The sequence below is a fragment of the Saccostrea cucullata genome, unplaced genomic scaffold, assembly GCF_032062105.1.
Source record: "Saccostrea cucullata isolate Sc308-1 unplaced genomic scaffold, CSIRO_AGI_Scuc_v1 ctg115, whole genome shotgun sequence".
In the NCBI taxonomy this organism is placed as follows: Eukaryota; Metazoa; Mollusca; class Bivalvia; order Ostreida; family Ostreidae; genus Saccostrea; species Saccostrea cuccullata.
In genome coordinates this window covers 234,661-519,566 of record NW_026932690.1, presented here as the reverse complement: position 1 = coordinate 519,566, position 284,906 = coordinate 234,661, and the positions used below count along the sequence as shown (strand labels likewise).

At 34.3% G+C, this 284,906-nt stretch overlaps 22 protein-coding genes across 35 annotated transcripts; 9 read left to right on the top strand and 13 right to left on the bottom strand.

The window, feature by feature from the left end:
• Window positions 1–16,466: 16,466 nt before the first annotated feature.
• On the bottom strand, window positions 16,467–26,565 carry LOC134235809 (flap endonuclease GEN homolog 1-like). The gene is made up of 12 exons (XM_062717979.1): window positions 26,443–26,565; window positions 24,337–24,520; window positions 24,046–24,235; window positions 23,753–23,842; window positions 23,546–23,632; window positions 23,153–23,337; window positions 22,747–22,849; window positions 22,466–22,549; window positions 20,107–20,240; window positions 18,695–18,756; window positions 18,486–18,614; window positions 16,467–18,269 (listed from the first exon to the last, which is right to left on the bottom strand). The coding sequence occupies exons 2-12, from the start codon at window positions 24,495–24,497 to the stop codon at window positions 16,588–16,590; spliced, it is 2,907 nt and encodes a 968-aa protein (XP_062573963.1). The 5' UTR covers window positions 24,498–24,520; window positions 26,443–26,565; the 3' UTR covers window positions 16,467–16,587.
• Window positions 26,566–26,911: 346 nt separating this feature from the next.
• LOC134235808 (tyrosine-protein kinase BAZ1B-like) lies at window positions 26,912–45,742 on the top strand. 2 transcript variants are annotated; one of them, XM_062717977.1, is made up of 34 exons: window positions 26,912–27,130; window positions 27,749–27,924; window positions 28,118–28,223; window positions 28,387–28,429; window positions 28,621–28,713; window positions 28,950–29,026; window positions 29,176–29,341; window positions 29,517–29,837; window positions 29,944–30,057; window positions 30,180–30,499; window positions 30,753–30,849; window positions 31,260–31,431; window positions 31,795–31,898; window positions 32,010–32,159; window positions 32,391–32,548; window positions 32,773–32,915; window positions 33,287–33,476; window positions 37,339–37,405; window positions 37,604–37,718; window positions 37,863–37,986; window positions 38,254–38,418; window positions 38,631–38,691; window positions 38,904–38,942; window positions 39,443–39,550; window positions 40,535–40,655; window positions 41,589–41,725; window positions 41,906–42,046; window positions 42,161–42,235; window positions 42,438–42,568; window positions 42,728–42,819; window positions 43,102–43,385; window positions 43,598–43,675; window positions 43,777–43,920; window positions 44,570–45,742. In XM_062717977.1, exons 1-34 carry the CDS (start codon window positions 27,018–27,020, stop codon window positions 44,690–44,692), a joined length of 4,548 nt encoding a protein of 1,515 aa, XP_062573961.1. In that variant the 5' UTR covers window positions 26,912–27,017; the 3' UTR covers window positions 44,693–45,742. The 2 variants fall into 2 exon arrangements, with proteins under 2 accessions (XP_062573961.1, XP_062573962.1); XM_062717978.1 differs by lacking the exon at window positions 38,904–38,942.
• A 3,071-nt stretch (window positions 45,743–48,813) lies between these two features.
• On the bottom strand, window positions 48,814–51,659 carry LOC134235807 (uncharacterized). 2 transcript variants are annotated; one of them, XM_062717975.1, is made up of 4 exons: window positions 51,585–51,659; window positions 51,282–51,477; window positions 50,500–50,847; window positions 48,814–50,330 (listed from the first exon to the last, which is right to left on the bottom strand). In XM_062717975.1, the coding sequence occupies exons 1-4, from the start codon at window positions 51,615–51,617 to the stop codon at window positions 48,832–48,834; spliced, it is 2,076 nt and encodes a 691-aa protein (XP_062573959.1). In that variant the 5' UTR covers window positions 51,618–51,659; the 3' UTR covers window positions 48,814–48,831. The 2 variants fall into 2 exon arrangements, with proteins under 2 accessions (XP_062573959.1, XP_062573960.1); XM_062717976.1 differs by lacking the exon at window positions 51,282–51,477 and having other exon boundaries at window positions 51,585–51,647.
• Window positions 51,660–53,222: 1,563 nt separating this feature from the next.
• On the bottom strand, window positions 53,223–55,429 carry LOC134235805 (uncharacterized). The gene is made up of 3 exons (XM_062717972.1): window positions 55,307–55,429; window positions 54,462–54,644; window positions 53,223–54,113 (listed from the first exon to the last, which is right to left on the bottom strand). The coding sequence occupies exons 1-3, from the start codon at window positions 55,365–55,367 to the stop codon at window positions 53,917–53,919; spliced, it is 441 nt and encodes a 146-aa protein (XP_062573956.1). The 5' UTR covers window positions 55,368–55,429; the 3' UTR covers window positions 53,223–53,916.
• A 72-nt stretch (window positions 55,430–55,501) lies between these two features.
• On the bottom strand, window positions 55,502–62,017 carry LOC134235804 (uncharacterized). The gene is made up of 3 exons (XM_062717971.1): window positions 61,841–62,017; window positions 61,471–61,632; window positions 55,502–56,491 (listed from the first exon to the last, which is right to left on the bottom strand). The coding sequence occupies exons 1-3, from the start codon at window positions 61,902–61,904 to the stop codon at window positions 56,274–56,276; spliced, it is 444 nt and encodes a 147-aa protein (XP_062573955.1). The 5' UTR covers window positions 61,905–62,017; the 3' UTR covers window positions 55,502–56,273.
• A 2,061-nt stretch (window positions 62,018–64,078) lies between these two features.
• On the top strand, window positions 64,079–65,871 carry LOC134235806 (NADH dehydrogenase [ubiquinone] flavoprotein 3, mitochondrial-like). The gene is made up of 3 exons (XM_062717973.1): window positions 64,079–64,177; window positions 64,343–64,436; window positions 65,632–65,871. Exons 1-3 carry the CDS (start codon window positions 64,127–64,129, stop codon window positions 65,781–65,783), a joined length of 297 nt encoding a protein of 98 aa, XP_062573957.1. The 5' UTR covers window positions 64,079–64,126; the 3' UTR covers window positions 65,784–65,871.
• A 9,258-nt stretch (window positions 65,872–75,129) lies between these two features.
• Window positions 75,130–90,227, bottom strand: LOC134235802 (multiple epidermal growth factor-like domains protein 10). Its single transcript, XM_062717970.1, has 13 exons — window positions 89,970–90,227; window positions 87,394–87,455; window positions 85,200–85,334; window positions 84,608–84,742; window positions 82,735–82,866; window positions 82,470–82,610; window positions 82,097–82,231; window positions 81,579–81,713; window positions 81,319–81,453; window positions 79,632–79,769; window positions 77,313–77,439; window positions 76,321–76,343; window positions 75,130–76,056 (listed from the first exon to the last, which is right to left on the bottom strand). The coding sequence occupies exons 1-13, from the start codon at window positions 90,119–90,121 to the stop codon at window positions 75,656–75,658; spliced, it is 1,851 nt and encodes a 616-aa protein (XP_062573954.1). The 5' UTR covers window positions 90,122–90,227; the 3' UTR covers window positions 75,130–75,655.
• A 3,168-nt stretch (window positions 90,228–93,395) lies between these two features.
• LOC134235823 (uncharacterized) lies at window positions 93,396–96,667 on the top strand. Its single transcript, XM_062717991.1, has 3 exons — window positions 93,396–93,551; window positions 94,643–94,764; window positions 96,256–96,667. Exons 1-3 carry the CDS (start codon window positions 93,491–93,493, stop codon window positions 96,379–96,381), a joined length of 309 nt encoding a protein of 102 aa, XP_062573975.1. The 5' UTR covers window positions 93,396–93,490; the 3' UTR covers window positions 96,382–96,667.
• Window positions 96,668–98,575: 1,908 nt separating this feature from the next.
• LOC134235801 (uncharacterized) lies at window positions 98,576–112,763 on the top strand. Its single transcript, XM_062717969.1, has 5 exons — window positions 98,576–98,854; window positions 103,662–103,872; window positions 105,461–105,582; window positions 111,579–111,667; window positions 111,786–112,763. Exons 1-5 carry the CDS (start codon window positions 98,611–98,613, stop codon window positions 112,536–112,538), a joined length of 1,419 nt encoding a protein of 472 aa, XP_062573953.1. The 5' UTR covers window positions 98,576–98,610; the 3' UTR covers window positions 112,539–112,763.
• Window positions 112,764–115,668: 2,905 nt separating this feature from the next.
• On the top strand, window positions 115,669–140,724 carry LOC134235800 (glutamate--cysteine ligase catalytic subunit-like). The gene is made up of 16 exons (XM_062717968.1): window positions 115,669–115,968; window positions 125,942–126,051; window positions 130,916–131,035; window positions 131,170–131,235; window positions 132,458–132,571; window positions 132,754–132,812; window positions 133,702–133,919; window positions 135,521–135,637; window positions 135,850–135,988; window positions 137,054–137,166; window positions 138,049–138,141; window positions 138,762–138,866; window positions 139,070–139,151; window positions 139,279–139,397; window positions 139,524–139,650; window positions 140,187–140,724. Exons 1-16 carry the CDS (start codon window positions 115,819–115,821, stop codon window positions 140,453–140,455), a joined length of 2,001 nt encoding a protein of 666 aa, XP_062573952.1. The 5' UTR covers window positions 115,669–115,818; the 3' UTR covers window positions 140,456–140,724.
• A 231-nt stretch (window positions 140,725–140,955) lies between these two features.
• On the bottom strand, window positions 140,956–141,995 carry LOC134235822 (probable palmitoyltransferase ZDHHC24). The gene has a single exon (XM_062717990.1). It carries the CDS (start codon window positions 141,977–141,979, stop codon window positions 140,969–140,971), a length of 1,011 nt encoding a protein of 336 aa, XP_062573974.1. The 5' UTR covers window positions 141,980–141,995; the 3' UTR covers window positions 140,956–140,968.
• Window positions 141,996–144,139: 2,144 nt separating this feature from the next.
• On the bottom strand, window positions 144,140–149,496 carry LOC134235814 (uncharacterized). The gene is made up of 3 exons (XM_062717983.1): window positions 149,409–149,496; window positions 147,788–148,714; window positions 144,140–145,230 (listed from the first exon to the last, which is right to left on the bottom strand). The coding sequence occupies exons 2-3, from the start codon at window positions 148,711–148,713 to the stop codon at window positions 144,183–144,185; spliced, it is 1,974 nt and encodes a 657-aa protein (XP_062573967.1). The 5' UTR covers window position 148,714; window positions 149,409–149,496; the 3' UTR covers window positions 144,140–144,182.
• A 3,532-nt stretch (window positions 149,497–153,028) lies between these two features.
• On the bottom strand, window positions 153,029–157,872 carry LOC134235798 (adenosine receptor A1-like). Of its 2 annotated transcripts, none has more exons than XM_062717959.1 (3): window positions 157,401–157,872; window positions 154,072–154,662; window positions 153,029–153,827 (listed from the first exon to the last, which is right to left on the bottom strand). In XM_062717959.1, exons 1-3 carry the CDS (start codon window positions 157,425–157,427, stop codon window positions 153,327–153,329), a joined length of 1,119 nt encoding a protein of 372 aa, XP_062573943.1. In that variant the 5' UTR covers window positions 157,428–157,872; the 3' UTR covers window positions 153,029–153,326. The 2 variants fall into 2 exon arrangements, with proteins under 2 accessions (XP_062573943.1, XP_062573945.1); XM_062717961.1 differs by having other exon boundaries at window positions 157,599–157,872.
• A 952-nt stretch (window positions 157,873–158,824) lies between these two features.
• Window positions 158,825–160,485, bottom strand: LOC134235821 (neuronal acetylcholine receptor subunit beta-3-like). The gene has a single exon (XM_062717989.1). The coding sequence runs from the start codon at window positions 160,262–160,264 to the stop codon at window positions 158,903–158,905; it is 1,362 nt and encodes a 453-aa protein (XP_062573973.1). The 5' UTR covers window positions 160,265–160,485; the 3' UTR covers window positions 158,825–158,902.
• Window positions 160,486–164,550: 4,065 nt separating this feature from the next.
• On the top strand, window positions 164,551–175,380 carry LOC134235799 (uncharacterized protein C2orf50-like). Of its 5 annotated transcripts, none has more exons than XM_062717965.1 (4): window positions 164,551–164,837; window positions 172,649–172,810; window positions 173,188–173,227; window positions 174,334–175,380. In XM_062717965.1, the coding sequence occupies exons 1-4, from the start codon at window positions 164,794–164,796 to the stop codon at window positions 174,523–174,525; spliced, it is 438 nt and encodes a 145-aa protein (XP_062573949.1). In that variant the 5' UTR covers window positions 164,551–164,793; the 3' UTR covers window positions 174,526–175,380. The 5 variants fall into 5 exon arrangements, with proteins under 5 accessions (XP_062573949.1, XP_062573947.1, XP_062573948.1 ...); XM_062717963.1 differs by lacking the exon at window positions 164,551–164,837 and adding an exon at window positions 170,511–170,792 and having other exon boundaries at window positions 174,334–175,379; XM_062717964.1 differs by lacking the exon at window positions 164,551–164,837 and adding an exon at window positions 170,949–171,104.
• Window positions 175,381–178,536: 3,156 nt separating this feature from the next.
• LOC134235813 (phospholipase ABHD3-like) lies at window positions 178,537–189,080 on the bottom strand. Its single transcript, XM_062717982.1, has 10 exons — window positions 188,901–189,080; window positions 187,762–187,925; window positions 187,552–187,670; window positions 185,364–185,424; window positions 185,009–185,051; window positions 183,829–183,941; window positions 183,484–183,660; window positions 182,276–182,327; window positions 179,436–179,478; window positions 178,537–179,226 (listed from the first exon to the last, which is right to left on the bottom strand). Exons 1-10 carry the CDS (start codon window positions 189,015–189,017, stop codon window positions 179,045–179,047), a joined length of 1,071 nt encoding a protein of 356 aa, XP_062573966.1. The 5' UTR covers window positions 189,018–189,080; the 3' UTR covers window positions 178,537–179,044.
• Window positions 189,081–189,511: 431 nt separating this feature from the next.
• Window positions 189,512–204,302, top strand: LOC134235797 (double-strand-break repair protein rad21 homolog). 2 transcript variants are annotated; one of them, XM_062717957.1, is made up of 11 exons: window positions 189,513–189,578; window positions 194,959–195,133; window positions 195,260–195,489; window positions 196,603–196,709; window positions 198,454–198,660; window positions 198,915–198,989; window positions 199,431–199,529; window positions 199,774–200,156; window positions 200,986–201,088; window positions 202,591–202,952; window positions 203,227–204,302. In XM_062717957.1, the coding sequence occupies exons 2-11, from the start codon at window positions 194,990–194,992 to the stop codon at window positions 203,521–203,523; spliced, it is 2,007 nt and encodes a 668-aa protein (XP_062573941.1). In that variant the 5' UTR covers window positions 189,513–189,578; window positions 194,959–194,989; the 3' UTR covers window positions 203,524–204,302. The 2 variants fall into 2 exon arrangements, with proteins under 2 accessions (XP_062573942.1, XP_062573941.1); XM_062717958.1 differs by lacking the exon at window positions 198,915–198,989 and having other exon boundaries at window positions 189,512–189,578.
• A 3,443-nt stretch (window positions 204,303–207,745) lies between these two features.
• Window positions 207,746–213,396, bottom strand: LOC134235819 (uncharacterized). The gene is made up of 6 exons (XM_062717988.1): window positions 213,041–213,396; window positions 211,001–211,148; window positions 209,809–209,878; window positions 209,121–209,195; window positions 208,840–209,022; window positions 207,746–208,584 (listed from the first exon to the last, which is right to left on the bottom strand). The coding sequence occupies exons 1-6, from the start codon at window positions 213,250–213,252 to the stop codon at window positions 208,562–208,564; spliced, it is 711 nt and encodes a 236-aa protein (XP_062573972.1). The 5' UTR covers window positions 213,253–213,396; the 3' UTR covers window positions 207,746–208,561.
• Window positions 213,397–220,689: 7,293 nt separating this feature from the next.
• LOC134235795 (recombining binding protein suppressor of hairless-like) lies at window positions 220,690–242,343 on the bottom strand. 5 transcript variants are annotated; one of them, XM_062717956.1, is made up of 14 exons: window positions 242,064–242,343; window positions 232,920–233,277; window positions 230,521–230,701; window positions 228,430–228,456; window positions 227,869–227,964; window positions 227,477–227,642; window positions 226,898–227,072; window positions 226,049–226,186; window positions 225,333–225,445; window positions 224,915–225,013; window positions 224,647–224,688; window positions 223,882–224,037; window positions 223,532–223,717; window positions 220,690–223,149 (listed from the first exon to the last, which is right to left on the bottom strand). In XM_062717956.1, exons 2-14 carry the CDS (start codon window positions 233,230–233,232, stop codon window positions 222,976–222,978), a joined length of 1,866 nt encoding a protein of 621 aa, XP_062573940.1. In that variant the 5' UTR covers window positions 233,233–233,277; window positions 242,064–242,343; the 3' UTR covers window positions 220,690–222,975. The 5 variants fall into 5 exon arrangements, with proteins under 5 accessions (XP_062573940.1, XP_062573937.1, XP_062573939.1 ...); XM_062717953.1 differs by lacking the exons at window positions 224,647–224,688; window positions 242,064–242,343 and adding exons at window positions 224,748–224,789; window positions 241,043–241,404; XM_062717955.1 differs by lacking the exons at window positions 224,647–224,688; window positions 242,064–242,343 and adding exons at window positions 224,748–224,795; window positions 241,043–241,404 and having other exon boundaries at window positions 224,921–225,013.
• A 2,718-nt stretch (window positions 242,344–245,061) lies between these two features.
• LOC134235794 (ubiquitin carboxyl-terminal hydrolase MINDY-2-like) lies at window positions 245,062–260,084 on the top strand. Of its 2 annotated transcripts, XM_062717950.1 has the most exons (10): window positions 245,062–245,315; window positions 246,036–246,559; window positions 247,065–247,171; window positions 248,049–248,239; window positions 249,201–249,343; window positions 255,173–255,369; window positions 255,938–256,039; window positions 256,725–256,929; window positions 257,146–257,160; window positions 258,382–260,084. In XM_062717950.1, the coding sequence occupies exons 1-10, from the start codon at window positions 245,180–245,182 to the stop codon at window positions 258,394–258,396; spliced, it is 1,635 nt and encodes a 544-aa protein (XP_062573934.1). In that variant the 5' UTR covers window positions 245,062–245,179; the 3' UTR covers window positions 258,397–260,084. The 2 variants fall into 2 exon arrangements, with proteins under 2 accessions (XP_062573934.1, XP_062573935.1); XM_062717951.1 differs by lacking the exon at window positions 257,146–257,160.
• LOC134235818 (uncharacterized) lies at window positions 250,365–253,633 on the bottom strand. The gene is made up of 4 exons (XM_062717987.1): window positions 253,306–253,633; window positions 251,436–251,532; window positions 250,759–250,904; window positions 250,365–250,582 (listed from the first exon to the last, which is right to left on the bottom strand). Exons 1-4 carry the CDS (start codon window positions 253,373–253,375, stop codon window positions 250,461–250,463), a joined length of 435 nt encoding a protein of 144 aa, XP_062573971.1. The 5' UTR covers window positions 253,376–253,633; the 3' UTR covers window positions 250,365–250,460.
• Window positions 260,085–273,612: 13,528 nt separating the features above from the next.
• Window positions 273,613–280,336, top strand: LOC134235811 (zinc finger protein 235-like). Its single transcript, XM_062717981.1, has 3 exons — window positions 273,613–273,702; window positions 276,034–277,987; window positions 279,834–280,336. Exons 1-3 carry the CDS (start codon window positions 273,613–273,615, stop codon window positions 280,004–280,006), a joined length of 2,217 nt encoding a protein of 738 aa, XP_062573965.1. The 3' UTR covers window positions 280,007–280,336.
• The last annotated feature ends 4,570 nt before the right edge of the window (window positions 280,337–284,906 follow it).

Below are 284,906 nucleotides of genomic sequence, written 5' to 3'. Positions count from 1 at the left end.
AACTTTTACAGAAATTTATTGTTTAAATCTGTATCTGAATGTTAAGAAAACCACCTAAACTTTTTTTTCGTAAAATTTATCAAGGGACATTGCATGGAAATCAATGACGCAATACATTAAAAACATGACGTCACAATGAGCCGGCATATGTTGAATAACCAAATTCTTCAGTCTTCCCTAATAAAATAATAATATGATAAATTTTCAATCAATATATACAGTGAAAAACAGTCAAAGGACATAAGTTTACATTCATACATGTACCTCTTATTAAAACGAGCGTCTCCTTCATATTGGACGTATATGATATTGACTTTATGTTCAAGAAGAGATTTTTTTGACGTTTTATTGAAAATTACTATGCAGCTTTTTTAAAATATGATTTAGATTATATATTTATCATGGTGAATGTTGACATCAGTGTTTTCAAGACAGGTTTAAATTAAACATGCAATTCAAAGGCGGATCCAGGGCCGTTGCGTCTCGCCCCCCCCCCCCTCCCAATCCGCCGTTTGATTTTTAAAAATTTACTTGTATTTTGTAAAACAAGCATGTAGTTAATTTTTTTGTTACCAGAATTAAACACAAACTTATCAGTAGATCTACACGTATGGTATGAGGTATTCCGAAATACTTTTTTACCGCCATGGCAATGTATTCTAAAATTCCTGCAAGGTGACGATGTTGGTTTTCTAAATCAAAGGGGGGGGGGCACATATTATAGCAGATGTTCGTTCCCCGGACCCTACCAGGATTGTGCTCCCAACCCCCATGAGGCTTTAAGTACAGGTCCACGTAAGAATCAGGCAGGAGGTGATACATGAGGTTCTCAGAAATTAATGATTTTTCACTCACAGAGTTTTCTCGGGGTATAAGCCATGTATGCGGAAAGAAAAATAATTCGGGTCATTGTTACTATGGAAACCTGGACAAAGAAATTTCCTTAGCAACGGGCCAATTTTTCTTTATAGATTGACGAAATTTCACCCATTTTGAAGGCTTTGTACAAAATTTTTTTAAAAGTTATTCTTTTCTTCCTTAGTGTCACAAGAAAGATAAACTCTTAAAGTGCTCTGACAACGTAATAAAAAGAAATTGCATTCTCTAATATATTTACTATAGATACAGCTATAGACACATGTTTCCCGTTTTTTGCTGATTCAGCATTTTGCTTGATTTTAGCAAAAATCAAGTCGATATTATTCGTTTCACCATCTTAGTACAAATGTTTCATCTATTTCCTGTAAAACTACAGGAAAGGCTTTCTTAGAATTTAAAATAAAAAGTTTTGCAAATTTGAAATTTACTACCTGTTGCTAGGCAACAAAAATGAATGGTTTGATAAATTAAAATTGGTGAAAGTCTAAAGCATTGGTAGAAAAATCATACATATTGTAATCACTGAGTACCAAAATCAATTTTTAAAATAATAAAATATAAAATATTCTTTCTTGTGTACCTATGACTTTTTTACAATAAGCTTTCTCCATGGCAACAGTAAATTTTCCTTAGCAACGAAGCATTGTAAGGTATTTTTAGTACATAATTATCGATGTTTTTCAAAGATCATTTGATTCTTAGAGTTGAATAGCTATTGCTCGGGATCAGCATTGTCAAACCAGGTTTTAAAAATATTTTAAGTTAGTATATCCATAGCAACAGAAGTTATCTACATAGCAACAAATACTTTTAAATAGAATCAGTATGTAGCAATTCCTCAACATAAAGCTGTGTCTTTTTGGATGTAAACTAGGCAAAAAAAACATTCTACAATATACTTATTGAACTGAAAAATCAATTACTTTACTTATGTCTGTAGTATTTATTTTTTTTATCACTCTCAAATAGTTAATCATTGACCTACTTTTCATGCTAGTGACAGCAAGTCACTGAGACTCTTGAGCCGTCAAAATTTTGCCAATTCTTGAAATTTTTGTATCATTACCAATATCTGCAACAAAACTGTGCAGTCTTAGCTTATTTCTACAAGTTTAAATAATATAGCAATCTGGTTAAAAAAAAGATATATATAATTTTGATGAGTATTACCCCTGTACTTTTGACAATGCAGACCTGGTGAGGTATTGATTGACCGAGGCTGAAGGCTGAGGTTAATACGTTTTGGACAAAGTCTGTATAATATTGGCACAAGTAAGCCAAATTCGAGAGTCAATCTAATTTTTTTTCAATTGTATTCATTAAATACCAATCAAATTTTAAGAGCATTGAATACACAATATTTTTTTTGTGTAAACATGTAACTAATAGTATTGAAATTCTTTTCTTTACCATGGCAACCGAAAAATTTCCTAAACAACAAGTCAAAAAAGGTCATATATTGCACTTAAGAAATAAAACAAGGTAGTCCCAAACATTCCTTAAAGGTGAGAGGGTATGATTTGCACAAATTTGAATCTTCATACCTGAGAATGCTTCCATATAAATTCATATATAACCAATCATGGCTTTGCTATTCCTGAGAAGATTCTTAAAGAATTTTCCTGTATATTTCTATGTAAAACTTTGGTCAGCCATTGTGGCCCTGCCCTACCCCCCCCCCCATCCCCCCGGGGGGTGTCATGATTTAAACAAACTTGAATCGACACTACCTGAGGATGCTTCCATATTAAAATATGACCATTCATGGCTTTGTATTTCTTGATAAGAAGATTTTTAAAGGCTTTGTTATTCTTGAAAAGAAGATTTTTATAGACTTTTCCTATACATTTCCATGTAAAACTTTGGTCGACCATTGTGACCCCCCTACCACTGGGGGTCATGAATTGAACAAACTTGAATCTACACTACCTGAGGATGATTCCACATGAGTTTCATCTTTCATGGTTTAGTGGTTCTTGAGAAGAAGATTTTTTAGAAATGCCATTAAATTTTCACTAATTCATAATTATCTCCCCTTTGAAGAAGGCTTGGCCTTCATTTGAACAAACTTGAATGCCCTTTACCCAAGGATACTTTGTGGCAAGTTTGGTTGAAATTGACCCACTGGTTTTTGAGAAGAAGATGAAAATGTGAAAAGTTAACGACAACAACGGCAACAACGACGACGAGATGACAGACGACGGACAAAATTTGATCAGAAAAGCTCACTTGAGCCTTCGGCTCAGGTGAGCTAAAAAGTATCTGGCTGGGGGTTGGGGAGGGGAATTGGGGTGTGTGTTATTCAGAAATCTCCTTACTTTGTGTCCTTCCTATAACTTTGATGTTGAAAAACACTTGAAGCTCATGCTTTGTTTAGAGAAAATCATTGCTTATGATCCAAAGTGGTGCAATGTCTTTGACACAAGGTCATGCCAGCATGTTCAAGGTCACTTGTTCGGTCCAAAACTTTGTAACAGAGAAATTAATCATTGGATTTTTTCTACTTGATACAGTAATAGCTTTGTTGACTCAAATGTAAGACCTTGACCCAAGGTCAGTTTGGTTAGTTCAAGGTCATTGGCTAATTTTTTTAAAACAATTTTGTCTTGGTGATGTAATTTTGTAATGACAAATCTTTGGATAATCTTTTCTGATCAAAATTTATGCACTGTCTGATGTCGTTGTCATTGTCACTGTTTGTCGTTATAAACTGGATCAATTTTGACAAACCAATAGGTATCCTTGGGTAATGCAAATTCAGATTTGTTTGGATGAATTGTCACATCTTCTTCCAAGGAGAAATACTTATGATTTCGTGAAAAAAATAATTGCATCACTTAAAAATCTTAAAACTTGCGAAAGATGACTTTTAATAAGCAAGGCTGTTGACATTCTTATTTCATCAACTTGTTCGTCAGTAGCTTGCTTTCTTTTAGATATAGTTCGTTAGACCGTCTCTTGCGTATTGAACAAACTGGGAGTAATAAAGCAAGCTTTGAGTATAAATATTTATTTATCTTATGAAACAACAGTTACAAGTATCACTATTTTCATTATTTCTTTTCTTTTTTCATTAGCTGTAAAATGTCAAATAAATACTAACTTAAGATGCGTGTATTTCTTTTCTTTTTTTCATTAGACTCCTGATACCGAAATTAATTTTTAGTTATTACAAATAAATAATAATTTAAGCTAGTTAGTATTTCTTTATCGAGATAAAGTTTTCTTGTAATAATTTATTTTGGCTGTAAAATGTCATTTGATTGGATAAAAAAATTATTTATCAGGAATGAATTTAATAGCTGTTCAAGGTGTACGTTTATAACCTGGATTGGTACAGATAACACTTTTTATTAAAAGCTTTGTAGTTTATTAAGCGTAAACTGTCCCAACCCAGGATATAAGTATAATTTTGGTAGCTATTATATTAATTCCTTACATAATATGATATACTGGTAGTTATCCCATTAAAGAAGGATAAAGAGATAACAAACAGTATTCAATATCAAAGTCCATAAAACAATACAAAATAGGAGCAGAACAAATACGGACCTCTGAAATATCAGAGGTGGGATCAGGTGCCATGGAGGAGTGAGCATCCCCTGCCCCTTGTCATGACCAGGAAATAACGGGAAAATCCGTCATCAATTCAGTGTATAAATAATGGACGATGAAATAGGATTATATCTCAATACAAAACAAATTACTAAGTATATCATGGGTATTTATATATTTGAAGGAGAGAAAAAAAGAAATCCGAAAAGTGTAAAATAAAAAAATCCTAATATTTTTTTTAAAAAAATTTGACTTGTATACAAGAACATGTACAGGAACTGATTAACATCGGCCTTTGGCCTTGGTCAATTAAAACCTCATCAAGTCTGTTGACCTAAACAAAAGTCAATATTTTTTTTCTTAATGAGATTACTGTATTTACTAAATTTGTCAGAAATTAGACAATCCAGTTTTCGTTGCAGATATTGATCATAATTTTTAGAAATTTGCAATATAATTTGAAGACTTTCGAGTCTCAATATGCCACTAGAATGAAAATTAGGTCATTGATTTATTTTTTGAAAGAGAACAAGATGTGTTTGTGAACACTATGCGCTCAGTGGCAACAAAATTCGAGAAAAGCTATTTTAAGCATATAGGTCACAGTTAAGGTCACAACGTCAGTCACATTGGTATCATTTGAAAGAACTTGATTAGTGGAGTTATCCGAGTATGCATACCAGATACGAAGTCTCTATCTCTCATGGTTCAAAAGTTATGATGAAGGTTTTAAAAAAAGGTCACAGTGAAGGTCACAAGGTCATTTACCTCGGTATTATTGGAAAGAGCTTAATTAGTAGAGTAGGCATACTAATTATGAAGTCTCTAACTTTCATGGTTCAAAACTTAGGCAAAAGTTAAAGTTTACAGAAAAAAAGTTATGATGAAGGTTTTAAAAAAAGGTCACAGTCAAGGTCACAAGGTCATTGACCTTGGTATCATTTAAGGAATTTTATTAATGGAGTATGTATACCAAATATGAAAGTGTATCTTTTATGGTTCAAAACTTATGGCGAAAGTTTGCAGACAAAAAGACAGACAGACAGACACACAGACAGCTAGATAGACAGACAAACAGACGGACAGATAGGACAAAAACAATAATCGCCCCGGATGTATCCATCCGGGTGCATAAAAAATACCACAGTCATATGTCAAGTATATGACTTTTCAATTCTATGAGTAGAATGTTTTTGTCTTATAGTTAACATTCTTAAAGATTCTTGTTGAGAAGTTGCTTCATCCTTATTCTTTATAAGATGTATTCGTTGCTATATTTGTAATTCTGTTGCTTGGGAAAAAATAACTTAAAAATTCTTTTAAAAACCTCGTTTGACAATGTCGAACCTGGGCAATTGCAATTCCAATATAAAAATCAGATAATATGTTAAAAACTTAAATACATATGTTCTAAAAATAACTTTCATTGCTTCGTTGCTAAGAAAAATTTACTGTTGCCATGGAGATAAAAATTCTTTTAAAAACCTGGTTTGACAATGCCGAACCTGGGCAATAGCAATTCAAATATAAGAATCAGATAATACTGTAAATGTATTATATTTAGCTTGTACGATATTTGGCGGAAATTGATTTTTGAACGAGTTAGCGTAGATTTCATTTAGCGCATTTTTCAATGTTCTTATTTATGTATATGCGTGCAAGACATTTAGCGTTGTACTTGAATTAGCGTAAGTTCCTTTCCGCCAAAAGCGCTAAAAAGAATACACCGCCAAATGTAATACGTTTACAGTATGTTGAAAGCTTAAATGAATATGTTCTAAAAATAACTTTCATTGCTTCGTTGCTAAGGAAAATTTACTGTTGCCATGGAGATAAAAATTCTTTTAAAAACCTGGTTTGACAATGCCGAACCTGGGCAATAGCAATTCAAATATAAGAATCAGATAATATGTTGAAAACTTAAATGAATATGTTCTAAAAATAACTTTCAATGCTTCGTTGCTAAGTAAAATTTACTGTTGCCATGCAGATAGCTTATTGTAAAATAGTCATAGGTACACAAGAAAGAATATTTTATATTTAATTATTTTAAAATTGATTTTGGTACTCAGTGATTACAATATGTATGATTTTTCTACCAATGCTTTAGACTTTCACCGATTTTAATTTATCAAACCATCCATTTTTGTTGCCTAGCAACAGGTAGTAAATTTCAAATTTGCAAAACTTTTTATTTTAAATTCTAAGAAAGCCTTTCCTGTAGTTTTAAAGGAAATAGATTAAACATTTGTACTAAGATGGTGAAACGAATAATATCGACTTGATTTTTGCCAAAATCAAGCAAAATGCTGAATCAGCAAAAAACGGGAAACATGTATCTATAGCTGTATCTATAGTAAATACATTAGAGAATGTAATTTCTTTTTATTACGTTGTCAGAGCACTTTAAGAGTTTATCTTTCTTGTGACACTAAGGAAGAAAAGAATAACTTTTAAAAAAATTTTGTACAAAGCCTTCAAAATGGGTGAAATTTCGTCAATCTATAAAGAAAAATTGGCCTGTTGCTAAGGAAATTTCTTTGTCCAGGTTTCCATAGTAACAATGACCCGAATTATTTTTCTTTCCGCATACATGGCTTATACCCCAAGAAAAGTCTGTGAGTGAAAAATCATTAATTTCTGAGATCCTCATGTATCACCTTTTATATATAGGCTGCCTGATTCTGGACCTGTACTTAACGCTGCTTCAGACACCCTGCCCTCAATACAACCCCCTCCATCGTTGTTAAATTCCTGGACCCGCAACTGTAATGTATAAGGATCGAGTTTAGATAATGAAATAATATTAATTTGAAAAATTTTGTATTGCTACAGTTGTGAGTGTTTTCGGCAATTTCTATGCAATTTTAAAAAGAAACATGATGTAATCAACTATTTATTTGTGTCTGAATATAGATTAACAGTTCCGAATAGCAATTAACATTTTTCTTTACACAGACAAGTGAAGGCAGTTTTAACATATGTGAATCCGCTGTATATTTAAGAAATAAAAACAAGCATAATCATTCATAATTTTTTGACAAGAGACATGCTTTTCAACTTCCGCTGCATACAATCGATATATTGAGCTCGATTAGGACTTTTTCAGAAACTAATTAAGTCATTTATAAGATATTAAATTACTTTTTAAAAATTATCTGTGTTAAAACGAATGTATCAGACAAAATATTGTTAGGATTTAAAAGAATTTCAACCAAATTATCCATGTAATAATACATTAAATATGTCATAGGATATAAATATTGATACAAATGACATTCATAAGGGCTGGGAAGGTGGGGAGTGGTGTCCAGTCCATATCACTGTAGTTAAAATGGTACACATCAGATCAGAATTTTAAAGATGTCAACTTCCGTCTGTGATGATTATTCGTTCCGAAAATATATGAAAAGTATTTTATCGTTTATACTACAAGAACAAATGACGTAAAACATTGCGAAGACCCCAGAAAGTGAATGTTTCCGAAGTAAGTGCGACAGGATTGGAAATGAAATTATAATTGTCACTGAAATCTACTAGTATCAAATATCTATAAATATTTACATTTAGGAGGTATTGTAAAGCATAATCAATATAAAAAATGTCTATGTTTAAGCAGTTTTTGTCTCAGTAGATGTCTAGTCACGTAAATGACGTAATACATGTCAGCTGTTTGTGAGGTATATTTTAAAATAATTTTTTATTGAAACAACTTTCAAGAAAAAAAAACAACTTATTTTGTTAGAAACCTACGGAAGCCCGTTGGTGCCACGTACGAAAAATATTTTATCTGGCGGCCGCCACTTGTATATCTGGCGGCCGCCACATAATTATGTGGCGGTCGCCACTTATTATTTGGCGGCCGCCACTTATATATCTGGCGGCCGCCACATACTGTATAGGGGGAAAATAACTCGCGGTGTTAATATTCGCTATATTCACGGTGTAAACAAATCCGTGATTTCAAGAAACAGTGAATAAATTTTCAACAATATCCATGTTTTATTTGGAAATTTGAGAATAGACAACGATTGATTTACATGTATGTAGTTGTACGTGCAGTACATGGTCATTTCAGTAATTACGAGTAGTACTGTTATTCAATCAGTTTTAATTATCACGCTTTACTTTAATTCAAATCGGCAGATAATAATTTGTGTTTGTTCAAAAGCTGGTTTAATAGCTATAGACAACGCTACATGTTTCATCAATCAAAACACGTGGGCCATGGGGTTTTGATAACCTGTGCATAACTAATGTTACCACGTGTATTTGTTACCTGCATTCTCATGCATATTAATTCATAATAGTTTTTATAGACATTTTGGTTTTAAAAAGTCATTCGAATAAATATCGAACTTATTGACGATTCGGAAGGATATCATTTCGTAGAACTACATAAACACATTTATTTCCATCCAGTGGTTTTTCGCCGCGTTGTATTGAAGATCTTGGGTGCACATGCACTCATTGTAATAGCATAGCCCTATAGGAAAGTCATTTGACGTTGAGGGACTATTAATAACTGCAGTTATGTTAATAATCATTTATAAAATCTAAGAATTTTATAATAACCTACCCTGTTGTTCGTAAAATAAAGACATAACGCTGATTAATGTCGTTTACATGTAGCTATAGTATGGATTAAATGGAGACAAGGGAAATTACTTTTATTACATACCAAAGTCCGCGAATTCAAGAAACCGCGATCGTGTCAGATGAGAGAAAAACGTGAAAATTACAACCCGTGAAATTAATCCCCTATACAGTAATCTATATGGCGGCCGCCACATATTTTTCTGGCGGCCGCCACTTATTTAATTGGCGGCCGCCAAATATTTATCTGGCGGCCGCCACTTATATATCTGGCGGCCGCTACATAATATTTGGCGGCCGCCACATAATTTATATGGCGGCCGCCAGATAACACCTGGCTTCCTGAACCGCGCGCATGTTTTAATGTGTGGTTTAAGAGGTGGATACAGTGTAAAAATTATAATAGCAACATCAATCAACCAAACTTGTAAGAGATTTATTATGAACCAACACTCCAATCCACACTTCTAATAGATATGTTTTTGCATAGAGCAGATTAATATTTGATTTGAATTATGCAAGTATTTGTAGAGTGTTTCGATTATTAAGAAGCCTCATCAGGGGTCACGGACATAAATCATGGTGTTTGCTGTAAGCTATGATTGGTTGAGAATTAAATGAAGTTTTGCATTTTGGATTTCCAAGAATGGTGTTCCAATATTTCAGAATTCGTTTTTTATCATTTACTTTTTTATCAATAAGCAGCGGTTGTGTCAACATCCATCTTCTTAACCCAATAACACTCACCTTTTGCAAAATAATTTATGTGGCGGCCGCCATATCAATTATGTGGCGGCCGCCAGATATATAAGTGGCGGCCGCCAAATAATAAATGGCGGCCGCCAGATATTAAGTGGCGGCCGCCAGATATATATGTGGCGGCCGCCAAATAATAAGTAGCGGCCGCCAGATATTAATAAGTGGCGGTGTAACGACGAATAGTGATCCCCGTAGAAAATTGACCGGGGGTCATTTTTCTACGTAGAAATTTGACCCCCTGGTCAATATTCTACGTAGAAAAATGACCCACTTTTCCGTAGAAATTATGGCCTTGGGGTCGTTTTTCTCCGTGTGCATTGTAGAAAAATGATCCCGTAGAATAATGACCCCCTGTCATTTTTTTAATGCAAAATCTTTCGTTTTGGTAGGAATATTCTTGTTAGGCGAATGTATACGGGTAATATCAAGCAGCTTTATGCCTACATGTGTTAATTTCTAAATGTTTTAAAGCTTAAATAACGAAATCAAAGCTATACAATACCTAGCATTAATAATACAAACCGTTTTATCCTCATTAAAGGAAAACAATATCTACATGCAGGCGCGTAGCAATGTTTTTGAGAGTCGGGGAGGGGGACCAGCTAGAGAAATTTTTTTTAACGTTCCTGTTAAAGTTGACAAGCAAAGAAAAAAAAAGGAAATTGCTCAAACTCGAAAATCCTATTTATTGAGAGGGGGGCAATTTTTTTTCAATGCAATCTTTCTTTCATTTCCCATTTTTGCATACATAACTACATTTCCATGATATCACTTTTCTGTGGTAAGAAGTGGGGGGCCCAACAAACCTTTCAATAAACATTTTCAATCGTAAAGGTAATGTTGGGAGAAAAGTTGGGCGTCCGGCCCCCCTGCCCCCCCCCCCCCCCCCCCGTTGTTACATTTGAAACAGTAAGTTTCCACAGTTGCTATTTTAATCTTTAAAGGGTCATTCTCTCGCTGGTGTCCGAAAAAAGTTTTAAAAGTTTCCATAATTTAATAAATATAAAGCTTTGATTTTACCCTGAATAAATAATTTGCAAAACTCAAAATAAAGATTTATTTATATAGTTTTATGTAATTTTCACCTGTCCGTTCGTCTGTCTGTTTGTCTATTTGTCAACAAAAACCTAAAAACTTGCTTATAACTTTAGGCTGGGTGGGACGTTCTCAATGTGTATGTTATTTCCAGTATATAATGAAAAAAATATATCTTTCCTTATATAAGGTAGTAAAAAAGTATGTTTTTCAAAGCAGAATGCATACAGATGTGTTTGTAAGATTGAAGGTAAGAGCTAGGGGAATTGAATTTTATAATTAAATTACTTTGCGTTTCTTACTTCTATGCTATGTTTTTGGATTTGTTGAAATTTTCAAAGTTTATAGTTATCAGAAACATATCAAGCCGTTTTCGGAACGAAACCTTTGAATGATAAAAAACACTCAAAAATATTATCATAAATTTACGCTCCTCGATAAAGAAGGATGTGGAGATCACGAACTGTATTCAATATCAAAGTCCATAAAACAATACAAAATAGGAGCAGAGCAAACACGGACTTCCGAAACATCAGGTGCTATGGAAGAGTGACTATCCCCTGCTGACCGGTCACGCCCACCATGTGCTCCTTGTCATGATTGTGAAATCTAGAAAAATCAAATCGTCAAATCTGTGTATAAATAATGGACCAACAATTCATATGAAAAACATCAGTAAGCATTTGACTCATGATAAATTGTATTTGCTGACAAGGTAATTGTATCGACCGTAGTACTTACAAAATAATGACTTTAAACGAGACTGCTGATTTTCTTGTTTTATCTACTTGCCTGTCAATAAATTACCTCGTTTTAGAAATTGTTCATACGTAGAGTATGCTCTTGTGTATCGAATCAACTGAGATATATAAACTCGGTATGCTGGTGATGAAGGTATATTGCTGATTAAGTAAGGGAGGTTGACGATAGAAAAAATAAAGACATCAGGTTTATCATAAAGCTTGGCTGTTAGATAACCAAAGACGTCTTTTTCAAGTAAAATGTTCAAGTATGAAACAGATGTTTCAGACTCTGTGGTATCTTTTATCTCAAACTCACTAGGATATATCGTATCGACGTAGGAATGGAAATGACCATTGTTAACCGACAATACGTCGTCGATATATCTAAAGTCGAGTCGAAGGCCACAGAAAGTGGGTTTTTTTTCTTTTCACGTATAAGATTTTGCTCAAATTCTGCTTCATATGAATATATAAATAGGTCCGCTAATAATGGAGCGCAATTGGTACCCATGGGAATTTCAATAGATGGTTGGAAGACCTGGTCTCCAAAAACCACATAGATATTGTCAATCAGAAACCCAAGCATCTTTTTTTATGTCAACTTCAGAGTACTTGTGTGTGCAATCAGAACGTGTTTTAACAAAATAAATTTGCAAATGACTAATAACCAAGTAAATAAATTTACGAGTTTCATTGTTATAGAAAAAGTACCTGTTAATGATATAAAAGAGCCTGGACTATAATTTATCGTGGGAAATGGTTGTGTATAAACTTGAAAAGTTGTAGGTTTTTAAGCTGTTGATTTTAGAAAAATCTTGTGATTTCAAATCGTCCAAAAGTTCTTTGGAATTTTTGATTATTCAATTCTGATTCACACCACTTCTTGAATACAACTGTATACTGTTGCACAGTACTTTTGAAGTTTTTCATTTGGTTTCTGCAAGCCAAAAATAAATCCATTTCAAATACATTGATTGTGATGCTACTATAAAGATATGCAATCAGATATAAGGGGTGTTAAGAAAGTTCGTTCCATGATGGAATATTTTTAAAAATTTTCAAAGTAGTGCTTAACAAAAAAGCAGAACATTTCTAACACTTTTAAAAAGAGTAAGTTTGTCACTTTTAATTTTATCGATAATTTTCGAATTGATAATTTTTGCATTGTATTTGGAAGGATGTTTTGGCCTGCATGCTTAGTATATGTCACAAATATGCGTCATCCCTAATTTCTCTGTACACACATAATCTTTTTAATACCTCCCCTCCCCTTATTGATTCAACAAGACAGGTAGAACCTTAGCAGTAGAAAGAATGGACCCTATTAATATAAAAATAAAATAAGATAAAAAAAATTAAAAATATCACAAATTGTAAATAACTACACATCGTATTTCTTTTTGAAAATAAAACAAACATGTGGAATTAACTTTCTTAACACTCTTTATGTTGGAAAGGATTAAAGTACATAAAAAAAGTCCCCTACTTACATTTGAAGAATGAAAAAATACATCAGGAGACACAGATATAAGGTTTTATAGTATAAAAAAGAAGGGGGTCATATTTCTATGGGGGTCATTTTTCAACGTGTGTCGAGTCGTAGAATTACTGGTCTGGAATGTTTTTCTACAGTCGAAAAATGACCCTACTTGTCGTAGAATATTGACCCGGGGTCATTTTTCTACGTAGAAAAATGACCCCCTGGTCAATATTCTACGGGGGTCACTTTTCGTCGTTACAGCGGCCGCCAGATAACATATTTTTCATACGTGGCACCAACGGGCTTCCGTAGAAACCTAATCTAGCTTTCAAAGGTAATTCGGGAACGACAAACCTAACTCTGTAAAAAAAAAAAAAATGCGCGCCGTAGTGACAGTGCACACACGACCCAAAATAACATTAGTTTCCGTATATTAATAACATACCTGTACCTGCAAAAGTGTCTCAATATGTAGCTTATAAAAAGGTTAAATAAGAAAAGGAACTTGAACTAAGTTTTGATATTTTAAGATTAAGTGTTTTGTTATTCTGCATTTCGATTATTTGTATTTTGCTTCATTTAAATAGAAAAATATATAGAAGTGTGTGTGTGGGGGGGGGGGGGAGGGGCGCAAATTTGAGTAGGATCTTGGGTTATTTTTGTTGGTATAATACATGTATGAATTATATCAGATATACCAATAAAAAATCATAAAGTCCTTTTACTCTAGTAGAAACAGTATACGTTGATCAGGCAAAGAAAGGCAATTTCAGTGCGGGGGAGGGGAGGGGCACAACCCAACGTAATTCCCCTGACAAGGAATTAAAAAAAGGTCACAGTTGTCTTTATTGAGGGAGCACTACTGGATATAGTACATATTGGAAATGGCCCACCACCACCACGCGGACGAATGTTTTTACATGTCTAACATTAGCCATTAAAACAATTTATACATGACACGTGTAGATATTCCCACTTATAAGTACTTTTCCTATAGGGTAAAAAGAAACACCGAAAGATATTAATAGATACATGTGTATTTACACTTGGCAAAGTATATTATTTTTTTATTATAACTTTCAGTCATATTTCAAGTATAAATACATATACTAGTACCAACAAATGTTACTCAGGACCATTCTCAAGTTTATTCTTTTGTCGTATGTGGACCCCCCCCCCCCTTTTTTTCCCCTCGTCCAAAAAAAAGCTACCAAATTATTTGTCTGCAACGAAATGCAGAAAATAAATGTTTTCCTTTCAAGAGGAAATACTCATTCCGATTTACTCCCTCCTTGCCTTAATCAGTTTAAAAATTCCCAAATCCTCCATTTGTTATTATTGTGAGAAAATTCACATAAATATCAATATGAATAAAAAAAATTTATTCAAATATGTGTGGCAGTTGACAGTAAGCAGTGAACAGTTGGCAGTCAGCAGTGAGCAGTTGGCAGTAAGCAGTTGGCTGTCGTATATGGAATTCCATACGTATTCATGGATATATCGATCATACAATAAACCAATAATACTTGATGTCTTCTTTTGACTTTTACCTTCAGTCAATAAATAACTAGGGTCTTCGTCATATTCACGCTGTAATGTATTCAGTTCCCTTAAAATAATTATTTTTAATTGACTAATTGAAGATGCTAAAGCAAGTTCATATTTAATTTCTTCAACTGCAGAATGCATGCACGCCATAGTGTTCGCAATTCTGACTCTATTCGTCGTTCTCTAAACTTTTTGCCAACAAAGGAATACTCTTACCAAAATACTCACCTTCTGGCAACATCTTCTGGCATTATTGCCGCAATATTGCAGCAACATTCTGGCAATACATTGCAGCAATATTGCGGCAATATCGTTTTTCGTATGTAAATTAGATTTGCGGCAATATTGCCAGAAAAGTGTTGCGGCAATATTGTAGCAACATTCTGGCAGCAATATTGCGGCAATATTGTTTTTCGTATGTAAATTAGATTTGCGGCAATATTGCCAGAAAGGTGTTGCGGCAATGTTGCTGCAAAGCAATTGCAGTACATGTATTATTTCAGGTTTTGCTGCAGCAATATTGAGGCAACACTGTAGTACTACCTATATAAATTGGTATTTAATAGAAAAAATTATCTATCAGTCATAAAACCATAAAACACTAGAGGTACTGTGAGCAATGAGCTCACTAAATGATACCCCCCGCCTCCCATATGAATAATAATGGCAGTGTCCATGTTTTGCTCTGAAAAATCCAAAATATATGTCAGATCAAAAAGTAAAATAGGAGGTGCACAATGGCAATATGCAATAATAAAGATTCTGTGAAAGTTTCATTAAATTTCCTTCAGTGGTATGGGAGGAGTTGCGGATAAGAGATGGGTACCTCAACGCGTAACAGACGGACGGACAGACGGCTAGACGTACAGATGGACGGAAATTCCGATTACTATATACCCTCCCGCTTTTCAAGCGGGGGGTATAAATATATAGCAACACATGAACATTATGGGAGGCGGGGGGTATCATTTAGTGAGCTCATTGCTCACAGTACCTCTAGTTTGGTTGGTGATATGGCTTTTATAATTCACATAAGACGTGAGCTTGTGTTTTCATAGTAACAATAATTTTGAATGGTTAGATAAAGAGCTTTAACAATACACGTGAATTTCTTGGGAAGAAACCTTCCTTTGGGTCCTGGGGTGGGGGTAGGGGGTAGTCTATGACTTCTATTGCCTCAAATCTTTCACTTTTCATACCCATTTCACACATATTCGTGTTTACCAGGGGGGTGGGGGTGGGGGGGTCAGCGTTTTCCAAGGGGGGTCCATGGTAACTTTTTTCATGCTTTAGTATATGTATACTTGTAAATTCCAAGGGGGGTCATGACCCCCCCCCCCCCCTCTAGATCCGTGCATGCTAGGATATTCCTGTTTCACTTAATGTTGGGCATAACTTTTGATCGTCTGTAGTTATGAGCTTTTATTCTTTTAATGTGTATTCCTTGTGATCAGAACTTCCCTTTAGAATATTCTTGAAATTGGCAGTTTAAGCAACTTTTAAGAAACTTAAACCTTGAATGAACGTTTTAAATTATTGAAGATAGGGTTTCAGATTACAGGTGCATTTCTCTTACATGGCCTTTCATACTGTATTTCTTTTGGCAGTCCTACTTTGAGCACTATTGATTTTCATCCTTTGACCTTGACCATGGAGTTTGACCTCCATTTGTTAAAACTTCCACCTTAGTCATAACTATGAACAGTGTGTGCTAGGTAATAAATATATTTTACAGATTAACTATGAATAATTTTATTCACAAATAAAAGTGAATGGGATTAGGCAGCTTGCAAAGCATATATTTTAGCTGAAAATCAATTTTGATAATAATTTACTCTCTATAAAGGCATGCTCCTTAAAAATGCAATAAATGATCAGCAAAAGCCCTTTATTTCTAAAAAAAATCTTTTTTTTCATGAATTAAATATACACCTCTATAATTATGTACAACATTAACCATTAATAATCGTACAAATTTTTACAATTTCAAAACTATTTGACTGGCTTGACAGACATCGGTCCGTATTTGATTTTATTGATGATACTGGAGTCTGTGTGATTACTTAGTCTCTGTCTCAGCCTCTCTATCAGAGACATGGGGCTTTGCTTACTACACTCCTCCCCTCTGTCACTCACAACATTCTCCTTCCCCCCACACGTAGGAGAACTCAGGCTGGAGACCCTCGTCTTCTCCTTCCTAGACCCAGTCTGTGGACTCTTGGAAGATTCCACGTTGATTGTCCGTAATGCCGATATCGTTTGTGTGGAACCTTTCTGTTTTTCATCATTAATCACTATGCTGTCACTATCACATATGGAGTCACTATCATTAAGAAATATCACAGATGTTTGGTCCTGAGTATTGTTATTGCACTTGATTTCAGAGGTTTCCGAATGTTTTCCATTTACCTGACTATTAACCCCAGAGGGAGTTTTCGAGACCTTTTCCTGAAAACTATTCATCATAGATGACAGCTCCCCTTCTGAGATGTTAAGTTTACTGAATGAATTCAGCAGTGAAGTCTGTACTTCAAAGTTACCAAAATTAATGGGGACATTTGTATTGTTGAAGGAGTGGTTCTCCCACAATGCTGACACACTAGGACTACCCTGCAGTCTTTGACAAGCGTCTACTGGGCTCTGCAAAGAGTCTAACTTGAGAAGGGGTGAGATCATCACATCCTCTGACAGGTGAGGACTTAGATTTGACAGATTGTGTGAAAACCTGGACACATAGTCCTCTGATCTGTCGGGGGTTGAAGCAGATATTCTTGATTTGATCCCAACCATGGGTTCACTTCTATCCTGCAAATCTGGTGTCACAACTGAAAAGTTCAGCTTAGGCATGTCCAGAAATTCTGTCCTGTCCAACTTCTGTAATTTAGAATTAACTAAATTTTGTTGCCACATTGGAGTTCCCAAAGAAGTATCGTGATTGTCACAATTTCCAGGAAGTGATGTTTCCACACGTGAAATTTCTTGATCTAAACCATTCACATTCACGGCACTATGACAATTTCCTATTATATCATCATCATCATGTCCCACATTTCCTGCTACATCCCCCTGACCATTTCTAGTTTCTGGATGGGAGGGAAATGTATACAGATCTTCAGCCTCACTGTCACTAGAGAAGCCCCTAAGAGTACTAGACACCCCCTGAGATATAGCCCTCACCATCACATCCTCTCCCCCTCCAGCCTTACCCTGGGGCTGACCCAGGGACCCACCAGATGGGCGGTCACTGAATCCACTCGATTTGGCTATTTTTAATTGGAGTCTCTGTGACAAGGGGAGATAATCCCCTTCCTCCTCCTCACTACTGCTAAAGTTTAGATTCCTCTCCATGACCACAGAATTAGATTTTATCGACCGCTTGACAACAGATCTCATTGCTAGCTCTAGTCTCTGCATTGGTGAAGCTTTAGTCTGTTGCTTTATATTTACAGGTTTATTGTGTAAACTTACTGCAGGGTTATCGACAGTCTCCCTATTTGACTGTGTACTTTGTATTGCACTATTTAATTCCTCATTGATCATTTCTTCATCCTCCTCATCTGTTTCCCCACCATCATTGTTATCCTCCATTTCATTTTTCTCCACCAAATTTTCACTCAATGCTACAGCTTCTGTCTCTTTCACCTCGTTTGCCATTTTCTTTCTTGATTTTCTTCCTGTGAATTATTCATTGAATTTATGAAGGGAATTTTTATCATGTATTGTAATTCACAAATATAAAGCCAAAACTGTTCATATCTGAAAAATTTTTGCTACAAAGTTAATTATAATATACAGTGTTAATTGTATAAGCAAATACATGCTTGAGTTTGTTTTTTTTACCATTTTTAACAAATAAAAGAATTCATAGTAGTTTGTTTGTCATGCTTTACCTTTGCCTTTGGTCTTTTTGGTGGCCTGTTCCATTTCAAAATCAGTAACAACCTGTGGATAACTTCTTCTGAACAGAGTCTGTTCCTCTATGGTTTTATATAGATCTTCACTGCAAACGCTGTCTCCAGCTGTAACAGTTTATAAAATAATGAAAAAAAAAGAAAAAAAATCAAAAATCTGCAGAAATAGTCATATTAACTCAAGGTACCTGGTTTATTCCATAAAACTTCATAGCAGTTTACTCCTTGTCTAATGCGGCACTTGACAATTCTGAAAGACACAATTTCGTGCAATAAACTTGATTATAGAAGAAATTTTTAAACCAAAATGTTTACATCACAAGTCATCCTGCTAATATGTAACTTTTCTTTAACAAAAACATATCAGTCATGGAAGTTTGATCTGCACAAAAATCTTTAACCTGTTCACTAGTCCAAAACATAGGTAATCAAAGATTATGAACCTCACCTCAACAAATGTTATCAGTGTAAGTAATGCAAATATCACGTCATATTTTCTTAATATTTAGTATTTATCCCAACAACAACATTCTTGCAAGTTGTGTTTAACCCCTTACATGGCATATACACATTTCTACTCATGTAGCATAAAAAAATGTATAGTGTAAACAAATATTCATAACTTTGTTAATACTGCAGATATCAAGGACTTCAAGTTCATTGGGATTGATCTAAAATTTAACCTTTTCTTGTATAAATAAAAACATCTGATAGTGTCCATCCCTAGATGCATCATCCATGCAAGTTTGGTTCAGGTAGGGCTTATAGTTACTTGGGAAAAAATGTAGATCTTCACATCCGAAAAGTCTGGTAGTGTCCATCCTTAATGCATCATCCATGCAAGTTTGGTTCAGGTAGAGCTTATAGTTACTTGGAAAAAATGTAGGTCAGATCCAGCATCTGAAGCAAGCAGCATCCCTAGATGCATCATCCATGCAAGTTTGGTACCTATAGTTCCTGTGGAATATAAAAAACTTTAACCTGGTCACTCTCTGGAAAATGTAGAGATCCAGAATCCGAAGCAAGTCTTGTAAAATGCATATCCATGCAAGTTTGGTTCGGGTAGGGCTTATAGTTCCTTAGGAATAGACTGCTCCTTTAACCTGGTCATTCATCTGCTAAGTAAGCATCTGAAGCAAGTTTGGTAGTGTACATCCCTACATGCATCATCCATGCAAGTTTGGTTCAGGTAGGGCTTATAGTTACTTGGGAATTGACTTGCTCCAAAACTTTAACCTGCTCCAAAAACTTTAACCTGGTCACTCATCTAGAAAATATAGGTCAGATCCAGCATCCGAAGCAAGTCTGGTAGTGTACATCCCTAGATACATCAACCATGTAAGTTTGGTTCAGGTACGGCTTATAGTTACTTGGGAATGGACCTGCTCCTAAAACTTTAACCTGGGACGCCGACGCTAACGCCGACGCCGGGGGTATAGCATAAGCTCATCTCGACTTCGTCGAGGTGAGCTAAAAATGTAGTCAGATTCAGCATCTGAAGCAAGCAGCATTAGCCTTGTAGTGTACATCAATATAAGCTCTGTTGAGGTGAGCTAAAAATATTTCTTTTCTTCTGTCACCATCATGCTTAGTAACTTACCTTTGGGGGACCAGATGCCTGCCTGTGGGTGAGTTGTTTTTACTGATGTCTGTCATGTCCCACAGTGTGATCAGAGGGAGGACCTTCTCCAGGGTGTACTCCAAAGGCCACTCCAGTTTGTTCACACAGAACACCTGGAACAGAGAAACAATTACACATTGTAACACACAACCTCATAGGTGCACAGCCCTTAACAATGCTGATTATAAACATGTCAGTAAGACTAGAGTGAAATCAAGATTTTACAGTTTACATTTCCTCTTCATAATTAGCACTGGCACTTGTTTCGGAAATAAATTTGAACCCATAGTATAATAATAACACAAGGTAAGTAACTCCGAATTACTTTTGGTACCCCTCTCCTCAGAAACGCACTCATTTACACTTTCAGAGGAAATGCACTGGCAAACTATTTATTACCATTTTCTTTTATGATAATTTATCTACACAACCATATATGACATGCATGTCTTTGTCTTCTTTTATCTCTGTTAACAGCATCAAAACTGCTCGCCGAGTGAGAAGTCAAACTCAACCATAAATGGTATGTAACCTTGTGCAAATAATATGATCCCGAATTTGATTGGCTAAAAATCTGTTTCTAAAATGACATCAGAAAAATGTTGTAGTGTTTTTATAGAAAAGAAGACTTAATCAAATTTTATTCATTCAATGCTAGGGATGTGCAATTTTATCGGTATACCGGTATATCACGATTTTTTGTTGCGTGATACGTATCGTGATACGGAGACCTAAATAACGGTCTTTAGGTACATATTATAAAGTCCAGAAATTATTCATTTATTTGTTCAATCTTTCAAATTACAATTACAGAATGTATAAAAAATGTTGTAAAAATTGAAAAAAACAGCATCTTACTGTCCAAACATAATTGATTTTATATACATAAAAATTTCAAGAAAGTAAAATTTTGTTTTTCTAGCATATTTTTTAGAAAAATAATGACTTTTCATATAAAATCATTGTAAAAACTGCTTTTAAAAATATCATGATATTATCATGATATTGTGGGAAAAAATCGTGATACGAAATTTTTGGCGATACCCAGCCCTATTCAATGCAATATTTAAAATCTGGAATTGAATTTTTAAACCCACTGATTTTTAAATTTTGCTCTTTGCCCGAGATTAGCACATACCGTTTTATGGTTGAGTTTGACTTTTCCACTCAGCGAGCAGAGTTTTGATGCTGTTTTCGGATATAAAAGAAAACAAAGTTTAAATGAGTGCATTTCTCAGTGATTGGGAAGGGTTTGCGCCATGCCCCATAGTCGCATTGAAGTGAAAATGGCGCATTAAATCAATTAATCATGGCACCAAGGTGCGCATTCAATTTTTGCGATGTTTTTTGGAAATATTTTGCGTACGACTTTCTTTCTTGTTTTACTTTCGTTTTAAATGCAGTCAATTTAAAACAACAAATCTCATTGGTTGAAACCTGTCAAAAAGTACTTCCGGTTAAACGAAGTGATACTTCATTCATTTGTGTGGTAGGGCTGTTCCCTTTCCAAAACTGTTGTAATTTTAACACAAAATACGGGTCAGTTATATTCTAAGCAAGTTCCTTTAAATTTGCTGCATTTCATGTGTTAAAAATCAGATTCAGTCAATCAAAAACGTGTTTTCTCTCGTATTTCATATTTGTTTGTCACTATGTTATTTCTTGAAATGGCCCTTCAGATTATACTGATGGCCCATTCATTTTCGAAATGGCCCAACCAAAATGTTGACAGTTGCGCCATAGTCCCATTGACCATTTTGGCCTTCCTAATCACTGATTTCTGAGGAGGGGGGAGCCGAGAATAATTTGGAGTTTAGATACCTTGTGTAATTATTATACTATGGGTTCAAATTTATTTCCGATACAAGTTCCTGTGATAATTAAATTGATTCATACATAGAAATGATCCGAACTACTTCAATCTTTACAAAACTGTTCCTGATTTAAATTTCGAGATTTTTAACAGTTTTTATTTCAAGAATAGAGCAGAGCAGTTTTCAAACCGAATTAAAAATCATCCTATGATTTTTTTGTCTTTTAAAGAAAGAATACTACCCTAAATTTTGAGTGGGTGCAAATTAACAGCAAGCTCATTAAAATGCTTATTACTGTAGATCACTATATTTTCGCGACATCTTATTTTCGCGACTTAGCAATTTGATGTTCATTAACGAGACAAAATTTTCGCGGGCTGTGGTCTCTTTTGTACATAAACATTAATAATACAAATATACGCGAGAATAAAATTTTCGCGAGCAGACAGACTCGCGTAATTATGCGAAAATAAAGTTCTCGCGAATAAAAAGTGATTTACAGTACATTAAATTTCTTGTGTTACCTGAAGATCAGCCATAGATGGCCTACTCCATCTTGAGACAGAGGTCGCACATTTTTTCATGTCTTGCAGAAATTCTTGCACAACCTAGATGAGGGAATACAGTGAATGATCAAGTTCAGTGACCACATGATGAAACATAAAACAAACATTTATTTCTATATTTGCCACTTCCAAAAACTTTCAAACTTTAATGAAAGCCATCTTATTTCCTTAATACAAGGGTGATTTCTTGATAAATGTATTATTTTTACACTATAGATGTAGATGGCTTTCAGCACTACCTCTTTCTGTGGGAAGTCTGGTACTTGTGCAGCTTTACGTTTGATGAATACCTCCACCTTGTCTACACACAATGTCTCTGACATAGACTTCCACATCTCAAACCTGAAAGGTACATTACAATCATACATGTATTGAGTGAACTATATTTGCTGAAAGACTTGTAAGAACTTCCTCTCTGCTTATTCACGTTTTTTAACCAGTGGAGACCAGGCTTGGGATGAAACCATAGAGACAGACATCCTGGGTTGCAGTGGGTGCTGACACAAAAAAGATCCCTCATTGCTTGAGGGCCTTATGTGACAAATACAGGTCAAAATTTGCAGCACATTGAGAAAAATTCTTAAAGGGACATTTTCTTAAAGGGACATTTGACAAACAAAAACAGTTTCATCTTGATATCTATACCTTTCCAGAACATTTGATGCTGGTAATGAGTTCATCAATTTAACAACCCTCTCCACTCCTACTCCAGGGACACCTTTGGGTAAATAGTCACAGCCCAGTAGCAATGCCATGGCAACCAACTTCTCTCTGGTCAGACCTAATCTGTCTTCCACTTCTGTCATACTGTAACACTCAACGTGAGGGTCCTGGTAAAACCAAAAAAGTACTCTAGTTAAACTGCAGATTAACAGGTGATTATATTGATGTAAAATTTCAAAAGTAAATATACACAAATAATTTTGCCATTTGAAGAAGTGAAATAAAAATTTAACAGTAGGAGAAGATGATCTTTTCTGGTGATATTTAAATAGTGTATATTTCCGCATTATCGTACAAATTTAAGGCATCACTCACTTTAGTGTTCATAGTAAAATTTCTGTAAACAGTCCTTGCTCCGTATAAGAATGCATCTCCGTCATTTGTTAAACAGCCATCCACAACCTTTACAAAATCAGAAAATTCCAACAATTATGTACATCCTAGAACAATATATGTTTGAGCAAAAAAGAAAAAAAAGAATAGCATGTTTTGTTAACTAACACTTAGAACAATTTGTATTACCCCTCTGGCATTCAGGGCTGCACAAGTAGCCTCAGCCTCTCCAGAACTCTGTACATAGGGAACTCCTAGATAGTCCAGCATTTCACAGCACTGAAATAATCCAATATATCACAGACAGGATCAATATAATACATCAGTAATAACAAGTGAAAGAATCATTTGTTTATTGTTCATCATGGTCTTTGATAAAACAATTATACTTGAGAATTTTATTTTTGCGAGCAGACTTGTGAATAAAAACTGATTTACAGTAGATTCTGGTCTTGATACTTTCTAAGTTTATTAAGCTCTACCTCTTTTAAGCAGGCATTAAAGTTCCTCCGGCCCCCCCTTCTGTGGCCCCCTACAGCCTTCCTGTTGGAGTAGCGAGTCTCCTGGCGTTTGGCCATCACCTGCTGTTTTAGCTCCGGGGCTTTCCCCTCTATCACAAACACCAGATGTATTCCAAGCTGCAGCAAGTGGGAAACCCGAAAGAAAAGATTCCTGTAATTTCAAAAAACAAAGTTTTAAGCTGATGAGTACATGTAAATCTGATTTTGAGAGATCTGTCAATTTCATGTTTACATTAAGATTGACACATATACCTTAAGAAGGGTTTAGAGACGACCCCCTGCATCTGTTTGACACATTGTGTCTCACACACCCAGATGCTGAGGTCCACAGCCAGGGTTTGGCCCTTCAGGGAGGACAGAGTTCGGTGCACTTGTACCGGCTCTAGCACTGACCACAGGTTGGTAACACCCATTTGGGTGACAAAGGATAATTACCCTGCAAATAAAAATTAACAAAGTTTCTAATGAGACTGAAGCTCTACTGGTGTGTACTTATACTGTACTTGTTTTAAAAAGTCTTCTTGAAATTGGATCAAATCTGTAAGAGTACAGTTTTCAAAGAATTTGAAAAAAATTTCTCTTGCAAGTAACCATGGTAACCAGAACAGCCTACTTGTTGAAATCAGAATCTGACAAACAGAATTATGCATTATAAAATATGATGTTCAATGTATCAAGTTTCATGGGAATAAGACAAAAACTGAAGAAGTAGCATTTTGAAAGTATTTCAAAGAAATTCATATTTTTTGGTAACACTGTCAAAATCAAATACCGTATAATCCCTGTTAACCCCCCCTGCCCCTATAAGCGCCCCCTTAGGTCTTTTTCAATTGTCAGGAAATAAGGGCCCCCTGTACAGTTATTAAAATCAACAAGAATCATATTGAAAAAGTGAAGAAAGTGAAAATGAAACGTGTCTATTATCCAATTTCTCAGTGGAAAATGAAACATTTAGCATAATTTGGGAGGATAACCTTCATTTTAAGTAAAGTTAAACATTAATTTAGTGGTTCCTTCTATTTCAGTGTTTTCCCTTTATTTCAAAGTAAAGGGTTAGAGATCAATTGTAACAGGCCAGGGGCTTAGGTTTATACACAGAAACTCTGTGGACATTGCAACAAGTTTTTATTTCAAAGCGGCATTTTTGTCAATTGAAGAGGTCAATTTGGCCGGTAGCCGGTTCTTAGGGAAAACACTGTGTATTTATTTTTTTTTTCAAAAGATTTCTTGAAGTTAAAATTTGTCCTTAAATATCATAAAGAGACTACCAAAATAACCGCCCCCTTTCTGCAATTTTCTAAGCGCCCGGGGCGGTTAATAGGGATTATATGTTACTGATAAAAAGAATTATGCCACTCAATAAAATGTTCGGAATAAAACCAAAATTGGATGAGGTGTACACTGAAATTTTACCTTTTGAATGTCTTCAGTATAAAGGTTAAAATAGGATTTTATTTTGTTCATCGAGAAATGAATCTAAAAAATGGATTGGACAGGTCCAGTCCAAAGACTATTTCTACCTACGTAGGTATTAATAGCTACCTAGGTATTTAAAGCTACCCAAAGTAGCTATTTTTACCTACTTTCTGCTTTACTTGCATTTTGTGGCCAAATGCAGGAACGGCGCAACATGGTGAGCACATAATTTCTTGATACAGTCACACTGATGATATATATTTGGCCAAAATATATAACTTCGTATATATAATTTTGCATAGAAACTAATGTAAAATTGCCGATTCACCAAGTTATCATTTTTTGGCCAAAATTTTGTCGTATTCATCATGTGTGACCGTATCAAAAAATATATATTCACCATGTTGCGCCGTTTGGTCTTTTGGTCGCAAAATGCAGAAATTATATAAAGTAGGTAAAAATAGCTATTTTGGGTAGGCATAAATACCTACGTAGCTATTAATAGCTACGTAGGTAGAAATAGACTTTGGACTGGACCTGTTGGACACTTTATGAAAGTCTAAAGCTCAGTCAATAGAGCACCAGACTAGATATCCAGGGACTAGGGGATCTTAATAGAATCTTGGTCAGGTCCATCGCATTTTTCTCTACTTTCTAATACGTCAGGTCAAGGTAATGGCCAGGTCAAGGTTAAAATTGATGTTATTAAGTAATTACAAGCAGAGATAGGAAGTTAAATTTATTGCTATATAAAAAAAAACTGATAGACAAATACAGAAATAGACGTAAAAGCATTATTTATCCATTGTCTGAATATGCACTTCGCAATGCATCAATGATCAACTGCATGTAACCGACAGTGACTGGATGAGTAATATAGTGACTAGAGAGACCTATAGGACGGGGCTAAGGTAAACTGCATGGTTTAATACATTTACTTACCAATCATTACATACAACTTCATCTTCATAAAGAATAACCGGCTGAAATTGATTAAAAGCTGTAAGTGAAATTGATCTTGTTCTATGTTTACATCCACCATGTATACCATGTGATTCTAACAAAATGGCGGGAAATTATTGATGATATTTAATTCAGTTTTTCTTATGAAAGCTACCCAGTATGATAGCTTTTTAAGCTATATAAAACAGATTTAAATAGATAGTGCAGGATCATATGTGAATACACAATATTTTATCACGTTTTATGGCAAAATCAACCATAAAAATCTCGACATTGAAATCCGTTTTTATCCGTATTTTTTTTTAGTTCCCATTTTATTATCATTTTTTTTTTATTTTTATTTTAATCGGACAAAAAAAAATAATACATACTTTTTCAAGCTCTTTTATGTATTCCATCCAACAACAATTAATCGATGTCTTTTTTTGTTTATTGTAGAGGTTTATTTATGTCACGTGATAAATTGCAGACGAAACCGCGAAGCTGCTTCCGCTCCTTCGCGCCAGATTTCAAACAACGGCGAATTTTTATGTTATTTATGATAGAAAAGGATAATGCCGCTGTTTGGTAAGAAGATATTTAGTACAGTAAAGCCTTTAACTGATAAAGAACCGAATGAGACGATCTACACGATACCACACACGAAGGAACAGTTCAGATCTAAAGAGTATCCTTTGAAAACAATCACCTGTGAAAAAAATTCAACATGGCCGCGCTCATGGCATCAACAGCGCAATATTTATCGCTATGAAATTAAATAAATAACTGAACTTTGTTCAGTGTTAAGTTAATTTTTTATATCCCTGTACACATTAAGCATTATAAAATAAGTACAAGTAAGAACAAGAGACAAATAAAGTTGGTTATCTATGGCCGGCAAGTCCCTTTCATTCCACAAAAAAAAGTCTGTTGTTCAAAAGAAAAGAACGACAGAATTGGATTTGCAAAGCATTGTTTTCACAAGTGATTATGATTGTCATTTGCAATAAATTTCTTTGTGCAAATAAGATTCTTATAGAAATATATGCAGACTTGTCTGGCAGTATGCATACAGGTTTATTTGTTTTGCTGTTGTAACCTTTTTTCTTTACAAAATAATTATATTCTTGCATAAGGAAATATATGAGTATTGTTAAAATGACACAGAATAAGGTATGATTAAGAATAATTTTTTTAACTTGAATTTTCTCTGTCTTTTCACAATCAATAACAAAATGAAAGTTCATAGGATTTTGTATATACAGAATTAAAAACTGATTGCTATAACAGCCTTAACAACATGAAGGGAATACACAAAAAGGCTGTCCTGGTATAAGGAGAAAATCTGGACATGCAAGTGTACAGGCCATGTGAACCTGACACATGAAGAAGCATGGAATTCTGAGAAGCAAGTTCTCAAAGTCCTAAAAAATCAGTTCCAGTCTGCTTATGAGAAACCAGTTCTACAACTTGTCCATCATAGTAAGAAAATCTGTAGCATTGTTTTTCAGTTATTGTTCATTTCAATCTCAATAAGTTGAATAAAGGCTATGATTATTGATATGAAAATTGGAGTAACCCCCCTTGTATGTTGGCTACTCCAAATTTTATGCTTGAGATGTAAAATGATTTATATAAATATGAATTATAATTGTACTTTTGCCCTTTGTAACAGGTACACTTCCCCTTGAAAGCATTGTTGATCAAGCTTGGCTCAAACTGCAGCAGGTACTCTGTATTGGAGAAAAAGTTGTTTTAAAGATAAAAGCTGCGGGGAAAACGTGAGTAGAATTAAAGTACATGATGACTACAAGATAAAGGGGAGCTTAAAATTGCACAAACTATTCATTGTAATGTTTTAAAAATTCTGTTTTGGATGTCACTTTCAAAATTATTTTTAACACCCTTATATAAGATTTAATAAAAAGATTCTTTGTACAACAGAATTCAAGGTGTGGTTGTGAAAGTGGATACTGCAGGATGCCAGGTAACTATCAAAAAAAAAATATAGCAATCATACATATATATATATATATATATATATATATATATATATATATATATAGCCCAATTGAATAATTTCATGACTCAGTCTTAAACCTTTTATTAATTCTTCTATGATTACAAGTACTTGTAAAAACATTGAATGATATAAAATTGAATGAGAATTTTTTTCAGGTAAACCCTACTAGCAACTGTAGCTCTCCCTCAAGTGACAAAGAAAACAAGGCTGAAGAGGGAAACTCACCAAAGAAATGGACCCCACCCAAGGTAAGGAAGCTCAGACATAAATAAGACTTTACATGTTACTGAGCATCAATAGTTTGATGAGAAGACACAACAAAAACATATTAATTGGATGAGAAGATGTTACACATGTAAAAGAGACTTGACATTTAAGTGTGAATTTGTCCTTTTTTAAGTATGAATTTAATTTACATTTAAGTGTGAATTTGTCCTGAAGTATGAATTAGATTGACTTAAATATTAAATGTTGCCTTTGTCAGTTACTGCCTTACAAGTACAGCTTCCGTCTGGAGGGAGAAGACAAGATTATTAATGCAGTCCCAGCTTCAGATCTTCAGTGAGTAAAACAAATATGTATTGTTTAAGTTATGCAAGTGATAGTAGGTAAAATGAATACTGTTTAACAGAAGGTAATTTCTTTTGCTATCATTGAATAGATTGGGTAAATGATAAGGTAGATATTTAATCTGATTTGTCTGCTTGCAGGAGAACAGATAAGCCCCCATCTAAGGAACTTATCCGACTGTTCATCCGAGCCAACTCCGTCAGATCAGGACAGAATCCCACCAGTCCCTGGGTCGTGGATGAAAATAAAGTCAAAGAGTTTAATTTACCTAACAAGTTTAATGACTTCTTCTTGTCACCAGTCAAGGTACATATAGATTATCAGATTATCAATGCAGTTATACAGAAAGGTGTGGAAGTATTTTTTTAATCACCACTTTTTTAAATCTAATAAATTTTTAATTCAATAAAAAAGTCTAAAGCACATGTTTAAAATATGAATTAAAACTAGATATATACATGAAACTGCGATCAATCGACAGGTGGCAGAGGTGGCCAAGAAAGCAGAGGAAGAAAGAGCAAAGAAGAGAAAATCTACAGGAAAGCACGATTCTTCATCTGCCAAAAAACTGAAGAAGATGAAGAGTGAAGAGAAGAGCAAGGATAACAAAAAACAAATGACTCTGTCACCACTGAAAAAGAAAGTGTCCAAGACGCAGACCAAGTCCTCGGACGATGACGTACAAATTATCGAGGATTCAGACTCTGAGAGTGATGAGGACAAACCGCTGGCCAAACTGAACAAGTCTAGTCCCTCCAAAAAGATCTCCGACAAAAAAGAGAAAAAACAGAAAGTTAAAAAGGTAACTATTCTCTCAGATAAACCATGTATGCTGAATTCTTACTTCAGATAGCATATACATGTATGATGTTAAAGGTGATTGTTTTGTATATGGTTTTTCTCTGTAGGAAAAGAAAGAGAAGAGTCCAAAGAAAGATGGAAAGAAGAAAAAGGAAAAACAACAGTCTGTAGACAGTGATGATGAGCCACTGGCAAAGTTGAAAAAATCCCCCTCTAAAAAGGTAATAAATTACAATACTGTTCTCTGTATTCATAGTGTCTACTTCTTTTGATTACATACTAAGTTTAAGATTCAGATATTTGATGTATAGCACTGATGGAAATCTTTGTGTTCTCTCGGTAGGGTATGAAGCAGATGACATTATTTGATTTGTCAAAGAAGAAAGGAATGAAAACACCAGAGAAAAAGAAAATGGGATCTTTAAGAACACCAGAAAAGGGCAACAAAACACCTGATAAACCAATTAAATCGCCTACAAGCAAAACCCCAGCCATTGTGTCTAAAATGGTCAGGGCTTTCAAACTGAAAGAGGAAGCAAAATTGAAGTCCTTGGCACTGAAAGCAGCTGATATATTGACTGTCACTCAGATGAAAAAACTACCATCGGACATTAAAGACCTTGTCAACAAACGATTCGAAAAGATTCAGGAAAAGAAGAAACTGTAATTTGTGTATTCTCTAGTAAATGATCATGGTAACACTTTAAAAATAACAAGAATTTGATTGCAAGATAGAATCAGACACATTAGTTGATTATTGTGTATCTTATATTTTCTTTTACCTAGTTAATTTTTATAGGATCTAGATGTATATGTTACAAACCTTCAGATAACTAAAAAAAACGGCTGTGAAATGTCAATTTTTTCCATACATTCTTGACATATTTTATATTTTAAAAGAAACTTTATTTGATAGTGCTACCATGACTGAGGAGCAAAAGGCAAATTACATGAAAGAGAAGAAAGAGAAACAAAAACAGGAAATGAGAGAAAAGCAGCTGAAACTCAGACAGGTACGTGCTGGTACATCTTGAGCATCAATATCACCTCAGGTGTGTGACAGGTGCATGTATAATGTTAATATAAGCTCAGACAAGAATTTACCTCTTCAGTTAGAGTAAAACTTACCTATCAGTCCTGAAACATTCAGTATCAAGAAGTACACGTTTTGTTCAAGTATTTTGAAATCACTTATTTTGGCACCATGTTAACCTTCCAAAATACGACCATACTCTGCACAAGTCCAGCAATTATTAACATAAATTCTGTGCAAGTTATATTTAAAATAATTGATGACTACTGTGTAAAGGTACATTCTAAATAGAATTGAAAGGGGGATACATCTATTTTTTTTTTCATGATACAAGTTGCAAAAAAGGAATGTTTATTTACATGTTAGAAATCGATCTTTGTGTTCCCATAGAAATTTGAGGATCAGGAGTTGTCTAACTTGAAGCCTCTCCCGGCTCCTAAATTAGTGACCACCCCCGAGGGACTTCCTAATGAGCTGTTTGGGGACATCACCATGGTAACAGAGTTCGTCAGCTGTTACTCAGGACTTCTGATGCCAAAAGATGATTATCCTATTTACACGGGTTAGTATGCATCATTATTTTACTCCCAAAAAATTGTCAAATTTTAAAATATTACAGTGAGCTGAAAATAGTTGTACACTTTAGAAAAAAATCTTGTAGAAGTTTATTAATTAGCTTATGAATAAAAATATGAGCTTTTCTGTGAAGATTTTTGAATAATAGTAAATATGGTCCGTAGAAAACGGTCACTGCAACAAGATCTTTGTCTTGAAACTCTTGATTAGATATCATATAGGCTGGTCACTGTTGCATTTCTTTAAATTCTTAAAATACATTTACTTGATGTTTTGATTCGTGAACTTTCGACATAAATGTTTTATAGATAAAGGTCTGTTACAATGTAACCTTTTGTTCCTTTGTCAGATGCCCTAATGAAGGCCCTGTGTAGTGGTAAGGAGGGCTTCCTGTACATCGGTCGTGTCCTGGTCGTTCTACTTCAGACTCTTCTGCAGGATCAGATTTCAGAGGTTTGTCTCTCTCTCTCTTATTTTATGAGAAACTTATAAAAGACAACTGTTATTGAAATCAATTTTTAATTAACCCAAATGTACATAATATATTGTTTACTATTTTGGCAGGATTACCAGGAGATGCGTGTGTCCCTGAGTGACATTCCGGTGAACCCCTACACGGCCTCGGAGTTGGTCCGGCTCTGTCTGAGGAGACAGGATGTGGAGGATCAGAGTACGAGTAACGTCAGCAACGACACCGATCTCGACGAGGAAGTGGTAAACATGGCTTATTAAATGTAGAATACATGTACTCTTAGAATAGCTGATAAATAATTAGAAATGCTTAAATTGTATCTTCACTCTTTTTCTCTGTTTTTGAGAAGTCTTTGTCACTAATTGATAGAATTCTTTATGCTACATTACAACATACATGATTAAAAAAACATGAAAATTGTGGTAAAAATACCAAGTCTAACATTTGACACTTAGAAATTTTTTTTTTTACAGTCGGATGATACTATTCAACAGTTGGAAACACAGGAATTCTTTATGTTGGATCCAGTACAGAAAATTCAGATCCTTAAGGGCCTTTGTCTGAGAATCATGGGAACTTACTCTGTCCAGGATTACATGGAAGAAAAACAGCAGGAGGCCACACAGCTCTGGTCAGTACTGTTTGGACTTTATCTAACTTGAGCCAGCTCTATTCGTGTCATATGGTACTGGTATTTAAATGTGGCTTCAACTTTATTTGCAATAGACAGTGCATGCATTTTGGACAGAAGACTCAGAATACTTGAAACTACAAATTTTCAAAGAATAAAACCAAAACTTGAAAAGTAGACAAATTTATATTAACTGGTTTTATTGAATGTGATTTTATGTTCAGGAAAACAAAATTAAAAGAGATGAAATCAAAGAATGACGAACTGAAAAAAGTGAAGAATAAGAAGGGATTGGTGAATGGGGAGGAAGCAACCAAAGCCAAAGAGGGGGAGGGAGAAAGTCAGGGGAAAGAGGAGGACGCAAATAGTAAGTCATCTACTGAAGCTGTTACATATATACATATATTAAATAATATTCACACCGAGAATAAGAAAGTATATATTGTTCAATTTAGTGTTGTAAATGAATTATTTTGCAGTGAATTTATGCATCCCAAAGGCTTAAAAAAATTTTCTCTTAATTAAACAAATCCAATCTAAAAAGTAATGCTTCAGCCAATCCTTGTTATCTCAAACTTATGTGGACCTTTTAAAAACCAGGTGTTCTAGGTTTGAGATAGCAAGAATTGAAAACCACCAAGAATGAGTGGTTTAGACCACAAATTCAGTTGAACATATCCATGGTATTGGAGATTAATTTTAGATATTATTGTAGTTAAATGTATTTGCTTTTTTCAGGAGATATTTTAATTACCCACTTTTATGGGAAACAAGGAGCAGAGAGTGATGGCTCTAAGCCAGGGACGCCCACGCCAATGGATTCCGGGGAGGAGAGGGATGACCTGGCATCAGTCGTCAAGAGACGGAGGATCACCACGGCCCAGGCATTAGCTGAGAAGAAAAAAAAGGATGAAGAGGAGAGGATAAGGTATCGGATTTGTGACTGATATTCCTTAATGAAAGTATACAGTAAAACTTGCTTACTAAGAACACGCATATTGCAAATTCATGGATACAGCAAAGTGATCTTGGATCCTCAGCTATATAAATTCAACAAATTTCTTCTACTGATATAACAAATTATGGAAATAGAAAAGTAATTTTGTAGGTTCCAGTGACTTCACTATAACTGATTTTTATTAGCTCTTCTGAGCCAAAGGCTCAAAGAGCTAATGCTATGGCTATTTGTGCGGTGTGCGTTAACTTTTTAGAATATGGGCCATAACTTAAGAACCCCTTGGCCAATCAGTGTCAAATTTGTCACAGGGTATCCTTGGCCCAAGGGCTACCCTTTATACTAAAATAAGGGTTGGGGCCCTTAAACAAGGGGAGATAATCAGGAAAACAAAACCAAAAGTACTGGTTGCTAAAAAATCTTCTTCTCTCTCCACTCTCTTATTTTCACCAAACTTACATACAAGGATCAATATGTTGAAGATTAAAAATTGTTCAAGGCATGACCCTGGGCAAAGGGCGTATTGTTTACTAGGTCACTTCAAAGTTGACCTAAATTTACAAATAATAAAAACGTTTATATTTTGCTTACTATTAGGACTAGGATCACCAAATCTTGTAAGTTGATGCATCTCAGGACTTCACATCATGTTAACTCAAAAGTAGGTCACGGTGACCTACTTTTAAAATTTTGTGGGCATTTGTTTTCAAATTGATTTGAAGGCATATTTCGGGCACTTTAAGGCCTATGATCATCAAACTTTGTCAGTTGATGCATCTTGGGTCCTTGAATAATGTCAGATTAAAAGTAGGTCACGGTGACCTACTTTTTGAACTTTATGACTAATTCTTCTTAAAACATTTAATCCAATTATTTCAGACACTGAGAGGTTTAGAATCATCAAATCTTGTTAATTGATGCATCTTGAGACCTTAAAACATATTTATGAAAAAGAGGTCACTGTGACCTACTTTTTGAATTTTGCAGGCATTTGTTTTCGAATCTGTTTAAAAGGCATATTTTGATTACCTTTAGACCTAGGATCATCAAACTTGGTCAGCAGATGCATCTTGTGACTTTGAAAAATGTCGACCAAAATATAGGTCATGATGACCTAGTTTCAACATTTTATGGCTATATTTTAGTATCTTAGGTATTTATTGCCTTAGAATCATCAAACTTTGTGAGTTGATGCGTCTTGGGTTTTCGGAGAGTGATGACCAAAAAGTAGGTCACGGTGACCTACTTTTGACATTTTATGGCTTTATGTAAGTATCTACGGTACTTATTGGCTTAGAATCATCAAAATTTTGTAAGTTGATGCATCTTGGGTTTTTGGAGAATGATGTCAAAAAAGTAGGTCACTGTGACCTACTTTCGACATTTTATGGCTTTATTTAAATATTTATGGTATTAAGTGGTTTAGAATCACTAAACTTTGTTTGTTGATGCATCTTTGGTTTTTAGAGAATGTCGATCAAAAAGTAGGTCATGGTGACCTACTTTTGAATATATAAGGTACTTTTTGGCTTAGAATCATCAAACTTTGTCAGTTGATGTATGTTGGGTTTTCAAAGAATGTAGACAAAAAAGTAGGTCACGGTGACCTACTTTTAAATATCTCAAATACTTATTGGCTTAGAATCTTCGATCTTTGTTTATTAATGCATCTTGAGTCCTCAGAAAACTTCAATCTTAATATAGGTCACTGTGATGTACTTATGGTTTTTTAGCTCACCTCAACGAAGTTGGGGGAGCTTATGTAATACCCTCGGCGTCGGCGTCGGTGTCGGCGCCCACGTCGGTGTCGGCGTCCCAGGTTAAGGTTAAGTTTTTTGGAGCAGTTTTCTTTTTAAGTACTTCTATGTCCTATATTGATTAGACATGCATGGAAGATGGTTCTAGTGTGTTTCATTGTATCAGTCAAAGTTTCAGATGCTGCAATTTCAGCAAAGGAATGACCAGGTTAATGTTTTTGGAGCAGGTTAACATTGTTGGTGCAGTTTTTGGTGTAGGTTTCATTTCCAAGTAACTATAATCCCTATGTTGACCAAACTTGCATGGATGATACATCTAAGGATGGATAATACTGGGCTTGCTTCGGATGCTGAATCTGACCTACATTTTCCGGTTTATTGAACAGGTTAAAGTTTTTGGTGTAGGTTTCATTTCCAAGTAAGTATAATCCCTATGTTGACCAAACTTGCATGGATGATACATCTAATGATGCATACTACCAGGCTTGCTTCGGATGCTGAATCTGACCTACATTTTCCGGTTGAGTGAACAGGTTAAAGTTATTGGTGCATGTTTCATTTCCAAGTAACTATAAGCCCTATGTTGACCAAACTTGCATGGATGATACATCTAAGGATGGATACTACCGGGCTTGCTTCGGATGCTGAATCTGACCTACATTTTCTGGTTGAGTGAACAGGTTAATGTTTTTGGTGCAGGTTTCATTTCTAAGTAACTATAAGCCCTATGTTGACCAAACTTGCATGGATGATACATCTAAGGATGCATACTACTGGGCTTGCTTCAAATGCTGAATCTGACCTACATTTTCCGGTTGAGTGAACAGATTAAAGTTTTTGGTGCAGGTTTCATTTCCAAGTAACTATAAGCTCTATGTTGACCAAACTTGCATGCATGATACATCTAAGGATGCATACTACCGGGCTTGCTTCGGATGCTGAATCTGACCTACATTTTCTGGTTGAGTGAACAGGTTAAAGTATTTGGTGCATGTTTCATTTCCAAGTAACTATAAGCCCTATGTTGACCAAACTTGTATGGATGATACATCTAAGGATGCATACTACTGGGCTTGCTTCAAATGCTGAATCTGACCTACATTTTCCGGTTGAGTGAACAGATTAAAGTTTTTGGTGCAGGTTTCATTTCCAAGTAACTATAAGCCCTATGTTGACCAAACTTGCATGGATGATACATCTAAGGATGCACACCCGGGCTTGCTTCGGATGCTGAATCTGACCTACATTTTCTGGTTGAGTGAACAGGTTAAAGTTTTCATCAAGAGATGAAAATTCTCAAATTTGCTTCAGATGCTGGATTTTGATTAAATTTTCATGAAGTTGAAGTCCAACTAGTTTTTTTTTTATGTAGGTATTTTCAAAGTATTATGATCAAAATTGCTTAAAGTATTTTCATTTTTGGAATGTACACTTTTTGTTGGTTAATTGTGTGAATTTGCCTTATTTAAAGACAACATTCGTTGAGGTGAGCTCTGTAATCTCTGATTACCTATGTTTATAGCTTTATTATTAAAAATATTTTCAGTCATTATTGGCTAAGAATCATCAAACTTTGTCAGTTGATGCAACTTGATATAACAAAGGTTATGGCTTCAAATAGAAAAGATAGATTTTGTACAATGTATCAGAAGAGCGATTCAAGGCCCTTGGGCCTCTTGTTGAATTATGGTTTTTATTTCATGTTTACTTCTTATCGAACTTGTGTGTTCTTATCCATTCACATAAAGGCTCTCATAAAAATACGATATTTTTGGACAAAAATCATATCCAGCCACAGACTGTAGGAGATCTTGTATATATAACGGTCCCAAGCTAACCAAACAGAAACTTTTTAAATTTTGACCATGTGCATGTATATATTTCTTCATGTTCATCATTTTATAATTTTATTGAATATGGTTGACATGTAAATATCTCCACAAGCATTGATTGATTTACAGGTTAGCTGTGTTAATAAAGCTATGTTATGCTTAAATGACTAGATTAAAGTGGAGTGTACAGTACATTAATATGTAATAAATTTATTTTATACTGTATTTCTTGTGTACCTAATATAGGCGGCAAAAAGAAGCTGAAATATACAAGAAAGAAGTAGAGATGGAGAAATTTGAGAAAAAATTTGCAGTAAGTTGAACATTGCAGAATCTACAGTGTACACCTCTGTTATTAACTTCTCTTTGTTAAAGTTATAATTTACACCTTCATTAATTGTACATTTTCATATACATTTCTAGTAAGAATTCAGACACATTGATTGTATTTAAAATTTGTTGTAAATAGCATTTTACATGTGTGTTTGTACATGTACTTTATTAATTTCAGGAAGGGATTGCTCTTGCTAAGGCTGTGCTAAGACAAACACCAATAGGAACTGACCGTAATCATAACAGATACTGGGTGTTTTCACAGACCACACCAGGACTTTATATTGAAAAAGGCAAGCTTTGAAATAACAATTAGCAGACATGTTTTTATTATGTTTCTACTATGTGATGTGCCATTTTTGCAGGAGTCAAAAGTTACCTCCCTTCCTTCTGTAAACTTCTAACCAAGAGCTAATTGTTTCTTGCATTTTACATAGGTTGGGTAGCAGATTACATTGACTATAATGTTCCCAAGTCTGAAGAGAGTGATGATTCTGACGATGATGTGGTCATGTCAGAGGATGGTCCTTTGTCAGAGTCACGGACACCTGCCGAGAAAACGTAAATGTTCTTGTTCTTTTCATCTGGTCAAAAATCTGATTCATTCATGTATTTTACAACTTTTTGTCTTTGATTTTTCACATATATTAAATTTTGAAATGGTCACAAGAAGAAAAACGGAGAAATAAGGTCCATGGGCCTTGCATTTTATAGAACAATCGGAGAAACATGGTTTGTTTGGTTTTAGGGCACACAAATCTTAGCCTATGTAAGTTTATGATTTGTACATGAGATGGAATTTCAATCTCCACTGTATATTGATTTCAGAGCCCCCAAAACTGGTCAGAATCTGTGGTTTACGTACGACTCAATTAAGGACCTCGATAGTCTGATAGACAGTCTCCACCCACAGGGGATCCGAGAAAATCATCTACGAGCGGAACTCAAAAAGAGATACGATATTGTACACAAAGCTGTGATACGGGCCAACAGGTACTGTACCAAATAACTGTAAGGGTTAGTTAATGGTTTCAACCTTGTTACTGCAGTATATTAATCATATTATGTTGAATGTACATATGTTCATGCAAGTGTATTTGTAAATTCAATTTTGTCTGGCTTATAAAATATCAATTGACTTACAAAAATAAAGTATTGCAATAAATTTGGAGATCTACTAAATGTGGTAACTTCTGTCCTTTTAGAACCAATTTGGAACTCAGGGATTGTGATGGAGAGAAGGGATTGATGGAAGCTTATAAAAAGGTGAGTAATATTTCAGATTCTTGATGCACATTTCAGATGTAATGACTGCCTGGTCCTTAGATAAGGACGATATTCTGCACTGTACAGGTGATAAAACTTGTATAACATGATGAATTTTTCCTTAAGTTATGACTGTTTTGTAGTTATAAGTTTATTCTGTAAATATAAATCATGGAACATTTCTTTTGAGAATAACCTTTTGTCTTCATTAGACTTCGGAGTACAATGAAAATGAGGCTCACTTTAAAAAGGTATGACATCACAAGCGTCATGCATCATCATTGTACTGCATATTAAATAACATGCAAACCTTCATTTTCATAGAATTTTTTAACAGCCCAGTAAGTTGTCACCTATATTTCTACTCTTAATTTGTTTAATTTTTTTTATTTTGATAAAATTGTTTCTGGTCTCTATGCACTAGACATGAATGAATCTAAGCATTTCATATGACACTTCATTTCTTCCTAAGCAACACCTTTAAAAATTAAAACAAACAGTGATTGCACTATTTTTATCTCTAAATTCTGAATAGACAGAGAGTATTTTTTTGTTGAAATTTTTATGTGAATGATTTGCATTGGAATACACTAGCATGAAAAAAATCAAGTCTTCTTTTCCTAAAGTATTGTTAGTAAATTTGCATGTTTTTGTAGCACAATGAACTTTTGAAACAAACTGTATACAAGGAAGGTGAGATGAACTACTGGAAATGCTGCTGTCACTAAAAGTTGGATTTGTAAATTTTCAGGAGTTATTGGACACTGAGCTGAAGTTACGGAATGGGGGACTAGGGGGGGTGGACGATTTTCCTGTGTGGGAGAAAAAACTAGAGACTTCAACAGACTTAACGGGCATGGTGAGTCTAAGTTCATGTAAAGGACTTTATGCAGCAATGGCCAATACTTGCACCCAATATCAAACTTTGACGGAGAAATATATAATTATGTTTTAAAACAAGGGGATATCTGCAGACCTCTAAGCACTGAATATTATCTTAAACCATGACGTCATATATTTGATATGACGTCACAAAAATGATGTTAGTTAAAAATTTTCATGATTTCTACAAAAAATGTTGAATATATGTCAATATTTTGAGCAAAAAAACACCGAGCTCAGGTCTGCTCAAGAACAATAGTTTGATATAATGTGTAGAATGATAACAACAATGAAATATGTAAATATTGTTCCTGAGCAGTCCTGTGCTCTATAAGTTTTATAGAAAAAAATTGAGCAAATTTGGTATATATTTTCCTATTTCTGAAAATCAATACAAAGTCCGAATAGTTTGTGACATCATAAAAACCAAAATTGTCAATAACTTACTTTAAAACTACAATATTTTTTGTTAATTTAGATTTCTCATACAATATATACAATTTAGCACATTTCAAGAAATTTTGAAAATACAGTGAAAACTGTCTAATTCGACACCTGAATAATCCGACACACTGTGAATTCCGACGTTAAATTTCTTTCCCATTGTAGTATTTTCCTTGTTTTTAACACTGTGCAGTCCGACACCCTGTCTATCGCGACAAAAATTTTGTCTCCCAGTGCATGTCGGATTAGACAAGTTGTATGACATTTTGGGGGGCAAAAATATGCAATAAAACGCATAAATTTCTTTATAAAAAGTTATTTTAGGTGTAGGAAAAAGTATATTATGACAAGTTCTTGTGACATGCATAATTACTTTCTTATCATTACATATATGCAATTTATGAAGAATTTTTCATTCGTTTAAAAAATGTTTTCTTTATGTAAATTGCTCTTGAAAAATAATGGAGTGCACAAACAGCGGGATTTCTCAAATTTTTTGATTTTTGTATTTTTTTAGGCGGAGTGCCTGTTGGAGGTACAGGAGAACGTGCTGGAGAAGTTCCGTCAGGGTATCATGGCTGTCAGTAAGAAGAAGATCCTGGTGAGATCGGGGGAGGACAGTGACGAAGAGGAGAAAGGTACACCTCTTGTACTGAAAGCCTTACACTGACACAGTCTTTTAATTCTCCATTAACATTTTCATACCCTTTTCATGATGGGAAGTACATGTATTATGATATGGCAAGCTTTTTTGTGTCTAGCTCATAACTTTAGGCCTCAAATCATCTTACTTTATCAACTGATAAACATGTATCTGTTTGTATCAACACATTCAAATCACTATGAATTAACAAACTTGGATGGATAATGCATCTAAAGCAGAAGTGTTACAGCATTAGGGTCACAAATTTTGAAGAAGTTTTTCCCATTATATCACAAATATGATATTTATATCCATATGCCATGAAAAACTGCTGAATCACGCCGGATATAGTTATATTTCACTGGAAACAGTTACAGTATATTGCCCTCCCAAACACAGTTATCTTCCCTCGTGTGCAATCATTCTGCATATTAAATACGTTGGGGTCGATATTCACAAAGGTAGTTGCTAATCAAACGTAGACAGTTTCGTGAAAATTAAAAAAGCGGGACAACGTCTGCGATTTGTTTATTTGAAATCAGAGGAATTAGATAATTTAATTGAGGGAAAAAAAATCTTTAAATACAACAAAGGTTAACAACACAAGTGTCAGCATACTGAAAACATTCTGCCATGAAACAGGATGGGATACAAATGTATTTCGGAATTATACTCAATGTACATGTGCACATAGTGTTCAAGAAATATGTTCGATGATCTATTTGGATTCAGTGTCTAAAAATGTTATATACCATATATTACATGGCTTAATTCTCGTACCAGAATAAAAATGGATTATGTCACCCTATTGGGCGACATAACACTATTTCCTGTCACCTTGGGGCAAATATTCTGGTATGCTGCCCTCGATGCCATGTAATATATGTATACTGTATTGAGTTTCTTTAAGTATTATTTAATTATACAGAGGAGGAGATTACAGTCTGTCTGGGTATATCTAAGTGGAGAGAGGCTGTTGAGAATGCCAGCACTCTGTCAAGACTCCACGTTCTGTTTGGTATACTGGATGCCTGTATCAAGTGGGAAAAATCAGCGGAAAATGCGGTAAAGTTTTACACTTTATATTATGTCAGATTGAATCACTGATTAAGATAAAGTATGAGATGAAAATAAAATCAGCTGAAAGTGCAGAATAGTTTTATACATTATGTCTTTTTTGAATTACTGATTATAACAAAATAGAAGATGAAAATATTTGAGACATTGATTTTTTTTTCTTTCCAGAAATGTAAGATCTGTCGTAAGAAGGGAGATGACTCAGCCCTGTTGCTGTGTGATGAATGTAATCAAGCTTTCCACATGCACTGTCTACGGCCAGCTCTCTTTGAGATTCCTAAAGGCGATTGGTTATGTCCTGCTTGTGATGTATGTTGACAACTCATCTTTAAATATTTTTAAAAGTCCAAGGAAAACTTTCTTTTGTTTAAAAACTTAACATTTCAATAACTATATAATTCTGTGTTATAACTTTTTTTCCAGCCAAATCACTCAAGGAGACGAGTGCGAGATTACCCTAAAAATTATCGTGTTTCAGACTCAAATGATGAAGCAAGTGTAAGTATGAATAGATAATTTAGAGGGCTTGAGGTTAATTATCAATCATAAAAGAATTTGAAGAATTATGCAAATCCCAATGCTGAAGCTCATTTCAATATTTTCACTTATCAGCTAAATCATTTGTAGTGTTTAAATATAGAATGATAAAAAAAACTGTACAAAATTACATGTATACAGTAGTATTGTATCGTTGATTTAGGATGATAGTGAAATAGAACATGAAGAGAAGTGTGTCCAATGTGGTCATGATGAGAATCTGATTCTTTGTGCCAAGTGTCCCTCTGCTTACCACCTGGAGTGCCACGACCCCCCTCTACGTCGACCCCCCAGGTAAAGGTCATAGGGTCAAAAGTAACAATGTCTTAGATGAATATTGGAGTAAAAGTTCCTTATAATTATGAATAAAGAAAATATACTAACCAAGCTATGTATGTGTTCTTCAATCTGTAGATACATGTTTGTAATAAATGGAACTTTATTTGTTGGCAGGGGTCACTGGGAGTGCAATGAGTGTAAGACTGGTGTGAAAAGGTCAACCAGGTCTAAAACAGCAAGGAGAAATGCTGTAAAGAATAAGAGAGGTACATACATGTATATCATTGTGAAAACAAAATTCAAGGCCAAAAAAAATTCTGTTTATAAAACCCTTCATTTTGAATTCAGTGAGAGTCCTATGACAAATTAAACTATTGAGATTAGTTACAGTGGACCTTCAGATATCCGGAGGATTTTTTTTCGGAACGAAATCTTTTAACTTCATTTTGTCTTGTTTAACTGGTAATTCAGATATTCGGACGCTTCACATATCCGGACAATTAATATGTTAAAATGGATGTAAACTTAACAAAAAATTCAATATTTAGCCCCTCCAAGGCGGCGTAATTATGAGGAGTCGGAGGGCAGCACAACGGAGGAGGAGGAAGAAAGTGAAGAAGAGGGAGAGGAGAGTTCTGATACAGAGGAAGAGGAAGAAGAACAAGCCCAGCCTCCGAGGAAGTCACAGCGCCGATCTCAGGACACAACGGCTCGGCGGGGCAGGCCGGCAGCTCAGGCCCGGGGCCGAGACAGGACCAGGAACCAGTCCATGGATGAGGAAGTGCCAGTGTCACGGTCTGGTTCATCCCGACGCGCACCCTCAGATCTATCTGTTAGTATTTACCTCTTCTTGTCTAAGGTGTTAAGTGTTGTGTTGTGTTAAGTGTTGTATTGATTTTTATTGCCCATGTTAATATAAGCCAAAGATGATTAGAAGAATTGCTTTTATGCTTTGTTAAGTAGAGTGATGATGAGAAGTTAAGGCTATAATGACTTGTACAAATGATTAGAAATCTGTTTGTTTGTTTTTTTTTTGCAATGTAGATATGTGAGCAGATTGTAGCAAACACCATGAAACAGAAAGCCTGCTGGCCATTCTTAAATCCTGTCAACAAAAAAGAGGTGAAGCATGTTATAATAATTTTTTTGTACCTTTTTTTTTATGAAAATTAATGCTACATGCTTTGGAGACTAAATGCTAATATGACTTTGGTGTTGAACAGGTGCCTGATTATTACCAGATCATCAAGCACCCGTTAGATTTCCAGATCATTAAGGATCGACTTCAGTGTCTGGTGTATGGATCTCCCCTAGAGGTGATGGAAGATGTGAAGCTGGTCTTCAATAACGCTGAGACATATAATAAAGTAAGATGGGTGCTCAGTACCCAGATAACAGATTTATTTAAGGAATGTTTTTAAGTTTTGTGTGAGGTATTGGTGTGTGAATCAAACAGACTTGTTACGTAGACATATTTTATGAAGTGCTAGTGCTTCATGAAAAATATGCCTATGTGCAAGTCTGTGTGATTCACACACCAATAATTCACAATAAACATCAAAACATTCTTTATACAGTGTATTTACATTTTACATGTTTGAAAGCACCAACAATATTCGAATTTCTCGCTGCCCTATATCGTTGCGTTTTTATATGCCCGTCTGAAGACGGGATGTATTATGTTATAGGCTTCATGTCCGTCCGTCTGTTAGCTTTTTCGTTTCCTGCTCATTCTTTAATACTATTAGGTCTAGGATTAGCAAACTTTGTCAGCTGATTTATCTAGGGTAGTTTTCTCAGCAAGTTCTCATGTGTTTGAAATCTTAGCACACACACTTTTTATTAAGGCATACCATGTGGTGGGATTCATTTTTGTTGGAGTCTGATGTTAACCTGTGTATACATGAGATCATTTATATTCAAATTAGATTGGGGGTACCGTATTGAAATTGCATATGCTAAATGTACATGTACATGCAATTCACTTTAAAAAATGTTGTTGTTTTTTTTTGACAGGAGGGCAGTGAAATTCTGGATTATATGAGGGAAGTGGAGACCTACTTTTCAGAACAAATGAAGAAACATCTCCCGACGTTTCCGTATTATCGCCAGAAGCTGACCAATGGCCATGCAGAATGACATTTCCAAGGATTTTTTAGAATACAAACATGTAGCATGTTAGTGAACGTTAAGATGGTTTACATGGCAAAGAAACAAGTGCTCTGTGTCCTTCCTTTATATGTGTTCTGTTTGTCAAACAGTATTTGTTTATCAGAAACAGACACAATGTACCAAGTAACTCCGGCTGTGCAATCATGTCAAGAATACAGCACCATACACAAATTCTTTAAACCAGTGGGAACATACTTCAAGGAAATCTTTTCCTTGGCCGAGTCTCAATATCAAAACTGATCAACCTCTCTACTTAGAAAATGGTTCATCTTTTTGTATACTTGTCGACTACATTAATTTGGACACCTTTATTTCTTATTTTTATATGTATATTAGTTTAATAAAAGAAGATTTCACATATTTTTATGATATTTTAAGTAATATTACATAATTTATTCATTTTACATATGTGCGTTTGTGGAAAAAAAAATCATGAATATGTACTTTGTACCTAAGACAGTGTAAGTCTTTCTTGTCATAGGGTATTCTCATCTTTTACTGTATAATTACACTGTAAAGTTGTTTTTTTTTAGTTTAAAAATGAAATCATGTTGTAAATGGTGTTAAAGATTTATTTATATCAAAACAAGTTTTCATCCAAAGCCCATTTCACATTAGTTTAAAAGGATTGAGTAGTGCAAGAAATGCATGTAAATTATGTCCATTTAAAATATGATTGCAAAATAGATTTTGAAGCTGTATTATGTTATAGGGGAAAAGTAAAGAGTAACTAGATATATTCAGATTTTTTTTAATTCAGATAATTCTTTTCCAAGAGTAACTCAAGGTGGTTTAGCTTTAATGCAGTAGGCATCAAGTAAAAAAATTCAGACTGCTAAAAAGAAAAAAAATTATTTGAAGGTTTACACATCATTATGTTCTCATTTTTACTCATCGTTGTATATGAACATGACAAAATCATGATGGGCATTGAAGCCTTATACCAAATCTGTAGTATCTGTTATTTTATGGTCGATGTCTGTTGAATCTGAAATAAAATGTCAGTAAATCTCAAAATTTTTCATTTACATATCCTCAACCCTTTTTAAGGAGGCTCATTACACCACTTTTTGATGACGTACTACACAAAAAAATAAGCATCCATTGTTTCGTTCGTTTTCCTCTGGGGGCGATTTGTCCAGGTACCTTTACAATATGACCCTGACCTTTAAAACGCTTGAAAAATTGTTGTAAACAGTGGACAAAGGACAAACTCACAAAGTATTTTATATACTTGCTTTATTGATTTGAATATGCATTTTGTCCGTCGTCCGTCCGTCTGTCTGTCTGTCCGTCTGTAAACTTTTCACATTTTCGACTTCTTCTCAAGAACCACTGGGCCAATTTTGACCAAACTTGGTACAAAGCATCATTGGGTGAAGGGGAATTTAAATTGTTAAAATAAAGGGCCAAGTCCCCTCACAAGGGGAGATAATCAAGGAAAGACAAAAATGGGGTGGGGTCATTAAAAAATCTTCTCAAGAACCACTGGGCCAGTAAAGCTGAAACTTATGTGGAAGCATCCTAGGGTAGTGTAGATTTTAAATTATTCAAATCATGACCCCCGGGGGAAGGGCGGGGCCACAATGGGGAATCAAAGTTTTACAAAGAAATATATAGGAAAAATCTTTGAAAATCTTCTTCTCAAGAACCACTGGGCCAGTAAAGCTGAAACATATGTGGAAGCATCCTGGTATAGTGTAGATTCTAAATTGTTCAAATCATGACCCCCGGGGGAAGGGCGGGGCCACAATGGGGAATCAAAGTTTTACATTGAAATATATAGGAAAAATTTTGAAAATCTTCTTCTCAAGAACCACTGGGCCAGTAAAGCTGAAACTTATGTGGAAGCATCCTGGTATAGTGTAGATTCTAAATTGTTCAAATCATGACCCCCTGGGGAAGGGTGGGGCCACAATGGGGTATCAAATTTTTGCATAGAAATATATAGGAAAAATCTTTGAAAATCTTCTTCTCAAGAAGCACTGGGCCAGAAAAGCTGAAACTTATGTGTACATGGATGGATCATGGGGTAGTGTAGATTTCAAAATGTCTAAATTATGATCAGTGGCCGGTAGGGTGGGGATGCATTGTGTATTAATTTACAAGGGGGAAATCTGGTAAAGAACAGAATGGCCAAAGCTTCTCAGGTGAGCGATATGGCCCATGGGCCTCTTGTTTCTAATAAAATAAATATTAGGTATTATGAGGTATTTTTATTGTGTTTACTTGTCTATAGGAGATGTTCATCATTTGACACAGAAAGTTCTGAAATTCTGGTAATTATAAACTTGAAATAAAACATTTCACTAAAATTAGAAAAAAGTTAAAAAATTCTCTAAAAAATATTTATGATATCAATACCTCCATTTGGATATTTGACATCTACATTATAAGTGATGCTGTAATGAAATCTAAAATAAACTGTGGATGTAATGAGCCACCTTAAGGCTCTCTGCCCTACATCTCCGACTTCCAAGGAGTATAGAATTTGTCTTTACAATATTACAAATTTTAACTAGAATATTTGCAGTTAATACGGGTATTTGTGTTTGTTTTGTATATTTCACTGACCTATGGAACTATTGTAAGTTTCCATGGTATCTTACTTTCCTGCATTAGAAGAAGTATATTGTATTTTTTTTTTTTTGTGGCTACCGAATGCTTCAAAGCACTGTCTAAGACATGATGACAGAGACTAAGTCAACAGCTTTATATAGGGGGTCATCATAAAGCGAGAGTCCAATCGAATATGGCGGACACATTGCTTTTACAAATGGCGTTCAGCTTGAAAGTACCTGGAAGTGATTATCAAGATTGACCCTTTCAAACCAGAGACATTTTTGGTCCCAGTGTCAAGTGATGGTAGGGGTTTATTATACCCCACACAACAAGTTGCGGGATGTATAATGTTTTTGACCAGTAAGTCACTCAGTGTGTCAAGTCATTCCTGTTCTTTTTTTTTTGTGAGCGCAACCCCTCATAAACCACTGAACAGAATTTCGTCAAACTTTGCAGATATTTAGAACACAATGTGTAGATGTGCGTATTACCAGGAAATTCCGATTCCTTTATTTTTTACGAAAATTTCGGCTCTTTTACACGTTGATTGTTGGCTACACCTTGCAACTGAATAAGATGTGAAGTTCGTCAGCGCAACTACTCATAAACCGCAGTACAGAATTTCGTCAAACTCGGCAGTTATTTAGGACACAATGTGTAGATGTGCATGTTACCAGGAAATTTCGATTCCTTTATTTTTTCCGGGAATTTCCGCACTTTTCAACTTAGATTTTTGGCCATACCTTGAATATAGAGATGAACAGTTTGTCAGCGCAACTCGTCTTAAACCGCTGCACAGAATTTCGTCAAACTTTGCAGATATTTAGGGCACAATGTGTAGATGTGCATATTCCCAGGAAATTGGGATTCATTTATTTTTCCCGGCAATTTCAGCACTTCGAGTTTTAAGGGAGAGTGGGATACGTGTGCTTGTTCACTTTTTCTTTTTTACATATAGTGTAAGATGAGCATATATTTTTTTTTTATTTCTGCTGGTACTGTGGAAAAATCAATAAACCAAGTGCATAGTTATGAGCTAGGGTGCCTTTTCGAAAATTGCGAATTTCACACACCTCCCTGATTAGGGATTGGGGTGGAGATCTATTGATTATACCTATTTTGTAAAATTGCATTAAACCTTTAAAAATCTTATCTGCTCCCGAGCATTTAGCAGATTTACTTTGTGCAAGAATTCTTCATCCAACATTGTGAAGTTTTTGGCCCTGGGGTTCAGGTGGGGGAGGGGTGAGGATCTTTTGAATACAGTATATTATGAAAATACTTCTTTTCTTTGAAAATCTTTGGCCCTGAGTATTTAGCAGAGAAACAAAAAGTTTGAGACTCATAGCCCCTGGCTCAGGGATTTTCAGGTAAGAACAGGATTCTTTGAAATATAGTAAAATGTATTATTTCTTGGAAATATTCTCTGTTCAAAGATCTTGGGCAATTTACGACGTTTTTGGTACCACCACCACCACCCCTTTTAAATCCGCTGCTGCCTTGTTTATAGAGATTTTATTGTAATGAAATTATTTAATCTTTTTTCAGAATTCTCTCGCATGAAAGTCCACTCGCTTTTCCAACAATATCTGAACCCTGTGCCATAGTTCAGGTGTCCCTAACATCTCGTCTTCCATTATTTCCGGTATGCGTTTTATAATGGATTCCATACCATGGACTGCAATTCTCTCATCGTCACAATAATACCCCTCACTTACAGGGAATCGTTCACAAACTTCAAAATAAAACAGCATAGAGTCCTGGCACAGCTGTTCGTAAAACCGGTACACATTATCCGCATTGTCACTTGCGCGCGCTACTGCAGTCTGGAAATTTTCCATACTACCATGGACCTGAATCGCCATGTCTTTTAGAGCTGAGTTGTCCGGGTTTGCCTCTAACAGACTAGCGAAATCTAGGACTTCCTGCTTCATTTCGTGATAGAGGCCTGCTGTGATGCAATGTCTTGCTAGCAAGCACGCGACCACGCTCCAAATACTCTCTCCGAGCGCCTCAAGGACCGTCTGCTGAGATAGAACCCCGAACAGCAGATCCGACAGGTCAGATAGCAGGTCAAAGGAAAAGGACGCGTTATCTTGAAAGAAGTTCTCCAGTTGGCTAACGTTAACGACTTCCATTTGAATAGCTGCTTTTTTCATCAGGCTTTCCTGAATATATTTGATGTCGAAAAGGACTGGCTTAGGATCCAAGATCCAGAGGCGACAATTTATTCCATCAATTGCAGCAGTGAAAAGATTTAGCAATTGATGAATTATGGTAAACGTTAAAAGTTTCAAAGATGGAGCTTGGCTCTCGCAGAAATTCTGAAGCTCTTTGTACAAACATTTCAAGGAACTTCCGTCCAGGGAGTCAAAATCGCCGAGCTCTGTGTTATAACAGTACCAGAAACACTTCTGTAGGAAGCAAAGCAGTCCTTGTTGAGTGAACACTTCCTTAAGTATCAATGACAGCTCTTCAATTAAATCTGGAGCCACATTTTCTATGATGTTCTTCTCTGGTATGAAGTAATCTGGCAAGGTTCCTCGATGTAAAAACTGGATTAAGTTTTCCAGAATCGCTCTAATGTCGTCTGTTAAATTTCCCCAGTCATTTTTCCTCTCGCGGAGCCAGTAGAAGGACGTCTTCAGCTCGTAAGACGACACAGGTTTACAGTTTTTGAGGCTTGGTTTATGCTGAAGGACTTCTTGGAGAGAAAGCTTAAGAATCATCTTAGACATGATGATGGCTTGTCTCTGTTCAAATGTCAAGGAATTAGCGAGAACTATTTCTGCTCCAGAAAACGAGAGCCGCCACTCCTTTTTCTTCAGATATTTTGAGCTTTCTTTGTGAGCTACGGGGACAATATGACAATCGGCACCAAAGCACCTCTCCAGCAAATCGGCAGAGGGCCAGTTCCCTGGTCTTGGGCGATTTGTCCAATCTTTTGCAACAGAGGGCCAGCTCTTCAGTTTTATTGCAGGAACGAAGTCATGATTGATGAAGTCTCGCATGTTCACATTCTCCATCTTCGTAATGGCAGGTCCTATATAAACAATAATAAAAATCATCAAAATTTCCATGAAATCGTTTTTGCGGAACGCGTATACCAAGCACGTGACATGTGCATGTACTTTATATAAAATGCGACTACATGTACAATATATTTTAACATGATCGATATCGTGACGGGAAGATTCTTTCGTTTTTCTTGCCTGATCTTTTCTCGCCCCGGCTAGGAAATTTAGTCCCTCTTCCTGTATATCGTGTATGAATTTCGATTTGATCGACAACCTCCTTCCAAAACTTTTTGAAGCCCTTCCCAGAAATGACTTTTCTTCCTTTTCCTTGACCCTTGTACACTCTTACATAACCAGGGTGTTCAGGAGAATATTCGTAAACGTAGTGGTTACCATGGTGACGACCCTTGCTCTCCCCGGCATATTTTTGGAGATCAACAATGAGGACGTCTACGTCGGAGTCGCACAGTCTACCCATGGAGTGGGAAGTCGAGGAGATAGGGTATCTCCAGTGAATAGCTGTCAGATTCTGCATCTGACTCCCTTTAATAAAAAAATTCAAGTATTGTTCTCTTGCTCTAAACACTAACAGAAACGGCTTTTTGGACTTGGTTAAACATAGGGTACCTGCCTTATTTCCGCAGGAAAATGTTCAAAGACAATGGACTAATTGTGAGCAAAATTCACTGCTGTTTACTTATATTGAGAAAATTAATGAAAATAATGAATTCAATAACTTATTCTTGATCTTATATAATGCTCAACGATTTTTAATCTATTACAAATCGTGTAATTAACTGTAAATAACTTTTTTTTTCAAATCTTCCTTGTAAGGGCAGATCACCCTAGCTGCAAAAAACTACCCTACAATTAGAACTCTTTAGTGTGCAAAGCTTAGAGCTTCCTTAATTGATAATGATAATCCAGTCAACCTATCTATACTTGTACGTAAGTCAATCCGATCATTCGGTCATCACCTGTATAGTAAAAACTAAGATGTGATTTGTTTATCTCCCGAAGTTTTTCCTCAAATTTTTTGTAAGCTTCGTTTCTTTTTTCTCGTTTGTTGAAGATGATATGCCTGGCGGTGTCTACATAATTCATTAAGACACTACATATCGCTGTCACTCCTGTATCGTACAGGTCGTCCTCGATACCAACTCGGGAGTAAATCTAAAATGACAAAAATGTGCAAAATAATCAACTCAGAAACACTTGGGAACCTCTATTATTATTTCAGTTTGACTGTCATAAAAAGTTTTTTTTTCTTTTTAGCATACCTGGGTTTCAATTCGACAAGTGGTTTCCACCATATTGTAAATCTTCGGCTATTTACAACTGACTGGATTGAGTTTCAAATCGAAAACGGAAGTATTTATACGACTTTTTAAGTTCAATATAAAGTTCAGTGAGTTAAAGTACAGAATTTGTAACGTACCTGTGTAAATAGTAATAATAAATTTCTCTACTTTTTTGTGTCGTTCATTTTTTCCCATTGATCTCTTTACTTTTTTATTACCGATATTACATTTTCTGTTATTTATTTCTCTGTATTTGAAGTAGGCTCAACATATACTAACTAGTCGACACATCCTCACTGTCACACTTAATCTCGAAAACTCTCTCTCTCTCGATCATCCAAAATTGTCTAAAATAATTAACAGGCACGTAGCATCAGGAAGAAAGGATTTTTGCCAGACATAACCTTTGACTTTTAACGCTCGGTTGTAACCCCCCCCCCCCCCCCCGCACTTTTTTGAAGTAAAGTTAAGAAGTCAAATCAGGGTATAAATTTAGTAAGTTTGAGTAAAAAAATTTGTAACTTTTATATTTCTTTTCACAGATATTTTTACTGTTACAAGACTTTAGCATTGGTTCTACCAATTTTGACCTTTTAACCTCGACCTTGTAGTTTGATCTGCTTCTGAAAAATTAAAACATGGCCACACATTTTGTTCAGTTGGTGCTAGGGCCGGGTTTTCACATGTATATTCCTTGTGACCAAACCTTCCCTTGGACATCATTAATTTTGAGCTTGATCTTTGAAATTAACCTAACTTTTGAACATTTAAGTTTGGTCATAACTTTTGAGCTGTTGGTGATATGACTTTCTTATTTAACATGTGTTGAGAAACTACTACAGCACATGTATAACCTTTGCAATGAGCTGTCATATGAGATTTCAGTGTTTCACCAACACATCTTGTTCAATTTATAAAAAGAGGAACAATTCACCTTTACTGTAACTGTATAAGACAAGTGTGTCCAACCTGTTAACTTAGTGAAATGTTTTGAGATTTTCTAAGTGAACATTACACATGCAGAATGGGTGATCTAATTATATGTCTTTTAGCAAGGCAGGACTATGATATGCTAGCGGGAAACTAATCATTAGCACAAAAATTCATTGGACTGGATTTGAATCTACTTGATCATATTTCCTACAACAAATCTCTCCTTCTGCCAGACTTCATATTTATATATACAGGTCCTTATAGGTTCCTTCTACATGAGGGTGTGTATGTATATTGATCAATTAACACTAAAGCAATTGACAGCTCTCATCTATTAATGACCAGACCATATCCAAGGAAGGCCATAGAAATAGTGTGATGCATCAATTATAGTTTTAATTCATTAAACAAATTTTAAAAGAATGTTTGCTCTGACTCAGGGTGAAAAAAAACGGGTTGGTAGGTACCGGTAGTTGGATAATTTTTTCCCTAGAAAATTTCAACATACTTCATAAGAAAATAATACATTTATAGGAAAAAAGGATTTTAAAAAAATTGTTTATAGCAAGTTTAAATAGTTTTAAGTTGAGCCATTTTAGGCAGTGGGTCAGGAGAGAGCAAACAAATTTTTGAAGATGACCTTATCCTAATCTTTTCAACATGCATGTATCTGAAAACTTGCTAAAATTTTAGTAAAATTTTATTCACATGTATATAAAATATTATAAATTGCATATATAAAAGATGACTTGATATGATCAAGGACATATAAACACACATCTTGACAAAGTAATTCATCAAAATACTAAATACAATCATTAAAAAATATCTGTACAATGTACATGACTAAAATGTTCTGGAATGCATAATTACACCAATGGTAGTACAAAACAGAATATATATTAAAAAGAACATTTCATTGCCTCTGTTATGATGGGATTAAATGTATGCACTAAACTACTGACTTATGTGAAGAAATAGATGAAAAATCACAACCAGTACAATGAAGTTTGTAAAAATGAAAACCTGGTCAACCCATGACAGTGACAAATATTTTAAGGATTTATGTACAGAATGGCACACTCTATCCAGTTTTAAGATTATACAAAATAGTTATGCTTGTGTTACGTGAGTAGCACTTGTTCAGACTGGGCCAGCCAAGTATGAGCCCATATCTTCAAATGGAAAAGATGATAAAAAGTTTTCAAAACTTCTTGGGAGTCAAATTCAAATGCAAACCAAAAAAAAATTTCCAGAAATATTGTTGCTGCATTATATCCACTCAATTATGCTATGAATATAACATTCTGTGATATGTAGAAAAATCCGTCTCTAATTAACAGTCTGTATAGAAATTAACAAATTAAAGTTAGGACGGTTATCTCCTAAGAAACCATGATGCTGTAAGACATGTAATTAGAATCACAAAGATGTTTGGAAGCAATGACCATCCACTGTTACAGTTGTCTGTACTACACAGACACTGAATATAGAAGCTGCCGTCACCCTCCACTGCTGTACAACCATCGCTGGCTCCCGGCTTAATCAGACAAAACCGGGAGGTCACAACAATCTCTGGTAAAGTAAAATAAATCAAGATATCACTACAAACTCAATGTAAAATCTATTACAACAGAGAGTTTCACAAGAATATTAAAATGTTTGACCACCAAATCAGTAAGCCATTCAATGGCTGCTTCATTCATTCATTAACTGTGTAATGTATATCAAAGTCTTTCAAACAATCTCACTTTTTAGAATACATGTTTCAAAAATTCATTTTTTTTTTAAACAAATAAAAGAACCAACAATGACCTGAGAGAGCCTTATTTACACTTTAATGGAAGATTTGACCTGAATCTGATTCTACATTTCAGTTCTGCGTGTAGAGTCCCTACACTCCATCTTAACCAGTGTTCTTACCTCTGGCTCTTCCTGTGATGAACCCAGAGTCCAGGAGATGCATGATGGTTTTGTATTTGACACAGTGTGTGGCTTTTTCGCCACATTCTGCTTCCCCAACCACCTCCTTCCGACTGTCTGTGAAGGGATCTAGGCACACTGTGTCGTCTTTTGATTGGCATTCATAGCAGTTTAAACTTAACCCTAAATAATGAAAAGTTGAATTAATAGATATTTATCCAACTGTTACTAAAAACGTACTATACCTTTTTTCATACATGTCCACCTTTCGCTGTCATTACCAATTTTAAAAAGCAGAGTTCCTAGTTATAGCAATTTAGCATGAAAAGTGGCGCTTGCTTGTATTGTAATTGGCCATATCTACATTTTAAAGCCAAACAACATCAAAATATAGCACAGCTAGGGCCTCTGGACCCCCAAGTCCCCCTCAGGATCTAATCATTTTTTATTCTAAATGTTGGCAGCTCTGTACATTACCACAATGGTATTTTTTCAATAAGTGGAATTTTGATGTCATCCTTGTCAAATATTCAATTCATAATAATACTGCGTTTTGCTTTCAGGTCTATGTTACTTCCGGTATTTTAACATACAACTTTAAACTTTCTAATGGTCATTTTCTTACCAAATAAATGTAAAATAAAGATCATTTCTCAAAACTTCATGTATTCAAGCAAAGAACCTTCATATAAGTCCAGTAAATACAAAATAAAATGTCAAAATATAAATGATTGTAGTACAGGTATGTTGATGTAAATAATGAGTGAGTCATTCCGTCAGGTAGATACAGTTTACATCGTTAAAACATGCGATGATATGGATTAAAGGAGATAATCTATACATACCATACGATATCAGACAGGATAAACTTAATAAATATAGCCACATCTCTCTGGAATGTGGCATTTTCCTACTTTTATAGGATTTTGAAAGCTGTTTGTCGCACCTGTTCACAGCGCCACCTTCATTAAAAACCTACTTACTAAAACGAGAACGATGGAATGATTTTTTCCGGAAAGAGGTGAAGAAAAAGGCACCTGTCATTTCTAGTTGTTTTATTTGTTTGGGAATATTACTGAATTACAAATAATTTCTGAAATATAAGATTTATATTTTACAATTAATTTTACAAAAATGCTCAAGATTAAATAGCAGAGAAAACATCTGACATGTCATTTTTATGCAGATCTACATCGCATAGATTTTATATGTACAAGTATATACTATATGCAGAGTGAGAGTACATACCCAACCAACGCATTCTTGCAATAAGAAAACGTCACGGTAAAATAGGCATTCACATGTCAAGAATATTTCTGAGAAAAATAATGTTTTTGCTATATGGAGTTTTTACTTGTCAATCTTTTCGGGTATTCCTTGTCCCCCCCCCCCCCCCCCTTTTTTTTTTAAACGACGCTAGTATGTTACGTTTGTTTGTTTGTTTTTTAGATGGGTATATAGGATATATCCTTCACATCGCCATCTGTCAGTTGACTAAGTACTCAATGTGTGTATAAATGTATAATGACGTATATATCGAGCTACTTATTCATTTTCACGCGCAACTTTGAATTTAAGCTATCAATGAATCAAGGAAGCACTCCACATCACACTGTTACATAATACATGTATATGCATATAGAAAAATATTCCATCATTTGGTATTGTTCAATCATCGCTCACTGTATCACTGATATGCACACACAAAACCCTTTAGTTACGATAATTTTCAGCTGCCATATATTTTTGCATACAAGGGTGTAAATATAATTAAGGCACATTTTCCCAGAATAACGAAGTTCTCCAATGAAATCAAGATCCTCTTATCCAGTTAAAAACAAAGAATGTGAATAACACTTGGAGCCCCACGGTGACGAGTGTTCGGTTGGAATTCTTGTTGGCAGAGTTACACCAATGGCTATAGCAATAACAGCGCCTGATATAACCTTGATCCGCCGACTTGGTATAACACCCCTCCTCCAGTTTATAGTTCATGTACTGAATACAATATTTAGAGATGACCGTCACATCTACAAAGAAGAGAGAAACCCCATTAAAATAGTAGTCGATCTTCCATACATCATAGTCATTCCATATTTTTGTCCCCCGCTTTCGCGAAAGCGGAGGGACATAAAAACTCATTTGTCTGTCAGTCTGTCAGTCAGTCTGTCTGTCCGTCACAAAAACTTTAACCTTGCTCATAACTTTTGAATTAGTGGAGCTATGACTTTCATATTTCACATGTGTATTTCTGGTGACAACCAAATTTGACCTTTTGACCTTGGAGTTTGACCCACTTTTATACAAAAATTCCAAACTTTTACTTTGGCCGTAACTTGTGAACGGTAGATACTAGGGCTTTCATATTTCACATAATTATGTATTCTTTGTGGCAAGACCTCTCACTGGATACCAACAACTTTGACCTTTTGACCTTGACCTCGGAGATTTCCGTACTTATGAAAAAACTTTAACCTTGGCCATAACTTTTGAATAGTAAGGGCTAGGGCTTTCATACTTCACGTATGTAATCATTGTGAGGAGACCTTTCATTGGATACCAAGAACTTTGACCCTTTGACCTTGACCTTTGAGTTTGACCTACTTCTTAAAAACTTTAACCTTGGCTATAACCTTTGAACGGTTCGGGCAAGGGCTTTCATACTTCACGTATGTAATACATGTGGCAAGACTTTTCTTCAGAAAATACCAAAATCATCTATTTTGTCATACGGGGTCATCGGGGTTGAGAAGAGAAAGGGCTTTCATATCTGACATGTGCATTACCTTTGACAAGATTTGACACAATATGTCATAAAAAAATGACATCCCGCCCACAAAGATACCGAAAGCAGGGGTTCACAATTCTTTGAATTTGTCTGTTTTTTTTACTACTGTATATATTTAGGATGAGCACGTGTTATAATGTGCTGTTTATATGTAAATCACAGGCCTTTGGACCGCTTTAATCCGACTTTTAAAAAATCAGGTTGTACATTTTTTAACACCTCAGTTTTTTTGTGAGCGATCTAAAGGCCTATAATCTATTGAAATAAGGAAAACCATTATTTTTAATCTGGATGTAAGTGAGCACCACGTCTTTTTGATTATTTGTTTACACAGAAAAATCAAAATGGTGTGGAAAATGACTTTTCTATTCATGAAAAACAGAGCCTATATTATAAAACAAATTTGCTTGATATGGCGCTTCTATACATGATGAGTACCGGTATAACGAACAATGTAATAAGTATATATACAGAGGTAAAGATGGGAAATACGAAGAATGAATCACAATTTTTTTTTCATTAAAGCTAAATGCAAAAAAAATTGAAATTACAAAGCCCAGATAAGTTTTGGACACTCAAAAATAGTTTGAATGCTTTTTATTTTTTCCAACTTTTAATATATTAATTTACTTTTTAATTCTTTGTATAGGCGACAGATCAAAACAAAATGAAAATCATCTTCTATGTTGGTGTTACATAATTCACGCACTATTCGTTCCTTTTACAAAATTTCTATGACGCCAAGTTTCATTAGCAAGGTTATGAGAAGACATTCTTATTCTAATTATTCGATTTTTATAAAGAGGAGGTATTGACTTTCTTAAATAATATTACAACACTAAATAATCTACATAATCTGTAAAAATACATTTTGTTGAACAATTAATCAATCAGTCATGAGGATTTGTATGAAGTTATCTGTTATTTTTTGTTTGATCTTGGGAAATTGTTCATATTAGTCATTCGTTTGTCCTGTTCAAACCATGCAGATAAATCCAAGTCATTTTCAAAAAAGTGTACTTTGATGTTTACAACCCAGTTGTCAGAGTGTTTGAATGTTCACATTCATTGAAAAGAAGATTTATAAAACATTTTCAGAATGTAAGCATGCGCATATTGAACACCAGTGTGTCACGGGTTGTCTTAATCGAATACACTCAATATAACATTTTGTAAAAGCTTGGGTCGAACACTCTTTTTTAACCTTATTCCTGACTGGCGTATTCTTTAAATCAAGTCAATCCACTTGCGCAGTTGATCTGGGTATAAATACACAGGTTTGATTAGAAAAACTTGTCCCACCAGCCAATATTAAGGTCACAACACCTCGTGATCGTCCTGTCCATATAGGTATCATATAGGTATATGTTTTTGTAATACTTTTCTTTTTCAAAACTTATAATGTTATCATTTATTTTCTATCTACTTGACGTTATATTTTGTCTAATGGGTAAAATAGTATGTATATTTTTTCTAGACACAAATGCCTAAAGTTGCTGTTTGCTTGCTGTCTCAAATGAAGAAGTAAACGAGAACCAGACTGTGTTGTTCTTCTGCTCGATTACATTATGTTTAATGAAAACGTACTTTTTATATTTAGAATTCCACATATGTATTTGGTACTGTAATAGTAACATAATTTAAATTATATCTCTCTCTCTCTCTCTCTCTCTCTCTCTCTCTCTCTCTCTCTCTCTCACGCCAACTTCTTAAAGAAAGTAAATGATTGCTTGATTCATTCATTAGTTCTATCATTCGTTTGTTCGTGCATTCATTCAATCATTATTGCTTTTAATTTTTTTTATTTATTATTTACACTAGTTCTCTTGTTTCTTTATCTATTTATTTATCATTTATTCATTTTTAAAACTATTTTATTTTTTCTGCATCCTCCTGTTTACATGTTGCTGTTTTAATTTTTTTTTTAATTCTTTAGCTGTCAACCATCATTTGGCAATGAAAAAAATCATACATTTTAGTTTAAAAATTTCCTCATTTTCGTATATCTTTAAATGAAGCTCTTCTTCAAAAGTAGGTACAGAACTGTAGCTCTCTGCTTGAGAAAATTCGGTCAGATAAAGCAGAGATCTACAGATCCAAGCGTTGTAAAAACCTTCGATTTACGCCGACGGTTTTTTGTCGCTACTTTAGGTATTTATTTCGTGTAGTTTAAGCTTTCTCTGGCTTTTAGAATGGTATCCTATAATAATTCATATGTTTATCTCTTATATTTGATACTTTGTTTACCTTTTATCGGTCCGAAATAGTCCTGTATATAGTTTTGAATGTCGATTTACTAGAGTCCATTTGTATTAGCGTTAAGGAGTAAGTAAATTATCAGGAATTGAAGTTGAATGTATGATTTATTTTTATAAATCATTTAAAAGTAATTTCAAAGCTGGGGAAAGTTTAAAATACAAGAAAAAATACCCGTATAGTGAGCGACAAAAAATCGTCGGCGTAAGTCGAAGGTTTTTACAACGCTTGGATCTGTAGCTCTCTGCTTTATCTGTCCGAATTTTCTCAAGCAGAGAGCTACAGTTCTGCAGCTACTTCAAAAGAGATCACTATAGTCTAAAAATGGCCACAACCACCCAGTCGATACCCTCTTAAAAATATTAAAAATTAAAGGACTGTTCGATTTACCTTTATCTTATTTACAAGTTCGTTTATATAAAACACAGTCCTTGAAATTCAAACGCCCTTCCCTCTTAGATAAGCTAAGTGTTAATCTATGAGATGACAGGGCCGAATAACAGTAGTCCGCTGATAAATAAAAATATGTGGCCCTAAAGGAGTCAAGGTTAAAAATACAGATATGCCCGATTTTCCTCTGTTTTATCACATACGAAGAGATACCAAGTCTATAATTATATTCTTCTAAATAGATATCAGCCTATTTATGGCGTAACCTAATGTCCCAAACTTGTACATTCTACCGCGTACGGAAGAACTTAATACTGTATGTTGGGAACTTGTTTTGGTTCACTATGTAATTGTCTCATACACGATACTAAGATGAGTTATAAATTGAAACGAAGTTGTAAAGAATTTTTTTTTTTTTAAATAATGAAGTACAAAAAATTACATTTTTTGTGTTATTTACCATAAACTAACTATAAAAAAAAAACGAATATTAATCAAGCAATTTCAATTCTTTTTCATATATTTTTTAATTGATACATAAAATGATAACTTTGATTAATGATGTACTTGGCAGTAGATGAGAGTTTTTTTTTTAATTGACCAGTTTTGATATGGTTTGTCCAAGCATTAGTAATGAAAACACCACAAGATATACAAGTTAACCCAATCAATAACAGTTGAGAAATATTGATAAAAAAATCCTTCAAATATTTTTAAAAATAAATTCTTTCCTGTGATATCTTTAGTATTACATGAATTAGATTAAATCTGTAACTAGGGACTGAGAAAATGTGGACTGGGTATTGCATTTAGAAATCATATGATCGTTATTGCAAATATTTGTTTGCATGAATTATACTTCATCCAACTGACGCAAAACAAACACGGAGTACTTGATGCAGTTCTGACACACGAAATTCGCCTAATAAATCCCTCACACAACCACTTTAATGTCCGTAAAACTTGGTTTTTACAAAACGTTCGAGATAAGGGTTTAAAATTTTTACCTGCTGCGTTTTCTTTTCAAATAATCAATTTTTTGCGCCTGTAGAAAGCTCCAAATTTCAGGCACGTAGCATCCGGGGGGGGGGGGGGGGATAAAAAAATCCTTCAAATAAATTTTTCCCCAACATTACCTTTACTATAGAAAATGTCTATTGAAAAGATAGTTGGCCCCCCCACTTTTGACAACAGTATATACACAGCAAGGAAATGTAGGAAAAAATTGGAAGTGAAAGGAAGTTTGCCTTTAAAAAAGTCCCCCCCCCCCCCCCCCCCCCCCCCCCACTTTTTTTTTTAACTTTTTGTCTCTTTAATTCTCAAATTTTTTTTTTTTTTTTTTTTTTTTTTTTTTTGCTTGTCAACTTTCTTTAGGTAAGTAAAAGAAAATTTTCTCAGGTTGGCCCCCCCCACTTTCAAAAACGATGCTACGTGCCTGAATTTAGCCAGTAAAGGATGATAATTTATCATTTCCTCCTTTACCTTTTTAAGTAATTTAATTCTTAGAAAAGCATATTTTTACATTTATAAAATTAAATACAAGCAGGGATGATAAAAGTATCTACATATACTTACACTTGTACCGGAGCCATTGATCGTGCATATATACCCGGGTCTTAGTTTTCATACAACCTGTACAGTTATACATTTTTCTCTCAGCATTAGCACAAAATTCCCGGGCCCCTTGATTGAACACATTACATTGGTAACAATTAACGGTACCACCTATTGTACATTCTGAAAAATAAAAAAATTAAATAAATATATGAGTTTAAAAATGTAAAAAGTCAAAATAACACGCTTTGGATAAACATTCACTAAATGAAAGAAAAAAGAAAAATTAATTTGGAAAAAGGGTGAGTAATTTAAAAAGAGGAGTGGGGTGAGGCTCGAACTTTCCAAAAACGGCTAGGAAAAGCATATTTAGATAAGTAAAATAACTTACCGGCTAAAGTAAATAGTGTACTTCCTATAAAAAGTAAAATTAAGGCGAATGGAACCGAATTCATTTCCTTTAAATGTTTTTAAAATTTGTTTTCCATGTCTCTGAAATAACAATAACACGCACCATCCGATATAACCGTTTTACTGCGCATCTCCAGGCGCAGGGCTTGTGCCTGAGGTCACCTCTGTAAGTATGGTGCATAAAAATGACATTGATTATCAATTTCATTTTTGAATACTTTGGTATAGTTAGAGAGTATAGTTTGATTTATTTAAATCTCTAAAATAAATTACATGTAGGTGGGGCACCTGTTCCCGAAGCAAGATTTATTTTCATATATGCATATAAGTGATTGCTATTTTTTGATAAGTTCTAAGAATTAGTACACTCTTTAGCTTTTTTTTCAAATACTAGTATTACTAAGCAAAAATTATATAGCAGCAATATACCGGTATAACCTTAGAGAGAAGAGTGATTATTTGAAATGGATATTTTCGATATTTTGATTACCTTTTTTTTGTTTGTTTGTTGTTTTTGGTTTTTTTTTTTTTGTTTGTTTGTGTTTTTTTTGTTTGTTTTTTTAATATAGGAAAGAAAATTTTAATTTGTATAAATTTTCTTCCCAAACCTCCTTATGCAAGGCTCATTTTGTGCAAGCAGTTTTTTTCCTAGAGAAAATTGTTTAATGTACATTTATAATGTGTTCTAAAAATCCATGTTTGCATTTATTTTGTCTCACAAAATTAAATCCAGATGACGTTTCAACTGGTCAAGTACATGACGTAATTTGATCAACAGGTATATCATTCCCTTCGAAAAAAAACACTGTAAAGACATGGGCATTTAAAGAAAATGTAATGAACCGAAAATCCATTGTTTTGTAAATGGATATGAAAATGTTTTCACTCTTGAGACACGTGATTTTTAATACATATATTTTCTCTCGTGCTTTAAAAATATACTTCAAAAACCCCGTCCTATTCTTAGTTAATATGGAGAAAGGATCGTTTGTACCCGAACGTTGTCCGCTACTATAATGATCAATACCGTGACTAATCAATGAAAATTCGGTTATCTCGTGGATTATTTCCTTCTCGCTATAATTAAACAAAGACAAACCCAGGCTATTCCTTAAAGCGGAAACTGAAAAATGTACGGATTAATTATGTTGTCCTTAAGTATAAGAAATAAAAATCCATCAAGAAGATACAGTTGTCCAACATGAAACCATAGATGATGCAATATATTTTCTGTTTAAGTGCAGTGTTTATTTGTCTTTCTTTCGGTTTTTATCATCATTTATCGGCTTATCTGGTTGCGTCATTATTATTTACCAAAAATGCCTATGTTGCCAGGAAAAGTTGTACATATAGATTTGACCTTGTTGACGCTCAATGCATTGTTTGTGAAGTCGCAAAAGGTTCACCATGCAAATCATTGAAGTAATACTAGTATTGAAAAAAAATACACCTATATATACATACATTTGTATATGAATATGATTATATACGTCGATTTTTTTAATTCAATATATATTTTAGTTATTAGGATTTTATATTTATCAAGCATCTTTTTTTGAATGAATTTTTAGGTAAAAATGACATTTTATTCACTTTTTGTCAGTATATAGACACCAAAATTCCTGTTTAATCTTTAAACTCCAAAACGATTTCTTTGTGCATGATGTGGTTCTGACGGAAATTTATCAGTGTGTGTGTGTGTAGGGGGGGGGGGGGTTGGTGTCAATGAAACTTATTTCCAGTAATCAAAAAATAAATAAACAAATGATTATATTTCTAGAATATATCTATGCTAAAGAATTTTATCTCTCTCTCTCTCTCTCTCTCTCTCTCTGCTCTCTCTCTCTCTCTTTCAGACATTACAAAATTGTAGGAAATATATATACAAAATAATAAATTAAATGTTTAAATAAATTGAATAATTCATTGATTTTCCATCATTACAATATTTTCTTACACGCAAGCTGCAGATCTGTAGCTGAAAAAAAAAATGGGACAACCACTCACATCAGTTGTAATTTTACGAATACAAAAGAAGTCAATATTCATCATAAAACATCAAACATGCAACACATTCTCTTATTATAAATAAATTCTAGAACTCCAAAAGAAATGCCCACATTAAGATTTTCTGAATTATTTATATTTGCTAATTCACACATGCACACAAGACAGTGGACACGACTTTTATTACTCCGAGATCGGGATACATTTGGTAATCAATATTATCTCAACAACAAACCCGATTTTTCCTTGAAAAAAGAAAATGATTTCTTTGCACCGTCAAATCCTTTTCAAAATAAACAAACCTGTTTCGGTAAGATATTTATTTGTATGATTTTAAAAGAACTTGTTAAGCCTTTAGCGTTGAAATAATTTGCAAATCATGTGCGCAGCAATGATAAAATATTTGGGAATTTGTTTTTCCCCCCGAATTTCCTCGGTCTTGTCTGTCATTCTAGTGAAAATCCTATAATTTCAGACAAGTCTGATTCAACGTTTGTCTGGTCAGAGTGGCAGTACGGATGGGCAGTCCACACCCGCACCACCCCCGCCATCCCCACCCCCCTCTGCAGGTCAGAATTCATTGCCAACAGATGTTTTATTTTGTAATTATTTTGTTCTTAATCTTATGTTATTATGCATATATTATACATATTATAGGTTGAAACATATAAATGAATTAATTAATACAATCTACAATCCTATTACCAATTTATCGATAGTTAAGCTTGTGTAGTGCCGTAGGAAAAGTAAGATGTTGTGAACCAGCATTCATGCAGCTGTCATAAGCTTGTGAGGGTGGGGGGGGGATGCGATTTCTTCGAGAAAATTCAGCTTATGTTTACGTTTTTTAACCTGAAAGACGTTAATTAAGTTTTTTTGAAACAGGAAATATTATATATATAGGTCAGATGTGGACAAGTTTACCATGTTGATTCGCTACAGGTACTGTATATTGAAGCTGAACTTACATTAAGGCACCCTCCATATTGCTTTCTTAATAAAAAGTTATAAGGGGAAAAAATTTTTAAAAAGAAGGTCAAACTTCAAGGTCAAGGTCGTGAGATCAATAAAAAATCATAGTGTATTTAAAAGGTCTTGTATTAGGCATTACACAGATACAATATGAAGGCCCTTTCTCTTCTCATTCGAAAGTCACGACCAAGATTAAATTTGTTGAAAAGAAGGTCAAACTTCAAGGTCATGAAGTCAAAAATCAAAGTGTATTTAGTAAGTTCTTGTCACAGGTAATATACATATTTAATCTGAAAGCCCTATCTCTTCTCATTCAAAAGTTATGGCCAATTCAAACTTATAAAAGTAATGTTTAAATTTTTTAAAGGTAGGTCGAACTTGAAGGTCAAGGGGTAGAAAAATATAAAGTATTTAGGAAGGTCTTGTCAAAGGCAATACGTATGTGTAATATAAAAGCCCCGTCTCTTCTTATTCCAAAGTTAGGGCCAAATCAAAGTAATGTTTAATTTTTTTTTAGAAATAGGTCGAACTTGAAGGTCAAGGGGTAAAAAAAAAATAGAGTGTATTTAGGAAGGTCTTGTCACAGGCAATACACCTGTAATATAAAAGCCATATCTCTTCACATTCAAAAGTTATGGTCAATGTTAAAGTTTTTGTTACAGATGCATAGACTCAATGACAGACCTGCAGACTGACTGACGAATGAGATTTTATGTCCCCCCCCCTACTTTAGCTAAAGCTGAGGACAAAAATCAACTTAAAATCACCTAATTTATCTTGTTGATTTAACAGAATCCAAGGCTGATTCAGACAACACCACATATAAAGTAAAGGAATACTATGGATATAATGCCTATTCATTCTACGACATTGACAAGGATATGTCGAAATTCAGGAACCCGCAACCATCAAAATACACTTCAACGGAACCTGCTAAACAATAGACTAGCGAGTTTATTACGGTTGAAAATTGGTATTTAGTTATAATTGTTTGTTAATATTAAAATTGAAAAATAAAATACAACAAACTCAGTCTCTTGTTTGCTAATTCTTTTCCTGTTTGCTTGATTAAATGGGCAATTATCGCATTCTTTTTTTAAGCAAAAAAAATTATGTAGTTGGTAATAGACCTTTTAAAGGATAACATGTTTTTAGGTCACCTGAGTTACTCATGTGACCTATTGCTATCCGTTTTCGTCCGTCGTCCTGTGTCGTGCGTTGTGCGTCGTGTGTTAACATTTGAACATTTTCAGCTTCTTCTCTGAAACCACTGAACCAATTTCAACCAAATTTGGTATACAGCATCTATGGGTGAAGGGGAACAAAAATTGTGAATTTTATGTTCCCCGCCCCCCTGGGGCCTGAGGGGTGGGGCCAAAACCACTAAAATTATTGCAATCTTTAAAAATCTTTTTCTTTACTCCTGGACATCAAGCAGGCAAACTGTTGGCATGAATGTAATGAGCATTGAGTCCTCTACCAAAATTGTGAAATTCATGGCCCCAGGGTCAGGGGTTCTAGTGCTAGGGCGGGGCTATATAGATTATATACCGGGTAGTGAAAATGCTTGATTTCTTTAAAAATCTTCTCTGCTCCTGGGTATTAAGTAAACTAACTAAGTACATAGTTATGATAAGCAAGAGTGCCTCTTCCAAAATTTTGAATTTTATGGCCCCAGGGTCAGGGGTTCTGGTGTTAGGGCAGGGCTCTATTGGTTATATAGTGAAAATGCATTTATTCTTTGAAAATCTTCTTCTCTGCTCCTGGGCATTAAATAAACTAACCAAGCACATAGGTATGATGAGCAAGAGTGCCTCTTCCAAAATTGTGAATTTTGTGGCCCCAGGGTCAGGGGTTCTTTATATTTGAGGGATTTATTATATAAGTCATTTCAGTTCAAAATCAGGCAAAAATTATATATCAATCCATGCATCAAATTATTTTTGTTTTTGTTAAGTACCCTTAAAACATTGTATCAGCAATAATCCTTTGGCAACACAATGCCGTTGGACCACCGTTGACTCAGGACCCACGACGTTGCGAGGAAGAAAAACATTCTATTAGATATCGTTTTGATCTTATATATTCAAAACAGCACTTCCTCTAAATCAGATGTCTCTGACGAGACCGTAGCTCTCCTGGTTTGTACCTATAAAGGAAGAGATAAGTGGCGCCTAGAATTGGAAATATGCAACAGTGATACTGTATAGGATAACAAGACTTGGGTTTAGGTTTTTTTTAGCTCACCTGAGCCGAAGGCTCAAGTGAGCTTTTCTGATCACATTTTGTCCGGCGTCCATCTGTCTGTCCGTCTGTCTAGCTGTCTGTCTGTCCGTAAACTTTTCACATTTTCGACTTCTTCTCAAGAACCGCTGGACCAATTTCAACCAAACTTGCCACAAAGCATCCTTGGGTGAAGGGGATTTAAGTTTGTTCAAATGAAGGGCCACGCCCTCATTCAAGGGGAGATAATTGGGAATTAATGAAAATTTGGTGGCATGTTTTAAAAATCTTCTTCTAAAGAACCACTGTGGCAGGAAAGCTGAAACTTATGTGGAAGCATCCTGGGGTAGTGTAGATTTAATTTTGTTCAAATCATGACCCCCGGGGGTAGGGCGGGGCCAAAATGGCCGACCGAAGTTTTACATAGAAAAAAATAGGAAAATTCTTTAAAAATCTTCTTCTCAAGAATGACAAAGCCATAATTCATCATATTTATTTGGAAGCATTCCATGGTAGTGTAGATTCAAGTTTGTTGAAATCATGACCCCCGGGGGTAGGGCGGGGCCAAAATGACTGACCAAAGTTTTACATAGAAATGTATAGGAAAATGCTCTTAAAATCTTCTTCTCAAGAATGACAAAGCTGTAATTCATCATATTTACCGGTATATGGAAGCATCCTCAAGTAGTGTAGATTCAGGTTTGTTTAAATCATGACCCCCGGGGATAGGGCGGGGCCAAAATGGCCGACCAAAATTTTACAAGGAAATATATAAGAAAATTCTTTAAAAATCTTCTTCTCAAGAATAGTAAAGCCATAATTCATCATATTTATATGGAAGCATTTTCAGGTAGTGTAGATTCAAATTTGTTCAAATCATGACCCCCGGGGGTAGGGCGGGGCCAAAATGGCCGACCAAAGTTTTACATAGAAAAAATAGGAAAATTCTTTAAAAATCTTCTCCTCAAGAATGACAAAGCCATAATTCATCATATTTATATGGAAGCATCCTCAAGTAGTGTAGATTCAAATTTGTTCAAATCATGACCCCCGGGGATAGGGCGGGGCCAAAATGGCCGACCAAAGTTTTACATGGAAATATATAAGAAAATTCTTTAAAAATCTTCTTCTCAAGAATAGTAAAGCCATAATTCATCATATTAATATGGAAGCATCCTCAGGTAGTGAAGATTCAAGTTTGTTGAAATCATGATCCCCAGGGGTAGGTTGGGGCCAAAATGGCCGACCAAAGTTTTACATAAAAAAAATAGGAAAATTCTTTAAAAATCTTCTCCTCAAGAATGACAAAGCCATAATTCATCATATTTATATGGAAGCATCCTCAAGTAGTGTATGGATTCAAGTTTGTTCAAATCATGACCCCCGGGGGTAGGGCGGGGCCAAAATGGCCGACCAAAGTTTTACATAGAAATATATATAGGAAAATGTTCTAAAAATCTTCTTAAGAATAGCAAAGCCATAATTCATCATATTTATATGGAAGCATCCTCATGTAGTGTAGATTCAAGTTTGTTCAAATCATGACCCCTGGGGATAGGGCGGGGCCAAAATGGCCAACCAAATTTTTAGATAGAAATATATAGGAAAATTCTTTAAAAATCTTCTTCTCAAGATTAGCAGAGCCATAATTCATCATATTTATATGGAAGCATCCTCAAGTAGTGTAGATTCAAGTTTGTTCAAATCATGACTCCCGGGGGTAGGGCGGGGCCAAAATGGCCGACCAAAGTTTTACATAGAAATATATAAGAAAACTTTTTAAAAATCTTCTTCTCAAGAATTGCAAAGCCATAATTGATCATATTCATATGAAAGCATCCTCAGGTTGTGTTTATTCAAGTTTGTTCAAATCATGACCCCTGGGGGTAGGGCGGGGCCAAAATGGCCGACCAAAGTTTTACATAGAAATATATAGGAAAATCATCTTCTCAAGAATAGCAAATCCATGATTGGTCATGGGACTACTTTTGGATTTAAACTTTTCAATAATAAACCAATTTCTACTTTTTCCTAGCCACAGTGCTCAGGTGAGCGATGTGGCCCATGGGCCTCTTGTTCTTGTTTCAAGTTTTACTGTAATCTATAGAAAGACTAGCTGAAAAGTCATATCACAGTAACTATGGCGACACTGCTCATCTAAGAAAAAAAATGTCTGCCTGTTAGTCAATTTATATAGATTTCATCTGTCAGATTTTTAGCTCACCTGAGCCGAAGGCTCAAGTGAGCTTCTCTGATCAAAATTTGTCCGTCGTCTGTCGTCATTGTAAACTTTTCACATTTTCATCTTCTTTTCAAGAACCACAGTGCCAATTTCAACCAAACTTGCTACAAAGAATCCTTGGGTAAAGGGGATTCAAGTTTGTTCAAACGAGGGGTAACGCCCTTTTCCAAGGGGAGATAATTATGAATTAAAGAAAACTTAATGGTGTTTTTTAAAAATCTTCTTCTGAAGAACCACTAGGCCAGGAAAGATGAAACTCATGTTGAGTCATCCTCAGGTAGTGTAGATTAAAGTTTGTTCAAATCATGACCCCTGGGGCAAGGGTGGGGCCAATATGGCTGAACAAAGTTTTACATAGGAGTATATAAGAACAAGAGGACCATGGGCCACATCGCTCACCTGAGCACTGTGGCTAGGAAAAAGCAGAATTGGTTTATACTTGAAAAGCTTAAATCCAAAAGTAGTCCCATGACCAATCCTGGCTTTGCTATTCTTGAGAAGATTTTTAAAGAATTTTCCTATACATTTCTATGTAAAACTTTGGTCGGCCATTTTGGCCCCACCCTACTCCTGGGGGTCATGATTTGAACAAACTTGAATCTACACTACCTGAGGATGCTTCCATATAAATATGATCAATTATGGCTTTGTTGTTCTCGAGTGATTTTTAAAGAATTTTCCTATATATTTCTATGTAAAACTTAGGTCGGCCATTTTGGCCCCGCCCTACCCCCGGTGGTCATGATTTGAACAAACTTGAATCTACACTACCTGAGGATGCTTCCAAATAAATATAATCAATTATGGCTTTGTTGTTCTTGAGGAGAAGTTTTTAAAAAAAAATTTCTTATATATTTTTATGTAAAACTTTGGTCGGCCATTTTGGCCCCGCCCTACCCCTGGGGGTCATGATTTGAACAAACTTGAATCTACACTACCTGAGGATGCTTCCATATAAATATGATCAATTATGGCTTTGTTGTTCTTGAGGAGAAGATTTTTAAAGAAATTTCCTATAAACATATCTATGTAAAACTTTGGTCGGCCATTTTGGCCCAACCCTACCCCTGGGGGTCATGATTTGAACAAACTTGAATCTACACTACCTGAGGATGCTTCCAAATAAATATGATCAATTATGGCTTTGTTGTTCTTGAGAAGAAGATTTTTAAAGAATTTTCCTATATATTTTTATGTAAAACTTTGGTCGGCCATTTTGGCCCCATCCTACCCCTGGGGGTCATGATTTGAACAAACTTGAATCTACACTACCTCAGGATGCTTCCATATAAATATGATCAATTATGGCTTTGTTGTTCTTGAGGAGAAGATTTTTAAAGAATTTTCCTATATATTTCTATGTAAAACTTAGGTCGGCCATTTTGGCCCCGCCCTACCCCCGGGGGTCATGATTTGAACAAACTTGAATCTACACTACCTGAGGATGCTTCCAAATAAATATAATCAATTATAGCTTTGTTGTTCTTGAGGAGAAGTTTTTAAAAAAAAATTTCTTATATATTTTTATGTAAAACTTTGGTCGGCCATTTTGGCCCCGCCCTACCCCCGGGGGTCATGATTTGAACAAACTTGAATCTACACTACCTGAGGATGCTTCCATATAAATATGATCAATTATGGCTTTGTTGTTCTTGAGAAGAAGATTTTTAAAGAAATTTCCTATATATTTGTATGTAAAACTTTGGTCGGCCATTTTGGCCCCACCCTACCCCTGGGGGTCATGATTTGAACAAACTTGAATCTACACTACCTGAGGATGCTTCCATATAAATATGATCAATTATGGCTTTGTTGGTCTTGAGAAGAAGATTTTTAAAGAATTTTCCTATATATTTTTATGTAAATCTTTGGTCGGCCATTTTGGCCCCACCCTACCCCTGGGGGTCATGATTTGAACAAACTTGAATCTACACTACCTGAGGATGCTTCCATATAAATATGATCAATTATGGCTTTGTTGTTCTTGAGAAGAAGATTTTTTAAGAATTTTCCTATATATTTCTATGTAAAACTTTGGTCGGCCATTTTGGCCCCGCCCTACCCCCGGGGGTCATGATTTGAACAAACTTGAATCTACACTACCTGAAAATGCTTCCATATAAATATGATCAATTATGGCTTTGTTGTTCTTGAGGAGAAGATTTTTAAAGAAATTTCCTATTTATTTTTATGTAAAACTTTGGTCGGCCATTTTGGCCCAACCCTACCCCTGGGGGTCATGATTTGAACAAACTTGAATCTACACTACCTGAGGATGCTTCCATATAAATATGATCAATTATGGCTTTGTTGTTCTTGAGAAGAAGATTTTTAAAGAATTTTCCTATATATTTTTATGTAAAACTTTGGTCGGCCATTTTGGCCCCATCCTACCCCTGGGGGTCATGATTTGAACAAACTTGAATCTACACTACCTCAGGATGCTTCCATATAAATATGATCAATTATGGCTTTGTTGTTCTTGAGGAGAAGATTTTTAAAGAATTTTCCTATATATTTCTATGTAAAACTTAGGTCGGCCATTTTGGCCCCGCCCTACCCCCGGGGGTCATGATTTGAACAAACTTGAATCTACACTACCTGAGGATGCTTCCAAATAAATATAATCAATTATGGCTTTGTTGTTCTTGAGGAGAAGTTTTTAAAAAAAAATTTCTTATATATTTTTATGTAAAACTTTGGTCGGCCATTTTGGCCCCGCCCTACCCCCGGGGGTCATGATTTGAACAAACTTGAATCTACACTACCTGAGGATGCTTCCATATAAATATGATCAATTATGGCTTTGTTGTTCTTGAGAAGAAGATTTTTAAAGAAATTTCCTATATATTTGTATGTAAAACTTTGGTCGGCCATTTTGGCCCCACCCTACCCCTGGGGGTCATGATTTGAACAAACTTGAATCTACACTACCTGAGGATGCTTCCATATAAATATGATCAATTATGGCTTTGTTGGTCTTGAGAAGAAGATTTTTAAAGAATTTTCCTATATATTTTTATGTAAATCTTTGGTCGGCCATTTTGGCCCCACCCTACCCCTGGGGGTCATGATTTGAACAAACTTGAATCTACACTACCTGAGGATGCTTCCATATAAATATGATCAATTATGGCTTTGTTGTTCTTGAGAAGAAGATTTTTTAAGAATTTTCCTATATATTTCTATGTAAAACTTTGGTCGGCCATTTTGGCCCCGCCCTACCCCCGGGGGTCATGATTTGAACAAACTTGAATCTACACTACCTGAAAATGCTTCCATATAAATATGATCAATTATGGCTTTGTTGTTCTTGAGAAGATTTTTAAAGAAATTTCCTATATATTTTTATGTAAAACTTTGGTCGGCCATTTTGGCCCCACCCTACCCCTGGGGGTCATGATTTGAACAAACTTGAATCTACATTACCTGAGGATGCTTCCATATAAATATGATCAATTATGGCTTTGTTGTTCTTGAGAAGAAGATTTTTAAAGAATTTTCCTATATATTTCTATGTAAAACTTAGATCGGCCATTTTGGCCCCGCCCTACCCCCGGGGGTCATGATTTGAACAAACTTGAATCTACACTACCTGAGGATGTTTCCCCATAAGTTTCATCTTTCCTGTCACTGTGGTTCTTGAGAAGAAGATTTTTAAAAGATGCTACCAAATTTTCATTAATTCCCAATTATCTCCCCTTGAATGAGGGCGTGGCCCTTCATTTGAACAAACTTGAATCCCTTTCACCCAAGGATACTTTGTGGCAAGTTTGGTTGAAATTGGCCCAGTGGTTCTTGAGAAGAAGTCGAAAATGTGAAAAGTTTACAGACAGACGGACGCCGGACAAAATGTGATCAGAAAAGCTCACTTGAGCCTTCGGCTCAGGTGAGCTAAAAATCTATAAAAATCTTCTTCTAAAGAACCACTGGGCCAGGAAAGATGAAACTCATGTGGAATCATCCTCAGGTAGTGTAGATATAAGTTGTTTCAAATCATGTCCCCCGGGGGTAGGGTGGGGCCAATATGGCCGATCAAAGTTTTACATAGGAGTATATAGGAAAAATCTTGAAAAATCTTCTCAAGAACCACTACGCCGGGAAAGATGAAAGTCAGGTGGAATCATCCTCAGGTAGTGTAGATTCAAGTTTCTTCAAATTATGACCCCCGGGGGTAGGGTGGGGCCAATATGGCCGATCAAAGTTTTACATAGGAATATATAGGAAAAATCTTTAAAAATCTTCTTCTAAAGATGCATAGAAACAGAAAAGATGAAACTCATGTGGAATCATCCTCAGGTAGTGTTGATTCAAGTTGGTTCAAATCATGACCCCTGGGGGTAGGGTGGGGCGAATATGGCTGATCAAAGTTTTACATAGGAATATATAGGGAAACCTTTTACAATCTTCTTTTCAAGTACTTCAAAGCCATGATTAGTAATATTTATATGGAATCATCTTAAGGTAATGTAGATTCTAGTTCGTTCAAATCATGATTCCCTGGGGGGTTAAAACTTCAGTAAACTTTTAGTTCTGATCTGATATGTGCTTTTTCCTAGCCGGTGTGCTCAGGTGAGCGCTATGGCCCCTGGGCCTCTTGTTCTTATTGTGATACGATGTCATATGATGATATTATTGTACGTGTTTTAAGACATGCAGTCTGTATGAATGAAAAGAGCCATTTCTGACGATGAGTAATTGAATTAATTTGAACGTCGCGGTTTCAATACCAAATTTTCACGGGTATCTGTTTACAATATGGAATTTATTCTTGAGGCGCACGTAATTCCTGAAAGTATAAAGATATTACACAAGTTTCATTGATCTCTCAACACCAGTAAATTGCGAGTTTTCATTAAGAATTACAAAAAGAGAATTGCTTCCGTGGGTATTCTTAGATTTAATGCATATTGCACGCAACTGTGAGATATACCTAGGTAGGCAAATTACTGATACTTAAAGCATACGTGATATGTCTCTGCTAGAAATAAGGAAAAGTGCCCAATTACGAATGCATGTTACCCCCCCCCCCCCCAATCAAGATGCTATCTAAAGTCCCTCTTGAGAATTTTTTCCTCGTGTGGAGACATTGCCACTACCGGCGAAGTTCCTGCCGCGAGGGGATGTTCCATTTAGCGGTGCTCTTGTTTGAGATATTTTAAAATTTTAGTCCATTGTGAATAATTTAACTTACATTTTATTTTTTTTTTCAAGTCTTTGATTGTATAGAAATATAACTTAAGACCACCTTTAAAATAATATTTGCTAGCTCTCTCCCGACTCAGGGTAAAATTATTGGGTCGATTTCAAACTCGGTCTACAATTTCTATTTAAAGTACTTTGTACAATTGCTATGGGGAACGAAAAATATGATCTTTTAAATCTCTTATTACGTCTAAATATATAAGAAATATAAGCAAATATACTTTGAATATTTCATCTAGTCAAAAACCAGACAAAAATCCCTCTTTAAAAGGAGTCACACAGTTTGCATTATTTAATTAATCACACTTACAAATAGAAAACAACATTCACAATAAGAATAAAAGCAACTTGTACCTGCAGCACGAAATGTATTATCTACCAGGGTATGACTTTTTCTCTGCCTTGGCATTAATATTAATATGGAAGTCTTTTTTTTTAAACCAAATTTAGCACTGAACATGAGGATTGTTGAAATTCTAAAAGCTGCTATATTTCTTGAAATGAGTAACACTGCATGTAGTGGTATACTTGTTGATATTGTTTTATTACATATAATAGAAAAATGAACTTCTTGCATTGAATTTTGTTCGAGATTTTTGTACAGTTTTTTTTCTCATGAACAATATGAATTATACACAAATGGGTTACAGTTTTAAATGGGGGCGTTCATTTGAACTTTGGATGTACAATGGAACTTTTATACTACCACTTTTGACATCTGTCCTATAATCAATCGGAAATTGGCTTAAAAATGGCATTTACATTTCAAATCAAAGGCAACAATTTCCAGAACTTGGTTTTCATACTTTGTCATTTTTAAAAGACATCAGGTATTCCACTTCGTGTTTTAAGGCACATTTGTATGAAAAAGTCATTGGACTCAATCCTCTGTATTGGATTCGATCTCCTTCCTTTTCTCACTGGCAGCAAAATTGGATCTTGCAAACATGGTGACAATAAGCAACTTCTAATGTCGGAGAAAATCGTTTGTACAAAACATTTATATATCAGCAGACTGAGTACATAATTATATAGTACATGTTTATTCCATGTATATATAGAAACAAAATATTGTCAATCAATGGCACAAAATGTCAGAATTAAGATATAACAGTTTTATTTTGCATTCAGTTTGATTTCTGAGCATTACTCCTGGGGTTGCCCTTTTTTCGGGACCCCTTTTGACACTTTTCTTTTTTTAGTGACTTTGTCTTTTTCCTCTCCGTATTTAAGTCCTGTGTACAAAGATGTTTCGGGTTCACTTGTTTTCCTCAAACACTCGTACATATTTGTGTCTTTATCCTCGTTACGTGAAGAAGGCTGAAGCGCCAGACTCTCATATTCATCCCCAATGATAGGAGATTCAGCCCCAGCATTGATGACGTCAACATTGCCGTAAAGTGCTGCCCCGGAATCTTTACGAATGTTATTGTCGTAAATGTTTACGTTAGATTGCTTTTCGTTATTTCCGATGGCGTTTTCGTACAGCGGGTCCTCTGTTATGCTAGGTGTATACGTCTGATTTGTAGTGGAAAAGCCGTTAGCTTCTGATGTAAATAAAAACAATAATTATTTCAATAAAGGTACTGCAATCAAAGATTTTTTTTTTTTTCACGGAAATGAATTTTCCTCGTACAATATACTGGTATATTGAAAATAATGAAAGAGATATATTTATTGCCGCATTGTAAAGTTTTATGCAAGTCTTTATCAATTTTTCGCATTATTGAATTCAGTAGTAAATATTTACCAGCAGTTGCGAGTCTATACCTTTTTGGAAATATTCCATTAAAAAAATTACAGATACATACCTTTTTGAATGTTCTTGACGAGTCTAAATAAATAAATTTAAAAGTCAATTTTAAGTTATACTCATTATTTTTGTAAATTTGTTTTACATAGTTTCTCACTGAATCTGTACTGTACATCATTCAGACTCAAAGAAACAATTATGCTTTAATAACTTGTTTCAATATAGCAAAAAATTTGATTGAAAAAACTTTTAAAATTCATCTCAGTAAAATCTTATTTTGCATCAAGGTAGCAAATTCATTCGCTAATTATTAATCCTGATCTTCATGCTACTTTATACTAGCAATGTTTAATAAAATTATCATAGTAATTGTACCGTTCTCTCTCTGAACTATAATCTTGATCATAAACTACACCTCAAAAACAAGTTAACATAATACTAGCTGCGTTATTGTTTTATATCTTTGTCTTTGACCATAACGCTACAGATCCCGTTATACAAAAAGGTGCAATTTACGGCGCAATATTTTTTGCGCACTTTTGGGGAGAATTTCTCCTTTTTCCAGCATCGGTCAATTAAGAAACTTTCACTCCCTAATTCTAGGCACATTATTAAACTAATCTGTATATTTCATCCATCTCCCAACCCTTTATAATCGTCTCTACAAGTGATAAACTCGCTTGGTTTAAATTATTTGGTAGATTTCTGAAAATTCACTTCAAGCGAGTTTATTGCCTGTAGAGACAACTATAAATGGTTGGAAGGTGGGTAATATATATATATATACTGGCTACAGAATGTGTCTAGAATTAGGGATTGAAAGGTAGTTGATTGACCAATGCTAGAAAGTGGAGAAATTCTCCCCAAAAAAGCGCAAAAAATATTGCGCCGTAAATTGCACCTTTATGCATTACGGGATCTGTAGCGTTATGGTCAAAGACAAATATGTAAAATTAAACCATAACGCTAAAGATCTGCAGCTAACCATATACATGCACGTAGCTGTCCAGTTATAGATAAGAATCGCAGAACGAAGAATACCGGTATTACCTTTTCCTTTTTGACGTAATAAGAAACAGAACCACGCCCACTGCTGACGCAATCCCGACTACCCCAACCACGAGCCCGATCACAATAGACACCACGGGAGAGGCCTGCTGTGGCTCCTTAACCAACACTAAAGCAAACAACATAAACTGCATTATACTCAACATGTAAAATTTAACAAATGTTTATAGAATTTTATTTACTTATGATCTGAATGCCCACCTACAGCAAGTAGCTAAAGACACACTGTGCTTTTTTAAATAAATTTGAAACAATAAGTCTATGAGCCAATGCTTATTAGTAATATCTCCGCTCTGATGTGAATATACAATATCATGTTAATAAACATGCGTTCAGTTACAGGTATATGCACGGATAAATATGGATTTGACATCAGATTTATATAAAAATAAATCCCGCCATACTGTATGCCTCAACAAAGTGTGTACTAAAATTTCAAGCATCTGTTATGAGTTGTTGCTGAGAAAACTGCGATGAAAATTTTTTATTTATGTAACGGACAGATGCACTGACAAACAGGAAGTTGACATAAGATTTGAACAAAAATAAGTCTTACTATATGGCATGCCTCACAAAAGAGTGTGCTAAAATGTCAACCATCTGCGATGAGTAGTTTCTGGAAAACTGTGACAAAAATTTGTTATGTATGAAACATGTATGAAATAGACAGACGCACGGACAAACAGGAAGTTGACATTGGATTGAACAAGAAAGAATCCCACCATATGGCATGCCACAGAGAAGACTGAGTTAAAATTTCAAGCATCTGCAATGAGTATTTGCTGAGAAAACTGTGACGAAAATTTGTTATGCATGAAACATGACTGTATGAAACGGACAGACGCACGGACAAACATGAAGTCGACATTAGAATCAAAATGAATCCAACCATATTGCATGCCTCAGAGAAGATTGTGTTAAAATTTCAAGCATCTGTGAAGACTGCGATGAGTAGTTGCTGAGAAAAATGTGACGAAAATTATGCATGAAACATATATGAAACGGACAGACGCATGGACAAACAGGAAGTTGATATCAGATTTGAACAAGAATGAATCCCACCATATGGCATGTCCCAGAAAAGATTGTGTTAAAATTTCAAGCATCTGCGATAAGTCGTTGCTGAGAAATCTGTGACGAAAATTTGTTGTGCATGAAACATGTATGAAATAAAAAGACGCATGCACAAACAGGAAGTTGACATCGGATTCAAACAAAAATGAATCCCACTATATGGCATGCCTCAGAGAAGATTATGTTAAAATTTCAAGCATCTGCGATGAGTAGTTGCTGAGAGAACTCTGACGAAATTTTGTTATGTATTAAACGGACAGACGCATGGATACAAAGGAAGTTGACATCGAATTTGAACAAAAATGAATCCAATCATATGGCGTGCCTCAGAGAAGTTTGTATTAAAATTTCAAGCATCTGCGATGAGTAGTTGCTGAGAAAACTGCGACGAAAATTTGTTACGGACAGACAGATGGACAGCTAGACGGACAGACACACAAGGGTAAAACAGTATACCCTCCCCTCCTTCGGAGCGGGGGTATACTTAAGATTTTGGCAAGAATTTACAACAGCGTAATACCATAGAGACTTGTAACATACGATATATGCACTTGCTTTAAAATAAGCACTAAAGGTACATACAAAAAAGGTAAAACGGGAGCCAACGACCCGAATTTATACGAGGTTGATCGCAGAAATATATGAAATATGCAGATAACGAATAGTATTCCAGTCCCATTCAAACAATACAAATCAGGAGCAGAGAAAACACGGAACTCTAAAACACCAGAGTTGGGATCAGATGCCATGGAGGAGTGAGCATCCCTCGCTCTGTACTGCTTGTAATGATCGGGAAAAAGGAAAATAATTGTGGACATATTGGCTTAACAATTGGTATAAAAATCGTCAGTCAGTAATTGACTTAATGATTGTACTTTCTTACAATGTATAGTTGTATCAACCACAGAATTTGCGAAATGATACCTAGTAAGACAACTCTTTTCTTTATCTTGCCTTGTTTTAGAAATAGTACGTTTACATACTCTTGCGTACCGAATCAACTGAGTGGCATTAACCTCATATGCAGGTGATATAGGTATATTTATATATTGCTATATAAATTTCAATGTAGCTCGCACGGGTCAGAAAAAACAATTTGGCATAGTTTTTTTAAATTTGACTCTACGTAAATTCGGTTTTATTGCATGGTTTCCTATTTTTATTTGTATTTACAGATAACGGTTAAGCTAAATCAAGTATGTCACCGACTCAGGGAGAAATACTAACCTTCCACGGTGCAATCATCCGACTCATAGCCACTTTTGCACATGCATGCTCCTGATTTTTTGTCACATTGATTGGTATTGTTCATGTGACACGGACACCGCCCTAAACACTCTGAGCCGAAGTGTTCAGCGTCACATTCTGCACAAAAATACAAAGCATTCTTAGCTTCAGTAACACATAGCATTGTTAGCTCCCCTGAGCCCAAGGCTCAAGTGAGCTTTTCTGATCACATTTTGTCCGTCGTCCGTCCGTCCGTCTGTAAACTTTTCACATTTTCGACTTCTTCTCAAGAACCAGTGGTCCAATTTTGACCAAACTTGGTACAAAGCATCCTTGGGTGAAGGGAAATTTAAATTATTAAAATGAAGGGCCAAGTTCCCTCACAAGGGGAGATAATCAAGAAAAGACAAAAATATGGTTGGGTTATTAAAAAATCTTCTTCTCAAGAACCACTGGGCCAGTAAAGCTGAAACTTATTTGGAAGCATCCTGGGGTAGTGTAGATTCTAAATTGTTCAAATCATGACCCCCGGGGGTAGGGCGGGGCCACAATGGGGAATCAAAGTTTTACATATAAATATATAGGAAAATCTTTGAAAATCTTCTTCTCAAGAACCACTGGGCCAGTAAAGCTGAAACTGATGTGGAAGCATCCTGGGGTAGTGTAGATTCTAAATTGTTCAAATCATGACCCCCGGGGGTAGGGCGGGGCCACAATGGGGAATCAAAGTTTTACATAGAAATATGTAGGAAAATCTTTGAAAATCTTCTTCTCAAGAACCACTGGGCCAGTAAAGCTGAAACTGATGTGGAAGCATCCTGGGGTAGTGTAGATTCAAATTTGTTCAAATTATGACCCCCGGAGGTAGGGCGGGGCCACAATGGGGAATCAAAGATTTACATAGAAATATATAGGAAATCTTTGAAAATCTTCTTCTCAAGAACCACTCTGTCAGTAAAGCTGAAACTTATGTGGAAGCATCCTGGGGTAGTGTAGATTCTAAATTGTTCAAATCATGACCCCCAGGGGTTGGGCGGGGCCACAATGGGGAATCAATGTTTTACATAGAAATATATAGGAAAAATCTTTGAAAATCTTCTTCTCAAGAACCACTGGGCCAGGAAAGCTGAAACTTATGTGGAAGCCCCCTGGGGTAGTGTAGATTCTAAATTGTTCAAATCATGACCCCCGGGGATAGGGCGGGGCCACAATGGGGAATCAAAGTTTTACATAGAAATATATAAGAAATTTTTTTTTAAATCTTCTTCTCAAGAACCACTGGGCCAGAAAAGCTGAAACTTATGTGGAAGCATTCTGGGGTAGTGTAGATTTCAAATTGTCTAAATTATGATTAATGGGGTAGGATGGGGTCACAATATATATTGCAAGGGGGAAATCTGGTAAAGAACAGAATGGCCAAAGCTTCTCAGGTGAGTGATGTGGCCCATGGGCCTCTTGTTAAATTATACGATGTGTTCGTGAAACACTATGTCCCCCGATGGTAAAACAATTCTGGAGTTGGACGTAGACTGAAGTGGTATATAAACACTTACCCTTAATAGCGCTCTAGTTATGGGCTAGGTTAAAGTTGACAACAGACAGACAAACAGACAGGACCAAAAAAATATACCCCCGTGATCTTTCGATCCGGGGACATAGAAATAATGGGAAAAAAATTAGCGTATACCTGTGGAACAGTTGCTGCCCTTGTATCCCGGTTTACAAATACATACTCCATCCCACTTCCGGCAGGTTCTAAACTGGTTGTCGTTACAGCTGCACGTGCTCATACAGTTAGCACCAAACGTCCCATCAGGACACTCTGTGATGACAATCTACTGTAATTCATTTCTTGTTGCTGCTTTCTTGTATCTTTACTTTATTACAGATAAGTAGGTACAGTTTACCTTGTAAAATTATTTTTTATAAATTTAAGAAAACTCTCACCCAACTGGCAGTTTTCTCCAGTAAAACCTGGCAGGCACGTGCACATTCCAGATTTAGGGTCACAACTTAATGTATTTTCCAACTTGCACGTGCAGTTAGAAGAACAATTTTGTCCATAGGTGTACATGCTACAATCTGAAGAAAACAGTTGGCTTCAGGTTTTACAATACCCAACAAGAAAGATGTCCAACTACATCTCTAACATGCAGAGAAATCTAGCAGGTGTTGGACAAATCGGCCAAATTATGTTTAGAAAACTGATATATTAAAAAAAAAAAAACAATTGTCTGGAATGTTAGCTTAAGGAGGCTGGGGGGTCAACAAATTAACCACCAGATTTAACTTATTTTTAAGCTGTCAACTTTCATTTGGCAAAGAAAAAATTCATACATTTTAGTTTTAAAATTTGATCATTTTCTATATCTTCATATGGAGCTCTCCTTTTAAAGGAGATAAAAATAGTCTGAAAATGGCTGCCACACCCCAGCCTCGTTAAAAGTTTGACTTCCGTGACCTACCATCCTGGCACAAGAATGGCTGGTAACCAGGCTGACATACACACTCCCCGGTGAAGGCACTACAGCTGCTGGCCCGGCCCGTGTTACATTTACAGGGCAAACTACACCCAGGTCCATAGCGAGGTAACACACACTCTACAATTTAGAGACATTAAAATGACTTACATATACCATTGCATGATAAATGAATTTATTTTGACTTGCAATACGACTTTGTCTTTTTGGAACGCAGACGAAATCTCTTAGAAGCCTATTTGCACACATTTTTGGACGATTGAATTGTATAAACTAATGAAGGTAGCAAATAGTACTAGTAATCAAGGCATTAACACCTCCACCCACCCCACACTCATCCTCCTTCCTCGCCACTTACCCCTCTTACAATCCGCCTTAGGGTCGTATCCTAGCTTGCAGTAGCAGGAACCATCCACATTATTACAAGGTGAGGCAGAATTCTTATCATCACAGGTGCATGTATTAGCACACCCAGGACCATACCTGTTCCTTGGACAACCTTATAATGTAAAACATTATTCAAACTCCATATAAAATGCATTTTACAATAGATTTTGAAAAAGTTAAAGCGTATTGAAAGGAATTTAAAAAAAAATGTATAGTAAGTACATGTGTCGACTTACTGCTTTCACAGTTTTTTCCTGTATATCCATCTTTGCACGAGCAGGACCCACTGACAAAGTTACACGTCTTAGTTTGATTCCTAAAGCACGTACACGGCTTACACCCTTCTCCAAACGTGAAACCTGAACACCCTGTCATAAAATAATATTATTTTGATAAATAGTTACCACAATATCGGTCAGCAATGTGTGAAGTGTAGATTTAGGGGGGAAATATGAGGTGATTGCATGAAATTGTCAATTGTTTACTATGACATGATTTCTTTAAGACGTTAAACAACTAAATTCTAAGCAGAGAAAGAAGTGAACACCAAAACGTTCATCACTCCACCAGAAAATAAGAGTGTAGATGTTGTGTGAACTCTGTCCACAGGCCTTTACATCGCTTAGAAAAAAAATTGAGGTGTTGAAAAAAAAAAAAATTTTTTTTTACACACACAATTTTTTTAAGCGATCCAAAGGCCTGTGACTCTGTCAGACAATAAGTGTATAAATGTTGTATGAACTCTTTCAGACAATAATTGTATAGATGTTGTATGAACTCTGTCATACAATAAGTGTATAAATATTGTGTGAACTCTTTCAGACAATAAGTGTATAGATGTTGTGTGAACTCTGTCATACTATAAATGTATAGATGTTGTGTGAACTCTGTCAGACAATAAGTGTATAGATCTTGTGTGAACTCTGTTATACAATAAGTGTATAGATGTTGTGTGAACTCTGTCAGACAATGAGTGTATTAATGTTGTGTGAATTCTGTCAGACAATAAGTGTAAAGATGTTGTGTGAATTCTGTCAGTCAATAAGTGCATAGATGTTGTGAATTCTGAGTAAATAGTTGTATGTCCTCTAAAGAAGAGACCCATGGGCCACATGGCTCACCTGAGTAGTTTTGACCATGCTGTTCTTTACCAGATTTCCCCTTGTGCTACCTATTGTGGCCCCACCCTACCCAAGGGACATAATTTGGACAATATAAAATCTACACCACCCTAGAATGTTTTCAAATAAGTTTCAGCTTTTCTGGCCCAGTAGTTACTGAGAAGAAGATTTTCTAAAAATTTACTACATATTTCAATATAAAACCTGATTTCTCGATTGTGGCCCCGCCCTACCCTAACTGGTCATGAATTGAATAATTTAGAATCTACACTTCTCAAGGATGCTTTCACATAAGTTTCAGTTTTTCTGGCCCAGTGGTTCTTGAGAAGAAAATTTTAAATTTTCCTATATATATTTTAAATTCAAACTTCGGTTCACTATTTTTGCCCCGTCCTACCCCCAGGGGTCATGATTTGAACAATTTTGAATATACACTACCCCATGATGCTTCCACTTAAGTTTTAGCTTTTCAGCCCAGTGGTTCTTGAGAAGAAGACTTTTAATGTTTTTTCTTATATATTTCTATGTAAAACTTTGATTCCCTATTGGGGCCCCGCCTAACCCCCTGGGTCATGATTTGAACAATTTAGAATTTACACTACCCCAGAATGCTTCCACCTAAGTTTCAGCTTTTCTTCCCCAGTGGTTCTTGAGAAGAATTAAGATTTTTTAATGATCCCACCCTAATTTTGTCTTTTCTTGATTACTAGTATCTCCCCTTATCAGGGAACTTGGCCGTTTATTTTAAAAATTCAAACTCTCCTTCACTTTACAGACGGACGGACGGACAGACAGACAGACAGCTAGACAGATGGACGGACGGACAGACAGACGAACGACGAACAAAATGTGATCAGAAAAGCTCACTTGACCCTTGGTAAAGGTGAGCTAAAGAGTGTACAGGAGAGGAAAAACCTGGCCGAAAATAAGCCTTTCATTTTCTAACCACGAAGTGTTCGAAGATGAAAATAAAATTCCTGTAGCTTACTCTCTGCGCACGTAGATCCTGTGTAACCCGGTGAGCACGTGCACGCGCCTGTTACGTGATGACATGACGTGAACTGTCCTGCTATGCACGTGCAGTTTGATTTGCACCCTGCTCCAAAGGTTCCCGACGGACACTCTAGATATGACGAAGGAAAGGTTGATTTATTTTTTGCAATGCTTCTTGTCATTCATATATATATATATATGTACCCGGTATCAAAATTCAAAATAAACCTACAATGCAAAGTATTTTAAGAAACTCGCAACCTTTATGGGGTCTTAACGACAAAAACCATAATTCTAAAAACTTGCTGTACGTCTACATAGAAGCGCCTTTCTCCAATTATGAAGATAAAAAATTTAAATTAGAAAACACATTCTTTAGACGTGTTCGAATGCAATGGTACTCCGGAATTCCTTAAGTCAGTTGCAAATTGTACCTTTTTTCAATTCAAAGGCAATTAAATTCAGAAGGATCACTAAAATATAAAGGAGGGGATCTTAACTGACTCAGTAGAAAGTGTGCCATACGGACACACAAAGAGAGACAAAGGGAGCAATAATTTACCGGATTTTACACCGAGTTATCTGACCTTGACTACAGGTGGTGCCAGTATACCCGTCTTTACACCGACACGCTCCGTTAACATTGTCACAGCTGAGTGATTTACTCTGATCACAGGTACATTTCAAGGTACAGTTAGTCCCATACTGGAAATTAGTGCAAGCTGAAGAAAAAGTAATAAAACGAAATAGAATGAAATTAAAAACATAATAATATTAACTTTCATTCATATGAATTTATATCAAATTTCTATTTATTTGCCCGATTCAGTAATTATTTTGAAGAGATTATTTTTTGTAAGAGAAACACGAAATTATATACGAGCAACCATTCAGGGATAAGAAGAAAGTTCCAGTCGTAAAACTTGCGATTAGGAGGCGTGTACAATTTACCTTGAGCGCAGCTGTCAACTAGATCGTGACGTAACGTGAAACTTTACAGTTAGCTGCAAACTATAACAACTATTTGAAAGTTAGCTGCAAACTATAATATCCCACAGAAAATGAAATTAGAAATGGAAATAAAATAAAAACGACAATATACGATCACCTAGCGCCGTCGCCGTTTAGTGTCATGACGTACGACAACGTCGTTGTTTTTCGATGTCCGCTTCTTCTATCTCATACACGTACTTTGATTAGATTCTCTGTTTAAACATTTCCTAGATCTATACCAGTTTTTTTTTCACTGGCAAAACTTTATAGAATGCTGGAAAAGGAAACCCCTCACCCTCTTAGACGCCATTTTTAAGTATGCCAACACATACTTGAATTAACGGGAAGTTTTGGATGTCAAATGTTCATATCAAGAGAGTTTTTCTCAGTTACTGTACTCTTGGGTCGAAAAAACGTCGTGTAAGAGGTTGCACCTCCTGGACATACCACTGCTTACAAAAAACATTACTAATTTACTAAAAAATAAAATTTATGATTTGTGGATTATTCTATAGATCTATAGAAAAGATGATGCTTACTAATTATTTTAAAAATCATTGATGTAACTATAGCAGTTTTAATTTTATTGCGCTAGTCCACAACTTTTTGATACCCCTTCGTATGTTTACCCATATCTTTTTTGCTTTTAGATAAGGTGATGGGATGTAGGACAGCGAATAATCTAGGGGTTTTTTTGGGAGGGGGAGGAAAAAATCAGTAGGGGGCCTGGGGACCCAGATCCTGCAGGGGGGCAAAGGTCCCTGGCTGAAATTGAATTTGAGCATTTTTATGGCCATTTAGAGTGCCTAAAATAGCAAAACGAGACCATTTTCTGTGTCAGTCAAAATGCACATGTGAGAAGGTCTACCATACATACCATGGCAAAGATGTTACCACATCTTGTACAGGAGTACAATTTAGTCTTACCCTTGTAGCCCAACAATGTAATTTTCTTTACGGTTTCAACTATTTTTTGCACATAAGCCACTCACAATTTGGATTTGGCGCAAAATAGTTTATGCATATTTACCTTTTATCAGACATAAGTATTTTCAGAGTGTAATTTTATATTTCTATACATATATAATATAATTCATAACTATACAGGCGCGGATCCAGGATTTTTTTCCCAGAGGGCTGGGGTGGGGGTCCACCCCATTAAAAAAATCCAGCCCAGAAATTTCTTGACAAGTAAAAAAAAACAAAAAACAAATAATAAAAAAAAAAAGTTAATTCCTTTCCCAAACGTGAAAAATCTATGTTAGGGGATGGGAGTGGGGTTATTGCCTGACGTCACGGCGTCAGGCTGTATAAGAATTGATATTTGCAAAATCCGAAACTAATATAGAGAGCTAGATTTCGTGCAAGCTGATTTACATTCCTATGAAATTACACAAATAATGATGACGTAGAAAAACTTGTGCGCCATCTAGCGTTAATTCAGGTAATGTCTGTTTTTTTGTTTTTTTTTTACACGCCGTCTAGCGTCAATTCAGTGAATGACTGTTGGTTTTGCATCGGTGATCGTTGGTTTTGTATCGGAGTCTGTTGATTTTGCAAACGAGTCTGTTGATTTTGTTTTAAGGTGGTCTATTTTGTATTTCAGTATGTTTTTAAAATATTTCTACCCTTTCCGCCGCACATAGACATCCGCTTAGAAAGACTGAACAAAACTTTGACTTCATCCACATTTTTTATTTAGAAAACTGCTAAGAATAAAACTTTGACTTTATCCACATAATAGAATCTGATAGAAAGCAGAGAACCATTTTTAAGCTTGCTACTAACGTTTGCATGATAGGCCCTGCGTTGAATTCGACACAAATCCAGTGCAACAAACTGTCACGTTTCTGTAAAAAGAAAAAAGAAAAAAAAATAATAAAGCGCATGTTAAAAGTGATTAAAAGTAAAGATAACAGTATGGTCATATTTTTATGAACTTAAACATGTTTTAACAAATGGATAGACGTGTCGTAACACAAAACAGGGTTTACATAGTATTCATTCATGTATTTGTTTATTTAATTTTGCAAATATTACCAATGGTAGATTAATTTAATCGTGAAAAGACCAGTGGATGTCGGCGATCTCTAATTTCCTTCCCTGTTTAACTGACTGGTTTACTCAGGGAGGAAAATTGAGATAAATTAGGAGAATCACATTCAGAATACGCAAACCGTATCAATAATAAAAAGTCGTATCAATAAAATGATAAAATTTACAAAGCAGTCTTCAGAAGGAAATAATACGTGCAGCCTGGTTATATCTGTAATGAAGCGAATTGAAGTGCATGGTAAAATTTTTCATTTGAATGGAAAGTTTGGATCTTTCTTACCTAAAGTCAATTGTTATATAATAACACGCCCATTTCTACAGAATCGGGAATAAGTATATTTGTCGTAATGCTGTTGGACACCCTGGGCACTGTTTGCGACTAGCGACATAAGTTACACTCAAATATAGCTGCAGATCTGTAGCTCTCCGAAAAAATATATATTTATAGACCGGAGATTTGAAAGGTTTGAAAAGAGAAGGGGAGATCCCTCCTCTGTAAAATACGTACTGCAAGGAATTTGTACATGACTATGAATTCACCACATTATACGTAACATGTATCGGTCGAACACGTGCTTACTTGGTACATTAATGTAGACCGCCAGTTTGATTGGCTAATGTATTTTTGGAATACACTGAAATCCCTTTACTGCCTATTCCGACACATTATTTATGTCCTATTGGATGTCAGATTAAGGTCAGACGACACGTTCCTCAAAAATATATAATTTTTCTTAAGAATTTGTCATTGAAGTAAAGGTACTTAAACAAGATTCCTCACCAAAAATTAGGGTACCTTACCAGGCATTTGGCCGAGATAAAATAGGGTCATATTTCTTATATAACCTTACGGGTAATTTTCTAAATGGCCTATAACACAAATGTTGGTGTACTTATATTTAAAACATTTTGAAATCAATGTAGAAATCAGAAGGGAATGACAATCATGAATAATTTTTGATATAATACCACGAGATACATTATACACATTTGAGTAACATGTCGTCTGACCATAACTGTATAAGTAATCAATCGGAAATCCTCGGCTAACTCCCCTACGCTCCATTCGCAATCCTCGACAGACTCCGCTTCGCTCCATTATGTGCGAGGTACGAGCCATCCGAGGAACTCCGAGTGTGAGGTACGAGCCATCCGAGAAACTCCGGGTGACAAGTTCGCTCTTGAACAGTAAGAAAAATTGAGTATTTGGCATGTAATTTGCAGGAATCATACATAGTTCAAATGTCCAAGAAGAGGGATGTGGTCGACTGACCCTAACAACGTCAGGGGTCATGAATCAACCCACTGACGTCGTTGTGGCACGTTGACTCAGAACAGAAGCCCTGACGTTGTCATCAAGAATGGCTGATCACAGCTGGGTACCAACGCAGGTAGGAAAATGTAACAAATTATAGATAAGTGCAGACATATAATTAAAATTTTAAAAAAAACACCCTCATTCTTCGGAAAAAGAACGATCTTCCAAAAAGTGTTATTGTCTTTCTTGGGAAAAACATCTGATTTTTCTTCTTTCATTTCTTTCATCATTACACTTGTATAATCAAATTCAGAAAATTTCAGGTTTGTTTGAACAAGATATAAAACCATTTTTGACATGTCTGTCCTTATGTAAGAGATATACCGAATTGTGATTAATCAACAATATCTAGTTAACAGAACGCATTGTTCATCAATACAAAGTAAGAACACGTTCCCCTGGATACAACAGATGAATCAGATGAACCAGGAGAAGTAAGCGTCCCCTACTGACCGGTGACACCCATCGTGAGCCCCATGTATTGATCAGATATACGGAGTACTGCGTATTTAAAATTAAGTTTTTAAAATAACCCGACAATAGAAACTATACATCGGAGTGTCTTCCGTCACTTAAGTTGTTTTTCTTTTGATTCAAATCAATATCGGCTTCGAAATGCATGATTATATATACGAATATATAAGTTATAGTTGACATCTCCCCTCTTTTTAAAATACGCATGTCACAGGAGGTAAGTGGATTTCCCCTTGGCATGATTAATTATCGGAGAAAGGTTCTAAATCTTGAAATGAATGGAGAGTGAATTGCTGAAAACATATGCAAAAGATAAAATTTTCTATTAAGTTTAAAGATTTTAATATTTGAAATAGTTTTTACTATTGAAAAATAATTTTTACCGTTTTTAAGTTTTCAGTTTTGAACTACACATTGTATTAATTAATAAAGTATCAAGGTCGAGGCATCTTGATTGCGTGTCTCAATTACAAATACAAAACCCTGGTCCATATATAAATGTCTTATAACTACCTACCCGTTCTGACATTCGGAGTTCTGTGCCACGGCAGAGTATAAAAGTTCCACAACAAGCAGAAGGCAAGCTTTTAACAACATTTTAATTGACATATAAAAATACGAAGGATGGTTAAGCTTCCGGGATGGAACGACAAATAAAGTCTTGGTCATTTCTAAGTTTTAACTTCCTTCAGCGATAGGACATTCCCTCTTGAACCAAACAAGAGGTAATTTCATTTTGTCACATGGGTTATGATTTTATCACTGTGCATTACCTTTTATACAAATTCTAGTTTCACGAAAGAAAGATTTCCTTGTGGGGTATACGACATGCATGGCTAGGAAGTGCTCTCAATTACTGATCAATTATACAAGGCTTTATTCAAGATTTCATTTAAAATATGCACTGTTGTTATTTTCCTTAACCCGAAGCTCAATCATAAGTCCTCACTTTAAACCACTTGATTCAGGATGAGTATACAAAATTAATCTGAGGAAAAAATTTGTTGCATGTGTGTTTGAATTTGATTGGATAACAGTCTGGTCACATGGTTGACATGCCATCAGTATTCTTATTTCTTCATACAATTATGCAAATTACACTGATCAACAAAAGATATTTTCAAGAAACATCGTATCTTACAGTATCTTACAGTTTGCACATTAATCTAAAACACTCTGTGAAACGCTTACACCCCCGTATGTGAGCTATGGCGAAGACCAAACTTTCTAAAATGCAAATCAATCTCGAAGGTCAAGATTAAAATTGTTGGTATCCAAAGGAAGGCCATGCCACAAGGAATACTCAGTACACCTATGAAATATGAAAGCCTTAGTGCTAACCGTTCAAATGTTATGGCCAAGGCTTTTTCAACACCAACTCAAAAGTCACGGTAAAAGTTAAAGTTTTTGCGAACAAACGGACAGACAGACTTTCTTCTCAAAAATTATTTGAATAGTTATACTAAATATAATATATATATAAATCAATTAATAGACAGTTCATTGCATAATTATGTTGAGCATTTGATGATTTATTTCCATTAAAAAAAACCCTATTTCCTGCGTCTTCCAGAACTGTTAGCATAACGAATATTACTCCTTTGTCCAGAAGTTGAGTACATTAAATAAAAATCTGGTTTAAATAAATTGTCACTTTTAATATTACAAGAAATGCAATATGTGTTTATATGATATATATTGTGAAAAAAAAATGGTGGCGTTGCAATAACAGTGCATTCATACCTAATGAAACTTACGAACATAGAAAACTATATGAAGATATTGTTTAAAAAAATAATAAATAAAAAATAACTACTAGTGAATTAAAATTACTTTTGAGAAGCTCAAATCAGAATTAAAGACCATTTAAATTACTGAATTCTGTAGAACAGAGTAAACTTCCCTGCACTTCGTCCATCAGACTTTGATTTTTATGTCCCCAGATCAAAAAATCCCGGGGGTATATTACTAGTATTTTTGACCTGTCTGTCTGTCTGCCGGTCTGTTGTCATAACCATTGCGCTGTCAAGGTTAAGTGTATACCATTTCAGTTTACATCCCACTTCAGAACTGTGTCACCATCAGGTGTTATTTCACAAACACATCTTGTTTGGATATTATATCCTTTATTTAGTACAATTTGGAAATTAAATTACTGTGTACCTTGAATGTTGTGCAGCAGTGAGGGGGATACTTGTTAGAAACTGAGACCCTAATGTAATGTAGGTAAAATCCTACTGCCATCTTCAAGTGGATAAGAATAGGCCTATAGATGAACAGCCATGATGTCAACATGAAGCAGGTGCCTGTGGCATGTACAGGGGTTTGACCTGACCATGCAACTTGATACCACTTGTCACTTAGTATAATCTGATGTCTAATTATTAAAAATGTACTGTACTTACAGTCTGTGTTAAGTCTGCAATCTTCAATATAAAACAGACATGTATTTCTGTAGCTCATCTGCGCTATAAGCCTGACCAGAAGTCTCTGATGAGATTGTAGCACTACTGGTCTGTACGTATAACAAAAGAAAAGTAACAGTTGGATTTGAAACTTTGCAATAGGCACCAATAAATAGAATTATGTACCTTTGTGTAGTCTACTCCTATGTAAATTTATATTGAAATCAAACCAAAACTGTAGAAGAAGTAGTGTTTTAAAAGTATCTCTAAGAAAAACCTATTTTTTGTAACCATAATTACACGGTTCATCAAAAACTTATGCGCTAAATTATGCATCTTAGTGTTGTCTACTTGTATAATTAAGTTATACTGAAATCAGACCCTGTAGGAGGAGTGAAAAATTGTTTACAGACTGACGGACGACGGACACCTTACTATCGCATAAGATCTTTTGGTCGACCAGTAGAGCTAAAAATCAGCATGTAAATTCCGTCCACACGTTGTCCATGGTCCCGGTGTGGACACCTTAAGCCAGTTACAATATGACAAACAGATAAACAATAAAGGGCCAAAATAGAATGGATCATTCAAAAGTTTTCTTCTCTAGAACCACAGGGCCGAACAGAAAGATGGAACATTTGAGGGTTTCCAAATAAGTGCAAATTCTCATTTTTTCCAAGTCATGGCCCCCCAGGGATACTAGTAGATGAATCAAGGAAGTTATTTGGGAAAAATCATTGAAAATAAATCACTGGGTAAGTAAAAATTTAAGTGTACATGTATGTATCAGGAAGTACCTAACTAGACTCTCTAATGAAATTACCGGTATAAATATTCACCCTGCAGCTGAAATGACAATACACAATATATTATAGTCGTATATGTATATTTTAGTGAATTTACGGAATCAAAAGTCCGTAAATATGAGGAATAACTGTCATATTGTGTGTGTGTGTGTATGAGAGAGGGTGTGTGTCGTGATGTAGCTTGCATGATAATTTTATGCATAAACGCCGTATGTAAGGTGTCTGTTTGTCTTTTCACTTATGCCTGAGAAGGATTTTATCGAAATGCGTTTACATTGCGCATGGGTGGAAGATCTGAGGAGAATATTGTTACATGTAATTATGTTTTCACTTCCTTTTCCTTCCATAAGAAAACTCCAACTGCTTGGATCCAAAAATAAAATTAACCGTTTGATGATGAAAAAAAGTGATTTTTTGCAAAATTGACACACAGAGCCGCTTCAAGTTCTAAAGTAACACAAATGTCTAGTCACTTAATATTACGACGTAGAGAGAACATCACTCGTAAGTTTTAAAAAATAGCAACAATAACGCTGGATTATCTATTGTAATTTAAAAAATAACAATAAAACTTGCAGTAGCATTATGTACATGTGTATGTACAAATTAAGGTTTTTCCTTCACATGGATATTTATAATTATCCATGAATATTCCTAAGTGCATCCAGGAGAAAGGAGATGCGGAAACGTTGTATAAACCCATAAAAATATGTATAAAGACAAGGGAAATGATTAAGTTAAAAACCTCTATCCGGTGTTGACTATATAGGAACAGGTGCTTTCCTTCTCCGGAAGATATTCAGTATTGTCTCCCGCGCCCTAACAACATGACAGAGTTGTACGTCCACAACCTAATGAACGGGCTTTACGATGATACTGAAGTTTCAGGTGAGCTTCATACACTTTTTATAGGAGTGATTGTAGATTTGTTAGTTTGTAATGTTGTTTAACGTCCCTCCCGAGAATTTTTCACTCATACGGAGAAGCCACCACTTGCCGGTGGAGAGGTGCAAATTTTGTCCTATACTCGGCACTTAGGGCCATTGAGCAGAGAGGGATCTTTTTCGTGTCAGTACCTTCCGCGACACGGGGCCTCGGTTTATACGGTCTCATCCAAAGGACCGGTCCCACGCAGTGGGATTCGAACCTGGGAAGTAAGGATCAACTCCTTACTTCGCGACTGTGGAGCACACGCTCTAACCACTGCGCCACGTCTGCGACGTGTGATTATAGATAGGCCTAGTTATAGCATTTAACATCATCTGTAAATTCATACAAAGACGTATTTAAGGTTCCTGTTATATCTCTAATTTGTGTCTGAATGAAAAAAACAAGAGAAGATCACAATTTTTAAGATTTATTAAAGAGTATCACATTCATATTTTAATCATATGCTGATGAATTTTCTTTCAGATTTTAATTTGAGATCTTATATTGAAAATGTAGGCCTTTACTAATAAAACTGAACCAAGAAAAGTAGTAGAATTAAACTGGAATTTTTCTGGCTAGGAAAGAAATTCTATTAATCAACGTTACTTCCAAATATTTTGTAATAAAACATGTTTCCAATGTGAAGATTGTTATATGCGTCAATCACATCTTTACTAAATTTGCAGCCAGTTTTGAAAATAAAAGATTTTTTTTTTTGAGTTTTGAAGATTATACGTCATCAATGTTATCTACACCTATGAAGTAAATACAGTATCTTTGTAATGTTTCCCACACTTGATGCCAAAAAAGAAAAAAATAAAGATACAAGTATGCATAAAAACGAAACGAATTAATAATTATAAAAATAAACAATTTCATAAATTATAGTCATTGGAAGCATTTTATTTGTTTATATAACCATACCACACATTTACACATTAAAATGTATACAGTAATACTCGACTGAAGTTTTTTCCTTTATTAAAGAGGCTATTAAGATATGCATATAGATAGTCCGTAAATTTTATCATTTATTAATTTTATTGTAGAGGTAAAGACTTCAGACGAGAAGAAGCTGCCAATTCAGGATTATTTCCTTACATCTGTTTTGGTAGCATGTCTGTGTTTCTACATGCCGACGGGGCTGTTAGCGGTCAAATACGCTACAAAGGTAACTCACGTCTGCGGTCTTATATGCCGACAGGTTTGTTAGCGGTCAGGTACGCTACAAATCATCAAATTTGACCTCTTGACCTTGAAGTTAAACCCAAATTACGAAAGAATTCCACGCTTTAACCTTTGCCATAACTTTTGAACAGTTGGATCTAGGACTTTCATGTTTCACATGTGTATTCCTTGTGACATGTCCTTTCAACGGGTACAACATTTTTGACCTTTTGACCTTGACATTAGAGCTTGAACCACTTTTTAAAAAACTTAAAACTTGGCCATAACTCTTGGACAGTTAGAAATAAGGCTTTTATATTTCACAGGTATATTCCTTGTGACAAGACCTTCCTTTGGGTACCAAAAATTGTAACCCCTTGACCTTGACCTTTTGAGTTTGACATGTATTTGAAAAACTTCAACCCTCGTCATAAGCTACTGAGATGAAAAGCAACAAGAAAGCCTAAACATCGCAAAAATTACATTTACATGTACACACCAAAACAGAAGCACTAAACGTTAAACCTTTCTCTTCGTTGATGAAAATATCCCCATATTATTAGAGAAAGGTTTAAAAGGTCAAGTGCCTGTGCACAAAGAGTTTGCACCTGTATCTAAAAAAGCGCATGTGAACGGGCTTTTAAAACAAACGTACGCGTAAAACTATGCAGTTTCTATCATTTTGCCTAGCCCAGTACTAACCGCTAGCTTTTCTAATTTATCCTTTTTATCAAAATGATCTAACTGAGTAATCTAACTGATTTTTTTCAAACATTGATCGAGAAAAGCACAGGAACATTTACATAATAATTTTATTTTTAAAAATGTAATTACTCATATGACAGAAAATACGTTTCTGCCTTCGTTGTTTAAAAGTGTAGTGTGTTCGTATAGAACCGTTAAGGAGCGCATTTTGTCGACTTCCCGATATAGTTAATATCACTTAAAGCTAGGGGAATTTAGATGACGGAAATGATAAAGAGATCAGTCAAAGTACACTTAAAGGGATTTGTGTAGAACTAAAAGGGTGTATACTTAAATACTTCTGTACAATGAATACGGAAAAGGTTTTGTTTATTTGTTTTTATAGTTTGTTTTGGTTTGATATGTTTTTTTCCCTCAAAATGATGAATATTTTAAGAGTAACAACTTTTACATACATAAAGAGTTTGACTATACTGTCAGACACTGAAAAGAATATTAATATAGCTTTGCTAAGTAGAAAAAGATATGGAGATAACGAACAGTATTCAATCTCAAAGTCCATAAAACATACAAAATAGAGTAGAGCAAACATGGACCTCCGAAACATCAGAGGTGGGATCAGGTGCCATGGAGGTGTGAGCATTTACTTTGCTAAGTAACATTTTCCTGTTACAATCAATTACCTCTTTCGAAATACGTAGAAATAAAACTCTTAAAGCTTCTCAACGATTGACAGTTCAAATTTATATGGCGCAAAGGAAATGACATCATCTGATCTATTGTATTACAGGCCAGGAGTTCTTTACGTGAGGGACTGGAAGAAGAGGCTGAGAGGTACTCTCGGAAGTCCTTAGTGCTGATCCTTACCACACTTCTTACCTTACCAGTCTTACTTATTACGGCGAAGGTCACGTAAAATTAGGATCCGCTCCTTTGTTTGACAGTTTAATTTATGGACAATTAAATCACTTTTGATTGCCATTAAACATATTCTCGGAAACTCATGGTAACAGAGACAGGTACAGTCTTTAAGGTTGAAGTTCCGGACGATGAAGTGACGAATACTGATCTACAATCAGAACTGAATGAAGAGTCGGTCTTTAGTGTCAAAAACGTTATTTTTTTTCAATTTTTATGTGTTTTGTAGCTTTTTATTGCTTTGAACATATTTAATTGAATAAATTATAGTATTCGAAACACGTTCTAAAGACTACCAGGTTCTTTTCTTTTATATTTATTCAATTTGTCATGCAGAATAAATTTATTAAAGAATTCTGAATTTTATAAGTTATACATTGTCAAATGGAATCTATCGTCGCAAACCACGGCCAAAATGTACGATCCTTTCCCATTCTGGCCGTGGTTGAATGAGAGGAGAATATTTCGTACTTCATTAAAATTTTGACCAATGCAAGTAAAACATAGTCGGAAAATGAACTTTCTTGTGACCTTTCAATAGCCAATCACACTTTCTTGTTTACTGATGATGTCAATGTTGATTGAATTAAGAAATAAATAACATTCCCATTGAAGTTTATAAACTTGTTATTTATTACTTATATATACATTTGAGACAGACTATTGAATATTTTCGAAGATTAATTATTGCACTAACCGTCCGTCGTACAGTGGCATGCAAAAGTGAAGATAATTTTATTTTTTCTCTATATATTTTATTGAAAACAACATTTTTTAAAATCATAGGTTAAAGGTCAATTTTTGTCCCATTTAATTATTTATTTCATTACTTAAACCAGAAAATGTGTAGTTATCTTTCTTTAAAAGATCATTACACGTTTAATATGTAGTAAAATATAGTTCATCACTAAACATCAGTTCTAAAATTCAAGATCAATGTTGACTATATAATTCATTGTGAGTATATGACTTAAAAATTCATGTCACACTAAAGTTAAAATAATTTTAAATTATCAATGCTTATCAGATAAAAACTATTGTTTTTTTTAACTACAACAATTTCTTGGATTATCAAGAAATTTTTGATAAAATCTGTCAAGAAATGTTGTCATACCAGCGATTTTACAAAATATTGTTTTCAATGAAATATATAAAGAAAAAATAAAATTATCTTCACTTTTGGCACACAACTGTAGATTTTGAAAAATGACGCAAGGTGTAAATCGGCTTGAATGGCGGTTACGCTTCGAATTCATTAGGCTAAGGATTTTATTTCTAAGGGACTATTTTTGTGAAATGCTACTTGTGATCAGTATGATAGTGAACAGATTGTTGTCTGGGAATATTTCTATTCGTGAAAATTGATAATCAATGCTGAAAAGACACAAGAAACACGTCCGAAGATCGATGATAAAAAGTTGGAGGAATTTCGGTCGCTAGAAAGGGATGGATGATCCGATGGATGGAAACACTTGACCGTGCCAGTTAATTTGCAATCAAGTATTTAAGATAAAAAACTTCTACGATTTCAATAACTAAAGGCATATTTATGATGTAAACAAATCACGAGGACACTAGCGAAAGCTTACATTGAACTACGACAGCGCCGAGGTGTTTGTCAGCTGTTCGTGGCGTGATTGCAATGCTTTGATTGCTTTGATATTTTCCAACAGAATTACACATTTATCGTGAGTAGAATTTGATGAAAAAATTAAAGTTTATCATGAAGATTTAACTAAAAGTCTACCCCCAAAATAAGGATAAACGTTAGAGACTGTACAGCTGAAAAAAAGTGACATAAAACTTGTAAACAAAAGCTAGTTTCTATCGGTAGATTCTCCATGTACACAGGTTAAATCGATAGCCAAAAAAAAAAAAACTGTACGAAATACTTGTTAAGGTTGTAAATAAAATAATTATTATTCTGCTTGCATATTTTGTTCATTTTTATACATGAAAAGCAAGTAGAGCAAGTCATTTTATATTTATGCACCGGTAGATATTATTGCGCCGTGTGATTAGGTCACGTATTGACCTCTGACCTCAGACAAATTTAAGATATTTGTTCTCCGTATGTTTATATAATAGAGAGATACCACAAATGTATAATATTTATATTTAGTTTTACAAATACATGTATATGACGTCACAATAACGTTACGTCATAATACTCCTTAAACGTAGGGGAAAACCTACACTGTGTACAAAAGGTTGTTTACTCGTTGCTATGCTTGCTAGTTCACGTTCATCACAAACAAAGTTTCATCTGAAAGGCTTTGATTGCTCCGACAGAGTCATGGCTTACGGATTCCATATAGACGGAATAAGTCCTTATATGGGCAGCGATTTTGAAGTGAATCCAAACTTGTATGAACCTTGGGCAGATAGCGAGGAAGCAGAGGACACATTGATAGAGAAGTTGGTAGGCCGAGTGATATTAGCCAGCATTCACGGAGAAGGATACGGAATCAGTATGTATCAATATAAAATTTATTCATTTCTTAATTAATCATTTCTCTGTGTAGTTCTGTTGCAAATTGAAAGATCTGTAATCAAATATTTGAATTTTTTAATTTCGCTATTTTTTTTAAATGATTAGATTATAATATTTTTTTTTACAAATGTAAGTTTAAAAAATAAGTTTTAATTTTAATATTACATGTCAACGCCTCAAACGCACCCCAGTAGTGCTGGTACTTTTTATTTTGAAAAAGCTCTGAACTAAGTTAGGATCTTTTCATTAAAGTTTCTATGTTTAAGATGAGTTATTTTTTTGTTGATATGTACCTCAAAAAAGATGACAGACTTTATTATACCCCCCGCTTGAAAAGTGGGAGGGTATATAGTAATCGGTATTTCCGTCCGTCCGTCTGTTACGCTTTGGCGTACCCATCTCTTATCCACAACTCCTCTCAAACCACAGAAGGAAATTTGATGAAACTTTCACAGAATCTTTATTACATATTGCCATTGTGCACCTCCTATTATACTTTTTGATTCGACATATATTTTGGATTTTCCAGAGGAAAACATGGATACTGCCATTATATTCATATGGGAGGCGGGGGGTATTATTTAGTGAGCTGATTGCTCACAGTACCTCTAGTTTAATTGTGTGTTTTTAAATGGTTAAAAGAGTAAGTGAAATCTGACAGCTAAGTTGATTTTGAAAATCAAGGATTATATAGTTCATCGATTAAAAATTTTCTCTCCTAGTAAAAAAACGGTTACTTTTGGAATTTACTGTCCAAAAACGACTTAACGATTTTGTCCAAATGTGCATACATATAGTAGATACAGTGTGCATATGTATCAAGTATACAAAAAAGCGAAAATTAAATGACTGGAAAAAATTTGGGGGTGGGTGTGTTGTACATTCTTAATAGAATTAAGAAATAAGGTATCTTTTTTTTTTTAGTTTTATTGGGATGTAAAACGGATTTTACATCCCAATAAAACTAAAAAAATGATACCTTATTTACTTATATTTACATTTGTGACTGATTTATTCAAAGGGTAGACTTTACTTTACCGGTCCCCAGATCCGCAAGATCCTCGCGCTCATTGGACTATGACGTAACAACTACGTCACTCAACTGAAATGGGTTAAATCTGCACACTATTCGACTGATTAGGGTTAGTCTTGCACCCACCTGAGAGATTAGGGTTAGTCCTTGCACTAGTATTTGACTGATTAGGGTTAGTCTCGCGTCCATCCGAGAAATTAGGGTTAGTTCTCGCACATTATTCGACTGATTAGGGTTAGTTTAGCATCTGCCCGGGAGATTTCGTCTGAACGTCTTAGTCCTTGCATACCATCCGATGGATTAGGGTTAGTGAATCGTTCTTTTAGTTAAGTTAAGAAATTCAGTTGTTTCTGTAATTTTTCCAAGATCATAATTCAGATTCATAGGCATTTCCTTCGTTTGTTTACATGGAAGATTAGCTAAGTCCGAAAGAAATGATTAAGCATGCGCTGCACGCGCTTCGTTCAGAATTATTCTTTGTCGATTTTTTCCATGAACAAACAACTATTAATTAATTTTTTTCAGAGAACGAGGTTAAAACTTTGTTTAAAAACAAAGTTTTAAACTAAACTTTTAACCGTAGAATTCAATTTTGGGGTCAAAAGGCCAAAAAACCTCGTATTTAAAATTTTTTTCGATCGCTCACGCGATCTCATATATACTGAAGTCGTCTTCGGCGACACTACATTTTAGCGCGTTTTTCTGGGGACCGGTAAAGTAAAGTCGTTCCTATTCAAATATTAAAGTACAAAAGTTTTAAACCCGTAAACGATTTTTTTTTCAAAACTCAACGGTATAATTTGAATAAGTTGAACACGTCGATCGCTTATGACTGAGGTCAATATGAAATTACGTAGACCGTTCATGACTACAAAATCCGCCTTAAGCTTTTTCAAGGAGTGTTATATAAGGGCAAACATTTGCAAATGTAAATATTAGACTTTAAAAAAGAAAAAAAAACAGGAAGGGATGACTTCGTGGTCGGGAGGTATACTTGTTCGAATCTCGCGTTTTCGGCATCTCGTCAAACCTAAGACCCGTTATAAACATGTAGGTATAATGACAGTTCCTTCGCTTAAGAGAGTACATGAGACCTTTAAAGGACCTATGCAACGTACCTTACCTACTGATAATTTTCATGATACCGGTATTCTAAATTTACAATATAGTACCATTACATGTTCTTAGACAAAAAATTAGCATGCCTTACCTGGTTTACCAGAGGTTTTAAACAAATATCAAAGGATAAAAATTCATGTATTATTCAAAAAAAAAAAATAATAAAAAATTACTACACGTAAATTTCAGATTTTCTTCATCAAATATTGTTTTAGAAGAGGTGTACAACAACAAATATATATATACATTAAAAGTATTGCACACAGGTGAAGTGGACCTCTTCAACTCCAGGGAAAAAGCCAATAATGTTAAAACTATGTTGTGTATGTCCTTATAACTGAGGTCTCGTGTCACGATAAGATGTGTCATGAAAAAGTAAGTTCTTTATTTGAAAACCTTCACAGGTAGTATAGATTTTAGTTAATTACCTCTTTTTGTCCCCCGCTTTCGCGAAAGCGAGGGGACATTAAATCTCATTCGTCTGTCCGTCAGTCTGTCCGTCCGTCACAAAAACTTTAACCTTGAACATAATGTTTGATTTAGTGGAGCTATGACTGTCATGTTTCACATGTGTATTCCTTGTTACAAGACCGTTCTTTGGGTACCACCAAATTTAACCTTTTGACCTTGGAGTTTGACCCACTTTTACACAAAAATTCCAAACTTTTACTTTGGCCATAACTTTTGAATGGTAGGTTCTAGGACTTTCATATTTCACATATATATGTATTTTTTGTGGCAAGACCTTTCATTGGATACCAACAACTTTGACCTTTTGACCTTGACCATGGAGATTTACATACTTATGAAAAAACGTTGATCTTGACCATAACTTTTGAACGGTAAGGGCTAGGGCTTTTATACTTCACATATGTAATTCATGCGAAAAGACTTTTATTGGATACCAAGACCTTTGACCCTTTGACCTTGACCTTTGAGTTTTAACTCCTTTTTAAAAACTTTAACCTTGGTCACAACTTTTGAACGGTACATACCAGGACTTTCATATTTAACATTTGTATTCTTTGTGGCAAGACTTTCATTGGATACCAACAACTTTGACCTTTTGACCTTGACCTTGGAGATTTACGTACTTATGGAAAAACTTTAACCTTGACCATAACTTTTGAACGGTAAGGGCTAGGGCTCTCGTACTTCACAGATATAATCCTTGTAAGAAGACCTTTCATTGGATACCAAGAATTAAAACCCTTTGACCTTGACTTTGGAGTTTTAACTACTTTTTAAAAACTTATATTGAGAAGACATAGGGCTTTCATATATGACAGGTACATTACATGTGACAAGATAATTCCGAGCAAGCTATGATTTCTTACCCCTTGACATTGACCTTCAAGATTGACCTTATTTTTAAAAAAAATCAACTTGAGTGATAAATTCTAAAAAATTGATATATGATAGGGTGTTCATATTAGACACAATATGTCATAAAAAATAACATCTCACCCAAAAAGACACCGAAAGCGGGGGACCACAATTCTTTGAATTTGCTTGTCGCTCTTCATTTCGATCGGCGTTAAGCAATTTCTTCGCTTATTGGCCAGCCTTTTCAAAGCCGGTGGGTTGATGGGCGGAGTTAATTTAAATCCAAATGAATTAAAGAAAAAACAAAACATTTTCTAATTTCCCACTAGACAAAAGAAATACCCAAGACAGATACATATAAAATACATGGTTACTATCTTGAAATTTAAGCGATATTTGGGCGAGGGTAAGAAAACGTGATAGAGGGCGAGGCTTGCCGAGCCCTCTCACGTTTTCTACCCGAGCCCAAATATAGCTTATATTTCAAGACATTTATCATGTATTTTGTTTATCCTGCAACAAAATTTTACATTTAAATCCAAAACAAGCTATTTCCGACAGATTTAGGCTCATCTCTGGCGTAAACATCGCCATGGCGTAAACATTGCAGTATACGTGACGTCACAATGCTTTTAGAACGTCGGAATACATGCACGAGGCTTTATTAGGGCAGTGACCGGATAAAGCTTTGGTTTTTTAGGTTACCTTTATTAAGTCAATGCAAGGGGTAGTTGCAGGATAAATACTAAATGGTAGGCATCATATGAGCGACAAATTCTTGCAAAGGGCATAAAACAAGAGACAGCAACAACAGAAACTTGTTTAGGAAGGTCATCTGGTTTTAACAGAAGGCGAGCTATTAGGAAGGTCACCTGCTTTTTCCCATGAGAGCTATAATGCGCCGTTTGCTGATATATGTAACGATGTTGCACAGTCGTTTTGCATATATTTTAAGCCAAGGGTATGCTCAGAGAAAAAGTCTAGTGGGAAGCGGTTTATAAAGATGCGTAAACTGCCCCAAGTTATGTTATATCGTATAATATAAGTTGAAATAAGCTTCATTCCTTATAATTTAATTTCAGTACATACAATGATACAATTTTTCCTCTGGAAAAAGCTTCAAATATAGCATATTTTAAAAGTAACGTCAAGCGGAGTAATACGTTTTTGACGTAAGTCATTGTAACGTAGGCAAGTTATGTTATACAAAATACTATATGTTCCTCTGAATGCTTCAGCCAATGAAGTTGCTTGATACAAGTTAAATTAAATTATATAAAATTAACGCAGTTCATCTCTTTAACAGCTAGTGAAGAAGACGGCCGGCTGATGACACACGAAGAGGCCTCAAACGATCTGAAAAGAATTCAGACTTCTAGCCATAGTAAAAAACGGCACCATCAAAAACAGAGGAAAAGACAAAAGAAAGGAAGAAAAGAAGACAAGGAATGTGGAGTCACCGTGAAAAATGCCCACCCCATGTACCCCTGGGTTAATGTAAAACTACCAAATTTCAGGTACATGAATGTATTTTGAAAACCAATTTACAGTGAAACCATAAATAATTCCTCGTCTTTGCGAGGGATTACTGTATTTCTCATTGATGAGTGTCAAACTACCGCTGTATTTTTTAATGAGACATAAAATATATTTTCTCCCCAAATCTCTTCACCTGAAATAATTTTTACATAGAAAAAAAAATGGCGGCATAAGGTGTAAAAAAAAGTTACATATTTTTGAGTTTTTCCTCTCTGAAATTCTTACATTAAAAAAAGAGATGAGGAGTAAATCAACCTCCAAAGTTTAAATCCTTTGAAAGAAATACTTTTTCACTGTTTTATCTGCAACAAGAATATGCAGTTTGCATGCTTATTTGCCCATGTTCTTTGTCATAATCTTTAATTGTGTGTATATCGGATTGTCCTCTGATTCGGAACCTCAATATTCAACCTTTTATTCCTTAAGGTCAAGATCTAGTAAATGAAAGATGCCTATAGATTTATCAAATTTGAGAAGTAAATTCTTTAATGATGCTTTACAGCTTTAGCTTGGTCAAATAAGGTGTTGCGGGACATAATTTGTAGGTAAACAAGATGAAAAACTATATTTTAAACTGTCATCTTCGATGAAAAATTAAGAAAACCAGCCATGAATATGGGAGTTTTTTTCATATTCGACAAAGAAAATACATTCAGATTGCCTACAGTATCTCAGAAAACGGTAATTTGTATATATGTTCATGGCCTCTTCTTTAAAATAATATCAAATTTAATATAGGTATCCAGAAATACTCTTTATATGATTTCAAATTGAATGCCATAAAAATACCCTATTTCTACTTAATTCTGCTAAAACCGTAAAGTACCGGAAGAAGAAAGTCGAAATTGATTATGACGTCATTAGCACCAAAAAATTAGTCTAAGTCATTTACTTGATCTTGACCTTAATTTATACGAGACCAACAAAGTTATTACACGATACATTTAGAGTCTCTTATGCATGTCAGTGCCTGCATTTACAATTTTGTATTGACTTGATATGCAATAGTCCTTGGAATAGTCCTGCATTCCTAATACAATCTGAGTTGATTTAAACATATTTTATTGAAACGTAATCAATGGGATCAGACACAAGTTATTCCAACTTAGAATGTCCTCTCCAACACAAACAAAGAAAAAACAAATTTATATGCACGTGATGAACAACAAACAAATCTACAATGCAAAAAAGAAGAAAAGGGTGCAGAGAGATAAAAACGGAAGGGAATAGGAGTGCAAGGAAAGATGAAAGAGGGAAGGGGATGTAAAGGATACAGAATGGTTACGCTTGCTGTTCAAAAAATCTTTTCGAATTTTCAATATACTTGTGTACGGCTTTACCAATATTGATATCACATGTATTTTGTTGACCCAAGTTTGGGTCCCCAAAAAGAATTTTGTCATGGTCTATTTCTCCTTTGTTATTATTTGAGTTTTCGATGTGCGGACATCAAAGTTAAATACATGTTTAATGTGTGTTTTGCATCAGAGCAAGATTGTATATATTTAAAGATAAAAATTTTTTCTTAAGACTTTTTAAAGGATTTCTTTTTCCATTTTGCAATAGGTATATGGTTTTATCTGAAGTGGAATCTCGTGCGCGAGCAGTTCACGATTACTACGCCAAGCAGTGGTGTGGGGTATTGGACGATAGGTTCCGTAGCTACGTAGACCTACATAGAAGTCTGGGTAAAACCTTTTTAGTTAAACTTTTCATTTCAAATTTTCTTGACAATGAAAGCTGTAATTTTCACCTGAACCTTACACTCCTGAGAAGACGAACATTTAAAGGAGGGGAGCAAATTTTGTCGTAATAGAATACCGGTATTTAACTCTATGCCCTCAACAAAATGCATGTATTTATTGCAAAGAGGAATAGGATTAGATTAGTGCCCGATTCTGAAAATGACAAATCGCATCATTTTGAGCTGTTCAAGTATGCCCTTTCGAACTTCTTGGAACGGCACTAGAACCATTATGATGTGAATAAAAAAAGCCTATAATTGATTCAAATTTACATGTTTATTACATTTTTACCCGTGAAATACTGTAATTTATTCATTGAATAAAAATGATATCCTGTCACAGTGTGAAAGGATATCAAAATGATATCCTGTCACAGTGTGACAAATATCAGAAGTGCGGGAAAACTCTCGATTTCCCTTCCCATAACGAAGATTGTTGTAACAAAATCTTCTTTGACCTAATATAAGATAGATGGAAATAAATAAACCATTCTGACAGCGAGTAAAACTGTAAAAATTACCAAAAATATGTTGCTAAATCCATGTTTACAGTGTTTTACCTCACTTAGCTATGACGTCTCAACCGCTCAACTATGACGTCACGAGCCTATGACTGTATTACAAAAAGACAGAGGCAAAGGAAAAATCAAAGATTTTTTTTTAAAAATGTAATAAACAGAAAATTCAATGTTTTGTAGTTGAATATGGAATTTATTTCACTCGTGAGACAGGATATTCAACTACAAAACATTGAATATCCTCTATATATTCTTTATTTAAGGAATATTTTAAAGTTTTATGTGAGTTATTTAAGAAATAAAATATCATTTTTAGAGTTTCATTGGGGTATGACATGAAGTTGGTACGTGATCAAATGTACAATATAACGCCGTAAGACATGAAGTCGGTCACGTGATCAAATTCTATAACGCCCGAAGGTCGTTATAGTAAATTTGATCACGTACCAACTTCATGTCATACCCCAATGAAACTCTAAAAATGATATTTTATTTCTTATATTTATAATTTACGTATTTATTCATGTTACATAGAGAATAATACATACCCTTTTCCACATCACATCCTGTATCAGCCCTCGACCAATATAAGCCCTCGGGCTGATATTGGTGTCTCGGGCTGATACAGGATGTGATGTGGAAAAGGGTATGTTTTATTATATTTATTACATACTTAGTAATAAAATACAGAACATTAATGATAACTTGAGAAGAAAATAAGTAAATAATCATGCACAGACTTCTTAAAATGTACATAGTCTATTGTCTCATACAGTTTCGGCTTGTTTCTGCATGTACTTCTATTTCAAATGTCCCCAATCCGTAATTTTAAAATAATCTATTATTTAATATCAGTTAGATTATCATGGAATTAAAAAAGTTAAAACTAAGAGAATTATGTAAACCCCAAAATATGTGTATGATCACAAGTACTGTTTTTAGCTCTACTGGTCAGAGACCAGAAGAGCTTATGCGATAGTAAGGTGTCCGTCGTCCGTCCGTCTAGCTGTCTGTCTGTCCGTCTGTCTATAAACAATTTTTCAAAACGCTACTCCTCCTACAGTTTTGGTCTGATTTTAATATAACTTGGCACACAAGTAGACTACACTAAGATACATAAAATAGTGCATCGGTTTTTGATTTCGATGAACGGTGTTGCCATGGTTACTAAAAATAGAATTTTCTGTGAAATTCCTTTAAAATGCTACTCTTCCTACAGTTTTGATCTGATTTTAGTATTACTTGGCACACAAGTAGACTGCACTAAGATACATAAAATAGTGCATCGGTTTTTGATTTTGATGAACGGTGTTGCCATGGTTACTAAAAATAGAATTTTCTGTGAAATTCTTTTAAAATGCTACTCCTTCTACAGTTTTGGTATGATTTCAATTAAGAAATAAATAACAAGTTTATAAACTTCAATGGGAATTGAAGTGGGTCGGTCACTTGATCAAATCCTGTGAAGGCCGAAGGCCTTCTCAGAAGATTTGATCACGTACCGACACACTTCAATTCCCATTGAAGTTTATAAACTTGTTATTTATTACTTATATATACATTTGAGACAGACAATTGAATATTTTCGAATTTAAATTATTGCACTAACCGTCCGTCGTAGATTTTGAAAAATGACGCAAGGTGTAAATCGGCTTGAATGGCGGTTACGCTTCGAATTCATTAGGCTAAGGAATCTATTTCGAAGGGAATATTTTGTGAAAGGCTGCTTGTGATCAGTAATAGTGAACAGATTGTTGTCTGGGAATATTTTATTCGTGAAAAATGATAGTCGATGCTGAAAAGACACAAGAAACACGTCCGAAGTTTGATGATAAAAAGTTGGAGGAATTTCGGTCGCTGGAAAGGGATGGATGGATCATGGACTGAGACACTTGTTCGAGCCAGTTAATTTGCAATTTGATCAAAAACATTCCACGGTTTCAGCAACTAAAGGCATACTTATCGTAAAACACTGATAAACACGGAGACACTGGCGACAGCTTTACATTGAACTACGAAAACGCCGAGGTGTTTGGCAGCTGTTCATGGCATGATTGCAAAGATATTTTCCAACAGATTTACACATTTATCGTGAGTAAAATTTAAAGATAAAATAAAAGTTTATCATGAAAATTTAACCAAAGGTCTTTTAAAAAATAAGGATGAACGTTAGAGACAGTGCAGCTGACAAAAGTGAAGAAAAATGTAAACAAACGCTAGGCTCCTAGTTTTCTCTATGTACACAGGTTAAATCGATAGCCCAAAAACTGTATGAAATACTTGTTTACATTTAAAATAAAATAATATTATCATTTTACTTGCTTATTTTATTCATTTTTAGCTCTACTGGTCAGAGACCAGAAGAGCTTATGCGATAGTAATGCGTCCGGCGTCCGTCCGTCTGTCTGTCTGTCTGTCTGTCCGTCTGTCTGTAAACAATATTTCAAAACGCTACTCCTCCTACAATTTTAGTCTGATTTCAATATTACTTGGCACACAAGTAGACTACACTAAGATACATAGAATAGTGCATCGATTTTTGATTTCGATGAACGGTGTTGCCATGGTTACTAAAAATAGAATTTTCTGTGAAATTCCTTTAAAACACTACTCCTTCTACAGTTTTGGTCTGATTTCAATTTAACTTGGCACACAAGTAGACTACAGTAAGATACATAGAATAGTGCATTGGTTTTTGATTTCAATGAACGGTGTTGCCATGGTTACTAAAAATAGAATTTTCTGTGAAATTCCTTTGAAACGCTACTCCTTCTACAGCTTTGGTCTGATTTCAATATAACTTGGCACACAAGTAGACTACACTAAGATACAAAGAATAGTGCATCTGTTTTTGATTTCGATGAACGATGTTGCCATGGTTACTAAAAATAGAATTTTCTGTGAAATTCCCTTGAAATGCTACTCCTTCTACAGTTTTGGTCTGATTTCAATTTAACTTGGCACACAAGTAGACTACAGTAAGATACATAGAATAGTGCATTGGTTTTTGATTTCAATGAACGGTGTTGCCATGGTTACTAAAAATAGAATTTTCTGTGAAATTCCTTTGAAATGCTACTCCTTCTACAGTTTTGGTCTGATTTCAATATAACTTGGCACACAAGTAGACTACACTAAGATACATAGAATAGTTCATCTGTTTTTGATTTCGATGAACGATGTTGCCATGGTTACTAAAAATAGAATTTTCTGTGAAATTCCTTTGAAATGCTACTCCTTCTACAGTTTTGGTCTGATTTCAGTATAACTTGGCACACAAGTAGACTACACTTAGATACAAAGCATAGTGCATAAGTTTTTGATTTCAATGAATGGTGTTGCCATGGTTACTAGAAATAGAATTTTCCGTGAAATTCCTTTAAAACGCTACTCCTTCTACAGTTTTAGTTTGATTTCAAAATAAGTTGGCACACAAGTAGACTACACAAAGAAACTTAAAATAGTGCAATGGTTTTTGATAAGTACAAACCAGTAGAGCTACAGTCTCGACAGAGACTTCTGGTTATACATGAAAAGCAAGCAGAGCAGGTCATTTTATAATTCATGTACCGGTAGATATTATTGCGCCGTGTGATTAGGTCACGTATTGCCTTCTGACAAACTTCATACAGAATTGAAGATATTTTCTCTCTGTATGTTTATATAATGGAGGGATACCACAAATGTATATATTATTACTTGGCACACAAGTAGACTACACTAATATACAGGAAAAGTGCATCCGTTTTTGATTTCAATGAAGGGTATTTCCATGGTTACTAAAAATAGAATTTTCTGTGAAATTCCTTTAAAATGCTACTCTTCCTACAGTTTTGATCTGATTTTAGTATTACTTGGCACACAAGTAGACTACACTAAGATACATAAAATAGTGCATCGGTTTTTGATTTCGATGCTCTGATTTAATATTACTTGGCACACAAGTAGACTACACTACGATGCATAAAATAGTGCATCGGTTTTTGATTTCGATGAACGGTGTTGCCATGGTTACTAAAAATAGAATTTTCTGTGAAATTCCTTTAAAATGCTACTCTTCCTACAGTTTTGATCTGATTTTAGTATTACTTGGCACACAAGTAGACTACACTAAGATACATGAAATAGTGCATCGGTTTTTGATTTTGATGAAAGGTGTTGCCATGGTTACTAAAAATAGAATTTTCTGTGAAATTCCTTTAAAATGCTACTCCTCCTACAGTTTTGATCTGATTTTAGTATTACTTGGCACACAAGTAGACTACACTAAGATACAGGAAATAGTGCATACGTTTTTGATTTCAATGAAGGGTATTTCCATGGTTACTAAAAATAGAAATTTTCTGTGAAATTCCTTTTAAAGCTACTCCTCCTAACAGTTTTGGTCTGATGGCAATGGCTTCTTTTCTCATCCTTTGTTATAAGTTCAAACCAGTAGAGCTACAGTCTCGACAGAGACTTCTAGTTTTAAGGTTAATTTACTAGGGATGTGATATTGATCCGTATCAGCCCTGTAGGGCTGATAACCAATATCAGCCCCGCAGGGCTGATATGGCTATTGTGACGTCAGCCATTTTGCATATGCAAAAATCCTGTATTTATTACTAAGTATGTAATATATAAAATACATTGTTACTGTCTTGAAATATAAGCGATAATTGGGCGAGGGTAAGAAAACGTGATAGAGGGCGAGGCTTGCCGAGCCCTCTTACGTTTTCGACCCGAGCCCAAATATCGCTTATATTTCAAGACAGTTATGGTGTATTTTGTATATCCTGCAACAAAATTTTTAACATTTGAATGTCCAAAACAAGCTATTTCCGACAGATTTAGGCACATCTCTGCAGTTGAAACTATGGCGTAAACATTGCAATAATATACATGACGTCACAATGCTTTTAGAACGTCGGAATAAATGCACGAGGCTTTATTATGGCAGTGACCGGATAAAGCTTTGGTTTATTAGGTTACCTTTATTAGGTCAATGCAAGGGGTAGTTGCAGGATAAAAAAAAATATATAGGCATTTTTTATGTAGACTTTAATTTTGAAATGCAACAACGTATCTATGACGTTATGTGACGTCACAGTCGGAACTTTCCTAAATTGCTCGTGCAATTTGCTTTCCATACGCAAGAAAGTCTGATCACGTGACCAAATGCATGTCATTGAAAATTGAATTTCAATTTTATTATCATTGTTATACATGTATAAGGAAAGACATCAGCAAATGTAAATATTGGTGTGTAAATCACACAGACTTGTCACGGAGGTCTATTTCGATTAAGCGCGCTATCATGCAGTAAATGTATATTTCAATAAAAATTCAGACAGACCCTCATTGATACTACGTGCCTGTATGTACATTTGGAATTTGTCGTTAAAATACTAGTAAGTACACGTTGTATAAAAAAATATTTCAGAGAGAGAAAAAAGACTGGGTGAAAAATTACAGCAAGCATTAGAAGAAATTCACCACCAACGAAAGGAAAACGAGAATCTCAAGACTGAGGTTTGAAACTCCCTCTCTCTCTTTCTTTTTTTTTTTACAAACACACACACACACACAAACATAAACATTAGACATTGGAGAAGTCTCTAGTTTATAACTTGTAACAAAAATTTTCCAGATTGAAAATATAAAGAAATCGAGAAAACAGAGGAGGAAGGACGCCAAATTGCAACGAATGCAAGATTTACAGGTAAAAGATGAACAGACCGAACTCGATCTAATAAGGGAGGACCAGATACAAGAGAAACTACATGAGGGAGGAGAAGCATCCAAGGGAAGAAATAAAAACAAAGCAGACGATCATCAGAGGAAGACTGAGGATGGGAAGGGGGGAGTTGGGGAGGGTTCAAAAAAGAAGAAGAGAAATCGTAAACGAAGAAAAAACAGAGCAGAGAAAAATGGTGGCACAGAATCAGATATATTAGAACCCCATGTAGAAAAAACAGAAAAGGCCGAAATATGTCATAAGCAGCAACAAGATGATTCCGAAAAACCGGAAATCAATTCTTTTATACAGACTGCCGCCAATAATGATAATGAAGAAAACGGGGGATTAGAGAATAACAAATTACCGTCCGTAGTACTTCAGAAAATCATAGAGAATAAAAACAAAAAATCCAGTTCAGAGAAACTTCAGACGATGGAGGATGTAATTACTAAGATGATAGAAACACTCTCTAAGTCGACAGGGGGTGGGGGTGTGAAGGACGAGGAAGGAGAAGGGACATTTTACTCCGGGGAGCCCGCTCAAGCCACACTAGCGCCCGAGAACCCAGAAAAGAAACCACCAAGTTCATGTACTTCAAGGAAAATGGAAACCGGAAATGGTGATGAAAATACCAGGAAGTCCGGAAATGGTGATGAAAATTAGGCAACTGCGGTGTTGGAGTGATATGGATTTTTGTTATGTGTTGCTGCTGATTGATAGATCAAGACTTTTTTTTCAATTCAGTACTAAATTCTTTTAGTATAACATCTGTTTAGATTCCATTAATTATCCCTTTAAAATTTCCTTTTTTCTTTTCCTGCTTGATTTTAACCAAGAAAATATTGTTTTATAATCTTTAGAGGTCAATAAAAAAATTATTTCAATGATTTTATTATTTTTACAATGTATAAATATTATATGAATTTGAATACTAGTATTTTATGTATGCTAGGAATATTAGAAATAGTATTCGAATACTATTTTACTACTTTTCTTATATTTTCCAAACAAGTATGGGAAACAATCACCCAACATACTATGCAAACAAATTGAAGTATACTTACCCCACCTCTGTTTATTTTTCGATGAAATCCTGGCTTACGATTGGTTGAAGTCAGTGACGTGAAGGTAGTGTGTTTAAGGTCAAGATCTAGTAAATGAAAGGTGCCTACAGATTTATCAAATTTGAGAAATAAATTTCTTTATTGATGCTTTACAAGTTTAGCTTGGTCAAATAAGGTGTTTCGGGGCATAATTTGTAGGTAAACAAGATGAAAAACTGTATTTTAAACTGTCATTTTCAAAGAAAAATTATGAAAACCATTCATGATAATGGGTGGTTTTTTCATATTCGGCAATGGAAATGTATCCAGATTGCCTACAATCTCTCAGAAAACGGTAATTTGTATGTTCATGGCCTCTTCTTTCAATCAATATCAAATTTAATATAGGTATCCGGTTTACTTTTCATATGATTTTAAACTGAATGTCATGAAAATACTCTATTTGCTACATAATTCTGCTAAAGCAGTATAAAGTACGGGAAACAGTTGAAATTGATTATGACGACATAATGATTCTAGCACCAAAAAAATTAGTCCAAAGAAATTTAAGTTATTTACTAGATCTTGACCTTGATTATGACGTCATAATGGATCTAGCACCAAAAAAATTAGTCTAAAGTTATTTACTAGATCTTGACCTTCTAGATCTTGACCTTAAGGTCAAGATCTAGTAAATAACTTTGGACTAAATTTTTGGTCGACTGAACTGTCCACAAGTATTAGCAAAATCCATAACGCTTTCAAATAGACTTTTGCACTAAATTTAAAGCTAACACATTCTTACAAACCGTGCGCATGTCGTTTGGCCCCTATAAATTCATTAGGTAAGAATCTAAATTCTTTACAAATATACTTGCTTCATGCTACAAACACCAACTTCGGAGTTGAAACCTCATATGTTACTTAACCGAAACCCCATATGTGCCCCTTTACACGGTGAACTCGTTGTGTTTTTATCCCCTCGCCATGCAAGACTCGCCGGGGATATAAAACACACAACTCGTTAGATAAAAATCATATCCAACTACAAATCATGTGAGATCCTATATACATGTATATTTGACGTTTTCCAATGCTATATTTTACGATTTTGATATTTTACTCCCCAGGTCTTCCTGGAACGTAAAATATCAAATTCTTAAAAAAAAAGCCTAGAAAACGTCAGATATTTCGGACTACTTGTGGTTGAGAAGATGTAACCCCACGGATGTAACCAGAAGTCTCTGTCGAGACTGTAGCTCTACTGGTTTGTACTTATAATAAAGGAAGAGAATAGGAGCATTTGGGACTTAAAATTTTACAAAAGCAATAAATAGTATAATGATCCTTGATTAAGTCTCTTTTTGTGGCAAGATTTCGATAAGACTGCAACAGTAGGAGTAGCTTTTAATAAAATTTTACAGAATTTTCAATTTTAGTTACCATGGCAACATCAATCAACAACATCAAAAACACAAAACAGATAATTATGTATCTCAGTGTAGTCTACTCGCATGCCAAATTATATTACAATCAAACAGTGAGTCTATAACTGTACGAGGAGTAGCATTTTGAAAGTATTTCACAGGAAGTCCTATTCTTAGTAACCACAGCAACACCGTTCATCGAAATCAAAACTGATGCACAGAATTATATATCTAAGTGTAGTCTACTTGTGTGCCAAGTTATATTGAAATCAAACCAAAACTGTAGGAGGAGTACCATCTTAAATGTTGTTTTCACAGAAACGAATTTCTATTTTTAGTAACCAAGGCAACACCGTTCATCGAAATCAAAAACCGATACACAGAATTATGTATCTTAGTGTGTAGTCTTCTTGTAAGCCAACTGAAGTTATATTGAAATCACACCAAAACTGTAGGAGGAGTAGCATTTTGAATGTTTTTCACAGAAATTTCTATTTTTGGTAACCAAGGCAACACCGTTCATCGAAATCAAAAACAGATACACAGGATTATGTATCTAAGTGTACTCTACTTGTGTGCCAAGTTATTTTGAAATCAGACCAAAACTAGGAGTACCATTTTGAATGATTTTCACAGAAATTTCTATTTTTAGTAACCATGACAACACCGTTCATCGAAATAAAAAAACCGATAAAGAGAATAATGTATCTTAGTGTAGTCTACTTGTGTGCCAAGTTATATTGAAATCAGAGCAAAACTGTAGGAGAGTAGCATTTTGAATGATTTTCACAGAAATTTCTATTTTTAGTAACCAAGGCAACACCTAACATCGAAATCAAAAACCGATAAACAGAATTATGTATCTTAGTGTAGTCTACTTGTGTGCCAAGTTATATTGAAATCAGACCAAAACTGTGTAGCATTTTGAAAAATTGTTTACATACGGACAGACAGACAGACAGACGGACGGACGACAGACGCATTGCTATCGCATAAGCTCTTCTTGTCTCTGTCCAGTAGAGCTAAAAAAAACCAAAGACATAAAGCCGCTTTATATCTAGATGAAAATTTTACAAACCAAAGACACGGGTTCGTTCGATGGCTGACCAGATAGCTCAGATTGTAATTAATACTTAATTTCTGGTCTTGCTCTGCCAGCAAGCTATATTTTGTTACCGGCGATCGCCACATAAATGCAGCTTCTGTGTCTGACCAATATCTATTATCCCTGACAAGGTCACTCTGTTTGTCTACATGATCAGAAAATGACCCCAAATCAAAAATGCATTCCTCGAAGTCATTTCCAGAACGACTTAATTAATTAATATCACTGCTATACTGCGCATGTGCATTGTCCCCTGTCAGCCGCAAATATAAACATTGGACCACGTTATTTACACTAACATGTTCAGAGGATTGACATCGCCAGACACCCCCGGAATTTAAATTTTTGACGATTTGATAGGAAGAGGAATGGGTCTGTTGTCTGAAGGTTCGCCCCTTGACTGGACAGAGACGAAGGCGTATGCCGATCACGTGCGAAAACATGGCATCAAACAGTTCATAAATCTATATCACAAACTACAGGACAGGACCAAAGATGTGTTATACTGGGGAGACGAGGTGAGGCTTGGAACATCGTAGGGGGAGGGGGTATTAAAAATATGATCAGTGAAATTCCCTTTTGCATGAAATATTTGGCTTGATTTGCTTACTGAGTAGGGCTAAGATATAGAACATTGAGTCCATTATATTGATATTAAAAAAAAACATTGGTCTAAAGTTTTTGAAGAGCTATTGTTGACTTTCCTGATGTTTTTTTGTTATACCTAGCCCTCAAAACAGTCGAAAAGTCTATTCGATATGAATAGAGATTGTAACGTAAATCTTTTTTTGTGATAACTTTATTTTTGCGTAAATGTGCAAGACAGTGTCCTCCCAGAAAATAGCATTCTCATATAAGAATTGCAAAAGACTATTTAGAGTAGTAAGCAGATTTTTGAAAATTTTGTTTCGCAAATACAGAGTTAAGACAAAAATAAGATGACGCAAAAATTTTGTATGTATCCAAAGCATGCATGCTTTAATTTTTGCCAAAACCTATTGATGACATTTTATTTAAAAAATATATACATTTTTTTAAGCTGATTGAAAGTTATGAAATACCTTATTGTAAAAATCTGTCTGCTGAGATATAATATATATAAATTCATCAATAAAAACTTTTCGTTGGGTCCTTCATCATAAAACCGAATGTTAACATGGCAAAGATTCTTGTATATATCACGCATTCTCAATTTATAGTGCCAAATCGATCTTGGGAAAAGTCAAAAAAATTAATGAGCTGAAATTAACACTTTTATACATCATTTGAAACATGAAAGTGTAAAGTTATTAAAAATCGCAATTTGATTTACATACTTCATGCTGTGTTTTGTTGGCCTCCTTCGAAATAAAAGCGGTTGGAGGGCTAATTTTACACCAAGATATTTACGTGATGTTGAAAAGCCATATTTGGAAACAAAAGAATTTTTTTTTAAATACAAAATCAATATAATACACATCAAATTTTGTTAACTATAAACATTTATGAAACCGCTTAAGCACATTTGTAAAAGGGGTGCAGAATCTTTGATTCAATTATTAGTAAAAATAAAACGGACATAATTTTCATTAAATGAAATTATTTTCTTTTTATTTTAACAAGTTTTATCACATCCGATGATAAGCTTAATAATGACAATATTCCCTAAAATGCTACATTAATTGATTCTTTATTAATCTGCTCAGAGAAACGCACATTATTTAGAATATAAGAAGGTTAAATATTTCACTATTACCTGATTACGAAGTGTTTGTTAAATATCACGTAAATATCGCACATAGATATCATACAAAAATAAAATTATATTCGGGGAAAAAATGATTATATTATTTCAAATTATTGAATTTTATGAATCTTTTTATCTGTGCTCTTTACAAAGGGTTGAATTGAAAATTCAAGTTATGATTTATCTATAGAGGACTCATGTAATTCATCCCCCCTTCCCCCATTTAATCTGTTGATTATTTCAAATGCAGCCACGTAGCATCGTTTTTGAAAAGGGGGAAGGGGAGGGGGGGGCAGCCAGAGAATTTTTTTACTTACCTGAAAAGTTGACAAGGCAACAAATTGGGGGGGGGGGGGTGAGAAAATTTGCTCAAAGTCGAAAATCCTAGAGGGGGAGGCGAACTTTTTTCAATGCCAACTACTTTCAGTACCAATTATTACACTACATTTTCCGTACATCACTATTAGTGGGGGTGGGGGCAATTAGCCTTTCATTGAACATTTACTATAGTTGAAGTAAGGTTGGAGAAAAAAGTGGGGGGGGGGCTGCCCCCCCCCCTCCCCCCACCGTTGCTACATGTCTGAAATGGTTAATTGTTTGTGAAAACTTTATCGTCAAATCTCAAAAATAAAACAAAGATCGCCCACCACCCTTAAAAGGTTTGTCAATAATTATAGTTGTATATCACATGTGCTCTATAGAGCAATATACATTCTACGTTCATATAACGTAAATTGAATTTTCAGTACCATTAAAGCATAGACGCATACCTTCTAAGTTATATGTCTAAGCAACAATTCAAATGGGAAAAATTAGGTGCACAATCTTATACATGTTAATATATGTATTTTTTGCAAAGCAACAAAAATTGAAATGGATTCAATTTCAACCAGTTTCTTGACACCCAACACCCACAGCCGTCTTTCTTTTTTTACCTGATGTAGACCCCCCCTCCCCACTGCATGCAACGCAGCGTCTATTTTCTGGAATTATATTTCCTACAAAAATGATATTTTTTCTTCAAAATGTTTAGCTTGGTATACAATTGAGGTGTATATAACCATTTTTTTTACGTTGACGGTACACTATCAGTGCAAACAAACAGCAAAATACAGACTTGAAGAAAGTTTTGTTTCAGATTTACGTTCCGAATGATAACGTGTATTACACTTGAAACTATGCAATAATATTTCCATTTCTAAATTTGTTCTCTATAATAACCCTTTGAAAGTAAGCGGAGTTGATTTCCTGATAATTCTGCCGGAATGTGAATTAGGCAGGTCGATAGGTCAGCAGCTAAGGAGGCCTAATACGCATGCAAAACTCGTGCGCATCTGTCTCTGTGTCTGACGCTAAGGAAGCCAAATATGCATGTAAATCTCGTGCGGCTGCCTTTGTGTTTGACGTCAGTGTGCGAGGACTATTGAAATTGGCATGGAAGTCCTCGTGTAATTTAAATCGATTAGTCTACATTCTTAATGTCTAAGTCTACAAAGTTCACAATGAAATGGAAATATAAGGAATCACTGTCTAGTTTTGAGAGTATGCCAGGGACATCAACAATAGTGGGAAACATGGGATAATTTTAGCATAACGGGCTTCGCCCGTTATGCTAAAATTATCCCATGTTTCCCACTATTGTTGATGTCCCTGGCATACTCTCAAAACTAGACAGTGATTCCTTAATTAACCCAATTGCCTGAAATGGAAAGATTCAATCATTAAACCACAATTCTACTTTTGAATAATATTATGTCAATTCAATTTTCAAATCACATGGATGCACAAGATATTGAGTAAAAATGTTCACCTTTGCATGTTCACTTCCATTTGCATTTCTGCACTCTTGTTACAGAAAAAATGACATTTTAAGAAACAGTGTATATTTCTTCATGTTCTTAGTATTTACATCATAAAGATTCACTCGCAAATCTGTTCAAACAGCTTTAGAAATTAATACTTATTTACTTTAAAACATCGTAACGTAAATATCGGTAACGTAAATATCCGTAACGTAAATATCTTTCTGAGATTTATCGTAACTTTTAATGGCATTGTTCAATTATTCCACTGTTAATTAAAGGCATATTCTAGTGCTTGAGTGTAAGGCAATTTGACCCATTGGGAACAGTGTAGTTCTCTTACTTAATTTGTGAATAAATACTAACACGTAAATATCGTTGAATTTTTTAACCATTGGACTTACAAGAAAAGGAGGGCTATTGTTCATAAATACAGATAAACAGTGTCGTTTTTACCATTCCATGCAATAGAAAGGGTGTTCATGATGTTAAAAAGTTACAACTTAGTCCTACTGAGTCAGTTTATCAATCCTTCCAGTCCTTTTGAATTTCCAAATAGAAAAGTAATAATTTTGCGGTGACATCAAAATTTGATAGATATATTAAATTTTTTGAAAATTTGTGACAGGCATATGTGTGAAGGGTGTGGTATTCAGAAAATATAATTCAAATGTAGGACAATTTTACTAAGAAAAAGATATGTAAATGATTTAAAACTTCTTTTTGGTTTAAAATAAAAACTACACGATGATCGGCGACAGTAACGTAAATATCCATTTCTGCTATAAAATGTGATTTTCTCCTAAGACAATCATTCAAGCTACAACTAACAATTGTTGTATTTTAATCAACAACCAACAATGGTTCATATGACTGGCAGAAAATAAAATTTATTTGAAATACTATATTACTTAAAACGCGGTACATTATTTAAAGCGAATTGAGACTATAAATTGAGAATGCGTGATATATATATTTGAGATGCAGTGCCAGACTTGTTGAATTGGTTGAAATGAGCGATAAGTAGTAATCCTCATGTAAAATCTTGTTCTGTGTAAAGAGTGCAGCTTTGTAAAGGATGAAATTATTATCTTCATGACAGCAGGTGGTCTTTGAGCATGTTGAATGTACAGAAAAAAGTTATTCAACAGACTTTCTATTATTATAAAATAAAATTAAAGAGAGGAGAAAGGAATATTTCATTATTGTTTGACTTTATTAAATATCTTAATCTAGATAAATGTAGGATGTGTTATTTCATTGTTGTGTGTGAAGATTATAATGTCCTGCTGTGTTAAATATAGCTTGAAATTAAAGTCCATTATAGGAGAATAATTATTATGCAATCCTATAATAATTATTATGCAATCCTATACAAGTACAGTACCGACCAGACCCAACCTGACACAAAGCAGTCCCAGAGCAGTCCCGGGGACTGCTTTCTGGGACTGCTAAAGCAGTCCCACAGCAGTCCCAGAGCAGTCCCACAGCGGTCCCAGAGCAGTCCCACAGCAGTCCCAGAGCGGTCCCAGCAGTCCCAGCGGTCCCTGAGACCAGTCCCAGCAGTCCCAGAAAGCAGTCTCAGCAGTCCCAGAGGGCGGGGTTTATTAATTTAATGGGCGGAGCTAACTCAGAAATGAGATTTCCAATAAACAATGGAACTATAAAAGGCTGTAGAAATTGATTGTGTGTAGTATGCCTGGAATCCTTACATGCGATGGTCATTTAGGAACAGTACGCACATTGAAACAAATTGAAATAATATTAATTGAAGGAAGAAGGCTTTCACACGTACACGTATAAAATTAAACTGAACATGAATATTACACAAAAGCAGTCCCAAATTAAAATTGATTAAAATTAAAAAAATTATTACTTAATTATAAATCATAATTAATCACAATTATCTGGTATATGAATAATTCGATACTTTATTTTTTGTGATTGATACTGTTTCCCATATTTATTTTTTATACAGAAAATTAAACGTGAATTAATTTATTTTCCACCAGAATTAGCTTTAAATAGATCTTATCGTTATATGGTCAATTTCCATACTATCGGGATACTCTAATAAGTTTTCATAAGTATTGGGACTTTTAAAAAATTGTTTGTTAATTTTGCCAAGTATTATTTTTCAGTCATGATTATTTTTACTGACATGTCAATCTAATTATTTAAAATTTCTCTATCTCTATAATACCGTGCTTTAAGTTTTAAGTGATGCATCAAATGACATACTACCACATACATGTATAATGTTTAAGCATGTTAAAAAAACAGTAATACTCTGACAATAGATATAGTTATGTCAAATAAAAGTCACTATTGTGAAATGGTAATGAATAATTTACAAAAATACTGTAAAATAGAGTGTAAAATAATTAGATGTTCCTCTCACTCTAAGTCTTACCCTCGCTATATACATTTGTATATTATAAATATGCAAAGGCACATGTCATATTCAATTTCAGATAATGTAAAAGGGGGGTAGAGTCAGAGGTATCTTGGATTCAGTGTGCAAGTGATGCATATAAAACAATGACAGTATAGATGTTGGAATACTTGAATGGTTCTGGGTAATTTTTTCTTCACACCCTTTTAACTGGACAGAATTTGGGGAACTCTCCAGGATGATATGCTCCCACTCACTCAGGGATGTCTATAAAAACATTTTTGCTTACATTTCACTATTAACAACAGGTATTGTGAAATTTTGGCCAAAAAGTGTCAAGTTTCTAAACTGCTAGGTAAATATTGGGTGATTTTTTAGAGGCAATTGGATGTGAAAGAAAAGCAAAAGAATATCTTCTAAATAGCTTGAATGACCTATCATTATAACTGCAATGAGAAATGATTGGGTTCTTGATTCCATCTCCATGATCTCTGTATTTTAAATATTTTTATTTCTTCGTTGACCTTTTATACATTTATTGGCTTCTTTTAATTTACCTGTTCCATTTCTAGAATTGATCAAGTGCTAAGTTATTTTGACAAAGCAATCAAATTCTCATAAAAAATGTTTACGATAACTTTTAGTTCATTCATTTATATTAAAGAAAATTTGTAAGCTTATTAAAACAGCTATATATTTTTTTATGAATATAATATGGAGATAAGTAAGTGAAATCTTGATCCACCTACACACTCACCCCCTCATCAAATTTAAAATCTTGATCAAACTGGAAGTATAGTAGTTTTAAATAAGATCGTTGATGAACATAATTTTATTGAAACATACAATTCATATAAATTTTTTACTAAGATTTGTTGTCTTGATAATTAATTTTTTTTGTTATTTCAAGCATATTGAAACTTTTTGAAGACAGTAATTGCGATGAGGTAACACAGGTTATATGATGTAAACCTTTTTTAGCTCACCTGAGCTGAAAGCTCAAGTGAGCTTTTCTGATCACATTTTGTCCGGCGTCCGTCTGTCTGTAAACTTTTCACATTTTCGACTTCTTCTCAAGAACCGCTGGGCCAATTTCAACCAAACTTGCCACAAAGTATCCTTGGGTGAAGGGGATTCAAGTTTGTTCAAATGAAGGGCCAAGCCCTCATTCAAGGGGAGATAATTGGGAATTAATGAAAATTTGGTGGCATATTTTAAAAATCTTCTTCTCAAGAACCACTGTGCCAGGAAAGATGAAACTTATGGGGAAACGTCCTCAGGTAGTGTAGATTCAAGTTTGTTCAAATCATGACCCCCGGCGGTAGGGCGGGGCCAAAATGGCCAACCAAAGTTTTACATAGAAATATATATGAAAATTCTTTAAAAATCTTCTTCTCAAGAATGACAAAGCCATAATTCATCATATTTATATGGAAACATGCTCAGGTAGTGTAGATTCAAGTTTGTTCAAATCATGACCCCCGGGGGTAGGGCGGGGCCAAAATGGCCGACCAAAGTTTTACATAGAAATATATAGGAAAATTCTTTAAAAATCTTCTTCTCAAGAATGACAAAGCCATAATTCATCCTATTTATATGGAAGCATGCTCAGGTAGTGTAGATTCAAATTTGTTCAAATCATGACCCCCGGGGGTAGGGCGGGGCCAAAATGGCCGACCAAAGTTTTACATAGAAATATATAGGAAAATTCTTTAAAAATCTTCTTCTCAAGAATGACGAAGCCATAATTCATCATATTTATATGGAAGTATGTTCAGGTAGTGTAGATCCAAGTTTGTTCAAATCATGACCCCCGGGGGTAGGGCGGGGCCAAAATGGCCGACCAAAGTTTTACATAGAAATATATAGGAAAATTCTTTAAAAATCTTCTTCTCAAGAATGTCAAAGCCATAATTCATCATATTTATATGGAAGCATGCTCAGGTAGTGTAGATTCAAGTCTGGTCAAATCATGACCCCCGGGGGTAGGGCGGGGCCAAAATGGCCGACCAAAGTTTTACATAGAAATATATAGGAAAATTCTTTAAAAATCTTCTTCTCAAGAATGACAAAGCCATAATTCATCATATTTATATGGAAGCATGTTCAGGTAGTGTAGATCCAAGTTTGTTCAAATCATGACCCCCGGGGGTAGGGCGGGGCCAAAATGGCCGACCAAAGTTTTACATAGAAATATATAGGAAAATTCTTTAAAAATCTTCTTCTCAAGAATGTCAAAGCCATAATTCATCATATTTATATGGAAGCATGCTCAGGTAGTGTAGATTCAAGTCTGGTCAAATCATGACCCCCGGGGGTAGGGCGGGGCCAAAATGGCCGACCAAAGTTTTACATAGAAATATATAGGAAAATTCTTTAAACATCATCTTCTCAAGAATGACAAAGCCATAATTTATCATATTTATATGGAAGCATGCTCAAGTAGTGTAGATTCAAATTTGTTCAAATCATGACCCCCGGGGGTAGGGTGGGGCCAAAATGGCCGACCAAAGTTTTTAAAGATATATATATGAAAATTCTTAAAAAATCATTTTCTAAAAAATAGCAAATCCATGATTGGTCATGGGACTACTTTTGGATTTAAACTTTACAATAAAAAGCCATTTTCTACTTTTTCCTACCCTTAGTGCTCAGGTGAGCGATGTGGCCCATGGGCCTCTTGTTTTACATCCAGTGAAATTGCATTTTATAACCAGAATTACATATTTAAGAATATGAAAATTAAAAAACATGTACCACATATGAAAATTCATACAAATGTCATTGCAACCCCCCTGCTCCCTTTGACTGATTTGAGGACACTTATAAGACATATGATATTGATTTTATTTTTAGTAACTATATAATATGCTCAATAAATTACAATATTAATTGACTGATTTCATATTTGAATTGTGTAAAGATTTAAATGCACATTATCACCATTATAATTTGTGTGTTATGTTCTAGAACTTAAACTCTTCCTAAGGCATTTTAAAAACGTTTTTAGATAAAGTTTCATTTGGTTTTCAAATATTTACATTTCCAATGTCTTTGTCCGAGATAAAATTACCAAATGTAAATGTACTTTATTTCCCCATCAATGTATTGGCGCGGTTCCAAAAAAAACACGTGCAGGGCGGGACAAACAGCTAGACAGAAGCAGGGCTTGGAGCACGTGGATTGGCGGAATCAAAGCATGTAAATATAAGGAATAACTGTCAGATTTTTCAATTTCATGAAGATGATCAATCGATTGGCTTGCGTGATAATTTTATGCATAAACGCCTTCGGCGTTTATGCAAATTATCACGCAAGGAATCTATTTTTATCTGGATATATTTATCTGATAAAACAAATGTGCAATACATTTGATTATTTAAGCATTGAATTCATATTTTGGGATGTCTTCGGTCCTATAACACACGTGGCGGTGCCGACAAATTGAATACCGCGCGTTCAATGCTTATATTTACATTCTTTAATTTTTTCCTCTGCATAATTGTTATTTCGGTAATCTTTAATGTGAATTTAGTGTCCTTCAAAACTGATGTGCTTTATAGATGTAAGAGCCGTTTGTGACGTTATAACGTTAAATAACACAAACGAACATTGCGAGGAAAAAAAGGGACCAACTAATTTTAAGTGCACAATTGTTGTATTTTTGCGTTAATTCAACAGGGTTAATTTTTTTTTTTATTAAATTGTGTCAAACACTGTACATTTTGGAGATCATAAAGTACGAAAATGCATATAGTTCCTACTGTGTATTCTAACGCGCGGTGACAAGGTTTCGCATGTGTTATAGAGATTTGAACGTCACGGATTTCATAAAGAAAATTACTCTGAATGTAAATATAATATTCTGTTACTTATATTTAATTTGTCTTTATTGTATAGAAAAATATATTACATTTTTGTATGCATTCAAGATTCAGAGTTTATTCTTTGTGCCTATATTGATTGTCCATTCTGACAGGTGAACATTTTTTTTATTTACTGAGCTAGACTTAATGCACAAATCTGACATGAAAAAAGATGACTTATTTTTGTGAGATTAATACATTCAAAGCAACCATGTTTAATCAGATCTAATAATTTATTTGGTTGCTATGCAATATCTTTAGTTCTGTTGCCTGAAAGACATTAAAGTAGTCATAGATGTTGTTATGCTAAGAAGGTATGTTAAAAATGGATACTCAAATACATGTAGGTATTGAGGAATTACCGTCTATATTTTTTTATGCATGACTTTTATCATGATTTAATGAAGGAAACAGCTTTTGGACTAATTCTAAATAAAAAAAAATAGTAAAATGTGATTATCAAGCTTGAAAATTAAAAAAGACTATTTCCATACCATTTCAACGCAGGTTTTTAATAGAGTGAATAAAGTAAATAACCTTGACTCACATTGTATGTTTGTCTGTAGGTGGAGTATATGCTGGTTAAAGTGAATACAGTAAACTACCTTGACTAAGATTGTTTGTTTGTCTTTAGGTGGAGTATATGCAGGTTAAAGTGAATACAGTAAATTACCTTGACTAACATTGTTGGTTTGTCTTTAGGTGGAGTATATGCTGGTCAAAGTGAGTCAAGAAAAGAAGAAAGCTCAGCTGGCCCTGACTGCTGAACCAATCCTGAAGGAATTACAAAAGGCAGAGCAGGCTAACCCTAAGTATGATACATAACCTTAAGTATGACACACTCACCCTAAGTATGACACACTGACACTAAGTATGACACACTGACCCTAAGTATGACACACTAACACTAAGTATGACACACTGACCCTACGTATGACACACTAACCTTAAATATGACACTAACACTAAGTATGACACATTCACCCTAATTATGACACACTGACACTAAGTATGACACACTGACCTTAAGTATGACACACTAACCCTAAGTATGACACACTAATTCTAAGTATGACACACTGACCTAAGTATGACACACTAACCCTAGGTATGACACACTAACCCTAATGCCTAGGTCACATTTAAGCCGATGGTCGGTCGACTAAATTTTTCTGGTCTTGTCGGCTGAAAGAACATGATCGGCCGATACAGTATCGGGCGACACGGAGTAGTCACATTAATTCCTAGGGACACCGATGACTTGGACAAATAACACAAAAAATCTTTTTTCTTTAGAATTCAGCAATATTTTTTCATAGATCTATATTCAGATAGGTGACGTGAGTAATGTTTGCAAGGCAAAGTTGAAAATGTGTGCAAAATTTTGTGTGGAATTGCATGAAAATGACAAAAGGTGCATATCTAAGCAGCAAATAATACTTTAGATTTCTTTATATCTTACGGAATAATTATTCATGTTATTTCCGTTCAAAAAATTTATATCAATCCATGCATCAAAATTTTGTTTGTGTTATGTATCCTTACTAGGTTAAATATTCATAAGTCGGCCAATCGTCGTCCGATCATCGAGCTCTGAGCTACAGTTTGATTTTAACCGTCGGCCGAAATTTTAAACACCCTTATTGTCCAACGACGGACAACCGACTTTATAAACTGACCGCCGATGGTCGGACGATGATCGAAGGTTGGTCGACGGATAACTTCAATTGAAGGAATCGGCCACCGATGCATAAAAAATTATAACTTGGACCGATGGACACAAAATTGGTCGGCCGACAAAAAAAGAGGTCAAAATCGGCGAAGACAACGGCCGATGAACTTACGACTGTCACCCGAAGAATCCCATATTTGCTTCAAAACCCGTCGGCCGTTGGTCTTTTTTGGAAATGTGACTGGGGTTTTAGTATGACACACTGACCCTAAGTATGACACACTGACACTAAGTATGACACACTAACACAAAGTATTACACACTAACCCTAGGTATGACACACTAACCCTAAGTATAACATGCTTACCCTAAGGGATGACACACAAACCCTAATTATGACACGCTAACCCTAAGTATGACACACTAACACTAAGTATGACACACTAACACTAAGTATGACACACTAGCACTAAGTATGACACACTGACACTAATTAAGTATTACAGGATAACTCTATGTATGACACACTGACCCTAAGTATGACACACTGACCTTAAGTATGACACACTGATCCTAAGTATGACACACTGACACTAAGTATATGACACACTGACACTAAGTATGACAGGATAACTCTAAGTTTGACACACTGACCTTAAGTAATAAGTATGACACACTAATTCTAAGTATGACACACTCACCCTTAGTATGACACACTTACCCTAAGTATGACACACTGACACTAAGTATGACACACTGACCCTAAGTATGACACACTGACACTAAGTATGACACACTGACACTAAGTATGACACACTGACACTAAGTATGACACACTGACACTAAGTATGACACACTGACACTAAGTATGACACACTGACACTAAGTATGATGCACTGACACTAAGTTTGACACACTAACACTAAGTATGACACACTGACACTAAGTATGACACACTGACACTAAGTATGACATACATACACTAAGTATGACACATTGACACTAAGTATGACACACTGACACTAAGTATGATGCACTGACACTAAGTATGACGCACTGACACTAAGTATGACGCACTGACACTAAGTATGACGCACTGACACTAAGTATGACGCACTGACACTAAGTATGACGCACTGACACTAAGTATGACGCACTGACACTAAGTATGACATACGTACACTAAGTATGACACACTGACACTTATGATGACACACTGACCCTAAGTATGACACACTAACACTAAGTATGACACACTGACACTAAGTATGACACACTGACACTAAGTATGACACACTGACACTAAGTATGACACACTGACACTAAGTATGACACACTGACACTAAGTATGACACACTGACACTAAGTATGACACACTGACACTAAGTATGGCACACTGACACTAAGTATGACACACTGACAGTAAGTATGACACACAAACCCTACGTATGACACACTGACCCTGAGTATGACACACAAACCCTAAGTATGACACACTAACACTAAGTATGACACACTGACACTAAGTATGACATACGTACACTATGTATGGCACACTCACCCTAAGTATGACACACTGACAGTAAGTATAACACACTGACACTAAATATGACACACTGACACTAAGTTTGAAACACTAACCCTAAGTTTGACACACTAACACTAAGTATGACACACTGACACTAAGTATGACACACTGACACTAAGTATGACACACTGACACTAAGTATGACACACTGACACTAAGTATGACACACTAACCCTAAGTATGACACACTGACACTAAGTATGACACACTGACCCTAAGTATGACACACTGACACTAAGTTTGGCACACTAACACTAAGTATGACACACTGACACTAAGTATGACACACTAACACTAAGTATGACACACTTACACTAAGTATGACACACTGACCCTAAGTATGACACACTGACAGTAAGTATGACACACTGACAGTAAGTATGACACAATGACCCTTAGTATGACACAGTCACCCAAAGAATGACACAATGACCCTAAGTATGACACACTGACATTAACTATAACACACTTACACAAAGTATGACACAATAACCCTAAGTATGACACATTAACCATAAATATGACACACTGACCCTAAGTATAACACACTAATCCTAATTATGACACACTGACCCTAAATGTGAATTGTTTACCCTAAGTATGACATGCTTATCCTATGTGCGACACTGTAATCATAAGGTATATACTGTTTGTCATATCAATTATTTAATTAATCACACCTGAAAGTCTGGTATATCATATCTGTGATTAAGAAACACACTAGTTTAAGAATCACACTTAACACATATCCTACATATTATCTAGATTCGTGTATCATCTAAACATGACACAGTGAGTTCAAACTAAATAAATGATGAGTACTTATCAGGACTGTATAATCATGTTCAATAAATAAATGTACCATCTTAATATTCAACATACAAATAAAAAAACACACACAAACCAAAGTGTATCAGCTCAACATAGTAAACTTGCTCACAAAATAAAGAAAACAAGGTTATTTTCTCAAAAATTTGAAATAATATTTCTATGTGTTTTAGGAAAAAAAAATAAATTAAAAGTTATGCAGATTGAAGTAAACATTCCTTAAGTCAAAATAACACTATGGCTCAGAAAAGTCCTGGTGGATCATGCCATCAGTTCTGCAGTGGAGCATAAACCTATAAACCTCCTACTCAACCCATTTAAAAGTTAAAACAGGCGAATTGACCAAAAAAAAAAAATCAACAATTTGAACATTTTTACACTCTGATATTTTATGACCCTCAAATGACCTTGTTTTGGGATTGTCAAACAATCTCTAACATGTGTGGATACAGCAGGCTTCCATTCCCACTTTAGTTCTTTTGGTTGTGTTTAAATTTACACAATAAAAAAGGATGAAAATCTCTGAATTTTGTTTTTTATGGTCCACAAATAATATCCTGTTGATAAAAATGAGTTAATTTGTCAGTATACATGTATTATATAACTATGCAAACTGTTGTTTTAAGTTTGATCTCTCTCTCTCTCTCTCTCTCTCTCTCAAAATTTGTTAACTCATGGTGATTCAGCAGAATTCTGGTGATTATATTCCTCAAAGCCTCTAGCAAAATATGAACACAGTGTGAAAAAGTAGACAGACATTCCACAAAAAATTAATCTTATAATTTTTGTTCAAGTCAAGAGGAAATATTTCAGAAATGTGTCCAAGATCATGGTTTTATTTATACATGTACAATAAAATGTATATTGTATTGAGTTTTAAGTCCTTTCTGCATTATACTTGTCCTGAAACAGTGAATTGTCATAACATTATTTAGAGGCTTTTATTTATAAAAATTTCATCAATACTAACATTTACCTGTCTTTTAAAATTCAAATCATATATTCATTTTTATATACCTGTAAATTAGAAACTATCTCTTTTTTTTCATTATAGCAGCATGACACCTCGTATACAATTAATGTGGAGTCTCATTCACGTTAAAGGTGCCTGATTCTGAGTTGAACTTTTATTGCAAATTTAAAAGAGACGTTTTCAGTGGATCACTGAAGGAAATTAAGAGCCATTTAAATCTGGCCTGTAATTCATAAAACTTATTGATGTACAGTAAAATTTGATGATCTACATAGGTGTCCTCAGGAGGTGTCTTTTAAAAGTAGATATAAGAAATATGAAAGTTTTCTGTATCAAAACAAAAATAATAGTGCCAAAATGTGTATGTTGATACTACTCACAGTAGAAGTACTTTTTTTCCGCGTGGTATTAATTTACGCTATGTACGCGGTCACAAATTTTCCGCGGAAATTTGTCCAAGCGTACTAGATATAAATGTAAATGATATATAGTGACAGTCTTGGAAATCCGTGTAATTTTCTACACGCGGATTAAACAGAAATTGATATTCCACGGAATTATGACCTCGTGGAAAAAAGTACGTCTACAGTATTTCAATAAAAATTTCAATTACAGGAACCATCCAACCACATGGCGACCAGAGTATGCCAATTATATGGTGGAGGGGACCCCGGGGAAACCCTATGGGGGAATGATGGCTCACTTCAATGTGGTGGAATCCAACATGAGACTCAGGTGGGGCCAGAATAAGGGCATCAAAACATTGATTATTCACTCTGTTGTTTGAAAGAAAAGAAAGCAGTATTATACACAAGTAAAATTTTTTATTAGAAGTAAGATAATTTCATTTGGATTTTTTTTCTCTGTAGGAGGGAGGAGATTCAGAAATGGTGTGGTGAGGATATTGTCCCCCTCTCTCTGACTTCCTATCCAAGGTAAGAATTAAGAATTCAGGAATTTTCTAGAACCTTGGGGCCAGAAAAGATGAGAAAACTGAAGTGTGAAAGTTTCATAAGTCTTGATTAGTTATATTTATATGGAAGCAGTTAGAAGAGTGTAGATTCAAGTTTGTTCAAATCATAACCACCCCCCCCCTTCCCCTTCAAAGTTTTATGTAGGAAAGAATAGGGAAACGAATCTATTGATGAAGGACTGTGGTCACTCAGACCCTCGGACCTCTTTTTTTATTGTACTTTTACTACAAAACTGCATCCAATTTTTTTTAGAAAGAACTTTTTATGCCCCCCTTCGAAGAAGGGAGGGCATATTGCTTTGCTGCTGTCCGTCGGTCTGTCGGTCGGTCTGTCGGTCTGTCGGTCCATTTAGTTTCCGTTCATTTTCTTCACAACCGTTGCACATACTGAAATGAAATTTGATATACAGGTTTATCAGGTAAATATCTAAGTCAAGTTCTGTTTTGGGTACGATCACACCATTTTTGACAGAGTTATGCCCCTTGGACTTAGAAAAATTCCATTTATTTGCAGTTTCCATTCATTTTCTTTGCAGGGGTTGCACAAATTGAAATGATATTTAGAATACAGATATATGAGCTAAATATCTAGGTCAAGTTCTGTTTTGGGTACGATCACATCATTTTTGTTAGAATTATGCCCCTTGGACTTAGAAAAATTCCACTTATTTGCAGTTTCCGTTCATTTTCTTTGCAGAGGTTGCACATATTGAAATGAAATTTAGTATACAGATATATCAGATATATATCTAGGCCCAAGTTCTGTTTTGGGTACAATCGCATCCTTTTTGTTAGAGTTATGCCCCTTGGACTTAGAAATTCCACTTAATTGCAGTTTTCATTCATTTTCTTTGCAGAGGTTGCACATATTGAAATGAAATTTAGTATACAGATTTTTCAGCTGAATATCTAAGTCAAGTAATGTTTTGGATAGGATCGCACCATTTTAGACAGAGTTATGCCCTTTTGGACTTAGAAAAATTCCAATTTGGGGGGAGGGGGGCATAAGTGTTTTATAAACATCTCTTGTCTTGAGTATATTTTTACATTTAGTGTATAAAATTATAATTCAGAACCAAAGAGGAGAAATTTTTCTACTATGTTTCTTTTGAACAGAATTTCTGTGCCTTATTTACTTGTATTTGAAGTGGTAATAGAACTAAATATTTTGTATTGGTCTGTAGATCTGGCTGTCCAGGATTCACTGATCCGGAACACACACCCACACCAAGCAGCGGAGCATCACATTCACTGTTTTTCCCAGATGAAGCCATTTTTCCTGGACATCCACGATTTAAGTAAGGCTAAAGATGAAATGTTAATGGCATATGTCTATGGATTGGTACAAGATACACAATTAAAAAAAATGAATTTTATAAAAAAAAAAATTCATGTAAGAGAAAATGCTTTGAAGTATTAAGAAAACATAAAGCAGCATTTTAAAAGGAGATTGAAATACAGATTGTTTACTTTATTTCAGAACCTTGACCAGAAACATAAGACAGAGAAGAAACAAAAAAGTTGCAATAAACATTCCAGGTGATTTTCAGTTCAAATGAAGTTTATGTCTTCTTGTCATCTAAATTTCTGTCAGGACAAGCTGCTGGTCAGTACAGAAAGGGGACCAAAGTATGCGTATTGACTCGGGACTTAGTTTCTAAGTCAGTCAGTAAATATTTAGCCACTAGGATTAATTTTAAAGCTTCTGTTTTCAGTGTGCTATAAAGAGGCAGTTGGAAGATTTTTAAAATATCACAAAAGTTTATTTAATACCCATTGATTAAACATGTTTACTTCCTCAGGACCTTGAGTGAATTAAGTTATAATAAGCAATTTTATTCAGAGATATTAAATGGAAATTAAAAAATCTTCATCACATGTTCATGAAAACTTTGCTATGAGTCCAACTGTCTGTTTGCTTGTAAAAACTGAAACCTTGTCCATATATTTTTATGGGTTATAGCAAAGATTTTTGTGACATTACCTTTCCTTGGGTACCAACATATTTGACCTCTTGACCTTAGAGTTTTATCACTTTTTCAACATTTTACCAACCTTTTACATTTTTCAAAGTATCATTAGGTGAATAGCAATGGGGAGGAACTTCTCTCAGAAGAATATAAAATAACAGAGCCCTGCCCAGCAACAGAACACTTAACCAGGTGGTCCAAAATGTCGAAAGACTTGTAAAATATACAAGTATACTGTACTCAGCTGAGTAGAACTTGCACTTAAGTCGCCCTTACAATTAGAGCCCTTGAATTCAGAATATTGGAAGAGGCACCCTTGCTCATTCATAACCATGCATTTAGTGTGTTTTTATATTCATTATATATTTTTTTGGATATGACAGAACATAGTGATGTATAGCATTCAACTAACTATACACAAATCTGAATCAGTATTAATACCTGAAAACGTCGTACAGTTTACAAGGATAAGTTTACCAAGTCTCCGTACCTGGATGATTTCGCTGCCCTGGGGGATGATGGGGAGAGTCAGGCGGGGGCTAAGCCGGACCACATCTACATGGACTGTATGGGGTTCGGTATGGGCTGCAGCTGTCTCCAGGTCACCTTCCAGGCCTGTAATATCACCGAGGCCAGGAAACTCTACGACGACCTGGCTCCTCTCTGTCCTATCATGGTAAGGTTATATAGTTATCCAGATCCTCTCTGTCCTATCATGGTAAGGCTTTTTATCAAATTTCTCTAGATCCCGTATGTCCTATCATGGTAAGGCTTTTTATGTTTCTAGATTATTGTCCTATCTTGGTAAGGCTTTTTATAGTTAACTATATAAACTATGTCCTATCAATATTAAACTTTTCTCTAGTTATCTAGATCCCGTATGTCCTATCATGGTAAGGCTTTTTATAGTTATCTAGATTTTTATGTCCTATCATGGTAAGGTTTATCTAATAATCTAATCCCGTATGACCTATCATGGTAAGGTTTATCTAATTATCCAGATCCTGGTATGAGTTGTACATGATAAAAATTAATTTTCTCTTATAATTATACATTTTTTTAAAATAATTTTTTAAGCTCTTCTTTGTTGTATCAGCATGAATTTTTTAGTTATTTATCAATTATAGCTCTGTATTAATTATATTAACTTTATAGAAATTATCTGTTTGTTTTACACAGTTGAGTGACTGGGAAATATTTCTCTGTTTTCATAATTCTTGTTACTGTAAAACGAAATATTTGATGTACTTATTTTAGCGCCTTTGGCACAGTTGGCCCTGAGAGCGCTAAAATTTATTGTGCGCTAAAGGATTTCTAAATATCATTTTTTGTGTGTGTTCAAAGCTTTTACATAAGTACATGTAAACCGGAACGCGCGATTACGTAATGTCGAAGGGTCATTGGATTTTATATACACACTAGCACTGCACACGTTCGGAAGACAGAAGGTTCTGCCAAAATTATAATTTAATTAAACTATTGTTACCCAAGTAATTGTTACCCGATTATAATCATTAGCACCTTCAAAGTTTGGCTTCTCGGCGTGTCAATCACAATCGCCTCGAGGTAAACATTGCAATCAAGCATGGCAATTGAGCTTGCAGACAATACCTGATTAGGATTACCGTTTTATCGAAGTAATTTTTTCGATGCATGCATTGTTTTGATATGATTTAAATGAGTAAATACTCCATTTCTTTTAATAGAAAATAGAAATAAAAAAATTAATATTTAACATTGTGTCACGTCCATGTGATAGCAACACGTACCATGGTAAAATTAACGAATCTTTACTGATATACCTGAGTACTTATATGTTCCGTGCTTGACTAACCATAAAGTCAGATACGGGTGTGGATAAAAAAAAAATATCACATATATTTTACTGACAAGTGCAAGCGCTAAAATTTATTTGCGCGAATGCATTCCCACTTGTGTTTGCGCTAAAATACGTATGCGCCAAATTTTCTCGTTTTACAGTATTTTAAACCCCTTCTGGGGCTTTGTTCATTTTTTCCTGCAATAGTTATCAGTCCTTGAGTGAAAAAATAGTAGACATTACAATTTATATTGAGTGAAAAGTTTCATCTACAAAACATTGATGAAATCTCCTCTCCAATACAGTGTAATGTAATAGAACTTCATTTCTTAAATACATCTTAAGTGAAGGTAACTTAAAAAAAAAAAAACTAGCATAAGTAGAGCCAGAATAGTTGTTACATATCAATGTTCATTATGCTTGCAAGAAAGAAATGACATCCATTTTTCTATTGATAGCTGGCCCTGAGTGCAGCAGCACCCATCTACCGCGGTCACTTGGCAGATATTGATGCCAGATGGACGGTCATCTCACAGTCAGTGGACGATCGCACAGATGAAGAAAGGGGAGAAAAAGTGAGTATCATGTCATCATAATAAGGATTATGAAATTTTTATCTACTTTTCTTTAATTTGCAACACTAAAATTTTCACAAGGCCATCCATACAATAGCACTAAAATTTCATATTTTTTTGGCACAAAAAAGTCAAGATAAAAGTAGATTTATTTATGGTATCACTGTTTATGAAATACAAGACTATTTTTTTTTAATTTTTGCTTTTTTCAGCCATTAAAAAGTGACAAGTTTGTGATCAACAAATCTCGTTATGACTCCATAGACAGTTACTTATCGCCCTGTTACAGATGTAATAATGATATTGACCTGGTGTATGATCATGGTATTTACAAAGAGCTCCGAGCAGCAGGTAGTTGTTGTCAACTAAGTGAATTTTAGCTTCCTTATTGGCAAAAATATTTACTTTAACATCCATTCAACTCTACGTTCGACGATAACAAAAAGTATTTAAAGAGAGTGATTGTTAAACAAACGTTCCTTAAATTTAATATTAATGAACCATTTTGTTTTTATACCCCGCACAACAAGTTGCGGGAGGTATGTTTTTGACCCGTTTGTCAGTCAGTCAGTCCGTCAGTCCTGTTTTTTTTGTTTGGCAGGGCAACTACTCATAAACCGCTGCACAGAATTTCGTTAAACTTTGCAGATATTTAGGACACAATGTTTAGATGTGCATAGGCACGAGTAAATTCTAATTCCTTTATTAGTTCTGGGAATTTCCGCACTTTTCAACTGAGATTTTTGGCCATACCTTGAATAAGAGATGAACAGTTTGTCAGCCGACTCATAAACTGGGGCACAGAATAGTCAAACTTTGCATTTATTTAGGACACAATGTTTAGATGTGCATATTACCAGGAAATTCTAATTCCTTTATTTTTTCTGGGAATTTCCACACTTTTCAACGTAGATTTTTGGCCATACATTGAATATAGAGCTGAACAGATTGTCAGCCAACTCCTCTTAAACCGCTGCACAGAATTTGCTAAAACTTTGCAGATATTTAGTACACAGTGTGTATATGTGCATATTACCAGGAAATTCTAATTCCTGTATTTTTCTGGGAAATTCGGCACTTTTCGACTTAGATTTATGGCCATACCTTGAATATAGAAATGAACAGATTGTCAGTGCAACTTCTCTTAAAGAGCTGCACAATGTTTCATCAAACTTTGCAGATATTTAGGACACAATGTGTAGATGTGCATATTACCAGGAAATTTGGATTCCTTTATTTTTCCTGGCAATTGTGGGGTATGTGAGCTTGCTCATTTTATCTTTCATTAAAACATCGTTGTTAACCTGGGAGTGCATTATGTTTAATAATGTCCTTATTTGCATCAATCACCTGAATCTGTTTACAACATTGTGTACCTGTGAACACTTACCTGTGAACACCTGGTCTGTTTTACAGATGTAGACGAACCTCTCTCTAAACACATAGCTCACCTGTTTATCCGGGACCCGGTCTCCTTGTTCAGTGAAAAAATTAATCAGGACGATGAGAAGGACACAGATCATTTTGAGGTATAGCAGTATGTTAATAATGTCCGTAACAGAACTTCAGCATTCTAATTGTGGTATTATTACAGGCCAAGGCTTAATTATCCAATACTTGTATTGAGTAGTGTGTTTTGTCTTGAGTCCTTATAACTTTTAAAAAAAATGTTTTGAGAATTTTAAGACCAATCTGACTTAAGATATTGTGGCTTGCCAATGTAAAAGGTTTTCTTGATGTATTTTGCCTCAGAGTTATTCCCCTTAGCCACCATCTTGTAGAGCAAAGTAGTGAAATTTCTTCTTTGAGCAACCAATTTTAAACATGCATGCCAGAAATATATGGGAGAAAATATTTACAATATTAAAATCATAAATCAATGGGGGGCCTTAACAAATGAATATTCATAAGAAAAATAGTGTTATCTTTACCTCAGTAACCAGTATCAGCCCCATAGGAAGCAATTTCAGGGGTTTTTTGGGGGGGGGGGTTACATACAGCCAAACATCGCGAACTAGTTTATCCCTGGTTAATTGTGAAATAAAGTCGTCGCGAAGAAAAGTTTCAGTTTGGGGGCAATATTTACTGGTTTGAAACTCCTTGATACACAAAAACAAGCTACCTTTTCTATAGTATTCTATAATTGGGAAAATTATTGGGTTGGGGGGGGGGGTGGATGCAGCCATAATTTTAACAAATTGAACTTGGTTGAATAATGAAGGGATCTGGGAATGTTGACCTACAATATGGCGGTCATGTGTAATAACTCTTGCTAAAATCACCTCAAATCACCTAAAATCACACTCTATAGGTTCAATATCCCCCGACAGAACCTGTGGGTTTGAGGCTGTTAATGTCGCTTTGTCCAGTTGACAGTTATGGTTCAGAAGTATGTTATTTTGTAATTTTAGAATATCCAGTCAACCAACTGGCAGACCATGCGTTTTAAACCTCCCCCTCCCAACAGTAACATTGGGTGGAGGGTAGAATTCAGACCAATGGAGGTAAGTCCATACAAACATTCTGTGTGTCATATATTTTACATGAAGCAAATTACTCCATAATTCAGGATTCTCATGTTTGTCTGAAATTACTGCAAAAACATAAGAACAGCATTTAAGTTGCCATTTGTTGGGAATAAAAATTTAGGTTTAAAACTTAGAGAAAGTGTAAGGTTGAGGACTTTTAAAACTCTTGTTGCTGAAAGATGAGAATCTGAATTGTGGAAATATGGATGTCATGAATGAAAATAAACAGGATGGATTTTTTATGTTTACATGCTTGAGAAGTACAATGGTAACCAAGTAAAATTAAGTCCTTTTCAGTAAATTTGGTTACTGTAAGTCGTTTTAATTCCATAGTGTTAAAATTTTACGATTTCTCAAAAAGTTCCAATCGCGATGGTTTTAATTTCACGCTGTAGGAAAATGTCTTACAATCATTTAAATGTTTTAAAAGCTAATAATAGCATTCACGATGGGTTTATTTTCGCAGAAAAATAATAAATCGCGAACATAGCGAAATGAAAACCATTGCGATTATTTCCCAATCTACAGTATTTAAAATGGAGACTACTATGGAATGATAACTAATCCAGCTAAATTATGAATGCTGTATGTTATAGGTTCAGCTTTCTGACTTTGAGAATGCTGCTTACACTGTGTTTATAGTTTTACTGACGCGGGTCATCTTAACCTACGGACTCAGCTTTGTTATCCCAATATCTAAAGTAAGTAACGAAGTCTGTAAGAATGAAGTTAATAGCTGTCCAAGCTATACTGTATAACCTGGGTTGGGGCAGTTTATGCTCTATAATCTGCCCTTTGTGGTGCTCTTGTTTTTTTTTTTTTAGTTATATATGCAATACCCTAGTATTGATGAATATTTTCAAAAGGATAAATATGATAAGCAGGAATAATTTACTAAATTTAGGTAGATGAAAACATGAAGACTGCTCACAATAGAGATGCTGTGCTCAATGATCAATTTTACTTCCGCAAGGAAATCTTCACAGGTTTGTCCATCTGATTTTAATGTATGGAAGTTTCTTGTAACTTCACAAATTTGATGTTCAGTGAATTTTAATCTTTGTTTTAGAAGACAGAATTTGTAAAAATCAAACAATTGTTTTATTTGCCTAGACTGTACCCCAGAGGAGTTCACCAAGTGTATGCCTGAGTATTGTGCTGATTCAAAGTGTACCAATAAAACAGACGAGCAGTGTAGACTGATGTCAATAAATGAAATCATCAATGGCAGTGTAAGTCTGCTTTGTTAAGCTCATCTTATAATGATATCTCTTTAGTAAATGTAGAAAATATGCTTCTGATTGTACCTGTACACTTGTGTGTCCCTTAGAATGATTTGAGTTTGAACCTACTTTCAGGCTGACTTCCCTGGAATGATTCCTTTGATTCATGGCTACTTAAATAGCATGGAGGATCAAGATTTAGATGTGGACACAAGATGCACAATATTGAACTATCTCAACCTGATATCTCATCGAGCCTCAGGTAAATACATTAGAGAATCTTTACATTTCAATCTGATATCTTATTGAGCCTCAGGTTAATTAAATTTAACATCTGTATATCTCAACCTGGTATCTCACTGAGCCTCAGGTAAATATATCTAGAGAATCATTACATCTCAATCTGATATCTCATTGAGCTTTTGTGTAATATATCAAGAGAATCTACATATTCCAACTACTGTATGTATACTTTAAAAAGTGGGCTTCTCATATTTTCACATCGGCTTTGGCACACACAAAAATGTGCTAATACATGAATACTGCTAATAAATTATTTACATATACATGAACAATACACTGAACGGACATGTGTAGCACTAATTTATGATGACGCCAACAACTCTTTATCCAGTGATTACACTAAATTTTGAATACACCAGATTATTTACACATACAGTAAATTATAACATTTAGCCATAATATGAAGGAAATTTTAAAATCTCAACCTGAAATCTCACTGAGCATTAATAAGATAAATTGAGATAATTGGTTATCTCAATCTGACATCTTTTGTAGGTAAGTGTGAGACAACTGCTAGATGGATGAGGAACTTTGTCTTGCACCACCCAGCGTATAAACAGGACTCAGTGGTGTCCGATGAAATTAACTTTGATTTGATGTATGCATGCATAGAACGCAGTAAATGCTGCATGTCTGCCACAAAGACTAACCTAACGTTACCAGAGGCTCTGGTCAAATCCGAGAAATACCTCAATAAAAGGAACCCGTATACGTACACCAACACTATAAAAGAGGACCTACCAAACGGAGACGTGGACAAATAAAAACTCAGACATTTATATATATACCGGTAGTGAATACTTAAATGAAGAGGTCAGATTTAATCAGGTCATCATTTTATCCAATGACTGTGGGAATAACTTTTACACACAGATTATTTTTGCTTTTTGTTTTTATAATTGGTGTATATACTGGTAATTTATGCTGCAGGCATGCTTGGGTACACATTTTTATTGATTATATGAAAGAATAATGATTTTTTAATCATGTCAGATGCCCATTAAAATTTTAAAATTTGGCAAATGCCCATTGATCTTTTCTTTTTATTTTAAAATACACAGTCTAACTTTGTTATCCAAGACATTTACCTTGAAGAAAGATTGAACACAAGGAGCAAAAATGAGCATTTTGTATATCCTAACTTTGAATATCCTAAAGAATGTTGAATGCCTTGTCCATGTGAGAAGAATTCAGGATAACCTTGTTCCTTTTAAGCAGATTCTAATGTAGGAGACTCACAGTCTCATAAGAGGATGTTGTTTATTAATGGCACTGAATCATGTCCTTTGTTTAAAGTTATAGTTGAATTTGACTCCTTTCCAGCTAGTTCCATCTTTCTGACGATAAATAAATGTCATAGGAAATATAAAGTTAAGGGCCCAAAAATTACCAAACACTGACACAAAATTAGCATTAACGGAATTAGTGTTCAGGACTGAAACACCTTTCATCATTTCAAAGAGAGTCACACCTTTGAAGATAGAAACAATCTGGCTTGGGAAAAAGATGATGCCCAATATTCCAATGGCAGTCTCTGTGTAAATATGGATGATCATTATAGCAATGTGGGACTCCATTGTCCCAAATAGTCCTCTAAATATAGTGATCGGGAATAGGAAGTCCGTCCACACTGCGTCCGGCCAGTAGAACAGACGGAGATAGGAGATGGTCAGTATCACACCTCCCAGCCCTACGATAGTGGCGTAAAACGTTAATACCACAAAATATCGCTGGTTGTAATGGCCTATACATTTCCCTAATACAAAACAATGATGGTCCCTCTTCAGTATACACACATTACAGATTTTACAGTGGTGAGCTCGTGGCGGGATCATTATATCACATTTATCACAGTATCGCCACGGGAGTCCCCCATCATCCGGCAGGTGCCCGTTCAGGTGTAGAACCGGCTCAGAACTCTTACCGGGGTCTCTGCTGCTGTGATCCCCAGTAGTGTCTCTTGTTTTCACGTAAATTGAATTAAAAATGGAGCTACAGAACAGGTTAAGAAGAGCTTCTACAATACAAAAGAGATAAAGGGATTCCATGAAGTGCTGTGTCTGGTCTGTGAAATCATGAAGGAGGTAAGGAAAAAGATACTGGCGAGCTATGTACCACTGCGTGGGTGCTTGGAATGTCCACAGACCCCAGAACACATACATCATATAGCGGGATCTTTGTCCGTCTCGCTTCTTTAGTTCGTAATGCTGACGTAATTTGTCCATCAACGTAACGGGTTCTTCACTCGGACTGTTAATGTCCAGCCGCACGCTCCTTGATACAGCCATGTTGTACAGGCTATGAAAAGAAATATACTAGTATAATGCTAACAAAGATGTTAACAGCAACAAGCCTTTACAATTCAGTCAGTTTTCACAACTGAGCTTATATTTATATGATGTCACATTCCAATACTTGAAAGTACAATTCTCTGTCATCCTGGGACTTTCTGACATTCTCGACGTTGATGTCTCTGAAATGGCGAATAGAATCTCATTGGGTAATTATAAGAAATTAATAATATCAGCAACTTTAAATTGTTGTTGACAACGATGAGACGACTTAGGTCCCATCTCTTTGCCGTACGAGACGCTGTCGTTGGATCATTGCTATACTCTTTGACATTTGTCCGAATTTTTATCCCATGTATTTTCAACAGTGAATGAAAGGCTGTGTAAATTTCAGACACTAATTATGTAACGTCGAGAATACCACGCCTTACTGAAAGTCCAAGGATAACAGAGAATTGTATTATCACCTTCGATAGGTTAATTCGAATACTAGTAGATGATGTCACTCAATGCCAATTAATTTCAAAACGGCGCCTCACACAGATAATTTTTGCAAAAAATGAGTGATGTATTGAAGGCAAAAAATTATCCAAAAGAGTAAAATGAATACACTGACTCGACTGGCTCATTAAAAATATGGAATGAAATTAAAGTTTAAAATATTAACCCATGCTTATTAAATAATAATAAATAGATATAGAATGGAATATAATATTTTTTTAAAGAATTTATGTAATGTCAAGTGCCTGCGAACGATTTTCATTGAAGAACTGACGGGTGGTGGCGTCTTATATCTTTTTTATGTTACAGTGGTAGATTCAAGTTAAGATATCCGTCCGTCTACAGTAAATAGAAAAAATTATAACATTACCTTTTGTGTGTTATTTTCAAGCTGCACTCACTTCACAAACATGTCAATCTCGTCCGTGAATTTAAACTTTCAAAGTAAAAAAAAAAATGAAACATGTTCCCTACACGTTCATTAAATCATTCTTCAAAATGTTACTTTAAATCACCGGATAATCCTCTAAGTCTGATGTTACAGACTAATGCAGCCAATACAATGTAAGTATTTAATACGACAAAGTACTTAGTAACCCATTCAAGGGGAAGTTTCCAATCAATGCAAGATTTATCCGATTTTAAACAAAAATTATACTCCAAAAATTAGGACAATTAAATACGGTGTCAAAATTTTCTAAAATGAAGAAAATGTAATATAAGAAATTTAAAAAAAATAAAAATATTTAACGTTGGTCAGCTGATTTATGTGTAGTATACAAGAAAGGGTCTAATGCAGGAGACCAATACCAGCACTAAATCACATTTACTTGGGAAACAACTATCAGCAGAATCAGTGGTCCAGAGGTTAAAACGTTTGCTCTATAGTCACGGAGTAAAGAGTTGATTCTAACTTCGCGGGTTCGAATACCTGCGTGGAGACCGGTCCTTCGCCGGATGAGAGGTATAAACCGAGGTCCCATGTTGTGCACAGTAGGTTCTGGTAAAATAAAGAAGAGAGATAAATATGTGTGGAGAACCCTTAAACATGCTTAAAGGTCAGTACATGTACTGAAAATGTCTGCTGGCACAAAAAAGACACTGTACTTCACTGCCCTAAGTCTGTAAGTGTTGAGTACAGGTCTAAAGTTGCAGCCCTCCATCGGCAAGTGGTGGCATCTTAGAATAAGTGAAATGGTCCCGAAATGACTTTAACAAAACAAACAAACATAGGAATAAAGTCCAGTTTTAGTTTGTATAATTTGTTTATTAATATAAGTAAGTATTTTGAATAAATAAATTATGACATTTGATTGATGAGCACGTGTCTTTAGAAATCAGAGGAGAAGTCCTCGTTCTTGTAAAACAATCCAAAGAACAAATCTTGAACACTTCAGCTGTAGAGAATTTGTCGTAGGTTCACAGTCTTTATCATTACAGTCTTCATGATTTCACTTCACTCACTTTCATGATTGTCGTAGGTTCACTACACATTCGTTTCCAGAATGCCGTGGGTTCACCATGCGTCGTTGTAATCACCGTAATGATCTAACCAGCTGGTGCCACTTTCCTTAATGCCGTGGGTTCACTATTATTGTTGTGATCTATTTCACCCCTTTTCCGAATGCCGTGGGTTCACCATGAATCTTTATAACTACCGAAGCCTATTGCATTTCTTTCCAGTATGCAGTGAGTTCTATTAAGATTCTTTGTAATTGCCGTTATGATCTAACTTCACTCCTTTCCAATATGTACCATCTTCTTTCACGGGAAACAAAATTGTCATGGGAAAGAAAAAATTAAGGAACCAAAAGTTTCCAAATACTGTCACAAAGTTCGCATTAACGGAGTTTGTGTTCCTGATTGGAACTTGTTTTGCTAACTCATACAAAGTAATACCTTTAGACACTATGGTCAGTTGTGAAGAGAAATAGAAAAAGCCCAAGATTCCAATAAATGAGGCTGTATACATGTGGATGATCATTATGGTAATGTGGGGCGGGATCGTTCCAAACACTCCCCTGAATATTGTAACCGGAAATACGTAATCCGTCCATACGGAATCTGACCAGTAAAACATGTGGAGATAGGCAAAGGTAGATATTATACCCGCCCATCCAACAATAGTCGCATAAAATGTCAGTACCACGAAATAACGCTGGTTATAATGTCCAATACACTTCCCCACAACAAAACAGTGATGGTCTCTTTTTAGAATACAAGCTCTACAACATTTACAATGATGTGCTCTGGGAGGTTTCATCATGTCGCATTCGTCACAGTACGTCCACGGCAGACCCCCATCATCCGGTAGGTGTCCGTTGGGAGTACCATTCAGGGGCAGAAACTGGTCAGGGGGGTTCTCCCAGCGTTCTCTGATCCCCTGAACGTCAGGTTTATCTCGGGATTTCTCGTATTTAGTACTGTACAGTGTGGTGCACACAAGATTTCCGAGTGTCTGTATGGCACAAATGGTATAGATCACCTTAACGTAGTACTGGGTCCAGTCGGTGAAGTCGTGAAGGAGGTACGGAATGACGTAATAATAGGCCATGTATAACTGGGTGGGGGTCTGGAATACCCACAATGCCCAGCAGTAGTACATCCCGTATTTACCGTGATGTCCTTTCTTTTTCTTTTCTTCAATATGCTTCCTGAATTTTTCCATTAAGGATTTGGGTTCTTCTTCTTCGGCGGTCGACTGGACGTCCACTGTTACACTTCTGGCCACCGCCATATTGACCAACCTGTAATACGGAACACGTGTGTGAATTGAATTAATAATGCATTGTGTTTCTTTCGATTACATGCAATTGTTGATTTGTTTGAAGTATTATATTTAGAGGTTCAATTTTTTTCACAATCAAATATTCATGATATTATTTTCAAATTGAACTTATTTTATCGTATAATTCAGATATTATTAATACACTATCACACCAGCTGTTGTTTTAGTATCATTTGTGACAAAAAGTTAGTGTGTAGAGAAACCGCCCTTCTCATGAACATTTTCAACAGTAAAAGGTTATGTTTGGGGTGGGGGGGAGGGGGTTGGCAGCTCCCATTCCCCCCTCTGATACTACTGGAGAGGAGGTGGTGATTCTATGGGCCTATTGATAAGACAATTGCATTCACAAATCATACAACTCTCATTTTAATGATTTTAGTTATTTGGTAGGAAGTAAAATATGCCAAAGGTATTGTAAATAGTTCTTTCAATAAATTTCAATGTAAACCTCCACTAGACACACTGAGCTGAAGCTGTTCTCAGGAACACAATGTGATATATCGGCGTTCATTGTATAGGTAATTGATTCTGTATACACTTATGATGTCGATCAGACCTGCGTTTATTTATTAATTCATTTTTGAATTCTGATTGCCTAAATAACAATTGCCTTCTTTGATTAAATAGCATATACATTATACACAGTTTAGAAAATATTCCAGATAAATGTATAAATTTGTATCTTGATTTAAACTTACCTTAGTAAGGTCTTGTATCCAAAAATGTTAAGCGTTGATCAGCTTATAAGTGGTCTTTCATTGATTTCAATGGTATTGAACACTGGATATTTTCAGAGTTCTCGGACAGGTCAAATCTTGTTGTTCAAAACAAACAGTGGTTGTCCAGCCGTAGCAATTAAGTAATACCTTCAATATTAATAAGCGGCACAGGTAAGAGCTTGCTATTTATTGATTCTAGCGCATGGAAACCGAATAATTGGGCGCCCCCTGGTCACTCAAAGATCCACCGCTGTGTTAAACTGACGGTAAAATAGCTTTTCAATTGTTAAGTTTTAAAATTCAACTTTGTAAACGTTTATGTTAATTCTTAATGTCTTTTTTTATATATAAGTTTTGCGGTTATTTATTCATTGCTTCGCTGTGTTCAGTAGCTATCGGAATTGATTCTTTAGCGAGAGGTTCTCCATTGTTTTCTATAAAACAAAAGACAGAATTTTAGCTAGTTTCATGTGAGTTCTTACTCGATGAGGATGAATGGCTCTAAGCATTGTGAAGCATGTATTCGGTATAAACGCTTGCGCAACTCGTCCCGCCCTAATGTGGATGTACCATAAATTAAGTTATTACTCGTTAACTGTTCTCTAAATATCACATATTTACTGCTTAAAGATCGACACAACAAAGAGAAAAGCTGTCATTGAAATGTCAATTTTTATTATCATATAATAAAAAATTATAAACTTTGTATATTATTCTATTATGCATTTAAAAGAGAGTATTATTAGTATAAAGACATAAAGTTCTTAATGAGAATATACCCATTTCATACAACAAATCCGTCCTTTTTTCTCCTTCATCTGATATTTTTACAATATATTCAGAATTCTTCAATATAAGTTACAAAAATTGATGAGAGAAACATAAATTATTTATTTAAGCATGAACATGTATGAGATATATTTTCTTTTTCTTCGCCATTCCTAACTTAGAGATAAGACACAGAGGATACTAGTATATTATATTCTTTCAGTACTTAGAAGAACAAGGGGTCAATGGACCATAACTCTCACCTGAGATTTGTTAGTTAAAAAAACAAAGTAATACAACATTAAACAACTCCTAAATAACAAATTGGAAGAATTGATTTTAAAAATTTGTTCTTGTCTCGTGATTTTTCTGACCACTATGACCTTAATCTGACATCAGGAAAACTTTATACAGAACATTTTCCATAAAAGGAAATTTTTATCATAAAACATTCAAAATTAAGATTTTAAACAATCAAGTGAAGGATGATATTTAACAGTTTAAAACAATTAATTTTCTAAAATCACATAAACAATAACAAAACTTTTCAGTACTTGACTACTAAATTCTTCATACTGAACATGTACTTAGGCTAGTCATACATAATTTATATTTTAACAAATCTTTTGTTCATAGATTAATAAATATCACAAAAATATGAATCTGAATAAAATCATTACGAATAAATTACAAGGGAAATTACCAAAAATGCTCATTCTGGATTATTAAAAAAGTTCCAAGGTTTTTTTATATCGAATTTTTATAAAAAGTTTTTCTTAAATAATGATCATTTTTCAATAAGCAATCACAGGTTTATGTACTGTAAAAAAAATTAATAAATAATCATAAATAGCTAACAAACTTTAAACATTTTTCAATAAAATGTTTTCTAATTTTTTCGATTGTACATTTTTTTGGTAATTAGCATTATGATCAAGTTTGATGCCCTGCCAATGGGTTCCGTCATCCTTCTGTCTGAAAAGTATCTGCATGGGGAAGATAAAATTAAGTGCCCAAAAGCTTCCAAACACAGAGACAAAATTTGCATTGACAGAGTTAAGGCTCTTGACAGGAATTTCGTGTGCCAGTTCATACAGAGTTTTTCCTTGGCCAATGATTAACATCTGTGACAGGAAATAGAATAATCCTACGGAACCAAACAGGAACTCGGCATAGCAGTGGTAGATCATGATGCCGATATGAAGAGGGATATTGTCAAACAGAGTTCTGTAGACAGTGATGGGAAGGACAAAGTCTGTCCAGGAAGCACTAGGCCAGTATATGTCACTAAGATATTTCAACGTAAAGATCCCACCACCAAGTCCATTTATAAAGGTGTAGAATGCCATTATAACAAAATATCTCTGATTTCTGAAGCCAATACAGGTCCCAACAAAAAAGCAGTGATGGTCGCGTTTCAGGATGCAAGCCTTACAGAAATTACAGTGATGGGCCCGGGGAGGGATATCCATCTTACAGATATCACAGTGTGACCAGGGCAGCCCTCCATGCTTGTCTCTGAGATCTCCATTAGATACCCCATTATTGTACAGCTGGAGAGGAACAAATTTTTCTGGGGGGTTGTTCCAGCGGTCATGGATTTCTCTCGGTTGTGGGTTGTCTTTTGATATCCTGTATTTTGTGTCATACAGCTGAACACAGAGAAAGTTTGCCAAAAATTCTAAAGAGGTCACAACAATGAAAACTTTCAGGTAATACTGAAACCATGGATCAAAGTCCATAAATAAATATGGAATTATATAATACATGAATAAATACAGCTGAGAGGGGACTTGAAATGCCAGGACAGTGGTAGCTAGAGCTCTTCCAACTTTTGCTTCATGGCCTGATTTTTTCTTTTCCTCCACATGTCTCCTCCATTTTTCCATCAGACTGAGTTCTTTTTCTTGCTCAGGCTCTCCCAAGTCCACCTTCACTGATCGAGCCACAGCCATACTGTAAAATTATAACAAAGGATTTACAGGAAACAATTAAATAAATTAATCTCATGTATATTATAAATAAAAATTTATTAAGGTAATACATTTAAAACTTGATTATACAACTTTACCAGTGTGTTTACACTTTTTAAACTTCAAGAAATACCATCAAATTTAAAAGTTGTATTCTTCATGTTTAAAGACTCATCTTTGATAGCATTTCCTTACAGACTCACAACTTTGGATTTTGTATATTTAATATGGATTATATTTTAACTGAAATTGATCTGTCTTATCATGTAGAAAATTCAGGATTAGATTCCTAATTTTAATGTTTCTGCTGAGAGATTTTTTTTTTTAAAAACCCAACAACTCAGATTTAACTTAAGACACTGTGAATTCTTCAGAGATAGATTTATTGATTCAAGCCAGTGTATAACTATTATCTCCCCCTCTTAACACTTTTCTTTGCTTAACGAAAAAAAAAATGTTTAAGATATTGAATACAAGTGACACATTCATTAGAATGGAGAAAGTAGATGTCAATTTTTATCCATCATGTATATTGCTAATTTTGATTCCCTACATTCCGAGACGCGAACCATGCATCATGTGGACTTTCTCTTTTCGATTGAACGATTTTCGCCAGGCCTAAGCATAATGAAAAAGAACCTGACATGGAGGAAAAGGTCAGTTTTATAATTAAATACCTTAGCAAGTATTAAAGGGATCTTTTATATCAGCGTGGGATGACAAAATAACATTGATTACAACTTTAGTTTCCCCCGGTATCCAATAAAAACAGTGCAGGTACTTGTTAAATCGTACGTTTTATCTTTCGCACTAAAATAAATTAAATATGCTTTGGTAATAAATAAAACATGCACCTAAAAAGTTGTTTCAATAATGAATCCAACACTTTCAAGCATTAAAAACATTGAAAACCGATCCACAACTACCAATTCACATAAACTCCAGATCGAGAGAACTAAACTGAAGACTTACTAGTATCTATATAATCTCAGCTTTTAGTTACAGTGCTGATCAAGGACGTTTTGGATAACTGTGTTTTTCAAATGCAAATCCAAAAATTGTTTAACAGTAGTTCAATCATTTTCAAATCTAGATCCCACCCGACACCAGTATGAAAAGTGAAGATATTGAATAAAAGTAGAGGTGCTGTGAACACTGCATGAGTATAAATGATACCCCAGCCTCAAATATGATGACAAAGTCCATGTTTTGCCCTGGGGAGACCCGAAATAAGTTTCAGATCAAAAAAGTTAAATAGGAGGTACACGGCACTATGTGATAAAGATTCTGTGAAAATCTTATTAAATTTCATTCAGTGGTATAAGAGGAGATGGGTACATGTACCCACAAGCGTAACAGACGGACGTACAGACAGACATCTAGCCTGGTTCCCTATCCCTGTTTTGCTTCGTATTCTCCGCGTCTCCTGCCTTGGCAAGGATGAGACAGGGACCAGGCTAACAGACATCCCGATCACCATACCCTTCCACTTTTTAAGCGGGGGTATAATGAAGAACCGGTGTACTGAAGCCCCCCCCCCCCTTCCCCGCCCCTTGGAATTCAAGAAGGTGCATGAGTCTTGGACCTTTTGTCTTATTATTTAAAGAAATACTATTTTGTTAAAAGCTGATAATTTTAGCGATTTATTTTTCATATGAACTTGCTGTATTTAGACAGACTTATGCACACCAGCTCCCCTTCTAAGGAGAAAATCATATGTCAGTTTTTGTTTTTAAATATTTCCAACAATCAAATTGAACTAACATAGCTAAGCAGGATTCCTAAATTCATACAAATCCGTACAAACAAAAATACATATCGGCTTCCAATAAACTCACTGATTCCCCCCTCCCCTCTCCTCCATAATTTTGCCGATATATAGAACACTGTATAAAACAAAGCTTAAACATATATATGCTCCCTCAATAATAAGTCTGATGCCCTGGTTGCCCCCCCCCCCCCCACTCGGCAATTGCTTTTGACGGACCTATTTAAAGCAGTGAAGGAGAAACTTCAGGAGTAAATGTGCAGCAGTATATACTAGTATTCAAAACGTGATCAGTGTAACTACATGCAGACGTGGATACTTAATCAGGCATTAGGACTTTCAATAGCATTAAACATACGTACTACTTTTCATCACCATTCCCAACGATAAATTAAAAGTCCAGGATTTTTGACCTCACTGACAACTATCTTTTCTATTAAAAAGGAATTCGTAAATATAGTTACCTTGTCCTTTATCATTTCCAAAATTATTTAGATAAAACATTAGGGTTGTACATATACTAGTAAGTATTTCGAACTTGATATTAAAAAGATGCTTGAGTTTTTGATGGGCAATATCTATATAGTTGGAATTCCCATGGGTACCCAGTGCGCCTTTCTCAGCAGACCAATTTTTTGGGGGGTATTCATATGAAGCAGATTTTATTCAAAAACACTTGCCATGGTCTTCTACTCGACAATTATATATAAATCGACGACGTACGATCAGATAACAATACTTGAGTAGTGAGTAGTAATTTCCATTCATATGTCGATTCGATTTATCTAAGTGAACGTGAAACTATGGTCAATACAATGACCCTACTAAGTTATAAGTGAATACAATCTGTCATAGGTAAAATGCTGTCTTGAGTTTGATAATTGTGAGGCCATCATTTTACACACTGAAATCTTTTCACGTTTACTCGATCATGACAAAGAGAACACAACAGGTGCTCACTCCTGCATGGCACCTGATCCGCCCCTGATGTTTTTGGAGGTCCCTGTTAGCTCTGCTCCAGATCTGTGTTGTCTAAATGGTGGGAAACAGTTCGTTATCTCCATACTTCACAATACGTCATCCTGAACCTAAGCTGTGTGTGACGGAGTAATAGAGAAATGCTTGAAAACGCAAGAAAGCGGCGGAATGGTGCTGTATTAAAGGTTGCAGATATTTTATTTCAATAAATTAGGGTACCCAATGCTGGTGAACAGCCCCGTATACTCTAAAAACCCTTAAAGTAAGTCAGTAAGAGGTCCCAAGCGAAGTCCAATATGGCGGGTAGTTGCAAGCCTTGGTTATTTTATAGTGTAGAAGGGGTAGACCTATATATAACTATCTTTCGTCATTTACAGAACTACATGGGGAGGACCTATGTATATAAATTGCAAGCCTACAAGTCAACTTTCATTCCTCGTGTTATATTGACGAATTGAACTCATCAAATCTTGTAAGATATTTTTAAAAAGTCTGTTTCCTACAATGAACCTTCGCCACCCTTTTACTTCAGACAAGACTTCGACTCAACTGAAAATTTTCGATATGTTAAGTAATTTTGATTCCCCTTTAATCTTGTAGGAGAGTGCAGGTGGGGGATACTTATCAGTCCATATACGAGTATATGATGCAGTTAGGCGGAAACATATGCGCTGTAATATTATGATTCAAGGGTGTGTACACGGGAGTATTTATCATTAGAAAAGCTGCTATCCAACATCAGAATTCTGATTACAGATTGTGGAAAATAGTTCAATTTCAGGAAACAACAAAAACTTTCTACTTTAATTGAAATGAATAAATTTTCACAAATTGTTGATTTCAGGTAATTTTGTACTACAACACGAGTTACCTTTCCTATAAGTAGCCACCAGACGAGTTGTTTAACAGGTCTGGACGATTTCCAAATAAGGAAGTCAAGAGCAATAACCGTGAATTTCTATAAACACACAGAATAAACAAGGTGCTAGTCCTTCTGACCAATCAGATAACAGCATTTATACAAAACCATGAGAACATTTATAAATAAAACACATGGTTTTATAGTTTTTTGCTCAAAGGATTTTTTTTGAACAATTTTTTTGTAAACATTGTGTACATCTGGGAATAATATAATATTTATGACAATTTAACCGTGAACAAACATGACTTGAAAGCTTAGAAAACGTTTTAAGTGGGATTAAAAATCTGTCACATAAGGAGATAGCAATCCCAAAAGTTTAACTTACGTTAAAAAATTATGGAAAATTTTTAATTTTTAGAGCCTGACATAAAAATTTTATCGAATCGATAACAGTCTTAATTATGTTTTGAGTGTTTATAACAAAACCGTCCATGCAGTTGGTATGCGAGGTAAGACATTTTTTAATTCTTTACCGAGATAAAAATGTCAAGGTTGTTCACGGTAAATATGTGGGAAATACCTTATTCCTCAAAAGTTTTCATCTTACTTCTACAGATTTTTTGTTAAAAAAATCTTTTTTGAGGAAAAAAACAAAAGCAGGTGTTTTCTTTTTGTTCTCTTAAGAAGTGTTTTGGAGTGTGTAAAAATGCTGTTGTCTGATTGGACAGAAAAATAATTACGTGTACATGATGTATATTTATAGCAACTTTCAGTTATCGTTCTTGACTTCCATATTTGGAAATCGTCCAGACCTGTTCAATTAATTTTTTACCATAATACATGTAGTAAAAAATTACTTCACATGGTCAAATTAAAAAGTATTAATATACATTTTAAAGTATTTTAAAGATTGTTCTGTATAATACACTTTAACTGCAAAACAGTTTCCAAACATTTAGCATCAAAATCAAAACATCACATATAACATCACTCCATCAGACCATATATGACTTTAAGTTCGTGTCTGAACTTAGAATCCCTGAAACTGTAAATAAAAGGGTTAATGGCACTGTTTATGAAGTAGGACCAGATGAACGTGTAGTAGAACTGTCCCTCCAAGAGGGTCAAAGAGCAGTCAAAGGAGGGATTCGCAAAGAAGATGATGGAGAGCACGTGGTGGGGAATGGCGCTCAGAATGTAGGCCAAGGTCACGGTGAACAGCGTCCCCGTGGTGCGGAACAGAGTGGCCTGGGAGATGTGGGACGGACGATTGTCGTTCTTAGCCTTCAATTGCGGAGACTCTTCAGCGAATCTATCTGACCCCCTCCGCACACTGTCCTGGAAGAAGGTGTGTTTATAAATCTTACGCCCTATGGCGACATAAATACCGATCAGAGCAGACGACACAGCGAGGAAGAACAGAATATGGCAGATATGGAACACAGCCAGGTATTTCAGAGTCTCACCACTTGCTAGACATCTGTAGCCCTACAATCAATATAAATTTATAACCTTATAGTTGTAAACATTAATTCAAAGATAATGACAAAGAATTACTTTAGGAACTAGAAACAATTTGATTACAAATCTAAACTGTTATTTCAATATATCCGGTATACTTATTAATAAGTTTTTAGAGAGAAAAACTAAGCCGTGTTTAGGTAACATTAAAGCTTTTCTGATTAAGTTATGTGGATATTTGGAAAACTTCTAAATCGAAATAAAAACCTACCATTAATCCTGGTATGCCTGTTGGCACTTTGGTAATTCCATATAATATAAGACTTGGCCACGAGAACACTAAACTGACCACAAGGCAACTAGCACACATCAGTCTCGCTTGACGTGAAGTTATCTGGGTCCCCAATGGCGCCGTCACTTTACGGCATCTGTCTACAGCGATAACAACCAGGGCACAGGTCGAACATATAGATACGAAATAAAGAATAAACCTGTAGATTTTACAGAATTCCTCTGATTGAAACGTCACGGGGTAACACAGGTAGATAATTACCAATGGGGCACTCACAGAAAGATTAAATATGTCCAGAATGGCCAGCCATAACACATATATTCGATAGTTTGAATTCTTAAATTTTCGGCAATATACGTAGATAACGTGAACATTTCCAACCAATCCGATCACAATTAGAATTCCGAGGAATATGATTCCACCAATCAGACGATTGACTAGAATTCGGTTGGCGAACTCCAGTGTTACTTCTTTATCTGGAGGCAGAAAGTCTTTAATCCACTTATGACAGGTGAGGTTCGGGTCATACGCAGACATTATTCCTTTATATTGGTCAGATGAAAGGAACAACTGAAATTAAATTCAATTTAAATTTATTATTGAAATATATGCATTATCATAGTTTAATATATTGCTATACTATGATTGGGTGTGATACATTACTAACTTGCACAATTACTTGCTGTATTGAAAGGGGGGGGCAATAATATGTTTTAGTTAGACGTACAATATAATACTTAAGACGTACCTGAGACGTACAATATTCATCGAGTCCAAAGCGCGAGAGGAATAATTTACTTCGAAGATGTTTTATGTAATTAGGGTTCTCTCTATGTGTCCCACTTTTAGACCAAAATATTATATATCATTCAGCCTCTATGAAATGGTTTTACATCAAGCCCATAAAGTACTTGTAATGTCCGCTCATTAATAGTTTAATTTGCTTTAGATGTTCAGTATACAACATACTACATGTAAGTATACCTATATATTTACCGGGTTACTGAGTATATGCTATTGGCTATCCAAAGTAATTTGCAATTCTTCAAGCTCATTACTGAAACCTATGTCCATTTTCTAATATTATGTACAAAATATCACAAAAGCTACCCAGTGCAAAATACAGGTACATGAAGACTTAATTATAAGATTGTCGTTGTCAATCGGAAGTGGCGATTTATCATGTGTACAGGAAGCGATTGAAAACCCGGGGATGTCTCCTTAAAACTCAGTAATTTCCTGTTTGTGGTGAATATTTTGGATCTACTTCGGGAGCTTTTATTTGCCTTCACATGATTCTGACTGATGTACGTGTAACAACTAAAGTAACAATCATTGATATGTTTTTGGTAGACTCTATATATGGGAGACAAAATGCACTATATTTACGCAGTGCAGAAATATCGTAATTTAATATAAAAACTTGAAAAAAGGTATGGAAGATACAGATTCATTTAATGCTCTGCGGCTTAATTTGAAGATATAACATTAAATCGAGTGACTATCGACGGCGTAGAATATTGTAAGATCGTAACCTTCATTCGGATTTCTAGATCTTCAATGTGCGCAAAATAAACCGCATTTTTTAAAACAAAAGTTATAGGTATAACAAATGCCGTTTCAATAATAGAGCATGTAGAGAAAACATCCGATGTATCTATAGTTACGGAAAAGTTCTTGTAAAAATGCATAATATATTTTCAGGGAATTCGATATAGTAACCTTGGTTGTTTTTTTAATAGCCATGTTACATTTATTATAAATTAAAAATTTATAAAAATATAAAAATAAATATAAATTCCCCTTAATTTCGTAAACTGAAAATATGATTAAGAGTATTTAGATGTATTTTATGAATTACCATCATGCATGTCTTTCTTTGATTTAGAATTTTTGAATGAACGCCTTCGCAATCCACAACAATGTCGAATTTACATATACTGCCTACCGCCTACCATTATCCTTAATTACAAAGTCTTTCTTTCATTGAAGATGGGAGTCAAAATGCCATTTGAAAAATCATCAATTTTTGCTTGATCGAATGCTTCCTATTGTCATACCATCAACATATCAGGAAATTTTCATTGTCTTGTACAATATGCACACGTTATTATCGGATGAATCATTTATATTGTTTACATAGAACCGAGTCACGCACGGTTTACATATCCTAAATGTAGCCCCCATCGTGTGGCCGGGAAACCAAAGAAAACATGGGTATATCTGTGTTTTATATTAAGCACTTATTCTTTTGTTTTCTTAGCTTTACTATGATGTAGAGAAATAAATGTGCTGGCTAAGCATCACAGTGGACAAGTCGAGAGATTTAATTAGAACTGTATACCATCATCCCTACCGCAGTGAAGGGGAATGGGGGGGTGTCATTTGTCCTTGTGATACGATAGTAACTCAATTACAATACGATTTGATTAAAAAATAAATATTAGTGCGTCCTTATAATTATTGTTGATAAACATTTTATAATTATTGTTGATAAACATTTTATTTTTATATAAACAAACTGGAAACAAAACTAACCTGGTATGTTTATCATTCATTTGAGAGCAAAAAATTATGCATTTTGGTAAATTTTCAAAAGGTTAATCAAATTAAGTTTACGTATTGTCTATAGTGGTGTTTTTATAACGTTTATATAAATACTGAGAAAACTTACCTACATTTCAAATAGTAATTCAGGATTTAAGAATAAATGATACCAAAAAATGGATTTCTGGTTTTGATTGTGAATGTAACCAATAAATAGTAAAAAGTAAATATGTTTCTAAAGTATATATTAGGAAATTCTGAAATTACTGCGATGTTCAAAATTTTGCCTTTCTATAACTATCCTAATTAATCTATATACAACTTTTTATTACTTGTAATCATATTGATGTAGAACATTGAACATAAAAATTCAAAATTTATGCGCTTAATAAATTTACTCATTTTACTTATTAAAGCATGGCAAACGTTGTTATTTTCAAGATTTTGGATAAAAGTTTGTACCATCAGTTTGTATCATAAGCTACTAGGGATTCTCCAATACTATTTGTGTGAATTTAAAGAACCATAGAAATTCGAATTTTGATATTCTAAAATTTGATATGAAATTTTCATTTTAGAAAGTCTAGCTCTAAGATAAAATTATTGTATATATAGATGTACGAACAAACAATTTTAACAATTATAAAGTTCAAACATAAATTAATTCCTTGTCAGTATGGTCAGTTTTCAGTATTTTCATAGAGCTATAGCTATGTAGAGTTTCATTTAATTATCAATATCTTGGGAAAACTTTTACTTACAGTTATATTATGATTTCTAATCTCCATCTGTGTAATTCCAGGTATTTTTCCTCGGACACACAGCTTACATTTTTATTTTATACAAGTCCAAAAGTCAGCGGACAGAAAACGTCCAATAGATAACAAACAATGAAAACCGTGGACGAGGTCGACTCGTGGTCGATATGTAAAAGCTTTCTCCAATATTTATATACAAACCTATTCGGTAATTATGAATCTATTGTATTCTCCAGAAGCCTGAAGTTCCCAAATGAACAATTTTGACACACAGATTTAGGCTTAAAGTCTGTAAAAGTTTGCAATTCATCAGGAAGCGGACAAAATTTTCGATTTTATCATGTAATTGTCTCGCTTGGTCGCCCCCGTTGTGATTGGAAATGATCTCATCATTAGTGGGTCGTAAACACTCACTTCTTAGTTTATGATGAATTAATGATATTTACACGTGTGCATAGCGTATCAATTCATAAACGATGTCTCTAATAAACAAAACTCAGGACAAACTTCTGGGCAGCTACTATATACGTGTAGAGGGAAATATTTCGTGTTCAATTTGAGACTGAACTTTGCTTTTCCGGAGCCAGAACATGCAGAATACACAAACACATTCCGAACTTAGTTTTTAAATATAGAATTAAAATTATTAATCGAGGTTTTGTTTTGTTTCCTGTATACGGAAGCGTATAAGTGCCACTTGGACACTTTATTTTTTTTTTTATTTCTACACTTTCATCTGTAAATTTTACACTTTAATCTGTAAAATTTACTCTTATGACAGATTTATAATACAAAATGTTCAGAATACAGTGTAAAATTTACAGATTTAAGTGTAAATTTTACAGAAAAATGTGTAAATTTTACAGATTAAAGTGTAAAATTTACACATTAAAGTGTAAATTTTACAGATTTAAGTGTAAAATTTACAGATTAAAATGTAAAATTTACAGATTTAAGTGTTAATTTTACAGAAAAAAGCGTAAATTTTGCAGATTAAAGTGTAAATTTTACAGATTAAAGTGCAAAATTTACAGATTAAAGTGTAGACACTCAAAAAATAAAGTGTCCAAGTGGCACTAATACACTTCCATACCTATAGGAATTATTTCCTTAAATAAGTTCAGATTCAATCATCGAAAAGGGAGGATATATGAATTTTCACTAACAGGAGGAGCACGGAGTGTGTTCTATCCCCATAAAAATGGTCGCTTTCCTTCTTGTACACAACCCTCCCTTCAATCTCAGTTTAGTTTAGTTTATTTACTAGGTATTTAATCTTCTATAGTGGTTCGACAAACTTTTTTTTTTAAAAGATTGCCTTAAAGAAAATGTTTTTATTTGACAATATTTTCTTAAAGAGTACAAACTTCCTTAGATACTGTATTTACATATCTATACATTAAGGTCTGCATATATCCTACCGCCTCAGAACAAAACTGAAGATTCCTTCATCAAAATACCATTTTCAGACATTGATCATCACAGAATACACGTGTATAGCATATTCACTCTCGGTAAGCAGGATAAAAGAACCACAAATTTAAAACGACCTGGACAACCAGGAAAACCCAGAACAAAACAAAGTCTATGGCAGACGAGACGTTTTGCCAAGTTAGTCTTCCGTCCCCTGCGTGTGACGTTTTCACGGAGACCGGAAGTCGAGCTCCTCCCGTAAGATCACCTCTCGTCTTACTGCGCCTCATCGCACGGCTGGTTTTCCTGTATTTAGAAGGTGCGTGTTTTTCCTGAACAGAGGTCGTGGGATTCCCTGGATCTGTAACTTGTTCTCCATCCATCGACGAACTCTCTATTTTACTCTTGGTACATGCTCGACACCGACATGTTAGAACTTTCACAAATTTAACAATGTATTTGTACAGTATTGGAATGTCTTCCTCATCATTGCGATGGTAGAGTCGTAACTGTAGCGTAGTACAAAATATAATAAGCGATCCAATAAAGAACTGAAAGATGACGTAAAAGAAGAGATCGGAGACATTATCGGAGTCTTCCGGAATGTTGTCGGAGACGAAGCTGATGAACACGCTATAGGACAGTAACAGGGCCACAGAGTACGATAGCTTCTCTCCGGCGTCAGCGGGAATCAGGAACACCAAGACCTCCAAAAACCCCAGCAACACCACCGGAAGTATGATGTTGATGACAAAGAACAGGGGCTTTCTCTCCATACTGACGACGCACTTTATGGCAGCCCTAGAATACAAGATCTCGTGGCGGACTTGGAGATTGGTCCATTTAGGATTCCCACTATCCTGTCCGACGCTCTGACAAGCGGAGGTGTTGGAAAACTTGAGATTTGAGGAGAGTGCTGCAATCGACAGAAGGAAAGAGAACGACTGTTTATCAAATGGAAAGTTTGTCGTATCGATGGAACAGAAGAGTGAAAGACCCAGTGAAGTATGACGATGCACGCTTCCGTCACTGCGCAGAATCATTTCCAGCTCTTTGTTGTCGCCCTCAACTATCTGGTCCATTTTGCTCCTGTCATTCTGAGGAATCTGGATCAAGGTCTGAGGTCGCCACACCCAGTCCCCCACTATCGGGAGCTGATAGAGGAACCCATACTCAAAGGGGTCCCAGTTCAGAGTTTCGTCTTTCCACTGTGTAGTGATATCCACAAGTATTTTGACCTTGTTTTCAATCTCTATGAATTCTACGTCACTTCCCGAGAGTGATAGCGAGAGACTGATTTCTAGATTTTGACTCTGGTTTAACAGTGGCACTATAAACCGGTCATATTCACTCCGATTTTTCAACATCTGATGAAGGTTCTCCGCGTCCTGTAGAGTTGCACTGTTAGCAAATGATGAAAACCACCAAATCACGGAAAGGTGAGCGAACGACATTCCCCTAGATAAAACAACAGAGTATTCAGCAATGTATGATGAAGAAAATGTTTGTCCGGAGCAGATCGTCTGCTCCTCCCATCAGGTGAACTCTGAGGCATCGGCTACCGACATCAAGTATCACCGGCTCCATTAAATCAAATATAATATCACATCTACTTAAATTATTAACATGGCCACCAAATATGCTTGAAGTATCTCATAAATAGTCCTGAAAGATGGTGCGAAATAACCATTCTGGGACTACTTAAATCAATAGATTATTCCTTCCTGGATATTTTATTTGCATATAGTGCGAATCCTGTATACATGTATATACAGATGGATTTATTGAAATGAAAATTTCAGTTGTCTGATAACTCGGCCTTTTGTGCAGTGATGTGCTTAATAATCTTTTCGCAGCAGAGTTGGGGGAGTATAATAAATCAATCCAGTGTGTCTATGTGTTTGTTATCCCCTTGCAATTGAATAAGAGGGGATAGAGTAACACAATCATGTGGAGGGGGTATAAGGGTGTATGTGGTGTTTTATTTGTGGGTGAAAAAATAAAAGAAACGTCAACAAATTTTTTACCTGTGCGAAACTTCAAGTGACATTGTAATTTTGCATCCAATCACAGTTGACAAAACTGCTTTGATTTTTAGCTCTGTACTGCATAACAGTTAGACGGCAAAATGTCTTATGCGATGTTTAATATATTTTTAAATCGACTCAGTCATTTTAAAAAGTAAACAATTTTTCAAAATGCTATTCCTCTTACAGTTTTTTAATGATTTCAATATAACTTGGCACACAAAGTATCAAATGTTTACTAAGATACATAATTCTGTGCATCGTTTTTTTTTATTTCGATGAACCTTGTTGCCGTGGTTACTAAAAATAGAAATTTCTGTGAAATGCTTTCAAAATGCTACTCCCCCTACAGTTTTGGTCTGATTTCAATATAACTTGACACACAAGTAGACTACACAAAAATACATAATTCTGTGTATTGGTTTTTGATTTCGATGAAGGTGTTGCCGTGGTTACTAAAAATAGTAATTTCTGTGAAATGCTTTCAATATATGCTACTATTACATACAGTTTATATATTTTGACTTCAATATAACTTTGCACACAAGTATCTCTACACTGATACAAAATTTTTTTTGCATTGGTTTTTGATTTCGTAAGGGTGTTGCCATGGTTACTAAAAATTTCAGAATTTTTTGTGAAATGCTTTGTCAAAATATGTTCTCCTAAACATTTTAAAACATGGATTTCAATATAATTGGCACACATTTTGATTATTTTCACTGAAGTAAATAGTGGTACATAATTCTTTATTTTTTTGATTTTGATGGACAGTGTATGCCGTGGTGAAATAAAAAAATTAATTTTATGAATATGTTGCCTGGTTTCTAAAATTGTGTGCATAATTCTGTAAAATTTTATTCAAAACTACTTGTTGACAGTTGTTGTTCTTATTGGAATATTCCAAAAAGTGACTTAAACAAAAATCATCACTCTATTTATTGCTGTATTCAAGTTTCAAAATCATAAAAGTTGTACTAGAATTTTGAAGCATTGAAGGAGGTTAAAATAAATTCCATGTAAGTTAGCACACCCATTCGACAATAGAACACTCCAAAGAAATGGCGCGATACTAGTATGCTCATTTGCGCGGAGCGATTCACCCCTTTCGTACGAATGGACTTCCAGTTTAAGAAATGCAGAAAAAAGGATACACGGACATGTTGAAACGGTCAATCACATGGAATGATCTGCTTCATGCAAAAAGAATAAAGTAAGTAAACACTGCAGTATTTTGCATCGGTAATATCATTCTTTTTTCTGAAAACTGTTTCTTTTAAAATGCAGGTAAAAAATTCCAATGTAAATCAGCTCACACAAAATTTCTCTAGGTATGATCTATTAGTTTCGGATCTTGGAAATATCAATCCTTATACAGCCTGACCTGACGTTGAATTATAAGGTATACGTTTAAAATGAAATTTTTTACTGCTGCCATTGTGTAACACATTAAAATAACAACTTTCTTTACCACAAAAAAAATACAGATTTCAAATATGAAGATTAGATGATACGGGTCAAAAATATATGTTTTTTTTTTAAAAAGTCGTGCTTTTGAATATGCTTTCAGGAAATATAAGATATTTTTATCTACCTATGTGTATAATTAATGGTAATTAATTGCAAAAACGATACACGCAACTTTTTGTTGCGAAATAAATATACAATTTTTTAAAAGCCTTACTATATTCTTGCCATATGAACTGTATAAATCCTCAAATTGGTCATTATTGATGCTAATTTTCAGATAATTGTTTTGCATGCATTGCTTTTTTTCAAAGAACTACTTTCTGCAGCTAAAATCTGAAAAAACATATGAACCATTCTTAATTTAAAAAATAAAAAAGTACATTTCCAAAACCATCTATGAATTGTGTGATTTTTCTTTGTTTTTATTTGTTTAAATCCCTTGAAAAAAATTTTCAATTAATCAAATGGAAATGCCACTACTTGCCGGTGGATAGCTGTGTGGAGGGTGCTATATTTGGCACTTACGATTTATTTGAGCAGTGAGTGGTTAATCCTTTTCGAAAGGGAAGTGCCAGCATTCTCTGCGACACGGGGTTGAATCTGTTAACACAGTCTGGTCTCATCTGCGAGGGGACTCGTCACGCTTTACGACTGTCCTATGGTTGTATATAATGTCATTCATAAGTAAGTTCAATTCGTAAGTTGCTTAAAATGCGCAGTATTACAACGCACTTGTGAAAAATTACGTTTTGAAAAAAAAATTCAAAGTGCTTTATTAATTTCATGGTCTCAATTTAACAAACTTTGAAAAAATAATTTTTTCTTTTCAAAGTTGTGCTCCCTTGCTGTAATATGTACCTTATTAACGCACTTTGAAAAAAATGTTTGGTCCAACACGCTTCATGCTTAAAATATTAGTTGAGTCAAAAGTTTTAGCAGATTTTAATTGATGATAAAAAATTAAATTCAAAAAACGAATAACTTTTTTGTGTGCGATACGTCAACTTTTCTATGGGATCTGAGATTTACATATGGCCCTTAGAGGTATAGGGAATGCAACAAAATGGAGTCCAAATTTGAATCCTGATTAAAAATAATTTTCCCACATACCATAACGATCATTTTATAGTTATTTGATAAGTTTTCCGAAGTATAATTTTTTTCTAATTCCTGTGCAAGATAATGTCTTTTCCTTCACAGTTATTTAAAGAGATTAATCATAAGTATGAAAAAAAAATATGCATCGTATATTTATATTTTTGATTTGTAAATTAGAAAATGTAATTACTTTAGAACAAAGTTTAGTCAATAATTGTTGATTTTTAGACCAGTATTTTTTGCTCTTGATCCTCTCTTCTATAAAACAGGATGCGATAGTTTTTTAAAGGAAATCTTGTTAATTCTTTTTTTCATTATTTTACGTGAACTTTATGGAGAGAATCTATTTCTCTAAAGCTACATTTTTTTTTTGTTTTATAGGAAAGAAGTCAATTTTTATAAGGATATCTTATTTGTATTAACAGTGCAAGGATTTCTAGATCAAAAAACATCTTCATTTATAAAGAATATATAAGGAAAAAATTTCTTTTCAAGCCGTTTTGATTACAAAAATCTAATTTTTTTGTCCTGGAAATCTTATTAGAAATATATTTTTTCAAAGTGCATTAAGTACCTCCATGATAAAATATGCTGATGTACACTTTTGACGCGCTTTGAAAAATTTTTGCAAAGTGCGTTAATGTTGTCCTAAAATTGACGCACTTTGAATTTTTTTTTTCAAAGTGCGTAATTTTTTCAAAGTGCTTTGCCACAGCGCAGGCAATGATTGCTGGCATCCAATTATATTGAATTTTTAATTCCTATCTAAATGTTTCACAATGCATCGTTCATTATTTCAACTACTGTATATCTTTAACCTTGTATTTAAACCTTATATATTCTTCAGGACCATTTTTAAAATTCCAATCTTATTCAAAAATTGACACAAATCTAAACAAGTAATGTTTATTGATAGAGACCGGGATACCGTATATACTTTGATTTAAATCGTCCCTTTGTTCCACGATCTGACTTCATCTAGACATAAATTGACCCCTATGACAACTGTCTATGGATGAGCACCGAACTGAACGCACCGATACAGTTACATTATAAGAAGCCCGGTTAAATGTTTCTTATATTCTATGGCTGTTATCAAACACGTTGAAAGCTGATATATAATCAATATTCGACCTGCCTGTTAAACCTACCGGTCGTTAATACACAGTAGGCGGATTAGGGGAAGCTCATTTAAAACTTTGGTCCTTTCTTAAACCCCAAATACGAACAGACCTGTTCAATCTATGTTAAGGGGACACTTAATTATGTAGTGGACAACGAAAAGCATACGTTGGAGACAAACTTTGTTTACGGAAATTTGGAGATTTATATAGGCACTTGTTAAATTCTTTCACGTATTCTAGGACAGTTGAGAATAATCTACAAAAATGTCTTCTGGGGTGGGAAGCTATATGCTGGCAACTCGAAAAAGGTGAGAGAAAAAATTATATATTGGAAAAACATTTCGAAAATGAACCTTAAAATCAAAAATGCTTTTGGGTCTATGATTTTGATTATAAATTACATTTGTTTTATAGCACAGTGCTCGTATTATAGTGGTTTTGTTTTACAATCATTTTGTTGAAAATAGTTGTACACAATCAAATCACAATCAAATCATATATAATTTGCGCTGTTTTTGTTGTTATTGGTGATGAAAAATTGGGATCGTTCTTTGTTGATGTTGTATTTTTATTGTTGTCCTATATTCCACAAACTTTTATATTTTACCTACATGTATCTATATAACTCGAGTTGAGTACAGTAAAACTCTTATCTTGACAATTCTATTTGATGTAGGGTTTATGTAAAAAATTTTAAAACTGTTCTCCGGAAACGTATATTTAATTAAATATTTTTTTTCCATTTGAGGTAGAATGTTCCATCTTTAAATAATTTGACTTTATTAAGTATATAATAATGGAAACATTGTCTAAATGAAGAGGTCCAGATTATTTAAACGATGGAAAGTAAACAGAAAAACTAGAAAGTCAATGTGTTAAATAACCCGTTTTGTCAACATGGCTTTCAATTAAGTATATTACATTCAGTGAAGGGGAAGAAGACTTAGTTTAATATCTTATTCTATACATTTTAAAAAATCAGGAAAAAGGTTTTTATAAAGCATTAATATTATATTTGTTTCCCATTTTTGGCAGACTGCATATGTTTTTCTTGTAGTCAAGTATATCTGAATAACTTTGAAATTGGCTTTATAAAAAATCTGTTAGTAACACGCTGTTTTGTAAATATCTGTGTTATAAATGTCACCATCCCTTTGATGTCATGCGTACAATCGATTCATTAATATTTTATTAAGTATGACAGGAAGAGTCGTGAAAAGTCAGAGGATCGATTAAAAAGCGTGTAGACTTTTAATGATTTGAATATCAAAATGCAACATGTGCAAACATGAATTCATACAGTAATTAGATAAACAAGTTAACATATTAATAATTAAATAAATATTTAACACGAATTTAACGTCTTTTAAAATGATTTCATCAAGTTCAAGTTCATTTATCAAAATCATTTAAAATATATGTACATGAGGATAGTGTAACAATTCAGGTCAGAGGTACAAGTATATGATATACATAATACATACATCGGAGTTTTTGTAATGTATATTTTATATTTGGCAAAATACCCCCTCCCCCCTTTCCTCTAGAGCGATTTGGAATCCTGTGTCGTTCACGTGAAGTGGGACTGAAATCAATGAAAGCCGCCGTCTTTTGAGGTTAGATACAAAAAAGGGACGACTTGAGAACTCCGAGATAAATCAATGGCCGATTACTTATATACTTTTTTACCTCTTTAGATCGATATTACCTCGTTAATCTTCCGATCTCAAAAGGCATATCTGTCTGAAAGGAATCTAAAAATGGTTTATTTCGTGATAGCTTGCAAATTGGAGTTGGCGAAGGGTAGAAGTCAATAGTTGCTTCTTTGATTTTTCGCTAAATTTGTTTTTGTTGTGAATAAAGGTAGCAGAAAATTTTTTAAAGAAGAGGAAATTTGACAAAGAATAAAAAAGTATATATTTAAATAACACACCAATTATGTGTTAGTATACTTAAAATCGACATTTAATATCTGCATAACATCAGGGATTTATCTGCTGTTGCTATAGAGCACACGGTTTTACATGATAAATTAATATATATTAATTAACTTTCTGATCTGTGAAAACAACTTTCGGGGGTACAGGTTTTGTCCTGCCCTGGCCAGACACGCACAATTTCCTGTAGCTGCAGAACTGTAGCTCTCCAAAATATATATATATTGATAGACCGGAGAGCTACAGTGCCACCCATTGAAAAAAACTGTATATTTATTGCGCACAAAAAAGTGCGCTGTTTTTCGATTTATTTCTCCATGTTTTTTTAAAACTGTCATTTCAAAATATTACTAACCGTGTGTTCCTAACATATTCTTTCACTGTTTCCACAACAAAATATTCCTTATAATTGTTTTTAATAGCCCTATAAATTGAGATCATAAAATTTCGCCTTTTATACTGCCATTTTGGTTTTCAAGATAATTCGGTCCAACGTGCTTCGTATAGATGTAAACTACAAAAGTAATTGATAGAGGAGTAAGGACTTTATTATTGAAATCTAGCTTTTTCGCAATTGAGGTAAAAATGTGGAAGAATTTATCCAGAAACAGCGCACTTTTTTGTGCGCAATAAATATACATTTTTTTCAATGGGTGGCACTGTAGCTCTCCAGTCTATCAATATATTTTTTCGGAGAGCTACATTTCTGCAGCTAAATCTCCTGTAGGGACGTTAATCCCCGTGTTAATTCCCGAAGGCCTGCATGGGATCGATCATCATGCGCACTATACACTGTCTTTATATGGACTTTGCAATCCAACGCAACCAAAGAGGGGATATTTATATTTTCTCTATTGATTGTGGTCTTCTCGAAGTTAAATATACTCTTCAAAAAAAGAAACGCATAGTAGGAACAATGCCCTGAAAATTTTTGATAGTTTTGTCATATCTTTTATTTTTGTATGAATACGATGTATTCGAGTGAAATGAATGATTTTTTAATGCAATTGTTAACTTTACAGCTATTCTAAAAGTCTCACAGACAAAAAGACCTGATTTTGCAAACTTTTCCCCAAAATTTTGATCTCAATTTTCATTTGATGAAATCCGATGCAATTCCTTCAGGTAAAAAGGGGCTATCAAAAGCGGGGGTTCTCGATATTTTGAATCTGGTTTTGTCTGAAAAATGACGCTTCCTAAAATTGCTGCATCTGAATGTTGCGTGGCACAAAAGGGAAAGTGGGCGACTGGAAGCAGGGGTACCCGTAATCTACAGTTGCAAGAGGTTTTAATGTTACACATAGACCATATCTAACCTATTAAACATAAACCATTACCATCGAACACCCAATGTTCGCAAAAAATATGGTAGACTACGTGTGACATCAGCAGCACAGCATCACTTCCGAGGATTACGCAAATTGCATGAATGTAATGTAAGGACGTCATCTAAAGCATTAGCAATCCCTGAACTGCACAGATCATCTAACAAGACCGTTTTCAGTTGACTACGAATTATTGCTAGAGGATTATTCATGCCATTGTTCCGACCCCACAACACCCCTAATATCGACTTCAAAGATCTCAGATGAATAGAGTATGACCACAGCATCACTGCTGAACATTTTGGTTAACCTACTAGTCCAGAATGTTTATCTGAAAGCCTCTTCTAAGTTTAAGAGTGTTAATGCTTTTTAATGAAGGTTAGATTGATAACTGCCTCCAGGACGTTAAAAAAGTTGGTGGTGGTAGTGTAATGATATGGAAAATGGTATTATAAGAAAGTAAGATTGATGTGGTTTGAATTCGATGGACTTTGATGGAAAAAGGTCCTCTAACCATGTTCTACCTACACATACCCATTCAATTTTGCAGCATCCTAGAGCCGTATTGCAATCTCACAATACACAGCCACATATGGCTCGTTTGACACACCTATTCTTGCAAAGAAACAACAACCTGTTTCAGTCACAGTCATCTAAATCGCTAGATTTAATCCAAATTAAGCAGCATTGGACAAAATGGATTGACATGATTTGCCAAAGACAATCGCATCCCCAGACTCAGCAACAGCTTACTAAAGTTCTACATTTGGAGTGAGAGAGTATTCCTATACAGTTTTTATTACATGCATTTGCTTCCATTAGATGCCGTTTGTGGCTATCATTTGTGTCTGCGGGGGGCATACCAGATATTGATCTTTAATGGTCTTAAACTGACCATAATTTTAAAATTGTTGAGTAATTATGACATTTAGATAGTATTCCTGTTGCTTACCACATTTCTATTTTATCAATGCATCATTTTACTAAATAATCTTTATGTTCAATGTGTCACTAAAATTCTACGATGCGTTTCTTTTTTTGAAGAGTATATAATATTAATCATTTAATGAGAGAGAAAAAGAGTGAGAGACATGTCCCGTTCTGTGTGTGTAAGAGAGAGAGGTGAAGGTTGAAGTTTTTCTTTTAAATTATCCATTAATTTTTCATATATATCGTGAATTATAAAACCCAGAGACAGTTTACATTGTATTAAATAACTTAGGCGTCGTCCAGATTTCTTTATAAATTAATAAAGAATTATTTTTATTATTTATAGAGTTACCTTGATCCAAACAGTGTTGTTTGCTTTATATTACGTGTCTAATTCGCCATATAATGGTCAGGATGCGACCATTCTCCGCCTTTCTCTGTTAACTATAGAGCAAAAGCAAAAAGTTTCTCTTAAGCCATGAGTTTACATACTGAACGGTTTTTTGGAAAAGCGGGTGAGAAATATCCATGTATCTAATTTAAATAGGATATGCCATTTTCTTATGTAAAAAGGTACTTTTTTCATCTTTAGCTACTACAATGTACTTAATTCTGTAATTTTTATGTTGCAATGATAATTGTCGTAAAGAGCTAGGGTCAATATGATGACTTTTCTACCCTTAGTACAATATTCACGAGTGCGGAGGTCGAGGTGATCGAATATTGTACTTCGAAGTTAGATAAATCATCGTACTGACTAAAAAAAGCGTACCAGCAAAAATTGTTTTCTTGATAAATATAAAGAAATATACCGGTATGCGAACTTTGACATTGTCAAGTTATTTCTATCTGTTGAAGTCTGGTCAAACTCAGTGAAGAAAGCAAGGTACAATGAACAAAAAAGGAATTTCTTTACCCCTTTCTATTAAGAATACTAACCTGAAAATAACTTTTTATAATCAATTGTATTAATGGTTCTCGATTTATTTTTAGACCAATGAAGAAAAAAATAAATACTCATGTTATCGTGGAAAGTGATATAATGTTCCCGTGAACATGACTTTGTAAGATTTTTATAATTTAATGTTAGCGCAAACTTATTAAGAGAACTTGGAATTATTCCGCCGTATAATAGTTAACATTAAAAAAAACTTTTTTTGGAGCAATGAAAGCTTGATCGAAATTTAAATTGGGATTAATGGGAATTACTCAGCAAACGTGCAAAAATTGTACATTGCAATGAATAGCTTTAGAAATTCAATTAAACTGCATGAAGCTTCTTCTTTTACATTTTTATTGCAGAGAACAATTGATCATTTAAAAATCAGTGTAAACAGTTTCACACACATTGATGTACCTGTGTTATCGATCTGTCTGTACCTGTACCGGCAGGTGTCAGGGGAAATCGTCACAACCCGAGATTTATCCGAATGGTGTTTGGTATTAGTGCGGACAGTGTCGATTTTTGTGTGATTTTGACGAAAGTTACAAATTAAGAAACCTCTGTTTCTTTTTATTTTGTCAAAATAGGTTTACAAGAAAATTCTAGTACAATAAAAACATGTATAAACTTTCATACATGTGAAACCGATAATGAATTCGTTCCGATGAAATTAAGACAGAGTCGATTCTATAATATCGGAACAAAACTACATATTAAGCATTAACTTTCTCTACTTTCTAATTAAAACAAAAATAATCATTAAATACCACCATTTAGGGTAAATCGCTCTATGCCAGCTTCCAGAACCATTCTATAAAGACACGAATCGCCGGGACACAATTGTTGTCGCCTGTGTCAATAAAGACCGAGAGTTATGACACTGTATAGAGCCAATATAGGGCAATAATAAACAGCTCGGTAGCTAAGCGGGGAAAAATGACTGTCAATGACTCCTAAATCGGGAAGTACTCATCTGATAGTAGTGATTACTGGATTATAAGTAATATCAGTGTGTAGACTTTTTACTGTAAAAGATACTCTACTGTCGCGAGCTCAGGGATTATTTTACAAGATGAGTGGTCAGTTTGGAGGAATAGTCTTCTCATATTACAGCAGAACAAAGCCAAGGTATATACGTCTGTCTTGAATTAGTTAAATCGAACTGTAACGTTACGCAGCAAATAGGTCTAAAACATGTTTAAGGGACTGAAATCATAAAAGAACTTTATTGATATACATTGCATTTTAGGATCTTTTGGCAGAAACCTTTTTGTTGGTTTATCAGCATCGAAATCTTTAATTTTGATTTGCCTTTATTTCAGTTTGTGAAGTTTCTAACAGCATAAAATCTTAGGGATCTAAAACTCAGATAGATATAAAAATTGCTAATATGTCTAAAAACGGATCGCCACCAGACACCGAAATGTACCGAATAAAAAGGTAACAATGGTTTTGACGAGTGGTGAAGGGGCGTAGAGGATGTGATTTTTTCTAAAAAGAATTTGCAAAGAAAAATAAATCACCTGCTTTTTCATTTTGCATTTTTTGTTGTACCCCGAGAAAGTTTGGTGTAAAATGCGAAAGCATATCAAAAGGTGTGTTTTGTTTGTGAAAGACGAATTTTTTTCCCCAACCTTGGATTTTACGTTTGGTGGCTGGATTTTTTATATACCTTGGTGTTAAGTTTGTATATTTGGTTCTAAGGTTAACTTTTTGTCATTTACAGAGACAAATGCAGATACTATGTTATCGATTACATGGACACCTGCTTAGAACCTCAGTATCAAAAACAGTGGATAAAATAAATCTGTAGAAAGAATTAAACAATATAGAATCATAAATGATTTTTTAAATCAAACTTGAGTTTCATATTGCAAAATCTAAATCATTAAGGTCAAGTTATAGTAAAAATAAGGTGCCTATAAAATAGCTATCTCAAATTAGAATGACAAATGACGTTTACGGTGTAATTTTTAACTTTTCTATGCCGCTTTACTATGTAATTTGACCAATCAAATATTATTTTAAAAATAACAATATGAAAAAAATAGAATTTTAAAAAATGTCCTTTATCCTTTTTAATTTTTTCTTAAATAAAAATCCTCACCCCCTTAAATTAATGTAATACAATGATTAATTCCGGAGGATACATTTTGAAAACAAATCAAGAAATGTTATAAACTTAAGTTAAAACTTTTGAAAGTTTTTTTTTTAAATATATACCGGTATATATATATATATATTTTTATTATCAATTTATTTGTTTCATTTATTTATTTGTTTTATTTATTTATTTTTTTTGGTTTGCCCGAAGTTACGGGAAAATTTCATTTTGATTCATTCATTTTGAAACGTCACAATAGACCTCAAATTCGTTTGTGACGTCATAGTTGTTTTGTTTTTATTTTAGTAAAGCTAAAAGCACTACAATTTTAATTTCATTTTTGGATCAGAAAGTTTGTATGGCAATCCAGTTTGATGCAAAAAGTAAAGGACAAATAAATCATTCTTAAAACGTACCATACTATAGCTAATGGTTTAGATTGACGTAACAGAAACGTCTCCATAGTTACAATCGAGAGTTAAAGTAAAATTTGGATCATGTTGCAGTTTCCACATTTCAGGATGACTGGCTAATACAGTCACGGTTTTATAGCAAATCAATCAATCGACTTCCGAGGCCAAGATCTAATTTTAGAATTCAAAGAGATTCCTGGAAGTTGAAGATCAACGGCAACCGATTTTTTGCACAAATTGTTTTGTGTAGTTTGATTTATACGGCAATAAGGATTTGTCAGGAACGTCACTGCACGTCATTTCAATTTACCTGAGATCCGTTTGTTGTTTCTGATTTATAGAACTGATAGAAATTATCCTCATTCCTGCACCATTACTTTCTTCCAAAGCTAGAATTAAATTATGCTGTGGAAATCTGTATCTAAAAATTATCAGATTCTTTGCTTTTTTCCAAATGGTTTCACCAGCCAGTACCATGAGAAATGTATACCACCAGAAAGGCGCCAACAGACCACGCAGACGACGGAGAAACAGTTCAAAGAGGGAGACTACTCCAACTGCGACTCCGTCACCCAGGACCGGATCTGGAAACAGAGCGTCGGCAAAGAGGGCATGTGCCTTAAAAACTGGTAAAAATAAATCTTATCAACATTTTTCCGAGCAAATGAACATAATTTATGTAATAATGTGTCCCAAATGTCTACACTTTATTTATATATTTTTTTTAACTTTATTAATTCGGACTTTTAATCAAGTATCATAATAAAAACACTAAGTGTATAAAACCTCAAGAAATATAAATGAAATATACTGCCTCGTTTATTTTTCTTTGAAGAAATAGTTAATGCTAATACAGAGTGTCTTTCTTTTAACCTTACGTACATGGATGTACAGTTTAAATATTCACTAAAAATTGAATATTTCGTATTATTTATATTTTATTATTTATTACATTTTATAAATAAAATACTATAAAATTATATCTGATGTCGATTTTCCTTTTCAGGGAAGAAAATTGGGGCTTCCTGACCGAGTTCGATTCTAAGGTACATTTAATTTGTTTAATGGTGGGTTGGGGTGTAAATACAGAAAACAAATATTTTATCGGTATCAGTGTAGAATTTTGTCATTCTTATTAATAGAACTCTTTATTACAGAGAAACAAGGTTGGTTTTTCTTTGGTAAATAAAGTGTTATTAAATGGTGTTAGATATATAACGATTGCAAATTGTTGTGACAAACGCATTAAACACGGAACTCGCAGATTAGCTGATCACCATTCCATAGTAATTGTGAAAGAAATAACTTTTAACCAACATTTAGCGGAAGAAATGCAAGCTCATACGTCGAGGGGGGGGGGGGTTTCTCGCGTAAAGTCCTCTGTTACAGTGAAATGTCCTTAAGATTCTGTTCCTGGCCGAGCGCTGACAATTTTTTTGATTGTCTGATTTTTTTTTGGGGGGGGGGGGTCCCCTTTGAAACCTACGGTCTTGAAATGTTTCTCACATGTCTTCAATATATTTAGGATGAACCAAATACTGTTTGTCTTCAGCTTTGCAGGTAGTTGACTTAATATACATATGTAGTCTTAATCGCATGACCTATTGAAACAGCAAGTTTAAAACTTTAAACATAACGTTTTTTTTTTTTTATTTTGTTGTAATAAAACTGAATAAGAGTGGGAAAATGTAAAACTTCAAATTTAAACTATACTAATATTATGCTTAACAATGCTTAGATGATTTATTTGGGTTCATTTGGTTAATCTGTTTGGGATGATATGGCGCTTTGTTTGGTTTAAACAGCTGGTGAAAAATTGACAGATTTGAAATATTAGAAGTTGGTGTAGCTATTCATGCCAAAAATCTACCAATAATTAATACAAACAGTTAATTAACTTATTTCTTTAAGATTTTACATGCATTGTATTAACATAATAATTGTGTTTAAATAAAAGACTTGTATTTGATTTCAATAATATCGGATTAAAACCGATTGCCAACTTGTTAAACGTAAATTTAAATCACACATCAGAGACAAAAGAGGAAAATCTTTTTTAAATCATGTTTTTTAATCCATTAAGCTGTTTATAAATTGACTTCATTGGGTAAAAAATTATAGAAGAATTAATGTATATTTTATTGATTTTTAGGGAAATCCTAAACCACGAGAGGAACTCCCGGAAAACGTGACCGTGTTCTCCAATGCAGTCCCCAATACCAACTCCGGTAACTATGGAAACAAGGTCAAGACCGAGTTAGGGGTCAAAATGCAGAAACTCGAGCACCAGTTTTTTGGTGGTCAGCGGAAACGGAAGTTGGGGAGTGAAATGGTCTGTTATTGATGGATATTAAAATAGCCTAATATTTACCACAAACTGCTGAATTATATTTAACTAAATATTGTGAAACTGTGATAATTTAAAAGATTTTTGAGTAGTTAATTGTGATTTATTAACATTTTATACTTGCTTATTTTACATTATTTAAACTGCTTTTTATGTACAAGAAGCAATATACACGTTTTTGGGGTGACCTTCACCCTAGATGACCTCATTATTGTTAACCACAGGTTATATATACTGTATTTGGATCGTTATGTAAGTCTATTCTTTGTACTTTTCCTTTTATTGATATGTCTGTATTTATATATACACAGCATGTTTTTAAATTTCCATACTGAGTAACTGATTGATTGGAATAAGAATGAGTGAAGACTACTTCTTGTAAGCATTGTACATAAGTAGGCATTATTTTCTTTTTAAATTTGAATAAGCCTTTCACATTCATCATAAACACAGTGACATTTCTAAATTGTATGTCAGTCCAGCCAACCTATGGGTAGTCCACACCATGTTTTCTGCTGTTCTATACATATACAAACTCCATGCTTCTTTTCTACCATCACTGCCTCTATTTGTACTTAATCAGACACCATCTTAGTGTTCTGTTTCTGCTGATATATATATAATCCTGCAAACGTTTGTGCCAATAGTTAACCCCCCTACCCTGGCTGTGGGATTTACACCACTCAGAAACATTAACATTCTGTGGGGTTTTATTTGAGTAATTGTAGTATGGTGACAAAGTGTTTTCTGGTAAAGGAATTAATTTTTGTATGGTTTGTGTGCAAAGTGTTTTAAAAAAGTTTTGTATGAAATATATATTTGTCTTTAAAATAAATGTTATTCTTGGTCTTGCAAGTTTCTTTTTTTTCCACATAAGCACAAAATTTGAATGGGCAACACGAGCTAAACACATATATGAATTATTGCTTATAAAAGAGTGATTTTCATTAAGACTTAAAAATATATCACAGCCTAGTTGATAAAAGAAAATCATGATGCTTATGACCAAGCAGAAAAAGCTGTTTGTAGCATCTCATTATGGGTATGTTTCACAGTATTCCTTAAATTTCACTTTGATATAGTGATCAATAAAGAATTTTTTTTTTGCATTTTAAAATTATCATTTATTATAAATAAATTTGGCAAGATATAAAAAGTGAAAGTCATTAGAATTGTATCACAGAATGCAACAGAGCAACATAAATATAAACTTATACAAAGCATAAGTAACAAAATCTAGTGATTGTAATTATATAACACAGTAAAAACAATTATCTAATCAACAGTTACTGCATGAGGATATTCTGGCATCATTTTTCTGTTGCTTGCATATGTATAAAAATGAGACTTTTAACCAACAAATCAATTGACGGCATAATTCTGGTTATGTAAATCTTTTTTTCAAGCACAACAATAATTTTTCTTGATTAGATATCATTTATAAATATTACTAAACAATACAAAAGAGCTATGGGTCAACATGCTCACCTGGCTCTAAAGGCCAGTATACAGTACTGAATCCAAGTCAAATAATGCATGTAAGGGTGCTTGGTTTCTAGTTCATCTTTTGTATATCACTATTTCTTTTGAAAAATTTCAATGCCCATGAAAAAAATGACCCTAAACCTTCTCTTCCAAGTTGATATAGATAAATTGAACATCTAAAAACTAGGAATGATACATGTAAATATATTATTAATAAGATTTATTTTACTGTTCTTTTAATAACCCCATTGATGAAGGAGTGGGGGCTGTAGTTTTTGCTTTGACCATCTTTAACTAACAGTCACAACTTTTGATTGGTTAGAGCCAGGACTTTCATAATCCATAAGTAAATTCTTTTTAGCAAGACCTTTCTTTTTGGGTATCAGCACATTTGACCTCTTGACCTTTGAGTTTGAACTATGGGGCAACAGAAATATGAATGAAGAACAAATTTCAATCAAAAAGCTCAAATATCTTTGGCTCAGGCAAGCCAAAATAGGTTTAAAATTGGGAAAAAACAGGAACATAACTGAGTGTCCATACATAAGTGAGTGTCCATACATGTACTGGAACACCCCATTTCTTTTAGAAGCCCATTGGATTTCTTGGAAGATCTACACAAAACTTTGTTCATGTGGTTGCCATTTATACAGTGATTGCAAATATTATTAATTGATCCATTCAATGATTAACTACTAATTAAATCAAACAAAACTATCAAACTATAAAATATTGCCCTGAGTGCATGTGTTCAGGATGCCTCTGATCAGCTCTATTGATATATAAACATGATATAGACCAGTGAAATGTGATTATGATATTTCCAACTGAATTGCCAGTAAAAAGTAACAGCATTGATTTTATTATAAAGAGACTGTTCCAAAGATTCAAAAGTAGTAGTTTGAGATAATTACATGTATCCATTTAATGAAATGAAACCAAAACTGTAGGACTCATAAATAAAAGACTTTAAATGTTTTAATAGTCACTATTAATATCTATGAGAAGTATTTTGACAAAATCAAAAATTAATATGCATGTATATAACTTTGTTTCATGCCTATTTGTATTTTATTGAACAAACAGATCTTTATCAGCTTACTAGAATACAATCTCCTCAACTTCAGCAGTAGAACATGTTAGGAAAAGAAAAGGAACTGTATCTTAATATATAAATATAGAAATGTATTTAGAATAGAACAGCCAAATGATTGTTTTAGGTAAAATGGGAGTCAAAAAGTTGTACAAGTGAACTCTCAATGAAGCAAATTTCATATAAAATTGTATAACGTTAACAAAATTACTAACATAAAACATCAATATTGTACATAATTTATTAAATGCGTAGAATGTTTAATCACTGATTTAGAATGAACTGGTGTTTGTTCCATCAAATCTCGAGATAAGAACAACAAAAGGTATATAAAAAAACATTTGTGAATGTGTGTTTTGTTTTACATATGATAGTAGGTTCTTAGCATGAAGTGTTTTAAATTAAAATGTAGGACTATTTTTCTCTCTCGAAAACATTCCTGCAAACAGACAGATGTGTCCTAAACTTTAAGAGCGACTATGGAAAGACCGTTATTTGATCCTTATCCTTCTCAGTGATACCCTGTACAGGGAATTAAAGGTTAAACCTTAACAGATACTACGCTTAAAAATCTTATGTTGCACATTTATACAGATGCTACTGTTTGTTCATGAAGCTTCGCAAATATCACAAATAAAAAGTTTTTTGGCAAGTTTCTAGCTTCAAAATTCTTTTGTAGGTCAGAATACACATATGAAATTTGTTGTAGAAAGCAGATTTGTTCTCAAGACCTAGGAACAGGGAAATACCTCAGTTATAGTCACTTAAACTATCAGTTACTATAGCGGGTTTTTTTGGCGGGTGTAAATCCCCATCAGGGTTTTGCAGAAAGGTACACCTTTTTAGCTTTTTAATGTCCCACAGTTTTTGTTTGCAATTCTTATGGAAATTCTGAATAAGGATTATTATAAGAAAATTTATGTTTTTAAATAAATTATATACCATATATACTCACCTGTAAGTCAGTTTTTGGGGAGTTAAATTTTGGTCTTAAACTCTATGTCTGACTTATAGGCCCCCCCCCCTTTAGTTCAAAATAGAGATTGGTATTTTTATAAGACGCTGAAAATTAATAAATTATATATGCATTTTTTGCGACGATTATCTTATTAGAAAATGTTTATATATATGATAATTGATGTTTTCTTATATTATAAAGAACAAGTATACATATTTAATAATTTATTTTATCTAGAATTCATTATTGTTTGTTTAATGATTCAATATCAGTCTCATTAAAAAAAAATACTAGTTTATCAATTGAAACCGGGTTAAAACATTAATGGATTACCTTGAAATAGTCATCCGATTTTGGCAAAAAAATGTACCGACTTATAAGCGGGTCAATGGCAAATACCACCAAAATAACATCAAAAAATACAACCGACTTATAGGCGGACCGACTTATAGGCGAGTATATATGGTATGCACTAATTTTGTTACTAGATCATCTGCTTCTTATTACGACAATGGTTTATAAAGGGGTTAGCATTTTTTTGTTTGAGTCAAACAAGCATGTGCCTTAGCAGGCATCCCCTTCTCAAAAAAGAGAGAGAGGTTTGTTTTATTAGACTTCATTATGGTATGCAGACCCCAATTTATTTATTATGGCCTAAGTACATGTAGATCAAATCTAGATTGACCCCCCTCTCTTAACAGAAATTAACTTTATTCAGAATATGGAAATTAGCAATACCCCCTCCCGCACAGAAAAAAATTCAATGACTAATTGCATCCCCCTCAGAGTTTTAAATGGAATATCCCTTATTCTTTAAGATAAGATTATATGCTCAAAGAAAAAGAATATGTGCAATATACATACATGTACCCTAAAGTGTGAGACAATATTACAGAAACAACCCAAAAAAAACTGACTTAGATCTGAACACAGTGATGAAGATATTGGTAGATCTGGTTTGATATCCTTAAGGATCCAGTTTAGTCCTGTTTAAGGTGCTGCTGTCCGTGAGTGAACACGGCCTTAACATACTGAGAAAATAACCGGTCCATGTAACTTTCATGTCGAGGTAACAGCCCCTCCATAAATCCAATATGGCCGCCATGAGAGGTGATCACTATGGCAATATTGTCATTCTGTTCTGCTTCCTCAGCTGGTATTGCTAAAATTAGAAACATACGGAATTCAAATATCAGAACTTTAATAGTACATTTATTCTTTGTGAATGAATAATACTGAATACTCATAAGAATGAGCTAGAGAAGATTTTAAGCAATTGAGATTTAAGTTAACATTGTATTTTGCAAGATTTCAGAATACACAACTTCTGGATTAGACAAGGTTTGTTACTGACTGTCTACAGAAATATACTGGGTTGATCAATCTCACAGATGGCTTGGCTACACCTCAGCAACTATGAGATTGGACACTGATATATTTTCTGTAGACAGTCAATATTCATTTAATGCTTATATTAGTCATTTAGCTAAAGTGGCTTCTTTTTAACATCTGAGCATCACTTACAGATTCTACATGAATCCCAAACACCATTTTGTTTTATAATTATAACAGTGAAAAGTTACTTTGTCAGTGCATTAAAGGATATCAAGAGGCCCAGGGGCCTTATAGGTCACCTGAGTATCATGTAACAACTTTTGAAAATTGAATTTGAGTCATGTTTTAAACCAGAGGCCATGAAATTCACAATTTTAAAAGAGGCACCATTGCTTATCATACTTATCCAATTAGCATGCTTACTCTAGTTACTGTAGATCACTGAATTTTCGCAACACCTTATTTTCGTGAGATAGTCATCGTCTCTTGATTAGCGAGAAAATTTTCGCAAATATTGTGGTTAGTACTCTATATAATCTTAAGGAATGCTATTATACGCAAGAATTAAATTTTCGCGAGCACACGGTCTCGCATAATTACGCGAAAATAAAGTTCTCGTGAATAAAAAGTGATTTACAGTACTTAATACCCAGAGGTAGATCAGAGTAACAAAGAGATCAAGAGGCCCAGGAGCCACATCGCTTACCTGAGCAATTGGCTAGGAAAAAGCACATATCGGATCAGAACTGAAAGTTTACTGAGGTTAGGGGGGTGGCTTGAATTTTAATCCCCCAGGGGGTCATGATTTGAACAAACTAGAATCTACACTACCTGAGGATGATTCCCTATAAATATCACTAAGCATGGTTTTTAAGTTCTTGAAAAGAAGATTTTAAAAGGTTTCCCTACATATTCCTATGTAAAACTTTGATCGGCCATTTGGCCCCACGCTAACCCCGGGGGTCATGATTTGAACAAACTTGAATCTACACTACCTGAGGATGATTCCACATGAGTTTCATCTTTCCTTATATAATCAATAAAGCTCACCCCAGCACTAAAACCCCTGACCCAGGGGCCATGAATTTCACAATTTTGGAAGAGGCTTTTTTGCTCATCATAACTATGTACATGTACTTAGTTAGTTTATTCAATACCCAGGAGCAAAGAAGAATATTTTCAAAGAAATAATGCATTTTCACTAATCTATAGAGCCCCGCCCTAGCCCTAGAACCCCTGACACTTGGGCCATAAAATTCACAATTTTGGAAGAAGCACTCTTGCTCATCATAATTATACACTTAGTTAGTTTATTTACCCCTGGTAATACCCAGGAGCAAAGAAGAATATTTTCAAAGAAATAATGCATTTTCAAACATCTAATCATTTTCAAAGTGCCCTACACAGAAACAATATTTAATCAGGTATTTCAGCAAGGCCTAGCTTCCCCAGTTATGACACTCCATTTCCGGGTCATGTGACTTCTTGTGTAAAATTCACAATTTTGGAACATGATTTTTATGATGTTGAAACATAAAACAATTCATGCACACAGTTCATTGGTTTAATACCACAGAAATATGTTTAAATCATTTGAAAACAATTACAACAAAACAAATTGCAGTATGCAGAATTAAAAAAAAATGTATAAGGATAATAAAGTGCCGCGCCACAGCATGATACGCCCATCAAAAATTACAATTTTCTTCAACAGTTTAGCTTATCATAACTATGTACTAAATTTCTGTGATTTTTCCATTCCTAAAAATATTTATCCATCCCCTGTGATGTAGGCATTAGTTATAATAAATATTACATCATTTTGGATTTCATATAATTGTATTAGACCTTGTCAAATGCCCATCATATTAAACCATATCAAATTAGTCCAAATTAATTATACCAAATTAATTTTGGTAGAAAAGGCTGGCCATCAAATGACATATGCTATTACATTCAACAAACAGTTTGACTGCTTGATGTCCAGGTCATCATAAGATGATCAGAGTTTTAAAGATTTCATTAATTTCTTTAACTGGTTGCTTGTTTACTCATTAATACCAATAGATGAATGGGTCTGCAATCTACCATAACTTTTTTTAAAACATATGACCCATAGATGCTTTTTTGTATACCAAATTTGGTATAAAATTCATATGGACATGTGGTTTCAGAGAAGAAGCCCATAAAATGTTTTTATAATGTTAACACACGATATAATATAAGATTAGTCTACTATGCAATATTCACCTAGTTTTAATTACTTTTGATTAAATTCATTTTAAAACATGTGAGGGGGAGAAGAGCTATTTTTAATCCACAGGACTCACACATTTGCCCAATCTCAAGGGATGGATTTTGTTGTGTAGGGTGGCACACTCAAAACTATTAATTTCTCTCTCACATGCAATTTTCTGTATCAAAATTCATCTTAGCTGTGAACCGTGCTTCAAATTACACGAATGGGAGAGGTAGGATTTCTGCATACAAATGTTTGTTATAATTGCTGTCAAATCCTTTAAAAAAATACATGTATACTGTTTAACACTTTTTTAATAAGGACGGTGTTCAAATTTCATTATTTGGGATGTGTAAATGAATAGTAAAAATTGCGATTTTTTTTTAAAAATTTCATTTAAATCAAAGAAAGTGACCTTGAAATTTCGTATAACCATTTAAACGTTTTTAAACTGGCCAAGTTTGATGATTGTAAGTCTTATAGTTTTCTATTATGGGCCGGAAAATTTTTCCATATTTGGCTATATCATAGTGAAATTAAAACCGCCAATCTACCTACTTTTTGTGTGCTACACACCTTTTACCCAAGATGCATCAAACAAAGTTTGATAATCCTAGGCCTAATAGTAAAATTATACCTGCAGAACATGATCAATATCTTCCAACTGGTTGTCAAAAAGAGCCATATTACTGCAAGGATGGAAAAAATTGATGTACAGTCAATTCTCGAATTATCGCCATTCGATTCATCGCCATTTTCACAATACCGCCATGATTTCTCAAGAACGTTTTTCCTGCTATATAAAATTCTCTTTATAACGCCAAATTCGTTCATGCCACCATCCGCCACCCTGTTTTCAAAACAAACGTCCATTTTTAAGTGTTAATTAATTTTATATACCGCCACAGGTGCGTGCGGTCAAAACTGAATGCATTTGCGGCTAATTGGTTGACGCTATCCCTGTTGTAAAGCATGCAAAGCCGGACAAGGTACACGCAATTAAATAATTAAATTAAAATTAAAAGAACAAAATAATTTTAATATGAACAGTTACAATGATTTTGTTCTGTTGTTTTGTTTTTAAAAAAGCGGTAGTTGTGAAAGTACGCCGAATGCGATATTATTTTGATGATCTCTGCTTTAAACAATAAATGCAGTTTGCTTTAAAATGATTATACGGTATAAATTGTGAACGTTTCACGATCAATGATGCCATAAACAATAAATTTATTCAAGAAACTATTTTACGTACTGTCAATGTTCATATATTAACACACGATCGACCCAGCAATTTTTTTTTCAATATCAGACGTGCCGTTTAACATGTACATGTCTTTTTTTCATAACAGCACATTTTGTTTTAAAGAAATTGTACATAAAAAATACTTGAAGTATTTTAAAATTTAGAAATATGTTTTGTATACATGTACATGTAATTATGAGAATAGATAAGCTTTATGGTATTTCTAAGAACGGTAACTCTACTTCTTGTTTCCTAAAATATGGGAAATTCAAATCATCGCCAAATTCATTATACCGCCATGATTTCTAAATTACAAAAGGTGGCGGTTTATCGAGAATTAACTGTACACCATAAAGGGATGCGGTAGAATATGTTAATAGTAAGGCCTGCTTATAATGGGTTCATGCTTAAAATGAAGACAGAAATTCTCAGAAATTAGTGCTATACAGTGAAAATTTGACTAAATGTCATGAAGAAGCAAAAGTTGTATATCACTGCAATTTTGCTTGTTTTTTATATATAGGCTTGCTTTAGCCAAATTCATTGTAACATTTGTTGTAACAGTTCAGTATACAGCAGTGTAAATCTACAGAAATTCTCACCTTTTGACATGATTAACCAGTCCTTTAGCCAGGGTTCGGTTCAATACATGTCGGTTTAGCCCAGGTTTCTCTATCTCCAGTACTGACTCGAACACATTCCAGGCGACAGATATACACATACCAGCCTCCAGCTTACACTGGTCCCCGAGTTTGGCAAGGTAATTAAATAAAATCATTCTATAAAACATGAATTTAAGATCTTATATCACTGTCACAGAAATATAAAGATATTGTCATTCATATATAAAAAGTAAAGTATTATTGCTTTGATTTTTTTGAAAACATTTGTGCTATGCCCAATTTTTTCCAATAATCATTTGGACTGGCATCTCTAGTCTAACTTACCCTCCCAGACTAATTCCTGCTCCAATGAATGGTGCCTCTGGAAAACGCTCCTTCAGTAAGTTTACCACATAGGCCAGATCCTCCACATTGGCTGCACAGTATGTCTTAGGTGTCTAAAGTTATAGGGAACATTGGTTTAGCAAAAGTTTTACATTTACTCCAAAAAAAGAAAATCAAAATATAAATCAAACATTTATTGGTATGGTATGTCTATGGAATTGTTGTGTCAGTTTGAAATTGTGAGCTTAAATCTGTGATTGTTACTTATCAACCTCTTGAAGTACATGTATCAGTATATTAAAACCTTTGTAGTAGTCAACAAGTATGTTTGTTAATTTTCTGTGAGTTTGTGGTCGTTGTCATTAAACTACAGTAGAAGTACTTTTTTCTGCGTGATATTACTGTACGCTATGTATGCCATCACAAATTTTCCTTGGAAATTTGTCCGAGCGTACTCAATATAAATGTAAGGCATATAGTGACAATCTAGAAAATTTTCTACCCCCGGATTATATAGAAACTGAGATTCTGCAGAATTATGACCCCGTGGAAAAAAGTACGTCTAATGTATGTTTCAGTAGGCATTGGTCTGTTCCAGTGTAGGGCTGTTTTTGTAGAGCCAAAAATTTCGATACGATACGATACAATACTTTTTAAAGCGATATGCGATATATTGGCTTTAGTGTTTTATTACCCATTTTAAAGTTCTTGTCTCATTGTCTTTAAAAATAACACTTCAATTAAAACTTTTGATGACAGTAAAATCAACATGTTCAAAAAAATTTCTCTTTGTATTTGTAATAATTATTATTTCCTTAGAAATTATATAATTATTGAAGGTTTTAATCCAAAAAAGTAAAATATAATCTTTGGTGATTGAAATTTCCATCTTTTAAACAGAATTTGAAGAAAAAATGTCTGTCCGATACGTATTGGAAGTTACTTTTCAGCATGATATATCGTATATTGATACAAAGTGATTAGTGCTTTAGAATTTGTTGTCAGTGTGTCTACGAAAAGTACAGTATTTGCTCTTGAGATAATGAGTACCTTCTGAGATAATTAATGTCTACTGAGATGTGTCTCCTGAGATAATGTGTCTCCTAAGTTAGTAAGTAAACAGAAATTTCTGATGATCAGAATGAGCCTGTAAAAATTACTGATGTTGATAAACACTTACCAACAGCTGTGTTTTCATTCCTCTGTTATGGAATACAACAGACCTACAAAACAAAGTGTAGTGACAGTCATACATGTATGATTGAAATATCTAATGAGACTTGATGAGGATTTCAGCTCTCTGCTTGAATCAGGATGCCATTATCAGGTGTGACATTTATCTTTTATATACATTTTGGTAGACTGTAAACAACCAAACAACATGCAGTATTTTAAATAGCTACTTCATAATGGAGCCAGCAACTCTGTATTTAGAAGATTAATAAGCCAACAAGTCACTGTAAAGCTAAATGTTTACTTTATCATTACTTAATTAAGTAATAAACAGTCCTTGTGTCAGGGAATCTCCATTTTACCTATAGCCATGCTGTGCAGCCTGATGTACCAGATGTGTTATGTACGACTCGTTACTCGTGCCTGAAAATACATATATAACATGAATCACATTATAGGCCAATAACATCAATATATATTGTTCTCTCTAGGGATCAATACAGACGAAAGAGAATGCCAATATATCATACTTCATTTATTATAGAGCTGTTTTTACTTTAACAAATTAGTGCCAGGTCTCTTTATTTTTTTTTCCTTTTTTGTCGGTTTTTTTTTTTCATTCAAAGAACAAGTGTGCAAATAAATTTATTTCCTGCCATGTTTCTGCCTTTGCAGTAAACAACTTTTAAAAAAAAAAAAAACCAAAGGTGTTTAACTGAAGATGCATTTATATTTTGTGGAATATGTAAAGAATATGTTCAACTTCATTGATTGTTTATCTGGGAAAAAAAAACTTTTTTTAAAAAAATTTTTCTGTGATACCTTAATCCTGAATGTTATCACTGATAAATATGTTTACAGGTACACTTTCAAATCACTTGACTGCACCAGATATAGTTCTGTCTATAGATAAGATAGGAATGCAGCAAGGTCATCCTTTCTACGCAGTAAGCATATATCAAATTATATCAAATGAAGTCTTTAATATATGATCAATTTCTAAGGCCAAAAATAAAATTATTGATTGTTTGCCGTCCATCTAAATCGGAAAAAAAAACTTTTTTTTTTTTTGGGGTCATTTTTCTTTGGGTGACGTTTGAGTACTATACAAAATAAGAAAGGATCATGTAAACACTTAATTGATCCAGTTTTCTTTTATAAATGTCTAATGTTGATATTGCACAAATCCAAGGCATGACTGTTGAAAGCGGTATGTAAACTTACAGGTATGCACTTTCAAATCACTTCAAATCAGTTATATCAGTTTCAAATAGAAACTTCACAATGTCATGATATAGTTTGCTGTCTATATGATTGGAAGAAAATAGATGCCAATTCAATATCGCAGTATATTAAATTTAAAACAAGGTCAAAATAAATAACAATTGGGAATCAACTACAGCAGTAAGCATATATATATATATCAAATTATATCAAATGAAGTCTTTAATATATGATCAATTTCTAACATACAAGTACTAGTCTAGTACGCATGTTACTATGTATGTATGTAGCTCCATACAAAATAATATCATCATGCACATATTGCTGTGCTTCCTTGATGTATACAATCTTAGATCTAGGTTACTGATAGGTTTTTCCTTTTCCTGTGTAAATTGATGCATAAGATTCTATTCTGTAAAACATTCAAAAATTTATAAAATTATGTAGTTTTAACTTTGTAAAATATTTTATACATTCATAATTGATAGATTATATTTTACTCTCAAGGTCAGGTTGATTTACACATAGAATGTATAGGCTCTAGGAGAATAATATATACACTGTACTGTCTTTTTCTTACCAAGAATGTCTGGAAAATTTATTGTAAATTTGTAACCAATGTAATGACAGAGATGTGTGCACCTGTCATTGTAACCTCATTAAACACTGGCACCAAAAAGTGTTTGTATGCTTTTAGTTGAAATCATGCAATGTCTCTAAATCCCATGAGATTTTATGACCAAGTTTAGTCCCATGTGCTTTAAAAAATGATTCAACTCAAGTGAACCAAAATTGGATTTTGTAGAAAAGTGGAAGATTTTTTATCAAAAGCTCTAGGAGGGAAATAAAATGAAATGAGAGACACAGGGGCAACATTGCTCACCTAAGCACTTTGGCTAGGAAAAAGCAGAAAATTAAATTAATCGATTCAGTATTGATTCATAGTTTATATAGATTTACAAAGTATTGAGCCTTTGACTGAGGTGAGCTAAAAAAGTGGTAGACTTCTGTCTAAAATGGTAAATTATAGATTCAAAATTTGCGCCCAGCCTGTAAAACAGTAAAAATTATTGAAACCCATGAATTCCTTATACCGTGTAAGTTGAAATTTTAGCAAGATGCAAATTTAATAATTTGTCCTTAAAAATTGGTATTTTATTATTAGTGAGATGTAATTTTAGCGATTTTAAAAAAGCTCATTAAAGAAGCTATTACAAGTAAAGTGCATTCAATTTTAGCGATCTTGGCACTCTCACTAATAATGCCAAAATTAAATCCTTGCTTAAAATTCTGCTTATAGGGTATATGATTTAAATAAATAATCACCTGTCAGTCCTGGTAATAAGAGAATCGTGGGGCGAGTTCTTACATCCTTAAATTCCGACTCACTGTTATCGAACCAGTCAAGTAATAACTGTCCTCCATCAGGCAAGAGAACCAGTTCACTGAAACAGAAAAATCAAGTTTATTGTTGAAAAGTCACAAAATTAATCCGTAAATGACCGTAATAAAATAAAACTCAAATGGAATTATTACCTCTCATAGGAAACACGTGGAGAAGACTTCAGGATTGCTCTCATTATAGTCTGAGCTCTGGATTCAAAGCACCAAAATGTTGGCTTAAATTTTTCATGGAGAATGGGACAGTACTCCAGAAGAAAGTTTTTAAATTTTTTATCTCTGCATGCTAAGCGAGGTTTCTGCAAAAATAAAAGTAAAACCATATAGATGTAAAACATAAATATATTAATTTTGTATTCATGCATTACCTTTAATATTAAGAATTCCAAATCAAATATTTATACGAAGATGAGTTGTAAAAACTGTACGTAAAGTGTTTTTCTTCTCTATGCCAAATTTTCATTGAATTCACTTTTCATTCACAAGAATTGAGCATAACTTGTTAATTTGAGAAAGTTAACATGGTTAAGAGGTAAGATATAGGCTGAAAAGAACTTTTCTCAGTTTTATAGCTCTTGTTCCAAAATGGAAATGCTTCCATAAAAAAATATACATTTATTAATCAACAACTTTATATTTTTGGATTTAAACCATTTAAAGGTTTGAAACAAATGTTTTATAATGATAGAGAATTAAAAGGACGTCCACAGGAAAAAGTTGAAGCAGGCAGCTAATTCATTTCAGCTTGTATTGATTGAAAAAGGCGGTCAAAGTTGGGGCAAAAAAAAACCAGATTCACTTTGTGTGGCCCTGAACTGAGATATGTTGAGGGACACCAGACCAAAAATTTTAGTCCCTTCGACATCTTGCTGAGATTACAGTCTGGTCCTCACATTTTTCTAATGTTCATTATTCTGATTTAATATGGAAAGATTTGGATTGTGGATATTTGCCTGGATAGTTCAGTCGATATAGCACCTGACTAGTACTAGTGTTGCCAGGCGCATAGGTTCAATTCCTAGTCTAGCCATATATTTTCTCCTTTTCTATTACAAAAATATTTCATCACTCTCATTTTAGAAACTTTTACACGATCGCCAAAATAACGTACAATTCCTTGACAGAATTTCAGCTTCCCATCGAAAGACAATTTCTAAACATTATGTTTTAGCACACGCAGGGCATCAAGGTATCAGCTGATTGATTGATGTTTTGTGAAGGGCGATGCCGTTTAAATTTTTAATGAAGATACGCAAAATGTATTTTACACTTACCTTAACAACAAATAAAAGATAATAAGTTAGGTATGAGATAATGAAGAAGACGATAACAGATAAACTAGAGATCTTTTCCCAGAATGAACCAGTGCTTTCATCAGACGGAGAACTCATGATGTTCCGTTTGACCTGACTAGCGGACGAACTCGCCGGATCCGTCTGAAAGTGAAGTTAAGTTGTTCCATATATCATTCTTAAGTTAGTTTTGGACAAATCGCTTCAAATTCGAAGAACTACAATTTTAATTTATGGTGTCTGCAAAGTAATTTTGCGATAACAGTATATAATTATACCCATTGTTTCTTTGCGGGTGACTCGAGAGTTGAGACAGGTTCCCAATCGATCTAACTACGAACGACTTGCTAAATGATTTATTTATAAACAAATAAAATTCCTACGCCCAAATTATGCAAGTGCGTTGAAAAATATCGTTTAATTTTCTATTTTTATGATCAGCTTCACTCAGATTTGTTTTAAAGATAAAGAATTAGTATACACAAATGATTTTGTGTAAATTCCTATCTTCACATCATAAAATTATGTGACCATGTTGCGAACTATATTCTTCCGCAAAGTTTTTGAACGAAAAAATTGAAGCGGGAAACAACAAGTGACGCCATTTTGGACGCAATTATCGTCTGGAAACTGTAGCAGTATCGAAATAGATGAAATAATGTAGGTAACCTTAGTGGTATTGTATAGATCGGATTAGTACATTGCTTAAAAACTAAATATGACAGAAAAATTATCTAATTTAATCTTCGGTTTAAGCATTGCAAACATGTTTCCGCGGCGTGTGATGAAGATGTCAAGCTGATGAATGTTTGTGATCAGAATGTGTAATATATATAGAAAGTATTTAAGTTGTTCTTCAGATTCATCTAGTAGTGGATTCTGCATCTTGATAATTAATTGCTGAAATGCCAGCAAGGGGCATTACTTAATTTCTGGTATATTTGCATCCCAACCCCAAAAGCATGATATCAGAATCATATCTGTTAACTTTCCATATATTTTACTTGTAATCTTGATACTTCATTTACCTTTCAACAGTCCCAGTTAGCATGACCTCAAAATTGATGTTGGAATGTTAAGTTTTTGAAACTGACATTCCAAAGCACAAAGTTAAGTAAAGGAAAGTGATAGCAGATTTAGTCATTTAGAGTTAAATATACGGCGCATCGATTTACCCAAATGGAACCCAAATGGAAACAAATGGACCCAAATAGAAACACAAATATACCCAAATGGAAATCAAATGGAATATTAAATATGTATTATTGTATTTTATAACTTATTTAAAATGATGAAAATAAATGAACTTACAGTTACAGACCTGTTTACTCTTACGATTTCGCCGTATTTTGTACGGATTTCTAGTCTAAAGTACGTCTCACGTTTTGCCATTATGAAAATACAAAAATCGGAAATACAATAGTTTGGAATTAAACAGTTATTTTCCGTTATGATCTGTCTTAGTTTCACCCTTTTTATTGCTAAACAAGATAAAGATTTCAAACACATAAGCGATGTTAGGTTACCAAAACTCTGTGGTATTATTAAATGACAAAGACCTTGTTGTTAAATCATGTTTTTGTAATCAGAAAAGCAGTTTTTCTCTTGTAATATATGTAAAATTGATGGAAAGTGAAATCTTACTGGCAAATGCCAAATCTCACGGAAAAAATCCATTAAAAAATACTGAGAGACAGCGTTATGGGTAAACAGGTCTGCAGTTACAAATGGAGTTTTATATTTATTATTAATCTCTAACATTGTATTTTTAGACATGAAATTGAATTATTTTTAGCTCACCTGAGCCGAAGGCTCAAGTGAGCTTTTCTGATCACATTTTGTCCGTCGTCCGTCCGTCTGTCCGTCCGTCTGTCCGTCTGTCTGTCTGTCCGTCTGTAAACTTTTCACATTTTCGACTTCTTCTCAAGAACCACTGGGCCAATTTTGACCAAACTTAGTACAAAGCATCCTTGGGTGAAGGGGAATGTAAATTGTTAAAATGAAGGGACATATCTCCTCGCAAGGGGAGATAATCAAGAAAAGACAAAAATAGGGTTGGGTCATTAAAAAATCTTCTTCTCAAGAACCACTGGGCCAGTAAAGCTGAAACTTATGTGGAAGCATCATGATATAATGTAGATTCTAAATTGTTCAAATCATGACCCCCGGGAGAAGGGCGGGGCCACAATGGGGAATCAAAGTTTTATATAGAAATATATAGGAAAAATCTTTGAAAATCTTCTCAAGAACCACTGGGCCAGAAAAGCTGAAACTTATGTGGAAGCATCCTGGTATAATGTAGATTCTAAATTGTTCAAATAATGACCCCCGGGGGAAGGGCGGGGCCACAATGGGGAATCAAAGTTTTATATAGAAATATATTGGAAAAATCTTTGAAAATCTTCTTCTCAAGAACCACTGGGCCAGAAAAGCTGAAACTTATGTGGAAGCATCATAATATAATGTAGATTCTAAATTGTTCAAATAATGACCCCCGGGGGAAGGGCGGGGCAATAATGGGGTATCAAAGTTTTACATAGAAATATATAGGAAAAATCTTTGAAAATCTTCTTCTCAGGAACCACTGGGCCAGAAAAGCTGAAACTTATGTGGAAGCATCCTGGTATAATGTAGATTCTAAATTGTTCAAATAATGACCCCCGGGGGAAGGGCGGGGCCACAATGGGGAATCAAAGTTTTATATAGAAATATATAGGAAAAATCTTTGAAAATCTTCTTCTCAAGAACCACTGGGCCAGAAAAAGTGAAGCTTATGTGGAAGCATTCTGGGGTAGTGTAAATTCTAAATTGTAGGAATCATGACCCCCGGGGGAAGGGCGGGGCCATTATAGGGAATCAAAGTTTTACATAGAAATATATAGGAAAAATCTTTGAAAATCTTCTTCTCGGGAACCACTGGGCCAAAAAAGCTGAAACTTATGTGGAAGCATCCTGGTATAATGTAGATTCTAAATTGTTCAAATAATGACCCCCGGGGGAAGGGCGGGGCCACAATGGGGAATCAAAGTTTTATATAGAAATATATAGGAAAAATCTTTGAAAATCTTCTTCTCAAGAACCACTGGGCCAGAAAAAGTGAAGCTTATGTGGAAGCATTCTGGGGTAGTGTAAATTCTAAATTGTAGGAATCATGACCCCCGGGGGAAGGGCGGGGCCATTATAGGGAATCAAAGTTTTACATAGAAATATATAGGAAAAATCTTTGAAAATCTTCTTCTCGGGAACCACTGGGCCAAAAAAGCTGAAACATATGTGCCCATGGAAGGATCATGGGGTAGTGTAGATTTCAAAATGTCTAAATTATGATCAGTGGGGTAGGGTGGGTATGCATTATGTATAACAAGGGGGAAATCTGGTAAAGAACAGAATGGTCAAAGCTTCTCAGGTGAGCGATGTGGCCCATGGGCCTCTTGTTTGATCTTATTCTATATATCGGCAAAATTGTTGGGGTGGGGATGGGGGTGGGAGGGGGCATCCCCCCCCCCTACTCCGTTCGTGCGGCCATGTAAACTATATATTTCAGTTTTGTATTCAATTATGTGCAAAAGTTATTACAATTAGAAAAAATATCGTATTTTTTCAACTAGAACTTAAGAAAATAATAATATTAAAATATTCTCTTTTCGTTAAGTTCATTATTTTCAATATTTTGAATAAGTATCAACTTGAAAATACGTTAATATATATATTTAATATTCCATTTGGGTCCATTAGATTTCCATTTGGGTCCATTTGAGTTTCCATTTGGGGTCCATTTGTTTCCATTTGGGTCCATTTGGGTAAATCTACGCACCCTTAAATATATGGTCAATAATAGGCCTGAGTATCGCAAGCTATCTAACGATACAATACATATCATGATATGGTCTTGCGATACAACATGTATCATGATACAGCTGTCAACAGTTAAAATTAATGATATCTTTAAGTATTCTTGCTTGTTAACCTCCGCAGTTAAAGAAAATATTTTAAAAAAAACTATCTTGAGACCCAAAATCAAAGTTATTTAGAGGAGGGCATATAGTCTTAGCATTATATTTTTTCATTGTTACCTTGTTTTCAATCATTTTGTAACATTAAATTTCACAGTTTTGATAAAGACAGGGCTCTCGATTCTCTTTAATTGGGGCCGATATTCGGCCCCGTTCCCAACGTGAAAAAGGCACGTTTTTTCCCAAATTTGAGTGTAAAAATTCCCAATGTATGATTGCTTGACATTTATTACAGTACTGTAAAAAAAAAAATAAAAAGCATATCTTTAACAGTCGTAAAAGGACTGTGAAGATATGAAGAAAACACTTTCGTGATGTAAACTGATAGTTTGTATATATGCTGGAACCAGTTTAGTATGAAAGTCATAAGTGAAAGTCACCTGAAGTAAATTACATATTCTCTTCTGTTTATTCAATTGTCGCATAATACGAAGTACTATTATGTCAGGGCTCGAAATCAACGGAAAATACTCGGTAAATGCGAGATTAAAACAGAAGATGCGAGTTAAACGCACCTGTGGTCGCCACCTTGTAAAAAAACGTCTTAAAATTAAGATTACCCATGGGAAACACTACAGGTATTTTTATTCACTGTTTTGTTATTAAATTCCCAAACAATGAAAAAAATATTAGGTACCATGCTCCTACAGTTCGTAAATCTCCTCAATCTTATCAATTTAAAAAACAGTACTTTATTTAAAAAAAACGATCGTTTTTTCCTAATCCGAATTTCCTCCATTCCTTTGTTTATGCGAAATACATGTAGATGCCCAATTTAATTATTTACAATCACTTAATCAACTAGCGTAATTTCCAAAGAAATATATTTCCAGTGTATTTATCAGTTCATATTTCATCGTTTGTTAAATGACCATAATGCTTACAAGAGGTACATGTGTAAATAATTTTTTTTTAATTAATTAAATAATTCTTATGTTAATTATTATTAGAGAAGAAAAAAATGTTAGCGATAGTTCAATATCACAATTTGCTAGTAAAAATAAATCTGCTAGCTGAAATTCTAGTGGTCTAAAAAGTTCATTTTGATCCCTGCAGTACTGTAGAATTTGTTTTTACTAAGACAATGATTATAATTCGTTTCAGTTTCTATAATTCTTCTGTGTTTATTTGATTTTTCTTGTTTTAAGTGTTTAAATTATGACTGGTAAAATTTTCCCTATTTTGTAAAAACATCGCTTTTTTCCCAATTCCATTGGCCCCGGCCCCAGTACCAAAAATGGGTGTGAGAGCCCTGAAAGAATTTTAAAATAAGACAATGAACATTAACTTGTACTGTATCACGATACATACATGGCGATACGATATGCGTATCGTGAGACCTTGTGATAATTTGTATCGATGTATTGCTGTATTGTTACACCTCTAGTCAATAATTTAGTGGAAAATGGGGCTCTTGATTGTCTATAATTGGGGCAGTTCAAGAGCCCAATCCCCATTTATGAAAGGTACCTTTTTTACCACAATGAAATGTTTTCATTTTCCCAAGTCATTTCTCTCCAAAATAAAGAAAATTATAGTTTGATATATAATAACTTAACTTGCTACACATATTCCTCTGCATGCAAAACAAAAATTCTGTTCAGAAAGACAAACCCATTAAATCATGATTTTAGTAGGTTATTCTAAAATTTCTCAAAAAGTTGCTATTTTCTCAATCTTTTTGGCCCTGACCTCATTCCCAAAAAAGTGTGAGAGGCCTGGGGGAAACATGCAAAAAAACAGTACTCTTAGTATGTGATAAAAAGGTGTCCTCATTAATCAGAGGTTTGTAAAATGCTTGGAACTGAACTGTCCTTCACTTGTTTGTCTGTCCGAATTTACTCAAACAGCTACAGTTGGAGCTATGAAAGATGTGGATTGAATAGAATTGCTGATTATAATTTTATCAGTAAATGGCTAGTCCTACCCTGTGACAATCCATTTACACGAAAGATTCAAATTATTGAATATTATTATTTCGATTTCAGTGGTTCAATATCATACTAATGTTGGCTTTTTTTTTTCAGGATCTAGTGGAAATATACTGCACACAGCACAATGTTTTATGCTCATTTTGTCTTGAGTAAGAAGGGTCCTTTGGCCCGAATTTGGCTGGCTGCTCACTGGGACAAGAAGCTCACCAAAGCTCATGTGTTTGAAACCAATATAGACAGCAGTGTGGAGGCAATTATGCAGCCTAAGGTATTGTTTACTGAAAGGTTTTTGGATCTGTAATTGATGCATTAACTTGAAAGTAAATTAGCTGAACTTTGTCTTCAGGATGTAAATGTAAAGATCAATGTTTAAATGTATGTTTTGCTTTTGAAGGTCAAACTAGCACTGCGAACATCAGGCCACTTGTTGCTGGGAGTGGTGAGAATTTATTCCCGTAAGGCTAAGTACTTGTTAGCTGACTGCAATGAAGCCTTTGTGAAGATTAAGATGGCTTTCCGCCCTGGAGTGGTAGACTTACCAGAGGAGAACCGCGAGGCTGCGGTGGCTGCCATCACACTACAGGAGAACTTCCATGACTTTGACACCACTCTGGCTGATCTCAAGTATCTAGTTCTAACAAAGAATTAATACATTGCTCTAAAAGATTTAAACTTTGCTCTTTAAACAACTTCAGGATATTTTTTTCTTTTGATAAATGGGGGTTTGGAGATACATATTTATTGTCAGATCTAAAAGCAGGGCTCGACATAAACTTTTTTTCCTACTTGTCCATTCGGACAAGTGACCAAGACATTTACTTGTCTGAACTTCAACTTCACTTGTCCGAAAATTTTTAAATAAAGTTAAATAGTTTCAACTTGAAAATTAAAATAAAGTCCATTACACGTGTCATGCGCTTGGTTGATTCGTTGTGTTATTGATAAATACAACGAACACATAGAACGAAATTTAATCTAGGCTTTCTGTCCTGACAATAACATAAATGTCCACAAGTGAACCTGTCAGCATCAAACAATCCACACTTCGGTTTGTATCTTCCATGACTTTTCAGTAGTATGCAATTTGTGAACTTTGATCCCGATCGAATGTGATCTAAATTAAAATATAGAGATACATATCGGGATCGAAGTATGGATTTCATGTAAAGCTTCCATCTTGAAACTAACTTTCAACAGTCGTTCTTTTTATTATTATTTACTAAATTTGAAAAATTTGAAAAACACATCGCAAAGTTTTGTATAAAATTCTATTTTTAAAAACCTCCAAAAGTAATGGTAATGGTAATGCATTACTTTACTAAAGTAATGGTGATGTAATGCATTACTTTAAGAAAATAGAGTAATGGTAATGGTAATTTAATGCCCAAATTGTTGAAGTAATGGTAATGGTAATGCATTACTTTCAATGTAATTCGCCCCAAGCCTGTTATTTAGAGACTCCTTTACATTGAAATGCACTTGTCCAATCGGACAAGTGCCCAACAATATTCACTTGTCCGTATTTATTTTTCATTAGTACCAAACAAGCGTTAATGTCGAGCCTTGTAAAAGTGCACATTTTCCTTTGTTCTGCTAAACTATGTGAGCAACCTAAAACTAATTTAATGTGAAGGTGAAAGCTTTCGTATCAAGAACAAAACCTGTTTATTTTAATGAGTCAATTTTAAAACTTTATATATGCCTGTATCACGGAACCTTTTGACTATTATTTTTCAGTGATCTTGACATGCATGCTCAGTTTTCGGTCAATCAGAGTCGCCCAGAAGACATCACAATGAGAGAGGATCTCTCTAGTATAGCCTTTGTGGGGGATGATGGATTTGGTAAGTTCTATATTTCTTGGGAATATTTATACTTAACGGCTTGCCATAGACACTTAATGTCAGTAAATCAGCATTGTATAATATTACACCTGAAATCTGATACTTTTTATTTGTGAACACATGATATTAAAACATGATTTAGTAAATGAAAAGATGATCTTTTGGAAGGATTTGTATCTTTAATTTTGGTAATCTCTCTATGGTTGAACTTTTTGTATTTAACCAGGAGGACCTTTTATAGGTGAAGCTATAAATATTAAGGAAATATTTACGTTATTAAAATTAATATTTCAAAGTAAGAGCATTTATCATGGAAGACATCCACATAATTTTTTTTTGCGTGTTTTACCATTTGGAAGATATCCACAGTTGTATATTGTTTAGCTTGCATGAGTAGATTTATAGTATTCAATACATAGTAGAAATTAATTTTGAAGATTTCTATAAGCCCAACCAGAGTTTTTTAACTTCATACAGTTTTTAATGGGGGTATGGAATGTGCCCCATTTATTTTACTCTAATGTTTTGATTTGTAGAATTGTTATATTGTGAAAGCTCAAATCTATTTCTTGTAGGAACAATTTATGTTCTAATAATACTTACCGTATAACTGGTTTTTAATGCGGGTGCAAATTTTTGCGATTTGATTCTGAAATAGGTATATTTATTTTTTGCGATTTTAATTTTTGCGATTTCACTTTGACAATAAAGTCTATTTTTATTGAATTTTATTACTAGACATTTAAACAATAAAGTCTATTTTTATTTTTTATTGAACAAACCAAAGCAATTTGACTCTCGATGGATTGAACTCCGATCTCTCGAAGTGAACCTCCGGCCCCGTTTTTTCCTCTATATAACTAAGCAAATTTACTCCTGATCTTTCGAATTTCTATCTCTCGAACCAAAACCTGGGTCCAATTACACATATTTCATTGAATTTTACTCTCTATCTCTCGAAATTTTGATTGCGCTTGTATACACGCCAATCAAGCGTAAAATAGATGCAGTCTGGACTTCCCTGGAAACAGTGAAGGCCTTGGGCTGTTACATAGATGACACTACACCTGTGGGTCGTCCGTATGTTGTTATAATTAATGGGTTATTATTCACAGGGTAAATTAGAAACAAAGTCACAATTATTTTGAATTGAAACCGAGACGATAATTCTTTGAAATTAATTTATAGAAGTTCGTTTCAGTAAGTTCCCATTGACTATGAACTTTCATTTATGATTATGAAGAGTTTATATAATCCCAGTATGGGAAATATTACACAAGAAATCTGGTAAACACTGGTGAAGGACCCGATCAAGCCGCGGAATAGCCAAACCGACAATTGCTATTCGGGTTTCATATAAATAAATCATGAAATACAATGTAGGAGCAAATAAATATTGAATCTTTAGGAATTCGTTTTATTTATTCGAAAAACAATCATTGTTGTTGATATCAAGTAATAGCCACATTATTTATACTTCCGGTATCTGTAAAAGTAGACCTTCGATGATCGCAACTGAAAATTCCGGATTTTATTTACGTATTTTTTGCGATTAAGACTTGATCGCAGAATTTTGCAAAAAAATAGCACCCCGTAGAAAAATCCAGTTATACGGTATTTACAGGACTATATATGTATTCAAATAATTTTAAGTCAATAGTAAAATCATATAAAGGAAATTTTTTTTTTTATTAAATATCATATTTTGTCATGTTAAACTAAAGCAATTTTCTGTGTGTTGTAGGAGATGTTGGCTTTGATGATAGGGAGATCCTAAGAGATGACTCTGAAATTGATGACTCCTTGTATACCAATCGCAGCAGCATTCGTCCGGTGGAAGCCGAGGAGAAAACTCTGAACGAGCACACGTCTGAGAAACCAATGGATGTGGATTTGAATCCAGTGGTGGATAATGACGACTTTGGAGGGGCAGTGGACGGGGGATTCATGGGTAAGGGCTGTTGCTATTTGTCATTCTTTGTTTATTATTTCTGGACAGTTGTTTTATATTATTTATTTGGTGTATGTTGAATTTAATCAATGGTTACTCTTTCTCCAATCAAGAAAAAAGAAGACCCTAGACAAAATGGAAATGATGTTGAGCCTTATAAAAAAAATTCCTATCTAGTTGTAAAATACAACGGCATTGCAAAGAGTTTCCATATTGTTTGTGTTGATTTTGAATTGTTTTGTTTTACGCCTAAGATGATGACCATGAGCATGATGATGATGATGATGATGATGGAGGATTTGGAGGTGGGGTTGATCAGGAATTCTTCGGTAAGAAGTTGCTTCTTTTATCTTCAGAGGAAGCAGTGGCTTAAAAGTGACATGTCTCCTTTGGTCAGAATTTCAGAATGCTTTATTGCTATCATGGTTAGAGATCATTTTATTTTTGTTCTAATGAAGTATAAAAAATTCATCCATTGAAAAACAGCAAAATTGATTGACTTTTTACAGTGTTGAAATACATGTAAGGAAATGTATATAAGTATAAATTTGGAGTTGCCTATAGAGCACAGTGGGCATAAGATACTGTTGATTATCCTTTATAGAACATTATAAGCATAAAGGGATAGTCTTGACCTTTTGTACAAATTCTTCTATTTAAATACATACTGAGCATTTGGGATAATGTTAAATTGAATTCAATGTAGAGGTTGTCACTTAAAGATTAGATAAAATCTAGATTGAAAAGGATAATATGCTATTCTATTACAGGCAATGACTTTATGAATGGAGGAGGCTTGTTTGAGGATGCTCCTTTACCAGTGGGAGAAGTCTCAATGCCAGCTCCTCTGGAAGCTGAAAAGCCAGCAGGTCAGTCTCATTGTCCACTCTGTCTCATTGTCCACTCTACAAACATCATGCTTACGTGAAACTGAAGAAAGTACAAAACAAAGTTAAGGTTGGATAATGGAATCAAATGCACCTTATTGGTAGACATTGCTGAACCTAAATTACATTTCATGAGTTATTTCATACTTAAAAATTCAAGTTTGTTTTGAGAATGGTGAAATCAATATTAAATGACTTGCTTTATCAATTTTCTTCTTCGTTACAGAAGATAAAGATGCTCAGAATAATGAGACGACCAACACAACATCAGCTACAGAGCCTACCATGATTCACAACGCCCCGGGCACGTCAGGGGAACAAACCACACTGATCAACAATGAGGAGGAAGCTTTCGCATTACCTCCCTTAGATGCTACACTCTTCCCTGGCGCTGAGAAGAAGAAGAGGAAAAGGAAACTGATTGTTGATGAACAGAAAGGGTTCCCTAGTGAGACAATGAAGCTACAGTTGTCAGATACCTCGGACATCATAACAACACTAGATCTGGCCCCACCTACCAAAAAACTGATGCACTGGAAGGAAACGGGAGGTGTAGAAAAGCTGTTTGGACTTCCAGGACGAGCCATCATATCCAAAACTGCTTCTAAGGTAATATATACACTCCTATCACAGGGGTTCAAAATTCCTCAAGCCCGACGTCCCGGACTAACAAATTCCGGATCCGGACTCGGCATTTGGAATTCGCCAAAGTCCTGGGACTTTGCTATGTATTTTTAAGTTAAAAAAATTATCGTAAAGCTAAAAATAAAGCAAATTCTCAAATGTATGAAGTAAAAATGTGGGTTTATGGGCATTAAGATACCCATAAAACATTACGAACGTTTCGAGAATATGATCTGTCTTTTTATTTTCCGTTGCGGTTAGACTCTTGCTTCTACGCAACCTCATGTTTCCTCCTATATGACAAAACGTCAAATTGTAAACAGTCAATGAGTCATAGCTGTGACTTACAGCACATTCTAATTTCTATTTATTGTAACAGATGATTTATTCAGTAGTGAGTATTTGTAAAGTTATTGTAATGTACCAATAATCTATTAGTCTGGTATTGTGCTGAAATACTCATGTATATGACAGTTTATGGAGGAAAAATAAAACATATATTAATACATATAGTCTTTATTCATTCAATGCAACAAATGAAAATAAATTATAAGTAACATAAATTTAATGATGTATAGGTAAATATGGACTCTGAAATTTCTTCCTCGGACTTGCCTAAAATTTACTCTTTAAGGCCTGGACTTGACCATGACCAAAAAAAAATTTGAACCCCTGCTATCATATGTTGTACTTCAGTAATCAGCTAGTGCTTTTTCCTTTGGTTTGGAAACTAAATTTTCTTGAAAGATTTTTTAGCTGGATAATATGATCTATTATATAATTGAATTTTTATACTTTTGTATAATTTTTACAGTTGTTCTCTCGGAATTTGATCACTCGTCAAGTGAAGGAAGAAGAAGAGTCAGATCAGGATAAATTAGATCTAGAGGCTACTGAAATTCTGAGGGAGGAACAAGGTAATTTTTTTATTCTCTGTATCTGATCATGACTGAAAAAAAAGCCATATTCAGCTCTATTGTATAAATATACCCTTCACTGTCATAACACCTGATTGCGCTGCATTTCATTTCCGTAAATATGCATAGCATTTCCGACATTTTTGGTTTTCATTTCCGACATAATTTTTTTTTCATTTCCAGAATTTACCTGTGCGGCAATTCAATGTTTTCTAAGTAAAAGAAAATGGAATTTTAAAAGTATTTACATGTATATCAAAATATCAATAAAAATTAAAAAAAAAAAAAAAAAAAAAAAAAAAAAACATCTATGCATATGTGCATACATGTAGCGCTAAGTCTAGGTAAAAGAGTTCAATGAGCATTAAACTTTTTCACCACATTTAATGTGCACTAAATTAAATGTCAGTGCCAGCACCATACTTATGTCCAAGTCACTGATAGATTTACAAAATTGGATTTCAATGATTTATTTCCTTAAATTTTTCATAAGTAAAGTTATCAAATCTGTTACTATAGGTACTACATATGCATTTTAAAAATGTCGGAAATGAAAAAAATGTCGGAAATGAAAAGTTGATAATTACCAAAAATTCCGGAAATGAAATGCAGCCCCTGATTGCATGGAAATCACAACTAAAATGTCATTCTAATGTTGTCTAAGGCCACAATTAAAATATTGTTGGTTTGGCGTTGCCGACTCAACCTTAATACGTTTGAGTCGGTAGGTAAGGGAATATTTTTTTTCAATTTCAGAAATGAAGTTAGTTTCCGGGCGTCTTGGGTTTCCGATTGTTTAACAACAACTACAGTCCGAATTGATTCCCAGTTGTTATTTATTTTCAAACCCTATTAAGTTTTGAACCTTTAATATACATGGCATAAAAATCACAGATTTTGAATTGGCATAAAGTTGTTTTCATATGCACAAATTCAAGCATGGCCGCTAGATTCATCTAGCAAATCGGACAGGACATTGTACCTTGAAATTTCTAATTCAAACTGGTATAATTGATTAGTCAATATGGTTTTGCTATTACAAACATGGAGAGTCATGCCATCAACTTCTGTTACACAGAGTTTACCGCATTCGACAGCCATGCTTGGATTGGTGACATGCATATTGAACATCAAATAGACGCTTTTAAATCAAAATTGTTCGATCAATCAAGGGTTTACATGATTCTTTCTCATTATGTATATTACTAATAAAATATAGACACCTAAACCCAGATATATAAAACAAAAAAAAAATTATGATCCGTATCAGCTGAAAAAATTCTTTGGACCGCACCGATTTACCTGAGTTGGCCGGCAACGCCAAACAAAGCTAATTTTATTTTTGGCCTTAGTGTTAAAAATTTATTATGTTTTATGTGCAGTTTGCAAAACATTATCAGAAATTATGATATTAAGGGACCAATTTTGAAGTATCTTAGCTTTACTAACTAAAAATTGAATAGGAAAAGTGTTTTGTTAATCATTGTATTTGTTTTTAACAGAGAGATCTGCAGCACCCATTCAGGAAGTCAGTACTATCATAGAGGAACCATCAGTTCTGGAGGAATCCACGGCCAGCACTCGTTCAAAACGCCGGGAGAGGCCGTCCCTGAAATCACCCAAACCCGTACCTACCCCTTCGCGGGAGCCTGACCTCTCACTGAACAACACAACAAATCCACAGTTCTCCAACACCTTCACAGAGGCTCCGGTAGACTTACCTGGGGGACCACCTTCCCTGCTGAACCCTCATCTGGATCCCTACGAGACAGAGCCGCCCTCTATTGCTCCGTTCTCTGTGCCCCCTCCCAGTGTCCCTCCCCAATCTGTCCCCCCTCCCTCAGTACTGCCACACGATGCACCGGTAAGTTACTCTTATATGTTCTCATTAATTATTTCCAGTGGAAAGATAAAGGGTTGTGGTATTGGTTATATGTTTACATATGCTTGTAAATACATGTGCTGTTTGTATTGTATGTCGGTCAACTTGAAGTTCTCTCTCATTTATATAACAAAGTTATTTTTATAAATCATTGTATTCTGTATCTTTCATATCAGTTGTAGAAGGTGAAGTTGAGTAAATATGTAAAGAAACATGTTTTCCGAACCATATTATAATTTTATTGTTTTTTCTTCAGTCATTCAACGTAGAAGCAGAGGTTGACAATGACGCCATGCCAGAAAATGAAGAACAAGAGGAAAAGAGATGGACAAAGAGAACTCAGTTAATGCAGCATTCACTGGATGTAGCATTTAGATACAAGAACACTCTCAGCTTTAAAGAAATGTCTAGAAACTTGAACAGAAAACAGGCATGCTCAAAATTCTATACTCTGTTAGTTCTGAAGAAGTACCAGGCCATAGAGGTTCAGCAGCCGCAGGAGTTTGGGGACATTTATATAGACAAAGGTCCAAAGTTTGGGCTCATCTGCTGAGGTCATTCATATATATAGTAGTACTACAACACTTTATCATGTATGTTGTGTGACTGGTCAGAAAGTACATATCTATAATGGTACAGTGACATCATTACTTAAAACCATTTGTTGTCAAGTTTTTTTCTCTCTCATTTTTCTACAGTTATTGAACTTTTATATGAACATAAACCAACAATGTGATATTTTTGGAATCTGTTTTCTTAATTCATTACCCTTTCATCAAACCTTGTATGGTTAGGTTTTTAAATATTTTATTCAAGTTTATTTTTTATGTAAAATAATTAATTGCAACATAATAAAAAAAAAAAAATTTGAAGCTTACAAAAAATCTGTGTACATTATACAGAGAAAGTGTTTTAGGAAACATTCATAATGTATATTTTGACAAATAAGTGTTAAGAGATATGATTCAATGTAATGATTTAGATAATTACAACTTGTCATTATATTTATTTTAATGCAGTTGTATATGCGATTAGGTTACATTAACTTTGTACAATTTCTGATAGACAATGCATTGTTAGTGGACATCAGTGGTGTGTTATAGGCAATGTCTGCCAGCACACTCCACACACACGAAGGCAGCTTCATCTTGTCAGAGAGATGGTTTTCCTCATCATCTCATTTTAATGTCTGTTTTATTTGACCCATGTTTTAATCTGTATGTATTTTATCTTGTCTAATTTTAGATGACAGTAAATTTCTGTATACATGTATAAAGTAAATTCAAAGACTTCAAACATCGCATTGTGCAATAAATACTAAAAATGCTGATATTTGTAAATGTTTTCTTGGTTATAATATTATAATACTGAACTGCTAGCTTTCTTTGTTAAAATATTGCACAGTTACCAACTCATGATTTTGGCAGAAGGATTACTGTTTTTATGTCTATCACACACCTTTAATACTGTTTCTATTTTAGGCCATTAAAAAAAGATTACCTGAGTGACTCAAGTGGCCTGAAATAGAAACAGTAAGGTGTATAATAGACAATTAAAGATAATGGAATTCACGGCCCCAGCATCAGGTTTTGCTTGGGATATACAAGTCTTGTGAAAGTCCATCATTTCTTTTGAAAATCTCTGGCTCCTTTTTAATATGTCATGGAATTCACGAGTGACGTAAGGCGACGTGAAGTATACAAACTATTTCTTCAGCCTAGTTGTATTATCAGCATATAATGGATGTTCGGATATTATTGAGATCAAAGTTGTGACTTTCATGGCCCCTTGGATAAGGGATAAAATACATGTATGTAAGGAATAGTTTTCAAGCTCAAAAGTATATTCAACTTATAGAAATCAGAATTATGACAAATATGGATCTCTAATTTTAATAAAGAGTCTATCACATAATCAAAATAAAAAAGCTGTATATTTTTCAATATGAGGTACCATTTAATTGAAAAAAAGGAGTGAAAGTTTGATTGGTTTCAAATAGCGCGCTCACCACTTCTCCGCGAACTCACGCAAACTCATGATCAGGAAAATCAGTATACAGCCACGTAGCATCGTTTTTGAAAGGGGGGGCAGCCAGAGAATTTTTTTTTTTACTTACCTTAAATAGTTGACATGCAAAAAATAAAATTAAAAAAAATTCCCAAAGTCGAAATCCTATTTCGGGGAGTGGGGCAGAGGCCAACTTTTTTTCCAATGCCAAATTTTTTCAGTACCAAACTTTTTTATACTACATTTCCTTACATCACAAAAAGGTAGGGGGGCCAACCAGCCTTTCAATGAACATTTCCTATAATATAAGTAATGTTGGGGGAAAAGTGCCCCCCTCCCTGTTGCTACGTGCCTGGTATATAATTCAGGGATCTCGTGTTATAGTGGTTCTCTATTGATAAGGTAGTAAAACTTGTTTCAAAGCTTCTTTTCTGCTTGTGGGTGTTTAGCAGATTTTAGTGCATAGTGTTGTTAAGCAAATATTTTTCTCTCATAAATAGTGGAATTTGTGGCCTCTGGATCGGGGGTTCTGGTTGCGGTTGACTCTGTAAAGATGCATTATTTCTGGGGGAAAACTGTCCTGTGTTTTAGGGCAAACAAACGAAGTGTATATTATAGTTTTGATTAGCAAGGCACTCTCTACCATCGACTCGTACATTCACCTGTCGATGGCTCGCGTATATCACAGTGATAAACACGAGAAATAGTGGGCTTGTTTTAATTCATTATAATTTAATTTTAATGTTTTTATGCCTGACTTTTGAGATGGATATTTTTACTAAATTAATCTAGAACTATTAATTTAATTTGAAACAATTCAGCAAATATCACTTTATGTCAAAAATCCTGAAATTCATGGTCCCTGTCCCTTAGGGGTGGGGCTAAAACCACTAAATTTATGCAATCTTTTAAAATCTTCTTTACTCCTGGACATCAAGCAGTCAAACTGTTGCCATGATTGTAATCAGCATTGAGTCCTCTACCAAAATTTTGAAATTCATGGTTCCGGGGTCAGGGGTTCTAGTGCTAGGGCGGGGCTAAATAGATTACATAGTGAAAATGCATTATTTCTTTGAAAATCTTCTGTATTCATGGTCATTAAATAAACTAACCAAGTATGAAGTTATGTAGAATAAGGCTGTGTCTTCCAAAATTGTGAATTTCATGGCCCCAGGGTCAGGAGTTCTGGTGTTGGGACGGGACTCTATTGATTATATAGTGAAAATGCATAAAATATTTTAAAATTTTCTTCTCTGCTCCTGGGTATTATATAAATAAACCAAGTACATAGTTATAATGAGCAAGAGTGTCTTTTCCAAAATTGTGAATTTCATGACCCCAGGGGCAGGGGTTCTGGTGTTAGGGTGGAGCTCCATTGATTATATAGTGAAAATGCATAAATTCTTTAAAAATCTCTGCTCCTGGAAACCAATGAACTATGTACATAGTTATGATGAGGAAGGATATTTCTTCCAAATTTGTGAATTTCAGGGCCCCCGGGTCAGGAGTTCTGGTGTTAGGACGGGGCTCTGATGATTATATAGTGAAAATGCATGAATTCTTTGAAAATCCTTTTCTTTGCTCCTGGGTATTGTGCCAATGATTTAATTATATGTTAATGACGAAGAAAGATATCTCTTTCAAAATGGTTAATTTCAGGGTACCTGGGGAGAAAATAAATTAATGCTTTGAAATCTACTCTTTGGTATTAATCAACCATTTAAGATAATTTTTTTTAAAAAAAATATGAACCAAATTCAATTGTTGGAAAGTTGTTAATACTCAGGTGACCTATAAGGCCCATGGACCTCTTGTATAAAATGTAAATCAGTTAAAAAACGTAATGCCGTAAAAATAATTATATATCCCTGGTAGTGAAAATGCATTTTTTTTTATTATTGCTCCTTGGTATTTAGCAGAAAAACAAGTGCAATTTATAATGAAAGAGTGCTTAACCCCCCCCCCCCCCCCCCCCATGTGACCACGGCTTTTGAGGTGGGTGGCTCTGTTGAAAAATGTTGTTTTAAAATTAATGTTTTTTCTCCTAGGCATAATGGAGAAATTTAATTGTACAATACAAACGGTATTTTTATAGTTTTAATGGTCAAATAGATGTATAATTAAAAGAAAAAAAAATCAATCAACAATGTTCCATGGTTACTGAAATATTAATTTATATGAAATATATAATGATCTTTTTTTTTTTTTTTTTTTTTTTTTGATGAATGATTTTCTTTTGGTTACTAAAATCGAAATGTCTGTAAAATTCTGTATATATATGTTGTTTGCTATAAATTTTGCCACAAAAAGAGACCAAACCAGTGATCATTATTCTGTTTACTGTAAAATCACATATTTTACATGGGTCAGATTTTCGTGGTTTGAGGAAAATATTTTTTTTATGGGGATTTGATTTCGTGGTTGAATTTTTCAGTAATATAATATGTGTAAATTTCATTTTGTGGTGGACATAAATTCGTAGGTCCCTTCATGCCTTGAAAACAATGAAAATTAACCCCCCACGAAAATTTGTGAATACACAGTATTTGCTTTTGCAAAGTTCTAGTTCGATGACTTCTCTTCCTTTGTATAAGTATAAACCAATAGAGCTATACAGTATCCATCAGAGACTTCCGGTCTGCTGATCCTTTACAGTGTTGTGTTGTCAAGGCCCACTTTCCTCTATTACAAACTTTGGGTCAGTTTCAAAGTAGCCATTCAAGATATATTTTCTGATTTCAAGACACAAAAAAAAAAGAACAAGGCTGTTTTTAAGAAAAGTAGAAAAATTTATTAAAAATCATAACAATGTATAAAAACTGTAAACTGAAATATAAATGGAATGACAACCGTGAACTCAAAAATCTCCTTAACATCTGAACAAGTAATAGGTGACCTCTATATCACAGAGGTCATAGGCCTGTCATGAATTGCATCATCACCAAAAATAGTACAGAGGTATACATACCCTGTTATATTCATGTACGTATCACATTAAAAAGGCCCACCGGTCTATAATGTACATAGTACAATAAGTACATTTATACATGTATATATTGCCTATTTACATTTTGTAAAATATCAGTGGTATTTTATAATCAGCAGCGAGAATAACAAGACCGAATCAAATTCTATAGCACCAGTGAATGAACAAATCTATAGTAAACACTCTTACAAAGTGTTCTCCGTGGGACAGTAGATATAAATTGGGGACGTTTCCAAAGCTTCCTTATTTAAGGTACATCCATAAAAAATACATATGTCGAGTCTTGCGAGCTCGTTAAGTAGTCAATTGCTACTAAGTATTAAAATAAATACCGGTATACAGACCCCTCTGAATTCAGGCAAAATCATAGGGGGTGGGGGTGGATATGCGGTTCTTTGGAAACCTACAGTTGAAAATTTTCATCAAAGACAACGTCCTCTTGAATAAGAGCTAAGTATGTATAGCTAAAGCCTCTTATTTTGCACAATAATTAAATACATGTACTTCTGAGAGCCTGACTAGACATGGAGAATTGACCATCCAGTGCTGCTTGATAAAGTTGCACAGAAAATCTCTCTGGGTAGTTGGGGGGAGGGGATCAAACATCGATCATCGCCACTCCTAAGAATTCAAATGAAAAGGTATGAGACGATGATTAAAATGAAATAAAATAAAGATGAAATAAAACTGCAGAATGGTGATATTCTGAATACAATATTGTTGAAAAATAAATATCTGTTGTTATGGTGCGTCTTTTTAGTGCTCTTATATCACTTATTGCTGACCTTATATACCCGTTTAAATTTTTGAATATTTACTAAATACATGTAGCTTGAAATACAAGAATTGATATTACTAAACGTCCAAAGAAATTACCTGTGCTGTCGGGAGGATTTCTGCGGGGTGTAAAACACCTGAAGCGGTCAATGAAAATTTTAAAGTCGGACTTGATTCGCTCCACTCCTGGGAATTTGATGGGTATGGCTCGACACAAAGGACAGCAGACGGACGGAACCTGGGCTGTCCGGGAATATTTCTCCCAGCACCGGAAATGGAACACTGAAATAATTATTGTTGTTGGTATATATAGTTTATTTTTTATATTAAATTTTGGGAAAAAGAAAGTTGTCCCCAAACAAATGACAGTGTAGTTTTACCATGTTGACAGACGAGTTTTGCTTTCAGTTCGTTGTTCGAATCCATTCTCTCCCAGCATATTGGACAGTCGTTGCCTGAAACGTTTAAAATATAAACATGAAAACAGAAATGTTTAATACTTTGGATGGGTCTCAGTTCAAGTTTTTTTTAATTACGTTGGTGTAAAGTTTTACGAGTATAGAATTATCTATGATTACTTTAATACATGTACATTTCATTTAAGTGTGGTTTAAAAAAGAACAAACGATATACTTGTCACTAAACTAAAATATAAATTTAGATATATCTTCACAATAAAATGAATAAATAAATCCAACTAATTTTGTGATAAAATTTCACATGCACGTACGGTTAGAATTACTGTAAACATTCGAGCCAGAGTATTGAAATACCTCTTGACTTTATTCAGATTTGTATATATCCCTGATCTCGTAAATAAACAGACTTAAAACTTCTATATACATATATAAAGTGACACAGTTCTTTTCAGGAGTTTACTCGTATGTAGTGTATGTTAATTCAACCGCTTGTTCTACTTAGTCAAAAGACACCACGTTTTACATGCATGCTGTTTTTTTTTATTTTGAAGAGATTCTATAGACTTTAAACTTCTTTAATTGTTGCCTGGCCTTGCACGGCAAAGAATATAATATATGACCTTGCACCGCAAAGAATGCAAAACATTACCTGATTGTTTTAAAATCTTCATGTTCCAACCCACAATGTAAAAAGCACCACCTTTACTGGACCCATTCCTCTGTGAACGAAAAAAAGTACACAATGTAAAAGTGGATACTGACATATAAGGATTATACATGTATAGTAGGTCCATCTGATGCGGAGGTGGGGGGGGGGTGGGGGGAGATACCGACCTTCTTTTTTTGGAGGGGGGGGGGTTAACTCGACTGACGTAGTGGTGAAGTCATGCAAGTAACAAAAATCTCTGTGTCTTCTTAATACTAGAAAGCTGGTAAGAAGAGTCCTGTATACATATAAGACTTGTCCATGAAAATACCCCATTTGAAAAGGTTTTTTACCATCTGCTCTCTTTCTCTCTCGATTTTTTTTTCTCTTTTAAACATTCTAAGAAAAGAGTGTCTTAGTCTATGCCCCCGTCCTCTGAAAGAAACTCCTGGTTTCGTGTTTTCTCTTTCTTTCTTTTTTTTTTTTACTTTTACATCAGAAGACATTTACTAGTATTTGTTTTCGAACAGAACATGTGGTCTACATACATAAGTGTTGTGTGGCAATCTAACTGGAGTTTATCAAATATATATTTTGATAAGGTTGTAAGTTCCCGTTCACTTTCATCTAGTCTTGGTCCTCTTAAATATATTTTGACATTTTGTATGAAGAATTTTTAATATTAGGTTTTCAATGACTTTCTCTCGTGACATTCCGTATACCCATAACTATCTTTACCCGCTAGTGGTCTTTTTGCATGGGAAGTCCCTCTGTATCGGAGACAGGCTACTCATACACAAGTTAATGTTACAGGGATTTCGGCTACTTCGTTTTAGGTCAGCACTTCGTAAATTCTTTGATAGTATAATGACTTTATTAATAAGCATGCAAATATAACATGTCACTAGGTCGTATTTTCGCCGATTTGTTTCATATCAATTGTTAGACCTTGTTTTTTTTGTATTAAAATCGACTACGGATCGTTCCTTCTGTTTAATCAATACACAGAACTCAGGGCGAGTGTGTCCTGTCAGCAGGGGATGCTTACTGCTCCTCGGCATCTGATTCCACCTCTGGAATTTCCAGGGGGTCTGTTTAGGCACTTTTCACAGATTTGTATCGTTTTAATCTTTACCACTTTTTATTACAGTACTGTCTATAATGGCCTGTATTTTTTCAATCTACCAGTACTTACATGTTGGCCCGGGTCTCCCTCAAGATCTGCTGTGTGCTTGTGACACATACAAAGGCAAGCAAGAGAAGTCATAATCAACATAACAAGGAGCGCGATACACAGAGCCATAAACACCATGTTACCCAGCTCGTACCCGTCCGTAGACATACTGAAAATAAAACAAACGCTATATTACCCAGTGGCGGATCCAGGAATCTTGAAAGGAGGCTAGTTTGGGGTCAGGTTTGAGCCCACAGCCATACACAAAAAAGCATTGATATATTGAATCTTATGTATATTTTGGACACAAAGTGTGGGGGGGGGGGGGGGGCTAAAGAGCGTGTTACCCAATTTATACCCGTTCGTGGACATAATGAAATAAAACATACACCACATATTACCTAGTTAGCAGGATCTACTAAATATTTGTGATTAGAACCGTAACTGAGAAACTACATGTATAAAATATAATGGAAATATGAACTATGGCTGCAAGTTACATATTTTCATTAATCACTCGCTGTTTAACCCCCCCCCCCCAACCTACCCTACCCCCGAAAAAAATCACCACGGAAGAACAAATTCCCACCTGCCTAACCCCCCTTCTCATCCTTGGTAGAACAAATCAATTTTTCGTGGATTAACTAATTCTAACAAATATATATCTTAAGGAAAACCCCATTCTTTCCTGATCTACATTAATAACTTTGTGTACTTTAAAATAAAATAATTAATCTTAAATAAAATATATTACGTTACTTTTTGGGAAAACAATCTATCAAACTTCTACATTTTACCTTAATTTTCTTACGAGACAGTGTCGACGACCGCGTGTTCTGTTTAGATTGTGTCTTCGACCTCATTGGTGTCGTTTTTTATACCCTTCTTTAACAACAAAGAGCGTGTATTCATTTCACCTAATTATGTGGGGTGGATTTGGGACACGACATAAAGACATGGGGTCAGTGCCCTGGCTTAATCGATTCTGCTTTTTGCAGTTGATACGTCAGCAGTTCTGCGATCAGCTGATCCATAACGGACAAAGATTAAGTTTTCTTCCGAGTCCAAAATCGAACTATAGTTACCATGTACACAGACTGTATCATGCGACTCGGAGAATTACTTTAGTACTCTACGTTAATCTGAAATATAATTATTATTATAATATCTGGAAAAATCGGTCAGATTAAAAAGTGATTAACGAAGGGAAAGAGCACGAGATCCATACGGAAAGTAATGGAGGGGGGGGGGGGGTACACGAATATTTCTTATTCGAGAATGATATGAAAATTTGTATTCTTTATGCGAATGAAAAATGTTGAAAAAAAATCATTAACTACTATATAATCATTTACATAGGTTACCACCCATCCACCCCTTTCCCAATATGTTCATATCACAAAACTTTATTTCTTTTTAACCTGAAATTGTTACACAAGCTGATTCTTATCGTTTCCAAAACTCTCTCTCTCTCTCTCTCGATCTCAATCTCTCTCTCCCTCCACACATCTAGTCGTTATACATATAAACACATGCAGAGAGAGAGAGAGAGAGAGAGAGAGAGAGAGAGAGATTTATTAAATACCCCGTTTTATACCTCCGTACGTAGATGCAATAGATGAAGATAAATATAGAGAAATGACGGCAGGGTAACCCCTCAACAATGGAAAATTTTCTCTGAACTATATTTAGCACTCCAAAACAAAAACATTGTGTACAGAAACAAAACTACGTTCTTGTAATTCACTGCACATGTATTTGAAAATGTCTTATTTAACTTTTTGCATTTTTATTAAACAGGCTTACATGTAGATTTTGAATGATCGGTTGTTTAAAGCATTACAATGCAGTCCTATTTTATACGGCCCAAGTGTAGACTTAAAACAACAGCACCGCCCCTCTCTTTCTTCATGTACTTCAATGATGCAACAAATAAACAGGGATGTTATAAATTAATACAAGTGTTAAAAGTGATAAATTTAAACATACAAGAACGTAATCCGAGATTCCTCTGACTCTAACCCCCGCTTTTATATTATGATAAGGAAAACCCAACATTACCTGGCTCTTATGATTCCTACAACAAAGATGATAAGAATAGTCCCTAGAACGAGGATAAAGGAAAAACACAAACAATTGTACGCCTCCATTCCTTTGTCACGGTGGTTCCGGGGGCTGGGGACTGGGTCCCGGGGGTCGGGCTGTGAAGAATTGGACACCGGGATCAAAACTGACGCTGAATCTGCGGCCTGCATCTTAGATCGTTGGGGCATTCACTTGACTGTGTTTATACAGGCAGCAATAAGTAAAAAAAAATACTCAGCTCGATCGTATAAGTATATATAGTCAGCTGTACATATTACTCAGAAGAACTCACATGCGTCCTTTTATATATGTAAGTCACGAATACGGTGAGTGGCCTATTTTGTTGTTTTTAAAATTTAAACCGACATATGATCTATATATAGCCTCCGTTACAGGGATTCCCGTGTATTGTTTACATAACACATCGTACTTTCACTTCTTCCTAGTATATCATAATATGTAGACAGCTAATTATAATCGGACAAGCTCGACTGACCGATTGCAAGAAGTTAGTACATTGTAGAAAGAAAGGGAAGGAGAGATCGATTGTTAAGTGTCATTGACCCTGAGATCTGATGACAAAAAAGGATACAATGTCAAAAAACTCTCTCTCTCTCTCTCTCTCTCTCTCTCTCTCTCTCTCTCTCTCTCTCTCTCTCTCTCTCTCTCTTCATTGTAAATCAGTGCATTTTTCACCAGGCAATGATAAATTTGGTAAAGGAAATTATGAAAGAAAATTGTATCGATTACTTCGTGGCATGTCAGAAAAGCCAACTATACAAGACTTGGAAGCTTTTCAACGCCACAACTTTTTTTCTTTCGGCTAAATCTACTGTATAAACATATATATGTAATTTTCTAAATACATGTAATTTTTCTTGTATTCAGTACCAGTAAAAAAATATATATATATATATATATATATATATATATAACTAATATCTTGTATATATGTTTGTTCATCTCTCTCTCTCTCTCCCTATGTTTATGTTTAAATATTATACATCAATGTACAAAGACTGTACTTGCCATCGATATCGTCGATATCAATGTTTAATGTTATGTATCGTTTCAATATTCAATCTTGTTTTCACTCTTTTAGCTGTATACTTCTTTAAGCAATTAAGTTTTTCCTACTGATATTGTATCGATATCAAATAATGATTTATAAACGATTTTTTTTACCAACTTGAAAATACACTATACAGATCAGACAAGGAACTGCGTCTTGTAAGGTATCCAGTACATGTATATCCATTTTTAGCCGGGCTTATTGCTCAAAGAGCAATTGCCGGCTTATGTGATCCTGTTCAAGGCAGGATGTTGACCCCATAGTCGCCATTTTAAAGTTACGTGCAAAAATGTTTTAAAATACAAACGCTAAATAAAGAAATTTTTATTATATAAAATAAACATTAGTAGTAATGACTTTGAAAACTTCATCAGTCAAAGAACATAGTTCATTAGCGTAAGGATTTTTGATAATCTGTTAAATAGTTCTCTACACATACGAGGTAAAGCAGGAGAGGGAACCAGCTGACCTGTTTGTTTACATTCATCACTGCGGTACTAGATTAGTCGGATTCTGACAAAATCAGACCGTGGTATAAGGATTGAAAAACTCATGTCATATGGAATAGATAGGGCAGTTCAATCATCGCACCATCGAGGTTTGGGTTGGTAATGCGATGACACGACGATGCGATGACGATGAAGCAATGGTGCGATAACGATGAAGTTATGTTGCGATAGTGCGATAACGATGAAGCGATGGCACGATAATGCGATGGCGATGGTGCGATAGCACGATGAAGCGATGATGCGATAACAGGATGTTGCGATAGTGATGGCACGATGGTGCAATGATGATGACGCGATGGTACGATAACAATGAAGCAATATTCACTTTTACTCTATCGTTCTACCGCACCATCGTCATCGCATTATCGCTTGATCGCATCATCGTCACCGTGCAATCGCACCATAGCTCCATCGTCATCGCATCATCGCTTCATCGTTATCGCACCATTGCCTTATCGCGCCATCGACCTATTAGTCGATACTCGATGGTGCGATAGTGAACTGCATGGCCCTATCCGGATTCCATAAGATATAACTAGTTAGAAGATTGTGAAAATATAGTTTGATAATCAAGATAAGTTTGACAATACACTCATCTTGAGACTGATGTAAAAGAAATCGAAATCCGCGTGATTTAGATTTTAGTTTTTAAAGGGTGGGGGTGGGGGGGGGGGGGGGGGTTAATATTGTGGATTGGAAAATAATTACAAGTTTCACTATGTTTGCCATTCATCTTTTATCCGCAAAATTAAACCTATCGTGAATGAAAAAAAAACAAGTAAAATATACGAAATTTAAATTAATTTCTTGCATGTGAAATCAGGGACCTATGTAACAAATAAAAACCATCGCTATTGTACTTTTTTGAAATTTTAGCACCGTTAAATACAGTATTCACAATCAAGAAAATTAAAAGCAAACACAAAACAAAAGTCTTCCTCCCTTTCTCCTCTTGGTACATGTACTTCGTGTTTGTTATTTAAAATATGATTATCATATACAAAATTAAAGTCAATTTATTATCACTGGGCAATCAAATCCTTGCTTGACTTTTAACTACTAATGGCAATACACATGGAAGTTCTGTATAAAACCATGATTTCTTTATTATCGTATCCGTTAATGAAATATTCTTGAATCTTTTCATCAACAAACGCTGTTGTGCAATGTTGTGCAATGACTGCTGGGAATGCCATCCTATCTATAAAGTCGATAGAGCGATGGTGCGATGACACGATGTCGATAGCGCGATAAAGCAATAACGATGACATGTAGCATGATCATCACTATCGCGCCATCGCATCATCGCTATCGCACCAACGCATCATCGCTATCGTGCCATCGCGTCATCGCATTATCGCTTCATCGTACCATCGCATCATCGTCGTCGCGCTATTGCGCCATCGCATCATCGTCATCGCGTCATCGCTTCATCGTTATCGCACCATCGCGCCATCGTCATCGCGACATCGCACCATCGACTCAAATCTCGATGGTGCGATGATGCGATAGTGAACTGCGTGGCCCTATCCGGATTCCATATAAAACATTACGACGAATATTCCTGTCTCGTTTCTAAAGAAATGGGCGTTGTAATGTTATAATTGTTTAAAACGTTTCATCCAAATGGAAAATTTTACCACTTCAATGCGCTTCATTGTAAACAGGATCGAAATCGTTGGGATATCAACATTGTCGAAGCGAATCGACAAGTAATTCGTTCGTGAAAAAAATGACGATCATGGAATAGCGGGTTTTGTAAACCGAATTAACGAAAACATTTTTTTTAGTTAAGAATTTCACGCTGCTGAAATATGCAATCTTAGGAAATTAAATACATTTATTCTAAATGCAACACCGTTTACCTTATTTAAAAAAAGATGTTTCTTTGACTTAAAATTCTATATTTGTTTTTCTGGTGATTTATTTTTCTATGAAGTGAAATCAATCAATCAATGTAGTTCAGACGTGTTGTTATTTCAGAGTTAAGGTCTGCCTATTACGGAAGCTCATTTAGGACCTATAAAAAACTGAATTCAATATACATGTAATGGATTATTTAATCGAATTTGTTCAAACGAATTTTATAAGGTTTCAGAAGTTCGTTGGATCGAATTTAACATATTACATTGTATAACACATCTGTTGAACTCTAATAACAATATCTTAATTACAATGAATGTAATTTGTTTAATATTTTCCGTTTAAACAAATCTCTCTTTCGGCAAATCGTTTTATTATATGATTGAATAATTTCCATCTCTCTGATTGGCTGAGATCCAACTATGTTACAAAAATACTACGTTGTATTGACCTGCACGTGACGTTCCAGGTCAATACAAGGAATTATTTCCTCTACATTGATCTAAAAAAAATAGACTGGGAAATTCCAAATTGATACAAATTGTTTTGGAAAGCTATTTAAACGACTGTGATTTTTTTTCATGTGGAAAAAAAAACATAAGAGAATATATATTTAGGGTGAGGGTGGTAAGAGGGAATGCAGGGACCCCCCTCCAACACTTTTACTGAACAACATTTTTTTTTTTTTACTTTTTGGCAGTCAGTTTTCCCTGATAATACTCCTTCCTTTCGAAATCTATCCTATAGAAAGACTGATATTATATTATTTTTTTCAAGGCAACTAAAATTGATAAAAAAACCCATTTCAAATTGATACGACTGGTAAGTTTTATTCACATTTTAATTATATTTCTCTCTTGTATTTGGCTAGGACTTAACAAAATGCAAGTTACCAAGTAGTGAGCTGTATCATTTTATCAGTGAATCATATAATAAAACAATTATTGCTGTTTTTTTCAGGCAATAAAACGATTTAGCCATCTTCGAAGTACAATATTCACCTCGCCCGTCGGGCTCGGTGTATATTGTACTCCTCAGATGGCTAAATCATTGTATTGACCTCAAAAAACAGCAATAATTGTATATTCTCCTTCAAAAGTGCTTTACAAATTGTATATGTAGTAAATGTAATATCAAGTGGATTAATTATAATTACGTTTTTGACGAAAGGCAGTGTGATGTAAACAACACAGGTTATTTGATACATTCCATAATTTTTATCCAACAAATGACGTGTTACAATATAACAAAGTATGGCATATACGCATTTCTACGCATCTGACTTCAAAAATGAGTATAGTGTGAACAAACATTCATAACTTCGTAAATACTGGAAATATTAGAATAATTCTTGCACTGTTGGAAAGAGAAAATAATTACGATAAAATAATATACAGAAATTTTTTATATTGGTTGTACCAGTTTTTTGCTAACTTGAGTTAAACTTTGCGCACTATTTGAGCGATTTTGCCATTATCAAAATCAAAGCGGTGGTAACACGTGATATGTAAAAATGCTAAATTCTGGTGATTACCTCCCAACCCCACCCCATCCCGCCAACATACTTCACATTGTTTTTTTTATGTACGGCAAGCTCATAGTTTTCAACACAACAATAAAATATTTTTACTATAGTAAATATATTTAACTAAGGAAAAAAAGAAAACTAGTATGAAACTCATTCTTGAATAAATGGAAATTGCAGTATGATTAATGTGCATTTCATTGCCATGGCAACTGAAATGATATTTTTAAAATTGTTCTCAGAAACTACACACTACCGGCTTTCACAATGAACATACATTGGTACATACAAAAATTACAATACCCGAAAAAATGCATTGAAATCTTAATAGCAATTCGTCTAGAAATGCTTAAAATTTTTGCCATGGGCCTTATCATCGTCGCAAACCACGGCCAAAATGTACGCTCCTCTCCCAGGAGAGAGGTATATATGCGGACTCCGGACCGTGGCTTGAGACGATGGGGCCGTATAGGTCACCTAAGCATCATGCAAAAACTTTCCAACCATTGAATTTGGTTGTTCATATTTTACACCAAGGGCCATGACATTTACAATACACTTCGTATGTTTTCTCTTGGTTACTTTTGAATAGCCATAGTAGGGGAACAAAAAATGCATTTCAACTAATCAGAAATATTCAGCAATAATCAGTAATGCCCTCATCCCACAGGAACCCCTAAACCTGGGTCCACACATTTCACAATTTTGTAAAAGGCACCCTTGTTCATCACAAGATATACCAGGGAGTGGATTTCAAAGCATTAATTCATTTTAAGCTTAGCCATAGAAGGGGGCTCTAGTATATACTGCAGCTGAAAATGACGTCACAATTAACATTAAGAATGTTATATTGATAAAAACTGTTATGTTCTTACTGCATAGAATATCAATAATTCAGAAAGTATTAATATTAGTCTCTTACATCACTTCTTAATCTTAGAAAAATACAGGGGCAGATATGTCTTGACACCTTTCCTTGTTCTTTATATACTAATATTGAAAAATAAATGGATAAATGTGTGTAAGAAAGAAAGGGTGTGCATGAGAGAGAGAGAGAGAGAGAGAGAGAGAGAGAGAGAGAGAGAGAGAGAGAGAGAGAGAGAGAATTCAACACTTTCATAAACAAGAGAAAATGGGCTGCATCGCTCACCTAGAAGCTTTGAAATTTTTTATTTCCCCATTGTTATACATGTTGTGACCCCACCTTACCCAACTGATGATAATTTAAACAATTTGAAATCTACACTACCATAGGATGCTTTGATTCAACATAGTAAAACTTTGATTCCCTATTGTGGCCCCACCCTACCTCCGGGGGTGACATGATAAAAATTTCTCTACACTATCCCAGGATTCTTCCACATAAGTTTCTGCTTTTCTGGCCCAGTGGTTCTTGCAAAGAAGATTTTTTATATATTTCTATGTAAAACTTTGATTCCCCATTGTGGCTCTGCACAACATCAAATATTTTTACAATTTAAATATATTTACCCCAGAATGCTTCCACAAAAGTTTCAGCTTCTGGCTCAGTGGTTCTTGAAAAAAGATTTTCAAAGATTTTTCCTATATATGCTATGTAAAACTTTGATCCCCCATTATGGCCCTGCCCAACCCCCGAAATGATATTTTTACAATTTGGAATCTACACTACACACTGGGATGCTTCCACAATTTACTTACTTGCCCAGTGGTTCACACAAAAATTTTTAAAGATTTTTCCTATATATTTCTATGTAAAACTCTTAATTCCCCAATGTGGCCCTGCCCAACCCCTGGGGGTCATGACTTTAACAATTTGGAATCTACACTACCCTGGGATGCTTCCACATAAGTTTCTGCTTTTCTGCCCCAGTGGTACTTGAGAAGAATATTTTTAAAGATTTTCCCATATATTTCTATGTAAAACTTTGATTCCCCAATGTGGCCCTGCCCAACCCCCGGGGGTTATGACTTTAACAATTTAGAATCTACGCTATCCCAGGATGCTTCTACATAAGTTTCAGCTTTTCTAGCCCAGTGATTCTTGAGAAGAAGATTTTAAAAGATTTTTCCTATATATTTCTATGTAAAAGTTTGATTCCCCATTGTGGCCCCAGGAACCCTATCCCCGGGGGTCACACATTTTAAGAATTTAGAATCTGCACTACCTAAGGATGCTTTCACATAAGTTTCAGCTTTTCTGGCCCAGTGGTTCTTGAGAAGAAGATTTTTAAGGATTTTTCCTATATATTTCTAAGTAAAAGTTTGATTCCCCATTGTGGCCCCGAAATCCCTGGGGGTCATGATTTTTAACATTTAAGAATGTTATACCCCAGATAAATAAGTTTCAGCTTTTCTAGCCCAGTGGTTCTTAGAAGAAGATTTTTTAATACCCCACCCTATTTTTGTCTTTTCTTACATCACTCCCCTTGTGAGGGGACTCCCTTATTTTCACAATTTAAATTCCCCTTAATATAAGGATGCTTTGTACCAAGTTTGGTCAAAATTGGCCTTTATATACTTCTTGAGAAGAAGTCAAAAATGTGAAAAGTTTACAGACGGACGGACGACGGACAAAATGTGATGAAAAAAGCTCACTTGAGTCTTCGGCTCAGGTGAGCTAAAAATGTTTCACCAAACCCTGTTAATTCATTCTACAAATAAGTCTGACAAAATATATTTTTTTCAATTTATTATTGAGGTATTTATTCAGTAACTACAATCAAATGTACAAGTAAACAAATTATGTACAGAAAATTGGTGTGATTTCACATTCACAAAATGACATTGATGATGCATTTGCTGCTACTGGCACTGTCGGTAAAGTGGGACAAAATTAGACCTACCATACAATAAACATGTGTTAAAACCAGTATCTGGGCAGTGATTCACTCCTTTTTCTACATGAACTACCAAAACAAGGCTCAGGAAAGTCCCACCATTATATCCATAAAATGAAACTGAAAGTAGGACATGATTGTCAAAACAAGACCATGGAAAGTAACTGATGCAGAGAACCTCCACAACCAGAACATGAAGTATGGGGAAGTATTAGTGTTTATTGGTAAAATTTTGATTATCTTTCTCTTGTCATTCTCTAACACTTAAATTTTGCTGCAAGAGATTTAATTTATAATTAAGTGCACCCATTGCAAGTCAATTTTTTTTTTAAACAGAAATGGCCTTTAAACACATGTTTTATAAGGGATAATAAATGTTTCTCCTAGAAAGAGTTACTTTTCTTACTAGAGAGTTGCGAAATCTTAAAATATTAAAATTAATCTAAAATGACTTAAAATTAATGTCAATTCTGAAATCACCATGATAATTGGCCCCATGTAATCAAAACAGAAATAGGACAATGACTGAGTTCCTATGTAATCTTTGTGTCTAAAAATGGTTTCTAAAAAATAACATTTCTCATGAAACTGCCTAGAACTGCCTTAATTCCACACATACAGGTTTAAAAGAGAAATAAAACAAACAGGGTGTAACTAAAAATGGATCACAACACTGGCATATTTTATCCTAAAATTTCACAAAATAATTTCATAAAGTGAAAATACAAAATCTTTAAGTGAATAAATAATGAAATCCAAGAAGACCTGGATTTTAGCAGATATAAATGATTCCATGCACTAGAGATAAGCACTTATAACTTAACTATAGACGACAGTGAAGAAGCTGCCTTAGAACGGTTAATGGGCTTCTGAACAAATTTAAAAGACTCACAAAAATTAGACCGACATCAAAAAATATGTTCCATCAAGATGAAAATATAACTTGTTATAGAATGCCCATTTCAATCATACACAAATGCTCAAGTCTGAACTAATTCAACATTGTTCATGAACTTTCATATGTAAATTCAAATGATGATAATGTTTCTCATTACCTATAGTTATGAAGTAAAAAAAAAAAACTTCTATCTGAAGGTCCTACAAATGCTTTTGGTACATGTCAACTTCTGACAATATATTTCAAGCACTTTAAGAGTTATATATGAAATACATTGTGTATATCTCAAAGACCTTGATGATTACACTTATTACAAATTCAGTGTTTTTTCACTTAAATGTCTTTTTACAATTAAAAAAAAGATGTATGTTTTCAACAAAGATAACATAAAACTCAAACAAGAAGATCCATACAAGATGTATACAATAAGAAAAAACAACCCGATTGGATGATATAACAGTCAACAAAATACTGGCACTCTTAGGGCACACAAAATGGTGTTTGGAGGGGGTGGGGGTGCTCAATATGGTGTTTGGAGGGGTAGGGGGTACATGTTTGATACTTTGTCACTTTGTGACATGGTTTTATGGTAACAAATTGAAAGCACTATTAACATCAAAGCACAGAAGACATAAGAAGGCATAGTTAAAGCACTTAATGTGTACAGGTGTCTAACTTATCTATAACACAGTGTACAAGACGGCCACATTGTAAACATCTGTATGTATTATTAATTTATACAGCCTCTACAGTGTTAGATAATTCTAGAAATAGTTTTACAGAAAAACCTGAAAAGATTTTAAAAATTGTATTCACTCTGGAATCTCTTTCATTTGTTATAAAAAATGTACTTGTAAAATGTTTTTACTTAATTAAAAAAAAAAATAAGGCAGAATTACAATTAAATTTTGTTGAAGGCTAAAGACTTAGGTTGTTGTTGAGTTACAGCTCTGATTTTATGCACAATGTTAATTCTGTACCACATATACTAAATACAAAAATATCACATGATTGGTTGTTTGACTGGTCACATGACCAGATTGAATTGCCTGGTCAAGAGATTAAGGCTAAATTGTTTGTCAGGTTACATGACCAGGTTGATTTGTATTTTGGGTCATAAGACCAGGTTATTTGCCTGGTCACATGATCAGGTTGAATTGTTTGCTTAGTCACATGACCATGTTGAATTGTTTGCCTGGTCACATGACCAGTATGGGACAAGGCACTATAAGGGATTGCTGAAGTTTGTTGTGGAGGTGGAATCTGGACTGGACACGCCCGGTCTTAATATCCGGTCCACTTCCCGAGAATGGGCGCGAAGCCCCGGCTCTGGGGTGTAGGTGAAGGTCAAACCCGTGGAGTAAATTATCCCATCATTCCTCACCAGTAAGACAGGAACCTGACAAGGAGAAGACAACTCTGTAATAACTCTGATTAACAAGTAAATACATAGTGTATGTTAGTGTCCACAGGGAAGTGTACATATGTATGTCCTTAAAAGACATACCTCAATGTCTCAAACATCTGGAGACAAACATCTAATATCCAACTTTTCTTTAAGTCAAGAATAATGACTCGCTGATTTATCCCTCATAAACTATTTAAACAGTGATGACTAAAAGTTTTCATTAACATTAAATATTGAAAATTGCCAAAAAGTTACAGCTTTACATATAGCAATGTCCGTATAATTCAAACCCATGACATTGTGATAAAGGAGTGAGCCCTCTAACCACCGAGTGTCCAATGAATGTCTTTAATGACTTATATAAATGAATTACCTGTAATGGCTGCCGCACCCATCTCCACCCGGCTCTGAAAGCAGAGATGTCAGGGACTACACAAAACATGCTCTCCTCACACCTAAACATGGTCTCAGCCTCCACCTCCCCGAACCACACCTTCAGATTGGGGGCCAGGAATTCACCGTTCAGTTCTAACATGGCCACATCTCCTCCTCCATTCAGCTGAAAATGAGAGGATGAAAGTCTGTATGATGTGGGAGAACTAAGAGTAAACACTATCTTAATATCTAGTATGTAAGTTTGGATGATTTCCCTAAATATAGATGTAGATTAGTCTGTCATGATAATCTAGATGTATGTAATGAACACATAATATCAACACTTACATGTAAACTGTTGACGACCGGTACGGGTGAAACAGGGGACTTAACTGGCCCCATTCCCTCATAAAATGTGTACTCTGCCTTGTCTGTGCTAATTATTGTCCATGAAGCTCCGTCGTTTATCATTTCTTTGTTTGGCTCTTTGGGACATGGAGTAGCCTAAAATATATTGCCAAAGATTAATTAAGTTTGGTTTTTTTTTTCATCCACTGTTAGAAAACTGCCATAAGGCTAAAAATGAATTTGATCCTTGGTTTCTCAGACACCACTGTATTGGACCAAACACTGTTGTATTCACACAATAAAAAGAGGAATAACTCAATTTTCTACTTTTTAAATTAAATTTAAAGAAAATAAATTATTCCCCTTTTCATCAGGACAGGTTTCTTGATCATTTGGTTTATAAAAAAGTTTTTTTTTTTTTTTTTTTTTTAAAATAACACATCTAAGGTTGATAATCAAATGAGCATTTATATATGTGTTCACTGGAACCTGTTATTACTGTTTTTTGGATGATATCTACTGAATAATATTTTTGTCATCTGAATGTAAGGTAAAAGACAACTTTGAGCAAGATAGTCCCTAGACAATACTAACATACAAACAATTACAGCCTACTCCGCATATATTGAAATTCAGGGGACCATGCAAATTATTTCAATATATCCTTAATTCAATATCAGCGAAATCGTGAAGCCGCCATTTTTAAAAGTTCAAACCCAATCTAAATACTATTGAGATATATACTATAGAGATATAATTAGTCACCTGGAACTGAATGATGCATTCCTGTGACAGACAGAGGTACATTCTCTCTGAGTTCTAGACAATATTACTGAGATATATACTATAGAGATATAAACAGTTACCTGGAACCGAATGATGCGTTCCTGTGACAGACAGAGGTACATTCTCTCTGAGTTCTACACAATACTATAGATATATAATTAGGTACCTGGAACTGAATGATATATATAAATTAGCGTTCCTGTGACACACAATACTATAGAGTTTACCTGTGATGCGTTCCTGTGATCCTCTCCGAGTCTTTCATGTAGAAGGCACACTTGTGGAGCTGGGACACCGGGTCATCAGCGTCCAAGATGGCCGTCTGCTTGTCCACCTTACGAATGATCTGTAACAAGATAAACAATAACGAAACATGTAAAGATGGTGACAGTCTCAAATGCCCTGCTTTTAGAAATGGACACATATATCAGTGTCTTTGCTTCATTCTGACTATTAGAAAGACTACAATTCTTAGCTGAGTCTGAAAAGTTCGACGTCTGGACTTGAAACTTTGTGGTTTAGCTGTCTGACATGCAAACTGAAATCTTTGCTAATTTCTGACTTAAAGACTTGCAAGTCTTGGTATTATAAAGTTTAGTATTGAGTCGTGTAGAAATCTGACATACAGACTTAAGTCTCTGCTAACTTGTGACTTATAGACTTACGAGTCTTGGCAGTGCCATTCCAGTGACAGAACACACAAGTTTGATGGTAGATCCGTAGTGGATGTATCCATCTCTGACGGTAAACTCTTCTGATTCCCCCTCATTGTCATCCACTGAAATAAAACAACCACTGTTACCATATATCATCTACTAAATACAGCAACTAATATTATCATACATTATCTACTCACAATCAAAATATTATGTTACTGTATACACCATCCAGTATTATGAAATATCATCCATTAAAGTACAGCTTTCCGACATCAACAATGGAAATAGACCTCCCATCATTCAACAAAACGTCATCAATTCAAAAATTAATAACAGCATCCTTGGAATGTAATTAAAGTTTAAAGATCCACTATCTTTTAAATTGTTACTTTCAGATCTATTTTAGAATTAATTTTTTAAAGCAAAATTCTATCAACTTTGGAAGTTCACATTACCACACAAAGAGTGGCTAAAAGTACACAAGTATAAAAGAAACAAATCCTGTTTGTGCATGTGTTTGAAAATGTTTTGGACTTTAAAAAGACTAACAGCCATTAAATGGGAAAAAAAATTATGAAAAAGTTTCAAACTCTGTTTACAAATCTTCCATTTAAAAAAATTGCCTAACCAATTTGTCTCATCATAAATGGGCCCAAACAATGGATGGTTTAAGATGAAAGCCCATTATTTCATTCAAGTCTTCCTCAGAAATCAATACTCACGTAAATGGATGGTGAATGCTCCCCACTGGGTAGAGCTGGCATGGAAGTTACCATTCTCCACGTGGAGGTACCGCGTACTGACGGTCTGGGAACGAAGTCGGTTAAACAGGGCTACTTTTGTTCCCGACGCAATACACACTGCCAAAATAAAGTTCATCAATGATTAGTTGGTACATAAAGTCTAGACGAGCCAAATCAATCCGATGTTATATCTGTCACTTTAGTCCATTACTTCTGTAGAACATTTCTGTAGGGCAGTTGTTTGATGTAGGATAACTTGGTAGTTATATGACTCAAAATGATTTGACATTTATGATTTTGGCACCAGTTACATCTAAAATTTTAGCCTATAATATGTGTAAACTTTTAGAACTCTGATTGATTACACCATTAAAATTTTGAGTATTTGTGTCCTAAATTTTAATATAAAATCATTTTGTCAATATTTTCTTTTAAATGATATACTGATATTAACGATAAATCCTTAACAATGACAATTCTGTGTGAATGTAATATGTACTGATGACATTAATTATGATAACTTTAACTGATAAATGCTTCATAAGTTCTTTCTTAAAGTGAAGCAACATAAACTGCAACACATAACACTGGATCTAAACACAAAATTCATTCCTTTACATCCCTACAGTCTACACAGTTCAAATTGGTTTACCTTGGAACATTTTACAAATATAATAGGAGTAATATCTCCCATTCTCAAATTTTGTGCACTATATCTTTTATAAGACCATTATTAAACTTCGCTCTAACCTACAAGACTTCTATGACAGGGATTTTTTTTTATAGAAATTTTTATCTATAAACAAGAGAAGAAGTTGACAAACTCACAATCCGCATTCTTCAGTGACTGTTTCTTCTTGGAAGGTTTTGATATCACTTTAATCCGTTTACTATTGAATACACCAATGTCCTGTCCATTCCCAAAGAACATTTTCACAGTCAACATAAAATGTTTCCTCTTGTCAGAGTCCGATATATACAATGTCTTGGCTGCACAATAATTCTGTTAAAATAAAGAGGTAAACAAAAGTAAACAAGAGCTGAAGTGATCCCCCATGGGGGCATGAAACAATCATACTATTGTGTTAACAAGATTCCATATATGCATCAAATTGTTTCATTTACATTATATACATGAACCATTAATCTTATTTTCTTTTTTCCTAGTCAATGAAGTGTAAAATACAGGGCATTTGCCACATTCAAAGAGGAACAAATTCTAATCAATTGTGGGTTTCCGATAATGGCCTAAATACTGTCCTTAATAAAACTGTTTACAAGATATAGAATAAGAGTCATATAAGACAAAGCTTATTCCCTACATACAGATTTGGGTCCCTTAAAAAATCAACATTTTATCAAAGGCTAATGTCTGAGACGAGCCTGCTAATGATAAATGTATGTGACCTTGCCCTCCAGGTTGAGCTGCACCATCTCCTGGTCAGAGTTCCCAATCCCCATAAAGGCACATGTCGTGGAGTCCTGTTCTGTGCCCCCCTCAGCCTCAATCGCTTCCTTTTTCCGTTTCCAGCCACTCCCAAAGAGGTATATACAGGGGGGTGGGCAGAAAAACCTGTCCAACAGAAATATTAAGCTTGAATTGCATTTTTTTCACTAAAAGTACTCTTATACTTTAAAACTCCTTTTAAAGTTTCTCCTGCCATTTTTCTTTTATCCAATGAGTTTTTTACATGAAGAGTTACTGTTCCTTCCCTTATTATTTTGTGCCACTGAGAAATACTTTTTCCTTCCTCATTTCATCACTGCTATAAGATAATGGCACTTTTATGAAAACGTACCTTTTTTCGTTTCCGTATGATTTTTGTGCGACTTTGGCGTGTAATATGACTAATATCTGGTCTCCCCTCTCCTTCAGATAATTCCTCATGGCCTCCCTATCAATGAAAACAAATAATGAATCAACTGCTGTCTTCACACTTAAATCAATGGCAGTAGAATGAAAAGTTATTTATATATGTCATATAATGTGTATATATGGATCACATAGGAATAATTTTGTTCTTGGAATAAAGTAAATACTTTATTTATTGAATTTCTCTCATTAGCAGCATTTTGCATTTTTATTCATCAGAAACAAATTCTGCTAAATAAATACTTAGTATTCAAGACAAGTATAAAGTACAGTTTTGTCATTATAAGAATCTGTTATCTCCAAAGAACTCTAAAGTTATTACTGTAAAATCACTTATTTTTGTGGTAGCTTAAAACACTTATTTTAGAGTCCCACAAATTCATGTCCTCTATGCAAAAAACACTTCAGAAATTCTTCAAACATGAAAATCCTCACAAATATCTCACCAATGAAAATAATTAATTTCACAGTATTTAATTGTACTCACTTTGTCAATCTCTGATCTTGATAATTGCTGGAAAAAAAAAAAAAAAAATATTTAAATTGTATCAGAGTTACAGTAATGGAATTAACTTTGTTTACAGTGTGCTGTGTACTTTACATCAGATATTTTTTTTTAAAGTTTAAGTATCAACTCACTGGTTTCCGGTTTTCCTCCTTGAATATTGGGGTCAAATGAGTTTTTTTTTACAAGTACATTACTAAATACACAGTGTGTTATACATTCATCTATGATGCAGTTTATGTTCATAAATCACCACAGGCTTTGCCAGAGAAGTCAAAATTTAAGAGGAGGCCACAAATGCAAATGTTTTTTTTCGTCCAAGAAAAAATTTTGTGATGGTAAACAAGCCAAATAATGGTTTCCTATTAAAAGAAAGGGTACCATAATATTCATTCCCATTAGCTTATTTAAGTAATGAATTGAATGGGTATTTGAGCTACACAAAGGTGGCCATGTTTATTAAAACTATTTTAATGTAACAAGAAATATTTGATTTTGCGTTACAAAAGCAAAGTTTAAATTTTGTAAAAATTGTGAAAAGCAGCCCTATGAAATAGTCAATACTGAGCAAATTTTGTTCTTATTATCCTGCAAATTCTTAAATATAAAGATATAGTGTCATTCCTCCATTGTCTGTGTAAAGTGACTCAAGAAAAAACATCACTGTCACCGCAGAATTAATGCCCGCTCAGATTCTATACCTGAATTTACTCAGGTAAATAAGCAGTGCATACATTAACCTGGAAATGACCCGATTATTTCCCATATTAAAGTTTTTTAACTTAAACCCATTCCTTTCATTAAAATCTCGTAATCTTTAAGTTTCATTCACAAAGGATTGCAATATAATAGCTGGTATAATTTTTCCTTCTAGCGGTCTTTGTTAGACATTTAAAAGCTCAGAATATTTACAATATGGAAAATCAAAAATTTCTATTTAACAAGCATAAAACTGGGTTAGAGTCGAGTTTGCTGAGTAATTTCTTCACATGACAATGTGTCTAAAACGAGGTTGCCAATCACTATTATTACTGTGACCTGACATACATGTAATTATTCAGATTTTAATTTCATAAATAAATTCCCTTGACAGTCTGTTCAAGATTTCCCTCTTTGAGCTGATTTGATACATGCATTAAGCGTCTGAAGTTTTATGCAAAAAGCTTATTTATTATCACCGAAATCTTAGATGTAGTGCAAAAATGCATTTAAGTGCAAAATAAATGGCATTTCATCAGATTTATGAGAGCTGCTGATATTGAAGTCATTCAGAAATTCAGTCATCATTTTTTGGATAATGTAAATTTACAAATTTATGCTGTATAATGAGACATTAGACTATGGGGGCAGTGCCCGGGTATTTTATCTTATCATCAGCATGATCAGTAGGGCTTACAATTGTTAGTTCTTACAGATGCCTTCACAAACGAGAAAATAATTTAAATATGACACTTCCTCCAAATCCAGGGAATGTCTTATAAATAAATTGGCAGTTTTAGTTTAACTGTGACATTTGACAAAAAATAAAATGACTGACAAAATTTTAATACTGCATAAATGAATACTGAACAGGGATGAATGCAATTTGGTGTTAAAACTCAGAATTAAAAAATAGATCCCCTCCTGTTTATTGCTCTATTTTACATGAGTAAATGAACTTGTAAATTCCTTGATATACAGTTTGGCCATCTTTAAAAAAATTGTCCATTTGCCTTTTCCAAACCAAATAGTTAAAATGGCCTGATTCAATTTTTTTTTAAACTTCTTGGAATTTTTTTATCAGTCCTTTCAGGTTTTTCTCATCCAGTTATCAACTACATGTATTACAAAATATCTACGATTTCAATTGATTTTAACAATTCAGCTTGAAAACTTCTGAAGAGTTAACTACTGATATTTGCAAGCATTTTAGACAAGTCAGCGGTTTCTTCTCTTGGATACAAGTTTTATTAACATTTTCATGGAGAATGCTTACCAACTTTTATATTAATAAGCATATCTCTTTTTAGTTCCAGCTCACTTTATCTCAGACTAAGAACCATGCTAGAGCTTGTCTGTCTGAATGTTACTCACTTTCTGTCCACGAAGCTGTTGGTGGCGTAGAGTGGGGACGGAGTGGAGATGGGACTGGGGGGTGCTGGGATAGCCTGTGTTACCGTGGCGATGCTCAGGGGACTGCTGGTTGCCATGGTACATGGGTCTCCATTGATCTTCTCTGGTGGGGTCAGGGAACCAGCAACAATGTGTGACGGGTCTGTCAAACCAAGGTCAAAGGTCACCGTTTGAATAAAACATAAAATATACACCTATTTCAAATATTTTTTTTTACAGTGATTTAATTGTTTGAAATCAGATGAATAAGGAGAAGCTTTTTTAAAATAAAGATATATATATATATGAAAACAATATACAGTCTTCACTCAATTATTCTCAAAGAAATTGTATTAACAAGAGATGTTTGTAAAACACTTATGCCCCCCTACCCCCAAATTGGAATTTTTTTATATATAAAAATGGCACGATTGTACCAAAAACAGAACTTGACCTAGATATTCATCTGATTAATCTGTATATTAAATTTCATCTCAGTATGTGCAACGGTTGCAAAGAAAATGAACAGTAACTGCAAATAATTGAATTTTTTCAAAATCCAAGGGGCATAACTTTGTAAAAAATGGTGCGATCATACCCAAAACAGAACTTAACCTAGATATTCATGTGATATATCTGTATACCAAATTTGATTTCAGCATGTGCAACGGTTGCAAAGAAAATGAGCGGAAACTGCAAATAATTGAAATTTTTCCAAGAATAAGGGGCATAACTTTGTCAAAAATGGTGCAATCGTACCCAAAACAGAACTTGGCCTAGATATTCATGTGATATATCTGTATACCAAATTTGATTTCAGTATGTGCAACGGTTGCAAAGAAAATGAGCGGAAACTGCAAATAATTGAAATTTTTCCAAGTCCAAGGGGCATAACTCTGTCAAAAATGGTGCAATCGTACCCAAAACAAGACCTGGCCTAGATATTCATGTGATATATCTGTATACCAAATTTGATTTCAGTATGTGCAACGGTTGCAAAGAAAATGAGCGGAAACTGCAAATAATTGAAATTTTTCTAAGTCCAAGGGGCATTACTCTGTCAAAAATGGTGCGATAAAAACAAAACTTGGCCTAGATATTCATGTGATATATCTGTATACCAAATTTCATTTCAGTATGTGCAACGGTTATGAAGAAAATGAACGGAAACTGAATGGACCGACAGACCGACGGACCGACGGAATATGCCCTCCCTTCTTCGAAGGGGGGCATAAAAATAACAGGATAATTATATATGTGTAATATAAAAATATTTTTAAAAATAAATATATATCTTTTTAAAATATACTAAAATCATGCATTTTGAATACTTGATTAATCTATTATTATTTACTAACTACAGGCCTCTAAAATAAACTTTCCTGATATCTTTAAAAATATCTTAACAGACATACCAGTATTAAAAGAACTTAAAATGAAATAGAGGATTTAAAATTTTGTTTCTTTGAATTTTCTACCTCTTCTGTCATCTTCATTCTTAAAAATATCCTTACCAACCAACATGTAGTTTGAAAATTCATCAAACAAATAATTAGGTGATTCCATTGTAATAAATGAGCTAATTTCCTCCAATAAACCATCAGACCATTGTTTGAAAGATATGGAGAGAGAATATTCTTTATCATCAATAATTTGTGATTTCCAAAAGTACAGCTTTGTTCAAAATCACCTCCATTCTATTGATATGTGTATATAGAATTCAAAGAGCCATATTGTACTGGACTCTGCCAGAAACTATCTCAAATAGATGTTCTGTGTTAATTTATTAAAACATTGATATACTTAACATTCTATTCCATTCACAAATTAAAAATACCATTGACATCAGTGTGAAAAAATTCATTTCACAAAAAACTGAACTGGACAGAACCTTGAGACTTTTGGACTACACTATCCTGCCTGTTATCAGGGCTACAGTTGGGTTTATCTGCTGATTATTTATAATCTGCTAACACCTGTACGCGTCCCATAATTCCCATCCTCTCAGGTAGAGAACAGATCAGGGACCATTAAAAAACCCTCTCCCGACTCCAATAAATCTTAATCCATGTCTGCCATTAGTACTAGCATTGGATACAGTTAAACACGAAGTCAGCCCTGGTAATAAATGTGTCATAAAAAATTAACTATATCCTATTAGAAGGTACGGAAAAGAAACTCCCATTTTATAAAAATCTTGACACTTTATTCTTAGATGGACTGTTACATGTTTTTTTTTTTCACTAACACCACCTTCTGCATTCTAGACTTTTGTATGTGACCTTGAAGTACCTCATTTCCTTTGACCTTGTCTCATTACATTAAACTAAAATAAACTTTGTACTGATTCAAGGAGATTTTTAGCATTTAAAAAAACAAACCATGAAGGTGTTCTGGGATTCCAACAGATACAGGGGTGGTTCCCATACCAGCCATGTAGCCATGGTGACGACCCTCTTCCTTGACATGTCGGCCAGAATTTCCTGGTTTGTTGCTGGACAAGTCCATCGGATTCTCATAGCTGCTGTGTGCCATGTGACCACTTAGATCTGACCTTGAGGATGGACCTGGGTCGGGTCGGCCGGCGTAGGATCGCTCCGTAGGAGGGTGGAGGGTGAATCCAGCATTACTGTTGTGATGCATGAAGCTGTGGTTGCTATGGGGACCATTTTGTTGGGGCTGGGAGCAACTCATGAGGTGGTCAGTCTGTGCTGGCCCCACACTGTAGGTATAACCATTCTACAAAGGGAAAACACACTGTAGGTATAACCATTCTACAAAGGAAAACACACTATAAGTATAACCATTCTACAAAGGGAAAACACACACTAGGTATAGTGGTAGGTATAACCATATATAGGTATAACCATTCTACGAAGGGAAAACACACTGTAGGTATAACCATTCTACAAAGGGAAAACACACTATAGGTATAACCATTCTACAAAGGGAAAACACACTATAGGTATAACCATTCTACAAAAGGAAAACACACTGTAGGTATAACCATTCTACAAAGGGAAAACACACTATAGGTATAACCATTCTACAAAGGGAAAACACACTATAATTCTACAAAGGGAAAACAAACTATAGGTATAACAATTCTACAAAGGGAAAAATCACTATAGGTACGAGGGGCATTTCAAAATTTCTGGCAACTGTTTAATAAAAAGTAAACCGTTTTACGGAAATTTTTGAGTTTGATATCATTGGAAAGATCAGAAAAATATACACATATTGTGACATCACTCTATAATTTTTATGATGTAGTAACTCCGAAAATGATGTCAGAATATAGAATGTTTAGCATACTGAAAAGTTGCATTTTTATCCACATGAGACGATCGTAAAAGTGCTGCCAAAGGCTTATTTGAAAAAATATTTCAAAGAAAATTTTAATTTGCAAAGAGGTAGAGTAGGACTATGATACTGTTTATCAGCAATTCCATTATTCATTGTATGGTTTGTTTACGAGCACGGTTTATGTCCGGTTATGCTATCATAAACATTCATTTAAGATTTTTATTTACATGATACGGCTGGATTTTCGGTCTTTTATATAGCTCTCCATTGTTTGAAATAAAACATGTTCTGTATTAAACTGAAGTATATTAATGCAGTTTTCATGAAATATATTTTGAGTAACAGGACTCTTACCGTTTACGAATAAAATGTACTAAATCTTGTCCCCGACTTGATTCTGTGCCTATTTTTTCATACAAATTCAACTTCGGCGCCCCAAAACTCACTACTGCTGTTGACTTTTGAATCCAAAAAATGAATATAAGTTAGTCAGACATGTAAAGTCTTATTCATTTTCCATACATTAAAATTTGCGAATATGTGGAGGTACGGTTGGGTTACAACTGCGCTGCCGCCATTTTGGATTTTACGACAAAATATGGGGCACACTAAACTTAACTACTCTTAAGCCTTCATCGATACCACAAATCTGGTAAAAACACCTGGTGAATTTATGCCATCAAATTTTGTAACACGATCGCCTATTTTTCTTTGATTGTCAACTCTGTCTTTTTCTCACATTTAGGTCTCTTTAACGCAAAAGTTTGAGTGAGATTCGATAAAACCATGCTAAGTTTGACACTCGCTAAAACCATTTCAGAACAAGATCTTCGAAATAAAATACCATATGATAGATTGTAGTCTCTATGTAAACGTTCCACAAAATGGCATTTGCGTCCGTTAGCTTGCGTCCGAGTAATGAGCAAAAGTTGTCTTGAAAATTTTAATTTTATCAAATTGTGTCTTTTGTTACATCATTTTTATGGTCAGTATGCTATAAATTCTATATTCTGACGTCATTTTCGGAGTTATTACGTCATAAAAATTATAAAGTGATGTCACAATACTTTCCAATGATATCAAACTCAATAATTTCCGTAAAACGGTTAATCTTCTATGAAACAGTTGCCAGAACTTTTGAAATGCCCCTTGTATAACCATTCTACAAAGGGAAAACACACTATAGGTATAACCATTCTACAAAGGGAAAACACGCTGTAGTTATAACCATTCCACAAAGGGAAAACACACTATAGGTATAACCATTCTACAAAGGGAAAACACACTATAGGTATAACCATTCTACAAAGGGAAAACATACTGTAGGTATAACCATTCTACAAAGGGAAAACACACTATAGATATAACCATTCTACAAAGGAAAACACACTATAGGTATAACCATTCTACAAAGGGAAAACACACTATAGGTATAACCATTCTACAAAGGAAAACACACTATAGGTATAACCATTCTACAAAGGAAAACACACTATAGGTATAACCATTCTACAAAGGGAAAACACACTATATGTATAACCATTCTACAAAGGGAAAACATACTGTAGGTATAACCATTCTACAAAGGGAAAACACACTATAGGTATAACCATTCTACAGGTATAACCATTCTACAAAGGGAAAACACACTACAGGTATAACCATTCTACAAAGGAAAACACACTATAGGTATAACCATTCTACAAAGGGAAAACACACTATAGGTATAACCATTCTACAAAGGGAAAACACACTATAGGTATAACCATTCTACAAAGGGAAAACATACTGTAGGTATAACCATTCTACAAAGGGAAAACACACTATAGATATAACCATTCTACAAAGGAAAACACACTATAGGTATAACCATTCTACAAAGGGAAAACACACTATAGGTATAACCATTCTACAACGGAAAACACACTATAGGTATAACCATTCTACAAAGGAAAACACACTATAGGTATAACCATTCTACAAAGGGAAAACACACTATATGTATAACCATTCTACAAAGGGAAAACATACTGTAGGTATAACCATTCTACAAAGGGAAAACACACTATAGATATAACCATTCTACAATGGGAAAACACTGTAGGTATAACCATTCATGTATAACCATTTCAAAAAGGGAAAACACACTGTAGGTATAACCATTCTACAAAGGGAAAACACACTGTATGAATAACCATTCCACAAAGAAAGGGAAAACACACTGTATGCATAACCATTCCACAAAGGTAAAACACACTATAGGTATAACCATCCCACAAAGGGAAAACACACTATAGGTATAACCATTCTACAAAGGAAAACACACTATAGGTATAACCATTCTACAAAGGGAAAACATACTGTAGGTATAACCATTCTACAAAGGGAAAACACACTATAGGTATAACCATTCCACAAAGGGAAAACACACTATAGACATAACCATTCTACATAGGGAAAACACGCTATAGGTATAACCATTGCACAAAGGGAAAACACACTGTAGGTATAACCATTCTACAAAGGAAAACACACGATAGGTATAATCATTCTACAAAGGTAAAACATACTGTAGGTATAACCATTCTACAAAGGAAAACACACTATAGGTATAACCATTCTACAAAGGGAATACACACACTAGGTATAGTGGTAGGTATAACCATATATAGGTATAACCATTCTACAAAGGGAAAACACACTGTAGGTATAACCATTCTACAAAGGGAAAACACACTGTTGGAATAACCATTCTACAAAGGTAATACACATTATAGGTATAACCATTCTACAAAGGGAAAATATACTGTCACTACTTTGCAAAGCACATCACATATCAGATTGTTGAAAATTTTATTAGAATTACAAGAGGCCCACGGGCCTTATAGGTCACCTGAGTATCACGAAACAACTTTCATACTTAATTAAATACCCAGGAGCAGAAAAGAAGATTTTCAAACAAATAATGCTTTTTTACTATATAATCTATATAGCCCCACCCTAGCACCTAAGAACCTCTGACCCCAGTGCCATGAAATTCACAATTTTGGAAGAGGCTACCTTATTCAACAAAACTATGCACTTGGTTTGTTTATCTAATGCCAATGAGCAGAGATGAAGATTTTCAAAGAAATAATGCTTTTTCACTATATAATCTATATAGCCCCGCCCTAGCACCTGAGAACCCTGATGCCGGGGCCATGAATTTCACAATTTTGGTAGAGGACTCAATACTTATTACAATCATGCAAACAGTTTGACTGCTTGATGTTCAGGAGTAAAAAATAAGATTTTTAAAGATTGCATTAATTTTAGTGGTTTTGGCCCCACCCCTCAGGCCCCAGGGGGGCAGGGGCCATGAAATTCACAAATTTGGAAGAGGCAGCATTATTCAACATAACTATGTATTTGGTTTGTTTATTAAATACCCAGAAGCAGAGAAGAAGATTTTCAAAGAAATAATGTATTTTCATTATATAATCTATATAACCCCACCCTAGCACTAGAACCCCTGACCCCAGGGCCATGAATTTCGTAATTTTGGTAGAGGACTCAATGCTGATTACAATCATGCAAACAGTTTGACTGCTTGATGTCCAGGAGTAAAGAAGATTTTTAAAGACTGCATTAATTTTAGTGGTTTTAGCCCCACCCCTCAGGCCCCAGGGGGGCAAGGACCATGAAATTCAAAATTTTTGTTCCCCTTCACCCATAAATGCTTTATGTTAAATTTGGTTGAAATTGGTTGAGCGGTTGCAAAGAAGAAGCTGAAAATGTTCAAATGTTAACACACGACGGACGACGCACAATATGACAGACGAAAACGGATAGAAATAGGTCACCTGAGTTTACTCAGGTGACAGAAAAATGCTTTTAAAATTTTATGAATCTACAGCTCCCTTCTTTCACCCTTACATTAAATTTCTGATTATGCTACTTTGATTCTAGATTTTATGAACTTCATTTCATAAACTGAATAAATCAATTACAATATTTCTATTTTCTGATAAAACTCTCAATCAAGCTGCCTTCCATGAGAGTGCAGAAGTCAGAAACTAGGGCCAAATACATTGTTTTGTGTTCAGCTTTTCTTCAGACAGCCCCACGGCGCAGTGTTTGATGTGCCGCCAAAAGAGTTTCCAAGTGCAGCAATGCTACCCTATTACTGATGTATTCTGCATCAGTCTTGACATTTATGAGCTTAGACGGCAGCAGAATGCAATCAGCAGGTTGTAAATCAACAGTGAGACACCAGTACTTCAAAATACAGCATCCAGCAAGTCTGGTAGCATCTAACGGTAACAATTCCCAATAATAACCCACCCCCCTTCCATTTATTTTTATTACAGATTCCAACTTTATGAATTCTATAAATAAAAATGTCACAGTATATGTCCTTTTTTCTCTCCTTGCAGCTGTCTGACGGCTACACAATTCACAGTACGGAGATCTGAGAAGCAAGCGAATGTGCATTGTGAATTCCGATTAACCCTGAATTGGGTCACGGATCTACTTAAAATTCACACACTCCCCTGTTTTCCCCCTCTCACAGAAATCAAAGAGTGTTGACAACCGATGCAATGCTTTATCATGGCATGTTATCAAAAATGACACCACTGACGCTTAAGAAAATGCAAAGAGGACCTGAATAAATCAGCAATATATGTTTACTCCTATTCATAAACTGGTTCAGAGTGCAACATCTGCTGCTAATTATGCAGGGGCTTCATTTGTCCAATGTCCTCATTCCAGTGTTCATATCTTAGTCTGAACTTCATACCATCAAGTGTAACTTTCAATTTATAATATTCTAGCTCATTATGTTCTAGATTAATTACCAACTGATAAAAACTTACTAATACTAAACTTTTAATAAATACATAAATTTTAACTTATATAATATATTCCTTCCAATTTCAAAGTTCTGTAATTACGGTAGTAGTTTTCTTAGTAATTTCTTACTTTTTATCCTATTCATTCAACATGTTCAAGTACTGGTATATAATGTTCCAATTTCTGCTGCATTTTTATAACTGTTTAGGAATTTTATCAGTATTTCATTTGTATTCATTTTTTTCTTTCTGGTCATTATTGAAAAGTAGAGACTGAACCTTCTTGTAACATATAAATTGAAAATTTGATTCTATCAAATATAAACTCATACTTGATGATTTTCAAACTCATTGACCTCTTTGACTACATCCTCTAGTTCTTGGTAACAATAAACTAAAACTTTCCTCGCTATGTCAACTTCCGAGGAAACACAACAGTATAATACTATAAAATGCTCTCTTCTCGCATTTTCCCCCTAAATCATACACATATTTTTTCAAAATTAGGATATTATACTAATTTCATGAAATGAAAGTACAATTACATGAACATATAAACATTAAATAAAATTCATTGACCTACTAGTTAAAATTAAAAAGTTGAAGATAAATGCATTGATAATTTTTCAAGCATTTTCCTTTCAGTTCACTCAAAGGTTTGATGTAATACATGTATATAAAAATTAAAGTGAATTTAGGAGCAAAATGAATTTTAAAAACATATATATTTGGTTACAAAACATATCTCATTCTCTGACTTGAGTAATAAAATAACAGTACCGGTACCAATATTGTTCATGACTCCGACTGACTTGAAATTTGAGTCTTTTCTCTCTTTTAAATTATTAGAAAAATAATCCTTCATATTTGATTTGTTTACATTATTCTTATTTCCCACAAGTTTCAAAATTATTTCATCATGAATAAATTACAAAGAAAATTTGATACTGATAGAGTGGAGTCTCAACGATTATATATAATTTTGTACATCAATTTTCTTCAAGATTAAAAACAAATCAACTAATTTCAAACAGATTAATAATTTTTATGTTAATATATAAAAGGAAAAGCAAATAAAATTATTGAAAAATTTAAATATATACAGGATAAAGTAGCTAGTACATCTATAGGTACTTCTTTCCATGTGGTTTAAACTGCATGTGTGTACACTACACTGGCAAAATTTCCATGAAAATTTGTCCAAAGTGCAATTATTTGAATTCATTGCATGTAATTATTGCTTATCCTTCAATCTTTCATAAATTTAATCTTGAACTACAGATAAAATTTAAATAATCCTTGTACTTATCTTCTTTTTCAATTCTGTAACAACTAACAAATCTTGACATGAGTTGCAGAGGTGACAGAGAGAGGAACAAACAAAAGGTCTGCATGGGAAATTCTCCGTACATTTTCTCAAGATATTAATTAAAGGAAAATTTCTTTTTCAGTATGCTATTTATAGTACATGTATGTATAAGCTTATCATACAATGTTTGAAAAGGTGGAAAAAATAGTTTTCATTTTTTTTATGTGACCTACACTTGGACTCCATTAGGATCTCTATTACAAGGTCAGTATAAAATAGACAAGTACATTTGTAAACTTGTGAACCTCTAGATAACTGCCCACTGAACAAGACAATTGACATGATTAATGAGTTCATTTAGTCAGAGAGCGTCTTATATAAGGACTCCTGCTTGTAAAGTAGCTGAAGACAAGTTGCTTTTTAGTTTTAAAAAAAATCAAAATGTGAAAATAAAATTCTAATTAAAATACCAAATATATATTCATCTCAAACTTTCCAGCAATCCATAAGAAAATCTACAAAGTATTAAGTTTGACAAAAAACTGAGAAAACATTAACATAGTATTCACACCCATCTATTAAACTTAAAGCTTTAATCTTTGATTAAAAGTAAAATTGTATTTGATATCAAGAATTTACTATAAAATTTTAATCTTCTGTTTGGTGTGAAAAAATTTAAAACCATAAACAAGCTATCAGAGATTTGGGTGTACTGCTGAAAACAAATAGGAATGTTTTAAAGTTATCTGAACTGTTCAGATCTCGAGTTTCACTGCTGAACAAACACCGACATATTTCCCACGCTCCTGATATTGTTTAAACTTGTGAAATTTGTTCCAATATTTAAGAGTCTATCCGTTTTACACCAACCCAGGAAGGAAATTATGAGCAAAACACTTTGATGATCCCCATTTTACACTTTTGACAATGCATAGTCTTTATGTAAGGCTATGCAGGGACCTAACAGTTAGTATATAGGTCTCTGATAAGGTATTTATTTACTACAAAAGAATTTTTAAATATATTATCTGGTAATAAGTATTTTTTAAAAACCTACCTGGGAAACATATAAATGCTGTTCATTCATTGTCTTTTAATTCATTGTCAAATAATTGAAAATATATAATTCATGTATCAATCCCCCACTAAATAGTTCACAAATGACACACACTGTAAGTCATTATCCAGTATAGAACATAAACAGTTTGACACACTTCATCTCCCTTCGCCCAGTGCACGTATAAGTCCTTTTTTAAGTTTAAATTATTCTCCTTTCTGTATGTTAATTAGATTTCATTTCATCACTACGATGGGAATATAACAGTTGTAACGTAAGCCAGACCCGTGGGAAATTCACATTTGCATTTGGACACCGTGAGAACAATAGTTAATAGCTCTTCCAATCACCTCCCCATTCAGTTAACATATTTCTAAGGGCTGAACAGACTATTTATTTCCAATTTTGAATTCATAAACCAATATTAAATACTTCACATTTTTCTTAAAGATGGCTCTAACCTTTATTTCCATCACACTAATATTAACTGTGTGATTTTACTTATTTACGCATTATATTTCAAGGCTTCAAGATTTTAACACGATTAATGGAACAGCGAAGATTTTTGCTATGGTTGTAGTGATTGGTCAATCTTTTCACCACAAAGCAGGTGTTCCCACGACTTTCATTTCAATCGCGACAGTCTCCTGCATTCCTGCTGTCGGGGATTATATCGTTTCAGATTCGGACAGAAAATATCACGTATACCAACTGCTCGATGCTGTTCTGTATTATGATCAATCAGTAAATATCAACAAGTGAGGGACCTGTCTCGGATTTTTCCCCATATTATCCAGAATAAACTAATTTTTTAAAGAAATATAATTTTGGTAGGAAAAAAAAAGATTTTAAATAAAAACATGCAAATGTTTTACTTGGTTTCAGATTTGGTAAGCTCGATGTGTCTGTGCCACGTTATTAAAAGCATGGCATGCTTGCATTTACAAGGCATCATATCCGATTTCATATGTAAAAGAGAATTTTTTCAAAGTATAAAATCGTCATTTTTAAATTACCTTACCTTTGTACACTAAATAAAGGACTCCTCGCTGGATCTGGATTCGCGGCTCCCTGTTTGACCTATATATATTGGGATAACTTCGTTAGAGGCACAGACTATGCTTTGATAAATAACGCCATTAATTTCAGCTGAATCATCCCAGTTTAGCTTGCAAAAGTTTTAAAATCCTTCCTTAAGACACCAAAAGACAAAATCTTCGCCGATGTTATAACTATACCGATCAAAAAATAAAGAAAGTTTGGGAACTCTTACAAGATGGCGATTCCTGTATGAAACTTTAGTTGCCCCTCAGTTTCCCTCATAACACACAACAAAAATAAACATCATTGTGATTTAGTGAATCGGGCCTGCACATATAAATTAATACATGATTTATTTTATTTATTATGCATAAAATGTAATAAAAGAAAATGTTGTAGGCATTCAATCATGAGAATTTTTCTTTCACAACCTCTAGGTGCCCCAGGGAATTTCTGTAGAGTTTCACGCAAGTTATTCCCACAGATCACGGTGCGTTAGGTTTATAGTAAGCATACAGAAAGACGAAACCGAGAGAAAAACTGTAAAAGTGTCACATATGTAATTTATGATGTTAAAATGAAAATATATTTTTACAACATTCAAAAAAAAAAAAAAAAAAAAAAAAAAAAATAAAGAAGCATGTACAAATTAAATTAAAAAAACATTACAAAAAAATGAATGTGAAAAAAAGGTGAGGATAACGTTGCCTACAGAGCAAAACTGTTCATGGAAACACCTTAAGGTGGAATCGGATGTCTAAAAGGGGCTAGCATTCCCTGTTGACCGTTAACTTCTGCCGTTAGTTCTACGTAATGATCTGCATGGTAGAATGAGTAGTAGTGTCAGTAGTCTTAAGTAGAAAAGCAAAAACCTTACAAATGTCTTGAAACATTTCAGAGAAAATACAAGAAAAAAGGCTGTATTTATTTTACAAACCAGAACATTATAACATCCGCATTGAGAATCGGCAAAAAATCAACTTCATGATATGGTTGCTGAAATCATGTAACATCAACTTATTTATAAGTAGCTTGTTTTGAAAGTTGATCGTGCATTTTGAATTGTTTTTTTTTATGTATAAATTACATACCATATACATGTGATCATGTTGTTTTTGGAATGTATATGCTAAATAAACAATTCAAAGGAAGATGACGAAGGAAAAGTTTACCTGTAATTTACTTCTTTTGTTCGCCAATTGCATCCCATTCCCACTTAGCCAACACAGACTTACGTTTTTTTTTAATCAAAATGTTGACTAAGTGGAAAGACATCCGGGGGGGGGGGGGGGACCCCCCCCCCCAGAATTTGCGAAGTTATAAAATGTTCATATATTAAACCAACCTAACGTGACATTGAACCCCCCCCCCCCCTCCATAGAGACCGTGACCAGGGACCTATATACTAACTTTTATTATGCTTTAAAATTTATTAATAAATCAATTCCAATACATAAAAGGAATAAAAATGATAATAATCAGAAAACATCCTGTTTACTGGGTATAAGACCGCGGAACATTAACTGGCAAAATTGGAAATATACAGCTTACGTCATTTCTATCTGTTACAATCAAAACACTCAGTGATAGACAGCGTAATGGGCGGGTACAATTCGACGCGGAAAAAACATGTTGAAATTGCATATATTAAACCACACCTAAAACATCGGATTGAAATTGCATTGAAATTCATTTTCCCCCCCAAAGCTAAGAGTGAATATATGATCCAAAAATCAACTATTTTCAACTCCCGAATACATTTTGTTTGAAGTTCACATTAATACGAGTTTTAGCTTATAATTTTTAGGGACGAAAGATGATAGAAGACAAAGATTATTTTTCAGGAGATATTTGATTCCAAGCTGGGGGGGGTAAAAATTGTCGAGTCAGGTCACGACTTACATGTAATGTTTACATGACAACAGATTTTATTTCTAGGATTATTAGAGTGCATGAGTTTTACACTTATTCTCACTGAAAAATTTATTTAAATTGTAAGCCCCCTGCAGAAATAAAATATAAAATTTATTGAAGAAAATTCTGATTTGTATTAATTATCTTCAAACTAGACCAAAATTAAAATTATTCTGTCTTTTGGGTCAATCAGTAATGTGCCTTCGAATTGAAAAAGAATTTCAATATGTTTTCCAAACGTCCGCGTCGAATTGTAGCGTAGCTGAGGTGGATTGAAAATGAATTTCGAAATAATCCGATGTTTTCCAAAACATCCTTACGCTGTCTATCACTGAATGTTTTGATTGTAACAGATAGAAATGACGTAAGCTGTATATTTCCAATTTTGCCAGTTAATGTTCCGCGGTCTTAAACGTGAATTGAAAAACTTGTAGTGTTTTGTTTTGCGTGATGTTTTGGGTAGATAAACATGGCGATGAAGGAGTTGCATATCCCGTTAGTATATAGGTCCCTGCCGTGACGAAATACGTTTTTCCACGTTTGAGGAAGTTGATATTTTTTTATTTGGAGAAATTACTTTGTGAGATTATAGGCCTAATTATTATTATTTTTTTTTGACTGGGATGCCACATCCGAAAAATTCGTGGATCCTCGCCAGTATATATCTAAATTCTAAACTGAAAGACACGTACAGCAAGAGTTTTTTCCCGTTCCTTGGATGAGGTTTTAAATAAATTTCTACTTCATAAGAATATAAACAACTCTTAATTAAACAAATTTAAAGCACATAACTATGAACAAACTCTCATTAAACCAGAGACTTAATTATAAATTATTACTATTGTATATGGCCTATAGGTTCCTTAGTAAACTGAATAATGCAAGTGATGATCAATTTTAGTGATAAATAAAAAAATTAATGCATTTGAATACAAATTTTCAATGTTTTAGTTATTTTAATAAATGAGCTTTGTATAGGGAACGACAACTCTGGACCATATGTAGACGGAGAACAGCTGGAGAATGCGCTACTGAACGCGACAGTGGAGTCTCACGCAAGTAAATGAGAAGAGCTCGGATAAAAATAATGGCGACTACAGATTTGTTTTGAAAAAGAATTTTCCATATTTACATTTATTTTGACATCTTATCGTGACTTTACGACATAAGTAAGCTTTAGACATGACTACCCCATCTAAAGAGGGGAACGACCCATGTTCTAACGAAAACAGTGAGGAATCGGATGCAGATCCCGATGTTGACGAGGTTTTATTGGCTGAATTTGAGGAAAATGAAGCAACCACTGGACAAAAACAAGGTTCAATTATTATTCTGTTCATTTTAACTTGTCGTTGAAAGAGAGGGTTAGTAAAATAGGTTAAACTACCGATTTGACGCGACAGACTTTGGGTCATTCATGGTCTGATGACGTATGAGTCATCATCTGTTTACATTCCAGTCCAAAAAAAGTTGTGTTGGTAAACTATCCTGATACTGCCCCCCCCCCTCCCCCAAACTAATGAAATAAATTCATCCAGTCATTCATCAGTTCTGTACCGAAATGAAGGACAAGACTATCGTCTGGGAGAACATATTTATTTGATTAAATAAGGATTAGAATGCTCTGACAGCCCTAACATCCCTGGTAAAAAGAATAATGTGTTTGACAGTGGATCCTTCAGGGTGAGGCCAGTAATTAATGGTTTTTCATGCCTCTCAAATGATGGATCCACCATTTCCATTTGCACACTGAGTTTGGGCAATTTCCTTTTTTTTTTTTTTTTTTTTTTATTTGCTTGTCAACTTTTTTAGGTAAGTCAAAAAAATTTTCCTCTGGCTGCCCCCCCCACTTTCAAAATCGATGCAACATGGCTGATTTTTCAGTAACTCCTATGTAAAGCCTATGTTTACTATGTCTTGTTATGTCATTTTTCTACATTGTAGTACATAATTAAAATTATGGAGTCATTAAACATGTTTTGGTACAGTGCAAGACATTGAAACATTTTATATCATTGAATCATTTGATTTTGTTCAGTAGTGGAAGAAGTAGGAAAACCACACACAGCATTTGTAAAAGAAAAGTCAGACATGGAAAGCTCACAACCAGAACCGAAAAAATGCAAAGAAAATGAACCAGAAGAGAATGAAGGGGAAGTCTGGGAGCCACCCTGCCGTGAGAAATCGGAATTGTCCACCACCACCACGACTACCACAGAATCCTACGACTCCTCAGACACCAGTCAGACAAGCAGTGAACAAACCAAGCTTAAAGTAGAGTTGCCTGCCCTTGCCAGCGTGAATGAAGCCGCAGTCGGTGCCACTGCAACGCCAGTTGACGATAGCTGTGAACCCAGCGTTTATCACGTAAAGTGGACCAGTTTTAAATCTATAGAAGTTCCCATTATAACTCAGAATGAAAATGGACCTTGTCCACTGTTAGCTATCATGAACATCTTGTTATTGAAAGCTAAAGTTAGGCTTGAGCCTGGGATAGAGGTGATCACTCCAGAGCAGATAATGACTTACCTAGGGGACAGCATCCTCCTCAGCGCACCTACGGTAAGGTGTTAAATATCAGGTAGCAATAAGAAACAAGTTCAGAACACAAGGGATTCCCTTACATGTTTACATTTATGTGTGAACGAAATTTAGATAACAAATACTATTTAATAGATATGAAATTCACATGGCATTCCATGATTATTTCAATGGTTACTTTCCACAGATACAGTGACAGCTGTTGAAATTGACATGTATATTAGTCACCTGACCTTTCACTTTGTGAAATCAACATTCAGTTTTAAATGTTTAAAAATCAACTTTCAAAGTGTTATCAAAGAGAAAACAGTTGAAATTGCAAATACTGAGTATAAAGAAAATCTTATGTACAGAGTATTTCATATAATGATAAATTGCATCAATTTTATACACGTCATATATGTAAAATATATGTAAAATAACATTTATTTATGTGTGATTTATTACATCTTGGTTTATCTGTGTTATTGTTTTTGCAGAGAATTTTACAACAATTAACCTAAATTTAGAACATTTATATTTTTAGAATGGCACTGAAGCTGTTCAGCTAAATTTTGAGCAGAACATGCATGACGCCATGGCAGTTATACACAAGTTACAGACAGGACTAGATGTTAATGTTAGATTTACAGGGTAAGTCATGATGTCATAGAAGGTTTACGTAAGTAACAGGTAAGAAAAGTCATGATGTCATATCAGATATACACTTGACAAGTTACAGAGGGGAAAATTATCATGTTGTGTCATTTATGTGCAAAAGTCATGATGTCATGTAATTTGTACATAAGTTACAGAGAGGAAAAGTCATGATGTCATGTCAGTTATACACAAGTTACAGAGAGCATGTCATTATATTGGTAGTTTCAGTAGTTATAACAGGTTACAGACAGAAATAGATTCATATTATATTAAATATGCACTTGTAAGTTATAATGACATAGATATAGTGCAGACTAAAGTTGTTCAAATTGATTTACTCATGTTTTTTACATGTACAATGTATCTCACTTTTTGCAACTGCAGATTAGAAATGTTTAAAGAAAATGTGGATTTTCTAAGTTTATGCATATAAGGTTTATCAAATTATTATGTAGATTATGTTGTCAATATTTGAATATTTACATTTCCAATAAATTTCCCGTATGATTCTTTACAAAATAAAATGCAGTTCATTTTCTCATGAACTACATTACATTTGTACCACGAATGAATATCTCCATTGTTATGTCATAATACCGCACTTCGCGTCTACACTGTTTTGCTTTAAAAATGACAGTTGAATGGCGTAAATTTATAACTAGTCATCAGAAAAATAATGTAAATATAAGAAATGAATTTAATTTTTGAAGATTCATCAGGTATATGAACTACAAAGCTTCACGCTGGCATATTTATCATGAAGCGCTAAAGCGATTCATGAAATATGCCGGTGTGAAGCGTCGTAGTTCATAACCTCATGAATCTTCAAAAATTAAATTCATTTCTTAATCAAAAAATATATATATTGCAGGATACAGGATTTTGAGTACACCCCTGAGTGTATAATCTTTGACCTGTTGGGTATCCCTCTGTACCATGGTTGGCTTGTTGATCCCCAGGACATGAGAATGGTGGAGGCGATCGGTAACTGTAGTTATAATCAGCTGGTGGAAAAAATTATCAGCGATCGGAGCTCCGAGAGACCAGACCTCGTGAACCAAGGTAATCACAGGGGCAATGCAGGCAGGCAGACTTGTGTAAAATGTTCTAAAATGACATGTATAATGATAGAAGAAAAAGAAAGTGTTAAAATTTCCTCTAGCACACTCTCTATAGTATTACGAAAGAGAATCCCCCCCCCCCAATAAAATCAACAAACAAATAAACAAAAATAATCATAAGGGAAAAAATATAAATTGAAGGTTATGAATGAGTAAAGAATGTAAAGTGTTTAGGATATAAGAGAAAAAAAATAAAAACTTCATTTGTAAGAGTTCCTCAGGAAAATGAATGGGTAGGAGAGGGAAGTTGAATATGTCTCTTATCTCGATATAATTAGATAAATACTCAGGCACTTCAACACTTAGTACGAGGGAATGTAAAATTGTTCAGGTTTCTGTGAGAACTAGTAGATCAGGAAATATTTAAAAAGACTGGAGAGCACACAGGATTAATTAAATCATGGAGACAATTTCCTGTCCTCACAGGATCATTTATGTTTCTACAGAATTGATGTAATATGAATTAATACAAGTTTGCCAAATGTACAATGCAATTCTTAGTGTATATATTCATGAAAAAATCACACACTAGTTTGGCCATTTTATGTTCCAGTTACATGTATAGCCTAAGTGCAAGAATACAAGACCATTTTCTTTAGTTGTTTTTAAGAGATGATTTATTATAATCCATCATCATGTGATTAAGCAGTGTATCACATTTTACAAACATTTGCTTCACTAAAGGTTGTGCATCCTGCAGTTATATCAAAACCCTTGCTGCTATTTTGGCAAAGTGCATGCAGAATCCATGGTAGATGTAATAAGTGATGAAAAAAAAACTAAAGTTAGCAACATCTAACAACGAAACTCTATTGGAAAATTTGAGAAAGAAAGTAATTTTGACATTTTATCAAAGTCTGCAGTAGGATACTTTTAATTATTAAGATTCTTTTTTATTTTAGCACTGTTGGCAGAGTCTTTCCTTGATAGAACAGCATCACAGCTGACTTACCATGGGCTGTATGAACTCAACTCAACCGTGAAAGAAGACCAGCTTTGTGTGTTCTTTAGAAATAACCATTTCAGTACCTTGTATAAACAAAAGGTCAGTGACAACAATTTAATCACATTTTATATTCAGAGGACATTAGTTCTTAGCTGCAGATCTGTAGCTCACTGGTATTAAAAAATTGGGATGGACGACCAGAGAGCTACAGTGTCACCCACTGAAAAAAAGTGTACATGTAAATCTATTGCGCAACAAAAAGTGCACTGTTTATCAAATAATTTATCTGTATACATCAAAATGCTACTAACCATGAGTTTCCAACATATTTTCTTACTACTTCCGCAACAAAGCTTTATGTACCAGTCACGTCCAAAGCACATTGGATGGTATTATCCTTAGACTCAAAATGATTGTATACACAGGCGACATTTTTGATGGTCTCAATTTCAGGCCAAGGAAGATTATTAGCAACACTTTTTCGGAATGATTTATTTTGGAAGTAGTGTAGAAATATGTTAGGAAGACACAGTCTGTGAAATTTTGAGATGACAATTTAAATATATGGAGAAATAAATCAAGAAACCGCACACTTTTTTGTCCGCAATAAATATACAGTTTTTTCAATGGGTGGCACTGTAGCCCTCTGGTCTGTCAAAATATTTTTGCAGGAGAGCTATAGTTCTCAGTATTAACGTTATGCTGTATGCAATGTATGTTGACTATGTTTAGTTAAATCGAAAATAAATAATATAATTATTGAGTATATGTACGTGCATGTGTAAAATAAAAGGAATTTTATGCATGCACATACTCAGTATTTACTTTAACTGCCAGTGCAGGTGGTTTTATCTGTTTTGTTACACTTATATACTGTAGATTACTAATTTTTCGCGACACCTTATTTTCGCGAGATTGTCATTGACTTTTTGTAAGCGAGACATAATTTTCACGAATAGTTGTTATTCCTCTATATAATCGTAAGGAATACTTTTATACGCGAGAATTAAATTTTCGCGAACGCATTGCCTCGCGTAATTACGCGAAAATAAAGTTCTCGCGAATAAAAAGTGATTTACAGTATTATGAGTAATGTACAGGTGTATACTAAAAATTGAAATTTTAATTGTGGAATTATTTTTATTGCAATATCTACATAAAATGATAACAATTAAAAATAATAATATATCACAGTGTTAAGTAATTAACATGAGAATCAGTGTAAGAGACAGAGAAATCCCATTGTATTGGTGAAGCTGATCAGGACTGACACACTCCCTGTGACCACTGACAAACTCCCTGATGCTCCTGAGCGGGCTGTGTAGGATGCTATCCAACCTGTTCCAGGAAGAAAGAAAAATATTTTTTAGTGGTGAACAATACTTTCTAAAATTCCAATTGGCATATTACAGAGCAAATAATTGAGCGCTGAGAAATCTATCTGAATTTCAAATTACTCAGTATACAGAGGTTCAGGTGACATCTCAGCTTGGTGAATGGAGGTTTTTACTTACCACTAGCAGTTTTGGTACACTTATACGGGTACTCAGTGTATATATTAGTTATATCTTTTTCATAGAGATCTGCTTCATTAGGGGACAGGTAACAGCCTAGCTTGGTGATGGAGGTTTTTATGCAGGTGTCATAGTCAGCATATGCACTGAAAAAAAAATAGGTCATATTCTGAAAAATATAGGTCATATTCTGAAAAATAGGTCACATTCTACTGAGAAATAGGTCACATTCCACTGAAAAATAGGTCATATTCTACTGAAAAATAGGTCACATTCTACTGAAAAAAGGTCATATTCTACTGAAAAATAGGTCACATTCTACTGAAAAGTAGGTCATTTTATACGGAAAAAGTTACATTCTACTGGAAAATAGGTCACACTGTAATGCATTTGTACAGTCAGGGTATTTAAACCATTTGCATTTATTACTCAAAGTTCCTCTCCTCTAATAAAGACTCCTGTAGTTGCTTCCTCTTGGAAGTAGGCAATCTTTTATCCTTAGCTTTTATTAAGTTACAATAAAATTATTACCTAAGTTCTTTCTTTATTAGATGAAACAAAAATCCATCACGATCTATATTTTTTCAGAAATCATGAAATTTTAAAATGGTGGAATTAAAATGATTTACAATGTACAAATGTGATGGACCTGAGTATGTTTTAGAACACCATCTTACCCACAAACCCCTGATCTTTTTGTTTGGGCCTCTATTAGACCGGCTGATTCTGTCTGACATTGCCGCTGTGCATCTTGTAAACATTTACCACCCTCAACTGAAATGGAATTCAAGAATTATTTACTAGTCGATATTATATTAGGTACCTTTTTATCTGCATTAATTCAGCATTCTATTTACATTTTATTTGACTTATTCGTGTGAATTCCAAAATTTCTAGAAATATCTTTAGTCAATGGACCAGTAAACAATGTCAGAAATAGGCACAAAAAAACAAGTTCTTTTGTTAGGGATGTTCATGTAAACTTTTATGTTTAAAATGTTCAAAATTAAAACCCCCTCACTGGTATTGTCATTCCCTTTTCAGTGTTCTGTACAGAGTTTAACAAATTGAATACAATTGTGAAGCATAAACTGGTTTTGTAGACAGCGCACTAGCTCTGTTATTGTTTATGTTTATGATTCACAAGTGTGTTCAAGTTGTTAAAGTCTGCACATACCACTGAGCACAGACTGACAATAAACTGTGAGTGCGTTTACCTTTCGAACATTTTTACTCTGATTTTTCTAGATTAAATTTTTAATAGTTTTCATAAATATACAACAAAATTGCCACTTTTCTTAAGTATTAAGAATAAAATTATAATTTGTGAAAGTGCAAGGACGTGTCAATCAAACCCGACCAGAAATTCGAAGTTTCAATAACTTTGAGATGAAATAAGATTTTAATTATATTTTCTTGTGAAATGCTATTGCAATATATAAGTAGTAATGTTGTGCAGAAAATTTGGGTAAAAATTAACTTCAAATCTGTGTCTATGCACCTTTAATAGAGGTGTTCATGTACCAGGAAGCCCTTCAATTTAGGAGGTGTTTATGTAAGCTTTCATGTTGGAGGTGTTCATGAAAGCTATTTTGTTGGAGGTGTTCTTGTAAATTTTTATGTTGGAGGTGTTCATGAAAGCTTTTTTATTGGAGGTGTTCTTGTAAACTTTTATGTTGGAGGTGTTCATGAAAGCTGTTATTTTAGAGGTCATCATGAAATCTTTTATATTGGAAGTGTTCTTGTAAGCTTTTTTGTTGAAGCTGTTCATGAACAAGCAGACTTGATTTCAGATGTTTAAATTTGAATTTAAAAAGAAGTGCTTCATAGCATGTACTAGCATCAATTGAAAAAACAGATGCTGTTCAGATGGGAGGATGAAGCAGTTTATCTGTTTCTAATGCTTCAAATGTTTAGATTCTTTAAACATTATAAAACAAAAATGTACAGTTTATATTTTAAAGCCTTATATGCACAAAATATGTACCGTATAAGAGGAAATTTTAGCGAGATGCAAAATTAGCAATTTGTCCTTAAAAATTTGTATTTTATTTTTAGTGAGATATAATTCTAGCTATTTTTATAAGCTCTCTTTATAAACTTTTTTCAAATAAAGCGCAATAAAATTTTAGCGATATTCAATGTTAGTGATCTTGGTACCCTCACTAACGATGCCAAAATTAGATCCTAGCTAAAATTTCTGCTTATATGGTAATTCACACTGGTCGGAAAAAAATGCTTTAAACTTGTATGAATGAAAAGGTTCTAGATGAAAGCCTCACTTATAAATTCTTGTATCTAAGTTATCAAGGCATGATAATTATGTGTAGTTATATTAAGATGAAAGCTGCATGATAAGAAGATGCAAAGTGGGCAGCTTTGGGGGTATTATTTTAATTTTAAATTTGCTTTTTTTGCAGCAGAAGTTTTTACAAATATCATACGTAAATGATCTCAAACAAAATTAGAATAAAAAAAAAATAACTAAGAGGGAAAAAAAAATAGTATTTAGAGAAAAGTCGTGTATAAACTGGGTCTATCACTAACCTGTTTTTATGGTGATGATAACCAATGTTAGAACCAGAGAGCCAATAAATGTAATATCCACCTCATTCATCTCTCCTTAGAACCAATCACATGTCTTCTGTGTCGCCACGGTAATCGGAGTACACTGTATTATTTTTATCACCACACTTAGATAATGTCTATCAAACAAGCCCGTCTTTGTAATGGAAATCAAGGATCAGCTGATGGCTTGTGTGTTAGTGACATGAGTATCATTTTGTTGATTACATGTTAAGAAAAATATTTTTAAAAATATATCCTTTGTTAGTGAAAATAAAAACTTGGTCAACAGTAATCCATCTATAGCACTGTAAAGCAGATAAAATTGGAAAATGTTATGTAAAAAAAAAATTAAGTAGCAATGGATTTTTTTATGTAATTAAATAAAATCTGTATTGATTACCCCTCAGTGGGCCTCAGTTGTTCTTACCCCGCTGCTCCTCAAAGGAAGAAGGCAGGAAACCCACACTAGGGCTTTGTTAGAGTGAAGTACATCTTGCTAACAGTTTTACTTACACATTACAAATAAATGTATAAATTTCCTTAGTCATGATTTAGTCCATGCATGTACAAATGCATCTTCAGAGATTGGGATGAAAAGGAACAGGCCATACAGATCTAGACATTTATAATTAAAAGAAATCATGTCACTTAAAAGTGAGGACTCGGTCATTCCAGAGACATATTATGCTAAAGTTTAAAATAACTTTAATATTAGCACATGTATATCGTAAAGTAGCTGCAGATCTGTAGCTCGCTGGTCAGAAAAATTCGATGGATGACCAGAGAGCTACAGTATGTGCCACCCATATCAGAAACTGTAATAATATTGCGCTTGATTCTGGATTAATTTCTCCAAATTCTTGCCGTAATTGTGAAAAAAAGATAGATTTCAATAAATGTCTTATGCCTCTTTGAGGTGCTCTCGTAGTTGACATCTGCACGAAGCGTGTTGGACCAAATTATTTTGCAAAGTAAAATGGCAGTATAAATAGGCTTAATTTTTGACTGCCTTAATTTCAAGGCCATGTGAGGAGAGCTATTAACAACATTAATTTTTGTGCAATGACAGTCTCACACAGTGTCACATAGAGGATTATCTTGTGAATAAAAAAAGATTTACACTAAGTTAATAATGTTTGATAACTTTTATAGTTGTAAAATGCTCTTATTTGCCTTTTAGCCTATTATGAGTGTATAAATGTTATGTTCATGTACTACAGATTTATAGCTGACAATGTAAAACTAAAATAAGATATTGTCTAATTTAGAAGACTTAATTTGGTGCTGAGACAGGAATACTTGTAATCCAAAATAGCATCATTCAGTAGGTTGTACTCAGGGAAATTGAATCAATAATGAGGGTGTAAAAATAAAATGTGTTCAGCTTAGTTACTGTGCGACTGTGAGAATACCAAAAAAAAAAAAAGGAATAAATTGAAACCAAAGCTAAAACATGAAATACAAAGGAGCTGTGTATGTGTATCAGTACATTGATGGGATGGACCTGTTGTTTTCTGTGGCCTGAATCTGACCAAAGTCTGCAAGTTCTGTGGTACCTGTACTGGAAATGTGTTTGTTATGACAGGCTTAATGTTGTCTTGTTGCTGACATTTTAGATATTGTCTTTACAGAATGAGTTGTCCCTGCTGGTGACTTAGATATTGTCTTTACAGAATGAGTTGTTCCTGCTGGTGACTTAGAGATTGTCTTTACAGAATGAGTTGTTCCTGCTGGTGACTTAGATATTGTCTTTACAGAATGAGTTGTTCCTGCTGATGACTTAGAGATGTTGTCTTTACAGAATGAGTTGTTCCTGTTGGTGACATCTTAGATGTTGTCTTTACAGAATGAGTTGTTCCTGTTGGTGACAGACCAGGGATTTCTGAATGAGAAGAATGTGGTTTGGGAGACCCTGAATAATGTGGAGGGGGACGGGTACTTTGTGGATGCCCAGTTCCACACCTACACCAAACCTACCCCACTCACAGAAACACTGGTACCTCCCGAGGTCCCCCCGGGGTCAGATGAACAAGTGGATCAAGAGTAGGTCTCAATTTAACTCACCAGAGCCTTAGCTAGAACCAAAGGCTCAAGTGAGCTTTATTGATTAAGTTTGTCTGCATATATAAAATTTTCCCATTTTGAGTTTCTTCTCAAGATCCAAGGAAAGGGGAGATCTTCAATGTAACTTAATTGACAAAATATTTTTGATAACTTTTATGAGCAAGGCCTACTTTAAAAATCCTTTAAAGAAAAGAAGGTCCACTTTTAGGCATTTTGATATGAAACCACCTCTGTGAAACTTTTACACAAATGTGTCATTTGGTAAACAATGGGACAATGGTAGGTTATCAAAATTTTACATTGAAATAAAAAGCAAAAAAATTAAAATCTTCTAAGGAACAGTGGGTTTAGGTTTCTCATGTGAGCATTGTGGCCCAAGGGTCTCTTGTTTTATAATCATTTAGTCTTCAGTTTTTTCTTAGTCCCATAGAGTGCAAGACAATGAGGTTTGACTATTGATAGTACTTTTTATAATGTAACAGTACACCAGAATAAATTATTTTTGTCAATGTTGGTTTTATCTGACAACTTTTGTGTTGTTTTGCAGCTACTTATTGGCAATGTCATTACAACAAGAACAACAAATGACAGATGAAGAGTTGGCATGGAAACAAAGTCAACAACAACATCAACAAGTTCAAATGTCAGAGTAAGAGTTATTCCTCTTGATTTGGGAATGAAATTCAGTTGCTTTTGAAATTAATTAAAATGATACCAATCTTTTAAGTATTTCTCACACAAATGAAAAAAAGTTGAAAATAATAAACGGTGACCAATCTTATGACACAAATCTGTGAAAAGGACGTTGAACACAGACCCCAGAAATTTCAGAAGTGGGATCCAGCGCTTAGACTGAACTCTGCATGTGTCTATATAGAATTTAAAACAAAACATACAGTTGAATTAAGTAACTTCTTCTGCTTCTTTTCACTTCATTAATGATTGATTTTTAAGGGAATAGCTATCTTCTAGTTTGGTATTTGTGATCGTTACTGCTGATTTAATAAGCTTATCTGGAGAAACATCATATGAGCTGGTAGAATGGATATTCACAACTATTAAATCAGCATTAAAGGTCATAGATAGCAAATGAGATGAAATTTATTCTCATTAAGTAAGATGCATCATGAAGAAAAGTGTCTTTGAGTTGGACTGACATGACACTGCAATTGAAAGCCTTCACTCTCATTAATACTCGTTTAATTTGCTGTAACTGTTTTACTGCACCTTTAAATATCAGATTTAAAATTTTAAAACTGTGTGATTGTGGTTTGGTTTGAACGTATTTTATTGTATAAATACTATACAAATGGTTTGATTTTGTGTGATTGCAGCCATGAATTAGCGGCCAAACTTCAGGCCGAGGAAGACGAACAAGCAATGAGAGCCATAAACGAGCAACAGCAAAGACAGCAACAACAGCAGCAGCAACCACAGCAACCCCAGGGTCAGAGGTCAGCTGCTCAGGGTGCTAGAGGTCGTCCCCGGGAACGAGAGAGGGAGAGAGAGGCAGAACCTAGGGATAGATCTAAAGATAATGTACGTATACATTTTGTCAGTTATTGTTAATATGTACCCTTTATAGGCAGAATTTTTTATTTTTCACATTATTACTTATCTAAGAGGCAGTTATCAATTTTCTTGTTGAAAATTCCCTCAATATTGAGGAGTTTTTCTTTGGTTATTGCAAAGTCAAATTACTATGCATTTTAAAGTTGCATAATCTGGGAATTATTTTGTGATGCTTTTCCTCAGAGAAACTCCTCCTTGGTATGTACCTATAGTGTTCCTCTGTTTGTGTTATACTTCCCAGCATTTATACACTGTGTTCTGTAAAACCAATCCAACAGAAACAGCCCCACTCTAAATGTCTGTAAACTAATCAAGAATGGCATCGTCACCAAATTTCTGACTTCCTGGCTTTTACACAATGAGAGTTTATTCATGGAACTAATTGTTGTCTTTGTGCAGTTTTAAACCATTACATGTACCAGAAAAGGGAAAGCATTCTGTTCTCTGTAAGTTAAGTTTTCACAAAGGAAATCGTTTTTAACATTCTTTGGTTGTTTTGAAAATTTTCTCTTTTTTTTGCAGTATTAGTTGTTTTTTTCAAAATAGTTTTTGTTATAATCTTAATGTCATGTTCAAAGAAAATTTATGAAGGGAGAATTAGATATGTGTACTTGCTGCTAAGGGGTCCCGGAAATTAGAGTAAAAAAAATTCCCCACCGTTGCCCCCATAGTGCAGGATCATGAAAGTGTTAGACGAGTCAAATCTCGAATAATGCATGACAAAATGAATATTACAAAAGTTAAACAGTATCAACATGAAAGGGAAACAAATTTTGTTATTTTATAAAACTTGAAGACAACATAAAAAATTGACTTACTTTCAAATCTGCTTCATGATTCTAAAGCCTGTAGACCTTTTCACAACAAATCTGAAGTTTTTGCATAATAAAAATGAAAAAATTTAAACTAAAGAATCTCTTACAGCAAATCCTTTTAAGTGCATTTTGCAAATGCATGTCTAACAGATTGAACTTTAGATTTTACCTCAGTTTTCAACCCTTCAAAATTGGGTGAAAATATAAATAAAGTGAAGTTTCTATTACATGCAACCAAAAAAAAATATATTAACAACAAGTATAGAAATGCAATCAGTTTTGATGCATGGAAAGTTGATGTCTGCCATCATAAACTTCATAAAAGTAGGATTTCTCTGTGCATGAAAATTAATTTATATTTTTGTGAACAGGGCTTCTTATCTTGATAAAGACCAATTTTTCACCCTTTTTAAGATTTTAAAACTGCATTTTTGATGCCTTGTGTCTTCTGACAAAAAACTTGAGTTGGAGAAAAAATAGTCAAACCCTTTAACTGGAAAAAAACATCACAGAACCTTTATTTCTCCTGAATTATTACAGAGATGTATAGGTCTTTCATCACCCTGTGTGTGCTGACTATTAACAAGAACTCTGTTTGTTTCAGTGCTGTATTTTATGATGTGACTGATCCATCCAATCATCATGGCTTCCATTGGAGAGAGTGTTCTGACAGAGTTACCTAACTTGGTTGTGATCTTCAGTTCCTAGTCATTTAAGTGTTTGATTGTATCACACCCTTTCATTGTGAACGCAGGGCATTTCCAAGCAAGCTTGAAAAGTGTTAGTGAAAGAAAACTTTTGTCCAAGCCATTATATTGTTTCCTAGCCAGCTTTGCATCCAAGTTTTTTGAGTATGAATATTTCATTACAGAGTTAGGTGTAAGGCACGTCTCAGTTAATAAGTTATCTGCATACCAATGAACAGATAAATGGGGTAATAAAAATTATCTGAAGATATTTTAACTTTTCTCTTCCAATTTAAATCAATCTTATTAGGTACATATGTTACATTTTATACAACCAATCTTTTATCATATACATGTATATTTACTAGTTATTATAAATAACTTATGATGCATTATATAAGGGCATCAAATGTAAATAGATCTTAATTTGTGATAATTTGTCAACAAAGTTTAGTTTTTTTTAATTCTAGCTGTTAAAAAATCTTTTGTTCAGGAAAGTTTTCCAAGTGTCATACATTGGTTTGTAACAGGTGATTCACTGTGAGATTTTAATGTATAATCCCCCCTCCATGCAATGGAATCATCCCTGCAATGTTTGTCCTGCTATGTTGTGTTTTAGTTTGTCTGTCTGTCTGCCTGTCACACAAGGATAACTCTACAGTAAATGTTACCCTCTCAGTAAGGTAGAGTTTTAGCTGTAAGGGAATGGTGTCAATTTTAAGTCATTTTTGTCACTTCTTCGAGAGAATGTTGTCCCTCTGTATTCTGTACATGTGAAAAGCTGAAAATATCCAATTAATAATCTATTCTTGTGTTCAGACTTCTTTTGTGCTTTTGTGGTAATCCAAAAGTATGATGTGCATTATTTTCCTATGAATACTCTACAAAGTTTAACATTCATTAAATTATTTGTGTCTAACCTTTATTTCAAGAAATGAAAGCATTCAAAATTTATTCATGTGTCTCAGTGTACTTGTTATCAAAATTTAGTGCATCATTGTTGATAAAATTGTAGTAAAGTGAAACACTAATTCTGAGAAACTACAGACAGAGGCATTATAATATAGAAGTAGAGTCTTGTCATTAATGTTAGTTTTAATATAGAAAGCCCTTTAAGATAAACCATATCTGAAAGCTTTTTTGAAAACTAAAGGTATGGTGAGCACTTAGCTCATAAAATGATACTCTAGCTTACACATCAGTTTAAGTGTAATGGACGGATTGACACCCCCATCACAACAGAACCACTCCCACACTTCTCAAGTGTGGGTGTAAAAAGTACTCAGTGATTCAAAACCAGATAATTTTTTTGTTATGTCAATATTTATTATAAATAACAAGTACCTTATATTTGATTAAAACCATTTTAAATTAGATGTCAATTTTTATACACATTTATCCCCTGTGTATCTGGTAAAGGTGTTAAAGTAAATCCAGTTGTTTTATGTACTCTGTTTATCTGTGTATTAATTATATTCCAAATCCTGCTATGCCAGGTTATTGTGTCTTTCTACAAATTGTTATTCTTCCCATGTAGATATAATGATGCTAGCAGTAATATTTTCTCTTGAAACAAATCTTATCATTTGTACAATAAAATGACATTAAAATATTTAAAAAAGTGTTTTTATTTTATACATGAAGTTACATGAGATACATGAAGAATCTCATTTGGGGAGGTGGCAGGTGTTTCTATGGATCTGAACTTGTTTGCCTGTCTGTTTGGTCCATTTCTGACACATAGCATGGGGAATGGGGGAGGGCAGCCAAACAAATTCTTTTAAAGTCCTGTTTTCCCCACCCCTCCCCCACTTTTTGTTTTTCTTATAATTATCTGAACAGTTTGAATGCTTGATGTCCAGGATTAGAAATGAAAATTTTTGGAAATGGCATTTAAAAAAATCCCACCATTCAGCCCCAGGTGGAAGAAGTTATAAACCTTGAACATAATAAATGGAAAAAAATTATTAGAACCTTTATACCAAGGTTGACTTGATTTTTTTCATGCATACTCATCTCTTTTTGAGAGATAAAAAGTATAAAAAGCTGAGGGTGTATCCTGTGTCGCAGCTGTGCACGTTTTAAAATATGCAAAATCATCATGTTTATCATAAATTGTTGTTAGTTTGCAGATAAGCTCATTTTTAGTAAAATACCCAAATTTGGAAGAGATCGTCAGACTCTGTGGTGAACTTCATTTCGAGTTCAGATTGATCTATCAGATCATTGTAAGAATGAAAATGAATATTATTTATTGAAAAAAAATCATCAATAAATGTGGATTGAAGACCACAGCAAGAACTTCTTTTTTCATGTTTAAGTTTTTGAATAAATTCTGCTTCAATGGCATACTTAAAATTTTCCAGTCATTTCCATGTCCTAATACATAAGGTCCTTCGGATGAGAAATATAAACCGTGGTCCAGTTAGTCAGTAGGTACTGGCACAAAAAGGTTTCTTAGCCAGACGAGACTAATTTATATCTTAATTCATCAGTAAAATTCTTGGCAGAGTCAACTTAAACAATGTTTGCCCCAACATACCGGAAAGATAGATCCAGGAAAGGAAAGTTGTGTGTAGAAAATTTCACTGAGACAAATTTTAAATACTTTTAATGAATGGAACACAACGATGTATTCTAATTTTATCTTTTTCAAAACATTTGACTGCATACATGGTACTTCTTTGTGAAAATACTTTACAAATTATGACATCACCCATAACAACTGTGCAACAGAATTGACAGTTTCCAAATTCAAACAGGTGTGTAAAAGGGATGTCCGTATTCCCCGCAAATCTTTATTCTCTGCAAATATGGACATATGAAAATCACCAACAGTCATGTCAAGATATGTCAGAACTTTGACTTTGCAGATGTTATGGTACATGTATTTTCAGCACAGTGAAAAGTGATATAGTCCGAGCAAAACTGATGACTATAATATGGAAGAAAAATAAGGCTAAGTACAAATATCAGCAATCAAATAGAAAGAGTACATGTAGATAATTTTGTTTAGCTGGGAAATCTTGTCGAATCTTTGGGAATGTCATCATGGATATTGAAAGGCCCCACCTGTGCAAACTGTGGAGCATCTGAAAATCTGAAATAAAACCAAAGCCTTAATGAGAATCTTCATGAAGAAAATGTTATTGGAATCTTTTTTTTCTGTGATTCTGAGTATTGAGATGACAAAGGAGAACACAACAGCTATATACTAGTACATTCGAGACAAGTAACCTTTGCTGAATGCTCAATATATTATGGTTGTACACGATCAGCAAAAGAAGATGTACAAAAAAAAAAAAAAAAAAAAACACAACAAAAAAACAAAAAACAAAAAAACAAAACAAAACAAAACAAAACGAAACACCAGAAGCATCATATGTTGAAATCAAAGAAGACATCAACAGAATTCATATCTGAACAGAACAATTTAAACAACAACATAGTCATCTCTGAATAGAACAATTTAGACAAGAACAACATATCTAAACAGATAAAAGACAGACATGTCAACAGCAGTCATGGCTGAACACAGAAATTTAAATAACAACAGCAGTCAAGCCATACATGTTTCAAATAACAAAGACGAACTCATCATACGTTATATCTGAGCAGATCAAAGAGACATCAACAAATCTAACATGCCTAATCCAAACAAAGAAGACATCAACAGAAGTTATATCTAAGCAGAACAAAGACATCAACAGTAGTTATATCTAAACAGAACAAAGACATCAACAGTAGTTATATCTAAACAGAACAAAGACATCAACAGTAGTTATATCTAAACAGAACAAAGACATCAACAATAGTTATATCTAAACAGAACAAAGACATCAACAGTAGTTATATCTAAACAGAACAAAGACATCAACAATAGTTATATCTAAACAGAACAAAGACATCAACAATAGTTATATCTAAACAGAACAAAGACATCAACAGTAGTTATATCTAAACAGAACAAAGACAACAACAGTAGTTATATCTAAACAGAACAAAGACATCAACAGTATTTATATCTAAACAGAACAAAGAAAACATCAACAGAATTGTATCTAAACAGAACAAAGAAAACATCAACAGAATTATATCTAAACAGAAAAAAGACATCAACAGTAGTTATATCTAAACAGGACAAAGACATCAACAGTAGTTATATCTAAACAGAACAAAGAAAACATCAACAGTAGTTATATCTAAACAGGACAAAGACATCAACAGTAGTTATATCTAAACAGAACAAAGACATCAACAGTAGTTATATCTAAACAGTAGTTATATCTAAACAGAACAAAGAAAACATCAACAGAATTATATCTAATCAACAGAATTATATCTAAACAGAAGAAAGACATCAACAGTAGTTATATCTAAACAGGACAAAGACATCAACAGTAGTTATATCTAAACAGAACAAAGAAAACATCAACAGTAGTTATATCTAAACAGGACAAAGACATCAACAGTAGTTATATCTAAACAGGACAAAGACATCAACAGTAGTTATATCTGTACAGAACAAAGAAAACATCAACAGTAGTTATATCTAAACAGAACAAAGACATCAAAAGTAGTTATATCTAAACAGGACAAAGAAGACATCAACAGTAGTTATATCTAAACAGGACAAAGAAGACATCAACAGTAGTTATATCTAAACAGAACAAAGAAAACATCAACAGTAGTTATATCTAAACAGGACAAAGACATCAACAGTAGTTATATCTAAACAGGACAAAGACATCAACAGTAGTTATATCTAAACAGAACAAAGAAAACATCAACAGTAGTTATATCTAAACAGAACAAAGACATCAACAGTAGTTATATCTAAACAGAACAAAGACATCAACAGTATTTATATCTAAACAGAACAAAGACATCAACAGTAGCTATATCTAAACAGGACAAAGAAGACATCAACAGTAGTTATATCTAAACAGAACAAAGACAACAACAGTAGTTATATCTAAACAGAACAAAGACAACAACAGTAGTTATATCTAAACAGAACAAAGACATCAACAGTAGTTATATCTAAACAGAACAAAGACAACAACAGTAGTTATATTTAAACAGAACAAAGACATCAACAGTAGTTATATCTAAACAGAACAAAAACATCAACAGTAGTTATATCTAAACAGAACAAAGACATCAACAGTAGTTATATCTAAACAGAACAAAGACATCAACAGTAGTTATATCTAAACAGGACAAAGACATCAACAGTAGTTATATCTAAACAGAACAAAGACATCAACAGTAGTTATATCTAAACAGAACAAAGACATCAACAGTAGTTATATCTAAACAGAACAAAGACATCAACAGTAGTTATATCTAAACAGAACAAAGAAAACATCAACAGAATTGTATCTAAACAGAACAAAGAAAACATCAACAGTAGTTATATCTAAACAGGACAAAGACATCAACAGTAGTTATATCTAAACAGAACAAAGAAAACATCAACAGTAGTTATATCTAAACAGAACAAAGACATCAACAGTAGCTATATCTAAACAGGACAAAGACATCAACAGTAGTTATATCTAAACAGAACAAAGACATCAACAGTAGTTATATCTAAACAGAACAAAAACATCAACAGTAGTTATATCTAAACAGAACAAAGACATCAACAGTAGTTATATCTAAACAGAACAAAGAAGACATCAACAGTAGTTATATCTAAACAGAGTAAAGACATCAACAGTAGTTATATCTAAACAGAACAAAGAAATCAACAGTATTTATATCTAAACAGAACAAAGACATCAACAGTATTTATATCTAAACAGAACAAAGACATCAACAGTATTTATATCTAAACAGAACAAAAAACATTTATATCTAAACAGAACAAAGAAAACATCAACAGTAGTTATATCTAAACAGGACAAAGACATCAACAGTAGTTATATCTAAACAGAACAAAGAAAACATCAACAGTAGTTATATCTAAACAGAACAAAGACATCAACAGTAGCTATATCTAAACAGGAAACAGACATCAACAGTAGTTATATCTAAACAGACAAAGAAGACATCAACAGTAGTTATATCTAAACAGAACAAAAACATCAACAGTAGTTATATCTAAACAGAACAAAGACATCAACAGTAGTTATATCTAAACAGAACAAAGACATCAACAGTAGTTATATCTAAACAGGACAAAGACATCAACAGTAGTTATATCTAAACAGAACAAAGACATCAACAGTAGTTATATCTAAACAGAACAAAGACATCAACAGTAGTTATACCTAAACAGAACAAAGACATCAACAGTATTTATATCTAAACAGAACAAAGAAAACATCAACAGAATTGTATCTAAACAGAACAAAGAAAACATCAACAGAATTATATCTAAACAGAAGAAAGACATCTAAACAGGACAAAGACATCAACAGTAGTTATATCTAAACAGAACAAAGAAAACATCAACAGTAGTTATATCAAACAGGACAAAGACATCAACAGTAGTTATATCTAAACAGAACAAAGACATCAGAACAGTAATAGTTATATTTAAACAGAACAAAGACATCAACAGTAGTTATATCTAAACAGAACAAAGACATCAACAGTAGTTATATCTAAACAGAACAAAGACATCAACAGTAGTTATATCTAAACAGAACAAAGACATCAACAGTAGTTATATCTAAACAGAACAAAGACATCAACAGTAGTTATATCTAAACAGAACAAAGACATCAACAGTAGTTATATCTAAACAGAACAAAGACATCAACAGTATTTATATCTAAACAGAACAAAGAAAACATCAACAGAATTGTATCTAAACAGAACAAAGAAAACATCAACAGTAGTTATATCTAAACAGGACAAAGACATCAACAGTAGTTATATCTAAACAGAACAAAGACATCAACAGTAGTTATATCTAAACAGGACAAAGACATCAACAGTAGTTATATCTAAACAGAACAAAGAAGACATCAACAGTAGTTATATCTAAACAGAACAAAGACATCAACAGTAGTTATACCTAAACAGAACAAAGACATCAACAGTATTATATTTAAACAGAACAAAGAAAACATCAACAGAATTGTATCTAAACAGAACAAAGAAAACATCAACAGTAGTTATATCTAAACAGGACAAAGACATCAACAGATATCTAAACAGAACAAAGAAAACATCAACAGTAGTTATATCTAAACAGAACAAAGACATCAACAGTAGCTATATCTAAACAGGACAAAGACATCAACAGTAGTTATATCTAAACAGAACAAAGAAGACATCAACAGTAGTTATATCTAAACAGAACAAAGAAAACATCAACAGTAGTTATATCTAAACAGAACAAAGACATCAACAGTAGCTATATCTAAACAGAACAAAGAAGACATCAACAGTAGTTATATCTAAACAGAGTAAAGACATCAACAGTAGTTATATCTAAACAGAACAAAGAAAACATCAACAGTAGTTATATCTAAACAGGACAAAGACATCAACAGTATTTATATCTAAACAGAACAAAGACATCAACAGTATTTATATCTAAACAGAACAAAGAAAACATCAACAGAATTGTATCTAAACAGAACAAAGAAAACATCAACAGTAGTTATATCTAAACAGGACAAAGACATCAACAGTAGTTATATCTAAACAGAACAAAGAAAACATCAACAGTAGTTATATCTAAACAGAACAAAGACATCAACAGTAGCTATATATAAACAGGACAAAGACATCAACAGTAGTTATATCTAAACAGGACAAAGAAGACGTCAACAGTAGTTATATCTAAACAGAACAAAGAAAACATCAACAGTAGTTATATCTAAACAGGACAAAGACATCAACAGTAGTTATATCTAAACAGAACAAAGACATCAACAGTAGTTATATCTAAACAGGACAAAGACATCAACAGTAGTTATATCTAAACAGGACAAAGACATCAATAGTAGTTATATCTAAACAGAACAAAGAAAACATCAACAGTAGTTATATCTAAACAGAACAAAGAAGACATCAACAGTAGTTATATCTGTACAGAACAAAGAAAACATCAACAGTAGTTATATCTAAACAGGACTAAGACATGAAAAGTAGTTATATCTAAACAGGACAAAGACATGAAAAGTAGTTATATCTAAACTGAACAAAGACATCAACAGTAGTTATATCTAAACAGGACAAAGAAGACATCAACAGTAGTTATATCTAAACAGAACAAAGAAGACATCAACAGTAGTTATATCTGTACAGAACAAAGAAAACATCAACAGTAGTTATATCTAAACAGAACAAAGACATGAAAAGTAGTTATATCTAAACAGGACAAAGAAGACTTCAACAGTAGTTATATCTAAACAGAACAAAGAAGACATCAACAGTAGTTATATCTGTACAGAACAAAGAAAACATCAACAGTAGTTATATCTAAACAGAACAAAGACATGAAAAGTAGTTATATCTAAACAGGACAAAGAAGACATCAACAGTAGTTATATCTAAACAGAACAAAGAAAACATCAACAGTAGTTATATCTAAACAGGACAAAGAAGACATCAACAGTAGTTATATCTAAACAGGACAAAGACATCAACAGTAGTTATATCTAAACAGAACAAAGAAAACATCAACAGTAGTTATATCTAAACAGGACAAAGAAGACATCAACAGTAGTTATATCTAAACAGGACAAAGAAGACATCAACAGTAGTTATATCTAAACAGGACAAAGACATCAACAGTAGTTGTATCTAAACAGAACAAAGACATCAACAGTAGTTATATCTAAACAGGACAAAGACATCAACAGTAGTTCCTTCCCCCACCTCTATCTCTCTCATTTCCTGGAATATGCAGAATTATTAGATGTACATCCTTGACAAAGCAAAAGTGACCTTTAACCCCCTACCCCAGGAAACGGGGATCCCTCCTCGAATCATGGATCTATGTGAAAATGGTGTGCAAAGTCAAAGGTATGAAATTTTAAAAGTCACCCCCTCCCTGTTCCCCACGCAATAGGGTTTTTACGTTTGCAAATGGACTTTTTGCCCCCTCTTGAAAAGTGGGGGATATTAATTTTGGGTCTGTCCGTCCGTCTTTCGGTCCGTCCGTCTTTCTGTAACGCTTTCGTTTCCACAAGATATCTCGAGAACCCTTTGATCTTTTGAAAGAAATTTTGCATAGCAACTCCCTATGGACTAAAGAAAAACCCGTTTGATTTTTAGGTCAATAGGTCAGAGGTCAAGGTCATAAATTCGCAATTTCTCTCTGTTATGACACGCGTTCGTTTCCTTGCGATAGCTCGAGAACCCTTCAAGCTTTTTGTAATGAAATTTTACATATTAACTCCCTGTGGCCTAAGGAAGACCTATTGGTTTAGAGGTCAAAAGGTCAAAGTTCAAGGTCGTAAATGTATACATTTTGTTTGTGTGTAACATGATCGTTTTCGGGTGATATTTCAAGAAGATTTTGAGCTGTTGCAATGAATTTTTATATCAAAACTCCCTATGGCCTCTCTCACCCGTCTCAAAGTGTCCTGCCCGTTTGTTTAATTAGTATGTCGCTTGGCACTATTTTTAGCACAGGGGCATATGGAGAATCATTTTATTTCTTTTGTTTTTGAAATACTTTTTTCACTAAATGATAGTATTCAGCATCATGTGATATGAAAAGACATGACGTCTGGCTTGTACAAACTCGTGAAATCATCACTACGTACGGTGTGATAAATATTCTATATAAAAAGAATCTTCTATACACATAATAAAGAATAAGCAATCAAATCTTTATATCCATATTTACATTTTTTATTTGCTTGAATATACATGTACACATTTATTTCATAATTTTACAAAGAGCATGATAAAGGTTAAGGTTTATCATGATTTATTCAATCTAACATAAACATGTATATACAAACTGCGAACTGCGCATGGTCTCCTTTTTTCCTTAAGCGGGGGACAGAAATTCTCTGAATTAGCATGTTCTTTTTAATTTTGCTTGTCAAGAAATGTTTGGTTTTTACATTTTTTTACTATGGTAGATCCCCCCCCCCCCCAGGAAAAATTCCTGGATCTGTGTCTGCTTATAATTAATTCATATTACTTTAGTTAATAAATAGTTGCATCCTTACTCTAATGAATCAAGTTAATGAATTTTTGTGACGTTTTATGGGTCGGGAGGTCTGTAACATTGTATATGATATACGGGGCCAGAACAAAATGACCGCTGTCCGAGTGCACGGTAATCTCGCCCTCTCCTGCACGGTCTTCACGATTGATGGCCATTTGTTGTTGACTGGTTTGTTCATTCTTTTATAAGATTATAATGATTGATGTGTTTGACTTATATAGTTCATATATTACATATACTAAGTATTATGTACTTGTTATCTGCAATTGTAAATATACATTATGTCAAATGAAGAAAAAAATCGAATCCCCCTTTTTCAAGAATTTTTAGTCTTTATAATTAATTTGATTGGGGATTCTTCTCATAGTTATTGTATTTAAATATTAATGAAATTAACATATTTATGAAACTAGGAAGGTCAGATCAAGGTCAAATTATTTTCCCTTCACATTCGGACAAAAAAAAAAAAAAAAAACGGAGGCCAAAGATATAATTCCTACATCTATTTTACACTAAGAGATGAATATTTTTATTGTTGTATATCAAGATGATTTCATACATGGTTTATCAAATAATATTAGCAAATTAAGAATATTTATTTAAAAAAAAAAAATCATAATTGTCTGATCTGAATTGTAGCTTTATTATGTACCTATAAACTGTCATCTTGAAGCTGCTTGATGCCCTTTCCACCCCTTCTGGGTAGTCTTTTTATTTTTGTATGGACAAACGAATGTAAAATTCAGTATTTAATTTTAAAAAGAAAAAACAAAAGAAAAGTTAGAGTAAAGAGAAAAACGATCAGTTTGGTACTGGGCCCTAAATGTCAATCATGCTGTTGGATATATATAAAAGTACTTGTATGCGGGGTTATACTTATATGCAATCTATATTTAATGACCCATTCTGTCTATTTTATGTAACACATGTATCTATAGACCATGTTTAATACGCTAGTAAATCACTAAGAAATCTAATGGAATTGCTTAGGGCTATATCTCGTTTAGTGATGGGGTGGAGTCGGGGGGTAATAAATCTTACCATTACTTGTTTTATGTCTGGTGGGAGGCTCAACATTTCTCCGTCATCTGATTGAATAAACGAAATTTCGTCCTCCAAGGCGTAAAAAGGCATCTTATTCTTTAATGTCTTTGCGAAAAGTATTCTTTTTTTTAAAACTATACGTTCAATCACTGAAGGCTTCTTTTACTTAATCAAGCGCTAGTCAACATAAATATGAGAATCATACAAATCGCTGTTTACGGTTTTAAGAAAGCTAGATCAACTTTGAATATTTCTAAAAATAAATATAACATTCTTATCGCAGATAATAACTAGTGGTGTTTGAAACGTCAGAGGAAGATAAAATTGATAATTACTCTGTAACGAGTCGACGGCGTGTTTATTTGTATATTTTACTATTAGAAACACTCCATCGAAATAATAAATATTTCTCCTGGGTTGTCTTATCTGACACTGTAAAGCCTCAGTTTGATTTTTATTTGTATGTAAGTAAGTAGTAAGGCCATTCCTAGTTTATTTTTTTCTCTGTTTGGTATCCATTTTTCTTTTAAGGTGGCTCATTACATCCACAGTTTATTTTAGATTTCATTACAGCACCACTTATAATGTAGATGTCAAATATCCAGAACGAGGTATTGATATCATAAATATTTTTTAGAGAATTTTTTAGCTTTTGTCTAATTTTAGTGAAATGTTTTATTTCAAGTTTATTATTACCAGAATTTCAGAACTTTCAGTGTCAAATGATGGGTATCTTCTTAAGACAGGTACACACAGTGAAAATACCTCATAATACCTAATTTTAATTTTATTAGAAAAAATAATTTTCTCCTAAAAAACGGTTAATGTCATTATCTTTTTAATCTGTGCACAAAACATTAAGAAAATGAGTTCTGAAGAGACAAGGAATGTATTTCAATGAATTACATGTGACAAATTGAATGAAGAATGTTTAAAAATTAAATGAAAATTCCAATTTAAAAAATATTTGGTATAAAAAGTTTTCCTTTACACTTTCAAGAGTTATCTTTCCTAATTAGCCAAGACTCAAAACACTATGGAACGTTTGACATTACATCTACAATTCAGAACAAAGCTTTAAATTGCCTAGAGTATATGTTTAAATCAATAAAGCAAATATATAAATTAACACCAAACACAGTAAATAGTGCAAGTAAATAACTTTTTTAATTTCAACAAGGTTGTAGATTTTAACTAGAATTTCCTTCGTACAAACATGTCATTGATAGATCATAGAGCTCACTGCATGCATCGCTATGAAATTACACAAACTTGTTTGGCGAAGATTTGGCTGTTGTTTTCTTTTGTTTCTGCTTAAAAGCAATCCTTCTTGGTCTATGCATAATGGATCTGTTACTTTGTTTTCACTAACACCGTATGTTTCATCTATTTTTAAAGCGTTTTAAAGGTCAGGGTCACACACGACATATTTAATGTGAATATTGCCTTTACAACATTTTGCACCGTTCTAAGGAAAACGGTCGTTCTTTTACAATGGAGGTTTATTTTTTTGTGTAGTACGTCATCAAAAAGTGGTGTAATGAGCCTCCTTAAGAATATATCAACTTATCGACAATCCTCGGTTGACTATGCCAACAAATCAGAGCTGAGCCTGTGGCTAATTTTGTGCCGACATGTTGAGATCGTAGCGAAAATGTATTTGGTGGAGGAAAAATTATGAATTTTTTTTGCCCACGCAGCGTGTTTGGTGGCTTCATTTTAAGTTGGTCATACGCAATGTAGTTTAAACTTTATTGGGTTCTTCCCTGGAGTTGAAGAGTTCCACTAAATGAAGGACCCGTGTGCAATACTTTTAATTTTTTTATATGTACAATGTTATGGAGCCTTTCATTGATCCGGACCTTTGGTTCTTTTATTTTAATTTTGTCCAGATATGTGAAGCGTTATTGCTGATACCTGAATCACCAGTTAAACAAAACAATATAACATTTAAAAATTTTTGATGTTCTGTCCCGATGAAAAATCGTCCGGATACTGAAGCATCCGGATATCTTGGGTCCGGATATCTGAAGGTCCACTGTATATGGATTTGTACACTTCTTCTAAAACAATTTTTGATGAAAAAAAAAATCTGGAATTTATGTTTTGTTATTTTTGTGTATTTTTCTCTGAATATTGCAAAATTTTTCACAATTTTATATCTTTTCAAAACCCCTGGTAACACATGTTGATTTTTTGTCTAGGAACATGTAATGGTATTGTACAATGAAGCGCATTGAAGTAGTAAAATTTTCCGTTTGGATAAAACGTTCTGAGTCATGCTTTGAACGTCAATTATTACAGAATAACACGCCCATTTCTTTAGAAAAGTACTAGAAATATTCGTCGTAATGTTTTAGGACACCCCACTCTTTGCGAAAAGCAACAAATTTTCACTGAAATGGAAATTTTTTAAGTTATAAGAGAGATTTAGAGAGTTCCAGCTTCTATAAAACACGTATTGCAACGAATTTGTACATACACTGTAGTTATGAATTTATCATGTTTATTGGAGTTTCCATAACACATGTAGAACAGGTTTTGTGTTATAATAGCCGTCAATTTGAATATTATATTTATTAGAATACCTGTTCAGAACAGGTATTCCACCGAAACATGTGTTTTTCCTTTCTAAAGAAATGGGCGTGTCATTGTATGACAATCAACGTTCTAAAGATAGTTGCAATTTGTTTTTCAAACGGGAAATTCTACAACTCTCTCTTCATTTTTTTAAATTTCCATTTCAGTGAAAAATTACTTGTCAGTAGGTGAGGAACATTACGACGAATATTTCTTTCTCGTTTGGCAATTAAAGATTGGCGTGTCATTATGTTAAAATTGACATTTCAAAACATGTGTGGGACATTTTAACGGAATTCCAAAGGGAATGCTAATTAACAGGGAGATAAAAGTGGGGGGGGGGTTAATGAGAATAGTGAAGAACTCTCAGTTCGAATAAGTGCTTTATATTGTTTGAATATAGAAAATCTCTAAGAAAAAAAATAAGCCACCAATTCTAGATTCTTCTCGTACAATTCCCTGCATGAGTATATTGTTTGGAATAATCAAAATTTTCATAGTGTTAAATGGATCACAACGGCAATAAACCAAAAGCTCAAAGACCAGTTTTTGCAAAAATGGTATTTATAATACTTGATATGAATAATTCCAGTAAAGGTATTACATATATAGAATTTTTAAAACAAAGTTTTAATGTGAAAAATACTTAAATATTTTACCAAGAAAATTAAGAAATGTCTTTTGAAAATTCAGAACAAGTAACAATCGTCTTCCAATAGAGGTGGGTACACGTAGATGGAATAATTTTGAAAGAAATGAAAGAGTGTGCAATTTATATAAAAATAATCAAATAGGAGACGAATTTCATTACTTACTAGAATGTAATCTATTTTGTGATATTCGAAAAAGATTTTTTTGTTGCAGAAATACTATGTACATCCAAATATTATAAAATCTGTAATCTGATGACAAGTTCTGATCCAGCATTCTTAAGAAAAGTGTGTATATTTTTTAGCTAAATTTTTGACACTGTCTGTCCTCCTGTAATTTTATGCTCGTCCATAATTATTGGAAATATGTATATATATGTACCTGACTAATTCAGCTAATTTGTAATTAAAAGATCAATATTTGCTTTTTTTATTGACTCTTTAATTAAAGAAATATTTGCTTTTTTTTCATTGACTCTTTAAAAAGAATTAATAAACTTGTGAAAAATTCCGCTAATCAAAATTGTCGATAGAAGTTTTTTAATTCACTACTATGCCTTAAAACTATTCACCTAAAATGTCCATTCACACCTTTCACAATTAATTCACTTAAGTGTCCTTTGTCTGAACGTTGGTTAATGCTGAAATCACACGCACACGTATAAAGAAAAAGTTAACCGCGAAATTAGTTTTCCTTGGCCTGAAATTCCTAGCACCACAATGACATGACTCAGACCGTGCCGTGTGCTATTTATAGCTCTGGCAGAGATGGTGGAGAAACACGGACGCTAAGATCTGCGTATTTTCTGTGGAAGGTGAGTGTGGTTTTAAATGTTTCTTTTCCTGCGATTAATTGAAACCTGAATATCAATTCCAAGATTTTTACTATTCTGTTATCAGTGGTTATTCTCTATTATCTATCAAAAGAAAATTGTTTTTGAAAAGCGTGACCAGTGGTCAAGGGGTATTTAATACAAGAAAATGGCAGTGGACGAGGAAGCCATTATTTTTGGTTTGGCAGAGATCCAAGAAAATTCACCAGCCTTTGTAGGATATTTATTTTATATTTAACACTGTTTCACAATGACTCGCACACACGGAGGATAGATGTAGTGTGCAATCAATTTGGCCAGTCGGGAACCATTCTTTGTCTAAACAACCAAAGAAAATAAAAAGAGGACACTTCGTTAGTTACCAAGTGCTTGGTGTTTGAATTTTATAATCCACAAACAGGGTAACAATGGGCCGGTGACAAAAGAGTTAGACTTTCAGTTATAAGTAATCGCCCCAGGCTACGGGCACCTGGTAATTGGTGTCACGCTGTTAATCCCATGAGGAATTCTCTATTTATAAACACCGCCCTCGGGGTAGAAGAAAAAATAGCGTAACTCAGAGAAGAGGAAATTAAATCATTATTGTCTCCGAAGAATCAAGGTGTAGTACAAATTCAAATGAAAATTTTAACGTTATAATGAGGGGCATGAAATATTAATAATGATTCGTTAATTTATCTGCTGATTGCAACTGGATGGATTGCGTCGCTACATGGTAAGATCTTTTATTCTCCGAACCTTTGGGAATTATTAAACAACACAGAACTTCTGTTTAATGGGGTATAAAAATGCCTTTGAATTGATGGATTCTTTTTTTCACATGTAGATTGTTTCTGCATTCGTGCGTCATTTTGTTTGCTTATTTTCCCCCCTGATACCTTTGATTAACAATATAAAGTTATTCTTAGGATCGTTCATATTTTTCATGTTAGCTTGTGGTGAGTTAGACACGTGCTTATATTGTTGATTTAAAGTGAACAAGAGACATTGCAGAGTAAAGTGAATAATGTGAAGAAAAGATGCGGAAAACTGCAATTTTCTCTTCTAAGCCAATGTTTTGGTGATCCCTTTAATCTACACTATGCACAATTTCAACAAAAAGCCACCAAAATAAACGATTAGTTAATCAGTACTGGTACCCACTCACTGATACTATTTAAAAAAAAAAAAATCAAACTTGGTCATGTAATAATACATAATTGTATATTGGCGTGTTGTCGAAATTGATGAGAATAAATATTTTCTGTAGGAATTCTTTTTCATTAAAAACATTTCAAAGCCAATCACCACCTTAAAATTAAAAACTTCACACGCGTATTGCCGAAAATAACGTTAAAATAAATATTCTCATTTTCATCATAGAGTTGCTTCTTATGTCAACTCAGGTAACAGTATCCTAGTTATGTGAACAAATTCGAAACCAGCTTTTATATAATTATATACTTGTTCCGGGAAATGTGTGGTTATTGAGTAACGCTTAGCGTCCTATTGCGTAGTTTTACGATATCTTGGAGGTTCCCATTGAATAATGTCCGGGTCAGTATCAATTTAGGTGAGACCTTTGAGAGGCAAGGTTTCCGTGCTGCTCTAGTATTACTGATAAACTCTTTTAAAAAAATATCTACATAATGGATAATTACAAAAAAACTGAATTAAAAAAAAATTAATCTGGAAAACTGCTGACTGACTGTAACTTTTATCATGAACTTGGCACCGTTGGATTCTGTTCAAGTGATAAGGGGATGATGTTTTATTTTTTTCCCCCAAGGAACAGTGATAACGTCCAATATTGACTTTCGTATTTCAGTTTTTGCGAGCTTCGCACATTTATTATTTTGTGATACGTTGGCAGTTTGGATACTGGTTCAGTGATAGAGAGGCGCCGTGGAGAACGCATTCCTTCTCTAATTATTCTCCTTCTCTTGGCAACATTCAGAATCTTCCGACTAAATGTTCTGCTGCATATGCGATGGATTTATATAGAGGGGATTGTCAATAAAACGGGGTTATCTGCTATTGTATTTAAGTACAGATCTTATCTCTGTACAATAGGAGATAAGTAGATGAGTAAGTCCGTGTATAAAGGCCAGTGAACTTCATACAGTACTCCAGATTGCATGTGATTCTTGATGAAAACAGAAAAATGGATATATTATTAGCTGATGCAGTGGGAAAAAAAAGTTTTACTGGGAGAAAGAAATAATATCAATATGCGCTGTAATTGGATCTTCTACGTGGTTAATACATATAAATTTTGAAGGAAAAAAGAAATCTTAATTAGAACTAATGTCTTTACAATTGGTTCTCTTTCAGTTACGTCAAACCAGTGACGCCATGTTGGACGACAGCGACACCACGCGTCTAGAAATACGAAAAGGGAAGTTCGTGTTCAAATTGGCGGTCAAAGGAAATTCAGAAACCTTACCTAAATTTCTAAAACAGGAACAAGACCTGTTCACGGAGAAAAATCCTGTGACCGTCGACAAGTGCCCGGTGACGGACAGATACAAGGATTCCGGCGAGGGAGGAAGTGATACGGACAGTATGTGTGGCTTTCCACCGATACAAGTGTGTCAAAGTCATCCGGGAGCTTGGAAATCATCTAATTTAAATTTCATTAAAAATGAAAACGAAGTGGTGGAACAGAGAGTCATACAGAATGATGGATGTATTATTCATGGAGATGGGTATACAAATACGAATAATGAAGCTGAAGTTGTAATAGAAACTAAACCGTTTGAATTGGTTATCGATCCTGTTGATGGCGTCGTGAATCCCACATGTGATATTGGCGATGTTGGTCAGTGTGACGATGTCGGAGAGTGTGAGTACGAGTATATTCTAGATTCTGACGATTCTCGATGTCAATCCCCTGTTATGAATGAAAACTTAACTGACATTAATAATGTCGAAATTACAAATATTAATGGAGAGAACGATTATCGTATTCGCACAGAGTGTGCACTTGAAAACATGAAAAATTGTGATAACCATGGAAGCAATGGTAGTATTGATAAACTTCCTGTGAGTGGAGACTGTAAAAAAGATAATACTGAACAAGTGCAGTTAGCCGGTTCTATTGTTCACCGTGACAAAATGGAGGGTGTTGACGACGGAAATGAGACGGAGACCGAATTCGAACCACTCGAGGGTGATGAATGGGAAGGAATGAAAACAAAGCAATCGAACGTCACTTCCGGGTCAAATAGAAATGACGTAGACAAAAGCCCACGGGCTACAGGTGGCGCTACTGATGAAGAGTGTTCGTCTGATGACGATGATCTCATTAGTCAGTACGTCACCTATATGCCAAGGGAGATAAGTCGTTCTGTCAATTCAAAAAGGCGCGCCGCGCGCGAGCTCCCGACTTCCGCGACATACAGACGGTGTAGTTCCGAACTATCTCGCTATTTCTGTGAAAAATGTGGGATATCATATAAATCGTTTTCAGATTATCAAACTCATAAAAGGACTCACAAAGAAAACAAATGCGAAGTGTGTTTTAAGCAATTTAAAAATACGAACGGTCTACTTAAGCATTCAAACATTCACACAGGCGACAATTTGTCGACATGTTCTTTTTGTAGGAAGACATTTAATTATAAGAAAAATCTTTATCATCATATTCACAAAAAACATTTGTCGCACCTATCTTACGAAAAAGTTACCGAATTTATAAGTGCTAAATATAAAAAGTCGCCATCTTCAAAATCTAAGAAACCGTGTTCCGGAAAACCTGAGACAGAAGGATCGAAAGAAAAGGAAACATCGATAGTGAAAAGTGTGATCAGCAGCCAGCAAGTCGACAATACTCAAAAGAGGAAAGAAATTTTGCTTAAAGAATGTTCTGTTTGTATAAAAAAGTTCGAGCCTCGGATATTGGAACGACACATGCGCTCACACACGGGAGAGCGTCCTCATGCATGTGATCTGTGTCCGTTCAGGTGCTCCCAGCTTGGTAATCTCAATAAACACAAAGCAAACGTGCATCAGAAGAAGGACGGAGACCAGATACTGAGGTACAAATGTGACAAGTGTGAAAAGCGATTTTACGACAAAGCTCACTTACGACGCCACGACCTGACACATTTCGAGAAGTCTGTGAAACACTACGAATGTTCTGTATGTAAGAAACCATTCCGGTTTGATAGTGGACTTCAGAGACACATGCAGCTTCACAAGGACGGTCTGAAGATCAGCTGTGGTATTTGTAACAGACAGTTCTATGACTCCTCTGGACTGAAGAAACATCTTGAACAACACACAAGTAAGATTGAAGCCCCCTCTCCCGACTAAATTGTCGCTCATGCAGCTGTCAGAATACAATTAAGTTTATAGTCAGTAACCGTTGATTGGTGTAATTTCTGTCAGAATCAATGCAGGATCAGGAAATTAAAGACAATAAATTAAAAAATCTAAACTATTTATAGTAAACTGTTATTAAATTGAAAACTGTGCATCTCATGACGCGTCAACATCGTGCTCTGTAAATACCAAGAAGTACAGAAAATAAAACACATTGAACTATATATCTTTAATAATTTTGCTAATTACTGGTAAGAGTAACCGGTAAATGAGTTTCAAAACCATGACTTACAAGTAGCAAAGGTTTATGCCAGTTAAATATTTCATGTAAGTAGTAGTTCATTTATTCATCGAATAGGATTGTATTTGTTTATGAGAGGGGTATTTAGTTGTGAGTACGGTTTATAACAATGTTAGATCTCCATGTTTGCAAGTAATTTGGATAGAATATTAAATTCGGAGCTCATAGAATTCATAACAAGACTGATCAAATGATTTTAATCTTTGTGACGCTTCAAGTGACGTAAAACAAAGCAATCAAGCTCATAATGAAATAATACAAACCGGGAGCAGAGCAAATACGGACCTGTAGAAACATAAACAGCGATCAGGTGCTTAGGAGGAGTAAGCATCCCCAGTCAACCTGTCACACCTGCCGTGTGCTCCTTGGTATATATGATCAGGAAAACAGAAAAAATCTGTTAAATATTTGTTTGGAGAACGTGAGTCAGCATTCGACTTAAGAGGACTGGATGGCTGTGGCCATTTTTAGACTATATTGATCTCCTTTAGAAGAAGAGCTCCATTTAGAGATATATTGATGCAAAAATTTTGAAATTTCAAACTATAATAAATGAAATTTTTCTTTGTCAAATAATATTTGACAGCTAAAGATTTAAAATCTAAAAATAATAAATGATGGTTTATTAGTCAACATCCAGCCTCCTTAATGCTGGATTGTACTTACTTACAAGGTTATTGTATCAACGTAGAATTTGCAAATTGTTGAGATTGTTAGTATCCTTGTTTGTTAGTATCAACTTGTTTGTCAAGAGATTTCCTCGTTTAAGAATTGTTCTTACGTAAATTTTGCTCTGGCGTAAGGAATCAACTGCGAGACACAAATTCCATTAACATGTGATAATATATAAATGGTGCCTGTTTTGGAGGGTAACAGTTGAAATTGACACCCCAAGGAAAACCATTGTCAACGGACGCGTCAGTATTATACTGAATGTCTTATTGATTTAGGATGTCAGCAAAAAAAAAAAAATCGTCGATCATCTTTACGTTCAAGTTAAGAAAGCTTTCAAACTCCCCGCTACTGCGAAAAAGATTAACTGACCTCTTTATTGTTTGTTTGATTCTCTAAGAGTCCTTTATCATATAAAGTTTCGTTATTTCTGCACTCGCAAACATGTTTCGTCTGTCGTTTGTTGTTTTCAATTAAGCTACATCGGACGCAAGCTTTTATTGGCGTCAAGTTTATTCCGGTTCTTTCAAACGCGCAACTGACGTTTTGAGAATTCTACGGTGAACCGTACGCGCATAATTTCCACGCATGTGACATTACCGTTGTGTTACCCGTTGTCACGTGTGTTGCTAAGGCTGAGGGTAATAGAACGGATTGTTAACTGCGTCTAAACCAATCAGATTTTAGTATTTTACATGAAAGTATAATAAAAGTATTTATCGCGACAAAATAGAAAAGTAATCACATATGCCATAAAATTTTTATGAAGCGAGTCGCATAAATGTACAGATGGTTGTGATATTAACTATATGAAATATATTTCCTATCCGTGCAGGTCAGCTTCCCTACCGATGTGAAACCTGTCAGTGTTCGTTCGGTTCGATCCACGCCCTCAGAAGACATAAAGTAAGCCATACGGGAACCAAGAGATCACACCCAATCAAAACGCCCAGGCCTTCTCCAGCAATAAAACAGACAATGGAAAATCGAACACGCACAAATGAGTGAACTCCTGGTATATCTGCATGTGTTGCACTCCTTTTGTGCAATATACCTTTAAGCAGAAAATGTTCACACATTGTTAGATTTTAACAAGATTTTGCTTGTAATTAACAAGTAAATGAAGTAACATGCACTTCAAATAGGCTATTGATTTTGCTAGCATGATTAAAGACTGTGATATTTTACAACATTGTTTAAAAAGTATGGAGTTATTATATGTCTGTATATATCAACTGATTTGAAAAACAAAACCAGAGTTCTCTGGAGTGAGAAAGATTTGTTTCTTTAGCGGATACTAGCTCCAGATGTTTTTAATGAGTACACGTAGGAGCACTTTCACTGTTGAGTTGTAAATTATGGTGGGTGTAACTCAATATTGACACAGACCTAAACGTTTGGAAAATACATCCTTGGCATGTGTTATCAATAAGATGATGTTAGTTTCCCCACGGATCTATATACTTTGCAACAAATCCCTAATAAATAAATGCATAAACGACTTGGCAAGCCTCCTTCCCTTAGATATTTCTTTGGTGGATGCACGCTATTGAATAGTATACTGGCAATTGTTATACCTTTAGAAATTTGTTCCTATACAAATCTATCCTAAAAAAAATCTAACATTTCTAATGTTTTGCCGAGGGGACATAAAACTCGATGCTTGACCGCTGAGAGAAATGATCTACCGGATGGCAATCAGTAGCCATTTTCCTTCGAATTCGTTTAGTTGATGAAGTAAACAATGATATGAGTGTGAATATACTGGTTATTTGTAATGACAGTTGAAAGTATCTGATTTGTATTAAAGTAATATTTAATTTTCCTAAAGAAAAATGCATAATACAAAGTGGCACAAAACAGGACCCTTGGGAATACCAGACATGGGATCAGGTGCCTATCGGTACGAGAAATAATCATCCCCATTTGACCGGTCTCACCCGCTGTGCCCTATGTACTGATCAGGCAGATGGGACATTCCGTAGACTAATTCAATATTTAAAACAAAAACCTAACAATTGGTATTCGTGAAACATGTCATGAAAGAAGCAGAAAAAAATTGATGTGAAACAAGCAAAGAGAAAAAAGGGGGGAAAACCGTGATAGTTCAATATAGCTGACAAGGTCGTTTTAGTGACGATAAAATTTACAAAATGCCGAATTTAAACGAGGCTGTTGAAATCCCTGTAACATCTATTAAATAAGAAATAAATTTATGGAATTTAGACTTATCAGTTAAAAAAATAGCATGCCTGGCTTTGAAAATTGAATTGTTCTAGCATTTAATCCAAAAGTATTAAACTCATGAGTATTGAATAAATTAGAAGACGTAACACCATCCGCAGCAGGTGATAGTAGAATATAACAACATAAATGAGGCAAGTTAACGATAGAAATATGAATTCATAAAACATTTTATATCGGAGAAATTTCAAAGCATTTCGTCAAAAAACAAAGGAGATATAGCCACAGATTACATATTTTTAATATATCATGCTGTAGATCTTCATAATGTAGGACCATGTTCAAAATTTCAAAAGATTATGACAAGAAACAAGAAAGATATCAAAAGCAAAGCAGTGCATGCGTGGATTTTGACTAGCGCCATAAAATCAAAAAATAGAAAAGTTCCGCTTTAGGTACATCAATGAATTTTAAAATATCTATCAAGCATCATCTTTTCTATCTATAGAAAAACCACAAGTCATAAATTTTATTCTTTAATAACTTGGTAATGTTTTTAGAAGCAATGGTATGTCCAGGCGGCGCAACCTCGAACACGACGTTTTTCCGACCTAAATTAACTGAGAAAAACCCGTTTGATTTGAACATTTGACATCCAAAAATCCCGTTAATTCAGGTATGTTTTGGGACACTCTTGTTCCATAAAATATGGAAGTTTTGCCCCATTCTGGAAGTTCTGTGAAATTTTATAATAAATTTTACATGGAGTGTCCAAACAATTAAGGCTTGAAAATGACGTCAAAAAGAGGGAGGGGTTTCCTTTTCCAACATTCTATAAAGTTTTGCCCCTGAAAAAAACTGAGTGTTTTATACAAATACATATTACAGTGAACCGTGCGCGCATAAATTCCGCGCAGTCGCTATTTTTTGGAATACCACCCATCGTTAAGCAATGTTGACTGTTGCTATGCAGGAGGGCGTGGCTTCATTATTGAGCGGGTAGTATTGTTTTTTTATCAAATGTTTCTCGACGAATCAGATTCAAGTAATTTACATGAAAGTATAATATAATAATTTAGCAAATAATGAACGTATCAAGCTAAAATATTTTCAACATTTCTTTATTTTTTGTTGTTTTATGTTCCATATAAATTTTGAAAACACAGACTACATAGTACTAACTTTATAACCTCAGTCCACGAACTTTTTGATAACCCATTGTATGCACGATCAAATGTCCATAAAACAATACAAAATAGGAGCAGAGCAAACACGGACTTCCAAATCATCAGAGGTGGGATCAGGTGCCATTGCAAAAGCTCAAAGTTTTGGGCTTCTCGAGATATCGCGTGAAAACGAAAGTATTACAAACAAAACACAGCCATATAGACTGTCGGACAGGCAGGCCGAAATTAATATCCCCCACTTTCAGCGGGGGACAATATGATGTATGAGCAATCAGGTAAGTATAAAATTGTATATACGTTGTATAAATTTAAATTTACTTCGGGTCTATGATATCAAAAAGCCCGAAGTTTCTGAAAGTTCTCTCAGAGTATTTGAGCATCCATATCTGATTGACACCACTTGTAGAATATGGTGAAACAAAAAGCACGAATCTGAATCGCACACTGATATACAGGAATTCAAATAAGGTGATCTTAAACATTCCTTAAGGACAGACGACACGTTCCTCAAATATATGCTTTGTATTTCTTGGTATTATATAAAAAAAATTATGCATAATTGTCATTCTCTTGTGATATCTACATTGTTTTCATTATGTTTTTAAATATAAGTTCACCAAAAATCATGATATAGGCCATTCAGAAGATTACGCATAAGGGTTATATAAGAAATATCACCCGTGGTATCTTGTCCAAATGCCTGGTAAGGTACCTAATTTTTTGTGAGGAGACATGCTTTAGTTCCTAGACTTCAATGACCAATTATTGGGAAAAATTATATATTTTTGAGGAACGTGCCGTCTGACCTTAAAGCTAAACACGACTGGTAAATAGGGATACGCCATTTTTTGATATCAGTATCTATGATACATCAACACTAGGGTATACTCGTCGCATTCGTTACACTTTACTGCTTTATTGTCACGGGTATCGGCGTGGGTGTTCGTGCTGGTTATCTTGCATTACCTTTGTTTACATTTTTTTGCAGCTACGTTTACCTGTTGTTTGTATACTGCACTGACCTGTACAACTAAAATAGTAAATTTATTTGGTGTATTACTTTCCTGCATTAGACGAAGTATTACGTTAATTATTCTCGCTACCGAGTGCTGTATAGCATGGGTCGACTGTGTCGACTGATTACACCGAACAGTGACTAAGTCCTGTCCTATATATATGGGTCTGCAGAGTAGCGAGACTCGGGAACAAAAGTGGCGGACACATTCCTTTTACGAATCGTGTTCAGCTTTAAGGCCGGTATACACGATAAGATTTGGTTTTTTAAGATTTGTATCATAATGCAAAATCTTACTGTGTATACACTCTTAATACAGAGTATCATACAATTTTTTTAATCTTGCAAAACTGTATTAAGAATAGGTCAATGCTCTATTTCTTTATACAAGGCTTAACTTATATACCTTTCACTTTCAACCAAACAATGTACTCCCATTGGGGTCATCCTATTTATATCATTACTAAAAGAGCACATGCTTAATAATAATGGCAGACTTTACAAGTAAAGCCATCGAAAAACTCGTGGTTTTATGGGAAAGGGTGAGAGAACTCGTGGAATATATCAAGCAGTGCATACCTGGTAGTAGTGATCGACACTGCTATCAGAACCTCATCTTCCATCTTTATTATTTTCACAGAGAGAGAAATATAGCGGAGGAATCACGTTGGAATACGTATTATTCACAATCTTATAAGATATATATTAGCGTGAGTACAAAAAAGTATTATAATACAAAAGTATGTAATACTTTTATTATTCTACAAATCTTATCGTGTATACCGGCCTTTAGAAAGACGAAATTTTGCTATGTAGTATAAAAAAAATGGTTAGGAATTTTGATAATCTAAATAGTACATTCTCATGTATTATTAGGTTCTGAGTTTGAAATATACCAATTTGAAGTTCTAAAAATATATCTTCTGAATTCTGACAGGCTGATAACTTAGGTCAGATCGACACACCTGTTTTGTAGCTATAGTAGAGATTTCTACGGAAATCGATCATGATATACTCATTTCTGTCTTGGCTTCTATTGAGATAATTTTGGAGTACAAGCTTCAGAACCTACTGCCGATAATTAACTATTTCGTCTGCAAACATACATTTGTATTGTTAATTCTAATCACTTTTGTTTAAAATTTTAAATTCTTTTTGTTGCTTTGTTATAACTTAAGGATAAATGCTAGTAACACAAACAAACGTTTTACGGATATCATATTTTTCAGAAATTAGCTCTATTTCCTATAGATTTATACTTAAATCAACACATGACATGTAACCTGAATGATGTTTGCCAGGCATAGAGGGAGAATTTTGTAAAAGTGTGTCATAAAGGTAGAAAGTTGTGTAAAATTGATCATTCAATAGGTTACCAAAACTCAAGAAACTACAATATAATTGAAAGAAAATTAAGGCTGTGCAGGCATTAGATAGAGCTAATACATGTATCGAGATTCCATGTACAAAATATACTGTCAGTCTGACATTAGTCATGGCTAATAATGAAGTTTCATGTATA

Coding starts and splice junctions, on each gene's coding strand:
- LOC134235795 (XM_062717953.1), bottom strand. CDS start 241,072: ATGAATGAACAGCATTTATATGTTTCCCAG. Junction 230,702..232,919: donor AATCCCAGAACACCTTCATG/GTTTGTTTTTTT, acceptor TTGGTTTGACAG/ACCCGTCACACATTGTTGCT. Junction 226,187..226,897: donor GTCACTGAAGAATGCGGATT/GTGAGTTTGTCA, acceptor TTATTTTGGCAG/TGTGTATTGCGTCGGGAACA.
- LOC134235801 (XM_062717969.1), top strand. CDS start 98,611: ATGCTTGCTAGTTCACGTTCATCACAAACAAAGTTTCATCTGAAAGGC. Junction 103,873..105,460: donor GTAAAACTACCAAATTTCAG/GTACATGAATGT, acceptor ATTTTGCAATAG/GTATATGGTTTTATCTGAAG. Junction 105,583..111,578: donor AGACCTACATAGAAGTCTGG/GTAAAACCTTTT, acceptor AAAATATTTCAG/AGAGAGAAAAAAGACTGGGT.
- LOC134235811 (XM_062717981.1), top strand. CDS start 273,613: ATGACTCAGACCGTGCCGTGTGCTATTTATAGCTCTGGCAGAGATGGT. Junction 273,703..276,033: donor CTGCGTATTTTCTGTGGAAG/GTGAGTGTGGTT, acceptor GTTCTCTTTCAG/TTACGTCAAACCAGTGACGC. Junction 277,988..279,833: donor ACATCTTGAACAACACACAA/GTAAGATTGAAG, acceptor CTATCCGTGCAG/GTCAGCTTCCCTACCGATGT.
- LOC134235800 (XM_062717968.1), top strand. CDS start 115,819: ATGGGTCTGTTGTCTGAAGGTTCGCCCCTTGACTGGACAGAGACGAAG. Junction 115,969..125,941: donor TGTTATACTGGGGAGACGAG/GTGAGGCTTGGA, acceptor GTTTGTCTTTAG/GTGGAGTATATGCTGGTCAA. Junction 133,920..135,520: donor CTCCTCTCTGTCCTATCATG/GTAAGGTTATAT, acceptor TTCTATTGATAG/CTGGCCCTGAGTGCAGCAGC.
- LOC134235804 (XM_062717971.1), bottom strand. CDS start 61,904: ATGAATTCGGTTCCATTCGCCTTAATTTTACTTTTTATAGGAAGTACA. Junction 61,633..61,840: donor TACACTATTTACTTTAGCCG/GTAAGTTATTTT, acceptor TTTATTTTTCAG/AATGTACAATAGGTGGTACC. Junction 56,492..61,470: donor TCAATGGCTCCGGTACAAGT/GTAAGTATATGT, acceptor TCTTCTTTGTAG/ATGTGACGGTCATCTCTAAA.
- LOC134235808 (XM_062717977.1), top strand. CDS start 27,018: ATGCCGCTGTTTGGTAAGAAGATATTTAGTACAGTAAAGCCTTTAACT. Junction 28,714..28,949: donor AGAAATGGACCCCACCCAAG/GTAAGGAAGCTC, acceptor TGCCTTTGTCAG/TTACTGCCTTACAAGTACAG. Junction 33,477..37,338: donor GATGAAGAGGAGAGGATAAG/GTATCGGATTTG, acceptor TACCTAATATAG/GCGGCAAAAAGAAGCTGAAA.
- LOC134235813 (XM_062717982.1), bottom strand. CDS start 189,017: ATGAGTTCTCCGTCTGATGAAAGCACTGGTTCATTCTGGGAAAAGATC. Junction 185,425..187,551: donor CTTATTACCAGGACTGACAG/GTGATTATTTAT, acceptor ATGTATTTTCAG/GCACGAGTAACGAGTCGTAC. Junction 185,052..185,363: donor GCTGCACAGCATGGCTATAG/GTAAAATGGAGA, acceptor TTTGTTTTGTAG/GTCTGTTGTATTCCATAACA.
- LOC134235814 (XM_062717983.1), bottom strand. CDS start 148,713: ATGGCTGTGGCTCGATCAGTGAAGGTGGACTTGGGAGAGCCTGAGCAA. Junction 145,231..147,787: donor AATGCAAATTTTGTCTCTGT/GTTTGGAAGCTT, acceptor TCCGTATTACAG/GTTGGTCAATATGGCGGTGG.
- LOC134235809 (XM_062717979.1), bottom strand. CDS start 24,497: ATGGGTGTTACCAACCTGTGGTCAGTGCTAGAGCCGGTACAAGTGCAC. Junction 23,843..24,045: donor TTAATGCCTGCTTAAAAGAG/GTAGAGCTTAAT, acceptor GGATTATTTCAG/TGCTGTGAAATGCTGGACTA. Junction 20,241..22,465: donor CATCTATGGCTGATCTTCAG/GTAACACAAGAA, acceptor TCTCTGTTCCAG/GTGTTCTGTGTGAACAAACT.
- LOC134235802 (XM_062717970.1), bottom strand. CDS start 90,121: ATGACCAAGACTTTATTTGTCGTTCCATCCCGGAAGCTTAACCATCCT. Junction 82,867..84,607: donor AGGATCTACGTGCGCAGAGA/GTAAGCTACAGG, acceptor ATTTTATGACAG/GGTGTTCAGGTTTCACGTTT. Junction 81,454..81,578: donor TGGAGAAAACTGCCAGTTGG/GTGAGAGTTTTC, acceptor TTGTCATCACAG/AGTGTCCTGATGGGACGTTT.
- LOC134235798 (XM_062717959.1), bottom strand. CDS start 157,427: ATGGAGATTAGAAATCATAATATAACT. Junction 154,663..157,400: donor TTAGAAATCATAATATAACT/GTAAGTAAAAGT, acceptor ATTTAATTTCAG/TTGTTCCTTTCATCTGACCA. Junction 153,828..154,071: donor CAGGCATACCAGGATTAATG/GTAGGTTTTTAT, acceptor TATTGATTGTAG/GGCTACAGATGTCTAGCAAG.
- LOC134235818 (XM_062717987.1), bottom strand. CDS start 253,375: ATGAATGAGGTGGATATTACATTTATTGGCTCTCTGGTTCTAACATTG. Junction 251,533..253,305: donor TATCATCACCATAAAAACAG/GTTAGTGATAGA, acceptor ATTCCATTTCAG/TTGAGGGTGGTAAATGTTTA. Junction 250,583..250,758: donor GTGTACCAAAACTGCTAGTG/GTAAGTAAAAAC, acceptor TTCCTGGAACAG/GTTGGATAGCATCCTACACA.
- LOC134235819 (XM_062717988.1), bottom strand. CDS start 213,252: ATGCCCCAACGATCTAAGATGCAGGCCGCAGATTCAGCGTCAGTTTTG. Junction 209,879..211,000: donor AGGGAGACCCGGGCCAACAT/GTAAGTACTGGT, acceptor TTTCGTTCACAG/AGGAATGGGTCCAGTAAAGG. Junction 209,023..209,120: donor AAAACTCGTCTGTCAACATG/GTAAAACTACAC, acceptor TAATTATTTCAG/TGTTCCATTTCCGGTGCTGG.
- LOC134235799 (XM_062717962.1), top strand. CDS start 172,584: ATGCTGTGGAAATCTGTATCTAAAAATTATCAGATTCTTTGCTTTTTT. Junction 172,811..173,187: donor GGCATGTGCCTTAAAAACTG/GTAAAAATAAAT, acceptor TTTCCTTTTCAG/GGAAGAAAATTGGGGCTTCC. Junction 173,228..174,333: donor TGACCGAGTTCGATTCTAAG/GTACATTTAATT, acceptor ATTGATTTTTAG/GGAAATCCTAAACCACGAGA.
- LOC134235805 (XM_062717972.1), bottom strand. CDS start 55,367: ATGCCACATTCCAGAGAGATGTGGCTATATTTATTAAGTTTATCCTGT. Junction 54,645..55,306: donor ATCCTGTCTGATATCGTATG/GTATGTATAGAT, acceptor TTCATTATTTAG/GGTTAAGTTTAAACTGCTAT. Junction 54,114..54,461: donor CATCACAGGAAGAGCCAGAG/GTAAGAACACTG, acceptor TTACTTTACCAG/AGATTGTTGTGACCTCCCGG.
- LOC134235797 (XM_062717957.1), top strand. CDS start 194,990: ATGTTTTATGCTCATTTTGTCTTGAGTAAGAAGGGTCCTTTGGCCCGA. Junction 198,990..199,430: donor GGTTGATCAGGAATTCTTCG/GTAAGAAGTTGC, acceptor ATTCTATTACAG/GCAATGACTTTATGAATGGA. Junction 200,157..200,985: donor TATCCAAAACTGCTTCTAAG/GTAATATATACA, acceptor TAATTTTTACAG/TTGTTCTCTCGGAATTTGAT.
- LOC134235823 (XM_062717991.1), top strand. CDS start 93,491: ATGACAGAGTTGTACGTCCACAACCTAATGAACGGGCTTTACGATGAT. Junction 93,552..94,642: donor CGATGATACTGAAGTTTCAG/GTGAGCTTCATA, acceptor ATTTTATTGTAG/AGGTAAAGACTTCAGACGAG. Junction 94,765..96,255: donor CGGTCAAATACGCTACAAAG/GTAACTCACGTC, acceptor ATTGTATTACAG/GCCAGGAGTTCTTTACGTGA.
- LOC134235794 (XM_062717950.1), top strand. CDS start 245,180: ATGACTACCCCATCTAAAGAGGGGAACGACCCATGTTCTAACGAAAAC. Junction 247,172..248,048: donor GTTAATGTTAGATTTACAGG/GTAAGTCATGAT, acceptor TATATATTGCAG/GATACAGGATTTTGAGTACA. Junction 256,040..256,724: donor CAACAAGTTCAAATGTCAGA/GTAAGAGTTATT, acceptor GTGTGATTGCAG/CCATGAATTAGCGGCCAAAC.
- LOC134235806 (XM_062717973.1), top strand. CDS start 64,127: ATGATTTCTTTGCACCGTCAAATCCTTTTCAAAATAAACAAACCTGTT. Junction 64,178..64,342: donor AAATAAACAAACCTGTTTCG/GTAAGATATTTA, acceptor CTATAATTTCAG/ACAAGTCTGATTCAACGTTT. Junction 64,437..65,631: donor ATCCCCACCCCCCTCTGCAG/GTCAGAATTCAT, acceptor TTGATTTAACAG/AATCCAAGGCTGATTCAGAC.
- LOC134235821 (XM_062717989.1), bottom strand. CDS start 160,264: ATGTCGTTCGCTCACCTTTCCGTGATTTGGTGGTTTTCATCATTTGCT.
- LOC134235807 (XM_062717975.1), bottom strand. CDS start 51,617: ATGGTGGAAACCACTTGTCGAATTGAAACCCAG. Junction 50,848..51,281: donor TCTTAGTTTTTACTATACAG/GTGATGACCGAA, acceptor TTTTTATTAAAG/GGAGTCAGATGCAGAATCTG. Junction 50,331..50,499: donor CCGGGGCGAGAAAAGATCAG/GCAAGAAAAACG, acceptor TTGTTTATATAG/GACCTGCCATTACGAAGATG.
- LOC134235822 (XM_062717990.1), bottom strand. CDS start 141,979: ATGGCTGTATCAAGGAGCGTGCGGCTGGACATTAACAGTCCGAGTGAA.